Here is a 243,793-nt window from a genome sequence, read left to right on the forward strand (position 1 = left end):
CTGCTGTCTTTAGTTGCTTTTTAGTTTCTTTTTTATTAGGTAAGCTCTTCAAGGTAAGGACAGTTCATGCAATGTCTAGTACAAAAGGCTGCTGATTTCCCTCCTGGCTTCTGAGGTACTTTGTAATACAAATAATGATGCTAATCATATTGGGTGAGTCTCTGCAAATGGGGCATTTTAGAAGCCTGATATAAATCAAATGAGGGGGAAAAACTCAAGCCTCATAAATATGTTCATCTTAAATAAAAAGACATTCACTTTTATTCCTTTTTAGGTGCCCCCTTTAGTTGGCACTGCCTGGCAAATGAATGGATTTCTTTCAAAGAAAGTCATTGCATCACAGAGTTCTTTGTAACTTTGTAGACAGACTAGAGGATTTTTGCCTTCTTTTTTCCTTCTCCTTAAAATTTTATAAATACTTCCTTTCCATTTTGCTCTCCCACTGCTTTAGACATTGAGACAGTTATATCACAACCATAGATAAATTAAAATGACTGGTGTGAGGTTATAGACATACACAAGAACAAAAGGACTGATGAATGAAAAGAGAAATGTTTTAAATTATTCAGAGACATTCTTTTTCTTTGCTTGGGATTTTGGGAGCAATTGAAAAAGCAATGAATGCATATGAACACTGCATGAGCAATCTGACACTATCAGACCCAGCACTAGTGCCATGTGCATTTCCCTCTTTTGATCACACGGTTCAAAACTTCTTCACTTCTTTTTAAATAGTTTACCTCTTTCTGTTTAAATGCAGAACTTAAAGATTGTCCTCTAATTCCTCTTCAGCAATTCTTGCAGCTGTACTTTGGAGTACCTATGTGATACATATACCCAGGAGAATCCATTTTTTCAAAACTTTTCTTTAACCTTGATAGTATCATAAAGGAGAATCTAGGATCTTCAAAGTGCTGAAAAACCCAGGAGTAAATCCAGAGGTTTTCAGTTCCTCCCTTCTACCTCTTGAATTAAAGACAGTCAAGCTATTTTTTCCTCAGATGTACTATCAAAGCAATACAGCAATCAAAAAGACACCCCAAAAAAGTTAATAATGCCCTTAAAGATGTCATGTCGGCCAGAATCCTTGAGATTTTGAACATGCAATAAAAGTTTATGAATAAAGATATGTGGAGTGTGTGCTTACTCATGTAGAGTTAGATCACCCATGGTGTAAATCAGCTAATTTGTGTAAGCAGCACAGCTGATGATCTCTAATTCTTGCTATGTGCTCACTTACACAAGAACACTGTGCTTATACCTCCTCCTTTTTTTTTTTTTTTTTTGTTGGAGGCCAAAATACTGTCCTTTTGTTAACCTATTTTTTTTTCCCCTAAATTGTAGGACCTGGAAAATGCCTTTGTTGTACCTGACTGGAAATGTGCACAGCCCATGGATAACAAGAGCAACACGTGAAGCTGGCAGAAATGAGCAAATTAGGAAACAAATGCACTTCAGAGGATGTTTTCCAGAGGTTTAGTCTTGCTGAGGCACTTAATTCTCACTGGTTTCATGAATCAGCTGCTCATAAATTGTTCTAAATTATTTTGAACAGAACAGCAAAAAGACACCTGTTTTAAAAAAGCAGGATAATAAGATATAGTTCCTGCCAGCCATACAAAAATGCCATTTTCTATGTTAAAAAAACCACTCCAAAAAGCTGTTACCAGTAGGTTACAGGGTGAGTAGAGGGCAAACAATGAAAAATGAAAGAAAAAAAGGTTATAGATATGACTATGTATAACTAAACATGCATAAAAAAAAAGGCAAGCAATAAAATTCTACTTATTTTACTGATGTTGTTGAGGTCACACTGGCTTAGAGGAGATGGTTTGATTTATATTCCAGGTGTTTCTCCTTGGAGGCTGAAGGTTGCAGCTTTATTCCCAACATTTCTACAGCTTAATAATGGGGAACAGCAAGGGAGTTTTCTATGTCTTTCCATGATTTTTGTAATATTGATAGTGGAAAGGTTCCATTTTCTTTTTAAATCAGCACACAAGTTGACAAAGAATATGATGAAATTTCCTTTACTATCCAATTGTTTAATAAGTTTAATTAATTAATTTGGTACATTTTTTCCTTTTTTTTAGTGTTGTATTGATACTGTTAGTTTTGACTTTCCCTTTATGCTCTAATTTTTTGACATGAAAGTTTGTAAGTCAGACAGTTCCTATTATCAATTTTCTACCTAGTTTGCACAAACAGATTTATCCACTTAAGTTGCAAATAGGTGCAAAGTCAGTCCTTCAGTGACCCTTGAGACTCCTCCAGAGTTTTACACTGATCTACATTCCTCAGCTCCTTGAGAATTTCGAACTTTTCTGTGTTTCTCCTTTGCCTTGCAGTTTGCTCTCTCCTGTAAGTGTAATTGTGCTGTGAAGCAGAGCAGTGCAGTGACCCCAGCCTAGGAACAGCTCTGTCAGCACTGGAGCCTGGCTTAGAATCCCCAGGGAACTCCCCTCCATTGCCAGAGTGCTCCTGAAGCTCCCGAGATGGGAGCGCAGTGCAGAGGATCTCACGCGTGTGCAACAAACGGCCCCAGGACTGCGTGTTCGAAAGGATATTCCAATATTCCACGGAGAGAAGCTGCAGCCACAAATCAATTGTTGGCCTCTGTCTGTCCCTTGTCACACAAGGACCATACAGTTGCCTGGTTTTCCCATTATCAGTCCCCGGTAGTCATCACTAACAGGAACCTTCTATTCATCTTATTTAATGTGACTTTGGATCCAGTGCTCAGTGAAAACAAAGAAAAGAATTATCTATACTTCCGTGGGTTTGGCTAAGACCCTCTCAGCTGGAAAATAAGATATATCTCATAACACAGGAAGTACCAGAAGCTTATCCTGCAGCAATACTCTGCCTGTATTTGTTGAGCTGGTTTCTTTTAGGCTCTGGTTTAACTCTGATGCTATTATCCTGTTCCTTCTGGCAAAAAATGAGATCCAAATCCCACTACAATGAATGAATGAAAACACTGCTGGCTAAAATAACTATCATTTTATAGCATTTCTCATTGATAAATCAGTGTAATTACCTTTATTTTCCAAGGCAAAAAGAAAGACAAAGTGAAGATATGTGATTTATCCAAAAGGCTGACAGCAAAGATAAAGAATTCCAGAGTCTAAATCCAGGGCTTGACAGATTGTTTCCACCATTAGGGATAATATGTCAAACATGTGAGCCAGTATTCTGTTTTACATTTTACATGCTGTGTTTTCTAGCATAGATTTCATTCATGTTTATGCAGTAACCTATATACTATTGGAGTATAAATTAACAGAGTACTTGTGACTTTTTCCCTGGTGCAAATCCTGAAAAATTCTGTCAGAAGACTGATTTTCCACAAAGAATATCAAATACTACCTCCTGAGGAAGCTGTGAAGACAAAGCTACTCTGAAGCCCAGACTGGGAGTATTCAGTCCTAAACTGGCAGAGGACAAATGTTTCTATTCACACTTTTTTCCTCTTGCTGTCTTGGATTGTCTTTACTTCCCAATGTGTACTTTTGATCAGTAAAGGAGTTAAAAAGTGAACATTTCTCATTTTCCTCCTGTATGTAGGATACACACATATGCTTCCCGGGGCACATCACTCAGAGCTAATGTCTGACTCAGGGGTTTGGGTAGGCTATATGTACATAGAAACATGTATAGGATAGGCTTTATGTGCATAGAAACACGGCACGGTGTACATTTCTCAAGATATAAAATATAATTAAAACAGGGGCTCTGCACACAACTATTGAATCATAAAATGACTGAACTGAGTGGTAGAAGTTGGCTCATCCCAGCAGCCAGGGATTCCCATCACTGTCACTCACTCCACAAAAATGATTTGTCTGTTTCACAGAGCATGATTTCAGTTCCATGGATACGTAAGTGTGATGACCCCAGTTTCTGTCCTTTCAGAGATTTGCTTTTTTAGGCATTGCATTCGTCTTTTCTATTTAATGCTTATTTTTAGTATATATGATTATCCTTTTTGCAACAGCACAAAATCATGCTTGATTTGCCTTTCTCCTGGCTTCTTAAATGATTGCCTGGTGCATCCATATCAGGTTGAGGGCTTTGAGAAGGTCAAAGCAATGACAGCCTTCAGGGCTGTGTCAGTGAATGCTAAATTGCCTACTCAGCTCAGCACTACCACAGGCTCATCCCCAAAATACAGCCAGACTGTGATGGAAGCAGTGCTTGAATAAGCCTCAAACCTTCTTTTCCTGACTCAAAGCTTTCCAAATTTTACATTTAAGGCCTGATTTTCTCAGCAGTAAGCATCCTCTCCTAGCCTTGACTTCCAGAGAAATTGCCTTTTGAGAATACAGCTCCTGTAATTCCTACTTCTCTCCCCCCATAGCAGGAAAAAAGTCTGCAGCTATTGTGAAGGGGCGTCATTCCTTTCAACAGTTTTGTTTCCTTTGTTATGAAAACAAGGAACAGCTTGTTCTCTAGCTGTGTTCATTACATGAAATCAACTGTTCCATTAACAACTTTTACTTTCCTGTGTTGGAAGTGCCCAAAAAGAGGCATGTTATAGCACAGATAATTTACTTTAACAGGACCTTTACGTCATTTAGGTTTGTGCTTACACTCTAAGTGTAGTCTGTTGGAAACAAACACACTTGAAACGACACATGCACTGCATATCTATGGTTTCTATCACTGCTGCCAACTTTGGGCTGCCTTCTAACATTTTATTTCATTGAGCAGAACCTCACCTCACTCAGGTAAGACAAATACTGCCCAGATTGGGTGTACCTTTCAGAATCTGGCTATTTATAAACAAGGTTTTCATTCAGCTTTGAGTACCACAGAAATAACCAGATTCTGACAACTGAGATGAGCCCTTACCAACTAATGCATAATTACCAGCTTCAAAAACGTTGTCATGCAACTTTCATTCTACAGTGCAGCAGAGAAATCCACCATATTCACTTCAGCTGCTGCTGCTCCTGAAGACAGTGACCTGTGGCATTGAAAGGCTAAAGGAATTGCACAGGTGTCACTACAGACACCATCTGTGCTAAGTGAAGTTGTGCAGGTGTAGCTGAGACCATCCTTTAGTACTTGTTTGGGGCGAGCTGTATGCAATGGACAGAACCCAGTATGATGGCAAGGACCTAAGCTGAGTCTGAAGTCCTGATATTTGGAGAAAAATAATTTTTAAGAGAATTTTCTGCTATAAACTGTAGAAATTTATGGGACTCAGTGATCCACATCTTTCTATGTCAATATGTCATGCCCTTTCGTGCCTTTTTTCATGGTTGAACTGTTTTTCAAACTGAAAAGGAGATCTGAAACATCTAATATGAAAATTCCACCAAACACATAAAAACATTTCTCAAATTAGGAACCAATAAACAATAGTCTTAATCTGTTCATATTTCAAACACAGTATTACTTTCATTATGGCTATTATCAATTTTCACCACGTTTTTGGATACTTGTTGAAAGACCTCTCTCCCCTTGAACACGCATTTACTAAGACACAAGCATCTATTCAACTTCATTTTAAAAGAAGTTCTTATTCTGGTCACTAGTTCAGGTTCTGTTCTACTACCAGTTAATATCCTTAATACAATATCATTATTAGTTTTTATAATTATTTTATCACTTATGAAGATCATACTGATTGGATAAAAGCATTAAAAGTTTTTAAGTGTGAAACATATCAGTGTAAGTACATAAAGGATTTAATTTAATTCCATTAAAAGAACCCAACAGTTGAGGTTTGTTTTTTTATGTCAGTACTACACAATCATGTTGGTCTTTAATGCTGAGGAAAACTGACGCAGGACAAGGTCAGCTCCTAAGCTGCAAAAACCAGGAAAAGTTAGAAGGAAAGAATCATATCAGTCTTCTCTCACTGATACTGCTTTTAACAAACTCTAGCTCTGCTTTCATTTCCAGCTCCATTAGGTAACCCTGAGCTATAAATATGCAAACCTGAGAGAGCCTGAACTGCAAACCCAAACCTGCATGGCTTCCTCAGGCTCAGAACCATGGACTGGACCCAGAGAGCAGCACAAACACAGGCCACACTCCCTTCCATACCACAGCTCATCCTGCTGGAGTGCTGGGCTGATCCTGGCAGGCCTGCTGCTCTCTGCTCCTCTGCTTCCTTCCCTCCACCCCAGCATTTAACTGTTGGCTCTGCACTGCAACACATTGATCACACAACTAAAGCTCCTTTATGGGCAATTTTCCTTTGCAGATAATAAATGTTCTGCAATGGCACCCCCCGTATAATTGATATCACAGCAAACAGCACATATGTGACATAGGAAAGAGAAGTCCCAGAAATTTTCATTTGAAAGGAATAGGGCAACCCCTCCTCACTTACAAACTAATAAAACAGTCATCAAAATAAGTGGGGCATTAAGCTCTTAATCTCGCTGTATCAACTAATTTGCACTAAATTGTCACAGTGTTTGCTACAGACCACGTTGCAGTTGAGACAGCCACAACACACAGAATCTCATAATATAATTTCAGAGAGCTTGAGCCCATACACAGTAACACCATACCTCACGAGAAGGCTTCAAGCATCTGCTCACACAGAGTAACATCTCACCACTTCAGAAGGCTGAGAGCAACTGCCCCACTTGCTCTGTAGCCCAGCCTTTTATCCCCTCCTGTTGATGCCCTGCACCTGTGTGCCCTCTGCTCCCTTTGCTGGTTGGTCAGTGCCCCTGGGCACTCCCTGGCTCGTTACCCTCAATATCAGTCACCTGTCCTGCACAGCTGGAGCCCATTGGGGATGAGGCTCAACCCAGCCTCACTCCCAATTACCAAACTGTGTGCCTACACTAAATCTCATTAATATTTCACTGAGTGTTCAAAATTGTAAGTTTTGGTTGGGAGAAGGGCTGTTGCTTCAATAAAGATTTTTTTTCAAAATGAAGATTCAAAGCTGCTGCATACACTGAAGTCTTTAATGCAGCCACTGCACTGTAGCAAGTTGAAAGGAAATCTCATTAGGAGAGGATTCCAGGACAAAAAAAAAAAAGAAAAAAAAAAAAAAGCACAGTCACTGTTAGTGTTAATTAGCAGCTTTTTCTGCTGTTTCAAATGAAGTTCCAAAAACTGAATGAGTAGACAGAATATTTTGCCCCAGATGTATTCCTTCAGGTCAAGGGTGAGGCACTTTGTGAGGGTGGTGTTACTCTGTGTTCTGATTAAGCAGCTAAAAAAACTGCCAATTTCCTAATCCAGCAAGAGTCAAAAATTCAGGTCTGTAATAACAGTATCACAAAACAAAAAGAAATGTAATTTCTGTCAGAAATTATGGAGTTCTTTCTTTCAAAATTAACTGGACAATAATTCAAACGTGTGCAAAGCTGGCAGTACTTTAAAAACAGTCCATTTCAAATTCTAGGGCATTAATCCATTTTAACCATACTACTAACAATTACCATGGCAGGTACACAGGCAGAACCTACATCTTGTAGTCATGGAACAACCAAAAAATATTTCTGCACACTGGATTCCGAAGACAGGAGGAATGAAGGAACCAGTGAGTCAGTGCAAAGGAAAATCTCATATGAGTTAGAAAAAAAAGAAAATTTCTGCAGCAGGCTATAACTTTAAAACATCATCAACTCTTCATCTGATTTAATTCAGATTGAGTTAGAGAAAGGCATAGACAAGTAATGAAATTACAGCATCTACAAAACCACCCACAAAAATCAGGAGGTACCTAATCCCTCCAGCCTATGTGTGTGTGTAATCACCTGCACCCTGACAGTACATTGAGGATTTATTCACCTCATCTGTTGACACCAATTTATGTTTTCTTTAGCCATGCACAAGAAAGCCTAAAATAATCCACAGCTCCTGATTTCAAAATAATTCACTAACACAATCTCAGAAGTCAGGATGTCCCTAGACTCAGGACATCTAAGAAGCACACCCCAGTGCATCCAGATAATCATTCTACACAAGATCTGCAGACTTCCAAGAGTAAAAGTCCTATTTTCTGCAAGAAAATACCTGTAGTACTTTGAGAGGTAAAACCAGTGTACCAATGGATCATGGTATTTAATCATGGGTGTTTGTTTAAAGGAAGTGACGTACTTAGAACACCTGTGGTTCTCGAGGCAAAGAATAAAAACTAAGGGATGCAGGAAACTGAAAACATTTTATGTTCTAGTTAAATTCCTTTTGATGCCCTTCCTGTGAAAACAAGTCCTTTTCTTGACCATAACTCTGCATTTCTTAGGTTGTATTGGTTTTTTTTTCTATCAGGTTGTCCAGCTGGAAAGCCCCTGAAGGGAGCTCTTGTCTCAAACATGCCTAAGGGGAGATGTGAAGGTAAAGTGGTTTTACAGTTGTATTTTGTTGTCAAACCCTTGAAAAGCATCTGTTGCTATATGGGGGAAAATAAATGAATGCCCATTGAAGGGCAGCCACTCTAAATTAATTTTACTGGAACTTATTTAATGTCAATGTTTATTTAAAAGAAAACAAAATCAAGTGATCAGGAGCAAAGGAATATTCTAAGTTTCACTGAAGTTGGTAGAAAAACTTCAGCTGGGTTGAAGAAAGAGTGGACAATGAGATCCCCATGGAGGCTGAAGGGTAGAAACATGTTTTCTTATGAACAGTTCTCATTTTTAAAGGTTCTAAGCTATTTTTAATGGGATTCATCTCTACCAAGTTTTCTAAACTCTATCATGTGTTTCACAAAATGCAACACATTTGCTGGCATATGTCATTCTGAATAATGAATTAATTTAATTCTGCAGTTTATTACTGCCTTTTGACTGTCCCAGTAACAGGCACAGTGACACTCACTCCTGAGTGCTGGAGAGAAGAAAGGATAGATGTAAACACTTCAAAGACTCAAGACCTGAGTGCATTGGTTTTAACAGAGATATAATCAGTGGGGGCAATAGAATGCCACTTTGCATTAGCATCTTGAAAGCCAAAGAAAAGCCTGCTGAGGCAAGCTGGCTATTTCTACTACTAATGCTGCAGCCCAGCACTTGTGCTTGCTGGGAGCTGAGTAGGGAGGATTAGCATGACCTTTGCTTAATGATCAGGGCTAGAAACCTTTAGGGACTGGATGGTAAACAAAGCAAAGAGCTGGAAAAGAACAGGAGTCACACAACTTTCATTAAAGATTGTTTTGTTTAGTTTCAATTTTTAAATCTGTAAGATATTTTATCACTGACTTTTGGTATCAGTTGTGTATCCCAAAGCAAATTTATCATGGGACCTCATTCAAACTGTTAAGTTGAACTTGTTTCATTTTTATCTACTGAAAAAGTAAGAGCAGAAAACTCAATGCACATTGTCACCACTTAGAAAACGACACCACTGCTTATGAAATCTGACACAAAATTTTGGTGTTCCAGATACCTTAAGATCTGGAGAAGCTGATTCTGCCTGTGTCATTTGATTCCTTATGTTACCTGGATGGGTCTCGTGGTCTTTGTAACAACTAAAACTTGAATGAGAAAATCCAAGTGATATCTTGGTGTCTTCTTTGTAAGATTTTGATGCTTCCGTGTTTCCTCCTCTGTTGTCACAGGCAGCACAGCATCTGAGCCACTGCACTGGAGCATGTAGCAATCTTTTGTGCTTCCAAGGGAAAACTGCTTCCAGGGGTATTTAATAACAATACCTTCCATGTCTCCAATTTTCTGCAGCCCTGCCTCTTCCTGAGCCAAAGAAGAATTTGTTTCCTGTTTCTCTACTCCACATTTAACCCAGCCACTGATGACACTCAAGGGGAGTATTTGCTCTTCCCAGAATTGTGCTGTTTGGGCAGAGATGACCAATATTGCCAAAGTTATTGCAGAATGTGGATGGAAAATATCTGGTGGGGAGATTTTTATTGCAGTGCCTTTCGGCATAGTAGGAGCTTATTTGTCATATTCACGACTAACTAAAGAAACACTTGTAAAAGATGCTTCATTTTGACTTAATCATCCCATCTTTTATAGATTTAATAAATATACAAAGTAACAAGCAGTTCCACGTGCATTGGAACAAATGGAGAAAGATTTTTTCAGAGTACAAGACTACCTTTATGATTCATAAGGAGACTGTGACTAAGGAAAGCCTTGTGAAGATATCTCTCATTAACCAACATGAGGTTCTGACATGAGACAAAAATTAACAGATTCACTGGATGTTATAGGGGGTGGGTTTAATATTCAATAGAGGGTTTAATAATCAATAGAGGGAATAAAATTTAAATTTAAAAATAGCAACATGAATAAATGCCTATCCAAGATTTGGACATTTCTCAATTTTTCTTTAATGTGAATTCTGTGGTGCACAACATATATTGAATTTTAACATCAAATGTTCCTTTAAAGAGATTGGTCGCCAGGATATTTTGCAAAATTTATGAGAATTTATTATTACTAATCCATTACAAAATATAAAGTTAACAGTAAGTTCAAAATTAGTTTACAGGATGATAATTAACATATTTCCTTAGGAAATCAGGCCAAATTCAAGTGGTACTATTAAAATCACCACAGAACAATCAGTACTTGCAGTCATGTCACAGCAGAACTAGTGAGGTCCAAGTTAAATGTCTTTATTTAAAAAAAAAAATATTTTATTTATTTTTTAATTTGGTTTCAAATACGCTCATTATTTTAATTGCTATTTGTAATTTACTTTGGAATAAGAAAACCAATGTTTTGGGCAAGGAGACTATTCAGGTATTTTGGTATTATTTTTGAGGGATCTAGTTATTGATCATGCTTTTTGTTTGTTCCATCTTTTCTGTCTTAAGGGGGTTGAGAATGCACCTTTTAAGCAAAAATTTATATATACAAAACAAGCACTTTTCTGTTTCAGCAGCAACCATTATTTACAGAATAATCAAAATGCACTCATTAAATAGTAAAATAAATAACAAAGATAAGCTTGATTTTCCAAAGACCTCAGCCTAAATCATAGATAAATGATTGGGTGTCCAGAAACAGGAAGAAAGCAGAGGATGATGAGAATTATTTATCCACACTTTGGACAACAAGGGACTACAGAATTCAACTGCAGGTTTTGTAATTCCTCACCTCCTGCTTTAGCTACTAGACTAGAGAATCATAGGGAAGAAGTCCTGGAAGAAGCACATTTCCCTCACTGCTTTTGGAATGAATATCACACTTCTGGATCAGACCATCCAGGTAAGCATTCAATGCATTGTAAATTAATGGTTTTCAGTCAAATAAAAAAAGTCTCTACAGAAAAAGCAATCAGGAGGTAGTGTTTATTCCTATAATGGAGCTGCCATTAAGTAATTTTTATGCCCAGAGGATGGTGCATGCCCCTATTCGAGTGATGTTGCTTTACTGTGTCTAACAATGGATGGATGTCAAGCCAATGCTCCTGAATAACTGCAGAGGACCCTGGGCAGGAAAGTTCCTTAGTTACAAAGTCACAGAAAAAGTTCAATGCAAATTAGTGAAGATGATACAGCCAGGAGAAAAACTATCCCAACATGACTATGGAATTATAGTCTTTCAACTGACAGTCACATAGGAATGAGATTTTCATATTACAACAAACATCTCTATGAAAACACCTACTCAGTAATGGTTAGAAAGCAAACTTAAAGTCAGAAATTACTGAAAAATAATGAAGACTAGAACAGGCAATGCTGTTATGGCAGTGCATAAATCAGAGCCTGCTTTCTCTCAAGAAGCACACTGTGGAGATGGAAAAGGCACAGGGAAAGCTGCACGAATCAGATGCTCGGGACTGCTTCTGTAAAAGGAGCAGCTGAGCAGATTGGTATTTCTCTGTGTGAAAAAGAGACAACTGAAGGCTGAATAGAGGGAGTCCTGTAGGCTTATGACTGGAAAGGAGACAGTGAATAGACATTAATTGGTCACTGCTGCTTCCAGTACAAAGGAAGAAGGAAGAGAGAGGGGAAGAAATCAAATAAATTTGTAGAGCTAGGATCAGATCAAATGTGTTTGCACAGTGTAGAATGGTGAGATATTTCTTGATGTAGTATGTATTTAAGCTATGTAGTAGTTAAGTTACAAATTTCTTTCCAAAGAAGTCAGCAGAAGCTAAAATACAACATGGGTTGAAAAACAATGGACAAAATGACAAAATAAATTCCATGAGTCCCACTAAGACCAAGATGTCTGCTTCAGGACATATCTAACACAGTTTGTTTTTAGCTTTCAGAAATCACTCAAAAGTAGAAGAATATTCAGAAGACACCCTGCAGTGTGCTTGCTCAGGCCTCTGGTCTACCTGTGCTCCTGAAGAGGTTGGTCACCACCATCACAACCACAAGGTGCTGGACCAGACTGACCTTGCTCTGACTCTATCCTTGTTTCTAGACAGAAACTCTTCCAAGAGCCAGAGATGACCCAGCTAGGAGCTATCTAGCCCTGTTTTTCTCACACCCCAGATTTCTGACAATTCTCTTAATCTTTTAGAGTAAATTAGCTGAGTAGAAAAGTGTTCAGTAGAACAGCCTGTTTTATCATTGTTTGTGTATATGTAAGAGAGGGCAAAATTCACAGAAAAAGAGAGGGACACAAACTGTGGACATTTTGGATAGAATAAAGGGGTGTGTGATCCCTTTGCCAAGAAAAGCTGCAAGTCAGATCATCAGTGGCTGAATTGGAATAGTCCCATTGCAATCAATGGAACTGCACTATTTAGCCTAGCAGGGGATTTAACCTCAGTTTTTTAGAAATGAATGGCCCTTAGATTTGCAAAAGGAGGTTGCTGACACACAGAGCTCTGCAAATTTCTTCAATTTGTTCAGCTGGTTATACATTTCACTGTAAAAGTCAGATCTCAGATCCACCTCCTCTCTCACCCATTAATTCTGCTCTAAACCTGACCTTCTTTGTTCGTTGACCCTGTTTTGCCACAGTTCATAGCAACCCTTTTATTTCTGCAGCTCCATCTGTCTTACAATCTCTGCTTCCTTTCTTACTTGGGTCCTGTGTACTATAAAATATCCACTGAATTTTCATGTGCTGCAAAGTGTGCCAAATTGCCTCATGAAGGACACTCCATAAAATGCTGTTCTGAAAACACTGTCAAATATTCTACACAGTTTCTACACAACTAATTTTGTTCTTCAACATGTGAGCATCAATTCTTACAAACAAAATTATTCTAATTAAAATTCCAGCTCAAGTAGAAAAAAAAAAACCCACAAAAAACCCACCAACAAGAAGAACAACAACAAAAAAAGGGATGGTCAATGTTGGTGCTGTACAGCTGGGAATCAAGTGAACATTGCGTTTGTGGTTTGGAAACAAGTAGTTCACAGCAGAAGGCACTACAGCAGTTTTCAGACAGTGTGTCAGTTTACAGCTTAAGCTCTCCTTATTTCAAATTTTCTTTATGTGTCAGTATGTTTTCTACATCTATTTATCACATTTTGTTTTGAGGGAAGGTGGCAGTTGGAAAGTTTTGTTGATTTGAAATATTTACTTTGCATCTTTCCTAACATAGAAAATACCACTACAGACAGACTAGGATTTTCCACCTGCTACATGAAGTTCCATAAGGTGAATAAAGCAAACTAAATTGCTGTCAAATCCTTAATGATCCTTGTTCTAATTACACTTTTTATAAAGTATTTAAAATTGTCTTTAAAAGTTAATTTATATTTGGTATGTAGGTATGTAAAAAAATGTTTGAGTAGCAGTCTTAATGGGATTAACAAATCTAATTTTAGATTCATTGATGTTTCCATCCTCAGTGGTTACCATTAGCTTTGATGGTTCAGAAGTTTTTGATAAGACATAGGATTCACTGTTCTAGCAAGCACCAAGAGTGCCACATGGCCAGTGCAGGAGTGAGGGAACAGGGTGGGCAAGAGGAGAGGAGTGAGAGAGCAAACTGCATGTGTGCACTACTCCAGAAAATGCAATCCCAGGTATAAGAGAGCCCTTCAGTCCAGGGGCTCACCAGGACAATGGCATCACTGTCCCTTCCAAAGCCCTGCAGTGCACCCCCACACCAGATCTCACAGCCCCCCTTTCCTCTGCTGGGAAAATTCAGCTACTCACTCTTGTGAATTCATTTTCTACAAAGTGCAGCCCTGCCACATACCCAGCTGTGTCCTACAGGGAAGCACAGACACACCTTGGAGGCACACACACACACCTGGGAGGCACACATACACACACACACACACACCTAGGAGGCACACACACACCTGAAGCACACACACACACACCCCTAGGAGGCACACACACACACCCGAAGCACACACACACACCCCTAGGAGGACAGCACCAGGAGTAGTTCAAATAACAGTAACAGTGCCCCTGCTTCAGCAGCAAGGAATGCCTGACCTAACCTGACCTAATTAACCCCATTGCTTCTCAGTAGGATTAATGAGCCTTTGCAGAGCTCTGGCAGCTTTCCTGCCCCTCATTCCAGGATAGCTGGGGCATGTAGAGCCTGATCAGCTTTACATGCCCCTACAGAGGCTAGGCCTTAGAACAGATTTATTGTGATTTTTAGGTGATATGAGCCAGCTTTTGTCAAACACATGGATTCATTCCTTTAAAATGCAAAACCTGGTATAAAATCACTGAAACAGGCCCAGTTTATTGTTTTTCTAAGGGCTCACGAACCCATCAGAGTGCTAAAGCATTCCATGCTGATTGCAGTCATTGTCAGTTCTGAGGGCAAGGTGAACCATCCTAATCCTTGCTATCTTAGAAGGTCAGCACTTGCTTTCCCATCTATGTTGCTGTTTTCCCCTTTAAATTTCTGTAACTGTGTTTTATAAGCTCCTTTTCATTCAAATGCACCCTACAGCACAGGTTGTGTTAGACATCAGCTGACAATTTGTTACATTTCCAGATACCATCCAGGCACTCAATATCCTGGACAAATTGGCAGCTGTCACTTCTTCCAAAATCTGGCTGGAAAGGGCAATCGTGTTCATAAAAATCCAATCGTATGACAGCCACCTGGCACCATTATCCTTTTTGTACTTACTGGAAACACTTCCATTAGCAAAAAAACCCCAAATATTGGTCTCTCAGAGGCAGGTTGTGAGTAGCTGGTGAGGAAGAGCAGCAAACCAGTGAAGAAAATGAAGCAGTTCATAATCAGTAGCTAACCACGTAGCCCTTGCATGCCAGAATCATTCAAGGAATAGCAAAGGTGCAGATGTAAACTTAGACTTTTGTGGCTGGCTGCCTGCCCTTGTGGGTCTTTAGAAGATCACATTAGTGAGCACTTTGTGTGGCTTAGCACGCTGCAAAACAACTCCTGCAAATTGCAGCAGTGTGGCAGCTGGGCTAACTCCCAGGTAGCCGTGTTAATGACCCCTGGTGTGTTTGCCTTATGTTAGCATTGCCCCTGAAATTAAGTTACAGTTTTACAAGAGTTTCTGCAGATTGACAGTCTTTAGCCGTTGCTAAATGCAATGGATGCTTGGAACAAGGAATAATGGAATTAAATACGCATCTCAGAAAGAGCTGTATTTGATAAACCTATAGCTGAACAAAGTTTAACAAAGAATAATAGCAGATTTCAGTTAACTGTAAACACAACTGTGTTGATTCCACAGGATTTTGTTTACCTTTCACTATGTTATCCTGGGTTCACAGAGGGAAAAAAAAATCAGTAGTGTAGGGATTTTAGCTAGATTTTCCAGTGTTAACCTGGCAGAGATTTGTTTCTGTACCAGGCCTCTCTGACAGAGGAGGGGCTGGAAGGGCAGGAAAACCTCCCAAAATCTATCCCACTTGGGCTGGATTGCAAATTCAGCTCAAGACATGTGTTGTGATTAAGCAAATCCTGTGTGAAACATCAATTTTATTACAGAATTGGATCATGAGATAAAATGGGATTTAGCTTTGGTTTTTTTTAATCAACTGATGAAAATACCTGGAGCCAGGTAAATTTTAAAGCCATTTCTGCCAGCTGTAAGAAGCTTCATACTCAGACAGTGCCCCAGAGATTTGTCTCACACCTGTATTGTTTCATGTAAGTTGTCAAGAAGAAAAAGGAAAAAAAAATATTTTACTTGAGAGTTTACCCCTGTGTCAGATTATAGGAGAGAAGGAGAAAAAAAAATTGACTTCAACAGGTTTAAACAGTACAATAAATCTGTTCTGACAGATATTTGACAGCCATGTTTTTACTGCCCTCTTTCTGTTTGAGTAGATGGAAAGGAAAGCAATGCGTATTGAAGGTCATTTTGGAACAAATAAGCAATGAAAACAATCAGGAAATTGATATGATTTTGTTGGAGCAGCAAAGGGCCTGTCTGTGTGAGTTTAATAGAATAGGAATGTAGATCACTATTTACCTTTAAAACCTGGCCGACTGTTTACCTACATTTATTACCAAGACACTAAAATACTTATTTTCAAGAAATTCTCTCTACTAATTAATATGAATATACTCCTGGAAATACAGTGCCTGGAAGCACCTCTGGGACACCTTTTCTATGTCAGGCAATTACCAACAGAAGCTCATTTTAAGACAAAGTAATTCTTATTGAGCACCATTCATGAACATTCCAACAGGATGGAAAGAGCAATGGCATTCAGAGCAGGAGTTCTACATCCCATTAAACAAACATACACAGGAGGACCCTGTCTGTTGGTCCCTATCTGTTGAAGACTGTGGAGCTGTAAGGATTTACATCAGCTGATGCAAATCCAGATCCTGATCCAGACCCCTAACAGTTTATTGTTATTTTAGGTTATGCTAGCTGCATAATTTTAGGTGGGGGAAAAACAAAACGCTGCCCCAAAAAAAGAAATATTAAATCATTACAGAAGAGAGAAAATTTGAAAGTCGTGGTGAATTCCCTCTTTGAGTACTTCTGGTAACACTCTGGTCCTACAGTGTCTCTTATAAGGATGGTGGATTAAACTGACAGGAAGAAATGTTCTTTTTAAAAATTACCTGTATTACTAGACACAAGAAGAACCAAAAGGAGGAAGATGATAATAATCCTGCTGGGCCAAAACAACAGTTCAGTGAACATCAAAAACCATCTCTTTAGAGTTACAAGAAAAATAGCCAGAAGACAACAATGGAAGAACTCTATTTGATACATAGGTGGTCTCCAACTTCCAACAATTTTCACCTCAAGGACTTCCTGATTTGAATACTGTAGAAGACCTGGGCTGTCCAGCTCCTCTACAAGCTGTAAAAGTTTCCCCAAGTATCCACAGAAAGAAGAAAAGATGGTAAATGTTCTAGGACTTTATAGCTGGCCAGCCTTAAAGAGCAGTACGGATTTTTTAAAAAGGCAATCCTAACAGTGCTGCAACACTGACTTTCTCTTTGTAACAGCAGGAAATAAGAAAAAGGTATGGAAGATACTGTATGTAAAGTGATTTAAAAGCTTTACAGGTGTCCAGGAAAATTAGACGTCCAGATCACTCTGGATTTCAGAGCGATTTAGGACCCTGACCTGCTTTGAATATTTTAATGGTATTTCTGACACTTGTGATAGCTCTGCAGCTATCTTCAGACTCTGCTGATGATTTCCCAATCATTTTGCTAGTGCAGTGGAAGTTTCTGCAGACATGCCTAAGCTAAATGGATGGAGAAGTGACAATCTATTTTTCTCAGTAGTGGTCCTTCCTGCTTCCGTTCGGAGGTCGTCAGTGGGATAGTGCAGCCAAATTTCCACTACAGTGACCATTTGAGAATTTTTAAGTAAAAATGCAGTTTCTGATGTTACCAAACCATCACTTATAGACTTATTTAGGTCTACAGAATAGAATCTACAGAACAGCACACAGAGTAATACAGTCAGAAGTATTCTCTAAGGTGAGAATCTGTGGTCAATATTGTTCCTAAGCTGTGATCACAGAATCATTTAGTTTGGAGAAATAGAGTTCCAAGGTGATCGAGTCCAATGATCAACCCAGCCCTACCACATCCTCCACTAAACCATGGTTTTATCTCTGTACAATAAGAGCTGGTTTTGTCTCCTAATTATATATGAACTAATATTGCAATTTCTTTTCATCTTAACACTGCTCCTTTAATATTTATATCTGAAATTGCTCTACAGCCTATCACTTTTGAGTCAGGAAAACTAGAAGAAAGAATTAAGAATAGCAAATTATGTTGTAATTTGTATTGCTTGTTTGAAGGAGAAAAAAGAATTAGTTTATATAGAGTTAGAAAATTGATATCTAAAAATTATTCATCAGACTTGGATAAAGAGAATACAGTAATTCACATTTGAAAAATTCTGTTTTGAATCATTTTGTCAATATCACAATGACGTGTAGGACACCAATCAGTCATTTAACAACAGAAATAATTCTTGATTTTTCAAAATTATGTTTTCAAACTCACTGCGTATGTTTCCTCAAAGACTCATTAGGGGATTTGTGATGGAGACAATTTCATTCTGCTGTACTCCAAAGGCTGAAAATTTGATACAAGTGTTCCTTATGCCACATTTCAAAGAAAGATGGAACACCTCAGGGGGCTCCTCTGGATCAGACTGCAGTTTATTGTATAATTGTAGCTTGTCACCTTCGTCCTCATGTCCAGTACTTAATTTTAAGCTTGCACATTTCCTTATGTTCCTAACCTTGATAACTCTATTCACTTTCTGTTGATGGCTCTTGAGCAGCTTACAGCATAATTAAATCCAGAGTGAATGATTAATATTTTATAATGATATCTACCATTGCCTATTTAACATTCATAAAGTTCTGTGAATGCATCTTAAAATGCATATTAACATTTTACAAATGTTGTGCTACTTGTAATATGTATTTATAAACATTTTTAATCCTTCTTAAGTCATAGAGCACTGTACCAGTATGCAGAAAGTGCATGCAGTGCATGTACCACATGCAGAAAGTTGATGTGTGTTCAAAAGATCACATCACAAAGCCATTTGTTGTTTGAACCCCCCATGCATATCACATTTTGGTTGATAACTAAGTCACAGCATAAGGGAATGGTAAATTTATACAATGAGACTGACTGGAAGGTCTGATTCTATTTTATAATATCTAATATTATAAATAAATATATAAATATTATAAGTATTATATATTTATATATTATAAATTATTATAATATTTCTATTATATATTTATATATTATAAAGATATAAATATTATAAATAAATATATAAATATATAAATATAATATAAATAAATATTCTATTTTATAATATCCTGGCTAACAGATCCATGGAGCTCTGTCAGGCTGGGAAACTGCTGTGAGCCTGTGAAAAACAAGACCTAAATCAAATGATCAGCCATGGATGATTTTCATTCTTCTTTTTCTCCCGTTAAAGAAACTTTTTGTAAGGTTTGATATAGTTCAGATTCAAAACTTTAAGTCCTCCATACAGTTAAATTTGAAATATCCATAACTGGCATAACTGGGAAAAAAACCCCAATTATTAAATGATATGCAGAAATTTGGGTAATGAGCAGTCAGCATAGAAAGGCTTAATATTGTTAAGAATAAAAGAGAGTAAAAAACACATTTATGGGAAGAATGGAGAAAGCGGCAATACCAAAGTATATTTTTACTATATGATCTTGCCTTTTTTTGTCCAAATAATGAGATAATTTTCACATCTAATATATGCAATCAGGACAAAAATATGAAGAAGTTAATCCTTGAGAAGATTTTTTTGATAAAACTTTTGACCACTATTCACCTCTCAACTCAAAGTCATGGGATCTAAAGTTGCATGAATAATTGATGCTTCAGTTCAGAGCTCTTTCTTTATCTATTTTTCTTGTCCAATGAATAATTCATTATTTTTTGCAAAGTGGAGCACTTTAAATAGGAAAGATTAGGATAAAGCCCTTATCAAATACTCCATATCACTTGATTTGGAAAAACAATATATCTAAGTTCATGTCCCCCATCTGAAGGTGGCAGGCAGCAGAGCTGAAGCCTTGTCAGATGCTCAGAAGGTCTGTGAGTAGGAGGAACATCAGCACCTCTGCTGTACTGCTTGCCATTGTGCCTGAGCCTCGTGGACTAACACCTGTCAAACATTTCATTTGGACTGCTTTCTACCTCTATTATCTTCTTTCACCATTTTATTTTCCTTGCAGCTGGGTCAAGATAGCAAAGAGTTTGTACTGCATTCAACTTTTCAATGCTGTAATCTTCAGCAGTAATTCATAAATTGTGATTTTACACATGTTGATATATCATCTATCCAATTTTTAATATTTCTTATGAGACATTGTTGTCAGAATGACTAAATATTTGCAGTCCTTAGACTTCAAGTACTCATTATTATTTTAAATGTCAATAAATTCATAAGATGCATGAATTCATAGGGCGTTCAGAAAGATAAGACAGAAGATACTGCCTCTTAGATCAGACCCTACATTGACTGAATTCTTCTCAAACTCTGCAAAAATAGTTTGTTTTAATTAGAAGTTCTAATTTTGAGTCTATTTTTAAAATACTCACTTGGATCTTCCATGCCTCAGACCTATATCATCTTTATGTATTTTCCTTTTGATGGTAAAGCTGAGATCCCCAGATAACTGAAACTTGAGCCACTTTGCATAAGTTACAATTATGTGCTCTATTTATACACAGAGAAATGGTTTAAACAGGGAAAAATTGAAAGATCCATCCCAGATTACTTAGAGGGCACAGTCTGTACATTATTTTTAATGAACAAGCAACAGGAGCTTCAATTAAGTATCTATATCCATTTAATGGTGGTTTAATGTATTCATTGCATTCATTAGCTGATAGGCAATCAGCCTCAATTCTATAAAATTGTCAGCATATTCCTTCTTTATGGTGACAGAGAGCATCCTTATTATCAGCAGCTTTTCATTCCAGTCATACTGAGGTTTAAGGGACTGTATTGTCACAATACAACAGCTAATAATGTTTTTTATCACTACTTCAAACCTTCCTTGATCTTATCTAAATGGATAGCAAGGGAATCTTTTTTCTCTTATTTTTTTCCTATTTACTATACAGCAAAGATTTGCAAAGTCTTTTTAGTAAATGCACAACTAAAATATTCCATTTACTGAAGCAAACTTTTAATTTGGCTCAAAGTTTCACAGTCCACAGTGAGCACTTGAGCACCAATGGCAGGCAGCTAATTCCAGAGAGTCCAGGAAGAGAATTTGAGAAAGCAGTGGGCTCTGTGACACCAGGCTTTACTGCTCAGGTGTCCAAAATAATGAGCATTGCACTTGAATTGGCTTGTCCAGTTAACACATGCTTTTAATTCTTCACCCATGGCAGGTCAACAACTCCATTCCTGTCTGCCCCTGAGAGAAATCACTGCAGTGCTGCTGATGGGTTGAAGCTTGGCATTAATGTTCATCTCCTGGATGGCTCTTTATGAAGATTCCCAGCAGCCAACCTGCACAAGGAACTCCCCTGAGCTCTCAAGTACCATTTTATTGAAAAAAGTTTACACACTTCATTCATGCTGTGAAACTCTGAGGGGAGGGAAAATTAGCAGGAAATGTTACAGATTTCTGAAATGAGACTGCTTGTTAATTGAGGGCTAAATGAAAATCCACTTGATGAAACCCTTTTTATTAAGTTCAACAAACTGATTATAAAATTATAAAATGCCCTTAAAATCTGCACATTCATGCCTTTCCTGATGTGACTCTTTCATCCTCCTTTACAGCAGATTCCTGTTAAACACAAGACATCTGTAACTTGAAAGAATGGAGAGCATATGAAGAAAATAAAAAGCATTATTTTTCTCCTTTCCTCTCTCTCCCTTCTTTGAAGAACTCACTGAATAGGAAAGTGAATTTCATTTTCTTTCCTTTATTCCATAGCATTACACAGTGCTTTACCATGATAGTATGTACAGGTATGTTTCCATTGACAGGAAACTCTTCCAAATCATGAAAAAAATGGAGCTACCTTGTTTTAGGGTATCCCTAAGCTCACCAAAACTGCCCTAAAGATTGGAGTGCCTCAGAATCTATACTACATTTATTTTTTAGCAGCCTGTGTTCTAGGGTTACAGAGGAACTGTTGTAAATTCAAGTTCTTGTAGCATAAAGGAAATCTGGGACAGAACAGACTTCTGTTCTCAAACCTGCTTTATAAGGTTTTAGCAGACTCAGTAACTAACAACCATTTATTGTAAAGATTTTATTACTAAATCAGAGCTTCAGGCTTCCAACTTCATTATGTAGTTTACATATTACTGTCTGTTATTATCTAGCACTTATTAAATACAGATGCTAAACAGGACACCTGACAACCCATATAATCCCACATTTTTATACTCTTTATGTCCCCAAGAAGAAATGTGAGCAATATAATAAATGCTACTCTCTAAAAAAATAAAAAACAGAAAAAAAAATAAACCCCAATTCACCTGACCCAGGCTACAAAAGGTTCAGAGGAGGAGGACACATCCTTTGTTTTAAAGCAAACCTAGAGGTGACAGATGTGCATCCAAAATACACCTATGCACGAGCTTCAGAACAGTTGTGTTCTCCATGTCTCCCTAGTTCTATTTCTGAGTATTAAATGGGTATCTGAGTCCTTTTCTTTCTCTTCAAAATCTTTAAAGGATGCTACCTATGAGACAGTCAATTCCATCACTTAACCTGGGAATCCTCTGTGGGGAAATCCACCCTCTGCAGCAATGCCCATTTTCTCACACACACAGTGAATCCCTGCAGGATCCTTTCTGCCCCCTCTGCATCCTCCATTGCAGGTAGGGCTTTTTCCATTCTACTGTACCATAAATTTTTGGGGGGATTGATGAATGTGATGAGTTTCACAGGGCTGCTCTGTCAGATTGTATATCTCCAAATTCTCCACATTCATTTATAAAGGATGAAAATCCTGTTACTATAGAAACTGCAGTTTTACATGCCCTGACTGCTCTGTCTTTAAGAGCTTTACCACAATGCTGTTACAAGATTCTTTTCTATTTCTTCAGTATTATAAACCATTAGATCTTCCTCAAGCAGTCACATACAAACATTTTCAAACATTCCTCTCATAAAAAACCCTTGCTTTTTATTCCTGTCTGTCCTGAAAGACCCAAAACAGTAGGGGAGTGAATTGAATCAGTGATTTTAAATTGCTTGATTTAAAATTGTTAGGTCTGAGCTTTATAAAAATAAAGTGGGAAAAACATTACTACCACAAATTAAAATTTTAATTTATAATGTAAAAAATTATAATTTTTAACATAACACAATTGATACCTTCTTTAATTTTTTAAACTGCCATAAGCAAGAGCCACTTTATGAAAAAATAGGACCTAAGTCCTTCACAACCTAAAGCTAGAATAATTGCATGTTGTCTTACCTGAAGTAAAAACTCTCCATAAGTCTTAGGAACAAACTTGTTTTTACTAGTAAGTTTCTGAAGTCTAAAATGGGTGCCACTTCAAAAAAAATTCCATGAGTGTTAAGCTTGTTTAAATTGTTGACTTTTTTTTTCCTTTTTGATTTATGTCTATTATACTACAGGTAAGGAGCAGGACTCTGCTCTGTGCCAGGAACTCCATAATCATCCTTAGGTTTGCAAGGTATGAGCAGAGGTGACATTTGCCTGGGAATGCTCCAGGAATCCCCTGGCTTCCTGACCCCACTCTGTGGGAGTACTGACAAACACTGTGCCATGGTCTGTGCTGCTGCTGCTCAGCAGTAACCGAGCAGAGACAGTGCTCCACAGACAGAAAGTGATAAAATTACTAACATCAAAAGAATCCCCTCAGAAGAGAACTCCGGGTTCTCAGCCATCTGATTCTCATCTCCTTGCTCTTCCTCAACAATTTCTTTCTCCACTGATCTGTCATTTAGTCAATCTGTGTATCTGACACTGGACAAAAATTTCAGGCTCTGGAGGCCCTCCTGGTTTTTTGCCTTTTCCATCACGAGATTCTCAGTGCCAGTAAGACCCTTTTATATTTCCTTTTCCAGCATTCCACAGAATCCAGGCAGCAGCATAGCACTTCATTATCTGAACACAGAAACTCAAAACATGGCAACTTAAAATGAAAAGTGAGACCCTTGCTTCCATATCTCATTTCTGATTCATGAGAAAGTTTAGCAGGACTTAAAAGTTCCTGATATTTTAAGGGGAGCTGCAGAGGAAAAGATTTTTTCCCATTACCAACCACTGTACTCAAATTCCTCTGACTAATGCCTGCTCTCAGGCACTTGTATCTAACTTGTAAATACAGTGCTCATGTCACTGCAGAACACTCTACCCCCCAGAGTGAGGCATGCATTTACTTCATGATTTCTGCTGAGGTTACTGCCTGGCCTGCATGAAAGAAATTCTCATTTCTCACAAATTAATTTAGTGCCAACTTCACCACTCTCTGTTAGTAGAGGGTTTGTCTGTTTTCCTGGAGCACAGAGTGGAGCACCTTGAGTGGCTCCTAAAGTACCCAGAAGTAACTAATTCACAAATCCTACTTTCTCTCTGGAAGGTGGAATTTGGACATTTTTACCTTTGGCATGTGATTTTATGTCAAAGCATACATCACAGCACATGTTGCAGTTGAGACAGCCACAGCACACAGAGTATCATCATACAATATCAGAAAGCTTCAACCCACACAGAGTAACAGCACACCCCTTCAGAAGGCTGCAAGCTCTGCCCTTCTTGTTCTTCAGCCCAACCTTTTATCCCCTCCTGTTGATGCCCTGCCCCTGTGTGCCCTCTGCTCCCTTTGGTGATTGCTCAGTGCCCCTGGGCACTCCATGGCTCATTGCTGTCAGTGCTGCTCACCTGCTGCTCACAGCTGCACCCACTGGGGATGAGGCTGGGCCAGCCCCACTCCCAACCACCACACACTGTGTGCCTACAATTTTCCTCTCATCACAATACAATGCCCCCCAAAACCACAACGTGGCCACTTGGATTTACTCACCAGAAGAATCTTCAACGTGCATCCTGCTAACTTGGGATGAGGCTGTGCAGCCACCGTGTCCCCAGAACAGCTCAGCTTGTCCCACTCCAAAGAGCACGACCAGGCACAAGTTCTCCTCTCAGCACAGCTGTGTTTGGTATCTCTCAGGACCTCACTTAGAAAATGCCAAGTTTGTGTCAGGGTTGCTTCCAGGCTGTCTCCTTAGGCATTGCTCTATCAGTCAAAAACCCTGTGAGTTTGAAATACTTTGTGACTGATAATTGGTACACTATTTCTTCACTCCTATAATGTTGGTCTTTAGGACTGTATATTTGAATACTGTCTCTGCGGTTTGCCACATATGAATGCAGGATTCAGACAAAGAGTTGACCACCATTTAAAATTTCCGATCTTCTTTCATAACTGTAGCTTATATAATTATTATTTTGAGGTTCTTGGCATATGTCTGAAGTCCATCCAAAAGCATCAAATAAAGGACAGCTATTCAATATTCTAGATGCTGTTCTTATCACCAGGATCTAATCACTGACCAACTGTGACAGATTTTTGATGCTGCCAGGTGGTTTTGGATCAGAAACTGCTTCTGTGCTGCCTGAAAATTCTTTTCCTACCACAAAGCAGTTGATCTAGCTTGCAGGTGTTACCGAAGGTAAAATGAAGACATTTATTTGCAGAAATATTCTGTCTTTATTTGCTCTGGCAAACAGTTCACTCCTGTGGTTTTAGGATAATTTATGATCCCTGTCTTATTTTATTATGGCCTATAGAAATCCATCTCTTCTTCAAACAACCTTATACCTTGCTAAAACTTTAGAAAAGCCCAACAGGGATTCCTCATCTTCCCTCTTGCTGAGATTATTCTGGAGCCATATTGTGATCAAGTGCATTGTTTTGCACTGTCCAATTGCACAGGAGTGGTTGGTTCTTGTGTCTGTATCAACCACTGCAAGTTCTCAGTGCAAATGCCTTGTAGTTTTTTGGGCTGTCTCCTCAGTTTCACAAAATAAACGAGTTTACTGTGAAACAGATCTAGGCCAGATGGCACTTTTTGCATGGCACTGGATTTGCAAACACAGGGTCTAATTTTGAAGTTCTGCTCTGAAGCTGAACAGATGCTATGGCTAACGGGAGTTTTGCTTGCTCGCTTGCACTGCTTAGCAATGACAAGAGATAAATACACAATAGTCCATAAATTCTATCCATGATATCATCATTGCTGTGGCAATTTTCCTTGGCTAGAAGGCTAAAATACCTTATTCCTGAGCCAGCTCTCCCTGCCTCCCAGGCAGGCAGCATAGCCACCTCCATTTAGTGCTTCTGGTCTCTCAGAAAAGTCTCTGGGGACACAAATGGAACAAAGGTGAGTAGATGAAAGCCCTGGTGCTGACCCAAGTTTTTTTGCTTAATAATTTAAACAAATGAAAGATGTGAAAAAATATAAGCACTCCTGAAGGCTCAAAGTCTGTTTGCTAACCAAGTTGTGAGAGATATTGCACTCTAACTTGATGAATTCTACCTTGATTTTCCACAGGAATTTTTTTACACAATTAAGAATTTTTTAGAGTTTAGGAGAAGAAAAGAGGCCTTCAGTAAAAAAAAAAAAAAATAGTTGCAGATACTGGCATGGATAAGGGCAGAACAATTAACCCAACATATAGTTTGCAGACACTGTACCTCTGTGCAGGATTCAGTGGCACACAGTGTACAACATTTCCAGATATTACCAACCTCCTATAAAGCTCATATACCAATGTTTACTGCAAATAAAGTGTTCACAAAGTCTCAAGTGAAGAAAGACTTGTCTTCCACCAAATTTAGAAACAGGAACATGAAACTTGCGTGAAGAAAGAACAAGGTGAATGAGTTATAAACACCTCCCTTTCTCCTCTCATTTCCTCAGAAAAGTCTTAAATGTTGAAGCTTGTTTTAGGAATAAAATTCTTATTTTCCTTCTCATAATCCTCTCCACATGTCAGTTAAGGACAATTGATAGTATGCAGGACTATCAGCTTGGTAACTTTTCATTTCAATGTAGGACAAAACTAACCAAGGGGAAAAAAGAAAGTTTATTTAGGTTAATGATTCTTTCTAAGATCCTTTCATCCAAGTTTCTACTCAGAGTGTCCAATTAACGGGGGATGAGAAAACCATGTGAGATAAAAGAACCTGCAGCAGTCTTCACTAACTCTTCACAATGAATCCAGACCAAATCATTTAAGAAGATCAAAAATCAAGTTCCTTTTTTAAATATCTATGCTGTATTTTTACTTTTTGTTTTCAGACAATCAGTTACAAAAGTTACTTCTTCTGGGAGTAATCATGGAAACCAGATATGAATAAAAATATCTGCATGAATTGTCCAGGTAGGGCATCTCCACAACAACTTAGACCTTTATGTAATTCATGTGTAGAAAAATGTGTATGTCAAATTTCTACATGTAAATTTCTTATCATTTTATAAATGAAGGTATAATTAAATGCAAGGTAACATTTGTTTTATAACTGCCTCCAAAAAAAGTTATAATTTATATTTAGAAAGACAAATCAAGGCCTGGAGCTGAAGACAAAACAGGTAGGTTTGACTTGATAATAGGAAAGTTTGTGGAAAATATACTTTTATGTTTTCTTTAATGAAATGTCTTCCAAGTAGGTAAACAAAGGTGTGTGAAAATCTTTGACAGTCATGCATACTTCCCCAAATGCAATGCTACTAATTCGTAAGATTTTAGCAGATGAAAATTTAAGCTTTTCAAGTTTTACCTAATCAGTGCCTATGTCTGGCTGTCTCTCAATTCAGAGTAGTGATTCCACAACATCAGCTCTCCCTAGAGCAGTTTAGGGCTTTTAGGATGTGTATTCTAGGACTCACAATATAATTTTCACCTCTGTTTGTCTGCTTTGCAGACTATTCTTCCAGTACTTCATAAAAGGGCACAAAGATCACTCTCCAGTACAAAGATTCTTTATACCCACTTTAATCATTCTCTGAAAGCTCTGGAGACTTGCTCTTGAATGGAGCTAAACAGAAAACCTGCACTTCAACAGTTCATTCAGAGAGATGACATTCTGCCTACTACATCATGGAACACATTCCCCATCAAAAAGTAGCAATCACTGAATACATCAGTGAACAATGGCCCTGGGGAGGGCACTGTTCTTCATTCTGTCCAATAGACCATGGAAAAACACCTCTTTTATGTCAGAGATTACCACTGAATGAGTCAGCCTCAGAAAAGCATCTTGTACTATTTTTTCCTACATTTAAAAAAACCAAACCAGCAAGATTCTGCCTTAAAAGTAGGAAATTAACTTACAATCCCATTACATTTTACACGGCATTATGTCCTTTAAATGGTGACAATTATTATTCCTGTAGCCATACCATTGGAGTTCTCTTCAAGTGTATCCACAGGGGAAGTTTGGCATGACAGCTTGAAGCAGCTTCTCTCACATATATTTAGAGTCACAGAATTTGTAAAAAAAAAAAAAAAAAAAAAATTAAGTTTGTGTTGACCTTTTATAGACATCCTCAGGACTGTTCTCTGCTAAAAAACATTGCCACAAGTTATGTGTTGACAGATCCAGGGGGTTGAAAAAGCCAAACTGCGACATTTGGCTTTGGCAGATGAAAGGGAATGATTGGATAGAAGCAACACAAAATTCTTACCTTGATATGGACCTAGCTTTGAGATAAGGCAAATGCTGAGGTGGTCAGGAGCTGGAACTTGAACAGTTGCGAGAACTGGGTTTGCTCAGCCCTAAAGACAGAAAACCTTAGGGGGACCCCCTAAGGATACAGAGAAGATGGTGCCAAACTCTTCTCAGATGCTCCACAGAGTTGAAAAGACAAGAGAAACCAAACACAAGTTGATAGACATGGGAAATTTTAACTCAACACAAGAATAGTTTTCAATTTATTTTTGAAACATATGGGTGTTCAAAATTGGAACAGGTCACCCAGAGAAGTCAACTATAACCTTGGAGATGCAGAAAATTTGACCAGACAAGGCTCTGAACAGCCCTGGTCTAGGTGGGAGGCTGGAAGAGGGGGCCTTTGGAGGTCTCTTCGCAGCTGGTGATTCTGGGCCTACCTTTCAAATGTGCTGCATTTCACTCACATTGGATATCCCCTCAGTTTTACCACTGAGCACTGATCATGTCACGAATAAAGCCTGATGCTATTAAAGTTACTGACAGAGAATAATTTATACAAAAAGAATGAAAATCTTACATCATTTGTCTGGATTTTCCACATTTCAGGTAAATGATAGGAACTGCATCTCACTTTGGAATCTTGGCAAGGATATGGGCAAATACTTGAAACCCAAACTTTTTCTGACCAGTTGTATTCAGTAACTTTCTGCTGCAGTGTATCCCACTGTTCAAAGGCCAGAATAATAATGTGTCTTGTCAATCCCTCACATATCACTTCCTGCCACTAAAGGACCCTCAACAGAGTTCCACCCCTGTGTGTCTCTTAGCTCTCAAGACAGACAATAAGCCTTAAATTGCAAAAGTTAACTTGAATATCTCAGCTTTCTGCAATTACAAGTTAGCAGCTCAAAGACATAGGGAAACATGATCTATCAACATTACAGTATGAGAAGCACTCCTATTTAGCAATGGCTCAAAACATAATGAAAAGGCTAAACTGGCTACTAAAATCTATTACTTTTATTGTCATCTTCCAGTCTGCTAAATTGAAAATGGAGATACTTTAGCTTCAATGCAATAATATCAACTTACAAAATAAAAAATTTAGAAATAATTTTTTCACCTTCTCTTCTGCAGCCCTCATTTTCTGTGGCTGAATAACTTGCTACACATGAATTATGCACCCCTCTTTGGTTCATGGAAAGAGGCAACAGCCACCAAATTATTTAATGCTTCTTTTGCTACAAATAAAGTATAATTGTAAAGGGTTTTTGCTTCTTTCTTAAAGAGTGGAAAAAGAAGAGACAGCACAGAAAAAAATACCCAGCATCTCATTTTTGTCTAAAGCATGATAATTTAATTTCCTTAGAAACTTAACAAAACAAAACAACAAAAAAGCAAAACAAAAAACAAAAACAAAACAAAACACCAACCAACTAATCAAACAAACAAAAAAAACCAAAACAAAACAAAAAAAAAAAACCAAAAAAACCCCAAAAAAAAAAAACCAAAGAAAGGAAGAAAAACACAAAAATCTTTCTGTCCTCCAGAGGGGAAGAAAAAGCAGTGTAGATGAGAAATGAAAACTGCACGAAAACAGAAATGCTTCACAGCAGATTCCAGATCACATCTTCACCTATAGAAATAATTGTAAGTGCAGCAAAGGAAGCTGCTCCAGTTGACTTTACCAAAGGATCCAGTTCTGTCTTTTCACTATACTTGTTACCCTCAGCTCAACTCAAGTCAAAGAAGTGACAAGTGCCATGGCTACAAAAACCTCAGCTCTAGCAAAAGGGCAGTGTCTGACCCACTGGTGAACTAGCTTGTGCTTATTGCTTTGCCTGACATTTTAAAGCTGATTTAAGTGAAAACATTAACTGAGTTATTAAATTAATGGACACACTGCTGATGCATCTGTCCCAGGTTGTATATGACAGCTATTAAATATATATGTACAGATATTACCCCAATGTTTTCTTAGGAGAGGCTGTAATTGATCAAGTGGGAATTCACTCAGTCATTTTCATGGCTTTACTGGACATCTTAATCCTCATAGGTATAAATTAGAGTAGCAGATATACTGATGAGAAGTAAACCTTATATGGCTCATCTTTTGAATTTCACTGAAATGCATTCATGCTATGTACAGCCAGCTTCTGCACTGGGCACTGGCAGGCAAAAAGGGAGAATTTAAAAATTATTTCCACTGAGAAATAATTATGAGGCAACTAAATTGCAATTCTCTATTCAGGTGTAGAAAATCTGGATTTAACATCAGTCAGTTGTGTATGCTTGCGCTGAAAGTATAATTCACAAAGAGTTTACAAAACTTCTACAAGGGCATGGGATACAAACATTTTTAAAGGATATGAAAGAGAAATACCACTGCTTAGCAGAAGATGGACAAGGACATAGTCCTTTCTTATTAGAAGAGAAAGGAGATGATAAAAAGCTTTAAAAAGGCCAGTGCATCTTGCCCATCACACATGGATGAGAAACTGCTGATGAAACAACTTGCAAAATGTTTTCTTTATGGTTGCAAGTGGCTTTAACTGACAGATTTTAAACTGATATTTAGGGAAGAGAAGCTTAGAAAAGCTGAAACATAGAATTCTGTGGAAACTGCAGAGCCAAAGGGAAGCACAGTTAGTACTCATTCATGTGGCTAAATTTCAACTTCTCAGGTTGAGAAAGAACTGCTAGCCACATGAGGAAATATTGGTATATGAAATGTTTAAAATTCAGTGCTGCTTCTCCTTTATGCCCATCCTTACAACTGCAGAAAAGCTTCCCAATGTAAACACTCCATGCTCCACACATCCACTCACAAGGCACTAAGGGCACTGCTGGTATTTAGTCTGGCTTGAGCTCTCAAGGATTACTCACACCTAAAGGGAAGCTCTAACAGCAGTGTGAGGGATGTTTGTGTACATAAATCTCCAATTCCCATCCAGCTCCACACTCTGCTCCACACAGCTGGATTAGTCACAGAGTGCAGATGAAGTTCAGATCAGTGTCCTTACAGGGACAGGACAGCTCTGCCCACAGGCCTGTGCACCACAGAACAATTTTAACACTCCAACACTCTTCCTATTTGTAGGTTAAGTCAAGTCAAGACAGAAGTCAGGCTGGTTTGACTTGTAAAAGAATCATTATTTGTCCCAAATTCCCTGATGTTTCAGTAGATCTCTGAGCTTTGTTAGTTAGGTTTGATTGTTAAAAACCCGTGCAGAAAGTGAGCAAAAACCATCCTTCAGAATAAAGAGTGTACAGTTTGGATGTTGAGCACATAACTGTGCTTCGTCTGGGCCCCAGCCCACAGCAGACCCAGCACAGGGAGCTGCCCTGGGGCTGGGAACTGCTGACAGAGCAGTGCCCATGGTGCTGCTGCTCCTGGAGCTGATCCCCAGGAGCCAAAACCTCCCCGCTGTGGCCAGTAACACTGCAAGCCAGGAACCATGGCAAGAACTCATTGATCGTCTTTGTTTAGGGCCAATTCCTATACACAAATTTGTCAATTAATTTTCCCTTAAAGGACATTTATTTGCAAAAGAAAAATGCTGCAAAGGTCTCAAAAGTAACAGTAGGCAGATCTACATTTTAGCATGTGCTAGAAATGTTTTTCTGATGAGAACTAACTTAAGAGTAATTAATTTAGCTTTTGAGGGGATGTGGAGAGTAGCTGCTGATTTTGCAGCTCCTGTGTGTAACCCAATTTTGAAGAAATATCTAAAGCAGGGATTTCACCTGAATTACTGAGAGTGTTTGGCTTAGTTACTGCTAAAGTGTTACCATCACAGCCAGACAAGGTTGCTGGTTTTCCTTTTTCTAGTGAAGTTTTTCAAATCATCATATTAAATAGAGATTATAATGTCTCCAACTGTGTTAATTTAATGGTAAATTTAATCCTAAATATGCAGAGCAGTGCAGTTCCATCAGAAAAAAAAACAATCCCTAGAGCCTTACCTCAGGTGTTTCTTTGAAAATATTATTATTTATCATTTTAAAGTTGCTAGAAAATTAACCTAAATAGACCCAGAGATAAACAAATAAAGACAGAAATGCAAGCCTGTATCAATAGAGTGCCCCAAACCCATCCATATTACATGTTTTGGTGAATGCAAATAGATGATTGTATTGAACAGTGTCAGTTTGCACAATATTATACACTTCAGGAGCTGGCTTTTTGACACATTGCTATTTTATATGCGGCTCCTACATCATATGAGAATCACTCTGAATACAAATAAAGAATAAAACATGCAATCTCATTAAACATCTCACCCATGAAATTGTAATGATAATTAGTCTTGTAAAGCTAAGTGAATAAAATTTTTGTTAATTTTGCATGCATTTTTGTATACTCAGGTACTTTTTAACCAAAACAGGCCCATGAGCACAGGACCAAGATGTAAAATACCAATATCTGTTCCTTCATCAAGTTGTGCTCCTAGGAGCCAAAAGTTCCCCCCAGCTGGTTTGGCCAAGGCTTATCAGAAGTTCCTGGGACTGTAAAGAAGGCCCAGGGTGGGAAAGGTGGAGGGGATGTACCACTAAAACCTGGGAAAATCTGTAAGCGTCAGGGTGGAAGCGGGAGAGCTTTCCACACACATGTTTAGTGCTGCTACTTTTGAGAACATAAAAATCCTAAAACTGTACAAACCATAAAATATTTATTTCTTTATTCCAGGAAATAATATGTTGGTGTGGGAGACAAGAATTGCTGTTCACTCTAGCTCAACAGAAAGCACTCAGGGAAAGGTTCAGCTAACAGCAAGATAAAAAGCAGGTTCTGTAACCAGAGATTGGGCTGTATGGCTGGTGTGTGCTTGGTTTATTTGTTTAGAACATGCTGTGTACAAATCCCACAGCAACAAATGCTTCTGAAAGACAGAAAAATGTTTTGGTTGAAAATTCCTTTTTCAGAAAAAAAACTAAATTATAATAATAATTATAATTTTCTTTTAGTAAGAAAAGTATTTCAAATGGTTAAATTCAATACAAAATTCAAAATCACAGAATTTCATAGCCCCAGAAATTTCTTCCAGCATGAGCACTGGGTTTAAAAACCCAGTCTACCCCAGAATTGTGTATGCACCACCAGTATCAGAGGTATTTATTACAGAGCATGAGTTTCCAGGAAAGCAAACATTGCCATGAAAACTGCATCATGCATTCCCAAAATAATTCTATCAGCTGGTGGGATGAAAGGTGCAGAGTAGTTTAGAATGATATATAGTCTAGAAGACTTGGGTAAATCAAAGAATGTGTCAAATAGCTTCCCTTAAAAGAAATCATTCAAACTGATTTTTTCTTGAGCACAGACTGAAAACTGACTAAGGAACTATAAACAAAGAAAGAATGACAAACAACAGAGTATCAGTATTTAGGTACCCAGGCACTTTTGGACTGGTTTTATTGCTGGACTTCTTTTATCTCCTTTAAGCCAAGAGAGGAAACTGGATTAAAAAACATTATTATATATAGAGGAGTCAGGGGGTTTTATCCTGCTTACCTGGAGAGCCAGGTAACACAAAGCATGGCAAACAGTTCCTTTACAAAGCCCAGAAGCCATGGGATGCATTTGTGAGCAGGGTTAAAAAAAGAAGCAGCATTTCTGTAATGACATGTGACAACCTACTCTGCCTTCACAGCACTTCAGCTCTGCAGGACAGCCTGACAGGAGACCCAGACTGATTTGGAGGGGCCAAAGGCTGGCCTAAATCCTCCACATGCAATCAATTCAGCACCTGGGGTTGCTTGGACTTCAAAGCATAAAGCAAATATGCTATAGCATAGTCCCACATGCAAGATACACATCAGCACCTGTGGCGATAAAGAGCAGCACCTTCTTTTAAATTAAAATGCCAAATTTATATATTCAGATAATTCATTGGATCTACATCACTTTCCCAGTACCATCACCTTGAAAATTTCACTAAGACCTTCACAATTTTTTGGGCAATCTAATTCCCATATTGACATCTGTAATTGCAATGCAGAGACACAGATTTTAGGGTATTTGTAATAATAGAATGCTGGGCCCCCACCAGTAACTCTAACTCCAGTGCAGAGTTGTTTACTTTCACTGACTCAACATATGATTCTCTACATTAGGGTGTTGTGCAACAACAGAAAAGTAATTTTTCTGAGGTTTTTTTTCCAAATGAGCTATTAATAAATTTGGTTTCTTTATTTCCATTCATATTCTTTAAATATTAATGTAGTTGGTACTGAAATGTTGCATTTTAATTGGGAGGTCAAACACCATTGAGCATTTTTGTTGTACTTTTGTTAATTGCAAACTGAAAAAGATTAAACTAAGCGAATATCAGTTTAAAAATGCAAAATAAACACGATAGTTCATAGATTATGGGATGAAAACATACTTAATTTTATTCCCAGCTGAAACTAATGAAGTGGTGTTAAACTTTTTCTTGAAAACTTTAGTTCAGAAAGAAAATCTTGTGTCCCTAATCCCTGCAATGTTACATTAAACTTCTTCAAAAGCCACCATTTTGCCTCAGCTGAGTATAATCAGTGAAATGCAAACTGATGTGTAAAAATTGCCTACATTGTTTGAAGTAAATTAAAATTACTCCTATGAACTCAATGTTCAGATTATCTGACAACTACTGTTGTATTAATATTTCTGCTGAATATTCTAATTGACTGCAAGGTCATTTTCTTACATTACAATAATTTTGGATGCTGGTCAGGAAAAGCTACTAAACACACCAATAATTACATAATATTTAAAGTTTGTTTAGAATAGGTTTGCCTAAAATCAATGATCTGGTGTTGGTATATCTCCTGCAAATTCTAAAAATGCTTAGTGACAAAAACTTCTGTAAAGTGAACAAGTTTTGTTTCTTTTCTTGAAAACACCAACTCTCACCAGGAGAAATTTTAGCTGTTCTTTACAAGAGAGCCAGAATCTTTGCAAACAGCAAGTTGGGGTAGTCTCACTGAGATATACCTGCACATGTATATTAAAATTTGTGCATGAACACATTGCATAGAGGCACAAAATGAGCTCTAGATTGCAGCAGAGGCCAGGAACAGAATTGAAATTCAAGTCTCTCAACTTTTGTATGAGCACCCAGGCCTCCAGACCAAGCAATTTTTCAAGACAGATGCAAGGACTCCTGTAAATAAAATTTAAATCTCTTCACCCTTTTTCTCCTCTTTAACTCTGAAATTTTGAGGAGGTACCAAGAATGCACAGAATGTGTCTCATGCTTTTGATTTTGAGTATTTACCCTGATTTAGCACTGGTTCAGTCATGCTGCTGAAAAGTGACATCCTTGAAACATTTATTGCTTTATACGTGTGCAATCTCATTTGCAAAGGTATTTCTGCAGCTCAAGCCTTTCCCTGTCTCTGAGCATACATGCAAGTGAGAAAAGTGGGGTATGATACAGAAAGGAAGAGGAAAATTAAGTTCTAGAGTTGGCTTAAAAAAACCCAATCCAGTCTAAAGGTTGGAAATGGCACAGCAATTATGGTTGTTGTTATACCTATTTATATGCATGTAAACACTCTCAGGAATAGCGAATGATCTTCTGAAAATATTTTGTCCTGATGTTTCCAAGATAATTAGCAAAAGGTTAAAATATGGAAAATTAGGAAAATGAAATTTATATTAAAAAGCTCTGTAAGATATTTTCTTATTGACAGAAATGTTTTATTTATACAGTTTTGATGCAAAGTTAATACATTCCTACTGCCAATTCTTTCTCAAATGCCTGTGGCTAAAAGAAAAAGAATGTTATCTGGCCTCCAGCTTTTCTGTGATAGATTTGCTAGAATCCTAACATAAAGTCTAATTTACCAGCCAGAAGGTGGGATGGTGATGGGATGCAGGGCCAGAGACAGACAAAGGCTGTAGCTGCAGAAACACCTTTGCAACTGAGACTCCATAGAACATTCAATCATTTCACAGAAACATCCAATTTGCCAGTTTCCCTTGTGTTCAACAGGTACTAAATTGCACATGACTTTTTATGGTTAATATGTCAGGGTAACTTTAAGATCTAGGCCAGGCCTTCACTGCACTGATTTCTCCAAAGATGAACACTTTCCCTTATGCATCTATCTGCAGCTAAATAAGAGAGAAAGCAGCTGCTGCAGGAATTTCACATCTACACTCTTGCATGTCCTTCACAGCTTGGCTGAAAAAACCTTGCCTATAATTACAGAATTCATCCAGCTCACAAAAGATTTCAACACAAATTCTTCAGTCTTGACGGATTTCAGAAGTTTTTTTGAAGCTTCAAGAAAATTAACAAGTCAAGCCACACACCCAACACACATTTTCCACCTTACTTCATTATAATGCCCCAACTTGCAATACAATTCTGTTTAAAGTGGGAAAAATATTTCTATATTCACTGTGAGATAGGAAGAAAAATAGGTATTAAATTCTCTTTTGCTCATCTTTTAGCACTAAATATCACCTTTTCTTTTGAAAAGTACATACCTTTCTAAAGCACAAGTCTTTTCCTCAAAGTTTGGTAAATGTTTTATAGGTGGAATTGATTACATTTTCTTCTAATCTCTTACCAAATTCTTAAGTCAGCTGTCAAATGCCAGGGGATAAAAAAAATTCTCTTTCTACCCTTGTTAACACTTTTATCCCTTGTTATTTCCCAATAACCAACTCCAAGGTACATTTGTTATAACTTCCAATATTGAGTTTTCCTCCCTTATTTGTCACTGTTACCACATACATCTCAAATAATTTAGAAGGTAAGAAGTGCACAGGACAATTTGTTTCCTAATTGTTTGGAGGAAGAAACAACTTTGTTATTCAAGTGTGTTCCCATAAAGCTGGACAGAATCATTCTCAGTCCTTTAACTCCTGCTCAGCTTTCTAAGCGCTCTGTAGCTTGTGGCTGCAAGCTTCTCCCTTGCCACGGGCCAGCCTCTTTGCTGGGACAATTCCCTTGATTTCTCTGCATCTGGCTGAGCAGCAAGTTTGCCCTCCCTATGACTTTGCCCATTTCTGAAACTATTTTAAAAGGCTAAAGTCAGGGTTTCATAGCTGGACATAATCCAGGGAAATTTGAAGTTATATGATGAAAGAATCTGCACCCGAGGCAGCAGAAGCGCTGCTGGCCTGGCAAAAGCTGATGGTGTCAAATATTCCAAGTTTAACAATTCAAGGTTGTTTCCTTACTTGGCACGATGGAAATGACAGAGTGACAGTTCAAACAAATATTGAGTTATTTTCCACAAAGAAGAGTTTACACTCCTGTCACATTTAAACTTAAGTAGGAATGTCTGTCACTTCAGTTGTATGCCTTGTGCCTTAAAAAAGTATGCTACTCTTTTCTGTTGCTAGGATTTAATTTTTCAGACTACTTTAACAATGCAAGCAAAACAAAACAAGCAATTAGTTAGTCATGTGAGAAACAACTGCTCACTTTGAAAATTTAAAAAGGTTTATTAAACCTTAACAAGTTGTTTCTCACAGTCATTAGTTAGTGTAAATCAACATGGACCTTCTGAAGTCAGTGAAGTCAGATCACTTCTTTCAATTTTTATTATTTTTAAAGTTTTGCATATTCTATCTTGATAATGGAAAATAAATTTTTATATATTGGATTTTCTGTCCTTGACACCAGCCTTCTGTTCCAACAGTGAAATTTGGAAACAGTTAATTTACATTTTATTTTTTTGTTAGGTTTTGGGATTTGGGTGTTTTGGGCTTTTTCCTTTTTGCCAGTAGCACACAAGCTATATTGATCTTCCAAATATCAAGGTATGTTTTAAACATGTTTTCATCTAAACCTAATTTTTTAGAGGTTAATAAATAGGTAATTATCTTTCCTGGTGAATTATGCTGTAATTTCAGTTAGTTTTTCAATGGGCCATGACTCACATTTGAAAGGACCATTGCAGAAATGCCTAGTAGTTGCAGTTTAAAGAGGTAATGCTGAACTCATTTTCCCTGACTATTTCTACATGACTCTGCCAAACTTCCTCAGTACAAGGAGCAACTTCCTTCCTTTAGATTAGGATGAACCTCTAAAAAATTAAATGAATGAGCATTGTAAACAGCAGCGCATCATCCTTTGCTAGTTCCTGCCTGTAACTAAACAAATAAAAAGAACAAGCACACGAAAGTGGCAGAATCTCATAGAATTTACCAGCTGATGGCCACAAATAATGGCATGGTTCTCCTGGCAGTGGTAAAGTATCAGTGTTCACTGCTAATAACTCTCCCAGGGCCCCTCTCTTTGCAAGGACCATTGCTCTGAGTCATTACCATATAATGGATTTGCAATGGTGAGTACCCAGGATCAATCCCATTCTGCCTCTCACCCCACCCTTTCCACTAAAGAGGTAAAACTGCCCATATTTAATGACTTTCCTCTTCCAGCAGCTCAGGAAGAACGTTGTATCTCACTTAATTTAATGACTGTGGGCCTTGATTTACTTGGTTTGCAAAGCACGAGGTCTGAAGAAAACGAGGATTTGAGTTTATACCCAAAATATTCTGCTAGTAAGAGCTGGACTCCAGTAAATGTGTGTTTGCTTGTACTGTGTCTCTAGCACTGCATCCCTGTAAGGCATTCACTCCACAATGTAATTTCCCTAAGTTCATATCCCAGTTCTCACCCCTGTGAATCCCAAACACATCTTATCTCCCACATTGCACAGGGGGATGTCACCCATGTTCATACATGCAGATATGGACAGTGACTTATCACTAACTTGGAGTTCTCTCCAGGAAAGCAAATTCCCTGCCAGCTGAGAGAGTTTCTTAGAAGGGGAGATAAAGTGGATCCCTGGTGTAGATAAAGTATTTCCATTACAGCAATGTTTCTGAGACTTGATACACGTTCTTTCTAAACTTCTAATTTACTGCCTTTATTGTTTCTTATTCTTCACTGAATTTTAAAACTGCAGCATGAGGAAATTGAAAAGTTCATGATAGAAAAATCAAGCCTTAAGTGTATTCATCACACAAACAACTTCATTGCTTGGTATTTTATGCTCCAATTCAAACAACACATCTGTTCATAATTGCATGCATGACTTGCTAAGATTACTACAGGCTACAAATTTATGTCTAAGAGTAGTAGGAATATTGGAGAAAGACAAGGATAAAGCATTTGAAATGTGAAGACCTTTTACATAATATATGTAAAATAGTATTTCAGACTCCAAGTTATATTTTAACATGCTTTTTTCTAATTCAAAGCCAATGTATTTCTGTACCTAAGTCTGATCATATTGATGGTCTACCATAAAATTCCTTTAGAGAAAAGAAATACTTTTTAAAAAAACTTGGTATTTCAATCTCCAAGTAATCAGTACTTAGATAATCACCATAAATCCCAATTTCCAGAACAATACATGCCCAACTTGCTCTGGAATAATTATGGTCCTGTATTGTTCCCTACTAATAAAAAAACCCTTTAACAAATACATCTTAGATCTAGCACTTCAAAATTTATTGAATCTCACCTTAAAGCTAAAAAATACGGGGTTTTTTTATTCCATGATACTGAAATAGTGTTGAATTTATTGTAGTTCCATCAGTGCTGTATAAAATCCTTCTTCCCTATAAAACTACCTACTCCTCCCAACATTCAGTGGTATAAATAAGTGAAGGGCACCTGTCCCACATAGTGCACTTCTAGAAGGGGTTGAGTCGAATGGAATAAGAGCAGCAGAAAGCAGCTTGTATTCTGAGCAGTAGGAATATCCTGGAGCAAGAGTGAGATGGGAACTCTCTCCAGGCAATTGAGCTTGAAGATTGTGCCTCTGACTAGAAAGGATAAATACCAATGGCTTTCAGCAAGGACTCTGCCTTGACCCAGGAACTTGATATTGTAAAGCTTCATTGCATTTATCATACTCTATTTCAAATCTACTGTTTATATTAATGCACGAGGAGGAGTTTACAGAACTCATACACTCCCAAATGAAACAGCAATTCTGTGAGTTCACAGCATTGAGCACAGCTGCCACTGATTTACCATTATGGAAAGTTTTTCTCTTTTTGTAAACACCTTGCAGTGCAGGTTGTTCCACATCATACCTCTAACACCTCTTTATCACAAAAACTTTCTGGCTGTATTTCTAGCCAGGATGCTGCACAATATAAAGTTCTTCGGGTAGAACAAAGAATGAGACTTTCTGCCCTGGGCTTTCCACCTCTGCATTGCTTTCCAGCCACTTACAGGAGTGTCTAGCTGGAGTGACATCCTCTCTCCCTGTGTGACTCTCATGCCCATGGCTTCACTCACTGCAATGACATTCTTGTAAGACCTTGACATTCTTGTAAAGACATGAAAATATGCATCCGTTACATTTCCTGATGACAATTCCAGTTCTAATCTATTTATTTTGTTGTTATAATGAACCTGTGGGTATCCAAACACCTCTTTCCAGTTTTACAGGACCAATTGAATTTGCTGAACCAAAGAGAGATTCCTACCATGACCCAGCATTACAGTTCCTGACAGCACACATCTACATAAAGCAGTACATAAGATGTCTTGACCCTCTTGGGACAAGGATTATTTCCCCTGATTACTTTTCCCAGCAGGAAATCAAACCAACTGAACATGGTCCTGCCAAATCTAAGCTAAAAAAGAAAAATTATCTTGGAAAAAAAGTGAGAAATGTTTTAGAAAAAGGAAAGCTCTTATTAAATTTCCAGAGCATCTGTTAGTGAATCAGAGTAATGACACTTGTAAAAGGATTTTTCACTGCTCTCTGAACAATTCTGTTCAGCCCTATAAGGGCAGCTCAAGGTATAGGGCTGAATCACACAAAGAGCTATTAAAACCTCGTTGCTTGTACTCTGTCCATACCTTATTCTGTTTCCTCAGAAAAGAATGGACCCACTGAAAATTAGAGCTAAAAATTAGCTAAAGAATCCTGCAGGGATACGAGATTTTTCTTTGTAAAGGAAGGTAAGGCTAAAATTCAAAAATCTGCAGACAATTTGAGAAGTTTTGCAGCCTAATAAAAAGCTTCCATGCAGGACCCAAGTTTTTATGTCCTTGAAAATGCTTTTGTAAAGAGATAGATGGCTTTTCCATTTGAGTAACAGCACCTGCCTTTTCACTTAGCCTTGTCAAGGATTTTTTTTATTCCCAAACAGTGACTAAATCAATACTTATTCAATCATAGACATGATTAGTGCAGTAGGGACAACAGTGTTTTGTGCCTTTTAATGTATTAGAGAGCAAACATAATGAGAGATTTGTTAACCCCTGTAGGCACTATTACATGAAGAGGGTTTTTAAGCCTTCTGATCTATTCTGTAGACTTTAAATTTTTAAGCTCAAATATATAAACATGCAAATGACATTATTTTGATTTCTTAAATATCAGCAGAAGTATATTATTGAGTTTCTGAAGATATCAAGCAGCCATTAATAAATTTTTAAAATATCTCTGTACATAAGAAATCATTGCTTTTAAGTAGATAAAAAAAATTTCAGAATTATATGAGAATAATTTCCATAGCTAATAATAACAATAATGCTTCTCAGGAATTCAACTGCCTGATTCTGCAACTTGAAGAGAGCAGAACTCTTCCTAAAATCTTTCCTTAGCTTTATAACTCTCTGAGATCAGCAATGCCATGCCTTTTATAGCAAAATGCTTAAATATTGGCATTCCCAGGCTTGAAGTCATCCATTTTCTAGACCTGATTTTCATCCATTGCCTGCATTTTAGCAAGTGCAAGCCAGAACACACAAAAGCTAAACAGTGCTTATAAAGCAAATCTGTGTCAAAGAAAGAAGCTGAATTCAAGATGTCCAATTTCAGGATTCCTTCTGTAAGTCCTTCACTTCAAGTTATTAAAAAGGAGATAAAATAATTTAATATTTCTCCTCCTCTTAAACACTTTATGCACTGCTGTTCCTGGGTGCAGAGCCTATAAAAGACTGAAATACACAGTATCCAAAGGATTTATTTCAAATAAATGCTAAATTAATGGAAAAGTCTTCACATAATCTTGTGCACCTAAAGGTTTAGGTTTCAATAATATCCAAGATGCCTGGAAATACAATTGGGTATTATCTAGAAGTCAATGAAGCTGCTGAACTGGAAGGGCAGCCTTCAGAGTGGGATCAGTGTTTCGTGCTGTTTTATGAACATGATTGTTGTTGCCTTTCTGTCTGAGACAGGCCTATATTAATCAGAAACAGGAAAACAAGCAAGTATTTAGCAACACAAGAAAAAAAATCCAATTTTTTTTAATGCCTGTTTTTGTGCAGCAGTAACAGGCTTACAAAATAACTCCTTCAAAGGGTTTATCTGTTCTTTAAGGAATTAATATTATAGGACATCCAGAGAAGTAGAGGCTGAGCTATGAAAATAAAGCACTGTTTGACAATCCATTCTGCCCTTAATGTGGTGTAAAACATCTCTAGGGTGTTGTGCATCCAAGGCTACATGCCATGCAGCTAAATTAATCCCTGTCAGAGCCAATGAGCCCATGTCTTCCACCATGGATGAACTTGGGGTTAGGCCATGTTTTCAGTGCAGAGTGTGAGAATGGATAAAACTACAAGAGCTGATTCAGACATCCAGTGTCTGCTCCCACTTTTGTCAGGACTGTATTGTATGGCCTTAGGCAACTCCTACCCTCACTATGCTTTAGTTTCCCCAACATGTAAACATTGCTTTGACTGGGGAATGTAAGGCATAGCAAAACCAGAAATAAGTGCAGATGCTTGTAATAATTTCCCTTTGAACTGGGTTATTTACAAAAACAAATATAATATATTGTAGTAAAAGGATGAATATCTCCAATTTTCAATACTGAATAAGATCAAGCTTACAATAAAATTCCTGTTCTCTATTAAGACTCTCTTGCAGACTCAAGTTATGAGTTTCCATGACTAACTTCCAATGCAATATCTCCTTCTCAGACTCAAAATAAATTTGGCTCTTGGTCATGCCATAAATAACCCACAAAACCACATTGGTAACATAGGTAACACTGCAAATTAACTGAATAGAACACAACCAGTGGAAAGGATGTAAGAAATGAATCAGGACTCCACATCAAAACTGACTTGCTGTCTGTAAGTAAATATCGTTTATCTTGTTACACGGAATGTGAGCAGGTGAGAAAACGCCATTTTACGTGTTCACATTTTAGTGGTGTTCTTAGTAACATTTACAAAAACCTCAACAACAAAACCACTGTTTTCATCCTTACTGAATGGTGAGCACTGTGAAAAACACCCAGCTTTTGCTAATGGAGATGGGCAAATTTATCCTATGCAGGGGAGCTGGGGCAGTGGCTATTCCAGCTCCAGTCAGCTGAACTAGTGATACACTTCCTGCTTCCTGCTGGGACTCCCTCCCTTTCTCACTGTCCTTGCAAAATGCACAGAAATGATGCATTGACATGGGCAAATTGACAACTTTTAAAATGTGATTGATCTTCCTTATATGTCCATGTGCCCTCCCAGGACCAGCACTAATGCACTGTTAACAAGTGTTCCATCATCTGATTTTAAGTTCACTGAGAAAACAGATTAAAGGTTTGGGCACAAGTCCTGACTCTGTACATCTTTCTATGCAAAAATGGAACAAAATTGTTCAGGATTTAAACACTATAGATGGTTAATTTCCTTAAATTATTTGTTTCATTATAAACTTACAAGCTTTTCTTATTGCTGCAGGGTGATTTTCTGACCTTCTCCTACTAGCCTTTAAAAGGAGAAAGGCCTCTCCATCTTAGGGGAGGTTCTGCTTGCATCCACAAAATGAATCAATGACTACAAATCAATGAGAACTTTTGTATTACTATTATTATTATTATTCTACCATAAATAACAATTAAAAGCCCTGTGAATGACAAGAGCTGAAAATAGCAGTAAGGATTGAAAGAAAACAGCAGGTGGTGGCTAAGAGCTCTGTTCTGTTCAGCTGCTGTTCAGAAGTGCACATAGGCAGCGCCATTCGCAGGCTTTGACATTAAAGAGCTGAGGAGACAAAACACACAACAGATGCCAGCAGAAATTTGACTGTCAAAGCAACACTTCACAAACACTATTAGGGTCTATTCTGAAGATGTTCAAATTTATAATTGCCAGTATCAAATGAACTCACGATTACCATGCAGTTAATCAATTACAGAAACCAGTTTTGTCATTTTTAGTGTCAATCCAGTCCAAAATATCTGTTAGCAGTGAAGCACATCTCCTGCCACAGAACCACATTTAACATGAACAGGTTTCAGTGTGGAAAAATGTACTAAGCAAGGCACAGTACAGAACACAAGCTCCAGACCTGGGGATCATATGTTGACACAAAGAGCTGAACAATTCTCAAAGCTTTAGCTTTGCAGGTGCTAAAAGGAAATGGATCATTTCTTGGGGTTATGACGCACAGTCCTTCTGACTAAGAAGCTTTTGGCAGATTTCCTTTGGAAGAGCATCACTGCTGTGTTTCTCATCTCTCTGTACGTGTAAGCCCAATTATGCATAGCCCTTAGTGAGCAACACTTCTGCTGCAAGAACAGCTCCCTTGTGGCTGCCAGTTTCCTCTTACCTTGCCTACCCACTCAGCACAGCACAAGATGGCAGCTCCAAGCAGCCAGATCGCTCTCTTTTGTTGTCTCCAAGAGAAAGCAGATCCTTTCCTGCAGACACCTGACTGGCCTACAGCATTTCTCAGAGCCATCTAAGCAAATGGCTTCAGCCAGAGAAACAAAGTTGTTTCACAGAGCAACAAACATTTCACAGCGAGAGGAAACCAGCTCTGTGGGAGCATTTGAGAGGGTGCCATCTTACACAGCAGAGGAAAAAAGACAAAGAATCATCCAAGGAAAAGATGTGAGAATAAAGGACATAGATTAGGAAAGGTGCCCTGAACAGGAGGAAAGTGAGAGGCAGAACTGGAAGGTGAGAAAGCAACATGGTATGGGGTTGGTTATTCATGCCAATGTAAAGAGCAGAGGAAGCAAAGGAAACTGAGCCCAGAGGGTTCTCCTCAAAACACAATTTACTGGACTAGGGCTGCTTAGGAGCTGACAGCTAGCCCTGCAGTACTGGTTCATTCTGAGTAGAGCAACTCTTTTCCTAAATTAAAGAACTGGCCTCTTACAAGGCTCCGCTCACAGACATTCTCTGCTTTTAAACCTCTTTTGATGTGTATGTTTCCTGATGACAAATTCAGTCTACATGCAAGGTCTTGAATGTCTATACTGTTCTAGAATCAGAAATACTACTTAGAAATTAGTCCTTACAAGGTCATGGGAGAAATGAGAATACACCTCCACAAATTTCAGAGTCAATACCACAGACAAAAAAATGTACTCAGAGTACAGACTACAGCACCTGCTCTTTCTTGTCTCAGAATATATTTATTCCATGCAGAGAAAAGCTCAGACATTCTTGATTCTCCTGGGGCACCTGATATATTCTTGCACTAATTAAATCTGCCTATGTATCAATGACTTAATCACATAGCCACATGGCCCCTGTGTGCTGATGATGCTTTCTTATTCATGCCTCCTTAATCTCACTTAATCTCTTCTAATCACAGACTCTTTGATCATATAATTAACAGACTAGAAGTGTTGATGCTGCTTTCAAGAAGACTTGAACTGGCCAAAGCAGTATAATTTTGGTTCCTGGACAGTCAAGTTGCTCACTTTCATCACTGTTGATATCACAAAAAATCACAATGGGTGGAGGGCTTGGAGACAGAATCAACTCAGTGAAAGTCTCTTTGATTAGGATAGGTTGTTCTTGCATTAGATATGTTGTTCTTGCAGCATCTAAATATTAAAAAATAATATATCTATATTGAAACCTTCAATCAAAGTTGGATGGCTTTAGGTATATTTAAAAATCAAAACTGACAGTTTGTGATAAGGGATAACTTGCATTTCACACACAGCCACTCCTGATAGCCAAACCAGACAATCAGAACTCTAATCATGTTTGTATATGCAAAAGAGCATTATTATGCAGTCAAGAAGCCTTTTGGTAGAACGTGTCCAAACTACTGTACATTTTCAAAGTATGTTGGCTTGGTTTACTATCACCTATTCTGGGTGTTATATGCACCCTGAATAATTAATGTAGATTTTTGTGTGCGTTAAAACGTATCAAAATACAAATTATAATGGTCTTGCTTTTTCTTTATCATATGTTTCTTATATACAAGCATGAAAGTAAAATCACCAAAAAAAATTACATCACCATTTTAAAGTGTATAATTTTCTGTATTTTTCTATGCTTATCTTTATCCCCCATTAGCAATTTTTTGTGCAGCCTTACTCCTGCACTGACACCGTGGTGTGTCAGATCACACCAAGATCATGGGTCTGCACCATTGTCTTCTCCCTTGGTCTAGGCCACAGATTTATTTGGTCCAGACAGTAGAAGCCAGGGAGTTATGTTTGAGAAGTTCTACTTCATTATATATTCTCCTAGGCAATGTCTTCCTCTCCAATTTAGGAATTTCTACTCAGACATATTTCAAGATCCAATATAACTAACAGACATCTCTGCAACATACATGAGTTTTTATCCTGTTAAGTGGTAACAAAATCTATTTTGCTTTCAGAGAGGTTGATTGTGTTGATTTGACATGGACCTATAGAAATCTAAGCTGCACTCTTAATGTTTTCAGTAAATATAAGTTCCCTGAAACTCTTTTTCTGTTGCATGACTAAATAGGTCTGCCTTTCACTGTGAAGCCAGAGTAACTTAACTAAAAGCTGTGTACCATGTTTTTAATCATTGCTAGAAACAAATGGGAAAGCTAGAAAATGCATATTAGTTTGCATTGTATCCCCTTCCTTCATACTTATTTTCTTCTCCCTGGCTCTAATACAGAGCTGCAAGGTGGCTGGCAAACTCTGAACATCTACAAATATCACACAGTTAAACACCTCTTGCAAATTTCCTGAGCCAGAAGCACTACAGAAAAAGCTGCAGGATTTCTTACATTGGTTTAGCCCTGTGCACAATCATACAAAAAAAGAAAGATGTAAATGTATTTTTTAGAAGGTAGTACAGAGGATGAACTTAGCAAATCAAAGGAGGGTCACCCAAACATCACAAAAAACCTGGAGTTCTCCCATTCCCAAGTACATTCACACCTGCTGCTCTCTGACACAAATTAACATGGACACTGACATCAAAACTAAATGGATAAAAAGAAAAGAAAAAGAACCTTGTCAAATTTGCACAGCCAATATTAATGAAAAGGATTAGAGATAGAAACTTAGCTGTCATCTCAGTCTGTGACTGGGAAAATCGTTATAAATTATAAAGCATGTCTCCAGTTCTGGGCCCTCAGTTTGAGAAGGACATTGAGATACTCAAAGACATCCAGAGGAGGGCAACAAAGCTGGTGAGGGGATTGGAGCACAAACCCTGTGAGGAACAACTGAGGGAGCTGGGGATGTTCAGCCTGGAGAAAAGGAGACTCAGGGGTGACCTTATCACTCTCTACAGCTCCCTGAAAGGTGCCTGTAGTCAGGTGGGGTTGGTCACTTCTCCCAGGTAACCACTGACAGAACCAGAGGACATAGACTTAAGCTATGCCAGGGGAAGTTTATGCTGGATGTTAGAAAGAAATCCTCCACTGAAAGAGTGATTGGGCAATGGAATTGTCTGCACAGGGAGGTGGTGGAGTCACTATCCCTGGTGGTGCCTAAAAAAAGACTGGACATGGCACTCAGTGCCGTGGTTTATTTGCTGAGGAGGTGTTAGGGCATAGGTTGGACTAGATGGTCTTAAAGGTGTTTTCCAACCTCATTCATTCTGTGTGTGACATGCCTGACCAACACAGCCTTACTGCAGCACATCTGTACACTGGATGGATTCCTAAGGGAACAGAAGCACTTTGGGCCATATTTATCTTCCTTCCTTTAACAAAATATCCCAACTCACACTGGGTAATATCTTACTCAGAATATAAAATTACCATTTCCAGTGGGTCTGCTTCCCACTCCATGAGAGAAACTAACAAGGCAGGAAGAGACATAACAGTTAAATCTCACAGGAGAGATTGCTACCTGATGTGACATGTCACAGCTTCATTGACTTCAAATACAGCTAAGCCACTGTGTCCTGGCTGAGGATGTGGTCTGCAGGCCTTCAGTTCTCCAGCCAGATAACTTATCATTCAGTCAAAGCTTTAATGACATCCCTTAGGTTTACACTGGAGAGGATATGAAAATTTCAGCCTACAAGCCAGCAGGAAATCCATGCTTTTTACAAGCATGAATTCATAGCAGAATGGCTGAAATGAAGCACTGAGTTCTGAACAGATCCCTCCATCAGAAAGGATATCACTTGGAACATGCTATAAAACCAGCTCCTCCAGGGCTCCTCCCAGCAAGACTGAGGTGTGAGAAACACAGGGGTGAAAGAAGAGCCTTTTCAGAGGCCTTATTTCTCAAGAAAAATAAGACATAGAAGGGAAAATGGATTATGTGTCAAAACAGCACTGTAAACATAAAAAGGTAAGAGATACAGCCATATGGATAGGTAAGGTATTAGGAAATTTAGGAAAGTACCTGCTGGTGACTCAGCCATTTCCCTGGGCAGCCCGTTCTGTTAGAAAACAAACTGGTTTCCAATGGATATTTGACTGGCAATGCAATTCAGTCAGGACTACAGAAAACAGAAAAAATGTTGCAATTTCAGTTAAAAAGATTTTTTTTTGAAAGAAACACTGGTCATTCTTGAGTATCTATATCTTAGTTCAGCTGAACATTAAATCCCTCTAAAAATAGTTTTGAATTGCACAATAAATGTGACACAAATGCTAAGCATAACACTTAGAGGATTACAAAGAGGTGTCTGGAATAGAGACTAAAACATGTAGCCTCAGCTCTAAACCCACTGATGCTTCACCCACAATTCAGAATAATGTAGATATATGTCTAATTTATTAAAAATACAATTACTGCTTCAATTAAAGTACAGGAATTTAGTCTAATAAAATATTTATAAATGCTGATCTTTAACCCCTCCTGATTCTTCTGTCCAAAATAATCACAATTTGCTTTTATCCTTAACCAGTGTTGTGTTTGGTTTTTGTCAATGACCAATATAATGTCTCTAATGTAACATGGCAAAAGCAAACACTTCTGTGAAGATGCAAGGACTTAAAACAACTCTGGCATCTTACTACAATTTAAGGCCCAAATTCTGAAAGAATGCTTAAAGAGAATTCTTCACTGATTTGGTAAATGAGATTGGAAAAGATACTCAGAACCCTCTTTTGGGATAAAAGGCTTATGGCACAGAGTTATGCTCACACAAAGACACTTCCTGGCATCTGGTCCATTCGGGACCAAAGAGCTCTTCCTAATAGTGCCAGCTGTTGCCTGCCAGTCATCCCAGATTTTCAACTGATGTTTCTTAAATCCATAAAAATGCTTATTTTCAGAAGAACATCACCAAATCATTTCTTTCAATCTTGAATGTAATGGAACATGATGGGATATTAATATAAGCCTATTTACCTATTCTATGGTAAAATTAATTATTTACACAATTAATTGCTGAGGTAGAATAGTTCCTTCATTTTCAAAACAGCAGAGAAGTGCTGAATCAAGTCAGGCACATCCCTGCCAGAATTTTTCTAAGGTTCTGACTGGTGGGAAAATGTTTTATACCTGTTTGATACCTCAGAGGAGAGAATGAATACAAGATAAGGGACATGGGATGGAAGTGTAAGGAGCCATGAAGGGGACCCTGAGACATGCAGAATGAGACAGGGATACTGGGAAGTCACTGCCAGCTCAGGACTCTGCTGTGAAGTCACTCACAGCAACTGAGCATTGGATTTGGGTCAAAACCTACACCACCACTCACTTTTCATGGGCACTTGAAGGCATCTGACCAAACATCCACAACTGAGGCTTGAGCTGCACTCCGGACTTGCACTGAAGGTTGCCTCCAACAACCACAGGAGCATTAAACAAGGAAAAGACACAAAGTCAGAAAGTCTCAAGCAAAATCTAGATGAAAATGCCAGAAGAGGACAAGAGAATTCCAGGCAAAAGTTAGTGAATATAATAGCTGTATTACATCCACTAACTTTTAAGGGCAGCCTTGGTTGTTGGAGTTCTCCATAGATTAATCTGTTCCCAGTCTCCATACTTGCTCCCACTGGATACCTTTTAAAAATAAAACAAAAATTTGCCCTGGAAGAAAATTCAATGTTCAGCTTTTACAGCAGAGGTTTTTCCTCAATCACGCTCCTCAGGTATTTTGGTTGTAGAGGAGCCAGATCAATAACATCAACCTCAACAGTTTCATTCACTACAAAGCAGCAGGATAACGCTAAGGGGAAGAGGCAGAATTTATGTTACAGCATTAGCCAAGCAGGGAAGTTCTCTACAAACATTTAACCCAAGAGCAAGAATCAAGATTTGGACTTTTAGTTTTCCTTTTTCTAACACTTGAAAAGAGTGAAAGAATACTTTTGTGTCTGCAAAGCATTAGCAATGCTTGTCAATAGCAATTCTAAAGCTTGTGGAAATGTCTTTACTAATGTGCTGTTTCCTCCAATTGTTACCCCTCAACTCTGGTCAGAGACAGTGCAGCTTATGAGCAGATACAGAGTAGAAAATGCCCTCACTCATTAAGTTGTATGAAAAATCACCCATTAGGCTCTGCAAAGAGACCTGGATAGTCTGGATAGAGGAGCCGAGTCCAATAATCTGAGGTTTAACAAGTTCAAGTGCCAGGTCCTGCACTGGACCACAACAAGCCCCTGCAGCACTCCAGGCTGGGGACAGAGTGGATGGACAGTGCCCAGGCAGGAAGGGACGTGGGGGTACAGCTGCACATGAGCCAGCAGAGTGCCCTGCTGGCCAAGAAGGCCCATGGACCTGGCCTGGATCAGGAATGGTGTGGCCAGCAGGAGCAGGGAAATCATCCATGGCCTGTTCTCAGCACTGGTGAGGCCACACCTGGAGTGCTGTGCCCAGTTCTGGGCCCTCAGTTTGGGAAGGACTTTGAGACACTTGAACATGTCCAGAAGAGGCAACGAGGCTGGTGAGGGGCTGGGAACACAAACCCTGTGAGGAACGACTGAGGGAGCTGGGGATGTTCAGCCTGGAGAAAAGGAGACTCAGGGGTGACCTTATCACTCTCTACAGCTCCCTGAAAGGTGCCTGTAGTCAGGTGGGGTTGGTCACTTCTCCCAGGTAACCACTGACAGAACGAGAGGACATAGACTTAAGCTGTGCCAAGAGAAGTTTAGGTTAAACATTAGAAAGAAATCCTTCACTGAAAAAGTGATTGGGCAGTGGAATCATCTGCCCAGGGAGATGGAAGAGTCATAGTCATGTTAGAAAAAGACTTGACATGGCACTCAGTGGCATGGTTTAGTTGATAAGAAGGCGTTAGGTTAGGTCATAGGTTGGACTTGATGATCTCAAATGTCTTTTCCAATCTAGTCCATTCTGTAATTCATTCTGTGATTCTGTGATTCAATCCAAAGCAAGAACAGGGGACTGAACGGGTCATAAATAATTTTACCTGTTCCATATTCCATGAAGGTAAATCTGAGTAGTTCAGAATGAGCTGGATGCAGCTGACTCCTATGAAACTTCAATATATTCAATAACTTAGGTCAAAATATCTTCAGGCACAGATTAAATCCAAACACAGGGATATATACCATTTAAGTTTGTCTTTAATATTCCATATTGCTTCCATATTATTGCCCTGAAAGAATCTGGAGCCTGTCTGTATAATACCTGTGAAAGACCTTGAGAAAGCCACAATAATAGGAAATTTAATGCCTCAATATTAACTATAAATCAATGCACAGAAGAGAGAGACATTTTCTAGTATTAAGAAGTGGGCACAGAAGCATGACTTAAACAGGAACCAAATGAAGAGGATGAAAGTTATAATGGTGCTCCATAATCAACACAGCTGTGCAATAATTTGATTTTCATTATAATGACGCTATTTAGACATGCCCTGCATATTGAAGATTGAGCACAGTACATAATTATTGATTAGTTATAACCCATTTGTATTTTATGTTTATTTCATCTGACAATAATTATCATATATTTGCACTAATTAATTCATCATTTTTTATTCCTGAAAGGTAACTAGCAGAAAAAGCAGAAAGGGAAATAAAGCAGAAGGCTTTCTGAAGCAGTAATATTATTTGTAGTATAGTATTAGAGTGATGTGATTTGCTTTTTTACTTTTGTAACACAAATAGGAGCAAATTATTCACTAGCTAAAATTTACTTGGAATTACTAGTAAATTGCTCTCTAAAGCATGCTGAAGTGAAAATTCAGCAAATATACTGATGAGACGAATATTGACCTATCATTAAGTGTTAACAGTCTGCAAAATCACTGGCCATTTTGGAACACAATTTAGAAACTGTGCAGAAGATTGCCTGTCTTTGGAAGTACAAGTTCTTGCACTATGGATCTCATACAGCAGTGTATTGAAAACTTTATGAAATGCAGCTGTATGACATTTTGTGAGCAGCAGTTTGTTCCCTATGCAGAAATCAGAGTACTTGTGTTTTTCTGAGGTATGGCTCCATCAGCCAATAACACAATTAGTGTGCAGGACAGATAGGGAGGGCCTGTGTGTGGTGCAGGCAGCCCTAAGCCAGAGCCACATGAGGCAGGGGTTATTTGTTATTTTTTCCATGTGTCTGCCAGGGAAGCAGGCACATGGAACTGCTGCTGAGCCTCAGCCAGAGATGCAATGCACTGAACAGAAACGCTCATGGCTGTTGGCAAAATCTGAGCTTGTAACTTGGTGGCACTGCTGTTTTGTGCAGCAGTACCCCCTGGGCTGCAGGAGTGCTGGACACACATGGGATGCTCCATTGCACCTTGGGAATGCACCTAGAGGGATCAAATAGGGCAGTGATAAACGCTTTGGTAGGTGTGTCTAAGCATTTGAGCCTGTGCTCCTTGCACACGTCCATGACGTGGCCCACTCCCCCAGAGGCACCCCCAGATGACAGTGAGGCAGACACTGCTCTCTCTGCTGAGCTCTGCAGGTGAAGGCAAGCAAGGCAAGGGAAGGCAGGGGTGATGCTGGAGCAAGGTGAGTTCTGGTGCATCCAGAGCTCCTGCATGGGGCACTGATGGAGATGGGGGAGCAGAGCCTTGCCATTATTAAACCCAAGGCCCATGCATATTTAGTCCACATCTTGCTTCTGTGGGTGATATCAGATTGTTTTCAAAATGTGAAAGACTAAAAACATTCAGCGTTCCTGCACACTGCGCTGACATTCCTGGCTGATAACTGAAACAAACTGCAAAATGGTGTTCATTTTGCCAAATGCATGTTTTGTATATTTTACTAGATAATGTTATATCTTTTGAGATACTACAGTAAATTGTTCCTGTCTTGTTATATAAGAGAGATTCACGCTCAACTGGCAGACTCTGCTATACTGAAGTGAAAGGGAATTTCAAAGCACTGAGTCTGGTGGTTTAATAAGAACTTAGGGCAGTAAGAAAAGTGGACAAATACGTTTCATTTTATCAATCTCCCATACCCCTAGCAAATATTTTCCTACTTTTATATCTGTTTCATTCTCAGCACATCTGCTAGGCAGATTGTGGTGTACTTAAGGATAGGAAAGCAAACAAATTACAAGAATTTTGTATAAAACCTTAACCCTCCAGAAACAGCAAGCAATTCTTTTCATGCTTAAATTTGATCTTTAGGGAGCAATAGGATAAACTCTCACAGAACAGCCTGATAACAACAAACAGAACCCTTGAATAAATGGAATTTTGAAGATAAGGCTCACAGAAAAGCTGGAAATCATACAACCAAGTGCTACAAAATAAATATCAAAACATTTGATATAGCCTCTGAGCAATATAAATCACAAAAATACACAATATTTTTTTGCCATGTTTATTTTGGCAGCTTCAGCTGATATAAACATGTCCCCAAGATTAAGTGCCCAAGTTTGGTTCACTAATTTTGTATTTAGTATATTCAAAAGCATAGTTATGGCACCTCATTTATTGTGGCTGATGATATACTGGTATTTTCTTAACCAAGCACAAACAAGGCAGTGATAAATAGATCACTTAGGTAAAACAAGAAATGTGACTTCATTTGTTTCAGCCCTTGACTCGTGAATGATGCTGCATATCTTTTACATACATTCACCTCCCTTTTTGCTATTTTTCTCCCTATCAAATCATGCCTGACAAAAAGCTCCATCTAATGCCTGACACTCATTCTTCTTGCACTGATTTCCCACTCTTGTCCCTTGGCAACTCCCTCTTCACTCTCAGCCCCCCACTAATGATTACTCCTGTAAATCTGCTGCTGTCCTTGGATTATAGCTGGGTACCAGGACATGGACCACCTCTGAAGAAAGCAGCTGTCCTGCACCAATTTCCCAGGAAATTGCAAGGAAGGGATACCCAGTCCGGGATGCATTAAATGCCTTTTATATGGAGTGATTTAGGAGTTTACTGGTATCAAAGACCTGTCTTATCACCTGGGCTTTATTTGGCACAATCTTTATCTTCATGTGCAGTACAAGCTTTAGACAATGTGTGAATAACCCTGTGACTCAGGAATGGTCCCAAAATGGAAGGCACCTTCTTAATTAGAATCTCTAGTTTGGAGAAAAAATTGCTTTTGAAGACTGCTTAGGACACTGAAGAAATAAAGGTATTGTTTCCAGTGACTGTTTGTTTTCAGTGGAATATGGCTACATTCATGCTTTCTGCCATTTATTTTTGATTTTTACACAGGGAACTACCGTGGAAACGTGAGAAATGTCATTCACTAAAAGAGAAACCATGGGTACCTAAGCTCTTTAGGTATGTAGATTTCTTTCTTAGTGATTTTTGTATACTGTGGCAAATGCTTACTCCACTCTATCACAACAACATAAACAGAACATGTAATGCCAAATAACCATGTTATCATCATAATATTTCCTATATTTGCTGGCACTCTAGTTTTGTAACCAGACTAGATAAGCAGTATAATATTAAATGCTTTCTTATAATGTATCTTTGTGCTGGAAAATACCAACACAATCCAGCCATATGCCTAATAAAAAGAGTTTGCATATTCTTCAGAACTGTCATCAGTCCCCTTGGAGCTGACATTTTCTGCCTATCTTTCTTTCCACCATGCTAGAAAAAGCCAGTGGGTCTCACATCCCCCACTATGCAAACAGAGCCACCCTGTTATAGAGGGTTAGTGACAATTAAAGCACATGGTAGCATGACTGATAAATCCTTCATGGGATTATAGTCAGGAACTTGATTATCAGCAGCAGATAGACCTCTGGAGAATGCTTACCTGATATTAGCTGGGCAAAGATAAAATATAGACAACTATTAATGATTATTTTTCATGAGATAGAATGACAGTAGCTAAAAATAATTAAACTTCAGGGTAATTCTTTTCAGCTTCAGAACATTGCCCACATGAAATAGAAGAGTGTTGTGCCAAGTGGACATGCAAACACACACACTAGAAGACAACTGGAGGTTTACAACATGAGAAAGCAGCTCAGTGAAGGGAGACCCATCATACCCTCACCTTCAGTTTTACTTCTGACCACAAAAGTAAAGAGATTCATTGATTCACACCAAATCAAACCAGCAGGTCCTGGCAGTCCTTCCCTAACAGGGAGCTCTCACTGAGCTGTAATTACAGGGCATTTCAGACACAACTGAGCTAATACTCATCACTCTCTGAATTAACACTTGTGGCCCTGTCCTGCTCTGTAACAAAACCAAACTGGACTTGCCTGTCTGGAGTGGGTGTTTTATGTCTTCTGTTGACTCACTGGCAACTTTGATTTCACTCTCTAGACCCCCCTGACATAAGAGTTTTGGTGAAAGTGCCAAATAGACAAATTTAATAAGTGAAATTTTTAAAACAGGTGATTTGTTTGCTTTATAGTTTACTTATGAAAAATCAAAGGGAAGGCTTTCAACACATTGTAAATTGGGACACAATTTCCAAAGTCATTAGCAAATAATCAACAATAGTTAATAACTTGTTTGATGGTGAAATGTCAAGAGCAAAATGCCAATGAGTTTAATGGTATAATAGACTGGTATTAACTACATGAGCAAATATTTTTGCTGTTGAAAGCTGTAACTACCAAGTAAATTAAACAATAATCTGCTTTTGAAAGAAAAAATACCATAGCTGACTTATCTGAGGCAGGATGACAGTCAAGGAATGTGCCCAGCTTTAACTGAAATAAAAACAACTGTGAAATAAAAACAACCATGAAACTACCTGCAATACAGGTAAAAACTGCTGTGCTGCAGCAGAAAATTTCTCATACCTTTGTTAACATTAAAACAAAAACAAAACAAAAAAAAAAAAACCCAGCAAAATAAAGAAAAATATAAATTACCTTTAAATCTTCTTGCCCTTGTTTGATAATATACAATACATCATTGTTTCTAAATGTACATCTAACCTGGTACAAACTAACCTGTTCCATAGAAACTCTGCCAGTAGTTGTTCTTCTTTAACAAGGAATTTGCACTAGAAGTTCTTACAGAATATATTTATCACCAGTATTATTTGGAACATTATTTAAACATTCCAGAACCCTATGAACCCTGGGCTTTGCCACTAATTTTTCTGAGTTTCCACACAAAACATGCACAGTAAGGTGTGCTGCAGGAGAATAAAGGCATGTGCCAAAAAATGCAAAATCAGTAATAAAAAAAGCCTAAATCTAAGGTCATTCAGTTTACTGAAGCAAATGACCAGATCACACAAAATATTGACAACAGTTTTTCAAACCTTGCCAGGTTTCAGAGACAGTGCCTGATTCCAGCCTCTTTGCACATCCACAGCTGATGGGAAATGTGGCCATGCAGCACACACTGCATAAGGATGAGGCCAGCTCCAGTGCTGCTTTTCATCTGCTTTCCTCACAGCAGTCCACTTCCTTTGCTCCTCTTTTCCCTGGGTAACTACCTGCAAGCATCCTTTGTGTGTGTGATCTCAGAATTGGCCTGAACATGGAGGTAATTCAGAGGGATTTTGGGGAAAACCATGTGCTCACCATCTCCTCACCCAGGGCCACAGAGTAATTGCCCTCTCTGGGGATTAAACACAGAAGTGCTTCAGAGCAAACTGGTCCCACCTTTGTCCTGAGACACAAGGAAGTGCTGTCCAGCAACATCTCAGGCTGCCCTTTTGCCTTCACTGAGATAACCGTGGGCTTATTTTAGTGCAGCTGCACCCAGTCAGGCCCCTAGGTCTATCAGCAGTTGAGAAACCACCATGTACCCAGCACAAAATTCTTTAAAAGCTTGGAATTCTTTCAAAAGTTGGTTTTTTTACTAGAGTTGCAAAGTCAAGCCTACTCTAAATACCTCTATCAAATAAACTGTTATTGGAAAAATACTATAATCCTATAATACTATAAAAGAGGAATTGAATACGAGTTATCCTGCTTGTAAACCTGAATTTTTAAAATGTAATTAAATGAAACCTCAAAACATTTTACAAAGTGAGGCTTTATGGAACTCAATTTGACTTAAGTCATATTAAGTCTGCAGACTTATGGTGATTGCCTCCATTGTCATGCCATGTTCCCATCTGACAGTCTGCTGGACTAAACGTAGTCTAAAACATCCAATCCCCAAGTTAGCTTGCTATTACAGAATTAAATAGAATATTCACATTAAATTGCACATAAATTTGATCATTTTATACTCCATGAGTGACTGTGAATAACCTTTTCTGTGGCCTCGGGGGTTAAAAAAAGAAAACTCAAAGTTTGCAACCTGCTTTTGCCACACATGAGGAATATCCTAACAGTGTGGAGCACTCTCAGACCCACAGGACCTGCAGGATGTACACTGAGGGTTGCAGAGTCTGGTTTCACAGACAAAAACAACTGCCACGAGCTTTGCAACTGCCCTTTCTGGTCCAATTCTGTGGAGAAAGAGCCACAGATATATTTTAGGGGAAAATATAGCTTGATGTTAAGATGTGTGTATACTGTACCTAATCAATGAATACAAGAATGTGGGTTAAGTTGTTTAAAATTATTTAAATTAATTTTTTAAAAGTAATTTAAAAGTAGTTGTTCATTAAATTGCTCTGGCAAATATTAAAGAAATGTCCAGATTAGCATACTCTGGGCATTAGAAACAGGAGGCTTTAACTTCCTTACAGATATCTGGGTTTAGCCATTTGAAATATATGGTAAAAAAAATTGATTTTTTTAGTCTCATACAAAAGTTCTTTTCTTCTTTGACAAGATCATTTTATGAAAGTACAAATGGTATTTTAATACCATCTGGTCACAGCTTTCAACTTAATACTTTAGTTAATTTACTTTATCTAGACATAAATAAAAAAGTGAGTCTTAAATATTTCTATTGTGGCACAATGAAAGGAGGTTGTTATCCTTTTGGAAAACTATTATTCCAACAGCAATTAAATATTCTTTTAAGTTAAGACTTCACCAAATTGAAGTTAAAAATAACTTTCTTATTTAATACTACTTTTGCAGCTACTAGTAGGTTTTACTCAGAGATTTAGCTGGTCATTTACAATAGATGGGTAAAATCACTTTTTGCAACTCTTACTAACTGAAAATCATCCTTAGTTCACATAATGCATTACATACTATGTGGAAGTGCAGTTATTGACTGTGCCACTGCAAGTTGTCCTGTTATGTTGTAATAGCTCCTGAGTCATTGCTTTTTTAAAACTATTAAAAATTTTAATTAACTGTAGGCAATTCAAAGAACACACTTAGATCTGCAGGATTATGGGAATATGTTTATCAACAAAATGGACTTGAAGGTATAGAATTATGTAATCTGATAGTCTGGGAGCGGAAATATTCACATGCAATAAGGCAGCAGAGAAAGTAGATGCATTTTTCTCACAGGTAGTTCTTAGGTTAGATAAAATCAAGAGTTTAAAAGGACATCTTGAGGGCGAAATTATTTTAGAAATGTTACCACAGAGAAAGAAAAATTCTAAAATTGAATGAAACTCCATTTTACCATCAGTCTCCAGCTGCCTTTGCCACAGCCTTGTTTGGACCCAGTAATGAGAGCTGACACTGGAGGAGGAAAGGTTCTCTTTCAGCAGTAATAGAACCCCAGCCAGTTCAAGCAAAGAATAAGAATTTTATCTTTTCTTTTGTCAGAATAGATAAACAGGCAGCACCATTCCCAAGAATGTTGGAGAAGCTTAGTGGTTGTAGACATGTCTTCACATAGAGATTGCACTTGTTAGTCTCATCTCAGTTGCAGGACTATTCCAAATTACTCAGTGAAAAAATTCAGCAAAAATGTATCTAGTCAGATAGAGCACACAAGTCCATCATGAAAAATCAGCATCATCAGAAAGGATTTGTCTCCCTTACAAAATGACAGTTACTCAAATAACTGTGTTGTGTTTTCAGCCTAATTTCTGGTCACACAAGCAGGGTGCAATACTAAAATTGTCTAAATAAGGAAAAAACCTTGGCAAATTCAACTGAAGTCCACTTGCAAATGAAACATAAGGGCAGACGGGCAAATGTTTTTTCCAGAAAAATTCAGCTACAGTCAAATGTCCTTTACAGTTCAGAGAGCTAACTTATGTGAAAAGGACGTGCTCTCAGGATGTTACCTTACTCTCATTAGTTTCCCTTTTCTTTCCACCCACAGACAAGCAGTGCAGACTTCCTCCCCTCTTCCCCTAGCTCCTCAAGTGTCCTGACTCAAGCATCTAGGAAGCTGAAGACTTTCCATCAGCTACCATTAAATAACCCCATTTTAGGATGCAGTACATATTTAAGACAATGGAATTACTGAAATTAATTCATACTCAGCAGTCTGAATAAGTTATTCTGAATCTGGATTCAATTTTAGGAGATTCACTTTAAAAAAAAGGTCCCTTCAAAATAGACACATTTGTGATGCTTATTGTTGCCTTCATTTTATTTTTTTTTTTTAATGCATGGGTTCTGTGGGTGTTTTTGCAATAATTTTCTATCTTCTTTCACCTTTCTAGAGCCAGGCCAAATGAGAATTCTAAAACAGTAACACAGCTCCCTTTTGCACATTATTAGCACCAAGAATTAAATTAGCTGTAACATTGCTGACATTGGTTAAGTCTATTGCAGGAGGAACAGTTTAAATAACATTGCACAAAAGAGATTTTCATTCAGTCTTTAACTGCTCCACTTGTAGAGAGAGGGGCTGGCCCCAATAAATCCAATGAGCATGTACAGAGCTGTAATGAGTGCAAGTGTAGCATAACCCCCCAGCACACTGCAGGACATCCTTGGAGTTTATCCTTGCCTTGCAGAAGCACATTCCTGACAGATTGCTTCTTGGAGACTCTCACAAAGGGGTCACCCAAGCCCAGTTACTACTCCCAAACAAGTCCTTACAAATACATTTCCAATGGCAGGTTCAGCCTGGTTGATCCCCATGTTTGAATCAAATTAAATCGTTGCAAACATGAGAAGCCATTATCAGGAGTGTGTCTCCTTTCTGCTCAGCCTAGCCCCATGTTACAGCAGACAGAGAGTATTTAATCAAGGAATGCTTATCAAACTGCAAGTTTGTGCTGTTCCAAGAGAAAATATAAAAATAGAAATATCCTCTAGCTGTCAATCAAGGCAATTATTTTAATGCTGGCACTCTTAGTTTAAAGAGGATAGGAGCAGCTGAGATGAAATACATACACTCTGTGAACATTCACTGTATTTCTGCACCTTATGAACTCTTTGCATTACACCAAGTTCATTCCAAAGTTCTACACTGTGCAATTCAGCTACATTTTACATTGGCAAACACTTAGAGTGAATTCAGTCATCTTATCCATGTGATACTTTACCCTTCTGCTCATTCTTGTTAACAGAGAAAGGCTGGGGTGGTTTGCTTTTCCTTTTTTATGAGCATTTCTTAGCAGTAAATGTACCAGAACAGGAATGTCACAGCTCTTATGGAGTAGATCAAGAAACAGGATCTCTACACTTTGCTTTTTGACTTTTTCCTTACTAGAATTAACAAGCATGAGTTAATAGATTAGAGTGAGGGGAAAAGTACCTGAAACTCTGGCACAGACAGCCAGGAGACAAGAGGAGACATTGATATGGAATAGCTTCCTTCCTTTTTTCTGCTTCCCCCATGAAAAGGAACAGGAAAACACTCCTGACTGAGCCATAACTTGCTCTGTGGTTTGCACCTGAGTACATGTAATTACCTGCAGTCACACCTCCCCACCAGGCAGATTGCAAGGCTGCAGCTTCAACCCCAGGGTGAGATGATCTGCACTTCAGTGCATACAGACTCCTTGTACCCAAATATTTCTTATGGCAGTGGTGTGGAAGAACAACCACCAAATCACAGAATTCTGAAGAGAGAGGAAAAAGACAGAAATTGCAACTTTTTTGAGATAATTAGGCAGGGGGAATTTACACTGTATGCTTAATACCAAGTGACATTTACCACATGCCAAAACTAATCTCCAAGGACAATAGTGAGGGTCAGCTATTTTTATTTTAAAAACAATTAATAGATTAATTCACTTAATAAATCAAGTTTTGATGACATTTTTACCAAAGATTGTTCCTTGGATCCAGAATGGAATTTCTGGTAAAATTAGGAGAAATGCTAAATGCAAAACAGGAAGTAGGTGGATTTTAAAGGGAACCTTCACAAATGGAGAAGATGTAACCTCAGGGCCACGTTCAGCCCTGTTTCACCTCAAGACTTGAACTCCAGTTCCTAATAGCAAAGGAATTGAGATGATTAGAGAGAGAAATACTCTGTGCCACAATATCAGCCAGCTGTGAGAGGACTCTGGCAGGGTCAAAGTTACCAACCTCCCAGAATGAGCAACCTCCTGTCCCCATCTTGGAGTGGGCAGGAATTTATCAAAAATTTGAAACATAATCAGGTTCACCCTCATACAGATCAGCATAAAATTTTAAATCTCAAAGATGTGCAAAGCAAAGGAAAACCATTCATCTCTCTCCCTAGTAAAAATAATTATTTTATCACAAATTCTTATAAAAAGAGATACAAATACAAATTCCAGTTTTAATATGGGTAAAATGTGTAACTGGGGTGTAAAATCTTATTTACAGTTCTTTTTGTTGGAGATAAAAATATTTTAAATTATAATCTGGAATAAGGATTAGAGGTCAACCAAACATTCCAATAAAAAAATATTTGAATTTATCAAAACTAGCCTAAATAAGCTGTAAAATATTCTAGAGAAAATTATGTTGAACTAGACTGAATAAAAAGGCATAATATAATTCATGTTTGGTAAATTTCTTGTTTAGTCTGATTGACATATCTCAAAGTGACTCAAGACATTACTTCAGAAACATCCATATATTCATCAAGTATCAGTGCCAAGAAGAAAACAGAAGTACTGTTCAGTACTCCAGGAGTTTCAAGGAGCAGTATCATAAACTTCTCTTTGAATACTTTGTTTATCTGCACTCCAATATATCAAACATAAATGGTCAAGAGCCTATAAAAGACAGAGAAGTCACAGCACCAGGCAGCATGAAGAGGGTGCAGACCACTTTCATTCCAGAAAACAAAGATGAAACAACAGAAGGATAAAACATCTTAATAGTCATACATGCTCATAGGTCCATGTACTTGAATTAAATCCTCAAGTGATGAATTACTGCACTTGTTCAAAACAAAGGATAAAATAGTTTGAAATTATTTGTTGCTCTGTTAAAGATCATAAAGTGGTCCATCATTCAACATTTACTCTATCATGGAAAAACAAAACACATGAGCTAAAGCCATCAAAGACAAGAACTACCAATTCATAAATCCCACCTCCTTTTAAAAATGAGAATTGCTGGTGACCAAAGAACTGAGATTAGAAGCAAGGGCTAAAATAATACTCTTTCTTCATTAATTAAAGTATATTAGAGTGCAGATTAAAATGATCTGGTTTTGTGAAGAACTGCAGAAGTTCGCCAGTTACTTTCTCCTCCGCTGCTGGAAAATCTATTCCTCTGTTCTTGCTGTTCTGCTCCTTGCTTGTAGAGACATCACTACACCCCATATTCTCATAGCCACTAATTTCTAATCAGGTGTTCAGCATGTTCAGGCAGGGGCTGAAAAATGATCTGTCAGTTCACTGTGTTTCAGCCCAGTGACTGAAAAAGAAAAGAACCAAACTTTGTTCAGCAGCCGAATTTCTGAATCCTGATTTCCCGTGATTTTCCTCTTTGCAGATTCTCTGTCTAATCATGTGCTTGAGCTCTTGCTTCTGCCTTTCCTTCCTGAGAAAATGAGGGTAAAACCCCAAAGCTCCCTGATGACAGAAATACAGATTTGCACTGGACCTTGTGATCACCCAGTGGGATACGTGCAGCTGGTACCCACCTCTGGGGTGAACATGGAGACAGCGAATTTCCCTGGGTCGTGCACTGGAGGAGATTTTTCAGCCACAGACAATATCTCCATATATAGCACAACCATTTTATTTTACATATAATTCTGTAATCTCTCAGTTAGAGAAAATAGCTCAAGTCTATTCCAGCCCTCAGCTGCCCCTCAGCACTGATGTGGAATGTCCCAGCCATCACTACAGAGATACAGCCTGGAAGAAATTGAACAAGGCATGTGTGAGGAGAGGTATTAAGAAGGATCCAGCAATGAGAGAAAAAGGAAAACAACCCAAACCCTCAATATATGAGGAAATCTCAGTCTGTACAATTGCAATGGAATCAAACAATTCATTGCAATGAAATTAAACAATCCACTCCCTCCTTTAAGAATGATTTCTCTCCCATGTTCCTGTTTGTAAATCACAGTTACTCCAGGTCTGCATTTAAAAACCATCAGCTATATGGCAAATAGAATTGAGGTTTTTTCCTTGGAATAATAAACTCTTGTTTAATCAGACACCCAAAAAGCTTTTTTGCTTTCCTTTTCATTAAAAAGTCATTGTGTTTACCAAAATCCTTAAAAGAAAGAATTTCTAGTAGAGTATGAAGACCAATATATTTCTTAAACACTGTTTATTTTCCCATAAAAGCATTTTCATTTGCTTCCCTTTCTTTCCAGTACAGATAAGTTGTTTCTAAGCAGTCACAGCTGAGTAGGGATATACGGTTTTCACTTTATAATTTGAACCATCCAGGCTTGACTACATGCTGCTCAGAGTCAACATACACTAAATAGGATTATTTAAAAATATATGTATACAGGATAATTGCTAGAGTTTACACAAGGCAATCTTTTGGTTATTGAAATTGTAAGCAGGGTAAATAGTGCTGTACTTTCCAGTGGCAGGATTTCAATCCATTTCCAGGTAAGCACTACAAGGAGAATATGCTCTAAAAGCCTTGTGCCTAGAAATGTATCACTGCTACATTACATCTATCCCTATGTCCATCACAGGGGTCAATAACAAAGCCACTGCCTGTGGAATTTGATTCTAGGCCAAGCCAGCTTTTATCAAACACTAATGCAAAGTTTCTTATTGTTATGGTTGTGGGCTAAAAACCTGAAACCGTAGCTCAGATAACAACCCAATACAAAAGCAGATTAAAGGATAATACTTCTGGTTTATTTCATGATGCTTGAGTGCTTGGACTGGCCATGATGCACCCAGGAGGTTTAAGGTCCAAGAATGATGAAAGATCAGTGCTGAAATAACAGAACCTAAATTCAAAATATGTCTGGATCAACAAGATGAAATATACTGGCAAGGACGCATACAAAAATACAAAATAAACAGAAAAATAAAGTACCAAAAACATGAGGCAATTTTATACTGTAAAAGTAGAGCACACACTAAGAAACATAAAAGTACTATTTTTCTCTACATTTTCCCAGTGTGAACAAATGAACTCTGAACTTATTTATATTCTGCATATCTCACTAGTGCAAAGGCACTGGTAAATCACAGAGGCCAGAGAACAGCAGCACAATTTATAGATATGCAAATCAGACTTAATGATGAAGGATAATTAAAAGAAGCAATATACACACAGGTACAGCATGGCAACACACTTATAAGGAGAACTGGGAAGTGAGAGGGGAAGTAGATTGTTCACTCAGGTTTAAAGCACCTGGAAAGAAGAGTAATGAGAAGTTATGAGGAATAAAGGAGAACATAGTTGTGGTAAATATCATTAAATATTCAAACATGAATTTTCTTCAGCTTTGAAAATTTCCCCACTACACTTAATTCATCATTTTAATCAAAGATACCCTGGATAAATGCTATGAAAATGCACACTGGAAAACAGCCTGTGCTAGCAAGTTGTGCAGGACTGCTTCACCTCTGCCTCCTGTAAGGACTGGAGCTCCTATGGGTAGAAGTTAGCTGGAGAGAAGAGAGATGATGATAATGATGATGTGTGTGCAGGCAGTAGGAACAGAGCCATACACACACTGGCAAGAAGAAAAAAAATCACTCGCCCTTCATATGACAGGGATATCTCTTAAGGGAAACAGATGATCTATTCCAAATCCTAATGAAAGAAAGGCATCCTAAAGAAGCAAAAATAAGAAAAGCGTATCCCACCTTCTGGATCAACCTGTGCTAAAGGGGACTTCTTATATTAATTGTATTTTCCTCTTATGAGCAAGAATAACAGCAATTAGGTATTCCATATCAAAATACTACAAAGATATTAATGATCAGCTTATAAAGAAAAAACCAAACCCCTGTTAATTTCTGCAGAATCCAAATCAGCTAAGAATCAGAATAATCCAGTTTGGTGGTTTGGGGTTTTTCTCCTTTTTTCTTACTGTTATTGTAAGGTGAATTTCACATAATTTCTAGTGGAAAGGGAAAAAAATTCTAGATTTTGGAAAGGGAGAAAAAAGGCACCTTAGCCAAAACTGCAAGTAGTTATTTAGTGGATGTACTTTATTCCAGGGTAAATCTGATATAACTTAGTACACAAACTGACTTCAAGCAGGCTTAAGAGTTAAAAGTAACCAGCTATGAAAATACTCAGGACAGCTACCTCCCTCATCTCTGAGCAATCATTCAAGTCCAAAAGATGCTAACATTTTTACTTTTAATTAGTTGCCATTTTGATGTCAGCCTCTGGATAGCATAAAAGGGAACAGGGCGTTGATGACTGGATATGACAAAATCCAAGACATGACCTTTCCTTCCAGATTTTCTAATCATCTTTGTTACTTTCAGAAGAGTGGGTGAGATTCAAGAAAGTAACAAGCTCAAAAATTCCCCAGCCTGCCTCTCTCCATGCAAGACATTTTCCCTCTTTCCAGCTGCAGCGAGGTTGTTCACTAAACAGTGATTCTGGCTCTAGGGAATAAGCACCACACTGAGGCTGCTTGGAAGGGAACACAAACTCCCTAAGGCATGCCCCGAGGCTCACAGAAGAAACACAAGACTCTAAGCTGCCAGTGTTAATATTTGAGATTCTGCTGGGGTTTTTTTCCCAGGAAATGAGGTAAGCCAAGGAGAAATAACATCTGTCTGAAGAACACACACACACACACACATTTAAGTGCTTTTTGAGGGTAGAGAATGAAAGAATGGGGTTCTTCCTTTTGACTGATTTAAGCTGTGGGTTTGTTTAGTGTTCAGGCTTTCAAAAGAGAGACTGAGAAAAATGGCAATCAATAGTGTCAGCTGAAGGTGACAAACAGGGCACAAGGTGGCTGCTGGAGGGACACACTGTGAAGACAGTGCCTGGGCAGTGATCAATTGCATTAGGAGATGAAGGAAGACAGAGGGAGCAAAAAGAGGAATCGATCCAGTCTACTACATCTGCAGATACAGGGACCTGGAGCAGGTAGCATGTGCCAGACAAGGCTTTAGCCTGTCAATAATTCATACTGCTTCACGGTGTAACTTCCAGCAAGAGGCTTCTTGAAAGCAGCAGTATTGACATAGGCTGTATGGCAGAGTTTTACTAAAAGCTGGCATCTCCAGTCAGGAACAATTCAAAACACACTGCTCAGGATCCAGTCACCTTAGTCCTTTCTGCTGAATGACTTCTGGGCCAAAGTAAAAAGGCAGGTGAAATACTGGTTTTGACAGAAAAAAATAATAAAGAAGCACTTTCAAAACTAGACAGAAAGGGGAAATCAAAAATGATCCTCCTCTTTTACATGCCTCACACAATCCAGCTGAAATCCACTGCTGAAAATGCTATCCTTGCATTTGGCCAGCAAGCCTGACAAGATATTCTAATGAATTCAGCCAATTAGAAAGGTCTGAAATCTGAGTGGGAATAATGATCTAAGACTTCAGAAAGCAGAGGCTGCAATTGCAAGATGCTTCCAGGGCCAAGGGAAAAGAAGGATGCTATTCACAGTCTGGGTTGTAAGCAGCAGCTCAGAGAAGCATCTTCTATGACTGAAATGTCAGCAGTGGGCTGCTACTTCAAGGAGAGGGCTCAGACAAGTTTAAATTCTCCAAATTCTATACACTCAACTATAAAAGTAAACACAGAAAATAGAATTTTAATACTCATCCTCAGAAGGCAGAAGTAAATCACTTCTCCAAAAGTCTCCCATAGGTGAGTAATAATCAACAGAAGAAAAAGTTGATTCTGTTTGTAAAGAGGCAATTCAGCTAATCCTTTAAATAACTGGGTTTATTTGCTAACTTCAGTGTACTGAAGTTAGTATACTATATACTAATATCAATATACTAACTTCATTCTCAAGAGAAAAGACTGGCTCTTCAAGCAACATGTTACCCTTTTCAACTAATAGTCCAATTTATTTCAAATTGTCCAAGAAACATTTAATTGGTATTTATTGTGATAGTTAACATCATACAAGGTCAATCCTTTGATTAATTGTACCTTCACTGATTGAGATAAAAACTGGTGGGGGTTACCATAAAAAAATCCACATAGGTAACTGAAGTGTCTTTAATACATTACAGAAAAAGTAAAAGTAACATTTACCAAAACTCAGCACTTCTTAAGTCACTTAACAAATTCCAAAAGATCCCTTTACATAAATACTCTCATATTTAAAGACAGCAGGCTGATTCAGGAAGGCACACACATTTTAGCCCTAGTGACACAAATTCCTGACTGTGTTTTAAGGAATGTCAGTCATTTCTGCAAGAAGCTATCATTGCTGTGGGAGCTGTCTTTCAGGCCATGTGTTTGGTTTTTTCCTGGCTGACGACAAAAGCTTTGGTAAATTTTGTGACCCTGAGCTGAGAAAACTACATGAAGCGCATCTAAATTTGGCTTCTCTATGAAACTACTTCAAACTGTTGTACCAAAGAGTGTCTGTATCATTCACCCTCTGGTTCTTTTCCTCGCTAAGTCTGGAACTGCTGCACGGTTGTCAATTTAGAACACAGGTTTTAATTTAGAAGATGTTTTGTTTTCTGCATTTGCTTTGTCCATATTACACAGCTTCTCCCAGCTGAGCATGCTGTGCACAAGCCATTAATCTGGTACAGAAGAGTTCATCCTTTGCTGATGCACAGGTCCCTCCTGTTTTAAACCAGGCCACTTGGCTGCACTAGTGCAGTCTCCAGCAATCTTTCATAGGGAAAGCAGAAATGATTCAGCACTCAGCAGAGCCCTAAATGTTTCAGAAATCTGTTTTCCAAGGCAATTGCTGGTACCCTGACAGCTATACTTAGCCTTTGTACGATGCCTACAGATAGCTACATTTCCAACCTCATTACAGTGCTATCAACAGAAGCCAAGCATTTAAAATGTTTTATGCATTGACTGAACCATATTTTAGTTTAGAAAGAGCAGGTAAGATTTGTTTCATCACAAATAGGTTAGACATTAAAGTAAACAAATCAAAAACATTATTCTATGCTGTAAGATCAAAGCAAATATCGATTGCAACATTCCACTGCTGCCTACCAATACTTAGGGAAATTAATTTAGGTTGATTTTCTCACTTTCATTTTTACTGATTATCCAGCATTTCATTAGTTACAAACATTAAAAAAAAAACAAACTTGTTTAATCCATGATGTCTCTCAGGGTAAGAGATGGGAATAAGTCCCTACACTCAGATAAGCACAGCAGGTTTTCAGCTGCTCAAAAATAAAGGCACCTGCAATAAATACTTGTGGTTTTCCATGTAGTATGGCACATAAATCTTATAATGTTCCATGTCATAGCAAATCCAGAATGAATTATGCTGCTTCATTAAACTCAGATGCACAGTTCCCCTGATAAGTTTTGAGCATTCATCTACAGTTTCCCTAAGGTTAACATAATTTGCTAATTATTTCCCTTCTCCAAGTCAGACCTAAATCATCACCAGATTGTTGACCTGTGTTGGTTTGGCACAGCCTGGTTTTCAGTAGTGTGGGGGCTACAGGGGTAGCTCCTGTGAGAAGCTGCTAGAAGCTTCCACTATGTCCAACGGAGAGCCAATCTCTGATGGCTCTGGAGATGGACATGCTGCTGGCCCAAACAGAGAGGTCGGTAAAGCCTCTGTGATGACATATTTAAGAAGAAAATCAAAACAGTACATGCACAGTTTCTTCATCCAGGGCTGGTGAAGCGCCGCTGCTGGGGCCAACCCTGTCGTGGCGTGTGGCAATGCACCATGACCAACGCCATCTCGGGGCAGCCACACGGGCCCTGCTGGCCACCCCAGCCAGCCGTGCTGCAGGCAGAGGGCAGGGCTGGCAGCTGCTTCTCCTGGTGCCCCGCGTGAACAGAGGCACGAAACAGCACCAGTGAAAACACGGCGAGCGACTCCCTGGCATGGAGTCTAGGCAAGATCAACCTCTCAGCACTGCGGGATCTCACAAAAATCTTTCAATCAGTGGAACTTGTTGGCAACGGTACCTACAAGCAGCAGTTTTTCTTCTTCTAGTCAGAGAAGAGGAGGAAGTGAGGACCTGTGAGGGAAAACAACATGGAGGCACCAACGTTGGTGGAAAAGAAAGAGGGGAGAAGGGGCTTCAAGCATCAGAGCCAAGATTCCTCTGCAGGCTGTGGACAGGACTATGGTGAAACAAACTGTGCCCTTGTCATGCATCCACAGGGGATGCAGAGATCCACTTGCAGCCCATGGGAAAAGTGCTCACATGGGAGTGGGCGGATGGCAGGGAATGCTGTGATCTGGTGGGAGACCTGAATAGAGAGAAAAAGCCCTTGATTCCAAACTAGAGCAGCCTACCTTTAAAAAGGCTGCACCCCATGGACAAGTTGCCCATACCACAACAGTTTTGGGACAAGTGTTTGGGAGGGACCCCATGGCACAGGAGAGAAAAGACTCCTCTCCCTGAGAGAACAGAAGATCTCAAATGAAGAACTGACCCCCATGAAGTGTCTGCCTGAGCTGGCAGTGAGAGGGAAGGAGGGGCTGGGGAAAAAAAAGGCGTTTTAAAGTCTTAATTTACTTCTCATTATCCTCCTCTGACTCTGTTAATAATAAATTTACTTCACAACCTTAAATTTTGAACCTGTTTTGCCCTTAGAATGTTTTCTCCCAATCCCTATCTCAAGTCATGAGCCCTTCATTATTTTTTCCCTCTCTTCTGCCCAACTATAACAAGAAAGAGTAAGCAAATGACTTTAGTGACCGCCTGGCATTTGGCCAGTTTCAAACCACAACATGACCATTGAGAAATTGAGTCTCTTCTCCAAAATTATTAGTCTTAGGAAGAAAAAGGAAAGCAAGGGAAGGAGAGACAACCAGTACAGAGCCTTTTTTCAGGCCCAGAATGAGTGAGAACTCCAGGACTTAAAGTCTCTTTTAAACAAACCAAAACTGCATAAAGTTCTAAAGTGGTCATAAATGAAGAAGAATTAATTGTTAAATTCTTATAAATTGTAGTATTGTCTCCACTAATATGTTTCTGCACACCCTTTGTTTTGGTTTTTTGGAAGAATATACTCTTTTGGACAGATTTTTAAAAGAAAATCTCTCTTGCAAAAATCTTCTCTGAACATAACAAGGTTTCTTCTTAAGTAATTTAGCGTCTGAGTGCAAAAATGGAAAAATTGGAGAGGACTCTTAGAAGTTTAAATAATCACCCCTGAGCACAAAAATTGTCCTGTCATGTACAGAATTAAATTGTTTAAAATGCTTTTTTTGCAAGTTGCACTCTGATAAGGGAGACAGGCTTTTAAAGGATGGAATTTGTTCTAATGATCCACCTGGAAAGTATTTTTTAATTCAAAATTAGAATTTTTAGAGAGAAGCAATGGAGAATTTCTTTTTGATAAGCCACTTCACAGAACAGGGATCAGAATGCAAATTACAGTTATTTGCTCTAAGTGGTTTCCATTAGAATGGCATTAAAATGAAACATTTTCTTTTTCCATTTCATCCAGACATTTCACAGTATTTCTCCTACCTTTAAGACATGGTGTATTAATTTAACAAAATGATATATAATTTTGGGTGCATTATGTATGCTTCATTTACCTTTTGCAACGTCATTATCTTATTTTTCATGTTTGAACCTGTCAATTGATAACACAGCTACATCTCCTTAGAGAAGATCATGTTTCAGATCAGAGAAGCAAACTCTAATTACAAGAGTAATTTGTGAAAATTTGAGGGTTTCATTAAATAAAAGGATGACACAAGACCTTGTATTTAAGAGTCTAAAATCCTGTAGGTGAAAGCTTTCTTTCTCTCTCTGCCTGCTCTCAAGTATTTTTAGCAGTAACACAGTGAACTGATAAATATTTGGGGTTTTTTACTCCAGTGTAAATGAAGGGGGCTGGCACAAAGGTACTGTAGTATGAGCAACCTGTAGCACCAAGAACACAGTGAGAGACTATTCAACATGTCAAAGAAAGCAATTTTATCTGTGGCTTTTTCACAACAGCTGTGAAAAAGCTTGACTTCTGGTTGTAGACAGTGGACCACCACTCCACCAAAGGAGCCCAAAGAAGCAGGTGCAATATCAGAATATACACTGCATCACCCTTTAGTCATGTCTAAAAATCGCAATTTTACCAGCTTTTGTTTCCGCTGCAGCACCTGTAAACATCATTCAATCCCCACCCCACAAATTATATTCTTCCCTACTTCTTACTCAAACAAAAATGTGTGTGGTTCTGCAGTGAATACAGATAGAGAGGAGATCTGGGATAACATTTTTCTCTAGCTTGTCAACCCCAAGTTTTCCCCATATCTGTTTTCCAGTCCAGCTGCAATATTCACGACAATATTGGCACAGCTCAGAAGGTCAAACCACGCATGCAGATATAAATTCAGCTTAATCTGGCACTCCTCTAACAAGCAATCCTCACAAAATGACACAGCCTGCAGAAATGGTTGCCATTTCGACCTCCCTTATAGGCTTGGTGTTCCAGACCACCAGAAAAGCCACTGGATAACCTGTGTTGCAAAAACAGTCACCTGCCTCACACCATGGCCTCAAAAAAGCATAAGTGTTCTCTGTACTCCTCCAATCTCTAAAAGCTTCCAAGGATCTGAACCATGAGCACCCTATTACAAAGAAACCTCAAGAAACAAACTCCAATGCCCACTTGGTTCCACCACAGAGGAGGCACAAGCTTTGTCTCCTACAGTCAGCATGCACATGGTTTCCTACACAGACATCAGAAGCAGGGAAAAGTCACAAACATAAAATAAAGAATCAATTATCTGTTTTTCTATTTATGGAAATATAAAAAGTGGGGGGAGTTTTGGTCCTCCTTCACCCTGCCAACTGCAATCACTTCCACAGTAATGTACAGTAATCTGCACTTAAAAACCCAGCACTGAACTCTTCTGGATTAAATTAGTAAAAAGAACCTTTCCATTCTGTTATCTTTTTATTCGTTTGTCTCAATGCTCTGGCTTCACAGGAAGGCCAAGAGAAGCCCATAGGAAATTTCCAGTACACAATCTGTGAATTACAGTCCTGAAGTCTGTCATAGGACCCAGTGAAGTCCACAAATAAAGTATTTTATAACGCAGAACTCTTTGAAACACATAATGCCGCAAAAAGGAAGGGCTATGCATGACATCTGCAGTAATTACCTGCCAGAAAAAGTTGCAACAACTATCAGCAAATACAAAGAATAGTCAGCAATAGAAATTGTTCTGCTGGCAGAGATGGACAAGAAAGCACCATTATATGGAGATAATGACAAAAAGAGACTAAGAAAACTTGTGCTTTCTATTAAAAATGCAGAAAAACAAAGGTGGCAAGTGAGATGAAGGAAAAGCAAGAAGGAAAATATAGTCAGGATGATGAGCAAAAAGCATGCTATTAATAATTCAAGTGGAAATCCCTCCATTAGTGGCCACTGTGGACAATTAACTACTGGTTTATTATTTATTTTAATTACCTGACCAGAAGACAGACCGCATTTTTAAAAAGCCATTACATACAGTAACATTAGGTTTTAAGAAGAGTAGCTCTTTTAGAACCTGTGTTAACTAGTTTACAACAGCCATAATATGTTTTTAACTGTGTTGGTTCTGTGGCCGCTGAAAAGTGGTTCTCTCTTCATCAGCTGACTATTGATTTCCTATCAATCCAAAGGCTGCACTATTTCCCTATTTCTCTTCCATGTTTTCTCTTATGTTTTAAGATAACCTGACCACACACACAACGCTAAAATGGCCTTTGTTTTCTCGTGTGTTTTTTCAAATGTAGAGATTAATATTTGAAAGGAAGTGGCCCAAATCATTCAGCAATTGTTCCAACACATTTCTTGGGGTCCCATCCTCTAACTGCCTCATGTTTCTCAGATTTCTCATACCACTGTGATCTGTATGTCAAAGCATCATGAAATCAGCAAATGGAACAGAGATTGCCCAGCAAAAGAACCCTGTCTGAAATTGCAGGTTCTAAGCTGAAACACTTTAGATCACACTTGCCTATATCTGTATGTGTTCTAGAGAATGAAGCAGTCATGCTTTTCATAGCACAATAGGACTCATAACTATTAAAACAAAAAAATCAGTAAAATATCCATATTTCTGTCTCTAGCTCAGACAGTGGAGCAGGGATCAGTACAAACTGCTGTTGGGGGGACAGGGCTGAAAGAGCCCGTCCCTCCAGGCTCCCTTTGCATTCCATGCTGTCTAACCTCAGCATTTCATCAAGGCTGCAATTTCTTGATAAACTATCTACAGTAATGGGTGGGGGGACACAGTCATCCACACCATCACCTGTTGCATGTAGGTAAAACCTTATAAAAAAAAGGCCTTGTAAAATCAAGGTTCAGGCCTGTTACTCTGCTTAAGAGAGGCAAAAGGCCATGTGTAAGAATCAGCCTGCACCCATGAGAAAAGGAATCTGTACCAGTGAGAATCATCCTGCACCCATGAGAAAAGAATGGAAACATCTTTAGGGGAGAAAGATTTTGGTGAGCACATACACTAGCAACTACTAACCAATGAACTGGGTAACAAGTTACTAACCAATTAAAATTGAACACAATGTTTTTAGAAAACCATATTTCTATGGGCTGTGAACAATAAAGATTGGCTTTTACTGCACAAAGAAAAGGTGTCTGGTCCATCTCAACTGCAACAATCACCATCTAAATAGATGAAAGGATCTAAACAGACTGAAAGGATCTCCAGTTAGACTCAGGAGAGCATTCTTATTTCAACAGCTAATCCCTCCTCAAATAATTTAGTTTAACATCCTCTGTTGTTCTAAAACTTCAGTGGTGTGGTTCTGCATCTGTGGCCACCCTTGGACAACATTGAAAAGTAGGGTATAAATGAAAGGAAAAATCCATTTTCTTATTCAACAGCTAAGAATTAGAAAAAACTAAGTCAGCAAGCAGTCTCATATAACCAAGTGATGTTCTAGATGAGACCATAAATTATTCTCAAGGTACTGTGGAACAAAAGGAGCAAAAACACAGATGCAAGAATGTATTTAGAAGTGATATGTTGAAAAGAAGGAATATAACCAAAAAACATGGTGTGGCATTAAGACAGAATAATTTGAAACTTCAGAAAGGTAAAATGTTGTGATTTTGAGAGGAATGAGAGAAATTGATGCCATTTTATGTAGCAGTCTTACGGCATTCCACAGGTTTTTAGAAACTATTGATAGGCCAAAATCATTCAAGTAGCTCAGAAAACAGTATTTTCCTGCCCTGAATTGGCTCTGCTACTGGGAGGATAAGGTGAAACACAGACAGTTCTTTTATTAGAACAGAGCCAAGATAAATTAAAAATATAATAAAAATTAAGTCTATCAATCAGCTTCTCTTGCCAAAACTTTTTTAGAGTAGCAATTGTTTATTTATATGAAATAGGGTCATGCTGAGAGGAGATCAGCAGATTTTTTATGATATCTCACATTTGGTCCAACGATTTGCTGATGCAAATCCACTGCCCCAATCCTTCCAGGCCTGTATTGCCTCCTTTTCTGTCCAGCATTTCTGGACTCATCTGGCTTCTCAGTGATCCCTTTCAAGTAATTTTTTTTTCATGTCTTTTTCTTACAGCTTAGGAAAACCAGCAGACTCCCCACGGAATCAGCTGAGCACCAGAGCTCACATAACAGATTAGGTTCACAGAAGCAGGAAAGAAAGGAAGTTCAGATCTATCCTCAGTCATGGACCATCAACCACCTCTTCAAAGCTCACCTTAACTCCAGTGCCCTGAGGAAAAGGAGTCACAGACTGACATTGAAGTCTCTATTCTAAATGAGTTAGAACCAGATCCTACCACAGATCCCTTGCACACAGAATTCATCTGCCTTGGTTATCATTCCCTCCTTCCTGAATTTAAGAAATTCCTCCAGTAAAATCCTTATTGAAATAGTGCATTTATGTAGAAATACCTTACTATATGAGAAAGTTTCACCTCTCAAATATAGTTCTAGAAGTCACAGCTGGTTGTCTCTAGGATTTTTTACTTCACACCATGGAATAATTTAGGGGGTACAGAGGATAGCAATTAGCTGGAGAATGTCATGCAATACAACTGAAATAGTATTTCTATAGAAATACACTAAATTTGACATTACTGTTAAACTCTGCCTCCTTTTACCTAGCAATGGCTCTTTATAGAGAGAGTACATATATGCCCTATATAGAGAAACTTCACAGAGGGTGAAGTTTCCCTATCTTGTGCACATAAACACCCCATCACCATTACACGCTTTTGCTAACTTGGAAATAATTTTGGCACCCAGTAATGTTCTTTTAGTGCACCATCCTTTTTCATGTTTGTGAGTACTTCTCACTAGGCTGCCTCTGGTAGCAGCAACAGTATCACATACTCCTCTAACTCTGCACTGGTCCAAGCAAATTCTCTCTTGCAATTACAGATAAGCAAAGAGGCTCCAATTATCCCTATTGTAACAGCCATGGGAAGATGCCCCTGTAAGCTGGGAGGCAGCCTGAATTCAGGACAGTGCCATTGTCTGGACTGATCTGCTTGCAAAAGAGGAACATGTGGATTTTAATGGAGCCAAAAAGGACAACAACAAAGTGCTTTGTTGAAGGTTTCTAGAGAGAGACTATGGTCCCATCTAGGCATTAAAAATACATCTCTATGTCTTGTGACAGTGTTCACCATGCTAAAAAGGGAACTAGGGCTTAAGCTGGCTGAGGGCTTTGTTCTTTCCTTGGGTTTAAAAAGAAAAAAAAAGAACATATCTTTCTCAGTGTTTGAAATCATATTATTTATAAGCTTCCTGTAAGGTTCCCAGAAGAAATTACTCCATTTCAGAGTAAGACAATTATCAACACCAACATATAATACATAAAAATATACACAGAGTATTAGTTACCCACTAATGTGCTCAAAATACTGCTGTGAGAATCTGACTACTACCGGATTTGAACTGTTGGATGCAAAAGAAAAATTATGCATTTAGAATCCCTAGTTTGTGTGGGTGACCCAAGCATTCCTCCAGCAGGAAGGAATGACAGGACAAAGACAGACTAATTCACCCACAGATTATTCCACCTATCTCATAATCAGACCTTAATCATAAACATGAGTCCACTTTGAGTCAGAATTTAAAAACTATTGACAAAGAAGAAATGGACACATGAATAAAAGGTGTTGAAACAGCAGCTTCTTCAGAAAGGAAAACAATTCTTAGGGAAATTTTGCATATTGATGTCAGAAATACATGAAAATGTATAATTAAAAAAATTGGTGACCAGGTTTATTGCCTAGTTCTGTGCAACAGAATTAAAGAAAATAATGACCACCTCAAAAAATAATCTACATTCAAGCTTTACAACTGGTTTGATGGATCACAATTTTATTCTGGGGGGAAAGCATGGAGGGCAAGAACCACAGCTATACTGTTTATATTTCATGTTGTCTGGAGGCTGAGAAAGCAAGTTGAAGTTAAATCAGTACTTTGCATATCATTCCATCCAATTTTATTGCTTTTATAATAGATAGATTTTGTTATTATTGTCCTGACACAGCAGCCAGGTACTGGCAACAGCCAGGAGTTCATTCCTGCTCTGTGGTGCTACTGGTCTCCAGCCACTGCACCCCTTTGTGTGCCCATTCCACATCTTTATGCAGTTCCACAATCACTTTTTAAGCTTGTACATCCATTCACAGCCCTCTCAGTAGCCATGACAGAGACTACTCCTCTTCCTCAAGAAAGATCAGGTGTGCCTGTTATATCCCCAGCCTACTCTGCTCTTAAATACCTTCAAGGAGAGAACAAAATGCCCCTTCAAAATCAAAAAAATTCCTGTTGTACCACAGTTTGCTTTATGCAATTTGGATCTATTCCTCCTTGTCGCAGACCTCAATACTGGCATTTTACTTCAAATTTCTTTAAATTTATTGAGTAACATTTTCCTCTTTAAACACTTCTAGATTGTCCTCTCAGATTTACTGGCAAAATTCCCATTTTCTTCAGTAATGCAGTATCTGGACCCATGATAATGAAAAACACATTTTAATCCAACATTTCTTCTGTGACAAGCTTTCCAACGGAAAACACAGTTATTAAGTTGTTTGAACCATATGATATTCATCTAAGACACCTAAAGGAACTCAAAGATGAAATCTCTGAACTGACAATAACCTTTTCATTAAAACTGCTTCTCAGTCACAGCAAATGTAATGCCAAATTTTGAGAAGGATCTCAGATGGTACAGAGAATGGATCAGCCAGAAAGCCTGGCAGGCTTACTGGGAAAAGGGGTAGCAAATGAAAAACATAATATTTGACCCATGGATATTTGGACACAGGTGATACACTGAAAGGAATAAGTTATTGTCAAAATCACGGCATTGAAGCTACTTGAAAGAGTCTATTGTTCTAAAAAGGCAAATGAAGATGACAGAGGCAGCCTGGATTTCTGGAAAACGTTCAAAGGAAAATAGCTGCTGAGAGCTGATCTTGCCAGGTAAATCACTTTTAAGAAATCACGAGAGCATACTGTGGAAAAGATACGCTACGTGCCCACTTGGGACTGGAAGCCCTAGATCTGAATTGCCAAAGGCTTCCCAACAGATCCATTGCATTCTCATAGAATATTAAATTAGGTGGATATCTCCTTATTTCAGAAGCCAACGAATTTTCATTCTTTAAATAAACTTAATTCTACAAAACCCAAATTTTGACAGATTCAGAGAAAATAGCAGCCCCTTTTTTTTAAGGATGTTTATTCCTTTGAGCTCAAACCACAAGTGGCAGAATTACCATCAAGCACACTGCTGTGCTTTAGTACACACAGCAAGCACCAGCCACACTAATTGCTAAGAAGCACAAGTTGCCAGTTTAAGAGAGATGCTGCAAGGATTAAAGGGACTCTGACCTTCTGGACTGCTGATACAAACTCCCTTCATTTTCATTTTCCTCTGAGCATAGTCTTGCATTTCATGTTGGGCACCAACAGTCTGCACATCGTGCTTGTGTTCACTCAGCAGCCAGAATTAGAGCCTCCATAAATAAAAGACAATAACGAACTGCTCGTCTCAAACTGCCTCATCTCAATGTAAATACTTTCAGCCACAATTATTTTTATAGATGGTGAAATTTAAGGTCTCTTGGAACTTTGAAACAACCTAATTGAAGTGCAGTGCAGACCTTGGAGCATCAGGATCCATGTTATCTACTCCAAAGGACACATGCCTGTGTACAGGCAGACAGACAGTCTGCAGTTCACTGGGAAAGGGCAAATTAATGCCTTAAAGCAAAATGCAATTCTCTTTTAACATAGATTCATTATAATTTTTATTTTTCATCCTATTTTTAGCCTATGTTTCTTCCAGCTGAAAGCCATGTAGAGTAGCACTTGACCTATTATTAGCTATTTATATTAATAAAATTCTATTTAATGTGTAACAGCACACTATAAATTCATATTGGAATAGGCAAACCTTATGATTATTGGAGAGGGAGGTTGTGTTTGGGTTGTTTTTAACTTGCCATTGAGCAAATTTATTATCTTTATGACCAATATTTTATATATATTCTTTCTGAAGAACAAGGTATATTAAAGCAGTAATTTACAGTAGCCAGAATTTTTTCCACAGTGTCAGCTCATTTGAATCCTTTTCCAAGTGACCAGCAAACTTGGGAGGTAACAGAACTGACTACACAAGAAAGAAAGTCATCTCTGATTCTTTCCGGATATTTTTAAAAAAGAAAATAATTTCTTTTTTTAAAAACTTCACTTCCAAGCAAGCTTGGTTATTATTTTTTCTTTTCAGTTGCCATAGAAATAGATTTTATATAAATTAATAATATAACAGTACTGATAATTCTGAAAAGGTTATATGGAAATTGTACTAACATCAAAAGTTTTATTTGGCAAACTTGATGACAGCTTTTGCTATGTTGTTGGCTGATTCAAATTTCCTTGCAGAATTTCAATTATATTCCTACATTTGCAGACTAAAACATGAATAAAATATGAAAGCCTGACATTAATAAATATTAATTTACAAGTCTTTCTTGAGTTCCAGAACTCTGGCAAGTAAAATGTTGGTAGGCTGACTTCACAAAGCTCAATTGACCTCTACTGATGATGATGGAATTTGCTTTTGATAACATTCCTTCCTGGGCACTCCACAGCACTTCTGTTGAGTGAGGTTACATTTACCATGTGAACCACCTCTATGAGAGCTACACAAAACTGTGATATAAATTTGGTAAGAAAAGAAAACATGAGTAGGGCTTAGTAATAAGGCTTTAAAACAAACTGTAAATTTACTTAGTGATAATGAAATTATTTGAATATAACTTCAATATATTTTGTTTAAAAGTGTGAGCAAGATAAGATAATGAGCAGTGTTCCTATTTTAAGTTATGATTATACTCTGAAAATGAAAACTAATAGGCTGAAAATTATTAATCACGTAATAGAGGTGCAGGCACTACACGATCAGCAAGAATCAAACAGAATGGACAAACAGCTATCTATGAGAAATGAATATTGATAGAATGACAGTGCAAGAAATGTGAAGAAAACATTAGGAAGACAGAATTACGATGTAGCTGTGTCTAGTGATTTCCAAAATAAATTCACGAGCCAATACACACTTCTTTCTACATTATTGTTCCTATGCAATAACCAGAAAAGGAGGATCTCAGCTTATAAAAATGGAACATTATGGAAATATTCAAAATCTGCTAACATGTTTTAAACATAAATGTGTTAAAGAAAACCAATAAATCTTTAATTTTTTTCCGCATAAAAGTCACTCACTTTAACAAATCAAACCCAAGTTTTATCTAGAAAAAGGTTTCAACATAACATTTGATGCTATTAAAAATGAAATGTTTTTAATAGTTTTCATTTCTTACTCTTGTTTTTTGTTCTACCAAACAAATTACAGAATTTCAGATTTTGTTCTGAATTAGAAAAATAATTAGCTTTAGAATGTTGCAATGTTCCATAAATGTGTATACCTTTTTTTTTCTGAAACTATTCCTAAAATCAGATAAAATCTTGGATTCTACTGAATTTTACACTTAGTTAGGATCTCACCTGAGTGCCAGGCACCTCAAGGGAACTGCAGTCCAATGAGCAAACATTGAGTAACCTGTTGCAGAATAGTTTCTATTCAAAACAAAAAGTAAGATGCAAGTGAAAGTTTTTGAGTTTTTTTTTTTAACTCAAGTGAAGTACTAAATCAACATGACCAATACAGAAACCAGTTCCCAATCTTTCACGAGAAAAAAGACAGCTCTGGGAAAAAGATTGACCTTAAAAACTAATTTTACTACAATAAGCCAGCATTGGCTAGGGGCTAATTTCTTTTTTTCTCAGCCCTGCATGAAGGTCAGCCTTAGACTGACAAATTTCAAGATCCTGGTTTTACAAGGTCAGCTCAGGATAACATTAGTATGCTAACAAAATACATTTTCCAATGTAAGGGAACAAAGGTATCGAGGTGTCAGAAAAGGATCCTTACTATCTTTAACTCTTTTTGACGAGAAACAGAAATTTCCACTGGAAAGTAAATAAATATTCATGAAAGGTTCAAGCCAGGAGATGAGCTTCTCTGATTATGACAGAATTTCCCAAGCACATTATGATGAGACTGTCATCCTCAGTATGAGAAGGGAGAGGAAGAAATGTGGATAGAGGTTTACTCTCTTTCCAAGCCAAGGAAATATCTGCAAGCACCTTTCACCCCTCTTGGTGTTTCTAAAGCAGCACTTTCTTCTTGACTATCAATAATGAAACAGAACTAATGCAAATAATGAAACTCTTCCTTCTCTTTGCTATCAAACTTGTTTTCAACAAAATACAGGGGATATTTTTTTCCCATTATGTATCCCTAAAAGGAAGAAAATTGTGGTGTAGAATTACACAGACTCAGTAGAGTGTTACAAACTCAACAGAATTTTTGGATTTACTTGTTCTCCAATAATTTCAAAGTTTAAATACATACAGTTTCTGAAATAAAATCCAACATGGGCACCCAATCTAAATCCCTCTCAGGACTCATATTTCCTCCCGGGGAGAGACTGAAATTTCCAGAACAGGACACAGAGTTTAGAGTAAACAAAGAGTAAAAATTAGCAGGAAAGCAAGGTATGAACAACGAGAAAGTTCCATTTGACCTCTTTTTCCAAGTTTCTGCACAGAATATGCAACAACTCTCTCTACATCCTTTTCTCATTTGCATTCAGACACAACATCAATTAGAAACTACATTTAATTACATAAACAGATATCATCTGAGTTTTTTTGCTCCTATACTTCAGACATATTTCAGTAATAAAGGCACCTCCAAATTTGTGTTTTCAACACAAAACCCTCAGAATTTCCTGGAGAAAAAAGAAAACAATTTTTTCCTCAAATCTCTAGACATATATAGCAAATCATTTTATCCTAAAATGTCCATCTCCTTTTATAGCAGGTTTTGCCAGTTCACATCTCATTGACTGAGGTAATGCAGTAAAACTGATGTACCCGAGCATGAATGATCACAAAACAAACCAGGCAAGGAACACATGGGTACTAAATATATAAAATGTGTTATGGGACTCACAGGGATGCAGGCAGCAGTGAGATGATACAAGCGTTTCAGCAAAGAACCTCCTTCATCATTTCCCTTCAGACAAGTTTCACTGGAAGTTCCACAATGAAAGTAATTTTACTCTAACATGCAGTATTTTCTGGTGACTTTAAACCTACATAATATTTTCTAACTCTTAACAGCAGCATTATTCCTACATCTAAGGCACAGTAAAAGTAAATTCAGTCATGTCCAACTTAATAGCATCACACACATCCCATGTAAAAGGACAACATGCTTGCCTGCTTTACAAAGAATTCAGACACACGACAGTTTTTCACCAACACTTACCTGTCCATCATGACCTCAGGCTGGTTTACACTGTTAGTATAAACAGATTGCTGGGAATTCTTGAATTTGAGTCACCTTTGCACAGGATCACAGTGTCACAGCATACACCACAGCATACACAGGCCAGAGTTGAGAGGGCCACCATACACAGAGTATCATCACAACACTTCAGAAAGCTTCAACCCACACAGAGTAACATCAGGTCACTCCAGAAGGCTGCAAGCATCCACCCTTCTTGTTCTGTGGCCCAGCCTTTTATCCCCTCCTGTTGATGCCCTGCCCCTGTGTGCCCTCTGCTCCCTTTGGTGGTTGCTCAGTGCCCCTGGGCACTCCATGGCTCATTGCTGTCAGTGCTGCTCACCTGCTGCTCACAGCTGCACCCACTGGGGATGAGGCTGGGCCAGCCCCACTCCCAACCACCACACACTGTGTGCCTACTTTGCATCATTATCTAAGAAAGACCCGATTGCAATGTCTGAAAAGCCCACTCTTAGTGAATATTATGCATAAAGAAATTCCCCCAAAAGAAAAACAATAGAGCAAAGAGTGCAGACTGACAAAAATGCCTCCACCAAAAACGCTTTGACCATGATCCAGGTTCAGATACTCATTTTTTTTTCTTTAGTTTTTTACTCATGCATAAAAGCCTCACTTAATTAACTTGAAAATAGCAGGGGAAAGAAAAATCAAAACACAAAAAACCAAACCAAACTAACAAAACCTAAACAAACAGAGTCACAACAACAAATCAACCCACACAAACAAAACCAGAAACAGCTCGTGGAGGGCAGTCCCAAAATTTGAAATCTCACTGTGTAGTTCTCTTATTACTGAAATCCTTAGATAATCAATTATAGAGATAGGTGAATAGGAATTAGCCTCCTTCGTGTGCTTGAAATCCTAGCCTGGATTAATGCATGGAACAGGGCAGTATCACAAAATCCAGCACCTATAAACAAGCTACAGTTGAGCCATGTAAATGCAGGCTGTAGCACCATTCCTCAGCAGCAACCAGCAATCTGATTTAATGGGCCATAAAGCAATCTTAAATGAAACAAAATTAAAGAGCAGTTTAAATTTGTTGTTGTTGTTGTTGTTGTTGCAAAGCCTTAAGATATTGACAATATTTACAGCCCACACACAGAAACACAGATGGGCAAAAATTAATCTGCCAAAATAACTTCCCCCAAAAAAGTGGTGGACTTGTTTGAGTGAAGGTTTTATTATTATATGATTAATAATGCAATTGAGAAGTACAGGGTCAAACACTTGCACAGTGGTAAAGATGTGGGTAAAATTACCTCTTCAGAGTAAGGAAGCAGATCACTCATTTTTGCACAAATATGAAATCTATACATCATTGCATTTTGCTTTTCAGATCTATTCTTTTCACTGAAGCAGTGGCCACATAACATACATGGAAAATTATCTTGAATAAAAGACTCTACATGGTACAAATGTCACTGAGCTTACCTAAACTGCAACAGATTTTGTGTTAATTTCCACAATAGAATGAAGGGAAATTGATTATATCCTTTTGCTTTATTTAATAAACAGTTTTTAATGCTTCAAAGGTCAGTCACTTCCAGCAACTAAAATTTATCATCAAGTATAGTGATTTTATCCTCCTCATCAACACATTTACCTTTGTCATGCCATAATAGATGTTTCAAACTCTCAGAAGAAAGTACAAATTCCCTTTGTCATTTGTTCCTGTTGTGTGACTGAGATTCAATCTTGCATCCATGTACAATGATATTTATGAAAAGGTTGTACTAGCAGGTTCCACTTAAGGAGGAGCTTACAAAAGCTTTGCTGCAAACTGTTCATGTGGGCTGTACATGAACAACTTCCTCTTTTCAGATATCATATTGCCTTTTCTTACTCTCCTCTATAACTGTCCAGCAACCTGTTTTATAAACTCTTTCTCAAATGAGGCTGCACTTACAAAAACACAAGGCAAAGTCCTCATCATGTGGACTTCAGGCCATTCTCTTCAGCCCCCCCAAAAATTTATAGTTAGCAGAGACAACCTTTTCAGCTGTATGACATTCAAAGTCTGAATTCCTGGGGGAAAAATAAAATGCAACAGCGTTTTTATTGCCCATCTCAAGGGATGCAGCAATTAATTTTTTTCTCAGTTTACTAATGTACTTCATGGATGCTGTTATTGTTATGGTGATAAAGGATGACTTTAAAGTGAAAATGAAGACAGCGTGACTAGAAACTTCAGAGGAATATTTCTATACCAGGGTCAGGGAGAGCAAGTGAAATACAGAATTAAGTAGAGAGTGTTGTTATAGCCCAGAGATCTTTTCTTTCCCTTTCCCTTCTTCTTTTTCTTAGAAAAATAATAATGCCTTGAAATAAACTGCCAGAGTTCAAACAAAACTCTAGTGCCAACTTCAACTGTTCAGTGATTTAGGATGCCAAGGTAACCTTGAAATACTTGCTACTACCTTGTTTCCCTTTTCCTACTTGTTTTTTTACTCAAGAGAGTGATTTGAGGGAGAAAAAACAGGAAAGGAGAGGAAGGAAGATTTAATGTCAAATTTTGATCAAGAGACTACCTCTGCAGTGCAAATGAAACAACAATATAAGAAATAGAGGAGGGAACAAGATCACTATGATCTTAAGTCTAAATAAGGTGTCCAATGTCTTTACTAAATTTGAATTTCAGGAGGCAAACATTTACACATTTAAAGCATGTACTTCTGATCTTTGCAAGGTCAGGGAATCTATTTGTAAATTAGACTTTGTCTGTAAGAAGACCTACTACAACAGTTTCTAACATTTCTTTTTCCACAGTCTGAAAATAACAAGCTTCAGGATGCTCAGCTTGATCTGTGGGCTGTGTGGATACGATGCCACGGGAGCTTATAAGCAACAAGTTGCTCACAGGTTTGGGAAGCACCATCAGCAAAATATCACAGATCAATGTCCAGTTCTAGTCATATCCTCTCCCTGGTATTTAAAAAATTGTGTCTTTTGCATAGTTTTTCTTATTTAACAGAACTACACTTCTTAGCCCAATTCACAAGGGTTTATACTTTCAGGTAACTCAGAATATGATGTCAATAATCCAGTCAGACTCAAAGCTCAAACACATCTAACTACTGTTTTGATAATAACCCTACATATCAGTAACTATCAGTGTGTGTAGATATATACACCACTACATCAACGATCAGTACATACATCTATATATGAGAGTCAATTAGCAGTATTACCAAAACAGACTGTGATCATAAATGTATCTAATTCTCTCTCATGCTATTTTTCTTATTTTTCCTGCTGTACTCACTTAGCAATAGCTGCATTTTCTAATTTAGATTTTTGATTTATACTTGGCACCAAAAGTATACACTGAAATCAAAATTGGTTTCATCTTAACACACATCTCTACTTTACAAAAAAAAAAGAAAGCTCAGAAAAATTATCTTTCAGGCTTTCTGAATCTTGTTAGTAGCATTGTATAGTCATTCTGTATCACATTGTTGTACAAAGAAGAAAGATCCTAATGGACAATAAAGCATCAAATGAAGATGCCTTGTGTTGATTGTGCTTAAAATATGACTTGACTTAGGCTCTGTCAGCAAAATTCACCTCTCTGGATGATTTCCTGACTTTTGGAGCTATGAACATTTACACACATTTTCACTGGGGGAAGCCAGTCTCTTCTTTACCCTTAGACACTCTGACTCTGGAGTCCCTGGGCAGAGATTCTGCACAAGCAGAGGTCCCTCATGATGAGTTTAGGTGAGCGTTGTTTACTGAGCTGATACCAGTAAACAATTTCTAGTTTTTCTCCTACCCTCTTTAAGAAAATAGACACTGTCACATGAAAATAAAACTAATACAAAGCTACTCCAAAATGTGCCAGGCAACTTTGCAATGCTCTGAGTTGGTGTAACTGCAGAGAGTACTGCCAGCAAAGAAGCCTCATAACCCAGAGACAAAAATTGAGAGAATTCATTCCCCCAGGACACAAATAAGACATATAAACACAAGTATAAATGCATGTCTTGGTTTAAATAGCTGGCAAGAAACACGATTTTCATCTATTCTAAAATTTCCCTGAGCTGTCTTTCCCCTTGTATGTTTAAACCCCATTTTTAGAGCCCTAGCCCAGTTTCAGGCACTCAGTGGTGTCATGAAGTCAGTGTTACAGAGTACAGCACATTTCAGCAGTAGATTTTACACCATATGGGTACCTCTGTAAATAAAGGTAGTTAATTATTAAAACCCCACTTTTCATAATACTCAGACAATTACTGTCAGAGCAGTCCAACAACCTGAGCAAACAAGGTGCTGCCAGAGATGAGACCAGAATAATACAAGCAGCCTGTTCACAGATGTTTGTGCCAAGCCATAAACAGTGGGAATAGGAGCTGATTCTGCCTCCTGCAAAAAGCCCAGTGCTTGAATAACCTCAGCTGATGACTTAAAATGACCTGGCTGAAAGGCTCAGCTCTGTGGTCACACTGACCTAATCCTTTCTTTTTTAAAAAAAAGACTCCTCTTTTTAAATGAAGGATTTTTGGAAGGGTGTTGCTTCTTCAAAACACAAAGAAAAATAATAAACCAAGGCTCTAAAGAAGAATTTAGGAAAAACTAGATTAAAAGGATTGCACTGCTTCAAATTTCCCCCATGATCGTGGGTGTTCAGCTCCTAAGGGCTGGTATAAATTGAGTATTGTATCACTTCTCTGCCTCACAGTGGGAGCAGAATATTACAGCACCTATCCCAGAGCCTGAATCCTGACTGGTTCCAGAGCAGAGGCAGATGCTTAAGGAACCTCTTTCACTGCAGTATTTTGCCAGTTTTCATCAGTCTCCTTCAATTGTTTCATCTTCCTTAGATCTCACACAGTGAGAAATAGTAAATAATTATTCTCTATTCACTCTCTCCAGGCAGCTCATAACATTGCATTATTTGCCCTCTGGTAAATTTTTTTTCCCCAAGCTAGAAATCCTGAAAATGTTTAATCTCTTTTAGCAGGGGAGCAATTCCACATGTCCTTCTGCTTTATTGTTCTTTCTGCACTTTACAGGTCTATGCTACATGTCAATTTTTTCACCATTTTGAGCTGGTGAAGTAAGCAGACATTCATAGATGTATACAGTAACATGACAACTATTTTCCATTTTCTTCTTCATTACTTCCAAGTAATTTCTAACACCATATTAACTTTTCTTGGCTGTACTAGCAAGAAACATAAAAAAAAGAGATTGATTTTTATTAAATACATCCTCCAATTTTCTATCAAATGCCACTGCTGGCAGAATACTCTCCTTGTATTGTACCCTGAGCATCACAGTATGCTGAGATACTTGAATGATTGTATTCAAAAAAGAAACCTATTTGTCTCTGCAAATTAGTCACTCTGATATCCTCGGGGTAATTAAGGTATTAAAAGTTAGAAATTAAATTAAATAAGTGAGAGACTGGTTTGAGAGTTAGCAGCACCCTGCAATGCCAAGTGCCAGCTCAGGTCAGGAAATTAAAAACAGTGTGGTCAGCTGAAACAGAGAAAGGGCTATGAACAAATGAAGTAGGCTCATAAGTGACTCCTCTGAGGTGCAGTCAGGTGCTTCTGCCTGAGTCCATCTAGTCAAAGCCTCATCATTTGAAAAGATACATGAAAATGGTACCTTTGGGAGCATAGGCCCTTCTGACATGAGAGATGCTGTGATTCCTGTTTTGTTTTCATGGCTCCAAAATGGAAAATGTTGTCTGCCTCCTTTCCATCACAGCCTGGACTTTCCTGCTTGTACACTTTTCATGCTTGATACCCCATTTCTGCCATTTCTGGAGAGATCACAGCCTAAAGGAAGAAGGCACCAGGTAACTCTGGCAAAGCTTTGCACAGCTCTGGGTTACTGATGTTGTTTGTGTGTAACCACTTACCCACCAAGGGCTGGTGAACATACAGTTATTGCAGAAAATATTCATTAAAAAAACCAAAATACAGGACAAATATTGAAGAATTTTTACTCTTTGGTGTATCCCAAATTGTAAACCAAAGAATCTAAACCCACTTCTTTACTCATTCAGAAGGCATTCATTCCCCAGAAGCCAGTGGGCTGTGGAGGCAGCATGTTCTGGTTAAGAACCATGCTCTGAGCCACAATTTCTGCCAGCACCACGTGCTGCAAGTGCCATGAGGATGGGAACCATCTCCTGCCATGAACTTCACCTGCAAGTCAATAAAATACTGGCACCATTCCCAGAAATACAAACCTGAGTGGTGTTTTCTGCAGGGAATACACTGGGCAGGCACTGCAGCTCCTCACTGGCTCTCTGGGGTAGCCTCTCACAGTGGGAGCAGAGATCCAGGCTGGAGCAGACACAGGGTGAGGGCTAAGCCACAAGCAGCTGAAATCCTGCTGGAAACAGGGAAAATGGAGGGGAAAACTGGCAGAAGTTACAAGTAAGCACATGGTCCAAATAGATATTTATTGTGGAGTTATATACTCTATCATATAAACTTCTGAGGAAAAGAAATCGAACAGCTCCAAACAATTTTTGTAGAAACCTATTAAATGAAAAATATTTCTCCTCTTCTTATATAACAATTTCTTTATCTCTGTATTAGCTGCTCAAAAAGCAGCTTGAAAGGCACAACAGTCTGCACATAGCAATAGCCTCTCTGAACTAAACCAGAAGTTCATAAATGGGGGGTGAGGGAGTATCTTGAATATATTAAGATCTACAATCAGAAGGGACCACAACCAGTGGGACACTCAAGTCCAGACTATTCATTAAACTCCCTTCACAGAAAGAGAAGATAGCAAGAGCATAAACATGCAATTCAGCAGTCCAGATTTTACTACTGGGGACATGATTGCTGGAAACTACTTCTGTGACCCTTCTGAGCAAGGATGGCAATGAATACTTCATAGAAACTTTGGCAGTACTTTGAATGTCTGCATATGACTATACATGTAATATAAATTAGTTCTTTTCTGCTTTTTCTTTGTTTTGTAGTTTACTCAAAGAGATACAGTAGCACTCTTTAGAAAACAGTGAAAATTTTGAGTATTATCAACACATATCTTCTTTATATAATCAAAAAAAGTATATATTAAACATATGGATTGCCTGGAATTATCTCCTTTCTGAAAGTTATTTACCACCTGCTACTCCATGCAGAGCTTTTCTCTGAGACAACAGATGAAAACACACACTTGGTTTGTAAAAGTTATTAAATGGAGGTAATTAAACAAGCTACATAGACATCTTGGAATATGAATGCCTTCCTACATTAACACAGAAATAAAAATAACAAGAGGATTTTGGCAGCCCTTGGAGCAGTTTTTTTTAAGAAGTTAGTAATGGTGTAAGATTTTTTTGCTGCACAGAAGTCTCGTGCACACATGAAAAATCAACTTAGTCTAATATAAGCATGCTTATAACCTACACTTAGTTTGAAATACTTAACTAAATAATGTTTGAGCATATTCTTGAAGAAGAAAAGCAACTTATGCTTACCAGGCTTTAGTTTTGGATAGTCATTTCCAATATTAAGTGCAATATCAGTTTGAGAACTTAATTCAGGACCTGTATATGATGTCACTTGTCAATCACAAGCACCCAGGTGCATTTAAAAGTGACAAGCTATTGTGCAATGTTCAGTTTTTAAAAATCATTTTTCATTCACAATATAATGATTTTCGTTTTAGCTGAAGGACACTTCACAGTCCCCCAGTGCTGCCCTGACACATTTAAAAGGCCTCATCATCAATTTCTTTGAATCAAATTGAGACACAATATTATGAAAGATCAATTTCCTTTGCAAGCTACTATTGTACTTTTGAAATAAAAATATATAGCAATAAATGTTGGCACCTATATCTGGGTATAAAGGGAGCAAATCCCCCAGGAGGTGAGGGAAAGCTTGAAGTGGCAATTACAGGGTGAGAGAGTTACAAAAGTCTGTCCATAATTGTGTCTAAATAGACAAAAATGTGACTTTTACATACTGAAACTTTTTTTTCATTTAGGCTTGAAATAAAATCTTTCTAACTACTATTAATATAATTATATTTTAGAGCACAGAGTTGTCAGTTCTACCCTGAAGTCATCATGCAGCCTACCATCACACACTAATGGCCATTTTTGCCATTATGAATGCTTCATGTATGTCACAAAGCTCATTTTAGTGGGATAAACTTTCTAACTTTAAATTTCAGTACTAAAATTACACTAAACCTTAATAAGCTCTGTCTCTAGAAGTTAAAGAAGAAAGAAAGTTTAAGAAGAAAAGAGATTATTAAATATGAACATTTTTTTTAAATCTGTTCTGCCTTTATATTTTACCTCAAAATAGGATTTTGCAATGAGGACGAAAAAAGAAAAGCTTACACAACATCAGCACCTTTTCACTATTTCACCTTTGACTAAAAGGCCCTTCTTTACTTAAAGCATAGGTCTCTGTCTAAAGACAATTTTTCAATGGTTTTACAAAGTCAAATGAAAACACTGACTCAAGTGAAATATACCTAATTTATTCTTATTTCTGACTTTACTAAGAGTGAATGAAAAAGAGCAGGAAAGCTTTGTAAGAGCTGATAAAAGCTTTTATAGATTAATAGTAGCAAAACACTGAGTTTTCCTACTGAAAAGGTTTATTTAATCTAGCAGACAATATTTGGCATCATTGCAACAATCAGCAGGCTTAGATATGGAGCATCAGCAAAATTAATGACAAGAAGGTCACACTTTACCCTGAGAAACAACAGCTGCTGAAACACCTCAGCAAGGTGTGCACTGGCAACTCCCTTATTCACCCTTTACAAATCAAGTCTGATTTCCTTTCTGAAAAATATGTTCCAGTTTATCCCCCAAACTGGTTGAAGGTGAAGTTTATGACCTGTGCTGCCTCACAGATTAGCCTGGATAACAATGACAGTCTGTATAGGCCTTTAACACCAAAACCAAAATATCCTATTGATACTAATACTAATAATGTGGTCAAAATTCAAGGAAAGGGAAGAAAATGTCCTAGTTTTCAGCTGGGCTGCAGCCACACTGGTATTTATGTATTCAGTAAAACATGGGTGGAGACACTCTACTGACAGGTTTTTAAATATTTTTATAGCACCATTTGTACAAATCAATGAGGAAAAAATACAGATCCATGGTTAGCAGTTTTTCTGCACAGCTGATCTTTAAGGCGCAAGATGCAGTGAGACTGGAGTGCTGATCTGCATTAGATTCTGATAGATTTTAAATGACACTTCTAGTTATTCAAAGCATGTTGTGATCCTGACATGTTTGAGAACACTTAGAAACATGGGTGAGAATTAGAACTGACAAGCCATGCAAAGAATCTAAGTGGACTGTCATTTTTATTTATCGTGCCATTCTTATGTTACCAACATCATGATTAGGAAGACTGCATGTCACCACCTCTTCTGTGCATTAAACAAGTTGCACTGTATCACTGAATGAGCTCAAGTGATTGATCCATACCTTTTAGGAAAGATGGAGTAATCCTAGCAAAGGCAACAAGCCACTCTTCTGCGTACTAATACTAGAAATCAACATAAACACATTATAAAACTATCAAGTATCTCTGGTAATGACTTACAGAAATCTATTACTTTAGTAGTGAACTAATACTACTACAAAAAAGCACATCTTATTAGATACGTGGTAATAATGCATTTATGATTGATATTCACCCAAAACCCTAATAAAACTAGCAAATATTAACCTTGTTGCACATCATCTTCTAGTTCACAGTCAAAAGGCTTTAGCCAGTAACACACCATAGGTTTTGTTTAAATCTCAAAATAAATCAGGAATAGGCCTTGAGTCTGTTGAACGCCCACACTACACAAGGAGCCAAAGTCTCTCATTCCTCCAGTGAAGATGCTGGGGCACTTTTAGCAACCCCCCAGTTCTTCATGGTATTTCAGTAGCAAACACATCATGTAACATCTTCAGGTGAATTAAAGGAAATAAGGAGAGGAAATGCAATTATTGCAGTAGTCTTAGATCTGAGGTTTAGTGTACTTTGCATGTGCATTTCAAAAAAGTTTCAGACTTTTTAAGAAAAAAGCTTGGAAGAAGATCCTAACCATGCAGAAGCTAAGTTGAGATTTTTGTTGCTTCAGGCACATAGACTTAAAAGTGAAAATCTTTGACATTGCCAAGCTTTCACTGCTCTGATTCACCTGCCTTCCAAATCTGCATACCCTGTTTCTGCTAGGTTTGTGTGTGGCATCCTCTCCTAAACTCCTGCATTTCTCCAGCCCCAGTATCTGTCTCCTGTTGAGGAGAGCTCCTCTCTCTGTCCCTGAATTTCTCACCATACCACACTTACCTGCCCCCCCAGCTCACTCGTGGCAACTAATTCCTTCCCGAGCTCCTATCACCTGCAGCACACCCAGATGGTTCTGTCAGAGCCTATCTGGGGACAGCACTGGCTCTACCCATACCACAGAGCTGGGAGAGGAGCTCCAGAGGCAATCTGGCTTTAGCAGGAGCCCTTCCAAGCTCCTTCTGACTCGCGGTGCAGACAGCAAAAGCGAGAGATGACTCTGCCCGTGGCTGTGCGCCCTGAGGAGCTGAGCTGAGGCTGCTTTGTCACAAATGTGCACCCAGCTGCAAGAATTTGAGTTCCTGGAGGGGAGGGAGGGGAGCTATTTCTGTAACATGCCATGGCAATCACTACTGATGCATAGAGCACACTGTCCAAGGAGACAGGAAATGTACTGGGGGATGGTTATTCCCACTGAATCCTGCCCTCCCTGCACACCGTGTGACACCTTCCCTGGTGCAGAGCGAAGGTGAAGCTGGAGGGCAGGGGGATGCAGGGGAGGTGCCCTCCCCTCAGGCTGCTCCCAGCCCAGTCAGACACAGGGGCTCCTGCAGTCCCTTGGTGGTCAGGCCTGAGGCAGGGCATGAGCGCCAGGGGCACAGATCCACAGGCACAGGGTCAGCCTATTCACACGGGAAACAGTCAGGAACAGAGCTTAAAGATAAACGGGGCAAGCCGTGGTGGCAGCAGGCAGTGCTGACCAGCAGCCTGCTCGTGCTTAACCAGCCTTTTTTATCTCCCTGCTCTCTCCTTTTTCCACGCTCATTCTTTCCCCCGTTTGCATCTGCCTTCCTTTTCCCCTGGAGGAAAAACCCACTCCTGCATACTTTTCCCATTGGTTCCAATTTTGCTACTCCTATGCCGACGTTCTTGTTCCTGATCCCATTATCTAGGTCATCTAAGCTTTCTACTACACATTGACAAGGTTACCCAAGTTCTGTTGATATTGTACGATTTCACTCCCACAAAGACCCCCTCCAATTATCAGTGAATTTCACTGTCTCCCACCTAGCTCCTCATTAACCACCTGTGAAATCCAGGTAAGCTCAGGGCTCTGTCTGTACCCAAAGCTGCTATTTCTGATCCCATTACCAAGGTCATCTCACTATTATATAGTATTATTGTTATGGCTGTCTAGGCTTTGAGAAATTCCCTTTCCTGAAAGGTCCCCCTTGCAATTATTGGCATTTCTCATGTAATGCCCCCTTAGCCATCTGTGCAATGTGACCACACCCCACTGGAGCACACACCTTCACTCATTTCTGCTGTCACATCTTCTCACACCTCTCCATGCCTTCAGTTTTCCTTTCTGCTAAATCTGTCTATGCTTCCAACTGCTTATCCCACTTACCCTTTTGTTCTGGCTTCAAGTCTGAAGATGGATACTCAGAGAAAAATGAGATGATTCATGGAATGTAAGCAGGTCTCACTTTCCCTTGGATAGGGTTGGAACTACGAGGCTTTTTACATATATTTACCCTCCAGCAGATGAAAAAGAAACCTTATAATTAATTTGTATTGTTAGTTTCCCCCCCTTCAAGTCCAGGGGAAATAGTGTCAGTATAGTCTCCTTCCTTTCTTTTGCCCATCAGTTTTGCCCCTGTTAACAGGAAAACAGTCATCCATAAGAACTCTCTCCAGCAGATGTCAGTTCCTGCTTCTGATAATGAGAATTTTGCAATGAAAACAAGCAGAGAAAAGGGGATGATGAAGCAGGACTCTTCAGTGTCAAGAAGATGAAAAGTTTCTCTTCCTATTTACTGGTGGTGCAACAGCTGAGCTCCCATTAGTTTAACTCATGCACTCAGGATTCATGTCTCTGCTCTGTTAATCACTTCTTCTCTCACTGGGAAAGTAGAAAGGGACACAAATCTGCTTTTTGTGATCCTAACAAGATTCCCCGTGCAATAAATTACATAGAAAAGGGTGAATAATGCACAATTTCAAACTGAAATTGGCAGAAATTCATTAATATTGATGCAATAACAATGCTTTGATGCTTCAGGGTACCTGCATGTGGCCAATGCAGGTACTCAGGGAGGAGCCAATTCCAAGAGGGGTCAGATAAACCCCCTGTGGCCTCTATCACCTGCTGCTCTGACCTCCTCACATCACACGCCAACTCAGTCAATCCTGTTTCCCAGCTCCCCAATTTCCTGCAACACCAAAACACAATTGTGATCCATTTACACTGCAGAGCCACCTGCTAGAGCCAGGGTCCATTAGGACTTGCTCTCACAGTGAGCAGAAATAAACAGCAGAGCTCCAGCAGGAGCACCAGAGCTCTGCCATAAAATGAGCATTCTTGTAGGACTCCTTCAGCATGGTGCTGCTGTGCCTGACCCTGTCCTGGGCAGGAAGCATCTCCTTCTCCTCCTTCTCTAATGGTTGGTTGTGTTCCAAGGCAGCCTGGAATCAAGAAGGGACCACCCTGGTCACCAGGAATTGCTGGCATCCATGCAGGGAGTACCCAAACAGACAAGGTCCACAGACCAAATTCCTTCAACTTGTTTGAAATATGTACAGCTCTGCAAGTTAAGAAACAACTCAATACCAGTGGAAAAGGTACAGCTCAGTGCAGCAAGAAAGAAACTTTGAATTCCTAAAGAGGGAGCTGGGTAAAATGGGCAAATAAATCCCACTCTGCTGTGATTGTTATATTCAAGTTAGCAGGAACTGAAGGTGATTCAATTTTGTAGGCCAGGACTTTGCAGAAAGATATAATTTTGATCACATTCAATTTTGGGCACATTAGAACCCCAAAAGCTGCTTTCCAAAGAACATTTGACTTCTGATAATCAAGGTTCCTACTTCCAAATTAGGCATCTAAAATTACTTTTTCAAAACCACAGCATTCATTATTAAGGCACAGTCTATTAGTAATCAATTCACTATGTCAACTCAAATTCGAAAGAATATTCATTTATTCAAATAATTTCTTCAGAGTCGAAACTGACACTTAAGCACTCAGTATTTACATATACCCTTAAGCAATTGCTCTCTAATTATTTTTAAAATAACCATAGTAACCAAGTGTAATCATAAAACTCATATTTCAGGGCTGGCCCAGAGTGAGGACTCAGAGTTGTAAACACTGTATGAGGTTAGCCCATTACAGGCAAAGAGCACGGAGCCTGAGCAGCCAAAACAGATAAAATATAGGGGAAAGAATATAAACACAAAGCAGACTGATCAAAGAGTTATTCTTGTTTCTTTGGAAGAAAAAATAGGTTAGTAAGCTAGGAATAAGCCAGAGAAGTGGGGGGGAATAAGGGGGACATTGATGCTAAAAGAAAGTGAGAGAGAAAGTAAGGGAGGCAAGTGGAAGAAAAACATAAGGAAAGGAATTATAGACTGAGAAAGTAGGAGAGAGAAGGGATTAGATAAAATGATCAGTTGCCACAGAGCAGAGGGCATCCAGCCAGAGCCCAGGAAGGACACTCCAAGTCCAAAGGCTCCTGCTTTGCCTGCTTTCACATAATCCACTGCTCATGTCTTGCAAAAGTTTACCTGAGTGAGCAATAATCTAACCTCCCATGGAACATCTTTATCTCAGCTCAGAATCTGTTTTCAAGTCAATTTTTAACACTATAAACTCCAAAACTAAATTTATCTCAAGCCAACTCCTCCAGAGTGCTCAGTTCTAGTTTTATAGGAGTATTCAACATGAATATTTTTCATATCTTAAATGGTAGCAGGTTCTCATAATTATTAATTTTGTGATATAGAACTTGAAATAGAAAAATACATATCTCTAAACAATGTAATTTATGGTTGTGTAAAGTATGCCTAGATCACTAATTTGTTGTTTTCAAAGTCACCTCAAGATTGGCTTTTTGTTCCTTCTCAAATTTCCCTACTGCTTTTCACAAGCAGGTCTCTGTATGTTCTACAGGCTCTTTGTTTGTTCTACATTCACTGCAACTGAATTTAGTTCATATTTGTGTTTCACATCTGTGAATGCTTTCTGCTCTCTTTATAACCCCTCTAACTGGTTTTGTACTGCTCATAAGGCTGCACTCCTTTGCTGACCAGGATCTGACCATGGGTCAGCTCAGGTTTAGCTCTGGTGTCCTTGTGTAGCTCTACTTTTGAGGTTTCTGCCAATAAATACCTCACTCCCCACAGAATAACTGCTTGTGATTATTTTGCATTAGTTTAAGGAAGATTCATAATGGTTTGTGTTCTGCTACACATCTTTCCAAAGCTAAGCAAGAGGCAAAAGGAGGTAGGTCATGGTCCTTTTGTCACTACATAATCATCTTCTATCTGCAATTTCCTATTGTTTCCCAGTTTAATATTATGAGTTTAGGAAAGATTTCAGCTGTTACTTCTGCTCCATGGACCAGGCTTACCCTGAAGAGCATCTGTATATCTGGCTTGATTGGATCTTTTTTCCCATTAATACCCATCTTTCCTTTCTTTTTATTAATCCATTAGGAGATACATTAAATTTGTATGGCTTATGTTCCAAGCCCCTCTGGCAGGGGTGTCTTCCAACCCACACCATTCTATGGTTCTATGACTCTCAGAAATCCAGATGAATAAAATCTGAGGCAGTCTCTCAGCATTCAAGGGCTAAAATGCTTCATACTTTTATTAATGGAAGATTAAACTCCAAAAGTAGAGTTGATACAGAAATCCTGAGTAAAGGAGTAAATATTCAAGCACATGCTCTTTAACTTTCAGCAGTAAAAAATGTTTGTCACCTCCACATAGCTCAAATAGGAGTCAGACTAACAAAGAATAGGATGATCTGAAAACTGGGACTGAGTAAGCTTGTGTGGATTTTTCTGCCTGTGTAATCCTACAAATTATGCTTCAGTCTTATCTGCAAGAGTATCCTCACAGCTACAATGATTAAAAATACTCATGAACGGGCCCTGGGAATTCAAGAGTTATTAGAACACAAAGAGGCTCATATCAAAATCCTCAGAAACAACTTTCTAGGAATGACAATCTGTAGGACATGGAACAGGCACAGGGAAAAAAGCAGGAAGGGATTCCATGAATTTGTTTTTCTCTAGAACTCAGGCCATAACTTTGACCATTCAGTAGCCTGTGTCACACCAGAGCATTTCCTGCCGAAATTCTTTCAAAGATTTTGAGTTTCTCATGCTCCTTCCAGTGCCCTCAGAGCAGTTTTTTCATTTCCTTAATTAATGTTTTAACTTGGAGATTTCTCTGCAACTCTTTAACAGAACAGTACAATTATTGCAATTTATTTTTATTTTTGGCCTAAAAAATGCCTTATGTGGAATATCTTAGAGTGTTTTCCCTTTAACAAAGGCTTATGAATAATCTTCTGTACCCTCTTTCTAAATCTATGGGTGAAGAGTCTATAGGAAGTATGCAAAGTTTGGAAGAAATAATAAACCAGTTTTGGAACTGGTTTATATAAACAGCAGGCTGAGCTGAAGCTTAGGGAATTTTATATTTTGGGAATTGATAAAGGGCAAATTCATTTCAGAAGATGGAGATAGAAACAAGAGCTGTTCAACAACAAGGTACAAGAGCTGCTCAAAGAGTGATTTTTATTTGCCATCCGGGCTGATAAAGGATTCATCATAAAAATTTTCCACTTTTGTTGGACTAGGCGAGGGAAAACCAGCCCTAAATGAGCCAAAGCTAAACATGGAAAAAGGAGTGAGAAGAACTCAAGGGAAAAAAACCAAAACCACAACAAAAACCAGCACCAAAAAAACTGTTTCTGTTTGTTTCAACTCTATTACATTTCTTTCAAATCAAAGTTCTTCTGTCTAAGCCTCAAAAAAGCTGCCTTCTCAAAGTTACTGAAATTCCCTGCCTGATTTCTGATGGAAGCTCAGACAAAACCAAAGCACTCCTAGGGAATGTTACAATTCCAAGGATGCCGTGTTTTCCAGCAGAAAGACAATTTTTCCAGAAACTGTAAGCATTTTAAATATCAATACCAGTGTTGATTCAATTACTTAAGGTTAACATTTCAGTCAACACTTTTAAATATTGTATAAATTAATTTTCCTGCTATTCCCATGGCTTTGAGGATTTGAACTTAAAAATTAAATTCTGCTTACATTAAAAAGTATTTCAGAATTCTATTTAAAAAACTTGAGGGAGAACACAAACAAAGAAGCTTCCCTGCTAAGATTACTGCCTACTTAAAATCTTGTGGGTTGTTTTTTTCATTCCTTAGTGCAGGAAAATGGAAATGGCAACTCTTTGGAAGGTCCAGCAAAGAAGCATTGGCTGTGTAAACACTGGCTTATAGATGTAATGGTAAAGATTTTATACAGAATCCCTAAAAATAACCAGAAAAATCTCTCCAGCTCTAGTAAGCTTTGTGCCTATGCTTGATTTTATTAAGATAACAGTTTTGCCTTCTTTCCTCTCAGGTGGTTGGTTTTTTTAATGTACTGCCTTTTTCTTTATATTTCTTTCTGTTTTGGAGAATATTTGTGTGTTTGCTCTTGTCTGAATACTGGGAGTTTTATTGTGCCTTAAAGGAGTATAAATAAAGCTATTAAAAGAACATGTATATTTCTCTTCCTAAATCTCAAGGTGAAATTTATTTTCAAACTAGGTTTGTCCTTCATTTCTACTATTGTTTGAATATGCTGATTTTATGCAGATCAGAAGTTCAGCACTTTCTAGCACTTTGAGTTCTTAATATAAGGAAAATAAGTATTTATAGGAGACTGAAAAGTGGTGAGCTCAGTTTTCACTCCATAGGAAAAGAGTATGGGAAAAGCCACATTTCCAATGTACTTAGCAACAGACAAGTGAATGGATTGCAGAATAGAAGCTGGATGAGGAAATAAGGCTCCTTTTTTTTTTTTCTTTCTTTCCAGAGATTACCTGAGAACTTCACCTTATGAAAATAAACCATTCAAATAACCTATTTTCCACCATCCTGAAACAGTCACGCTTCTCTGAGAAGCAAGAAAAAATTGCTTCACTTCCACAGAAGTTTAGTGGCATTAAATACAGGCGTAGCCAATAATGTGGTGTGACAGGACACCAAATTATGCTGAATGTACACTGACCTCAGTTTGCACAGATGGAGCAGCAAAAGGCACCTTTGGCTGGCAGAGCTGCTGTTAACCCTGCAGGCTGTGATGTCCCAGCTGGACACGCCCCACTGCAGAGAGTGCTGAGCCAGGCTGAGCAAGGAGAGACATGGCCTCAGAGCTGCACCTTACCTCTCCTTCCTGACTTCTGCAAAGGGATGCAAAGCACATTCTCTAAACATCCAATGGAGTTTTTTCAACCTTGATGTCATCTGACACGTGGATCAGTCGTGTTTGAGTGTGCACAGCCGTGTGCTGCTGCTTGGCCACGACAGTCAGGATGAAAATGGTATCTTGAGCTGCCCTTGGGAATGGCTTTGTCAGACTCCTGATGCTGTCCCAGAAGTCCCACATCTCCAAACCAACCTTTAGTCAGTACCTCTTAGTTCAGTTTGTCTGAAATCTTGAAAACTTTAGAATTATCTCATTAGATTGGTCAACAAATATGGAAAGCAGAGTTGCTTACTCATTATCAGTAATTTAGTACAAATTCCAGGCCCCTTGTGAAATTATTTCTGTATTTTCTCTTGCTTCTCTCTTTTTCACTCCATAGATTTCTTCTCTGTCCCTCTTCCTTAATTCCTGGTGTTTTGTTTGTGCTTTATCATTTCACACCAAAATTGAATGCCCTTACAAGTCACCTGTTGGGAATATTCTTGCATATTTTTTCAGACATAGAAAAGCAGAGATACAAGAGCTGTTCCAAGAGTGATTTTTATTTGCCATCATATCTATGTGAAGTAGAAGCATTTGTTCTAATTGAAATAATCAAATTATAAGTGCCTTATAAAATGGGTCATTCTTCTGTCTCCTAAACAGAATTTTTCCATGAGCCTGCCTGAGAGCTGGATCTTTCAGAAGTCAGCCATCACCTCAACATGAATTCATTTATGTAAAAGAGTGTGTATTAATGCAAGGCACACAATGTGTACATTGAGGAAAGACATTGGTCAGATGAAGGTGAAGACTCAAGATTTAAAGGCTGTAGTAGCTAGAAATGAGGGAAACTGTCCTTACAGTACAGAACCAGCTCCCAGGTATAGATAGAAACACTTCTGGGTATTTGTGAGTTCTGCAAAGACTTCTAAAGCTAAGATGTAAATTGGGACACAGACTGAACCTCAGAGTCCAGAGTTTGGTGGTTTTGTGCATCTAGGTTTTTTGTTTGTTTGTTTTTTAATGTAGTCAGGCTGCAGGGACAGCAAAGCTTTGCCAGCCTTTAAATCCACAGAGAAATGCTCATGAGATAAACAGCTGTCATTTTAAATGGTGTTGCTGAATGTCCCTTCTTTGCCCTTCCCCTGAGAACACAGTGCCAGAGGAAAAGCACTGCAGTCCTGGACTGCCAACCCAAGGCATCAGCAGTGAGGCTTTCCCAAGCAAGGAAAACCAAGCAGGACACAGCCCCCTCTCCACACCCCTTCTTCAATTTGAGACCAGCCTGAGATTTCAGTTGAACTGTTTCCAGCTATCAGGATAGCAAAATATTGATAAAGTTAATTTTGGACTCTCATGTTAGGATAGCATACAGAGTCTGACACCTCTTGAGAAAACTGAGTCACATCAAATCACTTGTCTCTGGCAGAAACTATATTTGAAACATATGCTGCTACCATAAAGTGCTGCTTTTATTTCAGGAAGAGACGACTCTGAAGCGGTCTGCAGTGCACAAAGAACTCCCAATATTGCCATATGCCCACTCCAAAGAACTGGTCTGAAAGCTGCCTTTCACTTGTGCAGGAACAACTGCTTTCCATCTCCTAAAGGAGGTACAACAGCACCAACTGCTGCTAGCTCAGCCAGTGACTTCTGGACCTCATTGCTCTAAAGCAGGAATGACTGCCCAGCACAAAACTCCTTTACCTCATGGATCAGCTGCAGCCCATCTTTGGTCCTGGCTGCCAAGGAAGCTCTTTCATCTCTGTCCAGCTGAAACCTCCCCTGATCTGAGCAATAAGACAGAAACCACACTGAGGAGGGGGAAACCCAGAGAAGAAAACATATTCCTGGTAACAAAACAATAACCAAACCTCTCCCCCTGAAAAGTCAGCACAGAAGTATTTCCTGCTTGCAATTAGACTGTATAAAGATCTCCTGTGTCATTCTTGTGCTTTGAAATGGCCTCTCCAGATGTTCTCTCTCTCCATCACATATTTCTGTGTCTGTCCTGCCCCCTTTGCCCACTCAGCAGTCACATGCAAAGCAGAGATGCACCTTTAGGAAGAACCTAAAGCCGGCTCCAGGCTCTAACAAAAGGATGGTGGGAGCTGAGAGATTTTAGAAGCCACATTTAGCAAATGTTTTTTAAAACTTGGCTTGAACTCCTTTTCTAAACTCTCTTTTCTAACAGAGTATTTGGGAAAGGAGGAAACGTTTTAAAGAGAAAAAAGGATTACACTTCTGTCCTCTGCTCTTATCCAAAGAATCCTTCTTTCACACATGATGTTACGGCACCAATAAAACACAGCAGATTGCGTGGGCAGATTCTTTAATAATTTGAAGGTTAAAATAATGGAGCAATTACAACATAACATATGCATAACTAAAGAACCCTGGTGCTCAAATCTTCTGGCTAATAATAGCCAACACTGCTATGAGTTTAAGTGTTATTCCTAATTCCTGGTTGCCTCTGAAGTGTGGCAGATATGAGGACCTTATCACTTTACCTCCAGTCAGAGGGAATTGGCCATTTTCTAAGCATGATTGTCCTCTAATCTGTGCTACAATTTCATAGTGACTTTGATTATTAGCTTGGCTGCTTACCTGCATTCTGATAACTACAGAATTCCAGGGCCCCAAAACTCTCTTGACTGCTGCTTTTGAACAATTAGAAATATGTAACAAAAGACTTGTGCAGAGGTCAGGGAGGAAATTTTAAAATCTTATATACAAAGACATCAGACTGTTAATAAATGCAAATATATTGATGGCATCTGTAAAGGCTGCTGGGAAAGACAACACACCTGCTTTTCACCTCTAACATGTCTGCCTCAAGAACTAAGCAAATCATGGTAAGGTAGGAGCTCTAACCCAAAATCTAATGCCCAGAATCAAACCCAGTGTCCCAAGATAAAATGTTCTTTAGCTGATAATGGGCTCTGGAAAGCCAGATAAGGGCCCTTCCATTTGCAGTGTGCCACCACACAGGAATTTGTTTCATTTTAATCCACTGCATTCCCCTATAAAGACTGTCTTAATCAAGTGAGCAAACTCTGGCCCTGGTTCAAAATCTTTCAGGGGCAAGACATTTTCAGCAATTGCTATTTTTAAAATGTGTGAACCTGCTCTACTAAATTTCCTTTTGGCATTGTCCAAATAAACCTGCCTGACTGTGTAAGTGGTTCATATGTTCTGCTTTTTCCTTTTTTGAGCTACTTTGGATATCAAATGACATCCTTGTGACAGTTACAGCAGATTGTATTTTCTGGTACAGTAAAGCAAACTCTCAAATTTTTTTCTGTACAGTAAAGCAAACTATTTTAAATATCGCTGCATTTTAAGGCTAGAAGAGACTGAGATCCTCACCCAGCTCCCCACAGAATAAATCAGAGAATTTCATCCTGTGATTCCTATATCTAACTCATCTCTAAAACTCATTATTCCGTTCACATCTTGAAGAAATTCAGTATTTAACAAGCAACATTCTTTTGACTTCAAGAAAGAAATTGGATATCAATCTATACTGCAGATCATTGCAAGCAAGACTCCAACACCCTCATAATTATCAGACAGGGCATGTTACTGTAGTTCATTAAAACTAGAATTCTACCAGCATTGAAACAGTCCTTGGTGCCTTAACAGCAGCAAAAATCCTCATGAAAATATTGAGTTTACTTTTAGTGGTTCCTTTCATGTTAGGAATGGGGATGCTTCCCATTGAATTCCCTCCCTAGACAGCCCTGGCAGAGGGATCATTACTGTTAACCTTCTCAGGAACTGTGAAACAACAGGGTGAAAAAACAGATGCTTCCTGAAATTGGTAAACTGATAGGTAACAGAGCTCGACCACATTTCACTTAGCATACAAAGGAGAAATTGGAGCTTGCTAAACTTTATTAATCCAACATTCAATACTCTGTTCCAGTAATGAGAAACGCTGAAAACCTGGTTTCACTTGGCAAGGTAAATGCATCTCAGAGGTCTTTTTGCTGTTAGTGAAAAGAACCTTTACTGATGAGGAGCAATAACACTGAGAAGAGGATTGATTCTGTGAGACAAACCACAGTGAGACTAGATCGGTGAAACTTCAAAAACCTCCGAGATTTGGCAGGAAAAAATAAGCTCTCTGAAGGTTCTTATGACACATAAAACTGTCTGGATAACATAATTTTGCCTTGCATCTCACTGACCCTAACCATCAAAGCCAGTTTTACTCCTGTCTCAGTCAATATCTTCAGCTGAAGAGGAAGAAGGAACATATCCTAAATTAAACTATGAAGATAACAGGCAGTGGCTTCTGACTACCAGTCTTCATGTTTCATTAAAAAAATCTGATTACCCTGTTAACCTGCCAGAGACAAACAGAAGTCTCTCAGAATAACTTGAAACTTAAAAATACCTTCTTAAACTGACAATTAATTCACCAGTGGTCAGAGGATCAAGGAAAAAAACTGAGAGGTAAATTGGCTATCTTGATAATAGCAGGGAAAAAAGCATAGCTAACACTTGGAGAAAGGCAGTGATTAATTTTTCCACAAAAAAACAAAACCAACCCAAAAACTCAAACAAAAAAACACCAAACAAAACAAACTAGTTATGGGTACAGGCTTGTGTTTAAGGTACATTACAAAAAGTAACTTTCTCCATCTGGATCTGGAAAAGATAGCAAGCAACTCTTGTTCTTTGCTGCAGAAGCTGAGATAGGTGTGAATAAAGCCACGCTGCTAATTGGCAGGGGAAACAATCAGCAAATAAACTTGATTGTTAATATTTACATAGCAAAATCATCCTGGCCATTATTAGAAGATTACTCAGAACAACATTTAAATACCACCACCTTCTGCTGATTACAAACTGACTGATTAAACTGAGGAGACAACTGAAACTCACTGCTTTCCTTTGCCAGGCATCCCATCCTCATCGCCACATAGGGAAAAATTACCTGGTTCTTATTCAAAGATGGGGGGGCAGCTGCAGGGCCGGCGGGGTGTGAGGGGATGAACGGCAGCTCCGGGGGAGAGACGGCCTGAGGCTCCTGAGGCACCTGGGGCAGGGGTGATTCCTGAGGCACCAGAAAGGGGGGTGATTCGTGATTCCTGAGGCACCTGGGGCTCCTGGGGCAGAGGTGGTTCCTAAGGCACCTGGGGCTCCTGAGACACCTGAGGCATCTGGGGCAGGGGTGATTCTGAGACACCTGAAAGGGAGGTGGTTCCTGAGACATCTGGGGCAGGGGCAGTTCCTGAGGCATCTGAGGGTCCTGAGGCACCTGAAGGCCTTTAGGCACCTGAGGCAGGAGCAGTTCCTGAGGCAGCTGAGGGTCCTGAGGCACCTGGGGCAGGGGAACCTCTTGAGGCTCCTGAGGGGGGTGGGGGGTGGTTCCTGAGGCACTTTAGGGTCCTGAGACACCTGAGAAACCTGGGGCAGGGGCGGTTTCTGAGGCACCTGAGGGTCCTGGGGCAGGGGCGGTTTCTGAGGTACCTGAGGCACCTGAAAGGGAGGCGGTTCCTGAGGTACCTGAGGTGCCTGGAATGGAGGCGGTTTCTGAGGTGCCTGAGGTGCCTGGAAGGGAGGCAGTTCCTGAGGTACCTGAGGTGCCTGGAAGGGAGGCAGTTTCTGAGGTGCCTGGAAGGGAGGCGGTTTCTGAGGTACCTGAGGTGCCTGGAAGGGAGGCAGTTTCTGAGGTACCTGAGGTGCCTGGAAGGGAGGCAGTTCCTGAGGTACCTGAGGTGCCTGGAAGGGAGGCGGTTCCTGAGGTACCTGAGGTGCCTGGAAGGGAGGCGGTTCCTGAGGTGCCTGGAAGGGAGGTAGTTTCTGAGGTACCTGAGGCGCCTGAGAGGGAGGCGGTTCCTGAGGTACCTGGGGGTCCGTAGGCACCTGAGGCAGGGGCAGTTCCGAGGGTCCTGAGGCACAGGCGATTCCAGAGGTACCTGGGGGTCCTCAGGCACCTGAGGCAGGGGTGGTTCCTGAGGCACCTGAGGGTCCTGAGGCACAGAGGTGCCGAGGCACTGGAGGAGCTTTCCCTGGAAAGCGCCATTCTGTTGAGATGGAAGCCATTGACACAAAGGAACAACAGCATGTGACAAACTTTACAGCTCTGTTTAAAGGCAGATGTAAGATTAACTGGGTCCTAATATTGGACGGCAGGTTGTACATCTCTACCACATAAAGGAATGGTCAGTGGCCTTGAAACAATGTGAGAGAGTAAGGAGACAACAACAGAGGATTTGTGGGTTCATGGAAAGTCCAGGTCTTCAGAGATCCCTGGGTCCAACCTCCTGTTAAAAGCAGGGCAGCAGACCAGGTGAACCAGAGCCCATAAAGCCAAGTCTGGAGTACTTCCAGTAATGAAAAAAGTTTCCACTGTTTTCTGGGCAATCAGTTCCTATGGTTAATTGCTCTAATGAAGTTTTTTTTTTCCCCTTTTCTTCATTCCAGACAGAGCTGCCCCTGAAGATGCTTGTACCTGTTTACTCTTGTTCTGTCACTGTGCATCCTTGTGAAGAAAGAACCCCTGTCTTCTCCTCAGGTACCTTTTAAGTACTAGAAAACACAGCAGACCTCCCCTTACCCTTCAAAAATCCCACGTTAATTTCTCTCCCAGTGATGAAACCAGGGTCAACACAGGAGAAACATCCTATATAAACAAAAAAATCCAAACAAATGGCATTTCTCTTAGATAAAAATAACAAAAAATACAGCACTACCCCTGAAAGTGAAAATAGAATAATCTGTTTACATTGAGCCATCTAAATACACAAGCTCCATTTTAAAAATAGTTTTGTCCAACAGAGAAGTACCCAAAAGGATTAGTTAGCAAGGCCTGCATTAGAGGCACAAAGTGGCCCTCCAAAACTCAAAATGAAGGCTACTAGTAAAATACAAGTTTTAGCCTATGACTGCAAGACATTCAATTGCCCTGAAGGCTTAGATCCTTCCACAGAAACTGAATTAGCAAGAGCCTAAATTCCATAAGATTTTCTTTCCAGAAATCTATGTTACTTGTTCTTGACCATTTTATACAGAATCTAGAATAAGCCTCAAAGGATGCACCTACATTAGTGCTGCAGTTTGGGTGAGGAACATGTTCCCACAGAAAGTCTGGATGTTCTCTGCTTAATTTGCTAGCAGTCTCTGTTGTTATGTAGTATGTCTCTATGTAGACATTACACATCTAATTTGAGAGAAACTTACATTAATACTGGAAATACTTAATCTACAACCAATAATTTTCTTTCTCCGTGCTCTTTCACAAGCATAATAGTTAAAAAGAGATCTGTGGAAAATTATAGGAAAATCATATTAGCTCTGCATGACACAGATAATTACATTAGACTTTGCACTTTACCCTGCAAGTTTGGTAAATCAGGCTCATCATTGTGTTAAAGATGCACATATCACTGCAAGTAATTAGAATTAAAAGGGGTGCACAGGAAGGTAGAAGTTAATAGAACAGAATGCCTTTCCAAAGGGCACAAGGCATGCCATTTACAAGTGTAAGTCAACAGCAATCATTCACACTCTCCAGCAGTCAGCAGGCAGAAATTCTGCCTCCCAGGCATATATGATACAATGCTTGGACTTGCTACCTTCACAGGGAAAAAAAGTTACCAAACACTAGTGTCATTGGGCAAAAACACTGAATTTCTAGAAAATGTAAAGGTTCCAAGTCACCTGCCTCAAAAGGAGTGCTTTACAATGTCATTTATATCAGTCAGGCCATGGCACTGCTGATGCAAAATGAATCTGGTCCCATGCAAGCAGCTGCTCTCTGACACTGCTGAGCACCTGCAGCTTTCTCCTAACATCAAAATACTTAATGAATTTTTTTACATTGTGATCAATTTCCAATAACAGAAAAACTGCTGTCTTTAGCAGTTATTAGCTCCATACTCAGCTAATGTAAAAGCTGTGTCAATTACCCTCATGACCTAAATTATGTTATGTAGGGTCAGCTAGCTTACCAGGGAAAAGGATGCAATAGTTAGCTGAGTCAGACAACCATTTCATTAAGATTGTTTCAGTTGCATGTTGTAATAAAGGCAATGGCATGATGAAAAAAATGGTATCATTTTTAAACTTGTAAATCTTAACCTAAAAGTTCACATATAGACTTTTTCTGACATATTACAGAGAATCTACTGAGGCCTTCATCTAACCACCAGAGCATAAAACCACAGCAAAATAAAGTTAAGCCATGATAAATCATGAGTGCCTGTGGGCACTGTAGAAATACGACTCCTTTGATGGTCCTGAACCTCCTCACCTTATCCTCGTTTTATGACACAGCAGAACCCCCATTTCTCTGTCTGGATGCTAAAAGCTTCAAGGTTATTGCTGGTTTTAAGGAGTCCTTTAGTCTGCAGACAATGCTATCCACTGCATTGCTAAGTGTGGCACAGAACATTAAGAGCTGCATTAAAGAAAACCAGACATTCATCTCTGTATTTCAGATATAAAATTTATATCATCTTTTACTACTATAGAAAAATATTTGACAGGATATGAGATGGCCCATGACTATTTATAAGGTTAGCAGTATAGTTCTGGCCAGCTGAGTTATTTTTACAGAATGTGGGCAGGTACTGCAATACAGTACAAAGATGGGAGAGCCTGAGAGAACAATGGGAAGTAAATGCTATGAAATAGCACTGGAGAGGAGTTAAGAAAAACTAGCTACAGGCTGAGACAGTGTTGGAATGATGACTCCCTAAACATTTGGGCTGCTGTGCCCCCTAAATCAAGCAATGACCACAACCCACTTATTTTCCTGTTTTTCAATTAAGCAAATCTTTCCAGACTCTTCCCAGACACATTGCAACCTACACTGGACTAGACTGAAACTCCTGTTTCAAGAGATACTGGCTATTTAAGGAGCTAAAAATTACAAAATACTATTAAATAGCTGACCCCTCCCCTGATGTGACTGGTAACACACCTGAAGGTATTAATCCCAGAAAAACCAGTACAAATCACAATTTCTGGGTATAAGAGGAGAAGCATTTAAAATATGTTGCACAAAGAATTGTTGGGCCAGTGATGGTGAATTTATTACCATTCTGCAGACTTGACATGTGAGAGATGAGAATGTTTTGAAGACACCTGCTTGACATTTCACATTTCATATCAAATGGGTAAACCCCTGACATATTCCATGCATTTTGAAGACTTCTGGCAGATTTTATTATCCTGAAATTCTCAAAGGCTATTTATTGCTCTTGGAAACAACCTTCAGTCTGTATCAGAGTAAAAACAAGACCCTGAGAGGCAAATTACTAAATGCAGAGGTCTCCTTACCTATGATTTCTTATGTAGTTTAGTTAAGGTATTGATTATTGTCTCATGCTGTATGGCCAAGTCTCACCTGTGTTCTGAAAGGAATTAACATATGGAGAACATCACACTTTAACTTTGATACACTACAGAAGTCATTATATAAAAAATGACAACGTACATCATGATGGATGCACATTTCTCAGTAGAATACTAATGTACATGCACATAAACACAAAATTAACTGTTAGTTTTTATTTACCTAATTCTGTACTTACAAGATCATGCAGCTGCCTTGATATTTGTGTGAAAGAAAAAGGCAAGGTGAACAGACAAATAGCTACTGACCAAAGCCAGAAAAATCCAATGTGAAGTGAAAATAAAATTCAAGAGGAATTTTACATCAGTAAGTGAATTTGTGGACCAGCCAACTTGACAAAGGCAAAACAAGATTATTTGGAACACAATTTAGGGCATTAATCCATACGGAATAAATTTGTTGTATACAGACTTCACAATGCATTGTTCCAAATGTATTTCACTTTAGTAATTACTGTGTTTGGGTTTGCTGGTGTTTTTGTTAATTTGATTTTGTTGTTTGATAGTTTTTGCAGGTTGTGGGGTTGTTTTTTTCTTTTTTGGGTTGTTTTGGTTTTAATCTTTAATCCCATTGTTACCTTTTTAGCAACATTTCAGCAACCAGACTAATTGCTTCCATTGTGCATAAAGCACAGGCTCTTTCCTACACGTTTTATTACAGAGTAAAAAGATGCCCTATCTCCAGTGGAACTTGCAATCCAAGTATAGACACTTCAGCTGAGGAGGGGTCAGCCCAGATGTCCCACTACAGACACAGCTGGTGAGGTGCTGTCCAGCTACACCCTCCTTTTCTGTGAGAATCTCAACTTATTAAGGGCATGCTGCAAAATTTACTGGTAACTCCTAGCCCTGGAACACCATAAAATCCACCAGCATCAAACTTTTAGTTTTTCACTGCTCATAATTTTTCTATTATAACCTGTCTCACAAAATTAGTAGCAAAACAAGTGTGATGCTCCTGAAACCCAGTGCCAGCTGTGGACAAAGGCTGTCAGGTAATTAAGTGTTTAGATTTCACTCAGTCTCAGGTTAAGAATGACTCAGTGGAGCTCAGGATAATCATTCTGCACCTAAGACTAATCTGCAGCAACAGGGAGAACTCTGCAGTTAAAGGTCCTTGGAGAACAATTAGTGACATACCAGTAATTAAGGAAATACTAACAACTAGTATGCCCTTCGGTATTTTCATGTTCAAAACTTCAAAGCTTCATTGCTCCAGGTCAAAACCAAACTAGAAAGAAGCAGGATGAAATATTTAGTAGGTAATACATGCATTTTTACTAGTTTTGAGGTTTTTGTTTGTTTGGAGTTTTTTAGTTTGTAAACAGCTTTAAGACACAACAGGGAGAAGTTGGTGCTGCTTGTGCTTCCACTGCCCTGTCTGTGCCCTGACAGGGCAGAAGAATCATTCCTAGTGCTGTGCTTACATAAAAACTGTGGGTTAGGAACAGTCCCAGTTTGGCAGAAACAAGCAGGAAGAACAAGTCAGGGAAGCAGAAGAGTAGCTGGATAGGTCTCTGGAAAGGATTTCAAGAGGGAAGGAACAAGTGAAACATTAGAAGCTGCTTCTTTAAGGTATTTTTACATCTTGTTTTACCAATAAAATACATTCAGTGTTATGAAACTACAGGTTTGGTCTTAACTGATAGGAACATGAGAAACATGCTTTGTTTCTTCATTCAGGGCTAAGATGACTGTTGCAATTAGAAAGATATCCTACCTTTTAAAGTCTGCAAGATATTTTTCCTAGGAATTTTCAAAAGTTGGACTTGAGCTAATGCTGAACTATAACTCTGTAAAAAAATCATTAATATAGTTCAGATCTTAAATAATAGGTCATGTGACAAGATACTTCCAAAAATTTAAATTTAATAGTCTATTAAACACAAGTTTATGACAGTTATGTCACAGTTTAAAGGTTTAGTCATATGGAAAGTTTCTTTTTTCTGTCATTCAATAGTAGCTGTCCCCATAGGGTTCTTCTGAGATTTTATTTGAATTTCAGCCTTCAAAACCACTATTAAAATTTGGGCCCACTGACACAGGCCAAAACTTATAACCCACACACTCATAAAATCTACAAACTTTCAAGCAACTGCAGCTGAAGATTTACCTCTGACAGTTTCCAGTGATACATGCAGGAACCCTGTAAAGCAAGTAAACAGTTTTTCTGCAGTTGAAATACACCAAAGAATTTACAGATGGAAATAAAAAACAGACACTAAGTTATTTTTCTTACAGATTTTCTGTACCACCTCATATCTTTCATTTTTACAAGTGAACTAGCATCTACAATAAACTTTGAAACATTTGAGATTGTTCTTTGCATTTGCATTCTTATTTTAAAAATTATAAAATTCGTGTTTAAAGAAAAATGAGCACAGTAGAAGTCTGGATGCATGGCCTGCCACTGTGTACTACCCACCAACAGGTTGTGCTGGATTAAATCCCATTCTCAAACCTGCTCTCTGTGATAGGATCACCACTGAGAAGAATGACCCAGAGAGAAGTCAATGACAGCTGAGCAATCACAGAATGTGCCGAGCTGGAAGGATCCACAAGGATCATGAGATGTCACCCTCTGGATCACAGTCCCATTTAAACACCATCTTGATCTTTGCCAAGTGCCTGAGCTCCACTCCAACAACTCCATCCATCCTCAGTGATCTGATTTCTGTCCCTGCCTCAGAACCCTCAATGCAAACCCAAACCTAGGACAGGAAACTACACAACTGTGATTGAAGTGTGCAACTGCTAGCAAAGGAAGCCGAACTGCCACCTCTCAAAATAAATCCATTCCTTCCAAATGAGCAGCTCAGGATATGACATTTGGAGATTCCAGTTTGTGGTAGATTTTTCCACACATTAGCTGAACTGTAACCTACTTGGCCAGCAGTTTCTTCAGGCAGGGATTTTAATTTTTCATGAACACATTGCTCTAATAAAGTACTTGGCATTAGTTATGGCTTTTGAATTAAAATGCATTCATGACATTAAACTTTAAAACCTCTAAGCCATTAATTTTGATCAGCTTTTTTTTTCTTTTCTGGTATAGTGTTTGCAAGAATTAGCAACTAAGTGCATATTTCACCAGCAAAAGAATAAAGGCTGTACCAATAAAACTTACTTTTGCACGTCCCTGTAGAGAATGGCAATATTTTATACACCAACTGCACAGCAAATGAAAGCCAAAAACAAATTTGCTATTCCAAATTTGCTGTCAAATATAACATAATAGTTTAACTTATGATGAAGGGCAACTTAGCACACAATTTGCTATCTACATTTTCTTCTGAATTCAGAAATAAAAAGGTTTACAGCATTGCAGAACAGTTCCATAAATTGTCTAGCTCAAGCACTGACTTTAGTACCTATTTGTAAAACCATCTTCCTACAAAAATTTCCAGGTAATAGCTAAATAGCTGAGCCTACTCAGCTGAGGATGCTGATCTGCAATTTCTTCAGGGATGCAAGTCCCTGCAGTTGCCCTACTTCATCTTACAAAAAAACTCCCCTTTTGTTTGCTTTCTTCAGACTAACATTCAAAAACTCAAACAGTATAAATCACAGGTATTTTCATTTTTAATACAAAATCATTACTTCAGGTACAACTACTGGCCCCACTAACCCTGTTACTAAAAGCAAGAATCACTTGCTGACAGCATGTGAGCCCAATCACAGACTTCAAACCAGTCCTCAACTTAGCATGTTTCATCTCACTCATGTCACCCTCATGAAACAGTGCAGAGTTAAGACACTGAAAGTGCAGAACAGGAACAGCCAATTTGATATCTGAGTCTCACACTTGTGCCATTCTAGTGTTCAATAAACTGCAGGCAGGGAAGTAGCTCTGCTATAGTTGTACATTTTAATTGAATACAATTTACACACTTTATACACCTCTAAGTAGTGTGTCCAATTTGCTCAGCAAAAAGAAAGCAGCTCAGTAAAACAGATGTCTGCTCCTCCAGCTTCCCCACTTCTTAGTATCACTTTTCTTTATTACTCTACATTAACGTGCAGACAAATTAAGCATAACATAAGTGTCTAAAATTCCAGCTGTGTTGCAAAATGCTGCTGTAAGGCTAAATTTTTAAGTCCAAGTAGTTTCATAATCTATGTGCAGTTATTTATGAAGGCAGCAGGAATGCTATTCTGACAACCTAATTAAACTTCCAATAATGTCAGCAGGAATCTGATTGCAAAATGGCTCATTTTATAAACATCACTACTTTTATGACTGACAAAAATATGCACAATCAGGTGCCAGCTCCTTCACAAATACATATTGTATAACTTGGGTCACAAACTGCTTGCCAGTAAAGAATTCTGAGATGTTAAAAGGTCTGTCCTCACCCCATAAAAACAAACACAGGTCAAACAGATTGCATGGATATTGCTCTTCTGCCCATTCCATAGCCACATAACTTCAGTAGTTTCAGAGGAATTAACTGCCAATAAATACATAAATCTCCATCTAAATCAAGCCATCTCCTGCATATAATACTGGATCTGGAATTACACCTGCAAACTGTACTGAAAACACAAGTACAGGATACAGAAAAGATAACTGTCCCTTGCCTACTGCAAACCCACTCTATGGTCTGCATATCACACTGCATGTGAAGCACACACTTGCCCAAAATTTACTTTTCAAGCTGACTGCCTAGAAGTCTCTTTAAAACAGCCCAGGCCATGATGAACTTATTAAGTCTGAAATAAAAAGACATTTCTAATTGGAAATGCTCAAGTTTAAAAAAAACATACATGATATCTCACTGTTTAAAGCAGAAATTAACTGTAAATTGCTACCACGTGGTAGCAGCTGCTATGTTGGAAGAAGCCATTACAGCTTTGCTCTGTACTGTACAGGTTAAAACCAAGCACTCAATGTTTCAGCCAGCTCTAGTATGACATGGACACATTTCTAATAAGCTTAAGTACAGGGAAAACACAGTAACAGGGTACTGCCCAACTGCCCACACAAACAGGAGACATCCCAGTAGTTCTGTATTGCCCAGTCTTCCCAGTCACCATGCTGAATCCATTCCAAAATCCAGGGTCAGCTGCTTCTACTCTTGGGATTCACGGAGGGTTGTTCTGGTGGTTTGAGATTTCACAGTTCCATTTAGACCATTTGAAAATACAGTCTCAATACAGCAGAGGTGGATACATACAATTAAAAGTCAGACCTCACTGTCCTCATAAACCTAAGACAGTTTTAAAAACCTCTTATGGATATATGACTTCGGGTTTTACTAAAAATGAAGTTAACATCAAATAAAAACCAAAACAGAATAGGTAGAACATTTTATTTTTGTCAAACCTTAAATGTAAAGTATATTAAAAAAACATGGTTTGGAATTTCAGGAACAGGAATATAAACATGTATTTTCTATCCCAGAAAAAAAAAATCATGCAGGTGTTACAGTATTTGATCATTCTCTACATTCACCGGTATGCAACATCAACTTAACATTATTCCATAGATACAGAAATGCTGTAAATTGGTACAAATACCAGGATCCTCTGGCCTCACACTGGAGATGAAGCAAATCTGTTCTTTGGTAATTTGAGAAGGCTGATTTTCCATTCCAATGCAGGACTCCTGGGAGGCCATATTAGCCACTCAGCTCAGAAAATTACAACTCCTGTTGACAGTCTGGGCTACTTTTGTCACGAGAAAATCATATTAGAGGTATAAATGCAAAGAAGTTCAAATTATTCATTCCTTGTGGTGGCTGTTCCAGGAAAATAAAAGAATCCAACTCTCTCCTCCTCTATTCATCATTTAATCTAGGTAACATTTAGATTCATATGCAAAGGTATTTGCTAGATGGGAATGTTCACATGCATACTTTCAGTTTAAAGAAAGAGATGTGTGTGGAGAATGGCAATTTAGAGTTACCATGACTCGAAGGTATGCCTATAATAAATTTTCAAGATTTAGTAAACTGGGACATTACAAATCCAAAAAAAGAGTTAATAGATTTTTGATCTTCCCTTTTTCAACAAAGACTGACAGAATATACATATACAGCTTGACATTTTGATTTATCGAAAACAACTTTCACTTTGCTCAGTTCGCAAGTCCTATTGACTAAAATGTAATATCATTCACAACAAAATATTTTCAGTAAGTGAAACAGTAAGCAAAGAAACCCCAAACTAAGCTCAGAAGCTAAGTGGTTTAGAAAGCCTGGAAACACCTAGGTGTGTGTCATTGTGTCTATAACTTTTTTGTACACTATATCTATAGACACAGGCACACATGTATTTACACCCGCCCGTGCACACGCACACGGGGAACCCGCCGTGGACATCCAGCTATCCTCTACTGGGGAACAAAACACAGTCTTTAAAAATGTGCCTAATTTAACAAAACAGAGAAGAAACTGCTGCTATCAAAATATACAATTTGGATTGCAGACTAGAAGGCTAACAACATTAAAAAAATAGTTTTAAGCAAAACCCCTTTGCTTCCGATTAACAGGTATCAACCTGCCATAGCATGAATCATCCAAATAAGATTTTATAAAAAGTTTAAACTGTGACCCTTCCTCATTTGTAAAGTTCTTGACATATATAGTGCGACCTCTGGTCTCCAAACTGGAGCCCCTTCCATTTTTTTCAATCCACACTTCAGGAAATAAATGGCAGCTGAAGGATTTAGAATCTCAAGTGAGATTTGTGCTTTACCATATACCTGAAAAAAAAATTAACAGAAGACAGCATTACTACCCTCATGGCATTTAAAGGAATTTTACTTGCAGGAATAAAATGTGCAGGCATTGTTAAAAGAGAATTCTTAGGGAATTAGAAAGTTGCCAAAGAGATGCAATGTGTTGTGTGCACGATTTCTCCTACTAAATAACAGCTGTATACAGTCTTGCCTCAAAGAAAACTCAGCTTTCCAAGGCATTGCATGACCTCTAACATTGAAAGACTACTAGTTCATCTGGGAGTTCAGATATATTGTTCACCTGAGACTTTTAAATAGAAAGCCATGGAAAGTTTGATGATTGGAATTATTTTGACAATTCCCACAGGATTTTTCTTTTACACTCAATCATTCAAGCAGTTCACTGTGAATCAACATGAAAAAATTAAACATTTATGAAATGCATAGGCTTCTCCCCTCCCTCAATATTTCTTAACTGCTTCATGATAATAAAGTTTCTTCTCTACAACATGAACAAGGTATTGCAGTGAACTTCCCCTTCAGCAGGGTTCTGACCCAGAGAATCAGAGTCAGGAGGTGGGGAATCATGAGACTAATCAATGGTTAATGGTAACTACCCTTCCTTTAAATCCACACTTTGGAGATTATTACTTACAGTCTGTAAACATATACCACTACATTTTATTAACTGTATCATCAGAGAAAATCTAACCAAGCAGTATTTCCAAGATAAACCATTGTTCAGATATCCAAATTAGGGAATTGTAAACAATTCCCTGATTGCCAGAACCTTTAATTCCCACCAAAAGCATACAAGCATGAGGATCAAGGACTTCCAGCAGGAACCATACCTGTCCAAGGTTTCCCAGAAGCGTAGGAACACTGGCCTGTCCAAGTGTCTTTTGTGGTAGCTGAGCTCTAACACTGTTACATCCCATTTCTGCACGTTGGGATCCAGGCGCACTTCATCGTACTTGAGATGAAAAGCTTTAACTACAGCAAACAGGAGAGCATTTGGTACAAACATGAAGAGTTTAGTGCTTCTTTATTGGTCAAAGAAAATTCCCACCCCACTCTTCCTTTTTCAGAATGAAGCCTGAGAGTAAAATTAACAAGCCTATAATCCAAAGAAGTCAACAACTCACTGAAGGGCACAGTTTAATATAGAGGTCAATGGCTCCCAGGCTATTCCAGGGTGAAGGGAAAGGGCACTCCCTACTTACAGATGCACAGATTCCATGGGAACAGCAGAAACACACTGCCAATTCAAGTACATTCAGTACATTCTCTTTGAGAAACAAAGTTCTTTCTGAAAATCTCTGAGCTGTCAAAGAATTAAATAATAATCAAAAAGGTATTTCTGAGACCTATGAGTAGGAAGCCTGGCTATCTCCTAAAAGAATCTGTAGAAGATTGATAGTAGAATGTCAGTGTAACCCCCAAATGCTGCATAAAGCATTCTGAGAAATTTAGAAACTGCCAATTTCCCCTGGTCTAGTACTCAGTTAAAAATGGTAAAATATTAACTGTTATTTTTCTCTTGGGAAGTACTGTCACACGTGAATTAGGTAAAGCCTCAGCATTTACACAGTGAGCATTAAAACCAATGTATTTAAGACTTGTACAATTCCTATCTGGTAACCCAATCTGATGATTTTAGTGGCATTGGAAAAGTAAAACAAGCCATCAGTCTTGTGGAAACTAGTTCTTTTTAATGCCATGCTTGTATCTTCTTCAGATACCACACTCTTAATTTTGCCTTCCACAACATCAGTTCTCTTTTCCAGATCCATTTGGGAACTCCCTAGAAGGCTGGTATGTGAAATTAGCTTTTTTTTTTTTTGTTGGCAAACTAAAGCAATGATCATCTGACTTCTATCTCTGACAGATAAATTTCCAGACTTTGTGATTAAGAATACATATACATTATCTCCACTATACATTGTTGCATGTACTCACATAACTCCAGAAAAAACAAGATATACCAGGGCCATGCCTTTACAAAAAACTCCATCAACACCTGACAGAGTCTCTGCATTCCAGTTAAATGTTATTAAGCACAAGAGGATCCACTTCTGAAGCTGAAACAAATCACTATTAAAGCTCCCTGATGTGCTCTGGGAGGAACACCTTTAAAATGGTAGTCAAAATGAAATATTTCATGTCCATGAAACTGACAGCATTCAAAACTTCATCACAAACATTCACTTGTAAATGTGAAATTAGGCTGATTTGGTACCTGAACATGAAACCATGTCAGGACACCATGCACAAGGAAAACTAAGGAGCACAGTTTTAGAGACTCAGCTAATGAAATGTTCTGGGACAAAGCAATTGCTCCAATAAAACCAGTTTGGCAGGCTCTGGCCCAGTACTCCTCATTTTTTTGAGGAGTTCTTTCTGGCAAGCTACCTGCTTGTTTTCCAAGTGACAGCCTTCAATACTTGGTAACCACAACAGACCCAGACAGAGAAGAAGAAATGCAAACTGCAGATGAAACAACGGACAGCTGCAAATCCCAGAAACCACATTTGTGAAATGAACATTCAGTTCACTTACTGAACACTTTAAGTATGGCAAAACAATAGCTTCAGACAAAAATAGATACATAAAACTGGACTGATGCTGTCTGTGCTCCCTTCATTCACCTGTTTTCATTTAAAGGATGAGTAAAGTCATCAGGGAAAAGGTTCTAGAAATAGATTTTATCAGAAAAATATTTTAAAAATACCATGCTTTAAAGGAATGGAATGCATTTCTAAATTGAAGATCCATTTCAATGTATGAATTAAGACCAGATATCCCTCTTTCACTTGAAAAATGTATGAATTTGTACACCTTCAGTCTGAACTGTGCAGGCTGTGATTGTGATCTTTTGGCATGTTGAGACCAGGAGTGTCAAAGCAAGTCAGAACAATTCCTACAGCCCTCCATACATGTATATATTAAAATGATAAAATTAATAGGAAGCAGCATGTAACTGCTAGCTAGACCTTCAATATTAAACTGCATTTTTCTTGGCTTTGCTTTTTGCAATTGCCATTTTCTCAGTATCTTTATTTTGAAGTGCTATTTCCTTCTTTCATTAATCTCTTCTGTTAAACTCTCTCCTGTGGCATAGTTTTACTTTCACAATGACATTCAGTCTCTTTTTCCCTTTCCCTGCTCTTCCTCAATCCCCCTTTAACTGACTCATTCTATTCTCTTGTTCACAGACCCATCCTTAACTTTCTGTCCCACCCTTGAGCGTTTTCCTTGCTGCTCATCAAAGTGGCTTTGTCTTTCCAGATTCTACATCACACAGCAAAGAGGGGTACACACAAAACCTGAACAAACCTGTTTCCTCATCACACTGACTGCAAGATGACAGAACTGAATTAAGGTAGGTTTGGGTCTGTTGCCTGTTTGGTTGGGGTTTTTTTTGTGTGAGTGTGTGTGCATGTGTTGGTTATGTCTATATTTGAAACCACAGAAGACCATCTAAAGTTCTGTTTTCTAGGGCAACTCCAAACTGAAGCAACAGAGAAGATGACAGATTGCTTAAGTACTATGGCCCACCTCTCTGTCAGATGGGTGAACTGTGCCAGAGAAGTGCCTCAAAGCACCACAGTTGTGGGGACCCAAAAAACCTGTTCAGATCTATACAATGCTAACATCTAGCTCACTGGAAACTTAAACTTTTTAAAACTCTGAAGTTTTTGTCAGACACCAGATCATATTTTCAACACTTAGTGGTTCTCTAGGTGATTAATCCTCTCTTCAAAATAGCACTAGAATGTGCAGCCAGCCTGTAAACCTGTTAGCTATGAATTGCAGGAATACACATTGTCTGTTCACCCTTTTTTAGGAGACTGGAAAGCAGATTTGTACCAGCTAGTTGTGACTCTTGCAGCTGACAGTTCTTTCCATGAGCTTGCACAGATCAGAGCAGAACAACCACAAAGGGCATGGGAATATTTGCCACCGTGAGGAGCCCAAAGCCTGCTCAGCCACCTGCACCCAACAGCACTTTGGCAGCACTCTGTCATGAGCATAAACACCTACAGGAAACCCCACACACAACAACAAAGCCCAAACCAAGGAACAAAGTAAATCCCTTACTTTTTGCAAAGATATCAACAGGAGATCCATCCGGCAGGAGCCAAGGCCAGCCCTTGAACTGCCAGGCAGGGCCCTGGACAAACACGGCCACCACGCGGTCCCTGGAACACACAGAGGGATGGACATGGCAGGGGCATGGCCTGGGAATGTCACTCACTGCTGTCCTGAACAGGCAGAGAGCCTCAGCAGAGCTGCTCCTTTTATAGAGCAGGAGAGCACATTTAGCAGCCACACCTCCAGCACAACTGCTTTTCCTCTTGTAAAGAAAAAAAATCATTCCTGTGATTCCTCTGGGCTTTCAGCCCTGCCCCTTTGCAGAAGGTAGCTCAATTTCTCAGGTTACAATTTTTAGAAGGCAGTGTTTATTTGTGGTCATCATTAATTTGCTTTTGAAAAGTGCTTCAACATTTTCAGAGACAATCTTCTGCAAATGGCACTTGAAACTGAGATGTGCAGATTTAAAAGCCTTTATTCTCAACACTGCTGACTTCCAGGCTGAAAATTAATGAGAAGCAACAGCTGCTAAATTTCTGCAAAGTGAAATTTCAACTATTTTAAGAGTATACATCCATCACCTGTGGTCTAAGAAAATAAATTTGTGATTAAGATTAAGCTTTTGCATTAGTAAAATTTTAAAAACCCCACCCTAGAGAATAAATTACCTCGTCACATATGGTCTTTCTCTTGAACATTTACATGATCCAACCATGGTTCTTACCTACCACAACAAATAATTATCTCTCTAATCTAATCCCCAAATTTAATCTATCATTAAATCCACTAAATCCCAAATGAAAAAGAATAATCACAAGATGAAGTTTTGTGGTCTGGGGTTATTTATTTGCAGGTTTTAGAGTGGCTTCCTTGGGTAAAATCAAGATAAAAAACCATAGACCACTCCATGTCTTTGGTCAGAAGTACTTTAGAAAGTAGTTTAGATGGTCCTTAAAGGTTTGATCATTAAACATTTTAAGTGCTATTTATTATTCAGAATTTTAAATCCACTGATTTCTGATTAATTCAAGTTCTAAATACAGAGAAAAACTGATTTAGGAACAGAATCTTTTCAAAGTATTCCTCTCCATTAAAATCCAATTTGGAAATAAAAAAACCACTAAATATGTCATTGTCCACATCTCAGATCTTCTCACTTGTCAGGAAGAAGTAAAAATGCTGCATAATGCATGTCATCAAATAACAAAAAGATGTCAAACAACAATAAAAACTTCTCCAGAGTTGTTCTGTTCAAAGGGAGCTATTTTTAATACCCTTGAAAAATGGGCTACAGAGCAAATAATTCATTTCCAGCTTTTTCATAAAAATAAAAACTATCTATGATTCCCTTTCTGTAACTAGGGCTCTTCCTTCCAAAGTAAAATTCCAATAGTTCCAATACTGGAATCACAGTTCAGTCTTTACTGTCTGATGTATTTCCTTTCTATAACTATCCAAAAAGATGGAATATCAGATGCTGATGGCCTGCAAAAGCATCTTCCCAACAGACTCTCCCTCAGAAAGCAGACAGGAGAGGAGGGGGTTTCTTGCATATCATGGTTCAGTGACTTGCACGTTACACCACAAACCAGAACAATAACATGAACATTTCTATTGGAATTTCTGGAACATTTCTGGCAAATCTAATAATATTAACTGTGCTGCTCACACTGTTAAAATTTGAAGTGTTGCAAGTTTTAAAGATCTTCTAGATCAATTTAGTTTCATATTCTTTTCAGCTGAAGACTTTTACAGTTAATAAAATGAAGACTCTTGTATCTGTACCTTCACTTTTCAGTACATTTCAGAGCATTTTATTATTCCCCTCCGAATTCTGCAGAGTCCAGTGTAAGAAACTGAATAAAGGAGAAATGTTCTTACCAGTCCTGTGGCATGAGTTTCAGAGGTTGGTCTACGACCCGGTAGGGGACAGTGACGCTGACTGTGGTTCCCCCCGGCTGCATCTGGTCCTTCCTCCTCTGTATTAGAGTCTCATTCTCCCGCTGACAGCCCTGCTTCTTCTTCTCATCTGATGGTACAAACCTTAGGGAATAACAAACCCCTCAGTAGACAAGGGCAATTTACTTGATGGAATCAGCAGGAAAAGTAACAGCTTTATCTGAGCTTGGCGTTAGTGACAGCAGCCACTCAAGACACCTCGATCCCAAGTCTCCACCACTACTCAGTCAGAACATCAAAAAAATGTAAGAATAATATTTCAGAAGCCCTCCTGATAAAAAAAGTCACACTAAAAAGCCCTCTGTGCCTCAAAAATACAGCCTGACCCATTCTTAGACATCTGGGGCCTTACACAACACATTTGCAGATGAGGAGCCAGACCACGACCTGCAAAGTGACCACAACTCTTCTTTTTAGTGACCAAGGGTAACCTGGGCATTAAACCAACTGCTTCCAGGAGCAAATTTCAAGAGCTCTTGGAGCCATCAGAATTACTGCCAATTAGAATTTTCTTGAGAAAGCTGGGATTTTTTGATCAAAAAATGGTTTTGAGTGAGGTTTTATTTTTTTGGAGGATGATGATTTTGCATTATCAATTATTTATCTGGTTACTATGATGCATGACACTACAGTTTTTTGGGTTTTTTTTTTTTTTTTGGTAAGAGATTTTGTGATAGAATAAGTGCTTGTAAAATCCAGATAATGTGGCCCTCATGTCATATATTACCTCCATATGACAAAAATAAATGCTAAGATGTGACACAGCTTTCCTTCCTTCAATTAATTACAGATCCTTAATCTTTCAGCCCCCTCACCTTAAAAAACAACTGCAATCGCATTTCAAGGCCCTCCATTTTATGGTGATAATAAAATACCCAGAACAGGTCTCAAAACTGCCATCATAAATGTGAGAGCAGTGTGGGCCTTTTTATTGATAAACCTCAGTGGATTCTGAGATAGAGAAAAAAAGAAAGTTAACAGAGTCCTGCCTTTCAGGGAACTGGAAGTGTGTCATGGCAAGGGAAGCTGATGTGAGCAGCAGCACCTTCCAGGCCAGCACAAGAACAGTGTTCAGGCCTGTGCTTCAATATTCTATTCAGAACCACCCAGCTGCACTACAACCCTGTCTGCTGCTGACATTTCATTGCCAAAGCTCCTGATTAAAATAAAACTCTGTTTCCCCTAACTGCAGTGGTTAGGAGGAGGATTTGTGTTGTACATTTTAAAAGCACAGTGCATAGCTGGTAACATTTCTCTTCATCACAGTGCACATGGTGATTTTGAGCAGTTTACTACATTTTTTGGCTAAGTTGTTTGCAGCATTTCTATTTGTTCTCTTCAATTTATTTCTATTTGAATACTAAAAACCAAATTTGAATGTGTGCTTTAACAGGTACACTGCACTTCCCATTGTTGAATAAACAGGAAAAAGAATACAAGATTAAATATGAAGAAAAGTTCATTATTCAGTCAACTTGAAAACACTTGTTTTCACTACATATTCAAAGAGAAAATGGCATTTTGGGGGGGGAAAAGAAATCAAAAAAACAAGCAAACATGTTTTAAGGCAGCAGGTGAAAACTGTCAATAAACCTCCAAGAAAAACAATTTTGCTTTCCCAATGTAAATTAACAGATTATATCCTCTCTTACTCCTCATGCCTTAACAACGTTTCAGAAACCACGTCACAAGCAGTTTCTGAAATGTGTGTCCAAATGCATTCAATTCATAAAACTTCACTGAGAAATTTAAAAAAAGCCCAACACCTGCTAATAACTAGGAATGGTGCATTAAAGCTCACTAGAACTGGAAATACAGAGAAAACATTACAGGTGTTAAATGAGCAGCTATAAATTAAATTATGCTTGTCTGTCTAGTACAGGTGAAACACCATCATTCTAAAGGAAATACAGACAAAAAAGCTGTACAGAACACTGAGAGAAAAGTACACATTGGCCACCTAGAATATATTTTTAAGAAGTTAAGATAATAATTTCCCTAATAACTGAAGTAATTAGCAAACAGTTAACATTTACATACCTTTTATCCATCACAACAGACTGACACATACAATTGCACACTACACAGAGGCATTCAGCTGAGTTCTGCACTGGAAAAAGCCACCCAATGTGACACCAGAATTTAAGTATTTCTCATCAATTTTCTAATTTAAAAACTCCAAAGTGAGGTGCACCCTCATCATTTGCACTCCTAATGGCCTGTCCTGCCAGGGTGTCACAGGCTTTGCTTTACCAGCAATAACTGATAGGAAACTCTGTAACCTAAAATGAGGATTTACTTTGTGGTCCTTCAGCTTTTAAAAAAACTACTAATGAGTTTTGTTAGTAGAAAACTACTAATGAGTTTTTTCTTCTCATCACCCATTAGAACTAAAGGAATCTGGGCTGAAAAAAATGAAGATAAATTAAAAAAAAAAATTAGAGAAACAAGTCCTCAAACACCTTTTATCCAACTGGTAGTGTTTATAGGAAAAGCCAGGGTCACCCCAAATGCTGGGCAGTTTGAGAAGAATTTTGTTATTCGCCATCCCCTACATTGAACAAGAAGAAACTCTTAGAGAATATGTAAATAAAAACCAAACAGCCCTACACACATTACAGTGATAATCAAGCATTCATCTGAACAGGGATCTAAAAGGTCACATTTTAAATTTAATTTGAAAATGTGAAGAAGCAAACACATTTTAAATGGAAACAGGAAAGCAAAGCAGCCTGGCCACATGAGAGTAGAGGCAATATTGCTGTGCCACAGAGTAACAACTTCACCACTCTTGAGTCTTCTCACATTCACTGCTTCAAATGTTTCCCTGTTTAAGAATTCATTTTAACACCAGTTTTTTGGCAGTTTTTGCCCATTTCAGCTAGAACTGTGTTACAGCCATTGAGGCACCATTCACTTGTGCCTCAGTTATGTCTCTTCTAGACAATGGCTCCAGTTTTATTTCCTGGGAAAAAAATCTGAATTTTTGAGTGCAATTCTCTAGGCCACAACACAAAGATATCTTGTTAAGGACCAACTATCAATGAGCAGATTCAAATGGCACAGCAGAGAAGACAAGTGCCACAAAGCAAGCATTGAAACAAGCACTTACATCCAGATAAACAAAGAGTACAGGAATAAAGGGCAGCTTACAGAAAGTTTATGGAATCTGTGCCTGCATTTCCGGGAATCATCGACTCAGTAAGCACAGCAAAAGTCATGTGCTCAAGAACTGAGAATCAATAGAAATTACTGGATGATTATAAAGATATTTATGGCCTAGGTCATCACTACCCATAAGCATAAGAAAACTGACTATTAAACACCAAAAATCCCATCTTCTCTTGGAGATTATTTATAATATTACTACATACTGCTATAGCCAGTGGCTTAACAACACATTTGTACTTGACAGCTTTTTAAACATCAGAAATAGGTTCTGAAACCTGAGTGTGCAGGAGCTTACAGTTTCTTGCTGCTTCTCCAGATTACTATTCCCTATCAAAAAAAAAAAAATCCATATCTACTTAGAATGCACTTTTATGCCCCCAGTAGGGGTAGGAAATTATTAGCCCTCACTGTTAATTGCCAGAACCATTATCCACATGAAAAATGGTGCACTCTCACTTTGTAAAGGCAGCAGGTCCCTTCCCTACGGGGACAGACAAGCAAGTGAACACCATCAGGTGTGGGAGGTAACTGGTAGGACACCATCCACTGAACTGCCTGAGCTACTCCTGCCCTGGCTCTCAACTCACACCCACTGGCAGTAGTGCCTTTAAAACACTTTCACTGAGGTCAGATCAGCACTTTCTGGCCCCCAGCTCAGGCACACTGAAAAATGCAAGAAAGGAGAATAAGGCAACTTACCAGCAACTGAGATCATGGCAACACACATTTGACTGTGTTCAGAACTGAAGGCTTATTTCTACCACCCTCTCAGTACTTCTGTTAAACTACAGTATCCAAAGCTTTATACACCTATTTTTGCAAGAGAACAAAGCTTTTTTACACTATATCATGCCTGAATCTATCCCAGATACTTCACTTGGTATCAAAGCTGGATAAACCTCCAGTGAGTTGCCTGGCCACATATGGTTAAATGTAGCACAAGCAAGAGCATCATCATAATAAAAATACATCATCACCATTTAGTCATTCTCATCTGCTTGATGGAATTTCTGCTACACTTTGGCTCCATGTAAAGCAGAAGCCTTGTCTCTGAAAAGCCTGACTCCAGGTATTCTCAAATACTGAGTCACAATTTCACATAGTAACTGTGATACCCAGTGTTACATTCAGATAGTGAGTAAGAATAGAATGTATTATATAAAATATTTTAAAGAAGTGCCACAACATACAGAATATATTGCAGTTCTGATTTTAAATTAAATTTAATCTTTTTACTATTTTAGAAACTCTTTACTTTATGTTGTACTTGGCTCCTTAGAAAAGTAACCTTTCAAAAAAAACTTAGCAAGAATATTTGCATATTATTTAGCAGGTGAATTGTATGTATTACAATCACATACAGAAATGTCTCCCTTCAAAATCTAAGTTGCAACAAATGTATTGAGTACAAAAATTAGATATCTTAAACTAGTGCTATACTTTGGGTTTGTCATATGTACTTCCTTCTGCACATGATAGTTTTCCTGCTTTCCATACTCTCTACCTTAAAAGAGAGCCTAAGATAAGTGATAAAGTAAGATGCTAAGCATCATACAAATGTCAGCCAATTTGGTATGAAAAACTAATATACTACAGAGCTATAAATAGGCTTAGTAAAAATCTTGGTATAATTAATAAATTTCTCTCAGTTCTTGGCAATTCAATTTAAGTCCTACCACAGAACTGGATGAAGAATCTCCTGTTCATTTTACAACCACCAACCTAAAATATCTGGCAATTATACTACAAATAATTTTTCTCATATGCAAAGTATGTATTGCAGTCGAGTTCCTTAAAAAAAAAATAATTCAGGATTGTAGACAAAAAGTATCCTAAAAGACAGATTCCCAGCTATGATTTTAAGTTTTGATCTCTGTTTTTGATCTTTAATTTCAGCTGATTTTCCCCTTATTTTGTTTCAAGAAACATTTAAATGGAGAGAATCACAGAAGTTGATTTCTGAAACCCAAATTCTCATTCTTTATGATCACACACTTCACAGGCTGTGTTTCCTCATGGATATCCATATCCCAGCCACCACAGGGCATCATCCTCCCAGGCTTCTGCTACATTTCTTCACAGTCCTTACCCTTCCAGCTCCAAAAATCTCTCCTCCTTCTGCTGTATCACCAATCCCCTCTGATGGCAAATACAAGCAGGCTGACTCTATTTGTATCTCTACAAATACAAGAAATGCAAATCTACCTGCATCTTCCTCAGCAAGGGTAAGGGAGGGAGGTTCATTTAGGTGTGTCCTTTCTACCTGGACAATATTTCTTTATCCCAAAACTTGTGGCAATGAAAGGAGTCTCTGAAATCTCTGCTCTTCTGTCAAATTTAGCTGCAAGTGAGGAATGCGTTAAAGAAGGTGCTGACTTGGAGGCAGAAATTAGCTATGTCTTCTTTCCTTGGAAAACCATCACATATCTATCAATCACACTCCACATCAAGGCTAGTTCTACACTCTGCATACCTTAACAGTAAAAACAAACCCTGAAGCCATTCCTGAACAAAGTGCTTCCATAAATCTAAATGCAAACAAATACAAGCCAGGTGGCATATTTTCCAGCAGAGTGCTAGACCTGTCATGGCTAAATTAATATTTTACTCTTCTGAATCCTGATATTGCACTTCTGATTCATTAACATACATTGCTTCTCCCCTTTCTGTTTCACACAGGCTAACTATGCAGTGTCATCCTCTGAACCCTTCCTTTCAGTGGTTCTGGATCATGTTCCTGCACTCGAAATGCAAGCATCCTCCTGGGACAGGCCTTGGCAAGTTGACTGCTGAAAACTCTGACTCCTGGCACAGATGCACTTAGACATGACAGACCGATTGTCCTGGGTTTGCCTTAATTGAATTTTTGGTGAGGAGGGAAAAGGGTCAGCCAGAGAAGTGACTTTCCCCATGACAGACATCACAGCTTCCTTCACAGCTGACAGAAACAACAGCTAGCTGGCTCTGAAACTGATACGCTGCTAAGCCAATTAGAGAAGCTGGACATGCCTCTAGAAATCATATTTAAGAATAAAAAAACCCTACAGAAAGCTCTTTCTTACTTCCTGCTTTCTAGAGAAGAGAGAAGTGGTCGTGTCCCCCCTCCCCCTCCGCGCCCCCGAGATTTCTGCAGCGAAGAACAAAGGAAAGGTGAAAGAACGAAGGAAGGGCCAAAGCCCAGAGCAATGAAGGAGAAGAGATGCTCCGGTTTAGGAGCTGAAAACCTTTTGCAAGCCAAGGTGAGAATATAACGCACCAGACTATTTCCCTGTAACTCATAAAGCATAGGGGGAGATGCAGCATTCATCTGCAGCTCAGAAGTGAACTGGAGTACACAGATATTGAAAGAAGCTTGTGATCTGACTTGAACAGACAGAGAGAAAGAACGTTTGCTTCTAGAGACAGAAGAGAACCTTTGCTTCTATACTAGAACAGCTCATCCTTAAAAAATTGCACCCCATAAGCCAGCGACCCATGGAGGCAGTTGTGAGAAGACTGACAAAACGTGGGAGGGAGTTCAGGATTGCAGATTTCCGGGCGGGCTGCTGCTCGTGAAAATTAAAACCACGAGAAACTGTTTCCTGTGGCAGGGCAGGAGAGACTCCTCTCCCTAAGTGAACTGAAGAAAGATTTCTTTTTAGAAGTGCTAAACTGACTCCAAATCCCATGTTTTGGTTTTTTTACGTTGTAGGTGGGAAATAGAAAGAGGCTGGGGGGAGGAAAGGTGATCTAAAGGTTTATTTTAGTCCTTATCATTCTCTTTTTAATTCTGTTAATAAAGTTTTCTTTACTCTCTTTAAAGTTTTGAGCCTGTTTTGCCCCTAAAGCGTTTTCTCCTAATCCTCATCTCAACCCCTTGAGCTTTAGTTTACCTGGTTATTTTCCCCTCCTCTGCTCCAATTACAGCAGAGGAAGCTGAGTAGATGATTTTCATGAGTGCACTGGCATTTGGCCAGCAGGTGCTTCATTCCTTTCTGAGTACACCTGTGCCACGAAGTCACAAATTATACAGCTGGAAAAGCCAGGGCTTTTTTTTTTAAAGCTAGGGCTACTTTTTTTCCTAAACATGAAAAACCCACATAAACAAACATCCTCTGTCAATCTGATTGGATCAGTGCTGTGACAGCTTGCACATTGAACATAATGTTAAAAGCCAGCCTTCCCTCAAAGTATTTCAGAAGAGACACAGAGCCCAATACACTCACTGGACCTTTGATGCCTGTGGCACTAAGACAGAACTGGAACTGTGGATCAGAAAGTACCTGGTCTCTCAGAGCACACTTTAAACAATTCTAGGGCAGCTCCAGCAGAAGCTGTACCACCGCCACAGCCTGGTTTGGATGAAAAGCAGTGTCACAGTATCATTAAAGATGAGTGCTGGAGGTGCTAGAAAGATGAGCCCTCCATTTTTTGGATATACCACTGCAGACAACCTACAACAGTGCATTTCTCTGGGAAAAAGACTGTTTCCAAAAAATTACCTGATATTTACTGATAGGCAAGTCTAAAACCATGATCTGTTGGACAAGCAGAGATATTCGTTCACCATAATGAATTAAATCTTGGAATCAGATGTGTGATGTGATAAACAAGTTTTAGTAACCCACTGAAATTTCCCTGGATGCATTTGCATCAATACTTAATGACAATAAGTGACCTTCAGAAAAAATTTCTTGTTTGCACAACCAGCTGGGATGCTTGGCTGATACAGCCCATCTGGTCACCTTCTCCTTTACAATAACTCAGGTCCTTTCCCGAGCTCCAGGAGCTCCCTTGGTCAGCTTCTCTCAGCCTTCTTCCATGGGAAGAGCTCACTTGCACGTGGCTGCACAGATGTTACATCAAAGAAAAGCACTGCACACATTCCAACTGCAAAAGTTTCCTAAATCTGCCCACAGGTCAGAACTGAGCCAAAACTCTGAAATAGGTTTTTGCTTTTTTTCCTACTAGTCAAGAGGAATTAATTTCTTTTATACTCTGGTCTGTAAAACTAGCTTGTCACAAGAGAGTAAATGAACCCTCTTGCTTAATCACTAATTAGGTGTTAGTATAACTTTCTATCTGAAAACAAATTGTTATACAGTATGCTCTAATCAGCTACTTACTTCAGATCTTGCAGAAGGTCCTTTGCATTAAGCATTGTTATTAAAGAGGTTGTGGCTGCTGGAATAATGATTATGGGAGTTCGAGATCCTGTAGAGATAATAAAGTTAGACTTTGCCTGGAGGGGGTTTTTTGTTGTGTTCTGGTTGTTGTTTCCTCCCCTCCCCCTTTTTTTCATTAAAGGAACTGTGCACAACAAAGCTCTTGCTTAAAAGGTCCCAGTCATGGAAATATAGTAAAGGAAAATAGTAGTAAAGCTTTTCTGAAGGTTTTCATTCACCAAGAAAGCAGATCCCTGTATCACGAGTCTCTCAACATGAGTGGGACCCATATTTAGCACGATAGAATGCTATTATCTATACAGAATACATGCTATATATTCCACTGCTTGCTTATATTGTTGCTTGTAGTGTCAGGAAAAAAAAAAGGAAAAGTGGGCACAATTCACACAAAAATGAAAAGGATCATTTAACTAAAATTGACTCACCTTTTTTCTGGTTTGGAGGGGGTCTTGCTTGAGAAACTGAGAAAAAAAATACAGCAGAATGACTAGGACATTAATCCAAATGTCATTGCAAGGCATCTGTTTAATTGTAGGAGTGAGTAGGGAAGAGTCACACTACAGTCTTTAGATCATTTTTACAGATGCAAGACACTAAGATGAAGAAGGGATTTATAATTTGGGTATGAGTATTCAGAAAACAAACAGCTTTTGACCATCTGAAGCAGGTATTAGGAGAGTTCAATCAATCTCTCTCCCAGTTTTACTGAAGCTACTCATCCCCCTCCACAAAAGGCAAGGACACGATGCCATGGACAAAAATTCCCAGCAATCTTAAAAAAAGCTGCTTGTAGATCTTCAGTTCAGTAGTGCTGAACCAGCAGGACAACCTTCACAAGAAACTGATCTCTACACCTCCCTTTTTCATTAGTAGTTATTATTGCACATGACATCCATGTCATTTAACCATCCCAAACACATAGAGAACTCTCAACAATCAAAACCTGAATTTCAGTCTTTCTCAGGTTAATTTTGGATTGCAGCTGGAGTTATATGAGGTCTTCAGAAGCCAGACACAGTCAAGCTTGACACTCAAGGGGAAAACCACCCAATCAACCAAAAAAAGCAAAAGAGAAAAAAACAATCCACCCACAAACAGAATTACCCTCAACCACCAAAGAAATCCACCAAACCACTGCTGGACTAGTAGAAACCAAAGAACTGCCCCCACCTCTCCAGCAAAATGTTTCCCCATCATTCTTCCAAGTTGTAACCACCTCAATACAGGAGACACTGCATTCCAAGACTGGAAAAGCCTCTTTGTTTCTTCACTTTGGTGCTATTCCCTGGTTACCCCAGATGAACATTTTATAGTTCAGTTTTCAGGAGCCCTAACTTCATGAGAGAAGTGTAGCACTTGATAATCATCATCGTCATCCATGTTTATCCTAATTCAGAAAATGGTGAGTAGCAGAGATTGACGCAGACTAACTCAGCTCTCAACTGCTACTATGCATGACAAATTTCATTAATTGACTTCCAATTGCTTAGCACCAACTTGCTCATGTTTATTTATGACCAACTGTTTCAGAAACTTCCTAGAACAGTATAAATATTCACAGCACATACTTGCCATTATTGAAATATTGAGACCATATCCTTAATTATCTTTTCCTGACACTGTCAAATGCACAGATATAATTGGCAACACTATATTGAACTACATGAACTTTACCTACCCAGTGATTTTTAATTTTTTTTCTTTAATTTAGGTATCTCCTTAAAGTAAAAATATTCTTGAAATTATGGGCAGAGCCAGCTGTCTTAAGGAGAAAAACATCAAAACAGAAAGAAGGGGGAGGGAGAATAAGCATCTGTAAGAAATTAAATAGCTGTACAAAGACAGGTAAGGAGAAAAGTTGGTAATGCAAAATGGCACCAAGAAATATCATTTAAGAGTGCATCTCAAGCATTTTCCTCAACTCACTACTGTACAACAGTTTAGCCTAATTTAATTAATGCTTCCCATGTGCAAAGCAGCATCCTCCTGGAAATAGCACGTTTAGTTGCTTTGACTGCTAAGAATAGAACAGCTGAATTCTTAAAATATCCAAATACCATAATGCAAAAATATCCTAGGACAGGCAGAAAGAGAAACCTCTTCTGACTCCACCTGTCTTCTCTATTCTCTCTCCAATTTCCAATGCAGATGCAAGATAATGGATGGGGCTGGCCTCAGAGCAGGGCACTATCAGTGTCACCTCTATCATGTACAAAGCCCACGGTGCTGGCAGGAAATGCCCAGGAAGTCACAGCCAGCAGCAGGGACTGTGACAACTCAGTCACATTTCCTTTCTTGCCACTTCTACCCTTTTCATACTGCTGTCTGTCAACTCCATCTGCATTAGGATGCTTAACGGGGCTAGTGAGTTAAGTATGACAGGCAGCATGACCTTTCCAGTTCCAAAATAACCAAACAGAAGAATCTGTGCACAACAGCATTTAGGCATGCTGAGAACATTCAATATTAGAATGGATTTTGGAGGAAGAAGCAGCTTTACAATATTAAGTCTTAGCATTAAATCCTGCAAACAAATCTCAAGGAATTAGCAAGGCACACATTGCAAGCATTTAGAGTCTCAACAAGGATATACAGTATTCCAGCAGTACTTCTAGAAAAAGTATATTCATTTTAACTGGTAGCTTTGTTTCTAAGCCACCCAGAATGTCCCCAGGACCTTCATAACATCATCTTGTCCTGAAACAGCACATTTCACTTGAGACCTTCCACCAAACTATTAAACTCTCAAATTATGCAAACCAGGGGCAAATCTGGACATCAGCTTGCAAACACTGTCTCTCTCATGTACTGGTGCTACATGCTTCTAAAAACTCATCCTAAGGGTTTCTTTTTTAAACAAAGTACATTTATCACCCCATCACTGCATCAAAACTCGAGATTCCATCTGACAGATAAATGGACTTGGCAGCCAAAATTTACTGAATGGGAATTAAAAACCCAGTTGAGGATTTTGGCCCTATTACAAATATGTGCTTAACAAGTGTGAAGAAGTAATGATAACACATTCAGAGAACTACTTATTTCTGACATATTAATCCTAGAAGTAATAATACATCTCTTTTTGAGATTAGGTATTCTGTTTGTTTATCCTTGGAGTATTAACCAGCTCTTGATAGATATTTGAGTGGGAATTTTGTGAAATTTTAACTGCTGACATACCAAGCCCACAGCCAAGAGAAGTTCTTGACTTTTTAATTTCAGCAGTGCATCCTTTCAATGGGCTAACTGGGCACCAAGAGAACGACCCCAAGTCCCATGGTATAACATAAAACAAAAGGCTACGGGGTTTTTCCAATTTATGCACAGTTAAAGGCAAAAAATAAATGACCTGTACTTCATTGTTGAGCTAACTAAAGAGAACTCCTTAGAAACTCATGCACATGAGGGACAGAAGCCCATGGGCCAGTGGCCACCTTACCTGGTCGTGGCACAGGCTGTGCTGCTGGAGTTTGGGTTTTTCGGGCAGATGCACCTTCCTTTGGAAAGACAGAAGAGCAACATGATCAGCTGAGCTTTTTGTCAGGTACATGAGTTTTCAAACAATCACAGAGGTACTGAAAGTATCATGATAATGAGAGCAGTATGTTCCCACTAAAGAGATGGAAGAAAATAGAGAAAATATTCCAAACTCTTTATAGAGCCTGTTTTAGCTTTAGGGAAGACAGACAACCTCAAACTTTTACAGTCTTACATTTTAACCAACCATAAACTTTTTTAAATTTAACTTTAAAATGTTTAATATTTCAATTTTAACTTTAAAAAGTTTAATAAACTTTTACATTCAGAGAAACCTTTCCTATTTACAGTATTGTTTCATTTTACCTACTACCACCTTCACCAAGGGTTAGTAACGTAAAGATAAGCAATTGGCTGTAGAAATTTCCAAGTAAGATCTCCTTATGCTTTGGATGGAAAACCAGGACCAAGAAATTGCAATGCATTCCTGACTTGAGGAGTTTTAGTGCCCAGAAATAGCACTCTCATGATAATTAGTTCTGCTCATGCCTCATCCAATTACCTTAATGTAACACACAAAAGACCTGCACTACTGTTTATTCTTGTTAACTCCCCAGAGTCAACACAGCACCAAAGAAAACAGTGAGGTCACATGTCTGCTTCCAGAGCAACACAATTCCTGCAAGAACAAATTCTGCTCTCAGTTTCTGCTGTGAAACCTCACTGAACATAACACATAGCACCAACAGGCTGAAAAGCTGCAGCACATTCCAGCCACTTCCATCTATTTGCAGAGCTGACAGGAAAAAACCTTCTTAACACGAAACCACGGATTTTAGCTGAAAATTACTTAAAACATTATGTGAGGTATCCTACAAGCATGAGACACTGAGAAAGGTCAGAGATCCCACTCAGAGAAAAACCTGCTGGAAAGGACTCTGATAGGCATTATCAGATCTATCTCCATGCATAAATAACAGTGTGTTTTGTAATGCAAAATAAAGGAAAGCTCATGAGAGGGCTCACTGCATGATTTAAATAATACTTAGAGGAGCTGCTTTTAAGTTTCCATCATGAAAGTTAAAACTCTTTATCTCACGATCTCTGAAGTACAAATAGAAGCTCCCACAGAAGCCCATAGAAAACACAAATTTACTCAAAGCCTCTCTTCCCCAGCCTTAGTGAAGCCACCCATGATTAGTTACAATAAGCTGGAGCTGACATTTGGTGCAGTGAGCAGCTTTTGTAACTTTTACAGGCAGCAACCTCCCATTAATCTTTAGTAGAAGGATTTAACCCTGCACTGCACGTAATGGGTCTATCCCAAATTCTGCTGTACTCTTTTCTGATTATTGAAATACCAACATTTATGTAGGGCAGTTGAGTCAGTACCTGTTATTTTAAGACTTACTTTTATAGCAGCAGAGGAAAGGTATTTTTGCCAATGTCCTTTCACAATAATTCCTCAGAAAATTATAAAACTGAAAATACTACCACACTCTAGAGGAAGAGCAGCAGGAAAGGCTGACTACCTTTGAGACAAGCCCTAAAACTGAGAAACAGCATCTTTCTTTTTACTTCCACTTTCCAAGAGAGCAAAAATAAAACTTTTTGCACCTCTTTCTGTAGAAAGATAACATGTTCTGTGTCAAAAGAATGATTCTGTGCTGCACTAGTCACTCTTTTCGAAGAAACCAAGAATTCCCCCATAACACTTCCTTAAATTCACAGTACTTGATGAAATGTAAAGAAAATTATCAAGCTAAAGAAACATCAGCTCCTGCAATGCCAAGTTTCAAGTTTCTAAATCCAGTTTAGATGCATAATCATTACTGTGTGCTGTCCCCCACCTTCATTCCTCCTTCCACCCCTATGGCATCAGCAGTGCAGCTTTGCTGCCTCCTCTGCCACTCTCCCAGTGCCTCCCATGGCTCAAACACAGCCTGCAGAGAAGGAGGGACCCAGGAGCTGCTGCAGAGAAACTGGTGAAGAATTATAACCAAATAAGAACCAAAGCCAAACCAGTGGCTTGAGCCTAATGAAATATCTGGCCAATTATCTTTCTGGGGGTTCTTCACAGTCTCTTCTGAACTGCCTGCCCTGCAGTGATTTATGGGAAACTTAGTGCAGGAGCCTAAAACAAAACAGGAAGGCTTTGAGAACATGGCAACTGAAAGAAACAAAATACACCCCACTCCCCCACACCAAATGAAAAACAGAGTACAGAAAATAACTACATAAAAATATCTGATTGCTAGTAGGAAATAAATTCATTTAAATTAGTAAATACCACTTCCATGGCTATGATCATTCTGTTTGCAAGACCAAACTCTGCAAATCAGTAAATTATGGAGGTACAGCTTTTAGTTGTATAACTTGGTACCTTAGACTATGATAATCTCAGGAATGAACCTCCCTCAGCTCACAGCTCCTGATATTGAGGTGTCCTCAAAGCTCAGCTGTCACCTGACTGAAGGTGCACCATCAATCCTCTGGAGGTGATTTACACCCCTTCTCTTTTTACAATTTTCAGTGATCTAACCACTACCTCCTGTTCTGTAAGAGCTGCAGTCAATGCAGCAAAAGAGACTCTGATCAATATTTCACCCCCATATTTCTCAGAAGATTGTAAGGAGAAATGTATACTACTAAGGTAAGGAAAAGAACAGAAGTACAGAGCTGTGATGGTTGACAAGACCTGCAAGTGGAGAGGAAAACATGGTGTCAGTAAGGAAGTCATTATCAGGATAATTTTGTTAGTGTTTTCCTTTGTGCTGCTAAGTTTGGATTTAAAATTACTGCTTTTCAGAAGAATTCAGATAGAGATAGAAGCTTTTCCTATGACAACACACTGATTTAAGACAAGCTCTGCTCTCAAGGAGGTGTAACCACAGAGAACTCCATTCCAGGATTTCTCCCAGAGAAAAAAGAGTATTCATCAGACAGAGTAACCTCTGAAGCTGCTTCATCCAACTACACAAAGGGGGTGCTGCTGGTGACTTGTGGTCTCCCAGCTACTCACAGGCAACTCCTGGTTTGCACACTCTCACTCCCTGTAAAGGCCAGAGTTATTTCTCACTGAGCACACACAAAGGCATTTCAAATCTTCTCATGTGAAATTTTTAATCTAAAAGTTACTTTTAAGTAACCAGCACGCTGCAAATTTGAACTCCAGTTAAGGGAGCTTTTGTTCATGCAGCTGTACCCAAAGCATCACAAGCAGCAGAAATCACTGTTTAGCTATTTAAAGAACATTCATTTCCTCAAAATTTCTGAATACTTAGACAGTTTTGCTCGAAAATGACATACCTAATTCTCATGCATAAGCTGTTTGACACTGCTAAGGAGTATATTATGAATATTCATAAGTTGAAACTAATTTAGTAACAAAACCATGTAATTTGAAAAATACAAATCTTCTTTAAGACAACCACTTAACGTTGTTTTTTAATCAAAAACATATTACTTGGTTTACTTCTGCTAATTTACCATAGAAGGTTATATATAGAGAGTTTACTTATGATTTACATTTTAACCATTCAGAAGCAACACCCTGACACAGAATGTCATCAGCTCCAGATTTTCCTGAGCCTCACTGCCTCGTTTCCCTACAGGGCTGGATCTGCTTCTCTGTGGGACTCATTTTAGTGCTTATGTTCCCTGTCATTTCAGACATTTAAAATATTTCTGACTAAACAACGGTTTTGTGTTTAGTGGATTCCTTTTGCTATTTAGCATTGTTGTACCTAAACACCTAAAAAAATACTGGGTTCACAAAGTAATGGATGAGTGGGCAACAGCTCAGTGCCTGTGCTTAGCACAGCCATGGTTGGGTTTAAGTTTCCTAAGAGTGGCTGTTGGGGGTTTGTTTGCTTGTTTTCTTTTAGACACCTTTTAAAACCTCTTGGTTGTAAACCTCTTTTTTGACTTTTCTAAAAATAACAATTTTTAAAACCAGCTACTATGTGTATTAGCCAAAATTACCCATTACCAATATTTACCTGACAGATTTATCAGGACCCAACTGTTATTTTCCTATATTTTAGAAAAAAAGTCTGTATTTTAGATACTTAGTGGTTTTCTTAGGTCTAAATGAGCATTAATATCCATAGTGAGGTTACCTTCATTTCCCAACTGGAATGAAAAACTGCCTGAACAATTACTCCTGCTATGTTTTAGAAAATAAACCCCCTTGTTTAAAACCAAATTATTACAGATATCTTATGGCAGCTTTGCAGGTCCAAATGGTGGAAGGAAAAACTATTTCATTGCATATTCCCTTTCCCAACTGGTTTCTGTGTAGAAATCGTAAGAGCCTGTAGTATTTTGACCTTTAAAAAAACATTAGGAGCAAAGGATAGAGTTTACAATTTGATGCCATCTTGTGGCTTTAATTTGGTAAATTTAATTACCATCTTGTTCCTTAATAATATTTAAATTAGTCCCAGAATTTCACCAAAAAATCTGAAAACTATTGGGTAGCCTGCATGCTCCTGCCCAGAAGCAGCAGAAGCAAAAAGTAACACTGCAAGAAGTGTTAGCAAGTGCTTACATGTCAAACACAGAGCAGCTTCCAGCCATGACAGAATTCAGCCAAAGACAGCTCTGTTTGTGAAGAGGAACACAGCAAAACCCAGATTCAAAAGAGAAAGAAAAGAAGTGCCTGTGGATGGCAAGCTTGTACACTTATTTTTAAGAACAGCCTTCAATGTATCTATTCAATTTGAGGTACAAGAGACTGTAAAAACCCACTTTAATTACCAACAACTCTATTATCATTTCCTGACTTAAAGTATTGAAGCTTTGAAAATTTTAGTAAAGCCAGCCGAAAGAACGATGAAAAAACCCAAAACAACTGCATAGTTAAAAAGAACACAAGTTTACTATAAATTAAATATTGCATATATCAATGTATGAACAAACAGCTAAAACAAAGGGCTGACTTCAAAGCAGGTATCTAAAAATTGGTCCAGATGCCCTACTTGAAGCCTGATAGAAACATCTATTTCATATAAATTGGATTCTGAAAACATAGAGCTTTGTTCAAAAAATTTAAAGCCCATAGAAGCCTTGGAAAAAAATCCAAGCTTTTCAAAGAGTCAAAAATAATCCAACTCAGTGGCTCTGCCTCTGCAGCCTTCCCAGTAATTCTCTGATTTATGTTTACATCAAGAAAATTCTAGTAATACTTTAACTAGTGTTTCACATCATCATTTCATTTCTACATCAAACTGGTATCATTTATTTTCATATTTCTATGCACACACAAATCTGCATGCAGTCCCAAAAGACATACTTAAATAATAAATTGCAAGCTTTTAACTGCCTTCCTAATTTTAAACTTTACAGTAAAAAATAGAATTTATTGTGCAAATACTTCTACTATTATAGTTGCTTTCACTTCCATTGTTTGCAATATTAATGAAAAGGTCATTGCTACTGTTTCTATTGTTTCAACTTTCTTATTTTCTAGAAGAGAGAGTGGGAGTTTAAGCAGAATTAAAGATATTTTTACAGAACAAATTTTAACAGAAGAATAGTTTAGCAGTATTTATCAAAGGACTCCTATACCAACTACCTAAAGAAAATAACAGCATAAATTCACTTTTTCATACCCGGGCAACCAAAAATCTCATGTGACAAGACAAAGAGGACTGATAAAAAATATATAGAACTTGTTTATTTCAAAATACAAAACTCATCATAGAATTATTAAATTTGGAAAAGACCTTCAAGCTCATTGAGTCCAACCTTTAGTGTATTATATTAAAATGTATTTTACTGAAGGTCATGTCTTATCCAGCATAAAAGTCTTCCAATCCTGAAATTCAGTTTCGTGCCACAAAACTCAATGTCAATCTTGCAAAGGTAATAGAAGTCTCATTATAGTTTTCCAAATATTGCAGTCCATATACCAAATCTGACAAAAGAGGGAAATCAGAATGAGCACAGCACTACAGGGATGGAGGAGGGAGGAAAGGAGAACCAGGGGAGGGTGGCACAAATAAAACTCTGCTGGTTTGGGACTACCCAAACATTAACACCTGTTGTACCACACCATGCAAATTCAACTTTCACTTACAAATCTGGTCCTTTATTAATCCATTACAGAACTAAAACTGAGAAGAATATTCAAATTTGGAAACTCTGACATTGTTAAACATGATAAACAGAACTGATGGGTCTTTGCAGGTTAGACCTGGCAATGAGTGTCATGGAATTTAAAAAAATCACTACAATTTCTTGTTCATTACCAGGTCAAGAGAAATTAGCTTTAAATATGACTGAATTAACTGGACTGGTTATTGATAACTTAGGAAATACTCTGGTTCTGCAAAGAAAACAAACCAAATCACAACTGAATCTAAAAGAAAATTGTAGTGACTAGAGAGCAGCTAGGGACAAAAGCAAATTAAAAAGCTGCAGTAATAACAATAATGGAAATCACTGGGAAGCTTTTGAAAAGAATTAATCAAAGCCACAACTACTGAGATGCTTTAAAACTACTACCCCCAAAGTTAAGCTATCCAACCCGTCTGAAGAGTCCTCTCAGAAGTGTGCTAGAGCTCCATCCTTGCACAGAATATCTGTAAAATTAAGAACTTGGTCTTGAATTTACATCAGCCACATAAATTCAAACTGTTGCTATAGAAATAGCAATTTTTGAGCAGAAGAGAGATGTTGGTAGCGAAGATTAAACATGTAAACACTTCCATTTTCCTGGGGATAAGCTGTTTTCATCAAAAACAAGAACTCTTAATCCTGAGAACTCCAAAGGACTTGTTTGTTTGTTTGTTTGAAAAATAAAGGCTTGTCTACACCTTCCTATGTTCATTTTAATGATTCATTTCCATGAACTGAGTGAAAAGACAAAGGCAGTTATCACTAAAACAGTATTTTTGCTTAGACTTTCTTCCCTTTGGGTTAGTTATCTAAGCCAGCCTCACAGTTATTGCTTGGCAGCCAGAGAGGGTTTTGAGAAGCACAGTTTGAGTATTAAGGGATTGTTTCATCCTTCTCTAAAGCCAGGTATAAAGTTTCTACCCTACAGGTTTTCTGCATGCCACAATCAGCCCAGGATACATCAGTTCAACAGAACTGGAATTTGCATTTAATTGTGAATTTACTGCAATTGGCTCCTGTTTGAATCTCTAACTCAGACCTTGACATATTCAGAACTATCTAGTTTCACTACTGCCTCCAAGGACAGGCAGTGGTCACCCACAGGAAATGGTTTTGATCAGAAATAGCACAGAATATGGGGCTCAAGCAATCCATTTGCCCAACAGCACAACTGGCATGCAAATTCCAAACACATAGAGAAGCACTATTGCTTTTGTGTTCAGATTCAGCTTTGGAAATGGGATTCAAGGGAACAGTCACATTTAGATTACAGAAAATGCTGCTCAGTACAGAGCAGCAGGAAGACCCCACTTACACCTGCACCCAGGGAGCAAGCAATACATAAACAGAGGCCTAAGTGACCTCAGAAAGGTTCCTTTGCAACTTCTGGAAAGACTCATTAAATGCTTTGTGTGAGAAGAATACTTCTAAAAGCTCTGCAGGCGCCTAAATGAATACAGATGGACCCTTGACTTCTGTATCAAAATTTATCAAAAAAAAAAAAAAAAACAAAACAAAAAAAAAACCAAAATGAATCAAGACCCAAGTAACTGATTAACTTTGTGGGATACTGTCAAATACCTCAAAGCAACAGAAACTGCTGACGCTTTTTTCAGCCTTCCCCTGCTCATACTGACTCCCATTGCTACAACACAGGGGATGCTGCATTAGAATTCTAATACATGGGCAGCTATTGAAAGACCTTGGGTTATTTCATGATTGCTTGTTCAACAAATTATCCAGCATCAGTTGTTCCCAGTTGTACTTCATCCTGATGTGATCTCCTTTCTATTCACTAAAATGTAGTTTCAATATTATTCTTCTGTACCTCACCAGCTTTAGCAACCCCAGCACTATGCTTATATATTACATTATGTTGCAAGAAAACACAATTATCATGGGTGGTCATGGGCAAAGAGATGAAAGCAATTTCCCAAGTAATGGCCCAGCAAAACTTAAAATATCTGGGGAAAAATCCTGAAACTGAATTCCTGGAGGAGCCAATGTGCAAAGCTGAACTGTAGAGCAATGAATTCCAAGTTGTTTGTGCTGCCTAGAAAAAACAGTGCTGAGTTCAAAGATGTGTTTTTCAGGATCAAAAGCTTTAGCTGCAGCTATAACAAATTGTAACAAACAAGCCAAGAGATGGGGGCTTGAGTGATGACAGCGATGGATGTGAGCATTCAGGGGACTGTAACCACTTGGATATGGAAAAGACTATTTTGAACGGCCACAGGCCAGAAAAAGGGCAAAAAAATGTCCAAATTGCAGAGTGCCTTGTACTCCAGGCTCCCTTGATGAACAACAGCTCGTCTGCTATGCAAATTCAGCTGAAAAGGTGAAGATACTTGTTTTAAATGCCCAAAAGGAGAGGATTCTGAGATCTGCTGTAACTGTAATAAGTTTCTGGTAAGACTAAACCACAACTTTGCAGTCGGCTGAGTAATACCAATCATGAAACTTGTGCTATCTCAGATTTTCTTCTCAACTCTTGTATTTTTTTACTTTGTGACTTTTACACAAGCACACCCCAAGAGATTCTTGTGGGATGCCCACTGCTTCAATGGCTACAACAAAGTGACAGAACAGTAGGTATAGGTGAAAAATGAAAAAATAAGTCTATTACAGCAATTATCTATGTCATTTGCAAATAGAGAAGTGAAACCCCAGCAGGACATTGGTTAAAGTCCTTGGATCAACAAACTGTCTTGTTCAGACAGAGCAGATTCACTGTCTTGGCTGCTGGTGATAAAACTATTGACAAGATACTGAGACACAAGAGAGATCTGTACAACAAGCAAGTTACAAACAGAGTGGTAATTCTCTGCAAAAACTTCTGAGTTTTAGTCCAGCACAAAAGTGTTAAGATTTCTGGACTTGCACATGCTTCAATTATCCACACCCTGTAATTCCCCCAGACAGAGAAAACTGGATTTTTTAATCTGCTTACAAGATAACCAGAATTCTGTCTCTGAACATTTGTCCTGCCCCAGCTGTCTCAGTTCACAAGTTCAGTTTTAGTTGTCATACGGGGGAAAAAAAGTTAAAATTAACCAAAGGAACACCACAATTCACCACTATCCTGCTCTTACTCAACAGATTTTATTGCTTTAACTCATTAAAAAAAAAAAACTAACCAGACTGAAAGAAAACATGTTGTCTACCATGAAGACAGAGAGTGAACCAAGTCAGGATGCAAGCAGAATTTTTTTTGGAGGACAGGGGTGAGAGGACAATGGGCGAACAGACTTTTTGTTCTCCAACACTGCAGCTAAGCACCCCTGATCATAGTGGCAGCAAAAGGTATTGCTTCTCCTTGGCAAGAACACAATTTAGTCCTTTCCCCTTTCCTCAGATGCTGAACTTGAGCTTTGCATTTACAGCTTGTACAACTGGAACAGCCCCTGTGAAATGTTTGTCAATCACTGCACATACACACAGCATATGCAGGGTTAAAATGCAGGGGGAACAGCGACAAAGGCTTCAAGCAAAACTCTCCGTGCCAAACCCACCTCCACCTGGGGGTGCCACTTCTCCCATGCTGCCAGCCCAGACTGTGCTCCCCATCTCCTTTCCCCATGGGCAGCCCCAGAACAGTCACAGAATCACAGAATGACTGGGTTGGAAGAGACCTTAAAGATCATCGAGTCCAACCCATGCCCCAACACCTCAACTAAACCCTGGCACCCAGTGCCACATCCAGGCTTTTTTAAACACATCCAGGGATGGTGACTCCACCACCTCCCCAGGCAGCCATTGCCAACTTTATCACTCTGTCTGTGAAAAACTTCTTCCTAATATCCAACCTATATTTCCCTTGGCACAGCTTGTGACTGTGTCCTCTGGTTCTGTCAGTGCTGCCCGGAGAAAGAGACCAACCCCACCTGACTACAGGCACCTTCAGGGAGCTGTAGAGAGTGATAAGGTCACCCCTGAGTCTCCTTTTCTCCAGGCTGAACAGGCCCAGCTCCCTCAGTTGTTCCTCACAGGGTTTGTGCTCCAAGCCCCTCACCAGCTTTGTTGCCCTCCTGAGCATCTCCACACCCTTCCCAAACTGAGGGCCCAGAGCAGTCCTGGCTAGCAGGCTGATAATGTGTTCAGAGGAGCTGAGCAATGCTCAGATTTTACCACAAGAAGCTGGAAAATCTGCCCCCAAACAGGAAGTTATGGGTCATATAGCAAACGAACTTTTATTTCACTAAAAATACTAAATCAGAGAAAGCAGCTGTTATGAACAGAATACTTTACATTTCCAATGGCCAGGCTTGCTATTAGGTGCCCCATGAAAAAGCCTTATTTTGGGAACTCCTATACTACATACACTACATACTATATACACTACACATTATGACCACAGCTGACATTTGATTGCAATGTTTCTTTCTGCCCCATGACTTTACACATTTGCATCAAGTAAAACAAAAGGTGTCAACACAACCTATCTATTGTTGGATTTAAAGGTTTATATTCCAATTTCAACAATATAAACACACGCTTGGAGTAATTTTCCCACATTTTAAGACAGGGCACAGAAGCAATCTGGGATTCAAACACAAACTTCAAACCGAGAAAGTTCCTAAGCAGTGTATGAACAGTACCTCAATCTTAATACTGCACTTTAAGAGTTACTTACCTGCAGCTTCCCATAGGTAAGCTTAGATATTTAACACAATAAAACATCACTGAAAAAAAAACTTGTGCTCTTCAGTGTCCTCAAATGGCTTCTCCCACCTAGAGTCAACATCATTAACCTATTTTTTCTCAGTACAATATTCTGAAGTCAGCATTTCCAAAATTTGCAGTAATAGCATTTCTCTCTCACACCAGTCACAGCAGCTCTGACAAAAACTGCCTGCTAGAGTACCTTCTCTTTGGCTGCAGGATGCCCAAGTTTCATATGCAGCATCATAATCAAATACCCCCCATAAAAATGCAAAGGGTTTGGTGCCATTTATCACCCTGTCCTGCAGTTCTCTCTGCCTCCAGCTTTCCCTGGGAGATCCATTCCAACACATACTTTTCATTGCAGAACTGTCATTCCAGAAGTCTGTTTTAATTAAAATATTCTTTTATATACAATTAGGAAGGAGCACTCAAATTAGACCAAAACATTTTTATTCCCCCTTCTTGAAGAAATTTCCACTGAATGCAACTGGGTAACTACAAAAGGCCTGGAGTTTCCCTCCCTGGGTACAGATGTAAGCAGATGAAAACATTAAAGTATTTTGCAGGTATCACTACTACAGAGCACAAAATCACATTACTGTACGTGTCAGCAGAAAGCCAGGCAGCCACCTGAACCCAAAATTCTGTTTCTTCAATTAAGCCTTTATACTTATCCTATAGATCCCAAAATTAAAGAAAACAAAACCCAACCTAGTAATCCCCCAAACACAACAACAAATTAAAGCCTTCTGGTTTGTACCCAGAGAACAAACAGACAACATATATTAAAGTTTCAGTTGTCTCCATTTCAGCATGTCCTAAAAGCCTGGCTCTTTGCCAAAAGCAATACAGCCTATGGACATGGCTGATTTCCTTCAAAAAGAAATCACACAGGGGGACCAAACAACACAATCACAATATTAATCATCACCTAACAAAGCCACCTGGGACAGAGAAGCATCCCAGTCACACATCACAGATTCATATACTGAGGACAAACAATAGAATAATACATACTGTATTTACATCACAGCAACAAAGCTTCCTATTTGTGTGCTTCTTGAGAAATGGAGATGTTTCAAGAAGTGCCTTCAAGGTTTTCAGTGCCAGCATGGCTTCAGCAGGATCTGTGTATTATTGCTGGAATACCATGCACCAAGGAGATTGTGCAAAAGGCTGCTGGTATTGTAACCTGAAGAAACACATCATTCATGCTACCCTGCTGGAGCATACAAAAGCTGATGATGTTACCTGGTCATATCAAAAACTAACTGTAGTGGCAATAAATCATGCATTAAGTTAAAATACAGGAAGGCTTCTGGCTGTATCACAAAAGAGGAATTTTTCCATTTGGCCTTCTGCCTCTACTTTCAGCTTCCTTTGGCATTATATCTATATTCCCCATTATTCTTCTTTCTTTAGTATAGAAGATTAAATTAAGCCCTTCTCAAAGCACTAAGATGACAGCACTCAACTTTAATTTTTTCATTTTAAACACAAACCATACACTAGATAGACTATCTCCAAGCTTCTAGCACTGCATTAGGAGAACTGGTTTATCACAGACTGTTCTCAGCTGTATTTTGGTAGTGCATAAATGCATCCTCTTAAATAAAGGTCAGCTGGCACAATCTCACATAGTGTGGGGCCAGCCTATTCAAAGATGAGGATAAGGGCCCTACAAAACCAACAGATTTTAGGATCTTCCTGTTACACTGTAAATTATATACAGGCTTCATCCATTGCTGCAAAAAAATAACCCCTGACAAATGAGCAGACTCCAAAATGCATCACAAGACAGATTCTGAAAGTTTTCAAACAGTTGTGCCCTCTCGCTCTCTACACACACACACACACACAAATTCATCTTTGAGAACCTCCCCCTGTGAACAGGCACTGGAGATGACAGACTGCAGTCAGCACTTTCACAGGTGAGGTTCACTACAACCATTATTTCTGCTCCTCACATGTTAGCAATCATCAATCATCCATGATGATCCTGGGGATTTCACACTTTATCTGAAGGAAATCTGCCATGAGCAGCAAGACCTCCTCAGCTCTCCTTCAGCCCTCACATCTGTCCTGGTACTCCAAATAGCTGTTTCACCTTTGAAAAGTCTAATGTCAGTCATAAAAAAATAAATAAGTTCTTTTTTTTTTTCCTACAGCAACGTGTTGCAAAGTAAAATCCCCTCAGTCCAGAAAACTGAACACTAAAGTGGCAGGAAATAAAAATGAGTAAACCACTAAGAGGAGACAATGTTCTGGAGTACAGTTAGGCTTTCAATGCCAAGATTTCAATGAGAGAAAAAAAAACCAACACAAAGTGTAACAAGATTCCTCTGTTATGACACCCTGGAACTTTCTGTATGTGCTTAGGATGGCTTTACCAGTCACAAACAGATTCAATTTCATAGAGACTCATCCAATAACTTCCTTGCCTTAGTCAGGTCGTGCTCTATTTTACGAGAAAAACACCAAAACAAAACAGCAGCATCACCTTCTGAGCAAGGGCAGCAGAGTAATTTTACATGTAGCTCAACAGGCTGATAATTTGTACACAGACCAGAGACCTCACACTTTTCTATTTATTCCTGTGCTTCCAAAAATACATTTTGAAAATGTAAGAAAAAACAACTAATCCAGAGTAAATGCCAGACTACATATTTCTTCCTTATTTTGCAGGTTCTGCATTGGCATATTCTTGGGGGAATGAATGTGTGCCTTTTCTGGAGGAAGAGCAAAAATCCTTATCTCCTCCAACAGACATTTCTGTCACTGACTAGTGCTTAGTTGGAAGAAACATCTGAAGGCACTACCACTCTGAAAGCTGTTCTAAGAAAAACCCCGAGTTACTATCAGCCTCAGATCCCAACCAGTGGGATCAGGTATTTCCAGGCTGCACATTTTCCACTGGAGATGATGGAGATGCCTCAGGTTTCACACTTTCCTTGGCTCAGGGCAGCTGCTCAGAACCACTGCTCGCTTCCTTCCCAGGCCACAGCCCTGGCACCCAGCACAAGCTGCTGCAGGCATCTCCCAGTGCCTCAGCCCTGCTCTGAGAAGAGCAGGAAATCCTGCACAGAGCCATCAGCCACAGGCACCCAGGGCTGCTGCATCTATTCCCCCGTGGTGGACACTGCCCAAGGCTCAGGAGATGGTGTGCATCGTCCTGGGCATACACACAGCCAGTTCTACTCTGGCTCTGGCCCCAGCCAACCTGCCAGGGAGAGGAGAACAGGGATTCCAGAGAGCTGCTCTAACCTCTCTTACTGCACCCAGCATTTCCCACTTCACTGACAGATCTCCCTGCTCACTCCCTTCCTCCCATGCACCTCAGAGAACTGACATTGAATTACATGGAATTAACAAGCTCTTGTCATTAGGCAAACACAGGATACAAATACAGATTGTGGCATATCGTAAGGAAAAATAGAAAAAGAAAAAACAAAGAAAATGGCAAATGTAAATTTTTCACAGTAGTGAAACCTTTTCCTTATGAAGTGACCTAGATTCTCAAACAAAGGGATTCCCTTTCTGTACTGTATCCAGGCCTTATTAAATAAAGAAGGAAATTTTATTCTATTTATTACTTTGCTTGTTACCTAGAAATACAATAGAAGGGCTTTTGATATTTGGCAAAATAAGGAACACCAACACAAAACCTAACATGGAGATCCAAAGGTGTGAGGGAAAAAAAGAAAAGAAAATAAAAAACAGAAAAAAAGTGGGTCAGATTTGGTCTCATCCACAATCCAATCTTTTGATATGCAATGTAAACCATAATACTTGCACATTGATAAAACAAGCATACATTAACCAAAACTTACAGAAAAAGCATTTGTAGAAGTCTGAATGTTTGATTACACAAATCCTCAAGAGGAGAAGACTTCAAAGAATCTACAATATGCATCATCCAAGGTCATGAGATTTTGTGAGGTTTTTAAGAGGATGACAGGTTTCTGTATGTTTTTGAGAAGCGGGGTGGGTTTTTTCAGATGCCAAATGCTCTCTATGAATTTACTTTAGCAAGACAGATGAGCAACAGAACTCTTTGCAGATGCTGATTATGAATTGCAAGATTATATACCTAACAGAAGAATATCATCTGGAATTTTAGGCCAAATTTTATGAATCCAGCATTATTAGATTAAATACAACCAGTATTTTTTCTTTTACAAATACACCTCCCTACAGAATGCATTGATTATTCTTAATATTATGTCTTGAGGTGGACAAGATGCAAGAGAGCTGTCTCTGATTTCTTCTTCTGTTAGAAGAAGAAGAAATGGCTTCTGTTAGAAGCCACTAAATTACAGAAAACAAATTACCTGGAATTTCAGTTTGAAATATAGCTTAAGATAGCAGAAAATAATAAAAATTCTCTAGTTCTCAATCAATATTCTCTGTCAATTTACACTATACAAACCAGACCCTGAGGATTTCCTCTAAATCAAGTATTTGAGGACTGGGAGTCGTGGTTACTGACTCTACATTAGTAATTTATGTGAAAAAAAAAAAAATCCTCAGGCTCATGAAATTAATCTAGAGTCTTACACAGATTACAGAAGCAATGATTAACACAGTTATTCAGAAAAAATCCATTTTTTTCCACAGCAGAGCTTCCTTTTCCTTGGAATCCACTCAAGGAATGGTATCATTAAAGTTTAATGTGAATTTTAGAAGTGGAAAGTGGGCAACTTAATCTCCACTGACTGGGAACTACAGCAAATTGAGGGAAACATGAAGGTGGAACAACACTCAGTAAAATGGGGAGTAGCTGGGACACATCCCCAGCTGGCCAGGCTGAAGGAGCTCAGTCAGATCTGGGTGATGTGCAAAGTGTTTGGAGAAATTTCAGTCTCGCAACATGTCAAAAAAAGAGCAGTAGGGAATTTCTCTTAAAAGGGGAATTATTCTCCATTTTATGATCCAGGTTTTCTGTTGGCTATGAACAAATATTGGTGAAATTTATTACACGAATAGGACCTCTTGAGTCCCTGGAGAAAGGATTTTTTCCCACAGATTTTATTGGTTTTCCCAGTTTAAGCATCTCTGCTTGAAGGAAAGGATTCAGGCGTTTAAGGCACTTGCTAAATCTCTGTTATTTTTGCTGTAAACCTTTCATGTCCCCCAGAATTAGCTGTAAATGAGGGTATCTCCAGGATGGAGCTGTAGGAATTAACATACTAAAGCTACTGAGCAAACGTGACAGATGGAAAGAGTCAGTACAGGTCTCAACCTCAAGTCACAGGAAATTCTGACAGCTCTCAAAGTCCAGTTCTCCAATTTCACATTATTTAACATTCACTAAACAAATGCCTCACCAATTTCAGTACTAAAAATTGTGGAGGCAAACAAAATATCTCCATATTCCTCTACAAACCATATATATTGGGAAAAAAAACTTAGTGAGAGGATGAACAGTTGGAATTGCTAATCTCTTAATTGGTCCCACACAAAAGGAAAAAAACAAACCTAGGTAGCTCCTCCAGCATGGAAGAGTGCTGTGCAGGAGAGGATGGCTGCATCCTTTGCTCAGCCTGATGAGCCAAGACTCTCTAAGTTATTGGGGGAGAAGTGTGGGATGCCTCAAGAGCCTGAAAATAGCCTGAGGGAAAAGGGGCAGAAAAGGCCTGGACAGGGGGCAGCAACTGGAGCAAGACATTTTCCTTCCTCAGCCTATTATCTCCAACAGGATGCCATCTTCATTCCATCCTCCATGCTTTGAAATTGGATATTTAGTACCAGTTCTTCCATGAGAGTCCCACTTTCTGTAAGAACTGGAGGTTTTATTTCTAATTCTCATGCTGGGGTGGGTGTTAGGGGTACCTTGATCATACAGTGCAGGCAGGAGGATGAAACAACCCATGAGGTAAAGGGAAAAACAGCAGCCCATTTCCCACTGTAAGCTGCCTGTGAATTTTGGTACTTCAGCTGCTTGGCCTCCTCTCCCCTGCTGTGCTGAATCAAAGCTTCATAAAATCCCTGCCCTCCTCAGAATGCAAAAGCAACACTTGTGACAGGCAGAAAATATTACTGCTGGCACTGGCTTGTCAGTTCATCAGGGGAGAAGCACACAACCAAAAATCCTGCACAATACAAATGAAATTATGTGGTCCAACCTCTGGAAGGATAAAATCTGCATTTAGCACTTGAGATCAGCAATAATTGCATGCAACGCCTGGGGGAAGATACCAAAAATCAGAGCACAGAAGAAAGAAAAGATATGATAAAGCAAATAACACAATATTGAGGAAAGAAACACATCTAGAAAGTGGTCCATATACATTTGCATAAACACACAAAACCAGAACTGAAACAAAGCAGAAGCAAACTTTATATTTTGTACTTTGGCTTTTTGAGTGAATTTTGAATCACTCCATACCTGTGATCCTCTAAGGAAGCTGTGATAGGAGAACAGAATGAATTCTAGCTGGACACCTAGAACATCAGTTTACTTAATAAAAAAATACAAGCTTTAAAATTATAGAACATCTCCCTGAAATGCTTCCCAAGAAACACCCTTCTGACTTGAAAACATCACTGGGACTTTCCCCCCTCTCACAACTTTTTGAAGTTGGGGATATGCTTATATTCCTTATGAACTAAAATACAAAAAATCAACTGCATAAAACCTGATCCATGTTTTGTAATAACTGGGAACTTTTTCTAGTTCTATAGATTGATCTGCATTGTTGCATTCAGGTTCTAAAGTTATGACACTCAGAACTTGAAATCATCAAGTTTATGGCTTGGGTGTTATTAGAACAGAGAGCAAAATCTTGACCATTTATAAAAAATGCACCAAATGTAAAAGCTGGGTTTCACTACCAGCTAAGCAATGGTGAAAATCTACTGAGCAAAATAAGGCAGGCAATACTGACACTTGTGGTCATTTCTAGATTGCTATTTTTTCTTCACTTACAAACATGTCTGGCATAGCTAAGAAACATGCTGGAATCTCAAAGTAGCCAAGCAAATTCCAAGTATTTGCCAACCCTGTCTCCACTTTAGATGAACTTACTGGAGAAGTGTTACTTTTGAAGAAAAGAGCAGAATAGCCACTGGCCATATACATAATAATTCTCAACGTGGAAAATTAAAACTAATTTGACACTCTGTATTAACACATTTCCAGAAGGTAAAAATAAAGCTTAAAAACAAGAATAACCAACCTTGAAAATGTTGCCATTAATCATTCTGAACTGTCCCTTGAAAGATTTTCAAGACATTACAGTTGATCTAATACTCCATTTTACTATGATAAAATGAACTTTGCAAAGTATTCATTGAGTATCCAAAATACACAATCCATATGGGAACAGTGATAGGTCACCCACGGCCTAAATATTTCAACTCTCAAGGGGCAGAAGTTGCCAAGCACTACATGCCTGACTACTGCAATTAATCCAAATTAGTTTGAGGAATTTCTGCAAATGTTGTCAAGACAGAACTTTACTGAATGGCTTTATTATAAAACCAGTTAGACAAAGCTGTGCTAACACCCTCTCAAAATGACATATAAAGAGTTTTTTTAGTTTTTGGAAGAGAACATTCCAAACCACCACAAGTTTGCTTTGCACTGGTACATTTTGCTCAGTTCTGAGTGGTCAGGTGCACAGGGAATTGCGAGCAGCCCCCTCCTCTCTGCTCTCCCTCCTGCGCAGGACTGGCTGAGCACTCCAGCCCCTGGCCACAGTAACTCTGCCTGCTCCTCACACAGGCTCTACATCTTCACTTACTCCTTGGAGCCTTAATAGGTGGCAGCCTTTCAAGCACTAACGCTGCAGCTTCTAATTTGGGATGTAACCATAGTAACATTACAGAACACACTACTCCCTGCATGGAGAACAAGCAGTCAACTGACCCTTCGTGCTGAGACTGGGCTGGAATAAAGCTCATTCCAACCTCCAGCCCAGCAAGATTAGCAAAACCTGCAGCTCCTATTCCCAGTCCAAAGCAAGACCTGCCCTCCTGAAATACCCACAAATGCACACTATCCTAGGAAAGCAGCAAAGAACAAAGTGCTATAAGAGAAAGGGAAATTGTTCCCAAAACTTCTACTCTAATCAGTCACTCCCAGATGGAGAGCAGTACAAAAATTGAAGTTTTTCTTATTTTTCTGTAAGATGAGCAAAGAACTGCTCATACTTTATTTGAAAAAAAAAAATAGAGAATGAACAAAAGAAATTGGTCATTAATATTTAAGAATTCAATACTCAATTTGTTCACAAGGAAAGATGACAATTTTTACACATACCAACAGACAACAGCTCTGCCTGAACTTTACAGGCTACACACAAGGGATATGGCCATTTAATTAAAAGCTAGAGCTGATGTCTGTTCCTCTCTAAATTTACTTTAAAAAGGATTCTCTTCAGAAAAACAGCCCTTGGGATTTTTGTACCTTTAATATTTACTAATGAGCATTTATAGAAAAATAAAAACAGCTCTCCCCTTCCAATAGGTCCCAAGCTTTAGGAACCAGGTACAGTGAAGCAGTAGCAAATAAATTACATTGAAACAGCACCAATTTTAATAACCATTCTGTTGAGATCTGAACTTGTTTCCCAAATACAAGGGAAACGAGTCTTGTCTGAAAATTCAAAACTCAGAGGCAGATTTACATGTTTGTGTTTGACAAAAGCATTCCTTCCTTCTGCCTGGATAAACTGACCACATGGATAACCCACCTGGTTACATACTCACAGCCCGGAGTGCAACAGACTGGGAGGACTCCTGGCCATGCTCTCACATGTTTGTGTGCTCCAGCAACAGACTACAGCAAATTCTGGGTATTACACAGGGCAGCAGAAAGCTTTGGGTGCCTCTGTGGGAAATGGAGTCATCTGGGCACATATGGAAGGTCTCAATGCACTGATTCTCAATTATTGATAAAGGTCTCAGATCAGTAAGTGGTGCTGGACACAGGCCCTCTTCTCATGCTCTACACCCCCACACTGACCCCTCCCCTTCATTTTTTAAACACTGATTTGTTTAGACTGGAGGAGATAAAAAGTCTTTACTGGTACACACTTAATATTTATAATTACTATTTAGGAAATATGCTCATGATCCTAAAATGTCCTCAGATAGGATCAAAGGATTTGTGGGAATCGTTATGAGGTTAGGAAACTCATGCATTACAAACAAGACTAAATTAATAGAGAAAGTTAGTGTACATAGATGATTTAGTTAGGAGGATCTAAATCTGATTATGTTTCTAGTAAACTATCATATTATGCGTCTAGAATAATAAAATACACTGACTGCCTGGGGAAGCCCTATTTCCCCGTAAGGGACACGCCCACCCCCACCACTACGAATCAGACACACCAGATAAGTCACAGTTTCTTTACTCCTTGTCAAAAAAAAGGTCTAAAGAGCCAGTCATTAGCTTTTCAAAACAGAGTGGGCAAACACAGTGACTAATAAATACCTGGGTAAGTACGCTGCTAGGTCTTTATTTTCTCAGGTATTATGGAATTTTATTTATATAGTAAATACAATAAGATGCTTCAGCACAGAAGGGTCAGTCACTGAAAGGAGAAAAATGAAAGGAACACAAGTTTCCTTAGGACCAAAAAGACAAATTTTACGACATAGGTACGTCTGTAAAAGACAAAAGACATTTTAGGTTCATCAATAATTGAAATGAAGTGCCCCTGACTTTGCAATGCCAGACCATAGCAGAAAGCTATTAACAGCAGAGAGGCAGCTTAACAGCATGTGCTTATAAATCAGTGTTGATCAGCCCAACTGAATAACCTCAGATAACAAAAAGCAGCTTTTAAAGAGTAAGAATGTGTAAAGGAAACATGAGTAAAGAAAGGCACTTCTATCTTTTCTTTGGCATGAAGGCACAGACCATTTGTACTCCAAGAGAGACAAATGGGTTATATCAAGCTTCAGCATTTAAATGCTTATAATTGCCTTGCACTGCAGAACAGCCTTTGGAATATGGGACTAAAACATCTAGCATTAAAAATCTCCTAGAGAATCTAAGTTGCAGCGTCAAGGAAAAGTGAAAACAACATGTAAAAACCCTCAATTTTTCACTTAATGATCATACAATTTTTATACTATTCACCTATCACTGCGCACGAACTGAGTACGTATCATTTATCAAATAAGAGCAAGAGCCGGTAAAGCTTCCTGTCTGCCTTCGGATTTAGTCAAAATGAATGCAAACAATCACGTGGGATTCAGCCAAGCAGTGACGTTAAATTCTGCTCTGTCAGAAGACAGCATCTGTCAAAGCCCACATTTAAACTGCTGCCTGCCTGTGCAGCAGCTCAAGAACTACGGAATGGATTTTATACACCACAATTCTGGGTTGAAACAACTCCAAACCATTTCTATGACTGCCTAGCAACAATGAAGGAAGGAGCAGAGGGAGATCCTATTACTGAAGCCAACTGAGGCGCTCCCCGCGAACATTTCCAGCAGGAATATGGATCCTGGGGAGAGCAGAGCACAGCCCTGCATTGTCCGAGCGGCGAGGCAGCAGCTGTGAGAGCAGCCTCAGCGCCCGTCCTTTGTCTGCAGCATGAACAGAAAGCCCCGAGCCAAGGACGCCGCCGGCCAGCCAGGAAGGTAACACGGCCACGGACAGACAGATGGACAGAGCGGATCCCGAGCGCGGCGGGCGCAGGAAGCAGGGCTGCTGCTGCTGGGGGATGTGCGCATGGTCGAGAGCATCTTTTTTGCTGAAGTGATGGCGTGCCCAAACTATTTTCTGTGGGTATAATCCTGCACCATAAATGGCCTGACCAAGGAAGGTATGTCAAACCCTTGTGTGTGATATTCATTCGCTTGTCTGTTACCTTTTCGACCATTCCAGATAATGATCGCTCCTAATTTGCAGAGCCCTGAGATAACAGCGTCTCAGAGCAAGGGAGAAAGAATTCTAGCAGGTTTTGCTCTCCCCCAGCACAATGTCACTCCCTTCCACTGACTAAATGCGGTGCTCACAGTCTGCCAAGGCTGCTGTGGCTGGAGAGGAAGGATTAAAGGGATAATGGAGTTCCTGTAATGATTGCTTTTAACTGAGAAATGAAAACTCAAACCCCTCCAATACAGAAAAACCAGTTAGAAATCCTCTCAAACTAGGTCAGAATTAATCCTAATCTGAAATAATCTTAAAGCATGGTAAAATGGCCATAATGTGACATACCGAGAGCACTGAACCATCCAAACAGACCACACAGTCAAAAGACATTATCTTAGAAGTCCCCTCAGCCCTTTTTACACTTGCTTTTCTGCCCCCCAAACACAAGCAAAATGTCACAAGGGCACTACCAGCCAAGCAGAAATTGGGAGCGTGCAAAAGACTGGGCATGATTTAAACCATCAGCAGTGCAATCAGGCACCACGATTTACAAGAAACGTCAGGCTCCCTGACATCCCAAAAGGAAACCTTCAAACACTACACACTCAAAATGGTAAGCACGTAACTTATCTCCTGCCATCACTGCAATTTCTGTTTAATATGAAAACACTGACTGTTTAACTTGGATTGTAAAATAACATTCCATCTAATTGCCATTCGTTCCTATTTTTTGTTGAAATTTAAATACTTTGTCACTAGTGACAAAAGAAAAGGTGAATATTTGCAATACAAATTTAAGACCTAAATCTATAGCAATTCAATACACTACATAAAGAAAGTGCTTATCTGCAGAATCTTCCAATAAGCTATAATAAATCATTACATGTCAGTATAAATGTGCTTTCTTTGCCCAAGGCAATGCCAACATGAAACAAAACAACTGCAGCTGGAAGGAGTTCACAAAGCAAGGGATGCAGCATACATCAGACACCGGTTTCAAATCAGTTTTAAGACATTTAGAATATAAAGTCACTTGAGAGAACTTTTTAAACAACAACCAAAAAAATCTATCTTCAGGCAACACTCCAGGAGAAGCACACCTGGTTAATGTAAGACATTGGTATCAGGCATTTAAAAAGCTGCACATCAAACCTTATCCCAAATACTGTTTTGTGCAGAAGATTAATGGAGCTCATATGGGAAGCCAGGCACATTAAATGAGGCCCAATATGCAACTGCTGTTCATCAGAATACAGACTCTGGCTGCCTTTTGAACTCTTGCCTCTAATTTAAGAGTTTGCCCACACAGCTAATCAAAATATGAAAATCCAAGACGTGTGAATAGGAAGTCGAATGCTTCAATTTTCAAAGCTGTAATTATGGAGCAGAACTGCAAGTACCAGGAACCAAAACACCAGCAGAGCACAGACCACAAATAAAAATTCAAGAGGCATTCACAGTTTATGTATTTGGCATTTGATAATGCATCAGTGACTGCACTGCCAGGTGCCAAAAATGAAGCAGCATTATCACAAATAACATCTCCAAAATGCAGTTACATGCAACAACACACTCCCCGAGGACAAGGTGAGTGCTCTAGAGACCCTCTGCTGTACTTAGGTTTTCTTATCTACTGTCAATAGTTGGTGCCTGTTCATAACAATTCTCTGAAATGGAATTTTAAGTATTTGGGCAAAAAAAGTAATGCTCTAACCCTAATTAAATGAGAGAAAATAATATTTTTATTATAGAACTAGATGGTGGGTTTAATATCTATTGACAGTTTTATACATTATTTTTAAACAATGCACCCTAGCATGTAGTATTCTTTTCAAAGGTGCCATTGTTGTTGCTGTATTTTCAATGCTTAACACCCCACTGTATGTTGTGAAATTTTGTACACACAACTGGAAAGAAAATGAGCCCACGTTATTTGGGTTTTTCCAGTCAATAGCTCTATGAAGCTGAAATACAGATGTGAGTGCTTTCCCTATTCATAAAATGCCTTTTTAAAGGGCAAACAGAGACAGATTTTCTAAGACACTCCTACCTTGCAAAATCAAACTACTACATAAAAAAATATCAAGGAAATATGACTCTCTTAAAATGTCTTCTGATTCTAGATCTGTCCCTCGCTATAAAACTTATTTTCATATGCATTGTATAAGCATACAGCCTAATAAAGAAAGGCTTCGGCCATTGCAAGTGCCTGTGCTGGGACATCAGTGCATCAGGGAAACACAGCACCTGCAAACCCCTGTCATTTTACACAAATATTTATATAACTTAAGATTCTCGCTTTTGCCTGTTGCCTTATCCAAGTAGGTCCTCATCAAAACTCTGCCTCGGTTAGATTAAACAAAGATTAGTAGTGCAGTGCACTTTTTGCTGAAGTATTTCCATCTAATGACTGTAGTTTTATAAGTGGAACAATTCCGTGTGACAAAATTAATCTGAGTTCTAGCTGCTGCTCCACATTGGTGAAATTCTGGGTTTGATTTTCTTCCTAAAGTGTGAATGCATGCAGTGGAACAATAATTAACCAGACATTCCCACTGCTGCCCTCCAATCAAACAATGAAGCGCCCTGAGATCTGGGCTATCCTTTGAAGTGACATTTCTGTTTGCTTATACACAGATATTCCCCAATAGCTGAGCGTTCATCTACAACTCACTAACAATTACGAGTTCTGAGGGGCAGCTTCTGTTTTTCCAGCAGGGAAAAGCAGATGCAAATGGTCACACAAAGACAAGTCTCACACGTTTGGGGCTTATTTTCTTTTGCATAACGACAATACTCAGGTAAAGCAGCACAAGCATGGAGTGTCAGGTTAACTCCTGAACTAGTTTAGACACAAGAGTTTATGATTTTTATAGACACACCTGAGTCTCCGGGAAGTGGCATCAGCCCCAAACAGCTAAATAAGAAAATCAGATTTTAAAACCAAAGGCACGAAAGCAGCCGGAGCGCCCAGGGCCTTTCCGCCGCTCCCGGGCCGGGCTCGGCCGCTCCCGCAGGATCCCGGCGCGCTTCCCGCGTCACACTGGGCGCGCAGCGTCGCCCCCTGGCGGGGGTCAGGGGCCGGCGGCGGGGGTGAGGCAGCTCCCGCTCACCGGAGGGCGACGGTAAAGATCCCGGCAGTGAGTAAAATAAACATCAGGTGTACCCCTCTCCCCGCCCTTCCGAAACACAAATATTCCCTCTGGTGAACAGGGCAGACTCAACGTTGCATCGCACACATACAGCTTAATATCCTATTATTCGATTGACATCTCAAATTACTCCCTTACAGCGTTAAACGCCGTAATTTCCCACGTAACATATCGTTTCGTTTTTAAATGCGCAAATTAATCCAAATATTGGTTTAAGAAGATAGCAAAGCAATTAATAAATCGCATATTTCTATTAGGAACAGCATTTTCTATGGACTCTTGTTCAACTGTCATCCTTTTTTCCTATACAAGGCCCTAGGGCCCAGGAATAAATTAGAGCAAATTGAAAATCACAAACGAATTGCTATTGTACAGTGAAAGTTCATTTACGAGATGATGTGATCAGCTTTTAATATGCAGCATCATGAAGCTGCCATATTGACTCTGCTGCTGAATATGAACAAAAATTTAAGAGAAAATGAAGCACAGACTACTTTGGCACTTTTTCCTACAGCTACAGCTGCTGGTCAGAATACTTGAAATTTCCAACTGCTATGTGCAGTACTCATATATACTTTTATAGAGAGAAAAAAACCCAACCCAATATCATGATGATCAGATAGCTGGCCAGGAACTTAGTCCTGAGCAATTTTATTTCCAGTTAACATCATCACTACCCAAGATCTCTGTCTACTAAACATCAAGAGCTTAATTTTAATTCAGCTGCCTCTGATGCTGGCACCAGAGCCCAGTGCTCCATTCAGTGTTTTCCTCCAAAGCAGAGTAGAAGGTGAAAGGTGCCTGAGAAGTGACCAGGAATGTTATCCTGCAGAAGCATCTGAGGGCTGTGCAGTGAGGTTACTGGACCCTGAAAATGAATTTTGACAGGTGCATCTTCTCAGTCCCCTTCCTTGCACAGTGGGGGCCGGTGGAGACGCGCCAGGCAGTGTCCTGTGACTAACACAGCTCTGCCATCGCCGTCTGTCCCCCCACCAGGCACGGCCGTCTGCAAAGAGGGCTGGAAAACTGTCAGCCATCCTAGCCTCTGCATGTCAAATCAATTTTAATTAATGCCATTAAACCTTCCATCTGCCAGGCAAGGCTTTCTCATTCAGTCCTTCTCAAACACTCTACAAGGATTTCACAGCCATGGATATGAAGCTATTTACATCTACTTCACACTTTTTCCTGCTAACATGATCCAATTTTTTTTGCCTCTTTATCTTTGGTATCCAGGATGTTTGTCAAAACTTTTAACAGGCAAAAAGCATTTTTAAAAGCTAACAAATCAAGTTAAATCATAAAACAAGGTTGGCTTCTTTTAGCCTCAGTCAAATCTTATTTCCATTGACATAGACTGTTCTTTGAAAAAGTAGATTTAACTCAATTTTATGTTTATATCTAGTTTCTATTTGTAACCGTTTCTATTACGAGTGTGTAAAATGAAAGATTTCTGATTTTTTTTTTTTATTCTTTGCAGAGCGAGCCATTTGCAGACGATTGCTCAACTCAAAGGAAAATGAATACCAAAGAATAGCAGTGGATTCTAAACCAATTGGAAAAGCCTTTTCCTTGAGCATTCTCATATCCCATCACTGGATCTTTACAACATGCTTCAGTGGAGAAGACGACACTGCTGCTTGGCAAAGATGACCTGGAATACCAAAAGGTCTCTGTTTCGCACCCATCTCATTGGCCTGGTCTCTCTGGTGTTTCTTTTTGCCATGTTTCTGTTCTTTAACCACCACGACTGGCTGCCAGGCAAGGCTGGATTCAGAGAAAACCCCATGTCTTACACCATCCGAGGATTTCGATCGACAAAAAGCGAGACCAACCACAGCTCTCTAAGGAACGTGTGGAGAGATGCTGTGCCACAGACACTCCGGCCTCAGACAGTCACCAACCCCAACAACACGGATCTGTCCCCACAGGGAGTCACCGGTTTGGAAAACACCCTCAGTGCCAATGGGAGTATTTACAACGAGAAAGGCACTGGGCATCCAACTTCCTATCATTTCAGATACGTCATCAACGAGCCTGACAAGTGCCAGGAAAAAACCCCTTTTCTAATACTGCTCATAGCTGCAGAGCCAGGCCAGGTGGAGGCCAGACAAGCAATTCGACAGACCTGGGGCAACGAGAGCCTGACACCTGGCATCCAAATTGTGCGGATTTTTTTGTTGGGCTTAAGCACCAAGGTCGATGGATACCTCCAGAGAACCATCCTTGAGGAAAGCAGACAGTACCACGACATCATTCAACAAGAATACTTTGACACCTACTATAATTTAACTATAAAAACTCTGATGGGAATGAACTGGGTTGCAACCTACTGTCCACATGTTCCGTATGTTATGAAAACTGATAGTGATATGTTTGTCAATACTGAGTATTTAATACACAAGCTTCTGAAACCAGAACTTCCTCCGAGGCACAAGTATTTTACAGGTTATTTAATGAGAGGTTATGCACCTAATAGGAACAAGGATAGCAAGTGGTATATGCCACCTGATTTGTATCCAAGTGAACGTTACCCTGTATTCTGCTCTGGAACTGGTTATGTTTTTTCTGGAGACTTAGCAGAAAAAATCTTTAAGGTCTCCTTAAGCATCAGACGTTTACATTTAGAGGACGTGTACGTGGGGATCTGTCTCGCCAAGCTGCGGATTGACCCCATGCCCCCACCCAACGAGTTTGTCTTCAATCACTGGCGAGTTTCTTACTCCAGCTGTAAATACAGCCACCTAATTACCTCCCATCAGTTCCAACCCAGCGAGCTGATCAAGTACTGGAACCACCTGCAGCAGAACAAGCACAATGCCTGCGCCAACGCGGCCAAAGACAAGGCCGGCAGGTTCCGCCACCGCAGGCTGCACTGAGGGCCCGCGGCACACGTACAGAAACAGGGACACCCAGCAGGCCCAGCTCTGAGCCCAACACACAGGGCAGGAGGGAAATTATTTTTTTAAGTTAAGAAAAAAAAATTGTAGCTCTTGAATATGATGAAATTATAACCGAAAGGTTTTCCCAGCGAATTCGAGATTAATTAAAAAAAAAAAAAAAAGACAAGATGGTTTATAAGGATTTCTGTGTTAACATGCAATAATAAGCATGCACACTTTGGTGGTACAATTGCTGATTCATGTGCCAGTAAAATATAATTGAGCATATTTTCCACACTAAAATTTTTATTTTAAGGAGTGCATTCATAGCTCTAGTTCTGTTCCATGTAATTTCTTATTATCCAGAACTGCTATAAAATGGAAAATTAAAAACTAAGGAAATGCACAAAGGGCAGATCAGTTTTACCTTCAAATGCCACATGACAATTATTATACACTACTTTAATGTACCACACATTTAGCAATGTCACAATTTAGAAAGACACTACCAATAAATTCTAAAGCACTAAGAATGTACTCCCTTGAAATAGGTCCAGTTTTTAGAAGTCTGCTTATTTGGTTTGGAAAGAGAGATAAATGAAATCAAAGTTGCAAAGTTGCTTTGTACATTGCCTTCAGAAATGCAAGTGGTGTTCTGGATGCAACTGGCAGTCCACAAAGAGCTGACTGAAAGTTACTTCATTCTCTAGAAGTCACAGGGCAAGCTCCTGAGATCTGGTGCCAAGTAACATTCATTCCACTTGGAACCTTCATGCAAATTCATTGGATCTGCTATTAATTTCCCTACATAACTTCAAGGTAACTCAGAGGCTGATGAGAAATGTAAAACATAAGTTCCAGTCTTGCACCGTTCTTGACAAAATTTCATTTTTTGCAAAGCGGGAGAAAATCAATCAAACGTGTTGTTTTGCTCTTTCCTGTCTGACAAAAAGCAAGGCTCAGCCAAGTGAAAGCACATCTGCTGGAGAAAATGAAGCCCCACACCTGAGTTTATAGGTGGGGAAAACTAGGTCACAATAAGATTGAGAGTTCCAGCCAGCAAGATGGGCAGGAACAAAGCCTAAGCAATTTAAAGTCACAACACGTACCACTGAAAATAAATTGTGAGAAGTGGGTTAAATCTATTTACAGGTTTGCAGTTTTCTAACAAACAGAACTTTTAAAGCTTATTTTCCAACTGTTTCAGCAGAGTTGTATCAAATTCAGGTTATTACTGCTTGTCACAGTGCCAGGGTAAGCAATACCCACCTCTGATCATCAGCAAATGATCAAACTGCAATTAGTTTTCTGTTTGACTGGGACTTATTAATTGGAGAAAATACAAATATTTGATGTACTTTTATTATTTAATAAAATTGATTATATTTATGGTCTTAAGATTTTACTTTTTCTGGGAAAGCTGCTCAGGAAGAAAGTAATTTCTAACCTTAGCATTACTAGGTTTTTCTAGTCTTCCCTAGTCCTTGAAGCCTGGTTTTCATGCACAGTACAGAGATCACAGCAGGGTTTTCTCCTTTGTCATGAGAAGACAAATCACATTACTAACCATTCTCAGCAGCTCTTGGGCTGTCTGTCTGCAGCAGCTCTCACATGTGAACAGACTGCAAGGCACTAGATGCACCTCTGAAGCAATTCCAGCAGGTCCTCTGGAAGGTGGAGATGGGAATTTGCTCAACACCATTTTTTTTGTGATCTTCCACTAAGTTTTTTCCTCTGTTGTATTTGAGGTGTGCTAATTGTACATTTCTGCATTTCCATCACACCTCAAGTCATATAAATGTCTGCTTTTGGGGAAAACAAACACCTGTAAAAGTAATAACTCTCTTCTGCAGAGATTTCTCTGACTAAACTGGAAGGTCATGCACTGGGTTGACATGATGCCTGTTGGCATTCATGTGAGAAAGCTGCCCTGGACAGATGTTTGGGAGTGTGCTTTCAGCCCCCAGTGCAGGTCTCCCCACTCCACGTGCTGCTCGCTCCCAGCTGAAGGCACCTGCCTAAGGGCACTGGAGCAGGCTCTACCCTGCAGTGCTAGCTCCAGACCCCAGAGTGAGTGTGGGAAGCCAGCTGCTGCAGGGGACTGAGCTCTGGAACATGTCCAATGCCATAAGTGGCCCAGGACACACTCCAGCCTCCTGGAGAGGACTTCAGCGTGCTCCCAGCCCTTGGCACTTCCCAGCTCCACTGCGATGCACTTGATTTTACCAACTCTGGCTAGTCCTAAATGCTCTTCTGGCTCCTGGGTGTAGTCCAAGAGGTTAATGCTAAACCTTAAATAGTTTGGCACTGGAATCATCAAGTTTGGCAGCCAAACCACCTCTTGGGTGCTGGGCTTTGGAGCTCCTACACGATGCTGATCTGCCCAAGCTTGGCAGAACCACAGCACAATGCCCACGAGTTCAGCATACCAAACCTCCTGCTACTCACAGGACTAGTGAGGAGCACCAGAATGCTCAATAAAAAGCCATTCTTAATGCCCTTTTAAGGGTCCAACGTGATTTTTTAAATTTGTATTAATGTTTGGGTGTAAGTTGAAACTACTCTATAAACATACTTGAATCCTTATCAAGATGGTCAAAGGCTACTAAAAACATTTGCATCCAAGTACTGTTTTCTTACACAGTTTGTCGCAAAGCTTTCAGAAACAAAAGGGAATCATTTTGTATGATGAAATATGCAATTACAGAATGAATGCTTTACATTCTTTTCTCTGAATGTTTTACTGTTTTCTAGCTTGTGTTTAAGCTATTTGCTCACTCTACTAGAATATAAAAACAGTTCATGTTAAAAATAGTGCAATAATTATATCATTAAAAGCTTGGACAAGTTCTCTCACTTCATTTCCCCATACAGTAAGAAAAAAAAGCATCTTTCATTAGCAATAGCATACAAACTTGTAGCTAAAAACTCTAACATGTCTGCAATGCAGTAAAAAAAAAGGATATAACTATTCATTGAATACAGAAGTACAAGAGTTTGTATAATACTTGCTTTAAATGTTTTTACTTCTCTGTATGTCTGCTTCAGGTTGAAAACAAATATAAAAAGTCATAATGGCTCAAAAGTTATGATGGGAGAAAAAAATCGTGACATCCTCAGCACCATTATTCTGGCAAAAAACAAATCTTAGAAAAGGTGGCCTGGTAACAAGAACCAGAAATTGGGATTCCATCATTTTCCCATATTTATTGAACTTTCAGCTTAATTAAGATTTGCACCTGGATACTACAGGACCAAAAGGAAGTCCCACAAAAAAAAGTTGTTATTGAACAACAGAACTTGTTCCTTTCACGTCTCCAGTCAAATCAGTGCTATGAGGTATTTTCACATCCCACACCAATAGAATTAAGAATGGAAAACCTGCAACTACAGCTTTTGGTGTAGCAGAACTGATCCTATCCCCAGTCACTGAGAAATCTTTCATGGGTAAAGTTTGCAGTTGTTCTAAATTTTAAAAATTACATGTCAAGGTACTTCCAAGCATCAGTGGTTGTTCTGAGAGAAAATTCAGTGCCCACTAAGACCTTCACTTAAATTTATAAACTTAAATTATGGGATGGCAGTGATCTAGAAGAGATGAGACAGACTGCTTTTCAGGTTAACCTTACTAGAACAGCAATTTAGAATCTGCTTTTCTTTGCAGTGCAGTAATATTAAACGTGTCAGTCCTCATTTACAAAACATTTTCAGAATATATCAACATGTTAAGACATGCATTAACTGTCTCCAAGGCCAGGCTAAATCAGGCACTGGAGGGGAGGGAAGCACCTAAAGGCCATTACTTTAGAACCGCCTCCCTCTTCCCACTTATTTTCCTGCTATGTTATCACAGTCCTAATCACACATCAATCTAAAATACCTACATAATCCCACAGGGCAAGAAAACCTTTTCCCTTGAAGGAATGATCATTGCAATGTATGATTCCTCCAAGGAAACTTCCTAGGAGGAAATGAAAGGGAGAGGGAAGATGCTCATATAGGAGCTACTGTTTCTTCCATTTGTGCTTTTGGAAAAAAGCAGGCTTGTAACTGATTTGCAAAAACAACACCTGTTGTTGCCATATTTTCCCAATTTCAGATGCTATTTCTCAATCCCTCTTTTGCTGTCAAATAGCACAAATAAGCAAATATTGGACAATCACTCAGTTACACTGTGAGAACTGCACCTCTCAGTGAAGAGCATTATTGTCCTTTTCATTTCAGATTGTCCTTCCAAAGCAGGATGTGACTCAGGGCACAGTACCACCCCTTTGCTCAGCACATGTACTGGACATGGCACTGGCTGTTCTTCCTGCAGATCCCATCTCCAGCCCCCCCTGCCCTTGCCCAGCCAGTCCATGGGCAGCCCCAGGGAAGCAGGGAGGCAGAGGAGCTGCATGACCAGCTCTGAAATGCTGCACTGTGCAAATGTAGGTCAGCAAGGACAGGACGTGGGCTCTGCTTTGTACCAAGAGTGAAGGCAAAGGTTTTCCAGGGCAGGAGGCTGGGGGAGGGCTCTGGAAAACAACTTCTTGCAGCAAGTCAGTGAAAAAGGAGCTTGAATGTCAGAAAACAGAAGAGTGAAACTAAAAATGCACAGCTGATGAACACCACACAGGTTGGAAACACAGGGCAGGCTCAGTGGCAGGGAAAAGCGTTAGAAGTGAGGCCAAATGAGAAAGCAGGATCTGGAATTCTAGTCATAAGTGTTCACACTTCTGCACTTAGGGAAGATTTACAAACGAGGTAAATCCATTCTTCTAACAAAATGTTTCGTTTGTGACTGCAGTGTGTGTGCTTTTTAAAGCCCAAACCAAATTCCAAGTTGTGACACCATGGCATGAACAGCAGCAGATCAGTAACTCCACAGAGAGTACTTTACACATAGTACATGGCAAACCATGAGCAAATGAGATCACTTGTGCCTAGGATTTGTATTTCACCTTCACACAAAGAGTTAAATTCAGCCTTCATTTGTTCCAGCTCAAAAGAAACAGAGCCTGCTACAATATGGTACCTTCCTTTCACAGTTAAAAGACTGCAAAGGAATTTAACTGAATATGGGATATGGATGAACATTACCACGTTGCTTTTCTGATATTGCCATGGCAACAGTTACAAGAGCTCTCTTAAGCATTTAAATCTGACAGTTTTCCTGATAACACTGAATGATAGTAATGATGCATTTTGGTTCATCAGCTAACTGCTCTATAACCACAGGGTGTGAACCATTCCCTTCACTTTTCTCAAGACTGTGCTTTTGGTCAAAAGGTTCTGACCAAGACAGTAACCTTGAATTACCACTTAAAAAAAAGTCCCCCTAGCTCAGGGAGTACTCGTGGCTTAAAGCTTTATACACTCTCAAAGGTTTCCATGTGAATGTTTAAGTTGTGCAATATACAGGGTGGAGAAGTCAAGGCTGCTAAAAGCTTTGATGGGATTTTTCTCAAAGGGCTTTCATTAGCCTGGGAAGGCTGGAGGAAATATCCCACTTTCTGAAGGGTGAATTGCTGCTGACCTTCAACATGTCATTTGCTCAAGAAAAGAGGAGGAGGAAAAAACTGGTGTTTTTATACAATCTTTATCAGTTTGTAACCATCACACACTTTTTTAAATAACAAAAGACTGCAAGTTGTTCTGCCTCAGTGAGGCCAAAGGGCACTGAGGAATCCACAGTGTGCTCTGAGGACAAGGGCATCACAGCAGTGCCTCCACCTCCTATTAGCCCATTTAGCTTTAGTTAATAATAAGTGGCATTTCAGCTGTTTAATAGGAATATTCTGTGAAGCACTCACTCAGATCCCCAGATGCTCAGTGTGGGCATAATGGAGAAGTCTCTTTTTCTTTACCTCATTAAAAAGTGAAGTGTGTGAAACATGTTTGTCATCCTAACATTTTAAGGATACCAGCTTTGATAATGTCTTGCAATGTATTCAACTAAAAAAGATTAAGATACTGAAAACAGTGTGAAATCTTTAAAAATTTCCCAAGATGACAAAAATTCAGATTTCAGAAGAAAAAGTTATGCTTGCAAATATCTAAGAGAGAAATCTTTTCAACACAAAAAAAGTCCTCAGAAGGTAAAGTATTCCCAGTTCTTTTGCTGCTAACACTTCTTCAAGTTTTATACTAAATTAAAAATTAAAAACATCCATACCATCCTAAAACCACCAAATCCCTTCACACTCTTGAAAAACCACAACCTCACCACATCTTTTCTTCTGGAAAGGCCAAGTGCTCCCACATCTCAATCAGGCTCAAAGTTTATAACGAGAAAAACCAACTGCCACAAGAAATCCTTTGTTAATAAAATACCAGACAAGACACAGAGGGAAACTAAAATCTTCCTCACTGCCTTTCCTAAATATTTAACATACCCTACCTAAGAACTATTTTGAGAATAAGAATAACCTACAATCTTGCAAGTTTCATTCAGGATTTGTATCACTGTCATCACTTTCAAAAGAAGCATCAATTTATGTCACATTTTAAACTTGTTTTGCCCTGACATGCAGGTTGATACAAGATGACAACACAAAAAAAGTAACACTGGAAAGTACCATCTGTGACTCAGTCAAAAATTTAGTGCTGCTACTTAATGCAAATGCCAGTCCTTTTATAGGCATTCTTTCAAAGTCCACCTAGACATCGATTTTTGCTGCCATAAAAACTCAGCTCAATTATCCAGCCTTCTAAATGAAGAGAACCAATTTCCCATTGCATCATCTTTAACTAATCTAAAATGTTGTATTTTACTGACTGGGTTTTAGTGCAGAAAAGAATAACATTTTTATGTCCCAAACATGTAAAGGAATGAGACAATTCAGAGGTGCTCTTCATGTTACTCAAGACTCTAAAATAATAGTAAATAACTCATACATAGCTGAGGCAACAACTGACACCTCTATTGCTCAAAAAGCAAATTACAAAGCTTATACAGTGAGGTATACCAATGGGAAAAAGCAAAAACCAACCAAAATCCAGCAAACCCCCAGAAATCACCTTATTGTTATATAGATGTATCTTCAACAGTAAAGTATTTTCAATAATACCTCTATTTATGGTGTGACAAAATTCTGTCTTCCAAATCTGAAATCATTTTTAAAACCTGATGTAGCAGTTTGCTTGTATTATTTGATCAAATTTCACATGATTTAACTAATTTGGAAGTTATCCAGATTAATTGAGAAACCTAGTCTTTTCCATGAATTCTCAAAATGGTAAAAAAAACAAATTAGGCAAGAATGATAGATAATCACAATTCTTTTACTTTACAAAAAAATAAATTTTTTTCTCAGTTAAAAGCTGTAGTCACTACTGCCTACTATCCAGCTGTGAAATATCCCCTTTTAAAAAAGCAGCCAAATCTGTTTGCTACATCCATCAAAGGTATGATTTTTTTTTCCTAACCAAAATTCAGTTGAGAAATGGATGCTGCAAACAACTTCAGATAACCAGCTTTCATTAATGTTAATAAAGGAATGACAGCCCTGTGACAATAGTTTGGAGGCACTAAGCCTGAATGAAATATAATGCTGTCCTAGTCATTAACAAGTGCACTGCCTGGATCCCTCAAACATTTTAATTTTCTTTTTTTTCCCTTGCACCATTTTCATATTTTCTACTAGAAGAAGTTAAGTAATTTGAATGATTTATTGTCCAAATTTCATGCTAGCAGAGCAGAATAGAAAAACAAGAATAAACTACACAATGAAGTTTCTTCCCTACCCATCCTCCTATTCATTAAAAAGAATTTACACCCATGAGCACACTTTCGTTAAGTAGCATCTTCTGCACACATTCCATAATTTGAGAGTTTTATGAAACACTACTTGGGTTTTGCCTGTGAGACTTCTTATGACAACCAGTCAAGTTTTAATGTTTTACCTCTTCCAATTCGGTAAGGAAAAACACCTATAAACCTTGGATTATTTTTTTTCATTGTAAATATTTTACATGGAATAGTGGGGTTTTTCCCCCATTTCTTATCACAATATTCTCCTGGACTTATAGTGTTAGCACCTGAAGCACTGACATTGTCCCTGAATTCATCAGACCCTGATTTACCCATAGAACAGATAAATCACAGCATGTTCATGACACAACAGATGATCAGGAGCATTAAGTGTTGCTTCTTTTTTTCTCACACCAATGGAATTGCAGCAAGCAGTCCCTGGATGATAGATCCTGGCTAGAACACAGCAAAGTTCTTCTGCTCCAGTCCCAAGTGCAGCCATTTCAGCACACACAGCTATAATCCAGTTGAAATGGAACATAAATTGCAGTTGGACAATGCTCACACTCTGAAAGGATGGACACTTCTTCACAGCTTGTCTGGGCAACCTGTTCCAGTCCCCACCACCCCCACAGGGAAGAATTTCTTCCTGACATTGAATCGCAATCTGAATCTCCTCTCTGAGTTGATTTCAACTGTTCTCCCTTGTCCTGTCACTGTGTGCCCTTGTCAAAAGGCATTCTCCCTCTTTCCTACAAGCCCTCTTTGAGGAAGGCTGCAGTGGGGTTCCCCCAGAGCCTTCTGCAGCTGTCAGTCTGTCCTGGAGCAGAGCAGCTCCAGCCCCACGAGCACGTTCAGGACCTGCTCTAGGAGGCCCAGCATGTCTGTCCTACGCAGGCACTGCAGAGCTGGATGAGCGCTGCACGTGGGGTCTCACAAAGGAACAATCCCTCCTTCACCTCTGCCCCCCTGCTTGTGACACAGCCCAGGATTCACTTCGCCTTCTGGGCTGGGAGTGCACACTGTTGGTTCATGCCCAGCTTTTCATCCACCAGAACCCCAACTCCTTCTCTCAGCATGGACTGCCCCAGCCCAGTGCAGCACCTTCTGCACTTGCTTAAGGGCCTTGCTGAACCTCATTCTCTTCATCATGTTCAGTTGTGTAACCCAAGGTGCTGGACAATTTCCTTTTTGTGGGGTTTTTTTTGGTGACACTTTAAGATTTGAGCAAAAATAGCTTTACATATTTGCTGAACATATTTCACACTGGCTTTGTCAGTTACTTGAAGTGAAAAATTATGACAATGAGATGTGTTGCCATAGGAAAAAAAAAAAAAAAAAAAGGCTGCCTCCCACCACAGCCACCTAAATCATTTGGCACTTCATTTGTTTCAGTGGCCAATACAGATAAGAATGTGTTTGTCCCTGGATTTGGGAAGTCAAAAAAAAAATTCCAACTGTCAATAAAGCTTTCTTTTCTTGTTGTCCTGTTTCTCTTTTACAACTACCTCTTCACAGCTAGAGGTTTTGTCAAGTTATCAGAGATGCTGTAACCCACTAGAAGCGAGTCTTTGCAAGATGCAATATGAAAAATGAAGCATTTTCTATACAAAACCCATAACAATCTCCCTCCTCACCCAAACACCTCAAAAACACATTAAACACTCATTCTCAGAGAAACTTCTAACCAGTCCTTCTGAACAAGTGAACACTAACTCCCTAAAAACCAATGACTCCCAGAGACAACACAAACCTGTCTGTTTCTAATAAACACCAAACTACAATTTCTGAATTTTCTACAGAACATTTTCAAAGCTTACTAATAACATTTAGTCTTTTAGAGAACTGATCATATATTGCAGATCAACTCTTTACTCAACAATGGCATCAGACGATATTAGAGCAAATCAAAATTACTTGTTTCAAAAAAACCTAAATAGAAATAAATGTTGATTAGGACCTGCTACTACCAGTACTCCCTCCCTAAGCAGTTGGTAAAATTTAGCCAACTAGTCACAGAAATGTTACCCAAGTTTTCCCATTTACTGAAAAATATAAGGCCAGGATATTTTACTGAAAAATATACACAGTTTCAACTATGGGGATGTTGTAATCTAGGACTGTACCATCCTCCAGACCAGCAGAATAGGAGCAGAAATTATCAGTACATTTATTCTGCTGCTGCTAACTGCATTAAATGGAAAATATTTTTAAAACCCAGTAGAAATCCTTTAGAATAATGGACAGTAATTACAAACTTTGTAAGTTGTGACACTTGAGTAAGTATTGCACAGTACATCTCTTTCTATTAAACAGGGAGATAAAAGATGCAAAACCCACAAACTCATACTTCAGGGGAAATACACAGGCAAGACAAGCACTTGAAAGAGAAAATATTCTGCCCTAAAGAGCTTATGTAAGCAAATAAGTGGACAAATTTTAAGTGGTAGGCTTCAATTCATCAGTTTAAGTACTGGAAATGAGTGTTTTTTCTTGTATAATGACAATTGAGGTAAAGTGTGAAAGCACTGACTATGCCCAAAAATAAACAGCCTATTAAGCATCCACAGCAATTTAATTTCCTATTCCTTTCTCAACTTAAACACCCCAAACATAAAACCAAAAGCAAAACAAATTACCCTTGTGCTTGCCAACCAAAATAAAACCCAAAGTTAAAAATACCTTTACAATTTTTAACTCTCTCTATAAATACACACAGAACAAGTGCATTATGGAAAACTTAGAAGGTTTTCAATTTCCTGCTGGATGTCCAGGAGATCCAGAGGATCCTGAACTGTGCCTTGTGGAAAACATGCAGGCTCTGCAGGTTAGTTAATAAATCAAGGGCTCTGTGTAACCCAGCCATCAGTGCCTGCAGTGAAGAGCAGCAAGTGAATTTTATTTGTGGTCCTGGTGCAGATCACATCTGCAATCCCATGTAGGCTACACACAGCCCTAAGGAATGGGACCCCAGCAAGCAGAGGAGCAGCAATCACAGTCTGGGCAAGCTGCTCCCAAACTTCGTGGGAGAACAAAGATCTGAAGGTTTATCAAGATTCAGGGAAAGGTGAGAAGTCAAAACATATTAATTTAAATGAACTGAAATCCCATGTGAGTTTGCCAATGCAGGAGTAAATTGGCCTTCACTCACTGTAAAGCAAGGAAATTAAACTACATACAGCTCACTAAATTAATTTTATTCCTAAAGACATCACCAGCCAATGGCAATTTAATGCATTATAACTTATGAATGTTGATGTTGAACACTTTGGTAATTTGCTTTAATTTGCTTGAGTGCCTTGATCTAGATATAGCCTTAAGGAAAACTTGTATATTGCCATTTTAGATTGCATCATCCATTGTATTAAGGAGAAAAGGTTGATTGTGAATGGCAGAACTATGAAGTACTTGCTTCAACAGGAAAATACAGACCATTATTGAAGCCTCTCAACTTCCTAACAACTCCCAGCCATGCTCAGGTGGCAACAGCTCCACCCTGCAAAGTCCTGATGTGTTTCATTACAAATGAAATATGAATTAAGATTTTAATCCATTGAAACAAATCCTGCTACAACAGAAATCTGGGAGGCATTTCCACAAGGTCTTCAAGCCCCTGAAGGTCACTGACTGACAGAGACACCAAGGCTACCAGGAAGAACCACAGTCATGTTTCAGACACAGGGAGGGCTTTTTTCACCCCAAAGCCTTACACAGCTATTTTTTTAATTGTATTTTGTGTGAGCACAAAGGCACCTCCAGAAACCTATTCATTTGTCACAAAATCCCTTAACAAGCCTGGAATCCAGGAGGATCCAGAGATGAGAAAGGAAGTAACTTGTCATTTTAAATTATTTTATAGCTCCCAGGTCAGCACCAGGCTGGAGGCCACCACAGAGAGATGAGACTCCACAATCAGTTCATTCCAGGAAAAGAATTCTGTGAATTCTCCTAGAAAGCACACAGGGTCCACCATGAGTTTCTCCCACAGGAGCTTGCTCATAAGGAGTAAGCCAGACCGCAGCCAGGGCTTTATCAACAGAAAATAAAAACACTAGAATATTAAGCAAAAGAACTGAAAACTAAACTACATAAAATTAACTGAGATATAAATCATGCAAGAAAAATCCAAGTTTTAAACATTTAAAAGTGAAAAACAAAGAAGTAAAAAGCAAATAAAATTCACAGTAACACCTACATTTATCCTGAAGCATAACAGATTCACTACAAATCAGTGTTGGAGTAAAAGAACTGCTAATACATCAACCCAGAATACATCTTTATTTTTCCAGCAAGATAATGTCAAAGAGCACATAAAATGTATTACAGAAAGGTATAAATGCCTTTCTGCAATTTAACTAGAAGCAAAACATTCCCTCCCACCACCATTATCTTCAGACTTGCCAGAGAAGCTCATGCTACTTCCTTCACCCCTGAGAAAATCAAACATCTGCCCACCCCATCAGCTTTTAATCTTCTTATGGACAGAATTAATTTAGCTTCCTTCTGGGGAATGTGATGGGAGAGAAAACTGGCCAAGCCTATTTGAGCCAAAGTCAGTCTTTTGTTTAAAGGAGAAAAAAGAGAAAGAGAGGGGAGGAGAGGGGAAAAAAAATCATCATAAGCTGTGAGCACTCTTTAGTTATGCCATAATTATTAAGTATCAATACATTCCTATGCATTTTACCATAGTTTAAATATGACTTCACTAAAGAAACACCACTTTAGTGAACATATGGCAAAAACTTCCTGAAGTATGCCAAAGATTAAATGTCAGGGTAATCAATCACTTCCATTCCACTTAGGAGAGGCATCAGAAAAAGTTACATTATTTTATTAAAGGTATGATTTTTATTCATACCTGAAAACTTTCACAAATATTAGTATACTAATATTAGGAACACTATCCTAATGTTTAACTTTAATCCATTCTGGATCTTAACCTGGAGGAAGTTGAGTATTTATTACCTTTTAAATTCTATTTCTCTCAAATCCATATAAAGGAGTAATAAAATAATAGTTGAAAATATTTTCTGTGTACTGCAAATTTCCACCTATAAAAAGTTCCCTGAGTATGGATTACTGTTATGGCACTCATTCTTGAAAATTATCTAATACCCACATTCATATTTGAAAAGCTTACAATTCAGTGTTTGGCATTACAAGCCACGTGCAGGCAGCTTTCCAGAGAAGAAAATAAAAGGACATTAAGAGTCCTGCTGAGCCCTGCCAGGGGAAGGAATATAAGAGACATACTGAGTCTGTGGTTTTGTTGTGCACTACAATAGCACACACATGCAAGCTACCCATATTAAATATTTAGCTCACCTTAGGTGAGCAAACTGCCTGATTAGGCATTTTCATTATTCTGAATGGGAACTGTAACAAACCAGCAAAAATAGTTTTCCAAAAGATTTCAGCTATGAACAAGGACGTTGATTTACTTATTACAACTTCACCTTTGAAATCTGAGCCAGCTATAAACCTACCCTTTAAAATCAGGTCTAACATTCAGGCAGTTCAGAGACCCTTTAGATTTTAATTTCTAATACAGCATTAAAATCCATTTAGGATTTTAATACGTATTTCACTACTTTAATCTGCATTTCACCTGCTGTTCATGTCCAGATATTTTGGAAGCTTTTTCTTGACATTATTTTCCAGACATAATTACAGATATGAAAGCTACTATAAAAATCATTATTTGCTACAGCACACATCATCACCCTAAAACAGAATGGCTTTTATAGACCCAGATGAGGTAGCTGCATATATGCACTGTATATTATAATATATTCTATGTATTATTAGCTACAAAATATTTGTCTTAAGACATTATTAAGCCCTCTCCATCCACAAGTCTTGTTAGTTAGCAACCATGATAAAACACAATTGATCAGGCAGGTTATCAGCTTTAATGCTGACTGTATTCCATTTTTATTTCAGTTATATGTAAATCTGTTTGCCTGATTTACACCAGAGGTAACTGGGAAGTGGGGCTGATGGATAGTGCTGCATAATAGCAGCACCCTCAAGTCTCCTATGCTAAAGCAAAAGCAGAGCTGGTTTTTTCCCTGCCTCGGCAAACCCCACCTCTTCTCAGTCTGCTTCTGTAACACTCCCTCCCTTCTCCCACAGTATGGTTCCAAACTACTTCCCAATTTCAATAAAACCTGGAGAAAAGTTATTGCCTTTGTCAACTCTTATGAAAATTGCTGGCCAGGGAAATTAAAGCCTCGAATTACTGCTCCCAGGGAGTGAAAGGCAGGCAGTGCTTTCTCTGTGTCTCCTCAAAACAAGCACCAAGCCACCCAAAATCCCCCATCTGTAACTCAGCAGCTGCACTTCCCTCCAGGCCAAGGGAGGGCACAAGGAGACACTCAGCTCACTTGAAGAAATCTAGCATTTTTAACAATATTCTAAATTAAAAGTACTATGAATTTACAGCCAGTAGACTGACAGTTAACTACATGCCAACTTATCACAGCACTACATCACTTTGCTTAGTCACACCAAGTTTTCCTTCACACTTGAACTGAATTTTAAAAGCCTATCTGTTGCTCATGCACAAAACTGACTCATATATCTTCATGGAGAGACAGAAAGGAAGAGATTTAAATTCCAAAAATACATCCTAAGTTTCTTAACGCAGCAAACCAGTTGAATAGTTGGACTTCCTAAACCTTAATGTGCCAAATGCAATGGAAATGTAAGATGAAATAAAAACATGCTTTGTTAATATTCATGCTGTATAAAGTCTAACTAACAGTTTTAGAGGTGTGAGGAACAAGTGAGTGGGAATTGGATTTCACAAAGTATTACCTGAATTGATATTATGATGTTGTTAATATTAAGATAATAATTTATGTTATCAAGTGGTTAATGTTGTTACAATAGCCCAGTTGTGAAATTGGTTTTCACGAGGACAGCACGGTTTGGTGTGCTGCAATGTGGGTACACAAGTTTGCACTGGACAGACTGTTGCTAGCCAAACTTCTGAGACACGACCTGAAAGGAGGAGAATTTCATCCAATGAGGACCCTGATAACCACAGTGTTGAAACCACACCACTGCCAAAAGGAGTGACACAGGGTGAGACTATGTAAAACCAAAAGTAAATTTGCATAAAGCTGATGCAATATCAGGGGACAAAAGGTGAGGACACCATTTTGAGCACAAGCCTCCGGCATTTTGCAACACTCCCAGAACTGTCCCTTTTGCTTTGCTGATTTTTTTTTGTTCTCAATAAAACTTCTATAACTCATTCCCATTTGGGGTCTGGGTCATTTATAACAATAGGCCAGCTAATGAAATGATTATTTGTAAAAAATACAGTTGTTCTCATAGTTATTAATAAATTTCTTTCAATTTACCAAGTGCCTTAGATAAATTTGACATTTCAAGTACATTGGACAAACCTTCATTATTCAAAACAGTTAAGTACTACAGATGCATAGATCCAAGGTTAGCCTGTTACATTTAAAAAAAAATTAAAATGTTTGTCTCTCAAAGAAATTTGCATTCAGGCTACACATTTATTGATTCACAAAGGTAAGGAACCAGATTTATTTTTACCAGATCACCTTCTTCACTGTTAAGTCCCATTTGCACGAGGCTCGTGTTACTTAGAAAAGTCCCAAACCGAAAATCTCCAGAAAATCCCACAAGCCTTTTGGGAACAAAGAGGGCCAACAGAGAAAGTGGTGAATGAGAATTAAACCAGCCAATTCATCATTCAGAGCCTGCCTACATGCACTTGCGTACACACACATCTCACCTCAACTCCCTCAGCTCAGCTGAGTTTGAGATGAATAAAGAGCCAGGAACCACCCTGGCAGCAGCAGTGATGTGAGTGGTGTCAGCACTAGCATATTGCTCAGTGCAAGCACAAATCCAGCTCCAGATGGCAGCCCAGCAGCCCACAGGCACAGGTACACTCCAGGAGGAATGAGCACTGCTGCCCCAATGCCAGGTGAGTGAGCCATAACTAATGCAGAGTTCATTATTTGGCCTTTACAGTCATTTACTTCATGAGAAAGCCTGCACTGAACAGACTTAGCCAGAACCACCAGGAGCAAACCTGAGTAAGTCAGGACTTTGCCTACAGACATCCTAAAAGTGAGGATGCTGATTCAACAGCAATAGTGTGGCTGCACAAAGGACACAGGCAGATTAACACCTGCATTTAGATGGAACACTAAAAGCTCACAAATTTTGAGACCCAAATATAATCACTCTTAATTAATTACCTTCTTAAATGGTGCAAGAAGGAACTGCTAAAAAAGCTTAAAAATATGCTCTATTTTGCTGTTCTAACTGGATCTTCTCATTGGTTATGTTGCACTACCTGGAAATAGTTCCCAATGACATCACTTTTAATCCATCCCCCAAAGGACTAAGAACCGGGGCTCTTGTCTCAGCATTCCATCAACATTTGCCCCTAAAATTCTAAGTTCTGAGCTCTGCAGGTCTAATGCACTTAGAAAAGACTATCTTTGCCTTACACATTCTGACTGAAGAACTGAAGAACACCTGCCCATACCACACTGCTGTAATAACTCTGTACCTGTGAACAAAATCTGCCACATTGAGATAGAGACACCCTCTGGTATCACACACTCCCAGCCACATACTGAAAGAATTCAACAGAAGGGAAAAAACCTCAACTAAACAACAAAATAAACCCACAAGTGCAAGAAAAAGGAAAGAAAGTGGACCTTTAAAAGAACAACACCAGAACACAGTCCACAAATTGAAACAACAGTCCTTAAGTGTGTTCAAAGAGGGCAACAGTAAGGAGTAAGCACAGAATGTATAAAAATAATTATAAACAAATCATGAAGGAGAGTGAGCTCTAGCTTAACTAAGTAGCAGTAAATGGCATGAGTGAGATGTACATGAGCCTGGGCTCAGGCAGTTCCTATGGAAATTGCTAAGGTAACAAGCTACCCTACTTTCCAAGCTCAGAAGAAGGTATGACTACAACACTAAGTTAGTTATAAGCAAGTACTCCGAGCAGAAAAAGCAGAAAACATGTTTCACAAATAATGAATTCTACTTTACTCTATTGCAAGCAAACAACTAAACAGTAAAGTGTCACAGGGCCTAATGACAATGGTATAATCTCAAAAACTGACCAGAGAAGGAAATCTTGACTCAGTTCTCACATCAGTTACATGAATTACTCAGATGATTGTTAAATTCTTTAATTGTAATCTTGATTTAGTTACTGTATTATAAATTGCAAAGTGTGCTAGAAACCTTCAAAACTTTGTTAAAACTAATTGCAAGACAAGAGGATGGCTACCCATAACCTGCAGGGAGGAGGAGATCTGTTAGAGTGAATTATTTTTTGATGCCCCATCTGGCACATGCTCATTTCTACTGGGTCTGCAAGACCTTTACACCACCTTCTGTAGGTGGGAATAAATGACAACCCTACATAAGAGCAGAGTTGTTCTTTCCCCAGAACTGTCAGGTGAAGATGCAGCTGTTAGACATTCATGAGATGTTTGGAGATAATTTGCAGAGGGAAAGGTGTTGACCCAGTTGTTTAAAATAAGCTTGTGCAATGCATGATGTCTGATTGTTAAGAACTCTTAGGACAAAGTATAAAAATCTGTAGCTCAGGTTCAGTTGGTAGCACTGAGCAGCACCCTATAAAACTTTGATTACACACAAACCCATAGACCTGAGAAACACAAATGAACCTAAGCAGAATCCTATACAGGACTCAAGTAAAGGCGGACATGCAATCCAAAGAACACAAATAAAGTGTCCTAGGCAGTTTTATTTGGGGCTAGGTTTCCAAATGAGAGTGACTCCTGAAACATTTATAAAGGATCCCAGTCCTGGAGCACGGTATGTGCATGGCAGATGAGTTTCTCAGGGCATACCCCTAGGGCTGGCAAAGACACTCCTGTCATGCAGCTCTGGATCAAGACAGGTCTAGGAGGTCATCTCAGAGCTTACACCAAGCATGCCTGAGGCCCTCAAGCCTTTTTAAGTAAAGCTTCCAGGATGTCTAAAGCTCTCATTGAATGTATCCTCAGAAATGCTTTGGGTTGCCCTGTCTGGCTCCTCCATTCCAACCTCTCAGAATCAGAATCACAGAATAATGAGGTTGGAAGAGACCTCTAAAATCAGTCAATCCAACCCATGCCCTAACACCTCAACTAGACTATAGCACCAAGTGCCATGTCCAGGCTTTTTTTAAACACATCCAGAGATGGTGATTCTACCATCTCCCCGGGAAGAGCATTCCAGTGCTTTATTATCCTTTCAGTGAAAAATTTCTTCCTAATATCCAACCTACACAATGTAGCTTGAGACTGTGTCCTCTGGTTCTACCGGAGACCAACCCCACCTGTCTGCAGCCTCCCTTCAGGAAGGTGTAGAGAGCAGTGTGTTCACCTCTAAGCCTCCTCTTCTCCAGGCTAAACAGCTCCAGCTCCTTCAGGACCTGCCAGCCGAGCCAGGAGCACACAGAGCACTGCCACAGCTGAGCTGTGCACACAGCAGGGACCCAGGCACTGGCTCAGGGCAAGGCTGCACAGCTCCAGCTCCTGCTCCCTCTTGTTCAGCAGCACTCTGGTGCCACACAGCAATGCCTACCTTCCTGAGGCATGACTGATTGTACAACATCCCTGTCTTTAGCTGAATCTGCAGTTCTTAACCCCAACATGAAGGAAAAGCTATCAGAGGGAACAAACCAGGCAGTCATTGTGCAATGCAGTACAACAGTCAGATATCTTGGCACAGATGTACACAACTTACAATCCCAAAGAAAATGAGTGCACTATTATTCAACCTAACACATTTTCTTGAAAGCAGAATTTGTATGTGATTTTTCTTGGTCTGTATCAGCTTCACTATTTACACTAAAACTCTTTAAGGGAAAGCAATTTAATATTTGAAACACAACTGAGGCAATGAAATGCCAACCACTGAAACTGTTGTGTGGGCCTTAAATATAAAATACAGTAATAGTTCTTGGTTGCATTTTATCCACTCTCATTAGAGTAACACAGACACACAAAGCCTTCTTGTCTGCTGCCCCAAAGCAGTGTTAGGTTGTTGGCAGACTGTTCTGGAGAAACATCCATTTATCCAGCTAAAAGATTTTTTCAGTTCATGGTTCATGTCCTGGCCTTTAACCCTAATGGACCAAGGACCTCATGGGTATGTCTGGATTAGTTACAGAGCAGTGTACTTATGGTGAAAAATTATTTACAAACCCAATAAAAACAACTATCTACCTCAGGTATCATCTATGAAAAACATCTGCCCTCCATGCAAATCTATGTAGCTTTATGATTTTATATGATTACAATTTTCCTCACCTCCCCTTGCTGGTTAAAAACTGAATGGATGCACAGAGAGAATTCACAGAATGCTGCTCAGCCTGCAGAGGGGAGTGGGGGTGTAGGCAGGCTCTGTTGCACTCACATTGGGAATAATGACCACCTTATGCACAGGCTGCACAAAAATTATGTGGCACTTCAGAGCCTGTTTCAAACATTTCAAAGAGTCCATTGTTTTGCTGACTCCTCACTCAATCCCACTGTTCCCCAACACTTTAATGAGATTAGGACATGACACAGAAAACTGCTGATGTGGATAAGATGGTATCTCTCTTCCATCTCTAATATTAAAGATATATTGAGTTTTTATTTCTTTTTAAAAGCATTATTTATCTGAACACTGAGAGACAACATCCAACTCCACCATATGCTTCTAAACAGCCATTCTGTATTTTGGCACTGAATCACAAATTCCTCATGATCAATTATAGGATCCTGTGGATTCACCTCCTCACACAGAAGCATATCCATTTTCTTAAGTCTTTTATATAAAACACATGCACACACCATATTAATTGTTTCTGCCCAACCACTTCCTCTCCAGTGGCTCAGTCTGTAAAGTGCCATAATTTAGTCATTCCATTTGTTTATACCACACACTATTCCTTTGAAGATACACCAGAGGTGGTTAAACAACCTCTCAGTTAAAAAAACTACAGAGGTTGTACCCAGCTCAAAAGATTTTGAGGGCAATAACAGTAAAACCCTTTGATTAATTAATTCCCCAAATCTGATACTGACTGGAAAATGCTGTTGACCTTAAGGGTGCTGAACAAGTCTCCAGTTCTTCTGAAATTAGACATGCTTGTACTGTGGTTTACATAGGAACTCCTATTTAATTACTTGGTTTCTGCTAGGATTATGAAATGTATTTGTTGTAACTGAAATGTAGTGCATTTACTTTAATTATTGATACTCTCATGTGTTTATTCAGAGCACTTTTACCCAGATTTTGCTGTAAAGCCTGGCAGTGTACAATGGTAAGAAGGATCTTACTTTTGTCAGTTTGGAGGAAAAAAAAACCCTCAACTCAGAAGTACTGAAAATTTACACAGAATTTCTTACTTACAAAGTTTGAATATCCCACAAAAATTTGCATTTGAGTTTGTTATAAGTGAAGTGCCTCACTAACTATACTGATCATCCGGGTGGAGCTCCAGACTCTCTGGGAAGGCCACCAGCTCAGTCCTACAGGAGCTCTTGCACCTGCCTGTTCACTGAACAGAAGGGGAAGATGCCAACAGTAGCACTGGCTGCTCAGGAGTGCAGATGATCAATGACACAATCCATTGCTAGCAGCAAAAACCAAAGACAAAGGAAGCTCCCAAGCTTCAGCAGCCCTGAATGCTTAAGGAAACCCCAAGTTGAAAACAGGAATTTTTCCAGCAAACAAAGTAATTTCTACAAGGGCCCATTGTAGTGCTGTGCAGTTCTTGTTCACTTGAACACAAGTTTCAGCTGAATCCTGAATCACAGCTCCTGACCAGCCAGGGCACTCAGAACTGAGAGGAAATCACCCCACACAACTCCACAGCCTTTCATGCTATGTCTTTCTTTCATATTAAAGCCATGAGAACTCAAGGATAAAAGCACAAAGATGAGTGAAACCAGCATCACCATGACTATAATTGTAATGGATAGACAATTATTATTTGCAAGTGCACACAGTCAATACAAAGGATGCCCTCAGCTTGGAAGAATTTAGCTTTATCAGGTGCTCACAGAACAAGCAACTGCTTCCTATCCTGCCCTAGGTGCAGCTAACTGGTCTATTCTGATCTTTACATCTTGAGCTACACTAACAGTTAAATGCTTCACATATCCTACTTACAGAAATGAATAGTCCAAAATTCCATGTCATTGTATGTAAAAGGTGAGAGCCACCTTCGAGGCTTCCACCAGATGACACTGGCCTCCAAGCTAACATTAACCTTTAGAAAAGTAGGAGGCTAAAGCCCCAAATATGTCAAATTTACACAAGTAACAAAGAATCTTCAGAACATCAGCTTAAGCATCACCTCACACTGTGTGGTACAGAAATACAAACATACTTCTCTTCCAAAGATTGATCCACCTCAAACACCAAACTTTCCTGGATAAAAACCAGAAGTTGTTCTGCTGCACAGGGGATTATGCTTGGAAGTGAAGCCTGCAGGGAGAGCTGCAGGTTTTGCAAAGTCATGCTGAACAGTTTGCTACCTGAACTGCTGGGGAGCCAGCAGCAAGAGCCACCACCACTAGCTTATTTACTAATTTTCCAAAACATCATCAATCCAGGCAAACAGAAGGTGCCACAGGTATTAAAATAAGGAAAAAATATTTTTAAAAATCTTTCGGAGGAAAATGCCTTGCTATAAACAATTCCAGGTCCAGCATAATGAGATCATGCCTTCACAATAAAAATTCAATAAATAAGTCAGTTCTTCCTAAGAGGTAGTGTGCCAATCAAGCAAAAGCCCTGTTACAGGGAAGAACTGCCAGCAGCACAAGTTATTTTAGCTGACATGACTTCAGAAAAAGCCCACCATTCACCATCTGCTCTGGCACAAATTCTGAAAGCTAAGAAAGTTTCCAACATCACTGATGAAAAGAAAGCAGTCGAGATGAAGAAGTTTTTGTTTTGCTGTTAAAAAGAACAAGCATCTAGGACAGCTCACATTTCAGCAAGAACAAACACAAACATAAGTTTTGCACATTTCATTAAAATCATTTACAAAGAGTTACAGCAAGGCAGAGTGCCAGTGTAAGGAATATAACACAAAACAAAGAAACCTTTTACAAACTTTACAGGTGGGCAACTCCAAACAGTGGATCACTGCACACTGGAGTTAAGAACTCTAAGTTTTAGGGAATCTGACCACACTCCAGAAATACATTAATGGAAGCAAACACCACAGGAAAAATGGAGGAGCCATCATGTCATGGAGAACAATGGCATAAAAAAGAAGCTTTCAAGCATGAGCATCCATCTGGATATCAGAGGTTTGAAGTGAGCCTCTAATCAAGAGCTACCTAGAACTCTAAATTCCTTTGAAACGTTTGATGACTTCCTACAGGAATCATACCAATACTAAGAAGACAGCAATGAGATCATGCAGGTGAATGAATTCCAATCCTATCCCCCATATTGCTGTGATTTAGCCAATGAGTATAATGTACTTTCTCATTAAACACCATGGGGAAGTAATTACTTTCCCATTTCCTCCCTAATTTTGTCTAGCATAAAAAAAGATAAACTAACCATAAAAACCTTGAGTAAAAGCAAAATATGAAACTTGCCAAGTTTCATAGTTCCATAGTTTCATGGCAGGAGATTAACTATTCTCCACAAAAATATGATCTGACATTCAAGGTTTGAACTGAGTGGTCCATCACTATGACAAAGTTTAGACAAAACTGATGAACATATTTAACAGATTTATTTCTCCCCCATCTGAAACACAAAGCCAGAATGTCACTGCAATTTATGAATGAGCTAAATATTGAGGGCACCTTTTTAATAGTCTGGAAAATAAGGCTCCAAAAATCCCTCACCAGTTCTTTCTTAGACAAAAGCCAAGTAACAGATGGGGTTTTAATATTTCTCATGACACCAGATGATGCTTTATGTGCAGTCGTGCACTCTTAAACAGTTATTTCAAAAAATTCTGGTTTATGTTAAAAAAAGGTTTACTTGTAATTTAATATCTATTATATTTTCTCCCTAAATGGAAGAAACCAACAAGGACAGTTTAACAACCTCAAAACCCTAGGCAGTATGCTCAATCTATGAGTTAGAATTCCTAGAATAAAAAACCTTACTTATTTTATGATCTTAAAAAACTATATAATATTTAGAGTTAATGTGCATCCCTTCACTTTTACAGATTTTACACTTATAAGCTTAAAACATTTCGACATTTCTTCTTGACTATAATCTTGCTTTTCTCTTTCCTCTTTCTTTTTCCTCCCCACAGAGCAATTTAAACAGAACCCATTTATTAACCCATTTCAAATCCCTACCCCTTGAGGCAGGTATGATATCCCATAAAAACCTGGGTTTGCTATAACAACACTTTGGTTTCTCATAAAGCAACCCAAAATTCATGCAAAGTTCAAGAACAAACCTTCAGACATGACAGGTTATCTTTTTTCTTCATCCAATCAATTTCTGAACTCCTCTAAAAATTACACTATTTACTGCTAAATAGATTCTTTCATTAAATATTCCCTTCCATTTTCTTTTACAGTATCCTAAGTCACGAGGAGTTGGGAATAAAAAATTTGGGAAAGGACTTTTATCAAACAAAAAAACCTTTGAATATTTTTCAGAAATTTCTACTTAAGATCCTATTTTATGAGAAGGGCAAACTGGAAGTAGTGCATGGGTTTAGGAGAGTGTTTAGTGTTGTCTATTCATCACATTTCCATAGGTATGCAGCTGGCAAAAACCTTAATGAGGGCGCAGCTTTCTAGCATTTGTCATACTTACCAGCAGATCAAAATAGCATTTATCTGAGAGCATTCAACCCACTTGCACAAAAGCAGACAAACATTGGCCCAAGAAAGAAAAGGCAATCTGTTTGAGGGTCTCTCTTTCTCATCTGTGAGTGCTTCAGCTCCCACTGACAGCACTGTACAACCATACAATACAAGTCCATCTCACCAGGCTAGAAAGCTTTAACAGTAGTGCTGAGGTCTAAATCTTCCACCACCAAAAAATTTATTTTATCAAATGCAGAGTGGGAAACAGAGCAATACTCTAAAACCTGGGTTCATTACTTCAGTTTTCTGAGTATAGTTTTATCACTCGTGTCCCTTTCCAGACACACCTAAGGTCAGCAAAAACCTGGGTATGTTAAGTATAACAGAAAAAGGCTGCACCTCAAGAAGCCTTCCCTGCACACCTTTTTACTGCAGACAAACAAATCCCTGGGGCACAGACCTCTAGAACATGCAGATCAAACAAAACACATTTTGGCTTTTCATAGACAAGAGCTTTCAGCAATTGTTACTCAATCTAAGCAACCTCCTAGAGCCTAGGCCAGAAGGAGAAGCTGGCTCTATCTCCAGACATATACTGTATCTATGTTTACAATCATGTCCATAAAACATATTTGAGCCAAGAGTTGTCACTCACCGTCACAGACTTCAGAGTCATGCCGTGGTAGGTGCCCATGGTGTCAATCTTGAAGCCTTCCGTTTCTGCCAAGGGAAAGAAACTTCCGTAAATCCTTGTGAGCACAGCAGTGTCTTGTCTAAATGGACATCCCTGAATCTCTCTGGAGTTCTTCTGTCAAAGAACATCTTCCTCAGGTGGTGCTTTAGGTTCTGTACCCAGTACTGGGTAGTCACTAGGAAATCTGCTTTCTTTAGACAGAGGTCAGTTTGATGTTGCTGCTTTCTCTAACCATTTAACATGTCTTATACTTGAATTAGTACAGAAAGCTACTAGGTCATTATTTTCTACTTATCACAACTGTTTTATTTGCTACCTGAGTAGCTTCTAAATAATACTTTTCCTGTGGCATGAAGTAATTGGAAGCCCTTCAGACAAAGGATATAAACCTAAATCTTTGTGAGAATATGTTACAACTTGCATGTGGGTCTCAGAAATTCTCCTCACTACAAGATTGAGAAGCCCCATTCATATTCCCAGAATACATTATAATGCAACATATTCAACCTGTATTAATGGAAAAATATACCTAAGAAACCAATTTACATGCCAACTATAAAAGTGTGGCCATTTTAGCTTGATAAATTGACTTCTGGAGTGCTGAAGAGTAACACTGTCATTCTCATATGATACAGAGGACAGAATCTACATAAAATGCACAATACCAGACTAAAGATTATAAAAAGGGGCATTCTTGGGGCGGGTTTTTGTAATTAGTTTTAATTAGATTGAATTTATGCTAAGTGCCAGAAGCCTGCAACTCCCAGTGACTAAACCTGCTGTCAGCAGCCTATTCACTTTTGAAGACTCCTTCCCTGTCCCACTGTTCTCAGCAATTTAAGATCAAAGTAAGCTCCTGAACAGGGCCAACAGGACTCACAAAAAACCTTTTTTCATTTTGTGAATTCCCTAGCCTCATGCATTTACCATCAACTGATCCCATCACACAACCATCCAAAAATTTCTACCTAAATTGGCATAATAATCACCATTCAAACCATGATAAACAAGCATTTGTCTGTATCTAAGCAATTCTGGGCTATATCAAGTAGAATTGGGTAAAGGTAACTGATACTGTGCAGAAACAGCTACTTGGAACTGGTATGTTTTTGTCATTTCTTACACCCCCTTCATTTTGTGCACCAGCCCAAAATCATGATAGACAAAGAAATAAGGCAGAACCAAGCATGGCTCCTACCCAAATTTAAAAAAAGTCCAAGAGAAATATTGAATTTTCAAATCCATTAGAGCTTCTTGCTCTCATCACGAGTAAATTAACTTAAACTGAAACCCAGACAACCTTGAAAACCATTCACATGATGTGGGAAGCATCTGTGGCTTGCTCATCCTTTCTTCCTTAGATGAAGATCATCAGGCACTCAAAGGAAACGAGGCCAAAAAATTTCCCAGATTTAAGAACTCTCTAGTGCCTATAAAAAGATACTCCAGAGTTTGGAACTTATCATACTCCTCTCACCACAAAGACAGCTATCTACTTACTGAACAGTTTGGGCTTGCACCTTTTCCCCCTCAATCATGCCAGACCTGCCACCCACTACCAAGCCAAGATGCCCCATGTCACTGACCATGTTTGTTTTACAGTCTCCTTAGTTCCAGCTGTTCTTCAGCTTCACTTCTCAAGGCCACCCCTCCCTTTCTGCCAGATTAACATTTCTGAACTATAGACATAATTCTGAGAAAGTAAAATGGAGGCACAGACACACATGAATACAGTCCTTTCTACTAAAAAAAAAAATTCTACTAACAAAAAAACCAAACAAATTTTAAAAAACCCACAAAAAAAACCAAAGAAAGCAGCCTAGCCTCCCTATAAAAATTGATACTGTCTCCCTATATAAACTGATAGGCCTTCCCACCTTTCCCCTCAACCCCAAGCTGTAACTATGCCTTGAGTCTTAGCTCAGAGGTCACACCTCTAAACTTGAATGGTCAAAAGGTGACTGCACAAACACTTCACGGAGAACAGGTTGCTCTGTGACTATACAGGTCACTGCTGCAGGGCAGGGAGCACGTTAATATTTCAGGTGGTGCCTGGAGCCTTGTAGAATACTTGGTAGAACTCCCTAAATTGAAGGGATGTTTTTGCTGACTTGTAGAGACGTAAATCAGAGGTGCCTCATCTAGGCTGACAGTTGTTTGTGAATTTCAGAATAGCACCAGCAGAAGAACCTTTGTCCTTTCCAGACTAACCTATTATGGGTTCCTCATGCCTGTCACACAGAGCATTTCCAACTATTTTAGTTAGATATTCTTTCCAAAGAACACAGACACCCCATAGCAAGAGCAGCATAGCACCATCCTCTGTTGTGCCTGGCCTGCTGTGGCTTCTTTCCTCTCAGAACAAATCCTGACTTTGTAATTATCTCTCCATGTTTGTTCCCTGTCTCCATCAGCATTGCAAAGGAACAAAGGCCCACAGAGCCAGCAGCACAGTTAGAAAGTAAATCAAAGGGGAGAGAGGCACCTAGCAGGGAACCAATCTCTGCTCAACTGCCACTGGTTTCATCTTTTGCAAAAGTCTTCTCAAGTCTCTCATAAAATCTGTCCTGGTTCATTTAATGAGCCACGGGAGCCACAAACCACAGCTCTGGCACTCATCAGCTTCCTGCTCCCAGCCTTGTCCTGACCCTTCTTTCTAGCAGAAGTCAGTACCTTGGATGAAGAGCCACTTGTTGCCTCCAGCAAACCCCAGTTTCCTGCTTGATCAATGTTCCCAGCAGATACACAGGGGCCACAGTACTATTCAGAAGCTACTCAGGTAGCAAATAAAACAGTTCTGATAATTAGCAAATACTGGCATAGTAGCTTTGTGCACTAATTCAAATATGAGACATGTTTTATGGTCAGTGTAGGTACCCACCCACATTCCTGCAAACAGTCACTGCAGCCTCTACCAGAGCTGCTGCAGGGCCCATGCTCTGCTGCCTGCAGTAGGGTGGGACCATAGGAGAAACCACATCCCAAAGTGCCCACCAGCTCCCCAGCTTCCTGCCTCAAACTCTCCAACAACTGGAGAAGCAGAGTTCAGCATCTCCAGCTTCCAGAGGGGGATAGCAGCCCCCCTGAAGCAGGAACAGCAGTGACACATTTGTCAGAACACAGCTTGATTGATTATTCCATGCTCTCACACACACCATGTGGTATTGTACCTGTCAGCCAATCACTTCTCTTACAGAAATAAACAGTGCCAGAAGCATGAGCCCTGCCCCTTGCATGTCTGTACCATTTTGTCAGGTCTCAGGAGTTTGTACACTTGGGCACATCCAGCAGCACCCTCAGCTCCACTCACTGTGCACAGCCTGGGCAAAGCAGGAAACAAATGTTTGCAGGTCAGGGACTCCACACTTCCAGCTTCATTCCCACTTCAAAAATTGCTGAGGGTGTCACAGCCAGCTAAATGCTGTAAAAGATATTCAAGGAGCAGGCTCTTCTCCAAGGCCAGGCTCTGAGCCTAATACAGCTGCTCAAAAGCAGACCCGGCATACAAGAGGAACCAGGGCCATGGTGAAGAGGAGCAGAAGAGAGACCCCGGGCCATGCCCCCAGCACTGATCAGCACAAAGGCTGGGCCACACCCTCCAGGAACACAAAAGCTTCTCCTCTGCCTCCCAAAGCAGCTCCAACCTGTGCTGCTGAGTCATGCACCAGCAGCAAGCTGACATGGTAATACTTGGCCAAGAATTCATTTATAACTCCAGCTTCAAAATCCCAGCTCCACTGTGGTAATAGAAGCAGTTAAAATGATAAACCATTGACTAAGAAAAGGGTATTTAAGAAAAAAGAGCCTCATAAATAAAGGTACATGATGGTAAGACTTTGGACCCTTGTTTTTAAGCTTGGAATTAGATTCAGAACAACTATTAAAAAACTTATTGAGGGTCTTGTATACACTGGGAATTTTCAATATAATTACTACCAAGTTGTGACTCACATTTCCTTTAGGCATACAGCAGTCCCTATTAAATGCTTCAATCACAGATCTAACACTAAGGACTAAAGAAAGCAAGCAAAACCCAACAATAATTTTGTCATGAAAAACTGTAATGCAACCTTTTGTTTGCCAAATAGAATCAATTTTAGAAATATATGCATTGTTAAAAACACCAACATCAACACATGCCTTAAAACTACATCTTGAGATGTAAACACAATAACTACAACTGAATAAACAACTCTAATGCCTTAAAAACATAACCTATCACCACAGGTTTTTTCTTTTTCAGTCATTGCATGTATTATGGTCACAGTTTCTCAGTTCCATGACCCCAAGACTGGTAAAAGAACCCTAAACATTTCCAGTGTAGTTCATCACAAGGTACCTTTCTAGCATCCCCATGCATCAATCTGAGTGCCTTTTCTTATATAAAGTAATGAGAGCTAGAAATGAACATAGGCACCCTAATGCATCAGCTTTTTGGACTGATGATATTCTGATTGAGCATTTGGGTGCATGTTCTGTTTCCTTGCACATAATATTAATGCTCAGGGTGCCTTGCATTTGCTTAAAGCCACTGCTCCACATCCATCTAGGTCACCCTGCACTTTGATTCTGCACCTTCTGCAGCTCCAGTTATTCAATCCAGCTACAAACGAGCTCTGATACATTACCCAAAGAATAAAAGCTTGAAAAAGACTCAATTTCTGGAAAAAGACCTGAATTTCTGGAAGGAAGTCAAGGGAAATAAAAACAGAACAAAGCAGCATGTCTCAGACACTGAAGAGCTCAAGTTAAAGCCTTGGTTTGAACTGTGGATGAATAAGACTGAATAACCACTTCTTTTTTCAGCTGTATATTCTTCAAGCCCCAGATAGCAACACTCTGCATACTGCCTGGAAATGATTCACTACCCCACTTCACAGCCCCAGTAATTTCAGCCCTGACACCAAATGTCACTCTGCATGAGTTTACTGAGCACTCCCTTACGGTACTCTATCCTAACAAGTAAGTTTCACACCTAAATTTCCAAGTTACACTGATTACTTTACAAATTCTCTGTACAGTTCATATATAACAACTCTGTAATAATCTTACCAGTAATTAACAACAACATCTTAAGTTTCTCACAGCAATTTATGTGTATTTTCCAGCACAGAAGTGAATGTGCAGTGCTAAAAGTGTAAAGTTTTTAAACTAGTTGGCCATACCAAGCCAGAAAATACAGATAGATCACATTCTTTTTCCAAACATGCATCTCTTGTACATACTCTCTGTTAGGGAAAAATAACAATCATATGAATCTTCAAGTGAATGCAATAAATGAAAGTTTAATCAGTCAAACTAAGTCTGACCAGTAAAACTTCAGAACCTTTTATCTCCTGCTACCAATTCTACTCTCCCTGTGTAAAAGGATATCACACTATTTAAAATAAAATAACTTAGAATGAGAAATGCCTTATAAAGAAACTTTCTTAACAACGTAGATGAGAGAGAAACAAAATGTTCTGGTCCAGAGTCACCTCAAATATAATAACTTCACAGTCCTCTGTTCCCTGGGCTTAGCACTTAGGACTGACAAAATTCTGGAAAATGGCAGTTGTGTCTGAACATCCAGTAAAGTTATAAATAAAATATAAGATGACAACAGCATGAAGTCAACAGCAAACTTGCCTGAAGGAAACATTTGAACACAGTCAGGAATATTCTTTTCACCATCATGGGCTGAAATCACACAGCAAGACTCTCCGATTTACCCTAAACAGGGCTGAAGATGGCTGGAGGGTTTGGGGGTTTTTTGTTTTGGGGGGATTAGTAACAATTGGCTGCTACTATGTTGAAACTTGGAGAACAACAGGAACACTCCTGGAATAAGCCTTAAAGACCTAACCTTGGAGCAGCACAGGCAAATTTGACTTGGCCATCCATACTAAGAGATGTGGGTCACAAAAATGTTACATCTGCAAGACTGCCATCCCATTTCCTGCACATTTGGAAATTACAGAGCAAACAAGCATGTGAAAAAATCTTCTGAGGTAAAGCCACCCAAGAAAATGGGGGAAAAAGACAGAATAGCATCTGAATATTATCTAGTTGTATCTACCTAAAAGCAGAAGAGCACCAAAACATGTATATCTAATGTGTGTTTAAATATCAAACATTAAGGCATACAGGAGAGGACACAAAATAAGCTCCTAAAGCTTATTTTGAGCCTAGGATTTTTAAATCCTGAACAAGACTTTAAAATTATGTTGGTCAAGAAAGTACGACAAACTCAAGTTTGGAAAAATTTCTCCAGTTGTAAAATGCTCACTAATAAACTATAAAAAAACCACTCAAGCAAGTAATACAAAGGAAAGGAAGAGGACTAGCAAGGTAAAAAGAGGAAGTTTAGCACAGGATGCAGCTCTGTACTGTTGAAGAGAAAATACCATCACTAACTGCGAGCGTGGCAGAAACCAAAGCAACAGCAAAGAAACAGCACCCAAGGAAAGTGCCTGCAAGCAGTTCACCTCCTCACCTCCAAAACATCTGAGCAGCTGGGCAGGATGGGTGCACTGCCAGGCAATGTGTTCTTCCACTTTCCATGTGGAAACATCCAAGATGTGCAATTCCTACTGCAAACAACATTCTAATGCTTCACTGAACTTGAAGGATGTCAAAGGAAAGGTTTCTCTGTCCTGCCTGACCAAAGCTGCAGGAACAAGACCCCCCTGGACAAAAGGTGACCAAGCCCTGTCCCCTGTCCCTGGGCTGCTGAGCAGTTCCACTGAATGCACCTGGAACTCAGTGTTTGCTCTTCAAGAACAGCACAATCACCACCCCCTCACACTGACTGTTAAACCACTCTAGCAGCAAAGCCTGTCCCATCTGGCAGGAAAATTTTAAGTTAGTCTACCAGAGAGGCATCCTTATACATTGCATCAGAAATAATGATCCACCACAAGAAGCAGAGAAATTTGGCTGCAACTCAACAGTTTACTTAATGCATGTTAAAATTCCTAAATTTACCCTCTTAGCTCTACAAGCTTTGAATTTCTTATGCTAAGGACAAGACAGCTAATGGAAAAACTCTATTAAAGCCCACAAATATTCAAAGAAAAACAGTTCACCTCTTTGCTGCCTAAACTTGAAATACTGTAGTATCATACAAAACTGAATATAGGCAGTGTGCCACAATCCTGCTGCAAGTAGAAGAGGACTACTGTGAAGCCTTGCTAGGATTTCAGTACCTCTGAGGAAAGAGCCAACAGGTGAGACACAAAGAACAAAGCCTAGAGACACTGTCCTTTGGCTTTGTGTCACTTTTTAGCCAAGCCCACCACTGTGCCCATTGTTAGAAGCACCACACCATCCTGCCTTCCACTGTTGGTAGCCAACACAGGTAGTCACAGAGGGCAAGGTGTGGGAACCCTTCAGAATGGCAGAAATCTGTAGGATTCAGCTTTATCGTGGGTGTTATCCACCATCACTAAATAAAGGTGGGTACAGTGGCATAAAGACTGCAAGTTATTACTCTCTGAACTTAATTATCTTTCTTTTCCTTCAAAATTCTTTCCCTAAAGTCCCAATACTGCAACCTTTCCATAAACAAGTACAATTCCAAATTCTTACTCGACTTACTGTAAAAAAACCAGTTTAATGAAAAAGAAACCCTTTTATTTTTATTGATGACTTTTAATAAAAAATAAATTAAAAATCCCATAAGGAATGGGCTCACTTGTGACAGAGCTGTAAGTGACATGCATCACTCAATTCTAAGCAAATGACATTATCTGTGCATTAATGCCTAATTATGACAGGAAAACCACCTGTCCTCAGAGTTCCAGGTAGATTACAATTTAAAGGTAATATTTTTACAATAGAATACCCTATAAGTAAATGAGATCTTTGCTATTTTCTGAAGTTAATTTGAAGCCAAAGAAGATCTCAAATATCTCTAGGTCCTCTCCTAAGAAATCCAGATTTTAATTACTAATTCTATGTAACTTCCATAAGTGAGGTACCAATACCTTTGATAAGTCAACCTCATGTTTAAAATACCTTCTTTCCAACACCTCATTTTTATTTCCAGTACTAGCCTACACTTAGCTAATGTGGTATTCTTAACCTATGTATTTCTTTAAATATCCCTAGAAACCTGAAATACAAAATTAACTTTGTGTGACTACACCAAATATAAGTAACCAGAAAGTTAAGGCAAAAAACACTCTCTAAAATGGACTGTGACAATGAGTTATTTTTTTTTAGGCAGGTAGAATATGACCTCATCACAAAACAATCTTTCAACTGGAAAAATTGCTGCAGTCCAGTCAATCCCATTTCAGCACCAAGTGAAACCCCAACACCACATTCTCAGAATCACACAAGAGGAAGAAGCAATTCAGAAATGTAACACAATTTGCTTCTTGACCTTCTGCAAGAAGCACAAAACCATCCAAGCACAAGAAACAAAGACTGCAAAATAAAACCACAGCAAGACATGAAAGTGAAGTAACTGAACTTGTGCTAAAAACAAGATTAAAAAAAAGCGATGGGAGCAGGAGAAAAATTGCATTAGAAAGGCAAATCATCACTCAAGTTCAATGTTCACAATCTTTTCAAACTGGTGAGACTTCTTCAATATTGAAGATTGTTTCCATCTCCTCTCCAGGAGGGTGCTTGTGTTTTGCACTGCTGTTCCCAGTTTGCTTTTTCATTTAAATAGACACAACTAGATAATATTTACTTGCAATTACTGAAGGCAACCTTTAGAGCAACTGTGATGGTTTGAGGAGAGGGAATCCATTATATGTTATGAACCTGACAGTTATCCTTGCACTTGTGATTTTTTTATTAATTGCATAAGACCCTCTCCAAACAATTAGGTAGAAACAATTTCTACAAAATAATACTTCTGGATTTTATTACTTGGAAAGCTATCTTTCAGCACAATTACATCTCTTTTTTTGTCTTTTCATAGGTTTGTGAAATAATAGCAGGGAAAACCCCCTAACATGAACTTGGTGACTGGGGAGTTTTGGTCCTCAATTTTTTTTTTTTAATTTTGAAAAAGGCATTGCATCAACTTACCCTCTTTGCCTTTAAATCTTTCCTGATCATATCTGTTGTAGGCAGCTGGAATAGGTTGTTTATTTCGTAAAGTGGGATCCTAAAACAGGTTAAAAAACATTTGTAAAACATACTAAAAAGTATTTGATGGTTTTTGAATTTCATGAAGAGTTACTTAGAACTACTCAGGAGTATAAAACCAGTTCCATTTTGTAGGAGTTTCAATGCATTTGAAAACTTCTGATGTTTCCATTCAATATCCACTTACAGTCTTACAGAAACAGTTTAGTACTGAATGCAAAGAGAATAACCTGAGGCAAAACTGAAATAACAAACAGTAACAAACTACATTATTAAAATCTCTACTGGGTTTTTATTATACTTAAAGAATTAGTGAGGAAAAAAATCATTAACTGACAATTCATGATTAGGGCTCCAGCTACACAAAATTTCTCTTGTCAGCCAGATTAAGATAAAATTTTGCTAAATAAAATAAATAAAAACAAATTTTGAAGGGAAAAAAGAAGGCATTCTGGGAAAAAAGTTTTTAAAAAGCACCAATCTAGAGCCACATTCAATATCAATTCAATCCTTTTTGTGGATGGCTTAGTTATGTATTCACATGTATTCTGAGTGGGACATTTGAATAATGCCATGCACAATCTAAGAAATTCAACACAAAGCAAATATTTACATGTTGGAATTCATCTCACTATTTAAATTTAGTTCTTTGTTAAATGCAGTAGCAGCAAAAACAAAACACAGAGTACAATTAAACAGCTTTTAGAGCAGACTACCATCATGCTCAAAGATACATTAGGTTTAATAGAACACAATAGTAAACACCACACTTCTAAACAAATCCTGTCTAATACCTGGATAGAAGTAAACAATACAGCTCTAAGTCTGTCCTGATTTATCACAGGCAAAAGAAAGCTGGTTCGAGCTGTTCCCACTCATGAGTCATGCTCCAGATTCTTAAACATTTGCTACCCTATCTGTCAGAAAAGCAGCAAAACATTTCATTTGAAATGGCAGCACTCTCATGGAATACACTTTTTGCAAATAGATGCAGCATGTGGCTAATGCTTGATAGATGCAGAAGCTGGCACTAGCAGATCCATCTCTCAGTAACAAGAGCATATTGAACTAATTAAACTAATATATTCAACTCTTTAAATACCAATAAATGCAACTTAAATCAAAGAATAGCTGTGAAGTTATGCTTCAAAAATATGCATTTTTTGGAAGAAAACCAAAACAAATTGTGTATGTAATAGTGAGAAGAGACTGTACTCTCACTTTTGGTGTCCCAGCCCTTGTGTCCAGCCACACACTGCCCTTACCGTTGGTGCTGTGTTTGGTGCAGGTCTTTGCTCAGGTGCTCTGCCTTCTTCTCTGGCTTTAACTGATTGAAGAATTGCAAAAATATTCTTGGCAAAGTTCTGAAAAAGATATCAGGTACCTGTGAACCTTACTGACCATCTGCATTTCATATAACAACCAGCCAGGTGAAGACACCACTTGGTTAACTTACATTTCACCAAAAACCAAAACTGGTGCACCAATTTCTTAAATTGACCCCTTTTCTGTGACAGGATCCAAACATTAACAGGATTTTAAGGCATCACTGCAACCCCCTATTCTTTAAGGGCCACACCTGCTAAATCTAACTAGCTTCATTACACTACAAGGTAAACCAAACTCCTCTCAAAGCACTTGTAACCTGTAAGGTACAGAATGAAGTGTACACAATGTCTCCTACTAATGTCAATTTTCAGTAATGGTTCACCAGTAAAAGAAACCTTTTTATCAATTAGGGAAAATAGCTTTTTTTTTACTGGTTCAGAATAATATATTCACAAAATGCTAACACTGCTCCAGAGTATTGTATATTAACACTGAAGTGCTGTTAACACCACTGGCATCATGAAACAAACACATGAATTACAAAACAAAGACTTCTGGGGTGAATTTTGTAGAAATCACTTAGAGAGCTGTACTGCAAAGCCTCCCTAAGCCTGCTCACTTGACCTCAGTGAACATCTTGTCAATCCACTGCAAGCCACCAAAGGAAGGAACTGGAAAACCATCAGAAACCTCTTATGAAGGCAAAGCCATCCCCTGAGCAAACCCAGTTCTTTTGACAAAGTCTGAGAGAACTCACATAAAACTGTATTTAAAGTTATTTTCAGTCAGAAAAATCCCAAGGAAAAGACTTTCAAGAGCTGCAAGCCATGCACATATCAATTATAAAAGGATACTCAAAGTCTAAACCACAAGCTTTTACTGCAAATTCAGATTTCTCCCTAACTGTGGCCTGGGCATCATATCAATCAAAATTCTTGTCATTGCTGTGCTTTATCACACACTGTCTCTAGGAAACAAGGCTACTCCATCCTCTGAAACTCACAAGGAGGAACCAATTAACAAGAGGAGCAATGTCTTCAGAGTGACTGTCCCTGCGGAACCCAAATCTCCCAGTCACAAGGAAGTTACAACCAACATTCACATCCATATTTTACTCATAAAACCTACAGTTAATATAGTCTTAAAGGGAGTTGTAATTTCAAATTATGAACTTTTCCAAGGCTTTTAAACACATGGGACTTTAATAGCCTTAAATTGCACATCCTGGACCAAACTCAGGTAAACACCCCACAAGGTTGTTTCTCCCATCTGCTGACAACAAGCCACTAATAAGCATGGAATCAGAAGTGTTCTTGCTGAGATCTTTTTCCCACAGCATGAAAATGCAAGTCCCCCAGGGCCACAACTAATGACTGTTTGGAAGGGGAGAAAGGCAGCAGTGTTTTAACAAGCACTCAAACTAATATCATCTTCTTGCTGGTCACTGACTTGGTCAGGGATATGGGATTACATTACTGTGACAGAAAAATGATTGAGCAGCAAGAGCACTGCATGTACCTGCTGATTTGTAAAGCCCTGCAGAGTTGAAGACTGCTAAGCTTTCACTGTTCATCCCTTCAGAGATCAGAATATGAATATCCATTAGCTTCTGCCCTAGATTTAGTTAAACTTAGTTAAACCAAGTGCAACACTTTTACCACCAAAAACTTCTGGTCTGAGGGACAGAGCAGAAAAGAAGAGGATAAAAAACCCAAACATCAAAATATTTGTTTCTCTGCACAGATGCTCTATCCCTTGCCAACACAGTGACTAACACACATCAACTCAAGTTACTCTCACTGATGGTGATTTAATGCCAGGATGTTTGTGGAGAAATCCCAGGGCCAGTCAGATCAGACTGCTCTGATAAGGAAGGCTTAATGAAGTCACATCACTAACTAAATTTCTTTTGTAATAAAAATACTTCCATTGCAATATATCACAGTTTATTCTAAAAAATTGCAGTCTTTAATTTCTGTAGCCCACCATAACCCCAATTCTCATTAGCAAAGACTTCTAGTCACTACAGCAGCTTCATCATGCTAGCAAAAATAAATATTTTTCTAATAGTGATCATCAAGGATAAACACTGGTTTCAGCTTCATTGAAAACAATTCTAGAGGAAGAAAAATTGAAGAAAAGTATACTTCATCTCATTCATCTGAGAACAATGAAACCTTAAATCCAACATGTAAAACTAGAAGTATACACCCTGTTCCATAATATGGCTTACAGTGCTTCAAAAGTTTCCTATAGCTAAATTGCAACCAATTTTTCATCAGATTTACATTCTGATGTTTCACTGCAGAAAAACAGGAGCCTAAGGAAAAAACATATAAATTCAAAAAAACTCTTGAACTGACAGAAAGGATTTCCTGGATGTGCATCCTAGAAAATCAAGAGCTGCAGAATGCTGTAAACATTGTCCAGACTTGGAGTAGGGCTGGAGAAGGAAGAATTGAGCCCCAACTGCATTTCTTTACACATTTGCTTGATATGCTGAGACATACTGCTAAATCCTTTAGAGCCACTGGCAGACTGGAAGGCACGATGCTGTGCCAAAAAGGCAATATTCCTATCACACATCCTCAGTAATTCCTATATATGGAATGACAAGAAAAATGAAAACAGCACTGAGATGGCCTCATAAAAGCACAGCAGAAATTAAAACACTGCTCATAAGGAACATGAAGTGATAAACTGTATATTTAAAAGAAAATATTTTGCACATCTAAAATTAAAGCACACATTTAAATCTCAAATTCAAATCAAAAAGTAAAAAATCATTTAAGGCATCACTCTCCTATGCCTTCAGAATATGTATCTTCAATTTGCAAACTGTTCACCAAGTTTGAAGTCGATTTTCTCTCCTCCCTGCTCTTGTAATTCCCAACTGCAGGGACTCCTGGTACCCCTCAAACTGCTCTCTGCACACCTTGGAGCTGGACAAGCCATGCTGGGGCACACAACAAGCACACTGCCACACAGGAGAGTGTAGATGAACCACCTGGATAAAGAGGTGTTTGTAATCCTGCTTCCAGTACAATGGTAGTCTAAAACGTTCACATTACACTACTGGAATTTATATTGCTAAACAACTAAGAGCACATGATGACTCTGTCAAGCTTCAGATTAGGGAGCCTTTAAAAACAGGTTGATAAAAATTGAACTTGTTCCAAACCATTTGGGGAAAAAAATAAAAATCAGATGCTCCTTTTCCAAAAAGTTAATCTGGGCATTTCTTTGTGTTCCACAGTAAATTAACTGTGAATTACTAAAGCTGAACTGAAAACATAGCTGTGAGTATATTTGCTCTCTGTATAGCTGTGGACTATGCTCCCTGTACAGCTCCCTGTGTATTTATGGACTACATGTTCAGTAAAATGTGCAATTTTCACTTGTTCTATGTTATCGTCACTAAATTTTTATAGCAAGAATATTATATGAAAGAAAACTGAAACATTTCATTTGAAATGTTAATTCAGAAGTGTGAAACATCAGCAACACTGTAATAGCCTGAAGATACAGTACAGCATAAAATCTCAAATCCCAATCCCCTTCATGCATAATCCTAGTTTATTTCTCCTATGAATGCAGCATATGGAAATACATATTTTTTTAATAATTATGTTAGAGCAGTGTTTAAGGAATTACTTTATTACTTTTTAGCTGACCTAAATATCTTTCAGGAAACATAATGCTTTATTTTACAGATTTTCTGGTCAAATTCAAGGCAAAAGACAAAACAAGATTTATTACTGCTCAATGTAAATACAATTTTTAAAATCCGGCCCATCTTTCCCTTAAATGCTACATTCAAAATGTTTGCAGTAGTGCCTGGCAGCAATAAAATCATTTGCCTAGTTTTACTAAGGAAGGCAGTCCTGCATAAAGTGGAGTTTGGGCACTCAAGCTGTCCTGTGACATTTGTGCACAGCCACTCCAAAGCCAACCTCCTGCTCCACCTGGAGCACTGATGAGGACACCAGTTCCTCTTAGCCTGGCACACCTCTACTTCTGCAATTTGGTATTCAAATCCCACTGCTGTGAACTCCAGGAACGTGAGACAATTCTGCCACCTAGAGCCCACACGTAAAGATGCTTACACAATCCATTTCTCTTAAAATCAGCAAAATTTTCCTCTCAGACCTCTTAGTTGTCTAAAGTGATGAAAATACTATTAAGTCTTGCTTCAAAATTGTTTTTCCAGCTAAATTAAATTATTGAAACTTTAATTGCAACTGCAGTATTAACCTCCTCACAGGTGACTTCACTAGTAAGAATGGTCAAGACTCATCAGAACAAAAATATGATTTCTCACATTTACTTCAAATACAGTAGTTACTGTGAAAAGGATCAAACCTATAAAGAAAATACATGAATTTTGAAAATAAAATATGCAAGTACTAATTGCAGTAGTAATATTTTGCAGGTGGTAACACAAAACTAAAAATCATCACCACCACAAAGATAAGCTACACGTGTGGGGAAAAAAACAGTTCTGCTCTTTAATACTTGTGTACAAGAATATGGAAGACCACAAAATAACAACATTCTGGAATAATTCAGATGCTGTATTAGATAAATTTGCAATTGTGAGTTACTTTCAAGGTAAATGCCACAGAGCAGGAAAATGCCAACCCCTCTAGCTAGGTCAGCTATAAAACTCCAATCATCCTGCTCAGCTCTGGTCTTCTCTCATCATGCACATAAAAACACCCAGAAGCCAGGGGTGGCACAGTGGGGAACTACAAATCAAAATTATGAAATTTAATACATAAAACTCACAGTCAAGAGCTATGAAAGTCTATTCCCTTCTGTATTAACATCTTGTGTCATGGATAACAATACACTGGGCATCAGGTAACCTTCCCAAAGAAAGTACAGGTAACTACTACATTACAACAGGGCTGCAATAACTAAAGATATAAAAGCGGAAAATCTATGAAGGCTTAAAAAACAAAGTTGTTCATTTAATCAAATTAGTTGTTATACAGTATAAGATGTCTATGCTTTCAGCACAAAACTTAAGAAAATGTGCTGGATAGCCCAGTCTGAGTCTTTCACATAAGAACAGAAGATATAAAAATATAAAGATCAAGGAAGTTTTTGGTATATATTAAGCAGGGAAAATATAACTACCCAGACCTCAAGAGAATCAAATTCACCAGTCTGCAGCAGTGAAGCAACAGCAAGAAAAAAAAACCAGACTATTGCTTCAACATGTCAACCTTGACCTTGTAAGTAATATACAGTTAAAGGAACAAGGTTACACTTACAGAAAGATACAATTTCATGATGTAAAGGTTATGAAACTACAGAGACTCAGCTCCACCTAACTCTGATCCCATAGCAACTCTGAACAGTTTCTCCACTATAAACAGTCACCTGCAGAAAGAGCCCACATGCCATCACTCTTAGATTTGACACACACCTAACTCCATTAGAATTGTGTATACCTCAAATGCCAATTTCTCCTGTCCAACTTACATGGTTCTAGTGCAGAGCTTTTCCCTGGACTGTCTCCAGGCAGGCAGTAATGTTAGGATGCCATACAGGTCACTCATTGCCATATAATGCCTGGCAAAGTCTTCCAAAGATTTACACAAGGGCTCAGGAAGGAGAAAATATTTACAGATGTGCTAAAAGCTGAGAAAGGCACCAAAGCAGCAGCTGACAGATGTGTCAATGTGTCTGCCTGGACAATGCACCCACATCAGGAGTGTGCAGCCACTGTTCAGCTTTTTAGCTGTAGAGATTTAGAAAGGTTATGTGCTATAACCTTTAAGACTTCCCATATCTTTGACAGGCTGGATTATGTTATTTCCTTGTACAGAGGGTTGGAGTTCACTTGAGAAAATATAATTCTAATATACTTGCAACTGTGAGAAAAGATAACTGAAGAGTGCTGGCCAAAAATTAAAGTTTTAGCAATAAATTGTAGCATTTTCCCATGAACTGGGTGTGGCTGAGGTGGAGTTAATTCTGTTTTAGCTGCCCTGGGAGGCAGAGGTGCTGATAGCAGCCCAGTGTTTTGGCTGCTGCTGAGCAGTGCTGACCCAGCCCCAAGGCTGCCCCCTCACCACTTCCATGGGGCTGGGCAGGATCTGAGAGGACAGCCAGGACAGCTGACTCCAGGGATATTCCCCATCACACAGCATCTGCTCAGCAGTAAAAGCTAAGAGAAAGAAGGAGGAGGGCATTTCTTGTTAAAATATTTGTCTTCAGGAGCAACTGCTCAAGGTACCCAAGCCCTGCTCCCCAGGAAGTGCCTGGAGATTTCCTGCTGCTGATGGGAAGCAGAGAATCCATCTTTTGTCCTCCTTTGCTTGCCCACACATCCTTTGTTTTTAATAAATTGCCTTTATATTGACCCACACATTTTTTTGCATTTTATTTTCTCCCAGCCATCCTGCTGAGGAGGGAAGCAGCTTGGTGGGCACCTGCCATCCATCCAACCAACCATGGTCAACTCACCACACTCCACAGAGACAAGGATGAAAGGCTTTTTTTCTTTTTTTTTAAGATCATCTGAAATGCTCAGAGCTGCTCATATCAGAACACTAGTTCATTACCAAATCTACAAATTCACAAGGCCAGTATTAGTGCATTTCCAAGAATCCAGCTTTAAGATCCCACCCAGTTACCTTGCTGCTTATCTAAGAAATAGTTCTGAGTAACCTGGGAGATTAAAGATAAATTACCAAATATAAATCAAGTACACCAGCAGTCACAGACAAAAACACACTCTCCAAATACACCTGTGAATGCTACTTTAATTTGTTCCCATGGGAAAAATTCAAGTGCCAAATACATTTACAGTATTGAGATGAATTGAGGAGGTTTTTCCTTCAGAAAAGATTGCTGTTGCCTGCTACAGAAGATCATAAAAACAAAAGGATTTTTAGGAAAGAAAGCTAGAGGAAGGATGTGAAAGGAAAGAATCAATTTCAGCATAAACAGGTTTTTTTTCTAGGTATTCAATGGTTTGTTTTACAAAACAGCTTCCCATTTATCTAAAAACACTCATACAACTGAAACTGTGCAGAGCACTGATGCAAAGCTTAACATTTCAAACACTTATGATATTAAATAATCTATGTATGGATTCAAAACTCTTCCTGAAATTAAATTCCTCTAAACAATATATACTGTCAAAGAGTTCTAAAATTAAGTTACTATGAGAAGGAAAAAAATCCTTATACTAAACAGATGCAATTTGGCTCTGAAGTGATCACATAAAAATGCCACATTATTCATAAAAATCTAGAAGACTGCAGTAGACTTGGGGAAAGCCAACAAAATTTAAAACAAGAGAGTGGGATGATTCGTCTACTAGGAATTAAATCAAACACTGACTTTCCAAAAGAGGTAGAACTGCATAATAATGATACAGAAAACTATGGAATAAGAACTCAACAAAAAGTTTTAAACAAAACATAACAAGCAAGCAGATAAATGCAAATGCAGACATCTTAAAACCAAAAGAGGACAGGTGAACTGAAATGCCTGATTTTACAAACAATAGCAACCTCATAGAAATCAGTAAGAAGACATCCAGGAATCAATACAACATCTGATCAAAAGAGGGGAGCAGAGAGGTCACACAGACAAGGGACCTGTGTGATGCATTACAGAAATCTTAAGGGTCAAATAAACTGAAATAAACTGGGAATGCTAAAGCACCTTCTACAACAGGAGCATCAATGCACTCAAATTACACATTCTCATAAACCAAAAAACAACTCTCAGCCAGGAAAATATCTATCAGTGTAATTTCAGCAAGGGGAGATTTGTGACAATGAAGATGCTGGCAAAAAAAGCAGCAGGTAAAAGGACAGAATGCAAGTGTCATGAGAACTTTTTTAAATGTTAAAAAAGAACACTACATCACCAGAGACTTAAAAAAACATCCTGGAACAGTTCTATAAAAGCAAACTTCAGAATTGGGAAGTATGTCCAAAAGGAGAAACAGTAAATGTTTCAGAAATACAGTTAATATTTTTGACATCTATGAAGAATTTGGAGAAGCATACTGCTGGAGGAATCAATATTTTCTTCAAACATATCAAAAGCAGAGGAAACCTGTCAGTAAGCTGAAAAGGTCAAGAATTTCTTTTGTACTGTGGCCTTTTACTTTTGTGTACTTTTTGCATCTTAAGCTGTTTGTGCATCTTAGTTTATTTACAGAGAACACTGGGAAAATCTACACACACAGGGGTGTTTCTCTGTGGAAAAGAGCCTCAGAAGCAGCATTGGACTGAAGCAATTTTTGCAAAGAAACAACAAAATTTACATTTAGGAGTGCTCACTGTTTGTTACCATTCACACAGGAGTTCCAAAGGAATTCAGATATTAAAAAGGCATCTACTGTTGAAGTCAATTTTGGTTTTAAATACTCTAGGAGGATTTAAGAGACTGCAGATAACTCTTTTTATTGTAAATTTTCACTATCTGCTCGGTATGGGTTTATCAGGCACATCAGCAATTCAAGTATCATACAGAAGAGTCAAAACAGCATTGGCAGAGCAGTATCATGCTTCCCTGACCAAAATTCTTAAAAGGAACAGGGAAGAAGGGAAGAAATTTGCTTGAGACAAGGTATCTGAGTTTCTTTACAAGCTTCAAGAAGGTCTTTACAAAGGTTCTTGAAATAGAGGGGGAAAAAAAAGGAAAAAACCCAAAAACCAAACAACCCTCCCAACCAAAGTACAAATGAAAAACCTGAGCTGTTCTGGGTTGAATCACAGCCCTCAGTAACATGTGATGTTTCTCTATCTACTTACTTTCAGAGCTACTTGTTGGAAAATATAAACATTAACACTCGGTGATTGCTGTCCAAGCTACCAAGAATGTTCCTGCAAGCCTGCACAAACCGAAATAGAAGATTTGCTGTTATGCCCATACACTCATCAGGCTGCTCACAGTAACTGCATCCAAGAGCAAACTTCACCTCTTGTTTCTTGTCTTCCACCCTGTGTCATGTTTTGCTTAAAGTCACTACCTCATCTCACTGTTTCTACAACAAAAACACTCATCTCTTCCCTACTATCTTTGCAATTTCACTTGGAAGACAAGTGGAGATAGGAATGCCATGAATGATTCACAAAAAGAAGAAGAGCAACAGAGATTCCTTTGGTACAAATCTTCCCAATGACTAAAACATCAAAGCTTTTACCAATTTATCAGCTCTCAGCAGCAAGGCTGCTACAAATCTCTGAGATTCAGTGAAGCAACACTCACTCTGTAGGTGGCACACAGGAATGTGCCACATACCCAGTAATTACCCCATCATTCATGAATTAAATGATTCTACCCTGGGACAATACTGGGAAGTTGAGAGTTATGTAAAACACTGTTAAAAATAAGATAAATGAAGACTGAGAGTTCATTTATTTTTAAACATGATTTTCCTGTGACAATACTTAAAAGAAGTAGTGAAGGCAAAGGATGCAGTTTGACAATAACCTCAGGAAAACAGACCATTGAAATCTTTTAGAAATTGACTTACTGCTTCCTTGAGAAATTTAGTGCCAAGTAGCTCTGCAATAAAGACAGCCTCACTGTCCAAAGAGAGCAAGCTGGCAGCTGTGCTTGCAACCACGTTCAGAACAGCACCTAACCAAGTGCAGCCCAAAGCAGCATCAAGGGACAAAACCCTCTTCATGGTAACACTCTCTGGTTTTGTCCATTACAGCATTTTTCCTCCTTACTTCTTTGGTGTTTTCCACAATGTAGAGGCTTTGGGCTTTCAATGCACCTGTGTTGTTCTTTCTATCAATTACTCCCCACTTGGGTCTGTTTCCAATCCATTCCTGGAGCCCTCCCCACTGCAGGGCCCAAGCCAGCTTTGGTTAAGAGGAATTAGGTGATTACTTAGTATCTTTTAAATGGCTGAAACAAGTAGCTGGAGATACAATTTAGATTTACTGTAACACAATAAGGACAAACTCTTCTGTCACTGTGCCAACAGCCCTGCAAGCCCACCTTTACATGGAACACTGAGCATAATCCCCCTGTCATCTCTGATTAACAAATTAGATACAGAAAATCAAAATGCAGTTTGTCATAGGGATCATAAAACCCAGCTTCATATCCAGAGCATTACCTTGCCTGTGCTTTGTAAGATTGTAGTTCTTGTCCTCCATACTCTCTCCCTGCTGACAATATCTCTAGTTACATCCACTTCAGCATCAACAAAACTTCTCTGTTTAAGAGCAGTTATGTCATCATCCAGATCAGTTTTGATAGTGGATCTTTTCTTTGCCATGATTTTGGCTTTGATAGCAGCAATTTTTTCCACTGACATAGCTTCAGACAAGGACCTAAATGAGCAAAAGTAACAGCAGAGACTGAATTATTGCACAAACAATTCTTCTGAAAGAATTTGTGAGTGAGTAACTTCATCCTGCCAAAGTTTAAGGCTGTACTATAAACCACAAAACAGTCACCTTAAATATACACTGAAAGATTATATAGGCTTGGCATCGCTGTTTTGGACATGTGAATCCATTGTGTAACAAAAGACTCACAGTACTAACACAAATACCATCCAAAAATCCCAACTATACCAAACAAAAATAAAGAACTCAAATGTAAAGCATCAGGACTAACACCTTCATTTATAGCAACATTCAAATTTCAGTTCCCTGTTATTTTTAGTGGATTACAATTTTGTCAACCAACACCTGGCTGCTCTGAGGCTTTCAAAGCATTGCTCTAAACCTTGGCTGAGGTGCAGTTATGTGGACTTGGTCCCTTGGAAGATGTGGTACCTTCTCAGATTGTGCAGGTCAGCAAACAACAGATGGTGGGAACCCTGTCCACATTAATCTGAGTTTGAGAGAACTCACTCGAGTCCAAGAGTGCAACACCTGTATGTGTTTGTTTTAACTGTAAACACAGCATTGGGCTGTTTTGCAGGTGAGCTGAAGAAAAACGATCAAGACTGAATTGCACAACACTAACTGTCCATACCAAATTTACTATTACATAGGGCTGTTCTTCATTTCAGAATACATGAAAAAATTAATTTAAGTACTGGCTGTGAGCATTCTCCTTAGTAAGTATGTTATGGGGAAGGGAACTTTGTGTTGCTACTTGGTGTACAGCAGGGCCAAGCACAGAGTTGAAACTCACCGCCTGTAACTATTTGTACTGTTTTTAAAGGGGTAGTTGTTTACATTCAGCATTAAAATAACTGGTAGCTAGAGAATATAAACTAATTCAAACAACACACAGTAACCCTCAGTGCAACACTGCCAAGTTGTACTACACTCAAGGTAGCAACCACATTATTAGTTTATACAAAAATCACACATACTTTTAATTTTTTTCTTATGCTTTCTACCTATGCCACAATCAGATTTTTTTCCTATAGTTTCCTTTAAGTATACCTATATAAGAGATAGGAAGAAATCATTCAAAATACATATTTTTCATGTGCTTAGCTATAATTATGGATTTTATAAATGCCTCAAATCTGCACTGTCACTGATAACACCTGACTCCTTGAACATCACTGAGAGTATCAAAGAGGGAAATTTCCACTGAGAGCTGCTGGACAGAAGCAAAACTGGCTGCTTTTAGCAGAAATTGTTCTCCATCCTGTAATTAAGCATTAGGCATAAGGAGCAGTAATCCCACCTGATCTGCTCCGTTTGCACGATTCCCTCTTTGTGTCCTTCCAGCCGAGCTGCCAAGCGCTCCTTGTCCAGGCGCACACACTCTTCATCCTGGAAGGAACAGTCACGTTTAAGTTCTTGTGCACTCTCTTTTCAAATATAAATACAGCTAGAATTAAAGCTGTTCAGAAGTATTTTCTTCACATTTGCAAGGACAATCTTTATTTCCAATGACTTTTGATCTGGGCATTATCATTAAGTGCAGAGTTATTGGAAGTTTCCTCAACAATCACAATTCTTCAAGTCTAACCTCTAACCCCTTCCAGTTCCCATTCCCATGGAGCTCTAACCCCTTCCAGTTCCCACTCCCATGTTACCTGTACACCAAAGGACAGGTAACCCAATGGAATTCCTACAAAAGCAGATGAACACTAATTTACCTCCACCAACAATTTGTATTGATGACAGTCACTGTCATTACCTCTATTCTTGGTTTCTTTGCTTCTGCTAATATTTCATCTGCTGCTCTTTTAACTACAAGAAAAAAGAGGATATTAAAAATGCAAGATTGTATAGATTTTTATAAAATAACCTCAAAGTTATTTTTTAGTGAAGCTGTACCTTGAGTGGATCGTTGAAGGCCAATTTCAAGTGGAGCACTTCTGTCTATGCTTGATGAGGTTGCTGCATTCAAACAGAACATTCAGTTTAAAAAGAAAATATTTGCAATAATATTTGGGTATAAAAGAAAGAAGGACAACAGACAAAGTGCAACAATGGAAGCTCTACATATTAGTTAGCAAAGGTGGTCAAACACTGGGACTAGTGGAACTAGTCAGAACCTGACTGAATGTAAAGTTAAATTATGTTGCTCAGGGTCATTTGGCCCTTCTCTGAAAAGTGGATTGGACCAGGTGACCTCTTCTGGTCCATTCCAACATAAATGAATCAGTGATTCTATGATCTCTATATCCCACTCATAAAAGAACACAGAGACACAATGAGAATTAGACTCTAAAATCAAGATGTATTGGATTGTCTAGGTTTGTTTTTTTTTAAAAAGACAACCTGGTGATCCCTTCAAAATATATATATAAAGTGATTTTACTCATCATATTACAGAAATAATATCATACTCCAGGATACTTAAAATCTAAAGACCACCTACAAAGCAGAGGATCTTACAAAGGTGATATTTCTGTTTTTCTCAGAGAAACCTCTTTTTCTGACTATTGCTAACAAAAAAATTCAAGATAATGAAATGCTAGGCAAATCTGCCAGACTGACAAAGCAGTGATTCCATACATTTTATTACACTGAAGATTTCATCCCACACATTTCTTGCATTCAAGATCAATGTACAACTGAAAGCCTCCCATAGTCTAGAGAAGGAAAAAACATACATGCTAAGCACTCTAACACATAATTATTAACTAGAGTAGGTTAATAGAATAATAATGTTCACCTCTAAACAGGCATGTAGGAATACAGCTCCTATCCAAGCAAAACAGTTAATTTAAGAACACAATTAAAAATGCAAGAAATAATAACTTTGAGAAGTTTCAGCACATTCAGTTAAGATGCAAACTGCCTACTGTTACCCAACCTTCCCCTCCTAGCCCTCACTTGTGCCATGAATATGAAGCAGTAAAGAGCACTGTGTGTCCAAGTCAAAAGAACACATCACTCACATGTTTCCCCATTTAGGTATGCAAGCAAGTCTTTCCTATCAGGTCTTCTTACCACAGGAATGTTTTCAGTCTGAAAAGACAGCAGATGTGACATTAAACTGTTCTTCCCTCACAAATTTTTACTCACTGAAGATTTTTTTACTTTTGCTGAAAACTACTCATTCACACCAAGACATGACCACGTGTCCTGCCACTTAAGGAAGTTTAAGTATCAAGCTTAAAGTACAACCACATCCTAGAGGATGTTCAGCTACACAAAATTAAACATACAATCTGCTACAAAACTGAAAGAGAGAGCAGCCTTCTTCCTTCTAACTTTCTAGTAAGATCAAGAACTAGCTTTTACCACACACACAAACACTTCCCTGCCAGGAGTGTGTGTTGATACATGGAAATCATGTATCTCAATTGTGTAGTTCCAACACAGCACTGCTGTCTCAGGTAACAATGAAGCACAAGGAAAGATGAAGAGTGGCCTCATAGAAAAGAATCAAACAGAAATTAAAAAGACTTTTTAAAAATTCCTTTATTTGTAGGGCTTAACCAGTAATTTTTTTTAATTGGATTGCTTACTTCCAAGTCCACTCCAAAGCTGTTCAGCTTTTCTCCATTCTGCAGATCCTTGCCATCTAAGGCACTAAAGGATCATCTAGATTGGGATCACTCCACACAACAGATGGACAAAAGTACTCCTGAAATAGTTTAGTGCTGGAAACAACTATGTCCATAGACTATCATGATAAATGCTGCCATTACTGTTAATAATTGGTTAACAAACTCTTGCTGTAAACATAATTCGGTGGTTTGAAGGGATAATCTGTTAGGAAGTGAATTGTCAAGAAAAATACTCCACCCTGACAGGACTTGTCATGTGATCCTTCTGCAGAGGTGATTGTTTTTAAACACTCACACACTCTGCTGCATCTCATTCTCACTTTCCCCAGCCACACACAAGTGCATTTATCAGTCCCTGAAAATAACTACACACATTCATCACCACAAGACAAAAACATCACATTTTGTATGGTCTACTTACTGCAGCACGACGGACATAGACAGGATGGGAAAGGTGCACATTATTGAGCAGGAACAAGATAGAATCCAAAGTGTAGTATTCCCTGGGCTGGCCCTCTTTCCCTGTCCTGTAACACAAGAAAAGGTTGTAGAATTTAATTTCTCCATCTCTGTCTCAAGCACATCCTCTTTTAGAAAAGTTCTCTTTTCTTTCCAGATGACAGTTTAAAAAGCAAGTTAATATTATTATCAGGCTATTGCCAAACTAGTGAGCTCTCAATTGTGCTAACAAATACAGGTGAGGGAGATGAGTTCTTGCTGCCTCTTTACTGTATGAATTATTTAAAAAACCTTCACAAAATAAGCCAAAATAAATATGTTGTAAAATAAACAAGCAAAACTTGGGAAATATAAGTACACATCGCCTCTCATTCACACTATTTATTCTGATTATCAAAGGAACTGTCTATCACATGTGAGACAGCCAGACAAACAGAACTGAGCTGCAAATGAAATAAAGCATTAGATCATCTTCAGGTACAACAGGCCAGAATGCTCAGCACCAGAGAAAGCACAGTGAGAACCTGGGACATAAATTCCAAAGTCTAGGGAGCAAAGGGCTCAAAACAGTGCCCAAAGATTAAAATAAGGAGTGACTACAAACTAATTGCACAAGAAAATCAGCAAAATGCTGAAGGATACAAAATCACAGTGAGCTCCCATACTGAAGTCAGACCACATCAGAGCAGCACAACAGCATCAAGTTCAATCTGAGCTTCCAAACAGCTTGTTTCAAAGATACAGCTCTTAAGTCTAAAAGGGAACTTGTTCTGAGCAACTATTCACAAAAAAAAAAAAAAAACAAACCAAAACCCACACCAAACAAGGCCAAATAAATGCCTGGCTCAGCTTGGCTCCATGTACATTGAACAGAATTCCCCCCTCTCACCCATTATGCTGTTACTACAACATTGTGTAGGGGAAGCAATGCCTGTCCATGTTTCAAAAACCCCTATTCCCTAAACACTCCCAGTGCTCTGAGAAACACCCCTGGCAGCCAGGAAAGCAGCAAGGGCAGAAATTCCACTGCCCACCCCCACCTTGGGACATGCCAAACCCCAGCTCCAGGCAGGACAGGGCTCCTCCACATTGCCCAGTCCCTGTCCCTGACCAGCTGGCTCACCTTAAAGCCTGAGGAAGAGAAGCCACCACAAAACCAGCCCAAAGCTATAAATTTAAGAGTGGGAGAGAATTTTCAACAAATAAGAGATTTCAGGAAGAAACCCTTCCATTGAAAGAGTTTTCCTTCTAAGTACAGTGGCTTTACTCATGGATCATCATCTGCACCAAAACACACAGCACAGAAGTGCCAGCCTCACCGGGGGAAGGGAGAGGAAATAAATACCCAGCCACAACTTTATGGAGCCTGGAAGAGTCACACAAAAATCTACTAAACCAACAGAGGTGTAAGTCTGCTTTCACAGTACTGTGGATTTAATGCCACCTACTGCTTTGCTTGTCATTACTTTTCTGAAATTAGTTAAGAGTGCCCAACAACCTGTTCAGAACTTATTATCAGCACTAAAGTTCAAAACCTCCCTTCACAAGGATGCCTGAGAAAACCAAGAAGAAAAACATGCAGTGAAAAGGGATTCAGGATACCAAAACTGTAGAATAAAGGATCTATCTTACCACTGTCCCTTCCCTCCAAAAAACTCGGTCTGCATGAGGTGGAGGGTGCCTGTACTTTTTGTTGCTGCAGAGGAAAGGGAGCAGACACACAGGATTTTTCTTTCAACTGCTATGAAGCCAAAACTGGCAGCCACCCGAACTGGATTCCTCAGCGAGGAACTGTTTGAACAAGCAGCAAAGCAGTAAGGATCTTTGATAAGGTGGTGTCTAAACACACTGGAAGCACTAGCAGAAACAAAAGCTTCCTCTACACAGGCTTGGCTCCAAAGCAAAGCCATGATGTCACATGATACAGCTGTCACTTCATTTTAAAACAAACACTTTAGATTGTCTTAGTTCAGAATCACTCATTATTTCTTTGAAGTGTGCCATATGCACTGAGCACAACAGAAAAGTCCAAGCTGGTCATCTACTCAAGCTCTACAATACTTAGCAAGAAATGACAAAACAAAAACAAACAAATACTGAACCATTATCTATTAATTGAAACAATGCAGTGTTACAAAGGCACAGGCATTGCCAAAGCTCAGCAGGGCACAGCTGGTACTTGATCACTTCAGCCACACACACACAAGAATTCCCCGTGCTCATTATGGCTCTGAGGATGTTTTATTAGGAGCACAAGATATTGCACATTAATAGGAAATCATCAGATGGACAAGCAGCTGCACACAAGGAGAAAACCTAAGCCTAAACTGACATTTCAACATCAGCATGTGCTCCTGCTAAATAAACTGAGAACTAAAAACAGGCAGATCTGAGGGTAGCTTACCTCATTCCATTTACAAACATCCAAAGTAGAAACAGAAATTAATTCTGTTACTTCCCATATTCAGTTATGGCATCAATTACTTAAGAACAAAATTAAAATCTTAGGGGGCAGATCTCAGCAAACCCAGTAACAATCATTAAAGTAAAAATATAAGGAACAGTTGCATCTCTTACAAAATAAACTCCAGCTTAAACATGGAGAAAATGTTTGTATAATAGGAGAGAGTAAGCTTCACCTGCTCATTTTCAACACCAGAAACTGACTTCTTTCTCATCCATTCACCTCCCACCTGTGGGCACCAGGAATTTATTCATTTTTAACAGCTTTGTTTCCTCTTTCCTGTTTCAAAGCCTGAAGTTTTTCAGAGGTACTAAGGACCTGTGCCTCATCCACAAAACCAAGCCGAAATCTTTAAGGCCACAAGACAAAGCACACTGAGTATCACACAACCGACAATACCCAGGGCCAGCTGCTCACTGTTTGCAAACTCAACTGCATATCCAAGCCCCTTGACTAGGCAAACAAAGCAATAAATTTCTTTGGTAGATTGATTCCTTCCTTTGGTTTTGAAACAGATTCATTAATCACTCTTCAGGGCCCATAGGTCAAAACACACAAACCACATCACCTCAGACCACCTAGCCTTTTTCATGTGCCAGCAGAAGCATCCCTATAATTATTAGCTGGAAACTAAACTGGATTAAAGTTGCTTTCCCCCCACACTTTTTTTTTCCTGCCAGGTTACTTTGAACTTGGCTTGATTCCTCAGCCCAATTCCCTGTTTGGGTGACACTTGTGCCAGAGAGAGAGAAGGCAATGCAGGGTAGCACTGCTGACTTCTGCCAGCTAAGCTGCTCGAGGAGCCACAGCTAAATGTCTCCTGGGACTACTTCTAATTCTAGCAGGGACAAATGCCACTGCTGCTCTTCAGCCTGGCATTACTCTCTTCAGGCTGGAGATGCAATTACAGCAACCGTGCTGGGGACATCTAAAACAGAACTCGAGGTTTGCTCTGTGAAAGATTAAGCCACCAACACCTGCTCAGTGCAAACATAATTTGGGTCCTGTCAAATGACCTGAATATAAAAGGGTTTGAATCTTGAAAGTTTTTGAGAATGTCCCTCCTGAGTGTAGCAATTACCTAAATTAGCAGCTCCTGAAGTGTGGTGTTCAAGCTACTGAGCATGGCTTGCAGAACTGGTCTCATTTTTACAGTGTCTTCAATTCAAAGCTGAGACATGCAAAATGCCACAGTGCTTGACAAGAAATGCTGTGAACTGAGAGCAGTCTGATCCTATCAAAAGCTCAGAGGCCACTGGTCTAAACCAAGATTTAAAGAACAAAACCCCTCAAATTCCACCACACAGGTACCCCAGGTGAGCCCTCACAACTCCGGCAGAAGCTGCTGCTCTGTTCACCCACACATCCTTCTTGACCAGGAAGATAAAGCTGCCTGGCTCTACACATGGCAAAGTTGGCTCTCCAGCTGCTTTTAGGGTTTTGGTAACAATTTCTGGGTCTAATCCAAGCTCTCCTGAGCAATAGGATAGGGCTGGCAGATCAGTTTCTTGTTCCCTGCAGAAGGGCAATGAAACTTGTTTGTCTGCTTAATCACTACTTGTTACCGCTTGGGAAAAGCAACTTGTAGCAAGGAAATCACCACATCTTTCTACACACTGCCCAGCAAAAATACAGCCAAGACTTCTAACTACTTGTCCAAATATTTTTCTTCCTCTTCAGTCTACATACCAGTATCCCCCCACTCAGCCAGGAAGCACAAATAACTCCAAAAGTAGTTTTTGAAAGCCTAAAACAGGTAATGAAAAAGCAGATTTCTAGTAATATATAAGGGACAAAGTAAAATCAGCTAGGAAAAGTCCACCTACAACTGAAGATAAGCAAGTAGGCTTAACTGCTTTCTCTCTCTCAATCTAAGGCTAGTAATAGTCCTATCATAATCATGAGGAAAAAAAAATAATTCCTGGTCAGACTTAACTGCAAGTTCAGGGTTTTGTGAGAAATCTGCAGGCACTTCTGCTTTTCAACAAAGGTTCACAGGATAACATGTCCTCTTTGAATAGTACCTGAGCTTTAAAAAGGAGCATTTTTCCCTTTTAAGTTTGAAAAGGATTCATTGAAACTCTTCTAGTGAGGACACCAAGAAGCAGCAGCTGCTAAATTCTGAGGAAAGGCAAACAAAAAAATCCCTTTGCAATGTAAATAATCCATGCTACACTAGGAAATTCAACAGGTAAAAACCCTCATTTTCTAGAGGCTTTCTAAAGTCAGGCATCTTATCTACTACAATCATATAAGCCACATAAACACTCTCTACGTGTTTATTACGATAAGACCAACCAGGGAACAGCCTGCACCAGGTCCTGCCCAGGAAGAGGCCTCAGGTGGGGGCAGAGCACCTGCACAGCTCATCAGAGGGAGTCGGTCCGGGCCTCGCTGCCCTGGTCCCGGTGCTTTGTCAAAGCTCCAGGAGCCGAGGAGCAGCCCCGATAACCCAAGAGAGAACCACAGCCGGTGCTGAATGGGAAGGGAACCATCGGGATCACCGACTGCAACTCCCGGCCCCGCACAAAGCACCCCAATAACCCCACCGTGCGCCTGAGAGCGTTGTCCGAGCAACAACACAACGCGTCTATTTCACCAAACACCGGAAAAACTTGGGAGCAGCCGCCTGCTGCCATCTCATCGCATGAGTCTGCAGGACGCGGCCCCGCAGGCGGCACGGGCAGGAGCGCCGAGAGCCGAGGAACGGCCCGGGCCCGGCTCCGCGACTCTCCCGGGCCAGGGCAGGAGCCGGGAACGTTCCCGAAGGGAGCGGCGAGCGCTGCCCGCCCGGCCGGGCTGCCAGGGCACGGGGATCGCCCACGGGACAGCCGGGCAGGGCGCCGAGGCCCTGCGGGGAGCGGCACCGGCCCGCCCGACCCCGTCCGCGCCGCCACCCGCGGAGCGCCAAGGACGGCGGCACCCCCGTCCCCGCTGCCCGGGCGCAACTTCGGGGCAACTTCTGCCCCCGCCCGCCCCTCGCCCCGGCCGCGTCGCTTACCCCCAGATGACATAGTTGGTCTTGACGTTCTTGGGCCAGGAGAACTCTCCGAAGATCACCTCGTCGCCCTTGACCACGATCTCCTTCTTCTGCGTGTTGTACTGCCGCAGCACGCTCAGCACGTCCGCCATCTTCGCCCGGCCGCCACCGCTCCGGCCGCCGCCGCCCGCCGCAGGACCCCGCCGGCGCGCCCCAGGCTGCCCGCCGTGAATGCCTGAACCGAAGCCGCCGCGCCGCCTACTAGGGGCGACGCCGGACGCGTTGCCATGGGAGCGACGTGGGCCCGCCCCCGCCCGGGAGGGGGCGGGGCTGTGGGGGCGGAGGCCACGCCCCCTTGCCCCTCAGGGCGGCTGCGCCCCCGCTGCCCTCACGGCGGCACAGGCGGGGCGGGGTTGTGGGTGCGGCTTGCTCCGTCCTGAGCACACGGAGCTATCTTACGTTTTATGTGGAAATAGAGCTTTAGACACAGTCACTGCCTGAGTTTATCGGCGTGCTTCCCTTCTCTGGAGCTTTGATGCTCCCGCGTGCCCGCCGAGTGGCGGCGCGGGGCTGAGCCGCGCTCCGCGGGCGCGCTGGGGTGGTTTGGGCGGGGGAAACGAGGGGTTTAGGTGGTGCTGAGGGGATTTTAGAGGGTGCTGGAAAGCGTGGGTGGTGCTAAGGAGGTTTTTCAGGGTGCTGGGAAGCATTATTGGATGCTAAAACACAACTAAAAAGGGTTTCGGGGGTGTTGAGGTTTGCGGGGGGGGTTGGGATGCTAGGATAGCATGTGGTACACTGGGAGGAGTTTTAGTGGAGCTAAAGAGAATTTAGAGGGTGCTCAAAGGGATTTGGGGTGCTAATGGGGCTTTAGGGTGTGCTGGGAGGGGTCTGAGAAAACTAAAATGGATTCGGGTGTGCTGAGGAGGTTTGAGAGGTGTTGGAGGTGCTGGGCTGGTTTATGGTGCACTTGGAGGGGTTTTAGTGACACTAGAGAGGTTTTAAAGGGCCCTGAGAGGGATTTGGGGGTGTTTAGGGTGATACCTCAAGCAAACAGTGTCAAAGGAGCAGAGGGAGCAGCAGGAAGCAGGATCAGTGAAGTTTATGCTGGATATTAGGAAAAGGTTCCTCACCCAGATGGTGGTCAGGCTCCCTCAGGGCAGGTAATGGTCCCAATCCTGCCAGAGTTCCAGAAGCTTTTGGGCAATGTTTTCAGACACAATCCATGGTGGGATTATTGGGGTGTTCTATGCAGGGACAGGAGTGCAGCTCGATGATCCTTGTGGGTCCCTTCCAACCCCGGGTATTTTCTCTCACTCTGATTCTCTCAGACACCGTGTGCATCTCACTCTGCAGGCTGGAAAGAAAATCTCTGTATCCTGGATATAAAGCTGGGTAAAAAAAAAAAAAGAAGTCTCTGCTTTATCAATCACAAAAATGCCCTTTAAGTCTGATACAAATAAGCCATCAAAAGACTATAACAAAAAAAAGGTCATTAGGAAAATGTTGCCTGTAAATGTGAAGAAGGACAAACAGTAATGCCATGGAGCACATCCCATGTTACCCTGCAGAATTTGGGATCTCAGAGTTCGGTTTGCTCTGTTTGCTCACCTGAGCAACTGCACAGCTGTAGCTGGCACGTGCTCTCCCCATGTTCCAGGTTAATTTCTTCTGCTCAAACACACACAAACTGGGAGCATAGCATTCCCAGCAGAACCAAACACACTGGTACCCCCTGGGGAATATAAATTGCAGGATTTGAGATCCTAGAACAAGCTCTTATCATGACTTATTCTAACCCTTGATGCTCAGAATTTTCTTAACACTCTCCAACACTGGCAGAAAACATGATACCATCTCAAATTTGCAAAAAGGCAGAATTGGGTCATTTTTCTTTTTGTAAGTAACATGTGCTGAGGCTGACAAAACAGACTAAAAGCCAACAGTCTATAGAATTCCCTGTTGCAATATGTTAGTGATAGCCCCATCTGTGTCACAGTAACAACACGCAGAGCACCACAAGTGTATTTAAAACATTTCAGATATGGTATTGAAATAGTCTAGCACACAAATTTGTACTACAACACCCAGTAACATGGTGAATTATACCAATCACTGCTGATATTTATTTGTCAGTGGATATAGAGTAATAGTTATGTGTTTAGAAGACAAAGGCATAATGAATAAACAATATCATTTCCTGAACTGGATTTAGAATTATAACTAGAGCTACAGCTCATGAAAATTGGAGCAGGACTTGAAATGCTTCCAGCAGGCCAAGTCCCATTTCCATGCCTCATCCAAAAGCCCCAGTGTATCCCCTAAACCAGTGCTACCTCTTCAGAAACACATCCTGTATATCTGCTGCACCACAAGTAACACCTCTTTTCAGTGAGACACACAGTCACTGTGTTATAATGACACCAAAAAGCCCCTCATTTCAATTCTGCTCCATTCTGCTGCTCAGGGAGCAGGGAATGGTGCACACACAGCTGCAAAGAGATTTATTTTCAGGTTTCCAGAAAACGTTGTAGTTCTGGTTTCCTTTTCCACTTAAGGCTGCCTTCACTGGGAAGGACAGTGAAGAAGAAGGGAAGGGAAAGGAAAGGGGAGCAAGGAGGGTGTGCACTGGCAGTAGTTCAGCAGGGACAAGCTGCCTGCATCCCTAGGAGCAGGATCCCTGCAGGAGCTGGGTGTGCTGCTCTGGGAGGAGGGAACAAGGCAGGGAGCAGCAGGGAGCAAGTTGGTCTCGCCCTGCTGAAATCAATGCAGATGTGAAACCAAGGATGGAGCAGCACAGAGGTCATGCTCTGGCAGGAACAATGCAGGGAACAGGAACTCAGCCAAAGGAATGACCCAGCTTTGTGTCAGTACCCCCTATATATGCTCATGACCAAAATCAAACTCCACTTAAAAAGGAAATTATGTCAGCCACAACTTCACCTTCTCCTGTCACTCACTGGAAACAATATAAATACAGCTGTAGCAGTAAGGGAGGTGAGAGGAGACTCCATCTCTGATTCCTGGCACTGTCAGAGGGCTCTGCCTATCTCCTCCCCTCAGGGACACCTACTGGGTAAGACTCCAGAGCTCGGCTGTAGCAAGTGCTTGCTCAGGAAATTCAGAAAGCCAGCCTGTGATTGTGATCATACTCTTACTGCTACATGTTTTCATCTTATTGCAAAAATTCCATACCTTCTTGGTGATTTTTCACAGGCAGCTCCTCACAGCACTGACTCCTTCTCAGCACAACCAACAAACTCCAGCTCCCTTCTCACCCAGCTAACCCACTCTTTTGTAGCCCTCGTCTTCTTATTGGACACAGCTGTGGTCTGTTAAGGGCAGGCCTGTTCCTGATCTTTGGTAATTAGTGCAGCTGCAACTCCTCAGGGGTGAGATTCCCTTCTGCACTATTCTCTTACATTCTATCCCTCCACAGCTGGCATCTCTCACCTGACTGTGGTTGTGGCTGGCTGGATGGTTCATATTTCCTGGGCTCACACACACTTCTGCACACAGGGTACTCCCCACCGGCACAGAACCACAGGCTGGGCTGGAAGGAACTCCAAAGGTCATCTCTTTCCAGTGCCACACCAGCTCTGCATGTCTGCTGCCGAACTGGCCATGGCTCAGAAGCTAAACCCAGCTGTCCCAGCCCCTCTGATAGCTGAGGAGCAGCTGGAATGCCAGGGGGGTGATTTTCTGCCAAATTTAATATTTTTCTGTAAAAATATAGTGGGTTTACTCTTAATGTGACACTTTCATTACAAGTTTTGACTGGGAGTTTACAAAATAGTTCCCACCGTTTCCTTTGGGGATCACAGTGACATTATTAACCAGCATTTATATCTTTGAATTAGGATTTGATATGAAACTATTTTCATGTGGCATTCTATACCTGAGAGTTTATCAGTTTTATCACAGAAGATTAGGCTACAAAATCATTATCTGAAATGAGCAAGCAAATTATCATTTAGTAAAATGAGAGTATATGACATGGGTACAATGTTTCTATTGCATTTTCTCACTATTTTAACAAGTTATACTGATGTTTTGTAGCAAAGGAAAATTAAGTTGCAAAACATTAGACAAATTTTCATCATAGTTAAGTTAATTTAAGATTAATCAACATCCAGGAAGATGACAGAAAGATACATCACACATGAACACACATTCCCTTTTTCACAGATACATGTGAGCAAAACCAAATCAGAACCGAGTGCATTTCCTTGCAGTATTTTTTAAAACACAGGGCTCAGCACTGAACAGTGTTCCAGAGCACAATTTACCCTCTCAACTAAGAGGGGGTAGAAAAGTTTCTCCATTACTGAAATACTTGTGCAGACGCTGGAGGGGATGCTCAGAGGATATTCCACAGGAGTGCTCTGCCAAGGACACTCATTTCACCAGGCTCCACAGCAAGGTATGTGGGGCTGAAATACAGAATATTGTTGAACAGCTTTTACTGGGCAGAGGAAATAAAAAAATCCAACACCTCCACATAAAGTAAAACCTCCCCTATTTTTTTTTCCCCAGGAGCCACTAAAAACATTCCACACATTACACGATTAGCCAGCTCCACTAACACAACTTCCCAGGTACCAGGAGCAGCTCTTCATCCCCCACCCATTATTTACTCCATTCCCAACGCTCCTGTTCCACAGGGTGGTTTCTGACCAAAGAACTGCAGGGCAGGAAAGAAACGTGAGGAAGAACAGGCAACAGAAACCAGGACGGAGAAGATTTCAAGTAAGTTTTATACTGGACAAAGCAAAGGCATCGCTGAAACCCCCACATCTGGGAGTCAGCCGGGCAGGAGGCCAAACCTCCCCGACCCCCCTCACAGGAGGAGCAGCTCCGGGGCCTATCCCGGGAAATCCAGCCCCTCTTTATGCCTCTCCTGACCCCTATCCCGGGTAATCCAGCCCCTCTCTACGCCTCTCCTGACCCCTATCCCGGGAAATCCAGCCCCTCTTTATGCCTCTCCTGACCCCTATCCCGGGAAATCCAGCCCCTCTCTACGCCTCTCCTGATCCTATCCCAGGTAATCCAGCCCCTCTTTATGCCTCTCCTGACCCCTATCCCGGGTAATCCAGCCCCTCTTTATGCCTCTCCTGACCCTATCCCGGGTAATCCAGCCCCTCTCTACGCCTCTCCTGATCCTATCCCGGGAATCCCGTGCTGCCCCTGTGCCGGCCCTGTGCTGTCCCTGTCCCCGTGCTGGCCCAGCTGTCCCAGTGCTGGCCCTGTCCCTGCTCTGGCCAAGCTGTCCCGGTGCTGTCCCTTTCCCTGCTCTGGCCCAGCTGACCCCGCGCTGTCCCTGTACAATTCCGGTGCTATCCCTGTCCCCGTGCCGTCCCGGTGCGGCTGGCGCTCCCGGAGCCCCGGCATTGCGGCGGGCAGCCCCGGGAGGCGGTGCGGGGCCCTGCGGGCGCGGCGCGGGGCGGGCTGAGGGAGCGCCGCCCCTTCCTGCCCGAGCCATGGCCCTGCAGGGGGCGCTGCGCCGCGTGGCCGCGGCCTGGGGGGGGCGGTGAGTGTGGGCCGGGGGCACCGGACCGGCACCGGGAAAGGCACCGGGAATGGGAATGGGATAAGGATCGGGGCACGGATAGAGATAGGGGTTGGGGCCAGGACTGGGATCAGGACAAGGACACGGTCTGGAGTAGGGAGTGGGATCGGCACTGGGACTGCGACAGGGATAAGGACCGGGACCGGGAGCCGGAGCGCGAGTAGGATTAGGGTCGGGACAGGGACCGGGACGGGGACAAGGACAGGGATCGGGACCGGGACCACGACTGGGATTAGGGTTGAGACAGGGACGGGAATCGGGATCGGAACAAGGACCGGGTCTGGGATCGGGACTGGGAGAAGGACAGGGCTCGGGATGAGCATGAGGACATGGATCAGGATCGGGATGAGGACAGGGCTCGGGATGAGCATGAGGACATGGATCAGGATCAGGATGAGGACAGGGCTCGGGATGAGGATGAGGCCGGGCTCGGGATGAGGATGAGGACATGGATCAGGATCGGGATGAGGATGAGGACAGGGCTCGGGATGAGGATGAGGCCGGGCTCGGGGGCGGGGCGGGTGCGGGGTGCCGGGCCCGCGGTGCCGCAGGTGTCACCCGTGTGTGTGTGGCTGTCGCCGGCGGCGCGGAGCGGTTCCCGTGTAACGGCCCCGGGGCCGGGCTGTTCCAGCCGCAGCCATCCCGCTGCTCCCCGTCCCTGCGGCCACACGAGAAGCGGGCTGGCTGCACATGCTGCAGCTCAAGGGAACCTCCATGGCGCAGTCAGTGAAATACCGAAACAAAACAGGCCAGTGTGGCCATCCTTTGAAAGCTCGAAGGTCTGACTGTCATTTCTTTTTAGCTATAGAATGGGGAACAGACAGACGGCTTCTGTAGGATTGTCGTATGGTGCTGCCGTGAATCAAATACAGGTAGCATTATTTATGTTGCTTTTACTGATTTTCAGCATTTATAAAAGCCAATTACTTCAAACCTTTTCTTATTTACACAAAGAAACACTGTAAATAGTTCTGCCTGTTGAACCTGTTCCTATGTTCATCATGGTTATCAAGACATGTTGGCAGTTTTGTTTATCCACAGCCCTGGAACCTGATCTTCCTAGGCTGCACCCGTTTTATGGGGTTTTTTTGACCTCTACTGAAATTCATGTTGCTGTTGACATTGGGGATAGAACCTTGTAAAATAACTGATATCAAGTAAAGTTAAATATTTTAGAAGTTGTGGTTTTTAAAAATTAACTGATAGTTAAAGATAGCCTGAAATCCCCTTGAATTTACAGTAAAGTGATAAGGTTGTATCTTCCAGCCACTGCTTTTGGTCACTGTGTTTGCCACTGGGACATCCCAAGTGCCCTACAGACAGAGAAAACTGTCCTAAACAATTCAGGGGGACAAAGGGAGCTGGGCAGACTGCAGAGCAGAGTTGTACCACACACTCTACCACACACCACTTGTGCTGGTTTGGAGCCAGATGCAGGTCAAACCTGCTTTCAGAGGTGCCAGCAGAGATTTTCCTGTGTTTGCTACTCTAACAGCAGCTTTTTAACCTGTGTACTACTTTCATGAGTGTTCAATAGTGTTCTAAGTGCATTGGCTTGAAGCTCGCTGACTTTCAACTTTCCTTTGAGCACACAGGACATTATTTCACGCAACTGTGTGGTGATTTTCTCTAAAACAACATGTGCATACTGCAGAATGGCAAAAAACCTCTTTCAGGGTTTGAATGTGAATTACACAGCTGTGGAACTGGACCTAAATAGAAATGGAAAGCAGTTCCAAGACATTCTGGAACAGATGACTGGTGGCAGAACAGTAAGTATGTTCTCTTATACTTAACAAGTAACAGCTTGGGCTACCCACATCCCTCTTGGGTTATATCCATAGCAAGTCCTTAATTCTTTTGAGACAGGTAAATTTGGGATACAAGCTCTAAATTAAATACTGCAGGAGGTCTCCTCTTCTAGAACCCCTCTGGCTATCCCTCACAGCTGATCTTTGCTGTACTCACACTGAAATAATTGAAGTATCAAAGCCATTTTTAATTTGTATATTTAAACCATTGCATTTAACACCTTTATTTTAATTTACATAGTCTCACTTGATTCAATTATTGGAATTTATTACAATCACCCACTCAGTGTCTTCATCCCACTTTTGAGGGGCACATGAAGTTTCCCATCTCTGTAAATATTATGGGCAAGTATGGGTTGTGTACACTAATATTATACACACATCTAGAACACAGTGATTGTGTGTACTGGAGTCCACATGGGCTTGCTTGAATGTTTACCTTTTTCCCAAGAGGTAACTAATGCAACTTTTGTTTTCTTGATAGGTCCCAAGAGTGTTTATCAATGGGACTTGTGTTGGAGGTGCAACAGATGCTCAAAAGCTTCATGAGGAAGGCAAACTGCTTCCTTTAATTAATCAGTGTCAAATGAGGCGAAATTACTGAGCAACCACCTCTAGCTTCGTCTTCCTTTGTATGAACAGAATTTCAGATGAAATCAGAAGATCACAGACACAGCATGAGCTGCACTCAACAACCTCAAACCATGGCTTTCTGAATTACAGATCACTCTTACACGTTATGGACTTGGTAAATTACTTGGTGTCCTTGCCTCAGCTTTCCCACAAGCCCAATGGTCATTAGCAAACATTCTGTAACTCTTGGGGCTCTTAGTGAGACAGTGATGTCATTTCATGGTGATTACATCCTGCTCCAGGGAAGCCCAAGCTCTGCAAAAAGAATCCTGTGGGTTTTGCTGCACATTAGTTTGCTTTCTAGCTTTGTCTCAATAAATTGTCCATTTTATTTAATGGTTTCTTTAAATATAATTCTTCTGTGTCAAACTGAAGTGTAAAGCAAACCCAGTTGGTAGTGACACTGGTGTGTGCATGTCCTGTACTCCAATGCCTGATCACCCAGCTCCCAACTCGTGTGTCCAATGGAACAGAAAAGGGAATAAAGATTCTGGCAGCTTTAGAGAGTGACAGCTTTCATCTTTCCTCTGCACTCTGAGGGATCAGTCTGCACTGCCATTCAGGAATGGCTTCCAGGGGGGCCAGGCAGCTCGGGCACTCAGCTGCACACTGTGGTACAACTGATCCAACAGCAGCATCAAACATAAGAGCAAGGGAAGCAGGTCTAATATGCATAGAGTTTATTTAGTACTTAAATTCTACAGCCAGAATGCAGTTTACTAGCCATTTTAACTTTCAGTTAAATGTCTAAAAGAAATGACTAAAATTCCATAGTTTCAGTACAATGTACATCCAAAGCCAGACCAGGCAATGCCAAGACTCTTGATTATTTCAAAGTAGTTCATATGCAAGTAGAAAATTATATCCCACTCTTCAGTTAAAGGGACCATTACACAACTAAAGGTGCACATATTAGAATAAAAACATTAGTCAATTTTTTACTCACTTTTTGTCAATTAAGAATCCTGTTATTTCCATTGCTTTCAGCACTGCATGTACCTAAACTACTTTTTCCCTCAAGGAAAAAAAAACATCAATCTTTAATTCCAGCTAACAAGGACAGCAAGAATAACACTTAAACTTGACAGCTTCATTTTTGTGATGCAGGTTTGAACTAAGTTTAAACTGCATCATTTGTAGAAAGTCTTTAGTATACAGTTGCCTGCATTGTGCATCTTTAATATGTAATCAGCTAATTCAACACACTGACCTTGTTTCATTTTAATTATTGCAGTTTACTGTGTGGTGCTAGGACACAGTCATCAAGGTAAACACACAGATGTGCATCTCTCTCTGAATTTACACTTAATAAAGCAATTTATTTTGCACATACAGTCACATAAGAATACCAAGTATTCTTTTTCTCTGTGTACAACCAGTGATGTTTTTACCAGAAGCTTAACAACAATTTTGTCCCCAAAGCTGATAAACCCATCACGTAAAAATAATAGTATGCAAAGGAATTTTTCCAAGACCTTTTCACTTTGTTCCCTGTTTAGAGGCTTGTTTTTTTTTTAACCAGTAGTCTAAAATAACCCTTTGAGTTCCAAGTTGTGGAAATCCCAGGGCATTGTCACTTAAGGCAAGTTCTCTTGCAGCCATTGAAACAAGCTGTGCCTGCAGATACAAGTGAGTGCCCCATCATTAAACAGGATCTAGCTTAAGGCACCCAAAGGGTTAATTATGTTTCTTTTCAACCATATTAAGGCTCCCCATCCAAACAGTTTTTTTTCATTGTGTACAATTTCACAGAAAGTAGCAGCAAGACAGTGCCTTTGTTACTTGGATGGCACAAAGCCATGTTATGCTTCAGTTAATTAAACGTGACATGGCAGTTAAAATGTGGTTCTAATCTAGGGGGGGAAAAACCCAACCAAAATTAAGAACCTCAAGAATAGTCAATAAAAATTTCCATCTTTTTTTTCCCCTAGCATTGTCTCCAGAACAAAGCTGTTTACCTTAAAATATGCTTGTCTGGGATCTAAATATTGAAATTTATCCACTAGAAGATCTGGATACCTGCTCATCCATCTTAAATCCCAAGCTTCTAAGAAGCAGAAGAAGCTGGAAACAAACACTGAATTATTTAATGAAGCACACAGAGCTGTCAATGTGCCCATGGTGTTGCTTTTTAAATACAGAATTATTTTTAGAGAGTAGAACTGCACTTTTACAGGAAAATGAAAAGACATTTTATTTATAACTAGTTGTGCTTAACTCTTAAGCTGGTAACATTAGGAAAACAGCTACTTATATTCATTTTTTGTTAATGAAGCATTTGTAAAAGTTCTCAGCATACCACATATATATGCAAATATATATATATAAACTTAAATTCAGAATGCAGAAATACCTAAAGAAACCACACTTTGCAGTATCAGAATCATAAATCCAGATATGTAAGCACACATATTTAAAGACACCATACTTCTGCTGAAATTAGCTTATCTTTTATGATTTCCCTCAGGGCAGCATATCCATAAAACACTGTCCTGGTCAGTGTTTTACCTTTTCCCCAGAATTCTTGCTCAGCCATTTGCACACTCCACAGTGTCACAGTAAGATGAAATCTCTACCATTCCAGCAAGAAAGTCATTAGAACAGCTGCTTACAGCAGCCTTTCTGTGCACTGCAAACCACTGCAGACAGCAAAATAAACTTAGACACTGGTGGAATTTCATAGAAACTAAATGAACACAACAAGGACAAATGATTCTTTACTTAGGTTTACTTCTATAGCCTATTCTTTGAAGACTTTCTCTAGTCAATACAGCAAAGAAACTGCCTGTTTATCCAGACTATTAATTTAAATGTTTTCCTAATTCTGCATGATACCATTTAAAAGAAAGAAAAGTTTCAAATCACTGAAGTAATTCTAGAAAAAAGATTCACATTTGAAAAGCCAATTGTAATCGTTACTTTTTTCAAATAAAGCCATTCACAGGCAGATGTTGGATTTTTGTAATAAATAAAGTATACTTTTGTAACTGATTTTTACACTCAGTTTTACCAAAAATCTGACAGATACAACAAATTAGATGTTCTGTAAGAGTTTTATATAATTAAAGAACAGAAAAAATATTCATTATTAGAAACATGAAATACTACGCCATCAGTTCTGGTGCAGGGAGCTGAGCAAGCACACTCAGTGACAGCAAGAAGGCAGAAGAGTAGAGGCAAAAATAAAACAGTAAATGAATAGATGAGAGCTTGTGAAAAAAGATTCAAGTATAGGCCTGAGGTGACAAGATGGAAAAGGAGGAAAAAAACCAACATTAACAGAGAAAAGGGGACAGCAAAAGAAGAAGAAACAAAACAAATGGAACCAAAACAGAAGTTTCTGTAATGGAGCCTGTGAGCTCAGGACAGGGTTAAGCAGTATTTGCAATGCAGACAAATATTTTCCTAGTGTTTTTACAGTCAGAGCCATTATTAAAATACATTTCCCAAACTGCTGGTGTGTTTTTAGCCAAGAATATGTACTTTGTTGAATAGCCTTTTAAAGGCATACTCATTTATGGGCACCAGTTAACTACACCAATGTGAAAAACCAACATAAACCTCCTTAAGACTTATGTTTGACAAACAGATTTAACAGTGGTTTTAAGCAGCAAGGTATTTTAGTGCCAAAGTTATTAGCAGCCCTCACACAGTGGGCATTTAGACTGGCCCTGCTGACCTCACAACTCCACCTACCCTCAGACTTCTCCTTTCTGAAACAGAGAACTGCAATCTAATTCTACAAGCACCTCGAACTCTCCTACTCCTTGCTCCAGGTCTAAAATTCCTGACATGAAATTCTATTTCTTGGCAAAATTATTACTGTCATTATTGAAGTGCTGATGTGTTCACTGCATTATTTTTAAAAACTCAAGAGCCTCCTGCCCTTTCCATGTCATTTATTGTGTCCCTTCCAAGAAGAAACCTGACCCTGGATGTTCATTCCTCACAGGAGCATGTTTCACTTCTGCTGTGCTTCCAACCACAACATGCTTTTCTTCTTTCTTAAAGCAAAATTGAACACATTACAGTGTTCAACAGAATAATCTAATGCTCCAGAATTGTCAAGAGGGTCACAGAGAAATAGCAGTCAAACTGAAACCAGGTAACTGTTAGCTACAGGAAACCTGCATTTGCCTGGTCTACAGCTGCACTCTGCATTTAGACCTTTTTTCATTCAGCATTTTGAGTAAAATTAACTAGCTTTAAACTTGTCCCTGCTCAATGCTTACTGGTAAACTGCAGTGCACAATTAGAGCCCCTTTTCTGCTTTTCCAGTCGGTGATCCTCCAATGCAATGACCACTAGTAATTTGAAAGTCTTCTTTTTAGGTTGTTTATTGCACACTGAACTGAAGCTTAAGCTTATCAATTTTGTCTTAACTCACTTTTTTTATTCTTTTTCAAGCATTACAGTAATTATTGCCACTTTAAATGTCTAGAGTTGTTTTGGAAATTATCAGTTTAATAACTAAAGACTAGAAACGGGCCAAATGCATGCTATGGCAAGTGAGACATACTGTCCCCTAAAATTCAGTGTATGGGCAGATAAAAAAGATCCAGTCTATGGACAAGGAATAGGCAGCATCATTCTTCTATGCCCCTTAAAAGAAGAGAATGGCAAAAGCAGAAAGAAGCTCCCAGAAACAAAGGTCCACAAACTACAAAATTTCAGCTGTCAGCATTTACTTCAGTTTCCCCTCTCTGTGCAAATCCTGAAGGAGGAGCAGATGGCAACGTGGTCTGACCAGAGCTGGCTTTACATGACAGAAACCACTGAGCAGGTTTTCAGTCCAGAGTCACTATAAATGTTTAGGAGCACATTCTGTACCCCAGCAGGGATGACTACCTTTTACCATTGGTCACAGCTATCCAGTGTCAACAGATACAGGGATCTACAATTTCTATCACTCCTACTGAAAAGTTCATCTTTACCTCCACACTCTAGTTCAAGGAACTGCATTCTGAACTGGACTGCTTCCAAAGATGCAACACCACTATAACCATACATTCAATCTGTTAGTAACTAGTCTAATTTTTATTTGCAATAAGTTTACTTGAAAGTTACTTGAAACACCTGTTTTAAGTTTTCATTTTATATTTAGTCCAAAATATTTCCTATTACTTCACAAATACTACTGCAAATAAGAAAAAGTACTTGCAAAAGATACTCATCTATCAGTTATTTTTGACATCTCTAGCTTAGAAGGAAACACCCAATCAGATGTTTGACTATTGTGTCATTTAAAACTCATTACTACCAAACCCAACCCCAAAACATCAGTGCATTTTCTGGAAATAATTATTAATATGTATTGAGCAAATGAGTTTACTCCCCAGACTCATGGTGTTCTGTTTAGATGCTAAGAATGATATGCAATTTTTCATGAGAAATGGCTGATTTTCTTTTTGCAAACCCCAAAGTGCTGTGTCTTAGCTTTTGTAGGAACACTTGGTTTGTTCTAGAACTCACCTGAGGAGCTGGTGGCAGTCCTGTGTCCCCAAGCATTCTGTGAGAGCAGTGAGAATTCAGGAGTGACTTACATTCATGCTGGCTGAAAGGCAACACTACCCAGCAGTTCTGTCAGCCCTGCTTCATGCCAGGAAAGGCTTCCCCCTCTGGATTCATTATGCATTAAGGGAGAGTGTAAGGAAGTAGCAGAATACCTTCAGTAACATGTAACATCCTATTTTAGCACCAAAAGAGATATCCCAGCTACACAATGCAAGCTTTGAATTTATCATCAATAGGAATGAGGCATAATGACAAGTGTTACAAGTACCAAAAGTATAGTAGGAACTTCAATTTTACATTTAAAAGCTTGGGTTTTAGGCAGAAAAATATGGTCTGATGTGTCATTTACCACTATGGGTAAACATTATATTTTTATAAATCATAATTATTTTCAAATTAACATAAAATCTGCTGTTTAAAACAGTCTGTATTAGCTTAAAAGAGGCTGAAATACCTATGTTTTAGAGGAAGTTGTTGAAGCATCACTAAAAAGCCTTTCAGATCTTGTAAGATTGATCTACTAAAGAGATCTTTTAACTTCCCCCCACACACATAGAAAACACAGAATTAAATACATACACACACAAACTGCTATCAGTTTCTGTTCCAAAGTGGTAGAATACTCACTGGCTTTCTCCTTGTCATACTCTTACTATCAGACTAAAAATAAAAAATTAAAAATAAAGAATCCAGTTTCAATCACTTCCTAAACATGATTTTGTGAGCATGAAGGAGGCAACTGTACAGTTCATAAAAGTTTTTAAGAATTGGTCACTATAAACTGGAGGTAGTTTTGAAATATGTTAGCTTGAATTAATTTATGAAATCAGAAGTAACACTAATCTACAAAAAGATCTTAAAAAATGAAATACTCTCCTGTTAGGAAGATTGATTCTGAGTCATTGAATACATTCTTCTGAAAAAAAAAAAAATAGCTTTTTGTTTCTGGTTGCTCCCACTCAGCTTTGCTGAGCAGGCCAAGACACATGCACTTGTTAATCTTGCTCACTGAAGGTGTGCTGATGCTTCTTGAAGTGGTGACAAGGACTGAATGTGACATCCCAGTCATTTCCAAGGTCTTTTTCTACTAAAAACAGTTTTTAGAACTTCCTGTAAAGCATTTTTAATTCTAAACTAGTGCTTCTGAAATGATATTGTGCAGAAACTGTCCCTCAATTTACCTAAAGAGATATTTCCTCCTGAAAACCCAGATGATAATCCAGAGAGAAAAAGATTAGCATGAGCTCTTGCACTTTCAGTTTTAGCAGTATAAAATGTCCCTGGGTAACTTTTACACTGTATCACAGTCACATGGTCTCAATACATACCAGAAAAAACTTCTTTTGTAGATTTTAGCCATAGCCATGGAAACCATTGAACATTACTAACACTTAAAATACAAAGATTTAAAAAAGTCCAAAGAAAATTCTCTCTCAATGAAGCTGCTGGTAAACTGCCATTATTAAAATACTAAGCCCATTTGTTTCCAGCTCCATTCTAGAAGTAATTAATGAATTTATTCTTGCAAATAAGCATTCCACAGCAATGGGGGAAATTAAAAATCTCTCCATATTTATAGTCTACTATAAATGAAATTAAATTATATACTATGTAACCCTGTAACCACTTTTAGCAAACTTCTCACTGTTATTCTAAATTGTGTGCAACAGGAAAAACAAAAAAAGAGATTCCTCATCTGCTTTTCTTGTTTTCCCTTCACAAAAAGTTAATAAAAATCACAAAACCATGAGGGCTGGAAAAGAGCTCTTAAGATGGAGTCCAACCATCAACCCAACACTGCCAGGTCCACCACTGAGCCATGTCCCTCAGCACCACATCCACGTGGTTTTGGGACACTTCCTGGGGTGATGATTCCACCACCTCCCTGGGCAGCCTGCTCCAATTCTTGGCTGCAAACAGGATTTGAGGTTCAGCCTCCCCAGTGCCAAGAGGAAGAATCCCTTCCCTGGTCCTGCTGCCCCTCTTTCTGATCCCAGCCAGGATGCCCTTGGCCTTCCTGCCCACCTGGGCACAGCTGCCTCTTGTTCACCCACTCCTGACCAGGTCCCCAGGTCCTTTTCCACAGGGCAGCTTCCCAGCCACTCTGCCCCAGCCTGGAGCATTACTGAGATTGTTGGGACCCAAAGGCAGGACCCAGCACTTGGGGCCACACTCAATCCATGGCCCCAGCCTGTCAATCCCTCTGCAGAGCCTTCCTGCCCTCCAGCAGATCAACTCAACCTGGTGTCATCTGCAAACTGAGGGTGGCCTTGAACCCCTTGTCCAAATCAGCCACAAAGATACTGAGCAGGACTGGCACTGGTGGCCAGCCAGCAGCAGGATGTGACTCAGGCACCAGCACTCTCTGTGCCCAGCCATCCAGCCAGTTTTTCAGCCAGCAAACAGTGCACCTGTCAAAGCCACAGGCTCCCATCTGTCTTCTCAGACAGCAGAGAAACAGTGTCCAAGGCTTTGCTGAAGGCCAGGCAGACCACATCCTCAGCCTCCACCTCATCCACTAGGGAGGTCACCATTCATAGCAGGAGATAGGTTGGGCAGGCAGAACCTGCCTTCACAAAGCCATGCTGGCTGGGCCGGATCCCTGGCTGTGCTGCACGTGCTGTGGGATCCAATGATCTGTTCCACATCCCTCCCTGGCACTGAGGGCAACAGGCTGTGGCTTCCTGCATCCTCCTGCCAGCCCTTCTGCTCAATGGGTGTCACACTGGCCAACCTCCATCATCCTGAGACCTCCCTGGTTAGCCAGGACTGATGATAAATGGTGGAGAGCAGCTTGGGTGGATTCCATCAGACCCCAGGGACCTTTGAACACTTTAAGTGCCCTAAGGAGTAGGGCACTGTTTCCTCCTGAATTACAGGGACCTCATTTTGTTCCTTGTCTCTGTCTTCCCAAGGACAGCTGGTCTGACTATTAAAGACTGAGGCAAAGAAGGCATCAAGTACCTCAGCCTTTTTCCCATCCTTTGTGGCAATGCTTCCCCTCACGTGCAATAAAGGATGGAGATTCTCTCCTTGGCTCTCCTTTTGTTGCTGAGGTATTTGAAAAAAAACTTTTTGTTATCTATTTCAGCAGTGGCCAAATTAATTTCTAGCTGGGGTTTCACTTCTCTAACCTTCCTGCATAACCTAACAACATCCTTGTAGTCCTCAAGAGCATCCTGCCCCTTCTTCCAAAGGTCTTTTTTCCCTGAGTTCCAGTGACAGCTCCCTGTTCAACCAGGCCAGTCTTCTTCCCCACTGGCTCATCTTCCAGCACATGGGACAGCCTGCTCCTCCATCTTTAAGATCCTTGAACAATGTCCAGCCTTCCTGGACTGCTTTCCCTTCAGGATTGTTTGCAAGGGACTTTCTCAGTCCTAAAAGGCCAAGGTCTGAACTCTGGGGCTCCTGAGCTCCCTCTACACCCTCCTCGATGACTCCAAGGTGGTGCTCAGGGCTCTGGAGGTGACCACCTGTTCCTGGCCTTGCTGGTCTGTGCTGCTGCTGAAGTCCTGGGGGACGGGAAGCTGGACATCCTGCAGTACAACTGTGCTCGTGTGGCTGATGGAGGCAGCACATCCTCAGCAGGTGCTGGGCCTGCTGCTGCAGCAGGGCTACCTGCAGCAGAGGAACTCCAAAGTCCACAAGGAGCTGGACAGCACTGTGGCCTTCTTCACCTCCCCTGCTGAGGAGCTGGATGTGGCCAAGATCATGTCTGGGCTGACTCCAGCACTGGTGGAGAGCAAGAGCAGGGTCCAGCATGCTGACACCAAGTGTTTGCTGTGGTGGTGTCTTCCTTGGGCCCAGGCAAAACCACCCTTCTCCTCAAGGCAGTGGATGCTGTGGAGCTTGAGGGTAACAAGGATGGGGTGATTCATGTGGTGCAGGCCAGGCTAGCCAGGAAGACTTTGGTGAAGCTCAGGGACCAAGGGTTTGTGAAGTACACTGTGGTCCTGCCACCATCCCATCATAACAGGGGGTCCTGTTCACCCCTGGGACAGATCCAGAGTGGCTGGTGCTGGCCCACAGGACTCAGAGCACAGTTCCTGTGGTTATCACACAAGGGATGATGCTCTCTGGAGCTCCAGCTCACACAGAGCCCAGGCTGGTCGGGGAATGAAGTCCAGCTAGAGCTTTGAGTGCATGTATAGGAATAAGCCAACTGCCCCGGGAAAAGGAGGGTGCTGGATACAAGGAAGGTGCCTGAGGAGTGGAGGTGCCTTTCTGAAGGAGCATGGAGCAGGGCTGCAGCTGTGCTGCAGGACTCTGAAGGGCGATGTGACTGCACTGCCAGCCATTACCAATGGTGTCCAAATGCACAGTGTGCTGCTGCATGGCGCCCAGTCCCAGGGTGACAGGGGTGACATGTGGCTGCCACCTCCAATGGCAGCGGGATCACTGGCTACTCACAGTTAGTTTGACACCAGAAATGCCAGCACTGAGTTTCTCTGTTAGATTTGCATGAGACTGAAGTTCTGTTCAACCTTACAAAGACCTTAGTGAGAAGCTCTAGTCAGAGATGCTTGAAGTGCCACCACCTCCTGTAACATTCTGATATGTATACAATATGCCATGAGCTAATAAAGTAGATTTGGCTGGGAGTTCCCAGGGTGAAGTCTGTTGCCAGCAATGGACCCACTGGGAAAAGCAGATGCCTAAAAATGTTAAATCAGATCCAAAGTGAAGTTTCGAAGGACATCCAAAGCTCCTGTGTCGAAGCCGCAGATATCCAACATGCCTCTGTCGTCCGGGTCCGCGATCGTGAAACCGTGGGAGGTCATCCCACAAACCACCAGCTTAGCAGGAATACCCATTTTCTAGAGGAAGGAGAGCAAAAAGTATCAGAAAACACATCTAGAGTCAAACGTGTGCACACATGCAGTAACTTAAATATGCCAGAGGGCCAAATCTCACTTGCATAAGGCACCGTCTGAAGAGGGATGCCAGAATCAGAACTGCAGGATGCCTGTCAGCACTGGAAAGGCAGCTAACCTCAACTAAGGAAACCAAATTAAAGGCTTCTGGTATTCATTTCAGCTGGGTGCAAACTATGTAATGATTGAAGTCCATACACCCATGCCTGACAAACATATTTTTGGTGGTTTAAAAAATAGTTTCTTTAAAGCATAAGGGATTGTTTGTTGAATAAATAAGCAATGTGCTTGGATAAGGTATTCTTGTCTGTTCCATTGTAATATTATGAAGCTGTACAGCTTAGAGCAGTCCCTTTAAAACACAATAGGCTTTCTTCACCAGATACTGTCACCTCATCCTCCTGACACTTGTCTTTAGTACTTCATTGAAACATTTTGACACCTACCACAGACATCAAAGCCGAACTTAGTTCTGAGAGTCAAACATCATTCTGTAACAACTATAAAAACTAATTCCATCAATTATATATGGGATTTAGAAATGCATGCAGTCCCTGAGTAACAAAATTTCATGAACATTGGAGCACACTAAGCAGGGCAGGCTAATTACAAATCCTTTTAGCAATTCTGTGGTTTTAAATACACACAATTAGTGCAATATGTGCACTAATTCTGCCTAACTGCAGGATTAGTAAGATTTTAACAATATATAATTATTTACTGAAGAAAGCCATAACCAATCTCTAAAAGACTTTTAGAGCTAGTACTTATTTTGTACAGTATTTATTAATCATAAACAGTCAGAAGCATATTTACCTCTCTGTACTCTCTAAGGGCCATTGCAGGAGGAGTATTCCCAGCAAAGGTCTCGTTATCAGTAAATACAATGAAGACATCAGCAGCTGTCTGAGTTTTTTGAGCCCATATCATTGGAAGGGAACAATCAGTGGTACCCACTGGAATCTTATTGGGGAAAAAAAATATACAATAAATTAACAAACTATGGAAAAATTACTTTTGATGTAAACTTCATGTTTTACCATGTGTTATTACACAAAGAGGCTTTTTTGTTAAACTTGTTCATTTTATCTCAGTTTGTCCAGGGCTTTTTTTTTTTGTTTGAATTTTTTAAAACATTCTTTTCAAGCTAACTCGTTGTGACATAGCACTGACATTCTAAATTGCAATGTTTAATATCCAGCAAATGTAATAATGACGTTTGCTGGGCTTTCTCTAAATAAAATGCACTGAAAAATTCCAATCTTGTACTAGAGCTACACAGATTAAACAAGGTAGTAGGATTGATTATAAAGAAAAGACAATGTAACTGCTGAGACTTTTTTTTACATACTTCATACATTTTCACTAAAACTTGAGGTAAGGTCATGTCAGCCGTCACTGGACACGGGACCATTTCATGTGAAAAGGCAACAATTTGGGAATCCTTCTCAGTCCGTGCTACAACCTGAGAAAGAGGGAGAAAAGAGTGAAAATAATTCAGTTACATTACTCTGAATTTTTATTTTTTATTTATATTTTTTATTGTCTGAACTGAGTAATACCCTTCCAACACACAGCATGACAAATGCTTTTGTATTTAAGTCATCATGGCTGCTCATAAACAGTAATGGTTCACTCTACACTTTAAATATTCTGTAATATTACTGCAAATAAACACTGCAAAAAGAGCTGAACAACTGCTCTATTTACTGTAACTAAAGATACTTCCCTTTTCTTCCCTCCTCTCTGACATAAAACCTTGACCATTTTTAAGGGCCAACAAAAGTTCAATTCCTCTGCAATAAAAGAACACAACACAAGAAGCTTTAGAATACTAAACTGAGAGGGAAGTGATTGTGAATAAAGGCCACATTGACAACTCAAACAGACGTAAGAATTATCCCAATATTCCCTAATCTAATCTGTATATTTCTATGAATGCTTCTGAAAAATTTAAACGTGTAAGATAAAGTTATCATTTTTTACTTATAGTAAGCCATTTTATTATGGCTAAGATAAGTGAAAAAGCTGCCCTGACCACTTTGATTTACAACAGAAACCAACTTCTTCAAACTGATGTTTCTGAATATGGTTGCTAGGAGCTTTCAGCCATAAGGCACAAGGTCACACCTTCTGTACCCAAAAAATATTATATGTGAGTTTCCTCTTGATTTCTAACCAGCTTTAGAGCACCTTTCTATCAAAAAAGCAATTCAAGCTGAAAACAGTTATAAATAAAAGAAATTGAAAGCCTCACCATACACATTACAGCTGCAACTGTGCTGGCATTGAGCACACTGCCCAAAACCTTTTGTGTCATAGATGCACTAACATCAACTGCAATTACAATGCGCTTTCCTGTTGGTTCCACTGTCTGAAAGAACAAAAGACAAAATTATAATAGGTACACATAATTTAGATATTCATTTCTTCTTCTGCTTTCACTCCTAAAGAGGGCGTTTTTCCTCTTTCTGGGTAACATCAGGATGGTGCTGTTGCCAAAGTTTCAGAATTGTTACCTACCCCAGGAACTGTTCTTGATAAACTTTCAGAAAACACCGAACTCTTAGAAAGCCTAACAAATTGAAGAACTATTATTACCTTGAAAGCTTTGTAAAATGAGGCATCTAAAGCTTCTAAAATGTCTTCATCAGGACGCCACCAAAGCTTCCCTCTGTTTCCATGTCCAGCTTTATAGGTTTCTAATGCAACCAAAATATGGAAGGGATGTATTCTACCCTACAGGTAGAAATCAAAAATAAGCACATGAAAATTTAACCTCCTTAAAAAAAGTAACAACCTAAAAATAAATGAAAATAAGTTCCTACTACAAAAAATCTCAGGTTTAGTATATGGTTATTTTAAATTTGCTAAACCTAAAGAGTTCCTGCAGTCTTGACACAGGTGTTGGATGAACTGATACTTGTGGGTTACTCATAATGGACCCCGCTCCCTCTCAAGAATCCTCTAATTAACACCAAATGGGATGCCATCACCAGAATTCTGGTAAAATTTTGCAGCTCTATGATTGTCCAGTGCTATTTTCCATCACAGGCTTACAGTAAAACAAAGTCCCTGCCCAGCTGAAGAGAAAGGAGCTGAGCAAGGAAAAGAACCAACTTAAAACTAGCTTTATATAAGATAACAGTAACACTGGACAAAAAATTTTTGGAACATAGCATTCATTTTTCTTATGCTATAAAACACTCCAAATATTTTTTTTTTGCTTTCCATATATAAACTTAACTTATATAACCATATCAACATTTTGTTATCTTTATCCAAAAGGGGTGTTTCAGTCTTTAATCACTGCCAGCATCAAAACCCAGTGAATCTGAATGCTTGTGCATTGCCTATCTTCCATCAAGGTATTGCACCATAATCTTGCCTCTCCCTTCTCCAGGAAGGGACCAGAGAAAAGGAATTGCAATAGGATGGAGGAAAAAGGGCTTCTGTTCTTGTGCTAAATTCAGCTCTGGTGCTGAAGAATTTCAGTGTTCTGATTTTAATCTTTCCAGCTCACAAAACTGCTGCTCAAGACACTCATCCTCTCTACCTTTGACCAAATCCCTGAAAATGTCATTCTGTCTTTGGAGAACTCTCTTTCCCCTCTTCCTTTCCTTCCACTTTGATGGACACTAAAGCAATCAGAAAACAATAAAGTCTCCTTGCCCATCTTGTTTTTCCCCTCAGGTGCTATGCTATTTTCGTAACTCAGAAATTATAAGACTCAGAAGAAATTGATGAACCCAACTAGCAAAGCTTGCCACAGCCCTCATTTAAGAAAAGATCCAATATCTGCCAGTACACTTATTTTATCAGAATGTTTCAGAAAGCAGGTAAGTAATCAAATGAGAAATTATAAACAGTTTTAAAATAAAGCTGCAGGCATTAAACAGCAGTTTTTAAATAGAATACACTAACATAACTAAACATTAAAAATTAAAATCCACAAGGGCTGGCACTGATTATGAAGTTCTCACCTTTTTTAGCAGTTTCTCATTTCTCAGTTTTTCACATACTATTGCCACTTCTGAACCTCGTGGTTCAAGCACTGAATTTGCTGCCAGCTTTCCTAAATTTCTCAACAACACAGAAATAGGCATTTCCTTGAGTAATGCCTTCCAAACCTATGATGAAAGAGAAGAGAAACACAGAAAGATGAGAGTCTCAAAGTAAAAGAACTGTTAGCTGTACATTGAATAAGTTTATTTTAAAATAAATGTACAAATTATATTAAGGTCTTAATTGTTTTAAAATTAACTATTTGGGTAAATAACTTGAAAAACAGTGTAAGGGCTATTTTGAAAAGAAATCTAGATTTAAGACTCTGAACAGCATTACTCACTGTAGAGAATTCATGCTTCTATGGAGAATTTGACTAAGGAAGTTACCAACCTCTTTAGATTTCAGATGGTTTGTCAGGAGGTGCTCTCTAACCAGACCATACTCCTCTATCAAATGAATAACTTCCAATTCATCTTTTGTGCGTTTGACTTTCTCCACAGCTTCCAGATACTTCAAGAGTTTTTCAGTCTCAGCAGAAACTGCTTTTTCTTTATAAGCTTCTTGGACATCTTTCCACCCCTTGGTAATATACTTAGTGACTATAGCAATTCCTGATGGAAAAGAAAACCATTTCTCAAGCAGGATTACCATCTGTATACTGGCATTTATCATTCTAGCATGCAAATCAATTAGCAGGTTTCACTCTCAGACCTGCCAAACACCTACTGAAAAGGTCAGCCACACACAATTCAGAGCAGTACTTTTAATTACTGTATTCATCTCCTTGAAGTAAGGAGCTTTATGTATTTGCTGCATTGCCCAGAGATGCTGTGGCTGCCCCATCCCTGGAAGTGTTCAAGGCCAGGCTGGATGGAGCTCTGAGCAGCCTGGGCTGGTGGAAGGTGTCCCTGCCCATGGTAAGAGGGCTGGAACTGGATCATCTTTATGGTCCCTCCCAACCCAAACCATTCTATTATTTTAAGATTTGAACTCAACAGATGTTCCCACATAACAAAAAAGTGTTATTTCATCATTTGTAAGCAAATAGGAACAAAATGAGGGAGTTGTGTTATTTTGTCTTCTCTTGGCATATAGAAGAAAAGAAGGAACAAACCCTGTTTACCTTGAAGGTCTGTTTTTTTATATGATTACCCACATTTTTAAGATGCAATTTACAGGATATCCTCACTAAGAGGATAAACCCTGTTTACCTTGAAGGTCTGTTTTTTTATATGATTACCCACATTTTAAAGATGCAATTTATAGGATATCCTCACTAAGAATTCATCTACAATGGAACTCGGGTTTCCAAAATACTTCCACAGTAAATATAAAAGGTTTAAAACACAGTATTTTCAGGTAAATAAAAATTTATTACCTTCACTGGCAGGTTTTAGGTGGGACAACCTCAGAAGATCTTTATGAGACCAACCACTTCTTTGCTTATATTTTGTAACTGCTAAAGCAAGAGCCATGCCATTCTTTCCATTGTACCAATCTGCAACAGCTTTCCTCAGAGCACGGCCCCACATGCCACATTTCATGCCCTCCTTCAGATCTTTTTTAAACTGGATGAAAGTAAAGAGATGGGTTGGTATGCAACACACCTCGGGGACAGCTTTAAACGCCGCTTGTTTTGTTTTGGCATCAGAGCACTGCGAGCAAACGGCGAGGGCAAAGAGCAGGGGCTCCTGTTTTGCCGCTCTGCCCTCTTGACTAAACGCTTTGATTTCTTCCACAACCTCGCAGCCTCTGCCCTCTTCAATGAGCCTTAGCAAAGCTTCAGCGTTCTCAATGCCCAGCTTGTGCTCCTTGACGTGGTAGGCGCTGCCCTCGGAGCCGAAGCACAGGAAGTGCTGCAGCCGGGTGCTGTCCGTGAGGTCCCAGCCGGCACCGCCCGGCCCCGGCGCCTCGCTCGGGGGCTGCGCTGGGCTCTCCTCTGCCTCCATCCTTCACGCTGCCAGGCTCTGCTGCAACAACAACACCTCCCATTAACAACTGCGGCTCACTACTCTTTTAGTAAAGTAAATACATGGTGTCTAGGAGCTTGTCATCTTAAGATTTTATTCGTGAATTTAAGCATACTCCACGTGTCTGGTAATACGCATCATTTAGGGGAAAAGAAACAAAAAACTCTCTAAGTTATAATAGTGACTAACTTACTTCTTTCAAACCAACTCAGAAACTATTTAACCCCAATAAGTGGCACACAAAAACCATCTGGTCTCAGAGCCCTTCTGGGTCACTGCGACCCTGAAATTGTTAAAAGTCTCTTTTCCCAGCCCAAGCACTTGAAGAAGGAGCTGGAGTTCCTCAGTTCTCCATCTCAAGGTAGTTTATCACGGCTTATCTATAAAAAATTTTCTCCTGCCCTGCCGAGGTCTGTCCTGCAAGACAGTTCCAGGAACACTGTGTAGGAGGATAGACTATAAGTAAATAAAGGTAACAAAGAAGGTAATCTCACCCCTAAAGACTTGCAGCTGGGTTAATTATTAAAGATTAGGAGCAGGCCTGATTTTAACAGGTCACAGCTGTAGCCAATAAGAAGAGTGTTATAAAAGAGTGGATTGGGTGGTTGAGGGGAACTGGAGTCAGTTGGCTGCTGTGAGGACAAGGAAGAGCCAGTGCCTAGAGGAGCTGCCTACAAGAAACATCGAGGAGGTAAGAAACTCTAGCAATATGGAACCTCTGCAATGTAATCATAATAGAACTCTTGCACTATAATCACAACAACACTGCCTGCCTCTGGGGCACTGTTATGTCATTATACTAAAAACTGCATGTATGATATTTACAATAACTTTCCAATACCTATCACCTATGTTAGACACTGAGCTTCTACTCTGAACCAGTGCCACCATCACAGCAGAAGATGGAGGACAAGAAGAAGGAGAATGGCTGGACACACCCAGTTCCCTCCATCTTGCCTCCTGAACCCCCATACCAGAAACCCCAAAAACTTTTCCACCCCATGATAGCTTCACTAATATTCTGCCTAAGTGTTGTGGCTTGCTGATCTTCATATAAGGTTGGTAATTTCCTCCACAGGTCATAATCAAAACCACAGGTGTTTTGAGCTCCGTGCCAGGGGGTCTGAGCCCCATGGTAGGGGACCTGGCTGCCCTGGGTTCCTACAATCTGGTGTTATAGCCTTTTGGCACTAATGTATTGTGAAAAGTGCATAGTATATAGCTCTATGCAAATATTTACCATATGTATTTTGATGTATTGATCAGTATTGATGTATTGATTAGTACAGTAGTGCTGTATTAACTTTTTAATAATATGATAAATGTAGTCTTGTAGTTAAAAGGTAACTTTTGTCGTTAAAATAAGAACTATGTTAGTGGGATTTTTTTAAAGAAAGGAATGAGGCACTTGCACCAGATAGCAGCCCCAAAACACCTAAATATTTCAGAGGAAAAGAATTTATTGCCCTCTTATCAGAAGAAATGAACTTTTTCTCACCTCAAAGGTGCTGTTAGGATTAAGAGGAAGAAGTTGACACAGACCAGATAGAACCCTGTGTTTGAATGGAATTTATGCACCATGTATGAATATGCAACAGGCTGTTGTTTTTAAGGGTTAATCCTCTGTTTGGGCTGTGCTGCCCAGAAAAAGGTACCTGGACATCTGTAATTTTTGTCTTTATTGTCTCATATTGTCCTAATTCAATTTGTCCAAATTATTATTACTCTAATTGTATTGCTATTTTTATAACCATTTTATTACTATTGAACTTTTAAAATTTTAAAAACAAGTGACTGGTGTTTCTTACATACATTACATTACTTTCTTAGGTAGATTTTTATATTGCAGACTAAATGGCTCAAAATTCAGGTCTTGCCCTGCTCTATTTTGCTTAAGAATTGCTAATACCGAGCAAGTGAAGAAAAATGGGGCTAAAATGAACAACTAAGATGTGGAAAAACTGTTTAGTTGGAAGACTTTGTGAGAGTTTATATATGGTAGGTTTCAGTGAGGCTTAGACAACAGCTTTTTAACAACTGAGCAGCTCAAGAACAAATTATCTTTGCTACAGGCTCAAATAGTCTGCTGCTCCAAGTGAGATCCAAGAAAACGGGGACATGATGGATTCTGTACTGCTTTACATTCGAAGGTAAGAAGCAAAAATCAGCACAAAAATTCACAATCATTCAGGTCTTTCTATTTATATACTCCTGAGCTGCAAGAGAGCTGTAATATTTGTAGGGCAACACCACTGCTCTTACTTGGAGAACATCCGGCACAGCAAAAATCAAGCTGGGACATTTAAAATAAAGGAAATGCAGGTGAAATGAGATTAGCAGGGTAAAGGTAAGAAAATTGCTCATCACCACTACTTCCAAAACATTAATAGCACAATAATAAATTTAGTTTATTCATTTCTCACCAAACAAGAAAATTACACTGAATCACTGAATAGCACCAAGAGCTTCTACTGAAAGCCAAAAAGGCAGACCCATTAATCCACTCCATCAAACTGCATATAAATCTTGAAATTCAGAGACTAAAGTCTGAGCTCACACAAATGGCATTTCAAAGATTTTCCGTTTTCAAGAATTGCAGATATCTATTTTTGACTTTTTTTGCTTGTTCAGATAGTCAAGACA

The 243,793-nt window shown here is 39.5% G+C and overlaps 4 protein-coding genes across 6 annotated transcripts; 2 read left to right on the forward strand and 2 right to left on the reverse strand.

Annotated features, from left to right (window-relative positions):
* Window positions 1–115,364: 115,364 nt before the first annotated feature.
* CDC73 (cell division cycle 73) lies at window positions 115,365–216,939 on the reverse strand. The gene is made up of 17 exons (XM_066555828.1): window positions 216,796–216,939; window positions 211,293–211,398; window positions 210,257–210,326; window positions 209,187–209,249; window positions 209,047–209,099; window positions 208,588–208,676; window positions 207,050–207,266; window positions 196,878–196,976; window positions 195,553–195,631; window positions 186,487–186,551; window positions 134,579–134,636; window positions 131,565–131,600; window positions 131,080–131,167; window positions 122,726–122,887; window positions 120,851–120,951; window positions 117,601–117,742; window positions 115,365–116,773 (listed from the first exon to the last, which is right to left on the reverse strand). Exons 1-17 carry the CDS (start codon window positions 216,924–216,926, stop codon window positions 116,737–116,739), a joined length of 1,596 nt encoding a protein of 531 aa, XP_066411925.1. The 5' UTR covers window positions 216,927–216,939; the 3' UTR covers window positions 115,365–116,736.
* On the forward strand, window positions 155,657–163,670 carry LOC136560157 (beta-1,3-galactosyltransferase 2). Its single transcript, XM_066555838.1, has 2 exons — window positions 155,657–156,188; window positions 160,871–163,670. Exon 2 carries the CDS (start codon window positions 161,001–161,003, stop codon window positions 162,267–162,269), a length of 1,269 nt encoding a protein of 422 aa, XP_066411935.1. The 5' UTR covers window positions 155,657–156,188; window positions 160,871–161,000; the 3' UTR covers window positions 162,270–163,670.
* A 5,270-nt stretch (window positions 216,940–222,209) lies between the features above and the next one.
* GLRX2 (glutaredoxin 2) lies at window positions 222,210–225,286 on the forward strand. Of its 3 annotated transcripts, none has more exons than XM_066555433.1 (4): window positions 222,210–222,301; window positions 223,143–223,212; window positions 224,017–224,112; window positions 224,636–225,286. In XM_066555433.1, exons 1-4 carry the CDS (start codon window positions 222,252–222,254, stop codon window positions 224,753–224,755), a joined length of 336 nt encoding a protein of 111 aa, XP_066411530.1. In that variant the 5' UTR covers window positions 222,210–222,251; the 3' UTR covers window positions 224,756–225,286. The 3 variants fall into 3 exon arrangements, with proteins under 3 accessions (XP_066411530.1, XP_066411528.1, XP_066411529.1); XM_066555431.1 differs by having other exon boundaries at window positions 222,212–222,301; window positions 223,936–224,112; XM_066555432.1 differs by lacking the exon at window positions 222,210–222,301 and adding an exon at window positions 222,541–223,062 and having other exon boundaries at window positions 223,936–224,112.
* A 163-nt stretch (window positions 225,287–225,449) lies between these two features.
* RO60 (Ro60, Y RNA binding protein) lies at window positions 225,450–241,129 on the reverse strand. The gene is made up of 8 exons (XM_066555427.1): window positions 240,559–241,129; window positions 239,571–239,791; window positions 239,156–239,302; window positions 237,774–237,911; window positions 237,430–237,546; window positions 236,524–236,637; window positions 235,989–236,135; window positions 225,450–235,115 (listed from the first exon to the last, which is right to left on the reverse strand). The coding sequence occupies exons 1-8, from the start codon at window positions 241,127–241,129 to the stop codon at window positions 234,963–234,965; spliced, it is 1,608 nt and encodes a 535-aa protein (XP_066411524.1). The 3' UTR covers window positions 225,450–234,962.
* Window positions 241,130–243,793: the final 2,664 nt, after the last annotated feature.

Source organism: Molothrus aeneus, chromosome 9 (assembly GCF_037042795.1).
Source record: "Molothrus aeneus isolate 106 chromosome 9, BPBGC_Maene_1.0, whole genome shotgun sequence".
In the NCBI taxonomy this organism is placed as follows: domain Eukaryota; kingdom Metazoa; phylum Chordata; class Aves; order Passeriformes; family Icteridae; genus Molothrus; species Molothrus aeneus.

Bases quoted from the DNA above. Each gene is read 5' to 3' on its own strand.
- LOC136560157 (XM_066555838.1), top strand. From the start codon at position 161,001: ATGCTTCAGTGGAGAAGACGACACTGCTGCTTGGCAAAGATGACCTGG.
- GLRX2 (XM_066555431.1), top strand. From the start codon at position 222,252: ATGGCCCTGCAGGGGGCGCTGCGCCGCGTGGCCGCGGCCTGGGGGGGG. The intron at 222,302-223,142 runs GTGAGTGTGGGC...ATTTCTTTTTAG, and splicing joins GCCGCGGCCTGGGGGGGGCG to CTATAGAATGGGGAACAGAC. The intron at 223,213-223,935 runs GTAGCATTATTT...TTGAGCACACAG, and splicing joins CTGCCGTGAATCAAATACAG to GACATTATTTCACGCAACTG.
- RO60 (XM_066555427.1), bottom strand. From the start codon at position 241,129: ATGGAGGCAGAGGAGAGCCCAGCGCAGCCCCCGAGCGAGGCGCCGGGG. The intron at 239,303-239,570 runs GTTGGTAACTTC...CTTTCATCATAG, and splicing joins ACCATCTGAAATCTAAAGAG to GTTTGGAAGGCATTACTCAA. The intron at 237,547-237,773 runs GTAATAATAGTT...TTGTTCTTTCAG, and splicing joins CATTTTACAAAGCTTTCAAG to ACAGTGGAACCAACAGGAAA.
- CDC73 (XM_066555828.1), bottom strand. From the start codon at position 216,926: ATGGCGGACGTGCTGAGCGTGCTGCGGCAGTACAACACGCAGAAGAAG. The intron at 134,637-186,486 runs GTGAGTGACAAC...GTCTTTCCAAAG, and splicing joins TGACTCTGAAGTCTGTGACG to GAAGGTGCATCTGCCCGAAA. The intron at 122,888-131,079 runs GTAAGTAGCTGA...TTATTCCCTAAG, and splicing joins GACCTTCTGCAAGATCTGAA to GTTTGTACCATCAGATGAGA.